This window comes from Lepisma saccharinum, chromosome 3, assembly GCF_977018435.1.
Source record: "Lepisma saccharinum chromosome 3, izLepSacc3.1, whole genome shotgun sequence".
Lineage (NCBI taxonomy): Eukaryota > Metazoa > Arthropoda > Insecta > Zygentoma > Lepismatidae > Lepisma > Lepisma saccharinum.
In genome coordinates, this window is record NC_139231.1 from 88083657 (window position 1) to 88322803 (window position 239147).

The 239147-nt window shown below is 37.4% G+C and overlaps 1 protein-coding gene across 2 annotated transcripts; it reads right to left on the bottom strand.

The window, feature by feature from the left end:
- Window positions 1-7688: 7688 nt before the first annotated feature.
- Window positions 7689-193844, bottom strand: puf (ubiquitinyl hydrolase 1 puf). Of its 2 annotated transcripts, XM_083118990.1 has the most exons (52): window positions 193646-193844; window positions 192184-192280; window positions 188800-189551; window positions 181824-182095; window positions 179695-179913; window positions 177627-177818; window positions 174172-174304; window positions 158474-158609; window positions 150713-150906; window positions 149571-149769; window positions 148859-148997; window positions 147871-148068; window positions 146923-147050; window positions 136477-136731; window positions 133972-134043; window positions 125757-126079; window positions 123744-123945; window positions 121691-121895; window positions 120291-120425; window positions 119643-119831; window positions 118838-119062; window positions 116498-116600; window positions 115946-116154; window positions 101073-101192; window positions 100011-100292; window positions 98945-99056; window positions 97096-97307; window positions 93890-94058; window positions 83787-84016; window positions 82939-83142; window positions 82058-82230; window positions 77604-77770; window positions 73995-74305; window positions 70936-71204; window positions 70134-70257; window positions 64416-64603; window positions 55507-55630; window positions 54598-54759; window positions 47462-47644; window positions 45658-45804; window positions 42792-43044; window positions 36960-37225; window positions 29975-30165; window positions 28778-28955; window positions 27822-27941; window positions 23145-23261; window positions 20812-21046; window positions 16957-17186; window positions 14396-14599; window positions 13627-13764; window positions 10297-10549; window positions 7689-8715 (listed from the first exon to the last, which is right to left on the bottom strand). In XM_083118990.1, the coding sequence occupies exons 1-52, from the start codon at window positions 193686-193688 to the stop codon at window positions 8477-8479; spliced, it is 10221 nt and encodes a 3406-aa protein (XP_082975116.1). In that variant the 5' UTR covers window positions 193689-193844; the 3' UTR covers window positions 7689-8476. The 2 variants fall into 2 exon arrangements, with proteins under 2 accessions (XP_082975116.1, XP_082975117.1); XM_083118991.1 differs by lacking the exon at window positions 133972-134043.
- Between the last annotated feature and the right edge of the window lie 45303 nt (window positions 193845-239147).

Genomic DNA, 239147 nt, shown 5'->3' on the forward strand with positions numbered 1-239147 from the left:
CCAAGCCATGATTCTGAACAAACATAAAGCCGAGGTAGAGAATTCAAGTAATTTAGAACAAATGAATATTGAAGACTGTCGTTCACAATTGCTGACATCTTTTGCAGAAGTTTTTAATGAGGATATTAGTACACCCAATAAAGATTTCAAGGTATCAATACCTTTACAGAAGAATGCCAGGCCTGTGTTCAGGAAAGCACAGAATAGCATATTCATTACGAGATCAAATAAAACAAGAAATAGATAATATGTGTAAGCAGAATATTATAGCTCCTATAGAACATTCCGAATGGGCACGTCCTATTGTGCCAGTTAAGAAATCAAATAATTGTATACGTATCTGTGTAGATTACTCGAAAATGGTCAATTTTCAAACCGATGGTTTAGTGTATTCTCTACCAAATTTTCCTGATATTTTACAAAAAGTTAAAGTAGGAAAGTACTACACCAGGCTTGATTTACGGTCAGCATTTTCACAAGTAAGTTTGCATCCAGACTCTCAAAACATATTGTGTTTAAATTATGATTCTCACTTGTACAGAATGCAACGTTTACCATTTGGTACAAATGTTTCATCTCAGCTTTTCACACAGGTAATTGATTCAATTTTAACAGGATTGGAAAGAGTTGCAGAATTTATTGATATGTTATCATTTCTGTAGATAGGCTACAAGAATGTTTCCTAAGAACAAAACAAGTCCTGGAACGCTTTAATGTTAAAGTCAATTTAAGTAAATCTGAATTCCTAGAGCAATAAGTGATTTACTCAGGAAGACGTTTTACGGCAAATGGAATCACACCAAGTGAAAAGCATGTGCATGCTATTTTAGAAAGTCCAGAGCCAAAGGATAAGGTTCAACTACAAAGTTTTTTAGGGATGGTTGCATTTGAAAGCCGTTTTCTACACAACTTGTCATCTACAATACCACACCTTCATAGACTACTGAGGAAAGGCGAAAAATGGTTGTGGACTAATCAATGTGTATCGGAATTTCAGGCTGTTAAAGATAAGATTGTTCAGACACCTGCTATAATTCCTTTCGATCCTTCAAAAGAAATAATCCTAGAAACGGACAGTTCTTGCTACGGTATTTGGAGGACAATTAGAGCACAAGATAGATGGCGAACATCGAACAGTGGCGTGTTTTTCAGCTACACTTTCATCTGCTCAGAAGAATTACTGTCAGGGAGAAAGAGAGGCATTAGCCATTGTTTCGTCAGTTAAGAATGTTTACTTAAATCTGGCAGGTCAAAAATTTACAATATACACTGACTCAACGACTGCCAAATCATTGCTTGATTTGAATACACCAGTGCCAATGCAACACAATGCATGTGGGCAGAGGTAGAAAATATTCATGGCATCTCTGAATTATGAAATAGTGTATTCTAAGAAGGTTCCAATAGCAGACGTTTTGTCAAGATTACCACTACCTGAAGAATTGCAATCAGATTTTGTTTTGACAGTGTATGCAGATCTAGAACAAAAGTTACAACCATTACGCATATCTGAGATCAAGGAGCATACAAAAAGCAATACTTTGTTGTCTAAAGTAATAATTTACGTCATGAATGGTTGGCCAAGAGGAATTGATCCACAAATCAATGAGGAAGAAGTAGCTTTATGGAAGGAACGTCTGGAACTGTCAACAGAAGATGGATTGTTGATGTGGGGAAATAGAATTGTATTGCCAGACACACTGCGATCCAAGTTTCTGACTCAAATTCATGGTCTGCACAGTGGCGTAGTGAGATTAAAACAGATTTGCAGAGATTTAGTTTGCTGGCCTAAAATGACTTCTGACATTGAAAGTTTTGTTGCAAAATGTGATGTTTGTCAGGCAAATGTAAGAGCTCCAGCAAAAGGACAATTTATATCATGGACACAGACATCACAACCCATGGAAAGTGTACATGTCGATCACTTCTATTTCAAAGGTTATTTATTCCTGTTGGGTGTTGATGCTCACACGAAATTTTTGAATGTTTGGCAATGTTCTAATTTAACGGCTCAGGAAGGAATTAGACATTTAAAAAGCCAATTTTACATACTTGGTTCTCCAAAAGAGTTAGTCTCAGATAATGGACAATCCTTCGCAAGTGAACAATTTAAGATGTTCTGTCAAAGGTTGGGCATTGAGTTAAAGCACTCATGTCCATATAAACGGGAACGGTTTAGCGGAGAGAACGGTTAATACCGTGAAAAGGTATTTAACCCTCATAGGAGATATTCCAAAGGGGGATGATAGAAAATTAAATACTGAGGTAGAATCACTGCTGCGTACAGTAATTCACTGGCATAACAATACTCCATTGCCATCAACTGGAACATCTCCAAGTTCATCAATGTTTTCTTACAACACTGCAAGTAATATAATCATTAAAGATGACACTAAAAATGTTCATTATGAATGTGAGAGCTTTTCAATTGGAAGTAAAGTATATTATTACTGCCCTGAAAGAATGATATATTGGAAAGGAGAATTATTGAAAGATGCAGTTTTGCTGTATATAAAGTAAGAGATGTAGAAAGTGGCAGATACACAAATGTACACAATTCATTTTTAAAGATTCTTCATGAAACAGGAGAAGATTCAAATCAGTCAGAAAGACCCAAGGAATATGACGATAGTGCATATCATGCATATTTATATCCTCCAATTAAAAATGAAATGCATCGGCAGGCACTAAGCGACAGTGAAGAACACAATGCTCACAGTTCATCTCCGAAGCAAGAAAGTAGCTCATATTTGAAGGAAGCGAGCAGACTTGGTCAAGGAACCAGTTCGTCTTCGAAGGGAGGAAATAATCTTGATCCAGGAACTAGTTCATCTAAGAAGCAAGGGAATAGTTTTGGTCTAGGACGTAGTTCGATGAGAAGAAGGAAATCTCAAAGAGTAAAAAGGACACGAGTGTTTTACCCCTCATAAGTTTGTTTTCTATGGAAGGGGAGAAGATTGATATGTATTATAAAATGCATTATTGTACATGGTAAACTGGCAGCTATGTCCAATGTAATAATCTGTGCATAGTAACGATTATGCACCTTGTTTATGTGTCTTATGGATGATTTTAAGTTTTAATAATGTAATCCACCTTGTTACAAGTTTTAATATATTTAATTATGAAGTTCCAATATTAAGATGTTTATTTCTGTTTATGTCATAAATATTAGGACATAACACCCCCTTCACATTCTGTAAGCAACCTCGACTCTGCTGCTTCCGGCTTGAAAATTATGGACCCTGAAACCCCTAACAACAATTCTGAATCACCTTGTCTTATTATTCATAACTTGTAACTTGCACTTTTGTTAATTCAAATTTTATATGTAGACTCATTCAATATGAATTTACTTACATTCAAAATATTTAAATTATATTACATAATTAAATGTCGAATACAGGAAAACCTCGTTAATACGATATTGGTTAATACGAAGTACCCTTTAATTCGAAGTTCTTCCCATTCCCCAGCCGATAAGATAGGATTTATAATGTATTTTAGTACGGATAAATCGAAATACGGATAATTTTTAATACGAAGTTGTTTACAAGACCCTTCCGCAAAACTGGTTTCGCTTAATTCGAAGTAGACACCTGCGTAAGTCGACAAGAGAAGATCGAATGTGGAAAAAGGTTGGACGTTATTTTAACTTGATCTTGACATGTTTCCTTGTCCTAAGAGCTGCTGACAACTCGAGGGAAGCAGCCCGAAATGCCCTCTGGACATTGACATTCTTTGTCAATGTGCATGGGAGGTCAAGCTCTTTCCCCGCTGAATGCGCCACCTTGGAAATATTCACCAGTGCCAGATGAAAAATGCTGCGAGACAAGATCGCACGAATGTTCCAAAATACAAGACGCGTGGCGCCTGGCGCCTGGCGCCTGGAAGTCTCACCAATCTGTCTAGCTCTGAGCTCGCTCCCGTGAGCGAGCAACTTTTGGCCTGGTAGCAGACAACTTCCGGTAACCACTTTCATTAAAAGCGTGTTCTTTGTGCCCTGTAGAACTTCATAAAAAAAGGGAAACTGTTACAGATAATCAAAGCCGCATAGGACAACTAAAGATCGTCAACCCGCTTAATGCGTTGTCATCTAGGTTTCCGGCAAAAGTTGACATCGATCTTACGTATGTTGCAACTCCAGTTTCCCGCTTCATACGTTTCCCAACTGTGCCGGTCATAAAATTTGCCAAAACAGTGTTTTGTTGTCTGAGTGACTTCTCCCCTTTATCTATCAGCAAACGGGGAGGGGGGGGGGGCCGTTGCTAATTGTTTCGCCCACGATATTCTTGCTCGTGTGCGCACACCGGCTCCTTTGGCGTCTAAAAAAAAGCAAACAGTTCTGAAAACCTTCTTTAAAACGAACAAAAACCGCATGATAAGTAAAAGAAAAGTGACCCCCTTCCTTCTCCTACAACAGCTCATTATCCGCCACTGGTGTGCATGGTAATGTGATTTTTCACACTGCTGATAAAAGTTCGGTCTTCGACAACTGCGTTATCTTTAAAATGCCGATGATTTCCCTTCTGCCACCTGCTGTTCTAACTTCCAGCCCGTCTCATTGTGTTTACGCTGCAGCTGGCGCCAGTGTTTAGTCTATTAGCGTCTGGAAAGCTCTCCCTTGCCGATAACTGCAATGACTCATCCAATGCGAAGGAATAAGCTTCATTGTTTTGAATCTCGCAAAGCCATATAATCCCCGCTTTTCTTCAGAACCATTAGCGTGCTGCTGTTAAAAAAAAAAAACCGCAATGCTCAATGTAGAAATACGAGAGGAAAAGTTTTGGCGGAGCGAGTGTTTGACGTCCAGAATACTCCTGAAACCTACAATAAATTGTCGATTAATCTGAAAATACGCAAGTTTCGTAAACCTTGTCTTTAGCTCATTTTATACTGCTGAACTAAGCGGGACTAAATATACAGTTTAAAGTGGGATCCAAAGCAGAGTGATTATCGAGTGCGGCACTGTTTAATGTGTCCTAGGATACACATTGGGTGCAAACATCGCAAGTTGTGTGTTTACTTTTTCAGAGTTGATTACAATGCAAGTTGAGGAAGTTTGGACTGCTCCCTGAAAAAGGAAAGGGGGGCAAATATGAAGTTAACTGAAGCAAAGAATATGTGACTTTTTTTTACGATGTGTTTTAGACAGCCGAACCAGAATGAAATTTACAGGCCCGATTTTTTCGTTTTGTTTTGTGCCAGGGAAAGGTTGTGTTCTCTCCCAAGAGAATCTTCTCTTAACAGTTAATCCTGTAACGGACGATGTTCTAGTACATAAAATCCAATATTCATTCTGTTCGATTATCTCCCGTCTCTTGCTCGTGTGTGACTACTGTCAAGATTCACTTCTTGCAATAAACGAGATTGTCTTCTTTTCCGTAGGTCTCCATGCAAACGGGTTTCTTATGAACTAAAATTGTAAGAATTTCGTGGAAGAGCAACAGCTTTGCACAATTTAAAGAAAATACCGTTTTTTATAAGACTTTTTGCCACAACATGCATCCCGTGCATAACCGGTTGCATAACTAGGCAGGATAAATGGTGTTAACAGACACCTTGTAATCTTTGTGTCCGCGTTAAGCTCCGTGTTCTCATTTTGTGTAACATTTTTTACACTTCCTTTAATACGTACAATATTATTATATAGTACATATAAAGCTTATTTTCTGAGCTACCACCAAGTATAAAATATCCTTTGTGGGGCTAATTTATACTCTACTTTATTTACACCTGAAAACAGGCGCCATCTTGAAAAGTTTGGATAACTCGAAGTCGTTTAATACGAAGTTGACATTTTTTGGTCCCTTGAACTTCGTATTAACGAGGTTTTCCTGTAGTCGAAATAGTCGAATAGATTGGTATAGTCACCAATTGCAGACTCCTTCATTTCTATTTCTAATATGGATTTTATCCACCAAATGTCAATGACTGATGTAATTTTTTTTTGCCAATACCATGAAAGTACTGATAACAAGTATACTGCCAATCTAACTTAAAATTGGAAATGTTCATTTATAAAATGGTTTACTTTCTAATGTACAGGGTGTCCGGCTTAGACCTTTAACATTACAAAACAGTATAACTTTAGTTATATTCAACTTCAAATGAAACTTATTGTTTGTACGGGACTGGCAACTGTGGCCATATGCGAGGATCACCAGTACTTCGAGTTGACGTGACGCGCATGCGCGTGTAACGCATAAATTCAAAGATGGCGGAGTGGACGGTTCAGCACAAAGTGTTCTGCGTTCTTTCACTGGCAGCAAACAAATCTGTGAAGCTTGTTGAACGTGCTCTTCGGCGTGAATTCAATCTTCAACGTCACGACAATGTTCCTTCCTATGTGAGTATTGTTAAGTGAGATAAACAACTAAGAGAAACTGGAAGTGTTGTGTCGGTGCGCGGGAAGTACGCGAAGCGGAAGGTTTCAGAGGAAAACATTGAAGTGATTTGCACTGCATTCACAAGAAGTCCAAGAAAATCAATAAGACGTGCAAGTTTAGAGCTCAACATTCCTCAGTCTACTATCAATGACGTTGTGCACAAAAGGTTATGTCTACGGGCGTACAAGATCCAGTTAGATCAACGAAATTATCCTGATGATAAACCTAAAATACAGGCAAAATGTTAACCGAAATTGACAACAACAATGCATTTCTGGACAAGGTGTGCTTTTCTGATGAAGCTGCATTCCACACGTGTGGCAAATTGCCGTATTTGGAGAAGTGACAATCCTCATGAGTTTCGTAAAATTATGCGAGACTCGCCAAAAGTTAATGTGTGGTGTGGGTTAATGAAAGAGAAGATAATAGGCCCGTTCTTCTTTGCTGAAGAAACAGAGAGAGGAACGAATTATTTAGACTACTTCAGCATTATGCTGTGCCTAAAATGCCTCCAGAAACCATTTTCCAACAAGACGGAGCCCCGGTACATTTTGCCATCATTGTACGAGAATTTCTCGATGAGCATTTTCCCAGAAGATGGATAGGAAGAGGATCTAAACCACTTGCTTGGCCTCCGCGCTCGCCGGATCTTTCCCCCCCTAGACTTTTTCTTTTGGGGGTTCATCAAGGACTTAGTAAGTCTACAGTATGCCCATCGAGAACTTGGAAGATCTGCGTAACAGAATTCGTCAGGCGATTAACAATGCCCCTCAAATGCTAGTGAATACCTGGACGGAATTGGAATATTGGTTCGACATCTGCCGTGCCACAGGGAAGGCTCATATCGAGGTTGTGTGAAGTGCTGCTGCTTGGACAAAAAAAATGCACGAGTTTTTCTACCAAAATGTAAATTTTGGTAATAAAATAGGGTTTCTCTGCAAAATTATGCTCTTTTGTAATGTTAAAGGTCTAAGCCGGACACCCTGTATTTAACAAAGTACCTGCAATATGATTTGCCTTAGTAAAACAAAGCATCATCATCTGGAGGAATATGAATTCAGATTTTTCTTGACAAAAAATAACAAAATTGCAAAATTTTATACTACATTAAAGGCTATTTTTTTTTAACAAAGAAAGAATCAGTAAAATTAATGCAATTTTACAAGATAAACCAATATGTCTATATCGACCAATAACATAGCATACTGATTTATCTGGCCCAATCCTACAAAATTTACTCTTAATAGCAAAGGAGAATGTATGAGAATTAAATCACACAATTTTCCAAAACAATTATAAATGTTTTTATTTATATGAGAAATAGAAACATGCATTTATATACTAAAGAAAATTTCTAGATTTAATCCACAGCCATTAATTAAAATTATTCACTTATTCTTTTGTGTGAAGACCATGAACTCAATGTGGTTTGCATGCAGCAACTTCCATAAAGCGCACACAAGTTTCTTCTTTCAAAAATCTGACCATGTCAAATGAGATTCACATAAGCAACCCCAACTCACTCACTCATTTGCCTGAAGTTGTTCTGATGGAAAGTACTGAAGCCACCTTCCTATATCCTAATGCTAATAAAAATATATATATATATTGTGTGTGTATGTGTATATATATATATATATATTCAAGGAAAAGGCAACAATGTACAACTACACTTTTCTCACATACAGTCACTCCCTCTATACATGAATGTAACAAACAATAACTTATCTGTACACACAAACAGTCTGCAAATACATAACTTGTCCTAAGAAAATGATTACATACACTCACAGTTCAAATTGTACACTCGCACTTATTGATGCATGATACACATATATATATATCTATCTATCTAAATATCTTTATTATAAAGTGAAGGAGTATGAAAGGATTAACACCCTGATTAAGACTAGTTAAGACAGTCTGACTTCAAACTGTAAGAACAATACTGATTTGACTCCTTAGCATACGAACACACTAAGAAAGACAACACAAGTTCCTTTCAACCCACCAACTTACATGGAATTTAAGTCTGATCACATGCACTGGGAAATAACATTCACTTCATCCAACTGTGCACGCAGCAGTTAGTTTTCCTTTTTTTCAACAATTTCTGTGAGATCTTCTATTGTCTTTTCAAGCACGTCTAACAAATTGGCACAAAAAGACAGCTTGTTTTGTGACTTGTGATTGGGGGTGTCACTGGACGAAGGCAGAGAGACCTCTTCACCTTCTTTGGAGCTTCCAGCAGAACTTCCAGCCTTTGGACTTTCTCCCTCCTCTTCCTCTTCACTATTCATTTTCCGCCTTTTCGAAGGTGCAGCTTCTGTAAGAATCAAGTACCTTTTTATATATATGTTACAAATTTTGGTACATTAAAGGTGCTATCCCAATTACACCTACCTTTATAAAATGGTTTGCACATGCATCAAGTTTATTAACATATGCAGTAAACAACTTGCAGTTTAAAACATTGTTTCTTATACTAGTTACCTAGAAACAAGTGGTTTTTCTGTCATGTCATCCTAGTTACCTCATCTGACACTTTCTTACTATCGATAAACAAGGTGTATTATATAACTCTTCATACACAATCTCCCGTCAATGAAAAAATATCACTTTCCATCTCCATTCTTAATATGGGAAATGTACCTGATACGAGAGGATTTCTTTTTCTCCATGTGTTGGTTCATTCTTAAGAAAGTATTAATTTTGGTGGACCATTGTCTCCATTGCTTGTAGGTCAATGGCTTATATCATGTAAGTTTAACTGTGTTTTTCATGCTACACCATGATGTTAAAAATGTTCCGTGTGCAATTAATACAAAAATATACAACAGCTGTTTCAAAATCAACCTCTGACTGGCTGATAAAAATAAACTGATTGCCACAGTGATATGGTTCATTGGCTACAGCAATCGGAAACCACCAACTTGCAGTCCATTTTGTTTAGTTGTGTGCCATTGCTAATCTTGCCAGCCAATTTGAGATCCATGGTGTGGTTGTTTTCTGCAAGCAGAAGGACACAGCAAGATTTGTCCTACATTGTGCCATGTGTAGGGGTGATAACATTATAAGTGACAGTTCCATGAGCAATTGGTGTGCAAGAAATTCAGGAATGGGCACACCAAAAGACTGACACTTAATTGTGACTGAACTTGTTCAAAAAGTGTCTGAATTTAAGTAGTGACTATTTGTAAAAGTAATACAGTGATGTATGTATTAACATTTTTCATTATTGTTCACTCTTTTTACCAGCCACTGAGAGACTGATTCAGAAAAAAAAAGAACCCAAAGAAGTAGATTAACTAGAATGGACAATAAAGGTACACAGAGATCTAAGATGTGCAAAGCCAAAGCAGAGCACTGAAATGGGGTGCCAGAATCCTAGATCTGATCTCTAATTAAGTCACAATTTTCGCGAACCTTTCAATATCATAAGGCTTAATTACAACTGTTATGGATATGAAAATTCACTTCTTACACTAATATACATATAATTCCAAATTTAGGCAAAATCAATCTTATAGTTTGTTACTGAGTCTATTATAAAATTATGAGAATATCAATCAACAACCTTCTGTGAATGAAGACAGTGAGTCACTGAAAACAATAAATTAAAAAATTACATTTTTCGGGTGAAAAAACTTAAAATGTGGAAAAATATAAAATCCTGGAAAATTTTGTACCCATTTGGTCAATTGGGACCATAAAGAATATATGTACGAGGGTCAGTCAATACTGATTTAATAGCCAAATGAGTTATAACTGTGAAAGTTGGTATCAAGACATTCCATTCCATGAATTACCAAGACATGGCATGCCTAGAAGGCATGTGGTCTAGAAGATGCATTGTTTCTAATACAGTTGAAGATTTTAAATAAAGTAATGGTAGCATTACACTGACCTGCTCCTTCACCCTCTGTGGGCTGTTTTTGTGCACTTTTTGTCTTTAGGAGGAGCTGAGTGAGCATGGGCAGAAGTTCCTCTGAAGCTGCCAGTGGGACATCAGAGCTATGGACCAATGTAAGTGCTCGCAAATCCCCATTCAACTTAAATGCTGTGGCTTGTATGTTCACCATGCCAGCTATTTCAGCCAAAGATGAGACTAGGCTTTCAATCAAGGTGCACGTCTGCTCACTCAGTACATGTGAAGCAACCTAAGAAACACAAAGCAAGCATCTATTAGTGAAATCATGAGTTTCAATGGAATTATTAGTGGAATCATGAGCTTCATTTTTGCATGCAACATCAGCTTTCTGCTCAGAACAAGGGAATACTTTACCTTGACATACCATCACATTTATAATTCCAAAGATGGCAGTTTCTGATGTGAATCCCTCAGCCTTCAATAATACAAATAAGAAGTTTGAGAAGCACTGGAGACTATATACTAAGAACAGACTATATACTAAGAACAAACTACTGGAGACTAACAGACCATTTGCAAATATTTAAGTTGATTAATGATTTTCTATCAATTTCTGATGGCAGCTGCCACCATTCACGTAGCAATAGCTGCTTTACTGCTCGGTGGGGTTCCAGTTTCCAATGGTGTAACCACAGTAGGGGCATTGCCCCCCACCCCCCGATGGAAATCAATTCTAGAAGGGGAGTGGCAAACGTTCACAGCCAAGGGCACCTGTAGCAGGACACAGAGGAGCAATTGCCGACCTCAATTTCAAATTTTATTTAGATTTCAAATAAAAATACATTTCATAAAATTTTATTGCAAGCTTCACTCACAATGCCTCCTTTTCTCAGCCCCGTGAAATTATTTGCATCCTATTAAATCAATATTGTTTTCAGTTGCAAAAATTGAATCTAAAAATTATCTTGCTCACTTCGCTCGCAATATAATTGTTTTCTGTAATGGATTTAAATAATATGTGTTGTATAAACTTTGAATATGTACACAATTTAGTGTTACCATGATGCATATGTATTTCTTATTTTATGTCGGTCCATGTTGCATATGTGTAAAACATATCTTGTACATGAAAGTTATACATGCTATATGTACAAAAAGAATAATCTTTGGAATGCAGTTATCATTCATTTTCTGCCATTCAAAAATACAGTTTGTGTGCTTGTTTTCCATTATTAGCTAATGTGAAATTGAACAAGTTGAAAAATTATTTCAAATCATTTGTTCCAAACAAATGCTTTAGCACCGACTTCTATCTCCTTTTTGCGTAATTTACGAGGATAATAACGTCTTTGATACTACTACTAGTACCACCACTAATATTATTATTATTGCTACGTTTATCCTGCTACTTGTCCCTCCCCCCAAGACAAAAACTCATGGTTGCGCCTCTGCCGGTTTCACCTATTCTGTTGACACACCAGGCAAACTTGCTACTACAGTAAGCAACAGATTCCTACAGTGGTAGCAGTGGGCACCAAAATGAATAGAACATCAATAATCAGGTTTTCAGATAAAGTGAATACAGTGCTTTTAGTATATTATTGTACAGGGTGTCACAAAAATGTACACATACACACATTTTTACAGTCCACAACTCCTTGTATTTTCATTCTTTTGAGAAGTAACCGACTTGAAATAATGCCTCAAATGAAATCTCCTTAAGTGATACTGAAGATCAAGAAAGTAAGTGCAAGGACAGTTTAGAAGAAAGTTTTGCAAAGAGATGCAATGTTTTTAGTTGCCATTACTCGAATTAGAGATGAGTTTGAAGCAGGTAGGACTATACATCAAGATACAATGATACAGCATGCCAGAAGAGAGAGGACATCAGTGAGAAAGTAAACTACTGGCAACTTGAGGGAATCTAAAGAAAAAAAGACCTATTAGTATTTCTTGAGCAATCATACAATTGAATCATATTAACCAATCATGATACACATCTGTGAGAAGTTTATTTCCAGTGAGATGGATTCCCCCAATGATGTGAAGCCCTATTGACATGAAGTGAAGAGGTAGCACTGACAGATCAAGTATACCAACAGGTATTCTCGGGATACCATCCAGGTTTAATCGGCATTAATCGGCACAATTCTTACAATTCCTAGATCAAGTATAGATCATAAAACTTGTAAAACTTGGATGTTTGAACACAGGTACGAGAATGTTGTTCTTTTGCATGAACATCTCATATTTCAAGCAGTGGTATTTCAATTTACATAAATACAGGGAATAACATTGCAATTATGTCTGAATTTAAATTCTTTGCCAATTGTCTGTATAGCGAAACATTGGAGGACAAATAACAAAAGTAATGCTGTACTTTTAGTGTCTAGAATTCAACTTCTTAAAAATTGAAATATCTCAACATTCTTAATTTTTCTCAAGACAAAATGAGAATGGATCATATATGTCAAAATTTATTATGTGATATTTTTCTTGTATGAAAACAGAGATTTCAAAAACAGTTGCATTACATATTGTATGTAATCCTTCTTCCTTTCCCAGCAACCTTCCTAAAGGTCAAAATCTGCCTTAACCATTAGCATAATTAGAAGTTTTATTTTCAAGTTGAATGATTCATACATACATATTATTTACTATTTACATACATATGGGCCTCCCCGATGGTGCAGTGGTAGCGTCGTCGCCTTGTAATCAAGGGGTCCCAGGTTCAATACCCGGTGGAGGCACATGGCACAGTGGTTCGGATCCCACTTTAAACCGTAGGTCAAGTCCCAATTAGCCTTACGCATAAAGCAGACTTAAAACACCAACTCACACTCACTATTTACATACATGCAAATGAAATGAAAATTTTGAGGGGTTCGGTTGTAGTTGTGTCTGTTAATTGTGTATACCTCTCCCCTGGGGCTATAGTTACACAAGACCTACTGAACATTTCTCAGAACATGTGGGTTTGGTGACAAAATTTCAAGCCTGGATTTAGACGGGGCTTGGGGTGGCTATACTCCTCTGTCTCCACATACAAAAGGATCTCTGTTGAGGAATAATTGCTATGAGAAGGGTCATAACATGAGAACAAGAAGAAGAAAAACTGAAATGTGATAAAAATAATTACATATAATCATCTGGCATACTTGGGTCTAAATGTTATCACTGAAATTGTGTATAAGAGAAGGGGGTATATATTTTCACATATATAAACATGGGCCTACTATACTCGGACTAATAATACTGATAATGGGTGATGTAAGGGTTCATTGAAGTTCCCTTTTTTGCAGAATGGCAGAAATAGTGAAAGTAACTTTTGTGGTAAAAAGTATTAATACACAAAACTTCGCTTACCTTAGGAAAATAGACACGAAGGAAGTTGTAGACCATGTTGATGTTTAACGAGGCTCTCTCATCCAACAACACAGCCTCAACATAGTCAACAAAATAGCTGCAGTTCACCAACAAGTTTATGTACTTCCTGTCTACATGCTGAAGTACATGAAAAAAGAAAGTTACATGCATTAAATCAACTGTACTATGGAAAAGTTCTTGTGCTTACCTACTTTTTAAAAATGCTCTTTCTGGCTCAATATTTCAGTAATTTACCACTCAACTGATGAAGTCAGTTTGAGGTGAGTATTAATTAGTAACACAAGCATGAATAAAATTCACGAATTATGCACAACATTTCAACAGTTTGAAACCATCTTCAGGAGGGTGATGAAGTGCGTTATCATTAAACCAACAAATTCGGCAAATGCCTATTTCGTTTCTTTACGAGAAAGTGAAAAAGTAGTTTCAGATGTTCACAATCCATACAAAACTATACTATTGAGATGTTTATTCCAATAGAAAATGTTAGTTAGTACCTATTTTTGCCTTTTACATTCAATGTATCTACATGTTAACATTTTTAGTCTCTTCTTCTCCATGTAACTTCAATTGATAAAAGAATATGCACTATTTATAAGTGTGTTGTGTCCCCCCCTTCCACTTCCCCAATACAATGCGGTAGTTACTGGTGAAGCCTCCTTTGATGTGTTTACAAAGTTGAAAACAGAACAAAATACCAGGTTTTCCTGCATGCCACAGTTAAGAACGAAATTTCTGTAGCATTTACCTGAGCATGATAAATATCCAACCATAATTTTGGAAAAAGCGTAAGATGCAATGGGACTCCCTCATATCCCACCATGGCACTTAGATTCACTAGAGGTTCCGACATGCAGTCATTGTTGATTGCCAGGCGACACATAACATCTATAAATTGATGATAAGGTGAGTAGAAGTCTAACAATGCTTGGTCATAATCTTCATCAGTTCCCTAGTCAAAGAGGAAAGAGAGAGAGAATTAAAATAAGGCTGAAAAAATGAAACTGCAGTCAATACTTCATTTTTTACAGGGATATAAGAGACATTTTATGTGTACGAACATTGGTCAAAATGGACTATCCAGGACTGTAGTCGAGGGTACATGGTGGTATATGCCGTATACCCTCTGGTAAACCTTACTCATTAGCATTCATTCTGCTACAATGCATATACCTTCTACGTACTTACTACAGTCAAATATTTCTGGTTTCACGTGATTGGGAACAAAGCTGAGGAGAGGGTATGAATACAAGATTCATGTCATCATATTATTGCTCACAATAATTTTGTAAAAATGTGTACAGTTAATTTTAACACAACTTTTGTTAACTTGGGTGGTCTCTGTGCAGGTCCTGAGTAATATGGGATACACATCTTGTTACCAAACCACTGTAGAAGTTTGAATTAACATGACTTTAGATAATTCAGGTACTCATGTTTTCAACGAATTCCAACGAGGATGGTGGCAGTGGCTACCAAAATTAATAGAAAATTACTTAAAATAGCTTTGCGGAAAACATGAGTACCTGAATTATCTATTACCATGTCTCTCATTCCCATAGGATGAATGAGATAATGAAATAATAATGATTTCGAGTAAGCCCATGCAAACTAAAAAGGCTTTTATGGTTAAATGCGACAAGTGAGGTCTGCTGTATTTCAGTTTTATAATCGGAGAAAACAAAACGAACAAAAAACAAAGTTGCTTCTTATATTATTTTTTGTTTGTAATGCAATTAGCAGCTTCAATACGGCTCTTAACCGTATACAAACTGTTAATTCACAAAAGTAATATCAACAAGAAAATAAAATGCAATAACATTCTGTACTGTAGCCTATAACATACTACAGTAGCCTTTGCAATAATTAAAATACACGTTTAATATCTTTTTGTTTTAAAAAATGCATTTTCTATTGCAATATGCCTCTTCTATGTCAATTATCTGTATACCATCAGTATTCTAACATGATTTTGCATTTTTTGTAAAGTTGGTTGATTTCATCCATTTTAATGGAAACATTGTCTTCACTTCACATTTCATGAACCTTAGTGTATACCCTCTACAAATTTTGAGACTACAGCACTGGACATATCCATAATGGAATCTATAAAAATCATATTTTGACATCAAATCATTAAATTACATCAATAGATTCTAACATATTAAATGCCATACATTCTAAGTTTCATATCATATGATGTGTTCTTATAGTTTTGTAGGATTTAAATATTATGATGATTGACATAGCAATTACAAAAATTAATTGATCCTTTAAAAGGAATCACTGCTATATAATGTGGTTTAAGGTTATTTTCAAATTGCTAAAATAAAAATAATAAATAAATTAGGGATGGGACCGATTAATCGGTACTCTATCGGTATCGGCCGATATAGGCATATCGGTGTACCGGTTTATCTGTAAAATTACCGATTATTTTACTGATCCGATATATCAATAAATATCTGATAATTTAGTGAAAATTCTGCCATTTTGTTGTATTTTTATGGATAATCTCCATACTCTACTTTCTAAAGAAGTAAATGTCTCAATATGCAATTTCTTTTCTACTGCAGTCACCTCGAAACACACATTTATTAAGGTTTACAGGTTCTTCAAGGACTATTCCTAATTTTATATCGGATTGGTAGAATATCGGTTATCGGTATCGGTAAATTTTATATCGGTACTTTATCAGTATCGGCCAAAATTTCATATCGGCCCATCCCTAAAATAAATAAGAGATACTAAAGATAAGAAAATGTGAACTGGAGTACATAGAAATCACTTTGTGTATGTTTGAACCAGAGACGTTATGTAATTTATATACACATTTATAATGAAGGTACTCACGTTTTCCGCGAAGCTGTTTTACATTATTTTCTATTAATTTATTATAATCTATTATTTCTATTAATAGAAAATAATGTAAAACAGCTTCGTGGAAAACGTGAGTACCTTAATTATCTATGAATGTTGTTTTCTTTCACAACATTTCAGCGTTGTCAAACAGCCATCTCCAAAACATTTTGGATGAGACAGTTAAAATAATGATATATTGGTATGTCAACAAACACATGTCATGCTGCTTGTCACTTCAGTCCAGGAGCTCTCTAAGGTAAACTGCATCTATCATGGTCACCTTCATCAAAGCGGCGAATGAATTATTTGCATGCTGACATTTACTATCTGATTGATGGAATATCCATTATTGATACTAGTTAGTTTTATACCAGTACTTCATCAATACTGAAAAAAATTATCACTCCACCTTAATATTAATATTCTGATTATCCTGTCTGGACTCACCTTTCCTGCTTCAAGCTGCCCATGTGGCACAGCCATCTGTACCATTGGACGTTGTGGTCTTCCCAGTGCCTTGAGTCCCAGTGGCACCTTCTGGCCCCTGCGAGGGAAGTAAGGCCCCATGGGAAGAGCATTGTGGCTTTCTTGAAATGCTGCATGGCAGTGAGACAATAAAGGAACAAGCACCTGGATCACTTCCGTTGGCAACAGCAAAAGTAATTCTTTCAACATCTCTGCAACAGAAAACAATCAACATGGACACTAGCTCTTCAGATATTTTAGTACGGTTGAACAGATACCAATACCAATGCATTAGGATTGGCTGGTAACAATGGTGTCAATATCAGAAAGTATTGTTTGGCATATAATTACTGATACCAGTTGATAATCTTCTACAGTATGGGTATTTTGCAGGGCCTGCAAAATGCTATCTGACATATTTACATGGAGTATAATTATACTTAAACTGCACTAACATTGTGTGAAAAACTGGATTTTTTTTTATTAAAGGCAATTATTTTAGACAATTATTTTAACGATTACAAATATTGCAAAATTAAACTCTGGCAGGTTGATAAGATCCAGTTCAAATGGAATATTTGCACATTAAAAGGAAATAATAATAACCTGCTTCCCAGGACTCGAGCCTAAAGCCTGATGCCTTAGACTGCATGGCCACGGTGCAGGACTAATTTATGTATTTGCATATTACATTTTATAAATATTCTAACTGTCATCAAGTTGTTACAATGATTAGCATCAGTATCCATGGGAATCAGTAGGAGTATCAGCATTAGTATGGGTTACCTTTCTAATTGACTGACTGAGACTGTAAATTAATATAGTGGACAATTAACATCCTTCATTGATGTTCATTGAGAAGATCATTGTTAATTCTAGATGTTAAGAGGATCTGCATTTACTCTAACATCTGATGACCAGACCTATTGCTAGTTTTATATGTCTCGGGAGGACTAATCACTTCATTTTATTGATAATGATTGTCACGTACCCGCATCCGGCTTCTTGGACACCTCAGGTATCGTTACCTTCTATATTGGACTCTTTAGTAAGGCTGAGGTAACACCTAGACCTTTGCCAGCGATACAGGTCGGAATTTATCTGTTCTGTCCTCGAACAGATTGTGTTGATATTATCTGATTATTTTACGATGATAATTTTGATGTCTTTTCTAATCTGATCTGGATATCATCAGCTCATGTAATACCGCTATTCCAAGAATGAGGTTTGTGTAGATTTTCTTGACGTTGCTTGATCCTGTGGAAATACTAAAAATCTCGTTAGCGGTGAGAATTAGGTACCCCTGGGTCGCCTTATTGCTGACTCTTGCTGATGATTATCAAACGAAAGGTCCTGGTCGGGTTTAGGCGAAGACCTCATCCCCCTTCCAGGTTTCCGAAGTGATCCTCAGACAGCTAAGTCTACGTCTCGAGGGTGAAGACCCTGTTGACAGGACTGTTGGGCAGAGAGCACAAGGGGTGAAAACCTTATGTCTCTCGCTAGCTGTCGAAATTTTCTCGCTTTTATACCAGAGCTTGTCGATATGGTAACTAAGCAGTCTTCAACTGTCTGAGGGTTGCTATGCTGATAATTTAGTCTTCTGCCTTTCTGGCTTTCCTTAATTTGTAAGTAAGAGATAATTATTATTCTTTAATTTCTAGCAATCTTCTGAAATCATCATTTTCTTTAACATTTGCAGTTTTATTAAATTAACAAAATATAATTTATCTGCCTTTCCAACGAAATCCACAAAATGTCAATTTCGGAAAGAGGTCGTTGTATAGGAGCATCCTGATTCTTAGAAAACAATAAAGTAACGTTCCTATAGGAGAATCCTTGTTTTATCTATGATTGATTGTTTGATGATTGTTTATTTTACTTCCCATTTTGTGACTCTTGGCTAATTTGCAAAGATGGGGATGAGTGACGAAATGATGAAATGATGAATGGACATTCACAAACAACCAAGACCGAGCAGGATTCGAAATCGGGACCCTTGGCATCACAGCGCGATGTGTTTTACCTATGACAGGAAAGTCGAACTTATAAGAGATGTACTTTTTGGAGGGAGGGTTCACTCATAAATTTTCACATAAACCTTGATTATACATATCAATAACATGATTATTAAAGGAGGACACACCTAAGTATGCTATTTTAATCTTGTGCAACCAACATGTATATCGTTTCCAAAAGATACTGGGAAATTTCATTCTGTGAACAATTAAGTGATCAATTGTAAACAGCTTGCAATGCCCTTTTCTTGCCCCTCTCTAGAATAATTTTGTCATTTTTGGCAAACTTTAATTTAAACAAGAGTATCTCACAAATTATTTTTGTACAAAATGCCTCCCCCTTTATTCAATAATCACAGCTAGTAGCAGACTTCCATAAAAGTTACTTATGGCCTTCATTGTTAGACTCAACATTAATTTAAAAATGAACACTTAACACACTTACTTTTGTGACACAAGATATAGTTGCCTTGTATAAAATACCTTCAATCACTATTCAATATTACAAAAAAAAAGAAGTTTAATCCTTATTACAAGTGGTGGCATATCACAAACTTCTTGTACATATCACACCCAACAGAGTGAGATGTAGTCTATGGGCCAAGCGGCAAAAATCAAGAATTCAGTATTATTTGGGGGTACTAATTTTCCTTTATGCCTCAGTTATATGGGTGAGCAAGGATAAGAAAAAACCACGATTGCCATCTCAAAGTGGTAGCTAATAGAAATGGCGACCAATCCAACATGGCGGATGTTGACATTTGAAAAAATAACTTCTCAGATACCTAGATTATTAATAAATTAATGAGAAATATAAAATTAATAGTAAAAAATAAGAAATGTTTTTACTAATCCGTTCTATAAACCAAAGATAACATTAAATATAGAACACATATTAAGCTTTCATTTAAAAAAAAATGTTCATTGAGATTGGGCTGTTCGTTTCAGAGATATAATCAACATCCGCCATGTTGGTTTGGCTACCATTTATATTAGCTACCAATTTGAGATGGCAATCATGTTTTCTGGCATCCATTCATGTAACTGTGGCATAAAGGAAAATTAGTACCTCAAATTATACCAAATTTTTGACTGGCCCACACACTAATGTATGGTAAATGTAAATTCAACATAAAACAAAATCCTAGACTTTTCCAAGTTTTCCAGGCAATTTTAAAATAAATTTCCACGATATTCTGTGGATATTTAACATACTAATAACAAAGTTTAAGCATTTGATTGCACTTGCTATTTAAGAGAGTACGGCCGCGGTGGCTCAGTCGGTAACGTGTCTGACTACCATGCTCAAGGTCCCGGGTTCGATCCCCGGCCGGTTCAAATCCGGGAACTTTTCTAACGGTGGAAGCGGCCCCGGCGCCCACCCAGCGTCGAATAACATGGGTACCTGGGGGAAACCCTGGGGGGTAAAGGCGGTCAGGGGCGTGATGCTGATCACATCACCCCCACTCACGACCGGATCAAGAAAGTGTGGGGCGTTACCCCCACACCCCCTATATGCCTTCATGGCGTGGTGCTATGCACAGGGGAAGACTTTACTTTTTTTTACTTTTTTACAGTTTACCTAAATGTTCAAAATAAACAAAAAAGAAATAACTGTATCTCCTGCCAATAAGCTGGCTGAAGAAGGAGAAAGTGGAATTTAGTTTCATTCACAAATACTGTTGATTACAAAAGAAGGTTTTTCTCCAACTTTTGAAGGTTTTGGATGTTTTCTCAAAATTTCTGGAATTCTCACTCACTTTTTCCAGGATTTTCAGGGCAGTGGGAACCATGTTAAGAAATAGAAACATAACACACTTACCTAAGCACACCTGGCGAAGTTCTGGAGGGTTATATGTATTTAGAAGAGTAGCTAGTTTGCGTAAAACCTCAACCCATTCTTTACAACTTATCACAAGCCCCCTGACATCTTTGCTATCTCTATACATTCGTAGATGCTTGGCCATTTCCAACAACAGCGACAATAAGTCAAAGAGATCGCCAGCAACATGGCAGGCTGTGGCTTCATGATACATCACGTGGAGAGTCTGAAAAGCCTGGAAATAAAGAATATACCTTAAATACCTTAAATAGTGCCTTACACACTTTTTGTTTCATTGTTACGAGGGTCACTATTTATATTTTGAGCCTTGGCAACACTGATTGAAGTTAGGCGCGATTTGACATTTGCACGGAATCGTCTGGCATTATTGACCATAACGTACTTCAAATGTTTTGTTAATAGCTTCATTTGAGTTGTTTATGTTGCCTTGGAGATTGCGCGACAACAATAAAATGGAATTAACTCGTGAACATTTTCGTGCGATGATTTTTTTACGATTTTCGACGTGGATTATCAAGACAAGAGTGCATCGATCAACTTACTTCCACATTTGGCGATGAAGCCCCATCCTTTGCCACTGTGAAACGCTGGTATAACGAATTTAATCGTGGCCGCCATTCGCTCACCGACGAGATTCGCGAAGGTCGTCCAAAATCAGTTGTTGTTCAAGAAAACATTGATGCTGTGCAAAACCTAATACTGCAAGATCGTCATGTCACATACTGTGAGATTGAGGCAACCATAGGCATTAGTTCCACCAGCATATATAAAATATTACATGATCATTTAGCTGTGAGAAAGGTCTGTTCTCGTTGGATCCCACACAATTTGACAAAAACTCAAAAAGACGCTCGCGTCAATTGGTGCAAACAAATGCTCAATAAATACAATCGTGGTGCTTCAAAAGACGTATATAAGATTGTAACAGGTGACGAATCATGGATAGATGCATATGAGCCAGAACGTAAACAGCAGTCGACTGTATGGGTGTTTCAAGATGAACCTAATCCAACAAAAGTTGTTCGCGCTCGAAGCACATCGAAACAAACGGTCGCCTGTTTTTTCGGGAAAACTGGTCATGTGGCAACTGTGCCTTTAGAGGAACGTAGAACGGTCAACTCTGAATGGTACACAACAATTTGTTTGCCAGAGGTCTTCGGTCAAATACGGAAAACAAACAAACGCCGTCGGATCATTCTTCATCAAGACAATGCCAGCTGTCACACATCTCGTCTAACAACAGACTTTATGAACAGTCAAAAAATCGAATTGATGGGTCATCCGCCATACAGTCCTGATTTGGCACCCAATGACTTCTTCTTGGTCCCGAATGTCAAGGATAAATTGGGTGGACAACGATTTTCATCGGCGGAAGACGCCGTTGATGCGTTCAAAAACCATATTATGGAGGTGTCTCAAGAAGATTGGAAAAACTACTTTGACAAATGGTTCCAACGAATGCAAAAGTGTATTGACCATAAAGGAGAATACTTCGAAAAACAATAAAGCAGTTTTCAATGCCAAATTCCTGTTTTTTCATTGTTAGGCTCAAAATATAAATAGTGACCCTCGTAATGACATAACATGAAGCACTTTGTAACTCTCAAATTAACTTCAAAGTATGTTTATCACAAGTGGTCGATTACTCATTAATACTTTGCATTATATTTGGCTTCCTTACATTTTGAAATAATTCACTCTCTCAAAAAATGAATAACTCTTCACCAGTAATGGTAAAATGTTTGCACAGAATTTCCCTTCCACACGGCAAATGCTTCTCTCTTCTTACGGAAAATTCCCTTGCTTTATTACACATACAGTTTTTATGTTATTTATTTATTTATTAGTACAGTGAAACTGAAATTTTATGTTCCTAGATTTTACATTTTTCCACATTGTTCAATTTTCAGGGTCCCAATAAAGTAAAAATATTACAATGCTTTCCTGGATATTACCTTTTCCACATTTTAAGTTGTTTCTTTCCCTTTCACCTTAGTTGCCTTAAAAACATAAATTGAGGTTCCATTGTATAGTCAGAAGAAAATAGTCACTGTTATGGTTATTAAAACACCTACAATTCCTTATATTCCTTTTGGGAGAGAAGCTAACTGTCAGGCTACCTGTCCACCAAATGGACTTGGAAAAAAAAAGTGTTTCATTTGTTCAAGCATCACAGTGCCAGTATCATTGTGGATATTGTCCAGCCTTGGAAATTTTGTGGATTAAATTTTGAGATCTAATATGACTAACCAACCTTCTCTTAGAACAAATTCAATGCTTACTTCAAAATAGCCTAAGAACATTTATCTTACCTCAAACATCATTTGAAGACCACCATTATAAACAACATACAGTCTGTCATCATCACTATCTATGAGTATTCTAAAAGCTGATATTAACGTAGCCCAACATGACCTTCCGTCAAGAACCTGAAATAAATAAAAATAACACAAAAATTGTTAATTGTTAATAAATAAATACACCCACACATTATTTTCTTGAGTTTTCAGTGAATGTTCTCAATTACTAAGTTACAGACACACACCATAATTAATAATTACTTTGATGTAAAAGGAGTCCATGTATATCAAGCAAAATACGAGGTGTATTCAGAAAGTAAGTTTCCCTATTTTTTTTAAAAAAACAACAACACAGTTTCAGGAAACCATTTATTGGCAACAGGTACAGCAAAGGTTCAGCTATTTTTCAACAAAGCAACCACCAGAATTGAGACACTTGTCGTATCGTAGTATCAACTTTTGGATCCCACTGTCGTAGAACTCTGCCCCCTGTGAATGGAACCAGCGTGTGACAGACGTCTTCAGCTCTTCGTCGTTGCCAAAACGCTCACCGGAGGACAGGAATTTCTTGAGGTGCAAGAAAACATGAAAATCGCTGGGAGCCAGATCAGGACTGTAAGGTGGATGATCAAACAACTCCCAGCCAAATTCCGTCAAAACAGCTGCTGTGCGCCGAGCCGTATGTGGACGAGCATTGTCATGGAGGAGCACAACACCTGCAGTAAGCATGCCATGCCTCTTGTTTTGAATGGCACGTCGCAATTTCCTTAGTGTTTCACAGTAATGGTCAGCATTCACCGTTTCACCTCTGGGGAGGAAGTCAATGAGCAAAATGACCTTCCTGTCCCAAAACACGGTGCACGTCACTTTCTGTACCGACAGAGTCTGTTTGAATTTCTTCTTGACCGGAGATCCACTATGCCGCCAATGCATTGACTGCTGCTTGGTTTCCGGGGTGAAGTGCGAAATGCACGTCTCATCGCCCGTGACGATCCTGTCGAGGAAATCATCGCCGTCATCATGGTACCGTTGCAGGAATGTCAGTGCTGCTCCTGAACGTTTTATTTTGTGTTCGGGTGTCAGGTTTTTGGGCACCCACCTGGCACACAATTTTTTGAACAGCAGGCGCTGCGTGACAATCTCATGCAACACGGATCACGATATCTGCGGAAAAAGGCTACTCAACTCCGTAATCGTGAAGCGACGGTTCTCTACGATGCGCTCCGCACCAGCTCAACCGGATCATCAGTGATGAGTGACGGACGCCCACTGCGCTCTTCATCATGGACACTTTGACGACCTTCCGAAAACTGCCGACACCAGCGATGCACCATCTGCTTACTCATAATGTTCGGCCCATAGACCTCACAGAGCTGACGATGAATGTCAATTGGCGCAATGCTTTGTGCATTCAGGAACTTTATCACCGACCGAACCTCGCATGCGGCGGGAGAAGGAATACGAGCTTCCATTTCGGACCACTGCTGCCTCGCTACTGGCATGCGGCGGGAGAAGGAATACAAGCTTCCACTTCGGACCACTGCTGCCTCACTACTGGCACCGGACGGGATCTGTCCGCCTGGCATATGATTGATACGTCTTAGCTCTGCTGCGCATGCCCAATTTACACGGCTCATTATGTTTACTTTCACAGGAAAAAAATAGGGAAACTTACTTTCTGGATGCGCCTCGTACTAAACAGACTGCAAACCTATAGTTTACTTCTGATTGTTGTGTGGCTTGCATACACACACAAACACACAATAACACTAATTTGGTAAAGCTGTAGATCTAACACTTTCTCAAGAGACGTTCAATTATGTTCCAATAAAGGTCTTTTAAAAAAGATGGCTATTCTCACAAAGTGTAAGCGAAAATGTGAATGCATTGTAGCTTCGACAAAAAAGCATGTGAATGCATTGTAACTTCGACCAAAAAATGGTCACAACAGTTGAAGTATTACATAAATACTTATAGTCTTAGTAGTCAGGGCCGGATTAAGGTGGGTGCTATTGATGCTGCCGCATCAATTTAGTATTACAGCAGCAGTATTAGAGTTCTGGAGTGTGAAGTATAAAATTCAAAAGGTACAAGTCAAACACACTGCCCACACACTTGTAGACACCAAAATCAAGGAAACACATGCCATAATGCACTTCCCGCACGAGCTAAACATCGATAGCAGACAGGCACACCACACTTGGTTTCCCCTACTACAACAATTAACACCGGGAAATAGCAGACAACACGGGCGCAGATGTACAGTTAACAACAGTGCACCTAGCGGCAGCTGGAGAACTACAAACAAAGGATGCACGCCAAGCAACAGTACAGCAAGTTCCAACGAGAATGGTGGCAGTGGCCACTGAAATTAATAGAACAAAGAAGAAAAAAACAGTTTTGCGGATAAAGTAAGTACTAGTTTCTCCATATTTAAAAATACTGTAATTGTATTTATTTTGAGGAACAAGATATACGTAATACAGGTTATTTCTGTCATAAAGTGGTAAGTTAACGAATCTAAAAGTTTCATTATTAAATACAGGCAAGAAGCATATGCATATCTTCCCTCTTGTTCACGGCTTCGTTTTGTTGATTTACTACCCAATTTTAAAAATTTGTCTAAAATAGCATTTCTTTTAATAATGACAGTGCAAAGTGTGGTTGGTATAAGCGATGTCTAAATCTGCAGCTATTTCAGTTTTAGTTCCCCTTGGATTTAAGTCCACTTCCTGTATGATACTTACTTTCTGGTCAAGCATGTAACTTTTCCTGGTTTATTTTTATTATGGAACAAGGAAAAACATCAGCTATCGGCATCTTTTTTAATGTATGCACTTTCGTATGGCGATTACATACAAAATAAATTGTGCCTCATGTTCTGAAGAACTGTGGCAAATCTTTCTCCTCATTTCATGCCGCTTGCCTTCTCTGTGACACCACTGTGCCGGACTTGTCTTACTCGCAACTCAAGACAGATAGCCTGGCCTATCCTGTTAAGCATTTGAAACTTGCTTTGTGTTTTTGTAACAACAAGAAATGTATACTTCTGTGACGTTGTTGTAGCTTGGTTACGTACAAATCAACAGTATTTTATGAAAATTATTACGTACAACACAAAATTATGTATGAATGGATTACATATAATTAAGGTTTGTCAGGACCTTGTAGCGAATTTTTTAATATACAAAAAAAATGGAATAACTTTTAATGCTGTATCATAAAAGCATCAAGGTTGTTATTGAGCAATAGAAATGAAAGCCATGTTAGGGACTAATGTTAAAATTATGTACTGAGATTGCCGAGTGTTGAACACTTGCGTGTTTAATAGGATTTTTTCTTGCTGAGCGAGAATACAATTTAGTTTTAAGGAAAATTAGATTGTTGATTGTAACATTAACATTGTTACTCGTCAAGAGGTAAAGTTTAGAATTGTTGCTGGGTCAGTGTAAAAACACCGCAAAGCAGAAATTTATGATATGGATGCATATTTGGCATCGGAATATTGGTGTTTGTAAAAAGAAGTAGCCTAATTGTTTCCAAGGTGCGTGTTACTATTAAAATCTTGTTGTTGAAAGATAATACATTTTTTAAATAAATTTGTTGTTGACATTAAAAGAGAAACGCGACTACAGTAATTTAACCTTACTTAACAAATACTAAGTGGGGCACAATTTTATACCTGTGCTTATATATATATTTATATTTATACATGTGTACATACGTAATTGGTAACCAGTGCTAAATGAAATTTTGTGGTAAGGAATAACAATACATTACGCATGCGCAATTTTGAAATTCTTGTCGTGACACTTATTTTTGCAGGTGTACGTAAAACTCAAACGTGAACTTAAGCATAAGGCATCATCCCTTTGGTACAAATTGAAATTTAGGTATTCTGTAGTATTTAGAAATACGAGTTTTGGGTCCAGCCAAACGAAGTTAATATTGATGTGCTGTGAACAACACAGCGAATACATCACGAAAGCTTCCCCTTTATTTTGAGCAATTTTGTACGGTCTTGCTAGTAATACTTTTCGATCCCAGCCTCAAACTATTATGGTAATTTTGGTAGCAATATTATTATTATTATTATTATCCTAACAAGTTAACCGTTACAACCTATAGAAAGTTACGTATAAAAAAGAATTACACAGAACTGAGTTATGTATAAAGCAGTCTGAACTGTATTAGCATATTCATATGTCAGTAATTTATATAAAAAAAATTCAGAAAATGCAGTAGCATTTGAGACTGAATTGTCATCTTCACATGATCAACACTAAAATCCTTATCACTAAGTGTGACTAAAATTAGAACATAATAATATTCAGTGCATGGACTATTAATTCGTGTAACTAAATTGTAGGAATATAGCAGATTAATTGGTACTTTGTCAGTATCGACTAATATAGGCATAATTGACATATTGGTTTATCAGTAAAATTCAGATCGTAGAATATCAGTTATTGATATAGGTAAATTTTATATTGGTACTTTATCAGTATTGGTCAAAATTTCATAGAATTTTACATATTGGTCATCAGTAAATTATATATCAGTCCACTCCTACTAATTGTATAATGAAAAAATATCTGGCATGAAGGTGTGTCTCTACTCAAGACACGACAGCTGTATAAAGTTTCTGAAAAGTGTTGACAATAGCTATAACTACTACTTATCACATACCTGTAAATATAGCTGAAGAGTTTGACGTCTAAAAGTATTTATTTCATGTATTTCCTGCTCGGAACTATCTGGATATTTAGCTACAAATAACTGCATTAGTTTGAAAAGTTCATCAACAGCCTGAAAGGAAAACAATGTAAATGAATGATGATGGTCTCCTTACGTGCATGATGAATCACACATGCCATGATGTACACAAATTTTAATATTATGCCCCTCAAAAATCATAGAATATTTTTTGTTCTTCTTAAAAGTTCACATAACCGGTGTTGGATACTACAAAATATTATTATTATTTTTATTGCAGCAAAATTTTGTACCGGTTCTCCAGAACTTTCTCAAGCCTACACTATATCTGGATATAGTTGTACACACAAGCTTCTATGGCTCTCTTCCAGGTTTTGTACTATGAAAACTGGTATTCCACCTTGCTGCACTTGCACCTGGAAAATGACGTTCTGAGCTTGTGGATCCGGAAGATAATTGCCTTAGCATTCTATCAGTTTCACACACTGTATCAACTTATTTTTGACTGTGACTATTTCACTGATGCTTTCATAACACCAAATATTCCAGGAGTGTGTGTTGACAGACGAGTCTCATAAGGCTTCAGATCATGTTCTTTTTTGTGAAACTGGTCACCACACTGAGGATGCAGTATAAACAGGTCATGCTGTCATGAGAAGTTGTATGTAGTTGAGCTCAAAGTTGCAGTTTAGGTAACACTCAAACTGAATAAATTATATACTTCTAACTGTGCAATCTACTGGAACATCCATGCCCTGACTAGGATTTGAACCCTGAAGCTTTGACAGTAGGATGAAGTATCCAGCACTCACAATGCTCAACCTCAATGAATTACAAGAGACGGTAATTTGATGAGTGAAAACTTTAGATCAAGCTTTCCTCCAATGCAATTTAAAAAATCTAGTAGATCCTACAGTGTCAAAACTTACCGCACTGTACTGTGTGGGATATGGTGTGATATTCTTGAAAGCCCAATGGATATTTTGGTGATTAGCTAACTGCCTAGTGAAAGTTCTAGATTGCTGACAGCATAGCCGGAGTAATCCGTAATAACTTGGCAGCATTCCACGATTAAACAGCACAACGTCCTGGTCGTCATGGTCAGCGCTGAAAGGAAATATACAGATGAAATTATTAGGACTCAGTAAATACCAATAAAACATATCATTCGCCTGTTACATACAATTAATTTTTTGAATTTTGATAACTGTGGAACCAATTGCTCTTGATTAAATGGTAGAATATTAAAAAAAGAAAAAAATAACCTGGTGCCTGTACTATAGCCTCCATTTTTCGATCTAACGCAATTTTAATTTGATTATTCTGTTCAAATACTAACTAGATAAACTTTATTTCTGTTATTAATAATAAAAATAACGAACGTTCTGCTATCTTGCAACTTGCAATAAACGACCTGGAAAGAGGTCACTGGAAGTGAAAAAGGAGGGTTCGAGGGTGGGCTGCGATCCGAAAATTTCGCTCAAGTTTGAGGAATTCCAAATTTTTGAAAATTCTAGCTCGATCGTCCTAGCATTTTGTATTTTTGTAAAGCATCGAATAATTTTTTGAAAATATGAGTTACAGATTTTGGTTTCTGAATTTCCATTAATCGAACATGCCAGAAGTTTCCGAGGGAGGGGGGGGGGGTTGAACCCCCTCAGAAAAGAACCTCTAAATAGGGCCATGATATTAAGATATTTGAAAACAAGTCTTTTACCACAATGCAGCTGACATCCATGTATCGCATGAAAATACATGCCAAAAGAATATTCCATTGTTGTAGTTTAAGGCAGCTTATAGACTGAAGTGACGAGCAAAAAGTGTCAAGTTAACAGTGACGGTGGTCATTTGGAAATAGATGCAACCAGAGTGATACACGCTTTACATACCAATCAAACTGGGCCATTTACTCAATAATGTACATCATGTTACTTTGGTCTGTGGATCGCACATGTGCAGTGAATGCTTTTTTACAGACTATAGGGGGCACGTGTTCTTGATAAATTTGATGTCAAGCCCCATGTTGCCTGCCACTCGTTGCTTGTCACTTTGGTCTGGAAGTTCACTACAATAAAATATCACTTTGGTCTGGAAGTTTACTACAATAAAATAATGTGTATACTCACAGGATATAGTTAAAAGCTATATTTTTTGTCACGTGCGCATTTTGCAGGATGAGCTGTACATTTTCTGGACAGTCAGTACACACGTGGTGCCAGAATATTAACAATGCCTGCTTGTTCTGATGTACTGGAATTGAAGGTTCTGACAACTTTGGATGGAACAACTGCCACAAGTCCAGAAAATACTGGCAAAACTGCAAACAAACAGAAATTAAAAGTTAATCACACAGAATGAAAATAAATGGATAGAACACTTTTTTTAATTTGGGGACATTCTGGGCTATCCTTTTCTTTATTGAGCGAAATAATTGACAGTGAAATGCACATATACACAATAATATTTCAGATAGGAAGAGATACACACACATAACTGTGTGTGTGTGTCTGTGATCCAAAGACCACACTCTAGTCTTCTTATACACTGAAGTGCCAAAAGTCAAGGGATACCTACCTAATCATGAGTGGGACCCCCTCGAGCAAGGCGAAGTGCAGCAATTCGACGTGGCAAGGACGCAACAAGTCGCTGGTAGTCCGCTGGAGGGATGTGCAGCTATGCAGTCTCGATTGCCATCCACAATTCGGTCATTGTTGCAGGTGGAGATCCTGGGCACAAATAGTCCATTCGATGATATCCTATATGTGCTCGATAGGGTTCATGTCCAGCGATCTAGGAGGCCAATTCATGCGTTGGAAGTTGCCAGAATGTTCCTCAAACCTGTCGCACACCATTGCAGCCTGGTGACATGGTGCATTGTCATCCTGGAAAATCCCATTGTTGGCAGGGTACATGAAGTCCATAAAGGGTTGGACATGGTCACCAAGCAGCTGAACATAGCGATGAGCGTTCATTGTCTGGTTCATGAGGACCAGAGGACCCATACCATGCCAAGTAAACAAGCCCACCACCAGCTTGCACAGTTGCACAGTGCCTTGTTGACAACTTGGGTCGATGGCCTCATGGGGTCTGTGCCACACCCGGACCCTACCATCCACGTGTACCAATCGGAAATGTGACTCATCTGACCACGCTACACGTTGCCAGTCCTCTAAGGCCCAATGCACGTGTTCCAGAGCAAATGTAAATCGTTGTCGCCAATGGACAGCGGTTAGTAGCGGCACACGTGTCGATCTTCAGCTGCGATACCCCATGGAGACCAAATTGCATTGCACTGACCTTTGAGACACGTTCCTGGGATATCCTGCATTGATTCCTGCTGTCAGATCACGCACTGTTGCTTGTCTGTTTTGCCCGGACAAGTCTGCCCAGAAGTTGCCACTCACAGTCATTCATCACTCGTGGGCGGCCACTGCATTGTCCCTGATGGGTCGTAATGCCTCCAATGCGGTACTCACAGTCCACCCTTGACGCTGTGGAGTGTGATTAAGTTCAGTGTCCAGACGACTTCCGAAATTGCATGCCCCATTCGTCTAGCACTAACTATCATCTTGCGCTCAAATGCCGATAATTCCCGTTGGGTTGCCATCACCACGGTACACGACGTTTCAATGCACTCACAGAAGTCTACCTGACAACATTGAAACTTTTTTTTTCGATTGTTGGAAAAAATTCTGGAATGCTTGAAAATTAATGCTTTATGTCTTCCGAGAGTTTTCTTTTACTTCATTCATATCAACAAATTGCTCTCCCTTCATGGTTTTCTTCATCCATGGGAATAAAAAAGAAAAGTTGTGGGTAATGGAATTTGGGTAGGTATGAAGTGTGGGAAACAATCAATGACAAATATATGACTAATAATTCTCTGAATGTTAATTAATGTCAATGGTTCCACATTAGCATGCAACGTTAATTGGACATAATCCATTGTCTAGTGCTTTTAAAGCACTTCAAAAGTTTTAATGCTTTAAATCAATGCTTCATGCAGGAAGAGGGAATCCCCCACCCAGCAAAAAATTGGCAAAACATCCCCCCGCAACCTCACTGGCATCATGTCAAACCATAGGAGCATTCCTTCAGCTAGCCCCAAGGCTTGACCAAACTTCCTCCCAGCTAGTCCCAAGGCATGACCAAACATCTCCCCAGATAGCAATTTCCACTTCACATGCTGTGTCAGGCTTGCTACGATTTTTTGATTATGAAATTCCCTGACATTTCCTGTTTTCCAGTCCAAAAATGAAATTTTTCCAGACATGATTATCATCATGATTTTTGCTTTTGAACCTTGTGTTTTTCAATTAAATATATAATTCGTTAATTATTAAGAATATTCACTTTCACAACTTTTCTTTTAGCAAATTTTATTCTACACACACAAGAACAAGTGAAAATTCGAAGAGTAAAATGGAAAATTACAATCGGCATCAAATGTATTGGGTGCTACAATCACGTGCATCTAGCTTTCAGGCTAAGGTAACAGAGGTACATTATTTCAAAATAACAGATCTCCACAATATAAAAACAACAGAAAAAGTTCATAAACCATATACAATTTTTCAATTACTGGCAGATTTATAGTGTCGTAGAAAATGCTGCTTTTTTGCTTACATTTATAAGTACACAGCATCTGGAAAAATTCTTGTTGCATATAGAAATTCTATAGGAAATGCCAACATGACTGAGATCTATAAAATAAGACGATAACCTCATCTTCAGCAACCTTTCCGATAATTATCACCATATTGTCAATGTACTTGAGTTACCAATCAGATATCTGGACTGCAAGTTTTACTTTGATATTCTTTCTAATGTCTAGTATTATAAAAGTGAAAATGTATAACAGAAATTCGAAGAATTTTGCACAAGACCTGAGAATCATAAGAACGAAAGAAACAAGTTTCTAAACTGAATCTTTTTTGGGAGTGGAATCACAAGAACCGTATCCAGAAGTGGAAGTGAACTGCTCCTTCATTTTGCAACTTTCTCTCTTGCAGACTCCAAAATACACGTAAATTCCAGACGATCTGCAAAATTCCTTTACAAGCCAAATTCCCTGACATTTCCCTGTTTTCCAAGTTTTCCAGACGTGTAGCAAACCTGTGTGTTGAATAATAACTAGCGGCCCAGATAATTATGTACTAAAAACAGTAAAATACATACATGTACTGACACCATTCAAAAAGTAAAAAATATGCAACATCAAAAACATCACGTTACCAGCATTTCCATCCTATTTTCTTGAAACAAATTACTCCGATCAGTCAAACCCACTGAAATAGAATGTTTTACATGTTCCTGATGCTTTTCCAATGATGTCCGTAACAGTAAGGAACAATCATATGTTTCAAATTTTCAAATATGAAACTTCTTCTGTTGTCGTGTAACGGGGCTTTCTATTGACTGAATGATCATTTTGCTTTGCACGAAGTAATGTTTCAGTCAAAACCCGAATTTACGTTCCCGTATATACGTTTTCCCACTTAATACGTTCATCAAGTCAGGCCCCCGCAAAAGGCCATGTTAAATAATATTATGTTTACCTCGATTTTACGTTCACTCTAACTCCAGTTTTCAGCTTTACACGTTTTCCGAGCCATGACGATGTCTTAAAATTTGGCAGCTGTTGCAGCTGTTTCATTCACCATGCGACCTTGAACTTCCAGATGTTCGGCTTTTGTGCGAGAGGAGGGAGCCAAGAGGCATGGTCAGTGCAAGGTGGGAGGGGGAAGAGAAGCATTTGTCATATCTCCCTTGAGGGACAGGAAGGGAAAACTGCATTTCTTGCATTCCCTTTTTCTCATTTGCAGGGGAAAGGCATTTGGTTTGTCATGACCCCTATGGCATCATCACTAGTAGTGTTGGGTGATATATCATCCAGACGATATATCGTCACGATATTTTGGCGATATATCACATTTTAGCAATATATCGTCATGATATTTTAGCGATATATATTATGTTGGCGATATATTGTCATGATATTTTGGCAATATATATCGTGTAGGTGATATATCGTCACAATATTTGGCGATATATACCGTGTCAGTAATATATTGTCATATTTGGCGATATACGTGGTCTGTTAGGAAAGTAATGAGACTGGCAACACTGTGCACGAACTGGCAACGCTGCTGCCCCCACCTTCATACGGCAGGTAGGTGAACGCTTGCCGTTGACTCAGTATAAGTTTCAACTTGTTACAGTTGCTACACGATTGTTGAGAGCGTCTGACGTGAAGTTGTGTTTGTGAGGTGTGTTACGAAAATGGAGTGTCAAAAGTTTGAACAACGTTGTGCCATCAAATTTTTGTGTTAAGTTTGGCGAATCCGCTACTGTGACTTATGAAAAGTTACAAAGGGCTTATGAAGAACATGCACTATCTAGGGCACAAGTGTTCAGATGGCACAAGTCCTTTTTAGAAGGCCGAGAACAAGTGGAAGACGAACCTCGTGCGGGAAGACCTTCAACCTCAAAAACGGATGACAATGTGGAAAGAGTGAGGTCTCTTGTGAGGTCAGATCGTCGATTGACGGTGAGAATGATCAGTAGTGAGTTAAATTTGAACGTGTGTACCGAATGAAGTCCTTGCAAGACTCAGGAAAAGGGTTGCACGTGTGCGACCAGACATTGCACGCACTTGGATGCTGCACCACGACAATGCAGCATGTCACAAGGCAGTCTCCATCAATGAATTTTTGGCAAAAAAAAAAAAGCATTCCTGTGGTTCCTCAGCCCCCTTATTTGCCGGATCTCAGTCCCTGTGACTTTCTTTTATTCCCTTTGATCAAAAACCACTTGAAAGGGCACCATTTTGATACTTTGGATAATATCCAGAAAAGCGTAACCGACGAGCTGAAAGGTATTCCAGCAGAAGCATTCCAGCACTGCTACGAACAATGGAAACAAGGCCTCCATCACTGTGTAGCTGCCCAAGGGAACTATTTTGAAGGGGATAACCTTGATTTGTAAAAATAATAAAATTCATCTTTTACAGAAAATCAGTCTCATTACTTTCCTAACAGACCACATATATCATGTTGGCGATATCGTGTCATGATATTTTAGTGATATATATCATGGAGACAATATATCGCCGATATCACAATATGGAAAAAATATAGTATCATATTGTCTGTGATAATATTTTCTTGACGATATATTGCGATATCAAATTTCCGATATCGTCCATCCCTAATCACTAGTCTTGTAATTACTGAAAAGTACCAAGTATTTTATTGCTCCTGTGGAAGTGAGCACCCTTAGACGAGACAACTTAACCAATTAATATAAATGCGAAAAGACTCTCCTCTGGCATCTAAAATTACACAGTTGCTCTTCAACCTGAATACCCACATTCAACGAACATAGCATACTGCAAGTGAGAAAAAAGACGCTCATCTTCCCCAACATAAGCCCATTACTTGGGCACTGTGCAGAGCTACTTAAGTAATTGAAGGATTCAGCCCCTTTCTCATTTTTTAATGCCTTGCTCATATGTCTGAAGCATTGACATAACAACATTGGAGAGCTTCAATCAGTGATCCTTCTCCCCTTCCCCCCTTCCTTCTTTCTTTCTTCCTGCAACTTGGCCACGAATAAGCACACTTCTGATAAGACTTGTTCAGCGCCGCTCAACCACCTGTTCATCTCGCCCTTCCCCTCCCTTCCATTACAAACCGGTGGGAGGGGTGTCGGCGAGCAATGGGCTATTTTCTTTTTTCTTGTTCTGCCTTCTGATAAACAGAAACACACAGAGCTGTGCAGTAAGGAAATGCATATGATGCTAAGAATAATATAATTGCCACTTTTCTTCGGAACCTTTCATATGTTGAAAATAAATCATGCAATATTAAACGTTGACGAGAAGACAAAAAAATAATTAAAAAAGGAAACACACGTTATTTATGGGGAAACTATTGGTGGAAGGGGTGTTTGCCCTCTGCAAGACTTCTAAATCTAATAATAAATCCTCAATTAAAATGGATGTAAATAACAATCAGTGGCGTGCCCAAAGGGGGGTGATGGGGTCAGTATTTCTAGAAGAAAAAAAAAGAACGTCAAAGGCAGGGAAAGATGGCAAAATGAGGGCTGACTACTATAAAAAGTATACGTAACCCGATTTTCCCTTTCGAAAATCCTGCGTGCGTCACTGATAATTTATTGCAACATCTAAAAATGTTACGCATCTGACAAAGCTTGTTTTGTTCACTTCATGCTGTTTGGCTGATCGGGACTGGATACATATGCTGCTCCAAGTGGAATCTGAACCATTCTGCACATCTTCAGGACACCTTGATTACAGTATATACAGATTCTTGGCATCCAGCTATAAATGATCACCTCTCCCCTCCAATTACCCGAGACTTCTGTAGGCGGCAGTTAGAAGCAGTCATGCACCCTCCCTACCCTCGAAAGTGGGTCCCGCTAATCCATCATTGACCTTAACAGCACGTCTTGATTTTGTCATTAGACATACTTCTTCCCTGTTGTTAAATAATTTTTGATACAATATACCCCCTAAAAAGTTGATTGTGTAGTCATTTCTTACTGACACTTGAGTTTCACCCCTCCCTTATTCTTTCCTGCATTTTATGTTTTTTTATTTACATACCCCTGAAAAACGTAAAATCGGGGTTTGACTGTAATTATTTACACAACTCATACATTCCGTTGCATATATATGTGCATTAAATATGAAAATGTTAAGAAATATGTTCTTGTAAGTAAAATATGTAAATATATGTACCTTAAAATGTACGTTCTTTATGCTTAATTGGCATGAAACACCAACATTTCATGTATATGAACTAAAACGGTTATCTGGGCCCTAATGATAACAATAGTTTAAGTTACAGTGTACCCCACTCTCAAAAAAATATGCTTGCAAAACTTATGTATAAGGTTTAAGAAATAAGTGGCTAGAACAACAATTCAGACCTCACAGAATGACACCTCTTGGTGTACTGGTATAGGTGCTCATGATATACAGTGGCATACAGAAAAGTGCGTGCAAGCTAAGTTCAAATTCTGGTTACTTTACGGTGGCCTGTGTACATGATACTTTTATACCTGGCAATGATAAAAAATACTCACCATTAACTTCTCTGCACGAGAAACACAACAATAAGTTAGGAGAACGAAATATGCTGTTAGCTTCATGGTCCCATGTGCCTGAATATCTGTGTAATGCTTGCAAGCTTTGAGAAGCCTTAATAAAACTGAATACACCTGATGCAGAATTAACTGTGCCTCTGAGCTCATAAGTAGTTCCTTGTGAGGACTCCCAATGTTACGTGCTGTTCTGTAACCTTGCCGAAAGTGTGTGTTGGGCACCAAGCTCACTAACAGAAAAGCAGCAGCTGAAAAACAAAATTTTCATGAAATTACCTGGAAGAGTGCTATTTGGAGAAATATCTATTAGTAGAGGCACATTTTCCAAACAATAAAATATCAAGATTTTAGTACAAAAACTGGTCAAATTTCAGGTACAAATTTGGTTTATAAAATAACATTTCAATGTTGTTATAACAAAGTACCTAAATCTCATTCATTTCTAAACCTGAATGTTCATTGCTGGGGTAACGTAAGTTTTCCATCTATCCATATCCTGAGCAAAATCTATTCCCTCTTGACCATCCTTACCAATTCCTTCAGTTTAATCTTAATTCTGTCTTTTAATCTTCATCTCGGCCTTCATACAGGATTACAGAAGGTTGTTCGCTTTATATCCGACCATTTTTGACGGGTACTCACCTTAAGAGATATCGCGCCACCACCACCGATCATGTTCTATTGGACCCCCAGCATTGTGGACTATCACCCAGCATCGCAGTTTCCATTGCAGCAAGATCCGGCGGAGGACAGGCATGGGAATTCTGTCCCACTCCTCCCTGCAAGCTTTCCATAGACCATCCAGGGTGCGTGGGCAGAGATGTTGAAGACGTCGTTTCAACAGTCCAAATGTGAAAAAATCCATTGGACTGGCATCTGGGCTTTTCACAGGAATGTCTTCAAACGGAATGACACGAATTCCTAATTCCTCTACCATTTCCTGATAAAAACGTAGTGATGTTCTGGCAGTATGACTCGAAGCCTTGTCCATATGGATCATCACCTGGTTCGCGTCCATTCCATACAATTGTGGGATGTCTCTCCGATCGATAGGTGTCAGAATGGAGTCTTGGAAGTATCTGGCATTCACCTTCACGTTTTTGTCCACCTTGCATTCCGAATCCCGTCACAACCATAAAGCCACGAGGAAAACTTTCCCTGCACTGATGAACAGAGTTGCTGAGCCCCTTGCCGTCAATGTCACGGTATGTAATTGCCCGAATGTGACCACCAGCAGTGAGATGGACATATGATTCATCCGTTGTGACAACTTTCTTCCCTTTGGAACCCTCCAGGAACTTTTCATACAGTTTCCTGCAGTTCGTCTTACGTTCGACAATTTGACGCTATAGAAGGTGGTGTACACGGGCCTTCCGCACACACTTCAACCTGAGGCGCTTGCGAATTGTTTTGTTCACAGCTGATGGTGCGAGGTGAAATCTGTGGGCCATATCATGTTGAGTCGGTGGATTTTCTTGGCACGCCAATCGACGGATCCCCCTTCGCACTACAGGTGACACTTTGCTTGCAGCCCTTCTCCTGGTGGTTTTCGTGGGTGAATGTTTCGCAAGGAGAGCCTGTTGTGTGTAACGGGCCACAATAGCTTTCGCAGTAGTCACCCCGAGTGTTAACCCATTCTCCCGACACTGTTTCACAATACGTACGTATGAAAACTTAGCATGGAAAAAGGCCATTACGTAACCCTCCCAATACCGGTTGATTCTCGGTGCCATTTGATAACATTCATTATCAACACTCGAGCACCTACAAGGTCAGACACAACACTGCTCCTGCCAGCAGACCCATAGTTCCAGCATGATACGCCAGGTGGCAGCACCAAATCGAAAATGGTCGGATATAAAGCGAACAACCTCTGTATTCCCAACAAGGATCATGTAAACATTTCTATCTTCTTCCATGTATGCTGCATGACCTGCCCACTGATGTCTTCTGGATTTAAATATTCTAATAATATCAGGGGGTGAACATATGACGGACGTTCATTAAAGATTTCCCCTGACCCAGTTCTAGTTAATGTAGAATACTGAAATTTTATGTGTGTAATGATACATATGTGCATAGATCATGAGGTAATTTACAATTCTGAACTCCTCTTAGTTTCTGTCTTACAGGGACTAAATTGAGGCAAGGTGTAATTATAGATATAGTGGAATACCGAGCAGCCATCAAGTTTCTTTTCTTTACCTGAGAGGCCGCACACCAAGGGAAACTTTTGATTAGATGAAAGAGACTGATAGAGAGGATGCTCCATCGTATGACGTAGTGAAGCACTGGCATCGTCAGTTCAAGTGTGGTTGGACTTCAGTAGAAGTGGCCCTCATTCCCGGGCGACCCCAGTCAGCCATTGATGAAGACACCATTGGACAAGTGAAAGCCGCCATCTTGGAGGATTGTCGCATAACCATTTGCCTACTAACTGAAGATGTGAAGATCAGTGTGGGGTCTGTGGAAAAAATCACCCATGACCATTTGCACATGTGGAAGGTGTCTGCCCGATGGGTTCCTCAGCTACTCGCACCTTTCCAAATGCAGGAACGAGAGTCACTTGCTCCCAGGCTAATTTGACCATGTGCAAGGAAAACCAGGAGAATTTTTTGACAGACTAATCACCCAGGATGAAACGTGGGTCCATCACTATGACCCAGGGACCAAGGCCCAGCCAAAGCAATGGAAGTATCCTGACTCACCACCACCAAAGAAGGCCAGTGTTCAACCCTCAGCGTGCAAAGTGATGCTCACAGTTTTTTTGGGACCAGCATGGAGTAGTTATGATGGATTTCCTGGTGAAGGGTACAACAATATAAATGGTGTGACTCAGTTGTTAGCATATGCAGATGATGTAGACTTACTGGGGGATGATGTGAATACAATTAAGAATAATGCTAAAATATTTTTCAAAACTGCTAGAGAGATAGGTTTGGAAGTTAACAAAGAGAAAACTAAATATATGCTTACAGGCCGAAACCAAGTGTTAGGTAATAATCAAAATCTAATTATTGATAACAACTCATTTGAACCAGTTTCCAAATTCAAATACTTAGGAGTAATATTAACAAATGGAAATTATATTAAAGAGGAAATAAAAAGTAGGCTTAATTCAGGAAATGCATGTTACTTCTCTCTTCATAAACTTTTGTCTTCTCGTTTAATATCTAAGAAACTAAAAGTTAAAATATACAAAACCGTAATTTTGCCTGTAGTATTATATGGATGTGAAACTTGGTCCCTTACATTGAAAGAGGAACATAAATTGAGAGTATTTGAAAATAAGATCCTTAGGAAAATCTTTGGACCTAAAAGGGATGAGGAAACAGGCGAGTGGAGAAGGTTACATAATTTAGAACTACATAATTTGTATTCATGTCCAGATATTATTAGAATAATTAAATCAAGAAGACTTAGGTGGGCAGGCCATGTGGCACGAATGGGAGAGGAAAGAGGAGTTTACAGGATTCTTGTTGGGAAACCTGATGGTAAGAGACCTGTAGGAAGGCCAAGACGAAGATGGAGGGACAACGTTGAGATGGACCTAAGGGAAATCGGTAGGGATGGAAAAGAGTATATAGATCTTGCTCAAGATAGGGAAAGATGGAAGGCCTGTGTTGCTGCAGCCATGAACCTTTGGGTTTAAGAAGGCTAGAGAGTTAGTTAGTTAGTTTAGGGTACAACAATTACGGGAGCGTACTACGCTTCACTGCTGCAGAAATTGCGGAAGGCCATCAAAACCAAGAGGTGTGGCATGCTGACCAAAGGCATCTGCATCCTGCAAGACAACGCTCCAGTTCACAACTCGCATGTTGCCCAGACAGAAGCACGGTCCTGCAGGTATGAAATCCTTCCTCCCCTGACCTCGCACCATCAGACTTCCACCTCTTCCCAACCATGAAGTCATTTCTGAACGTACTTCCATGACGATGAAACGTTGATTTCTGAGGTCAAGTAATGGCATCAGGAGTAGCCTGCAGACATCTACAAACAAGGTCTCCACGGGTGCATAAAGCGATGGGAAAAGTTTGTGGCTATTGGTGGTTCCTATTTAGAGAAGGACTAATGTCTGTACCAATTTTCGTTTATCTCCGTCCATGGGAACTGGGACAGGGGAAATCTTTAATGAATGTCCCTCATAGATTTTGCTGTTCAATATTATGGAACTGTCTCCACTCATCTGTTGTTTAATATCTTTTAGGCTTAAACATCTTTCTTCAGATTTTATTTTCAAACTCTTAGTTTAGTAAGGGACCATGTTTCACAGAATTAAAGGTAAAATTACTGCTTATCTTTACATTCTTTGATATTCAGTTTATATTACTGTGAATGCAATTGCAATTTGATTTGGAAACTTTACACACATTACACAAAATATTTTTTTTTCATCCTAATAAAACCTGTGTGGTGCAACAGCCCTGAGAGTGCCTTGGCCTACAAGTAGTTCTTCATTGGATGACATGTAGTCAGCATGTTGAGTCTCGTCGTCACTGTATCTTGGCTTTAGAGACCAGAGTCCACTACTCTTTCTTTCAAGTAACTCCCCAATTGTCCTCGCAACACCGAAATTTTAGAGTTCCCACTAAATCAAACAAAGACCATTTGCACTAAAGGCAGCTAAGTAGGATCTCTTTTCATCCTAATAGGGGCCGGACCCTGTGGCCGAGTGGTCAGCACATCGCAGTGCGACGCCAAGGGTCCTGGGTTCGAATCCCGCTCGGGCTTGGTTGTTTGTGAATGGCCGTTCATCAATTTCATCCTTTCATCACTCATCCCCATCTTCGCAAATTAGCCAAGAGGCACAAAACGCAAGTAAAATAAACTAAATCAATCAATGAATCAATCATCCTAATAGGCACATACATAATCACCATCTTCTACCACATACATGAAAGGCATGAAATGTTATGAAGATTATTCCTGTATAAGGTCTTAACTGTTAGAATTTTGAAACAATACATGTACCTTTAGGGGTTCCTGTTGACAAGTCACAATCTCACCACTGAATATTCTTGGTTGACACCTGTATTGGCAAATTTTAGATGGATATTTCATTGTAGAGATGGACTCACATGAAATTTTGGCTGATACCGAGTAAGTACCATTATAATTTTAGCGATACTGATATTCTACCGATCTGATATAAAATTTCAAATGGTCCTTGTAAAACCTGAATGGTTCATCGACCTTGTAAATGTGTTGTCAGAGGAGTGCAATGCAAAAGAAGCTGCATATTTAGACATTTACTTTTAACAAAATTAGGGCTAGGAGATTATATGTTCATATCCATAAAAATTATAACAAAATGGCAGAATATTGCACTAAATTATAAGGTATTTATAGATATATCGGAGCGGTAAAATTATTGGTAATTTTAACAATAAACTGATATGCCAATATGGCTACATCAGACGATATCAGTAGAGCACTGATTAATCTGTTCCATCTCTACTTTATTGGTATCATTTTGTTTATTGGGGAAGTGAAATATTTAGATGAAAAAAGAAAAGTCTTCTTCTTGTGTGCCCAGGGTAAATCAAACACTAATCCTCCATGATATTAAATTCAAAACAGCTTTTGACAATCCTTCAATACTTGTACTGGATTGAAATCTAAGTATGTCATACCTCCGTATGTACTATTTAAAAAAATACATACATCAAGGGTTGTTCTGGAATGGGAATCGTAGTCACATGCTGCTAGTCTCGGCTAGCATTTGAAGGTTAACTAATATAGAATATATAGAATATCATTCAAAAAATACACTCTCTCTATTGAATTAGAATGGTAAAGTAATCACCAACTTACCTCCTCTCACCCTCTGATTGCCATGAGCTATCAAAAAATGCTCAACCCAAGTCTCCAGGCTCTGAAGAACCCACGAGTGAGCAAGTTTGTTCCTGGGGACCTGAACAGCCAACCAATCAAGAGCACTCTGCGGACAAAATTCTGCCACTTCCCAGATTCTGTGTAGAACCAACTGTGTAAAACAGGGAAGGCCAGAGGGTCCACTTGTCAACTCCGTGAGCAGTGTCAACAACTTGAAGAAGGGTTGGCAAAACTGAAATAAAAAAAAAAAATTCAACATTGTAGTTTCATGATTCAAGTATCCAAGATGGAAAAATAGTAGGCCTATTTGCTTACTGACAAATTACAGTAGAGCCGCAATTTTATGTTCCCAATAGAACAAAATGTAAAATTTCCCCAGAATTTACTTCTAACTTTTATTTTTTTTCATCCTGATCCCCTGAAAAATGTAAAATCTAAGTATCACTGTAACTGCACTCATAATTTGAATATCACATGCATGAGAGCACGCTTTTATCTCAAAGCCAGATTTGGGTGGGTCATATCTTCAAAGAAAAATAATCTTGAAATTCACATTGATATTGTGATTCAAACAAGAATTTATTAACTAATAATACGAAGATTTGACTACATTTCATGACATAATTTTAAAGTACTTCACAATATTTATACATTTTAAAATAGTCTTTAATTGGAATTATACCACACTAGTTGTCCAGAGTTTTCCTTTAAACTTTAGCAGACAGAGCCTCACACAAGATTATTCCCGTTGAAGCCTGTATAAAATAGCAGTGTTGCCAGCTTACAGAAGAATTACCGGAATTTTGCTTCTAGTGTCGCCTCCATGGATTCTGGATGGACCAAATTTGGAGGGAAACACAACAAAAGACCACTCTATGAGGATATCTAATGCTCATACCACAACTTTTTTTAAAAAAAGGAAATTATGGCATTCTGAAATTTTGCGTAATTACAGAAAATTTCGAACTTTGGGCCTTTGACCCCGCTTCACCACCCCCTACACCCTTAATTGTATGTTGCTGAAAATGTTGCTTTTTTACTCATTCTTAAGTGTATGTTTTACTTTTTTCAAAACGATGCAGTGGTTGAGGAGTTATAGCCCTTTATTTTCAATATATCCCATAGTAACAAAAGGAAAACAAAGGACCTTTTCAAATGGTGGCTGTTAATAATAGTAAAAATGGATATAATGTTTGTAATTTGAGTATTTAATACCTTTAAAGAAAAATTAATAAACAAAAGGACAGATTTCATGATGGTTGTGGTAAACACAGTTTAAAATTACTTACGTGAAATTTTCTAAATTTCACGTAAGTAAAAAAAGAGACAGAACTGAAATATACTGTATATTCTGCCACGTGGTTCGGACAAACTTCGAACATCGGGCCTTTGCTCCCGCATCCCACCTGGACCCTTAATTGTCACACGTTGCTTAAAATTTTGCTATTTACTCATTCTTACATGTAGAATTTAAATTTTTAAAAAGTAGTTTAGAAGTTATAGCCATTTTTTAAATCTATTCGATAATATTGTGGGGTTAACAAAGGGAAACAAAGGACTTTTTCAAACAGCGCTTGTTAATAATAGTAACAATGTGTATATTGTTTAGTAATTCGAGTATGTCATACCGTCATAAGTATACTAAAGATAAAAAAAGACCGAACTGAAATATCGTGTGTAGATTTGAAGAAATGGTGTGTTAACTGCTGCTGCTTGCTGGTGGTCGAAATATCAACCATCTGTACTCAACGGAAATACAATGTGTCCCACAAAGGGGTTTACACTATTTGAATGTTAATAACAGAGAAAGTATTACAGATAACCTGATGGAACTTGTTGTATCTGGATCTGTCATGATTATTGCTTGTTGCCATTCATTTGTTTTTCTTTAATTTCAGTTCAGTTGCAGTAGTGAGAACTGCAGAGACGATGGCGGGCAGAATTTGATCTATGTACTTCTTGGGGGATCTTGTGAAAGTCTGTACCACTGCTTCCATCCCTCTTTAGTCCGATACTGATTTCTTCCTGCCACACGAGTCCCAGATCACACGCAGTTCCTTCCCTCTCAAACTTGTCGCCTAATTTTTTAATTGTTACACGTGACGGTGGAGTATCAAATTCTGCCTGCTATCGTCTCTGCACTTCTTTCATGTTCTCACATTTCCAAAAACACTTTAAAATCCACTTCCGTTGCTCAACGGAAAGGTTCCCAGCCATCTTGTCAATTACTTTTCACTACTGGCAACTGAACTGAAATTAAAGAAAAACAAATGAATCATGACAGATCCAGATACAAAAAGTTCCATCAGGTTATCTGTAATACTTTCTCTGTTATTAACATTCAAATAGTGTAAACCCCTTTGTGGGACACACTGTATAGACATAGTTCCAAATTCCAACAACCAGACACTTCAAGTCAAAATATTCATAATTGCACTTAAGATAATCACAAAATCCATTTCTGCCAGCAGTACTATTGCCTTTTTGCATAATTTCCACAATATTTAGTTTACAAAATTATCCACTGGTATTGGAGATTAAATCTGAACTGTTAATTTTGAATACTAATACTACTGGTATCAACTGATATCGATACATTGGCATCAGTATTGGCTCATCCCTTATCATATAAATATATATCGGATTGATAAGGACGTGGAAGATAAATTATTCTACACAACTTACTCATTGTTCCACGTAAAATTTGAAGGAGCAAAGAAAGTGCCTTAAAAGCAGAAAAACTGATCACCCGTTCAAATTTTATTTTGAACATTGAGCAAGTTGTGTGGAAGAGATGAGATGAATTTTATAATGTGCTCAACCAATTAAAAATATTTGTACTTACATCTGTGTGTTTCGTGACGGCTTGAAAAATCATGCTGATAATATGCACTGCTAATCTTTCATTCCAACGGCACAATGCAAATATTAAGTTGCGTGTTTGATGAAGATTGATGTTGTCTTTAATTTGCTGATATAGAAATGGGAATCCCTGTAAAAGGTAACAGAAGGATGATGAACAATCATTTTGATGCTATTAAACATTTCAGAAAAATATTTTTTAAGCAGTGTAATTCACAAATAAAAAAAAATATACTTTTTCCTTGAAGTGACTACATATTTTTACTACTCGATGATTCAGTAAATATATTACGTAACAATATATATATTTCATTTCTTCCATAACACTTGAAAAAGACATATGTGAAGGTGTCAAAACATTGTGTATTAAAAAAGGTTTAGTCCCTTCAAGGAAAAGGTCAGAATTTATTGGTATCAATTTGCATTAAGATTAGTTTTTATGACATGTTCTTTATTATTATTCTTTGCTGGCCCAGTGGCCCAGCACACTAAATGGTTGACTTCCAAATTTGCCACCAAACTTCCTGGGTTTGAATCCCAGCCTGAACATGGATGTTCCTTGCGAGTCTCCCTTGATCAATTTCATCCAATCATCATTCATCCTCACTAGCCAAAAGTAGCACAATAGCAACACTAAATAACAAAAATACAAACTGTATTATTCTTTCAATGGCATCACAGTATTTCTACATCCTAGACATTACACTGCATATGCTTGTGTTGTAAAGGATGATCTTATGATGAAAGTAAGAAGTTTGTCAAACATTGTAAACATAATGTTTCAATTTTTGTATATCAAAGTTTGTCTGAACAGTCTGATAAAAAACAAACTCTGCATATGGTAATCATTACCAGTAACACTTTAAAAAAATTACTGTAAAGAAACTATTAGCATTACTAAGTGACACAGTACATTAGTTAAACAAGTAATTTTTTTTTTTTCTTAACACAGAGTGTTACAGATGTTCAATGGAAATTGAGGAGCAAATATGGGACAGAAGCTCCAAGCCGGAAGGCAATCTAATGTTGCTTCATCACTGAAAGTTAACACATTCACAAAGTTGCCTCTCCTCCGCTGCAATCCACAGCAAACCTGGTTCTGCCTTTCTTTGTCTTGGGGACATAACTTTTGCACTAACTGCAGTCGGTACGGTTTCACACACATTTTTTAACGCAAAACACTCCACGCAGTCATTTGTTGCATACCCAGCTTACATGAACCTCGGCATGTAGATTTCGTCGGGTTCCTTGTGGATGCTTCTCCAATGTCACCTTCACTCACGCCTGGCCAACCACTTCTTCCCTTTGCACACAAGCACCTGGTTGCAACAAATTTTCGATGCCGATAGTAGATTGCCTTCCTCCAGCTGCTTCTTTTCCGTATTTGCTCCTAAATTTCCGTTGGACATTAGTAACATTCTTTGTTTTATCAAAATGTAGCACACAAGAAGCCTTCTCATATCCAGAAAGCAACATCTTGAATTTTCCATCTAGCAGCGAGAAATGAAACTACAGGGAACACCTGCAGTACAACCTATGACTTGACTTGTTTAACTAATGTACTGTGTCACTTAGTAATGCTAATCGTTTTTGTACAATAAATTTTTGAAAGTGTTACCAGACTTTATGTACACACTGTACTTCGAGAAAACATTACCCCCTTACAATTGTGGTTCTATTTCAAATACGATCTGAAAGTGTTCTTGCTTGTCTTATACCTCCGAGAAAGGGCAAAGCATCAATATAGATATCTCTACTACTGGCAACTCCCAACAATATAGGTATACCTTTCCTCCAGCAACAGCATTGAAATCTGATGGAGACAAATGAAGTCTATGATCATCGCCACGTGATTTTTCTACCAAACTTGCTATCAACGTGATCATTTTCTCCAGGGATGCAGGTTTGTACTTGTCAGTTGGCAGTGAAATTACATCCTCCTCATCCTCTTCTTCACTAACTACTTCCACCTGCAAATAAACATTAACTACTAAGAAACAAAGTTAACAAATAATGTTCACATGGAGATATAAGAAAATATTTGGCATCAGTAGAGCACAGAAAGCATTAGTAAGTTTTATAATTTGTTCCACAGATACTGACACAAGAAAATTACAGACAACAAACAATACAGAATAACAAATCCAAAAATGTACCTTCCTTTATTTATTTCCTAGTGACCTTTGATAATTTGGTTTCAACATCCATTTTTCTCTACTGCAATGTGTAGTTTTTCCTTTTTAACACACATATTCTCGACTACACTTACAAGCATCTTCATGAAATTCCTGACATTCTTCTATCAAAATTACATCATTACACACAATTGAATTTTTGTACACTCTTGTTTAACCATTATTGTCAACACATTTAGAACATTATTAACAATTACTTCTGCAGACACAGTTGATAAACTTCACAATACACCAGAAAGAATCAAATATATTTGTTTAACAATAAAATTCCATAGCATATTAACACTTATCGCACAGCACATTAACAATTTTTCAATTCATGTACTTCCTTGACAGATGAGTTGTTTTCATTGAAGTGTGAAAGGATTTATTTTAAAAGAAAACATGTATGATACTGTTGTTACATAGATTATTAATTATACAATCACACCCTATATTTTCCCTATTTCATTTCCAAGGCTAATCCAATACTAATACAGATACTTCTGAACATTGTGGCAATTTAAATATTTCAAAATTCATACCAAATAGCATATGGCACAAATCAGAACTTGTTTAAATTTATCAAAATTGTGACAATGTTTGTAAAACAAAGTTTGATCCCTTCTTGAGTCACAATTAGTGTAACATTTAAATACATTATAATTGTTTAGAATAGATATTTATAATAGAATGCAAGTATCCATTGCAAACACATGGTGAGTCCAAGGTTGGAAACACCTCGCTGCATTCTGTGATAGGTATGCCATGCCACCCAAATAACTATTGCTGCCTATGAGTCAGCTGCATCTTAGATTCAAAAGCAATATTTTAAATGGAATGAGGTTTGTGTGACACATGTTGTAATGCTGGTTTGTTCTTTTTGACATAACTACAATTGTGAAAAAGATATGGAAATCTGAAACAAGATATTCAATGTGTGAATGTACATGTGTTCCCTTTTACTTGATCACCATACTCCCTGAGAAGCACCTATGATTTCATAGGCAGACATTATAGGTGATGGATGTAGATTTTCACTGAGTATGCCATGTCTTTTAACTTCGGATGTCCCATATCTTTCAAACAACCAATGCCTCCAACATTAAGGCATGTAAAATGACCGAATACAAGTTGCTGGCCAAGACCAGTGTTCGTCAAAATGTTTCACCTCTAGCTGGTAACCAGCAGAGTCATTCCTTGTTTACGGAATACAGGGGATATTTCCACACTTTAGACTCACTCAGTACACCAGATAAATACCATTAGTTTAGCTTTAACATATTCATGGATACACATGGATAATCTGTAAATGAAATAGATGTAGTTTATCACAAAATCAAATTTGCCACATCATTTTATTACAGAATTAATGAAAAATGCCATTATGTGTATCCTTGCATGATAATCAAAGTTCAGGGGAAAACAATCAGCCACTAACTGAGATTAAATCTAAATCAATACTTTAATATTGATACTTGTATGGATGTATCAGTATCGGATCTTCCCTATTCATTTCTTCTAGAACTTGTGAGTACAACTAACATGTATTTGTTTACTGTCAGTTTATCATTTTGCAACTTTAGCACATACTGTACTTTCACATTTATCCTAACTGTTCACAACTGTTTTTAATCCAAATTCACTTTAGTCTCGCAATCAGCACAAAAAAGAAGGCCAGTTCTGTTAGCATACTTGCCTTTGGTACGTCTCAGGTTCAATCCTGTGGAAACCCAGATCTTCAATTCATAAATCATCATACACTTCATGTCTCATGTTGCTAACATATTCAAAAATACTCAAAACCGGAGTTTATTTCCTCAAATTTTCAACGTCGGTTGTCTCAAGCAGGAAATACAAAATGTTAAAATTTACTTTGCATGAAAAAAATAAAGTGGGAATGAGATAAAACCACTTAGAACTGATGCTGATCCTTATGACAATTCCCACCAATACATGAACTCTAAGAATTTGAAGTTGTTCACAATATTTATGAATGTTAATATTTTAAGTATTCTGTTGCAGCTATACCATATGATATCAGAGTCGCGATAAAAAAATATTCACAAATGACAAAATCGGAATATTAAATTGTTATTCTTTAATTATGAATGGAAGACATTTCTGCCACACAACGTTGACATATAATTAATTAAGAATTGTGCATAATGCATAATTTCCAGAATATTGAGGATATTTTTGTGGTCTTTGCAACTTATCCAGCCTCCAGAAAAGTACATTAAATTTAAGTTGATACTTTTCGACATTGATACATCAGTATGAGCTCATGTCTAATTAAAAGTTAACATGGTTTAGGAGTAATGAAGAATTAACAAGTTATCACAAAGGCCTTTTACCTACCTTTTCGATGTAACATTTATAATACTTCTCTTCTTGTGAATGTGATGAAGACAACGGGTGTTGTACAGAATTTCAAAAAATAAATTTAGGTAATTTCAGAGAAATTTATGGTTACAGTATTATTGAAATGCATGCTGTTATTTCTACAATATCTATACTTTACTGAGCGACACCTTCCCCCAGAAAACAGTAAAAATCACATGGTAATGTACCTAACACACAAGATTTTCATTCAGTATGTACAAATATCATCATACATTTCAATAATTGCATTACTAAAAATCTCTTGACTGTACAATCTGATCATCTTTTTAGATTAAAAAAAAAGTTCAATGTTGATTTGACTAAAAAAAAATATGCTCAGCCTTAGAACACTATTGTTATAACTACACCTCGGATTTTTAGGTTCTAAAAATAGTGCTTTTAGGTTCCTAAAATAGGTTTTAAAAATCCTAAAATAGGTTCTAAAAAATCTTAAATTAGGCTCAAAAAAGCCTGATTAGGTAAAACCGTTAAAAAACAAAATTTCAATTTTTGGACACATTAGAATCGCACAGACCCTTTACATTGTTAATATATATTTGCATGTGTGTGTGTGGTGAGAGGCGGTAGTATGTAAGGTTGAAATAGAGAAAATATGTGCCTGTACCCTTAATTTTTTGAAAATTTTGCCATGAAAACCAGGAATTATAGTTGAATTTTATCATGGTCCTAGAGTGACCACCCTGAATACATTACAATTTTTTTCATGTTATCCATAGTCAAATTCCACGTTTTGTCTGTAAGGATCATCTTACGTATTTAACATGATCTTTCAACAAAAAAAGTCAGTGGTGAAAATTTGAATGTTGAAACGTTACTTTGCAAGGCATGAATGCCACAAAGCACATAACTGAAGCGAAGGTGAGCAAGACAACACGTATAAGAAATTTGCACTTAGGAGTGTGCAGACAACAGTGGTGGCAGACATTTTGCTTTGTTTAGAGCTTTGAAAAACATCATGGACTTGGATGAAGAGAAATCGACAGAAAATTTGTTTCAAACACTTTAATTACTGACTTTTTTCGGTACCAAAGCAAGAACATACCTACCTCCGTATGATACAAAAATCTTTACAAACCTTATATAATACATAAAAACCTAAAAAAAAGGTTTGATTTAGGTGTAACCTAAAATAGGTTCTAACAAGCAAAATAGGTTATTTTAGACAATATAAAATTTTGTTAGTTGTTGTTTTTTAATAAAACCCTGACATAACTTGCTATTTCTTATTTACTTGCAAAGGGAAAAAATAGGTTAAAAACCTAAAATCCAAGGTCTAGTTATAACCAACCACATTATAATATTCAAGACAAACTACCATCTAATATCAGATATAAGAAAATACAATTTCATAGAAATGTTAAGAAGCAGAAAATTTACATATTCCCATGCATCTACAGATAATTTTTGAACCTATTCAGAAAGCAGTAATACAAGGGTCGTTCAAGGTTGACCGGGACTTTTATTTCTGCAGAGGAAATAGGTAGCAGAAGAAACACCAAACTATGTCAGTTTTTCAAAGTATTCTCCGTGCGCGCCGAGGCACCGTTGCCATCGTTCTGGCAGCTCCCGAATTCCTTTGGCGTAGAAAGAACTTGGTTGTTGTCGTAGCCACTGGAGGACATCGCTCCGCAGTGCTTCGTCTGTCGTGAATTTCTTCCCTCCCAGATGGTCTTTAAGGGTGCAAACAAATGATAATCACTGGGGGCTAAATCCGGACTGTAGGGGGGATGGGGCAGAACTTCCCAGCGCATGTCGGCCAGAGTTGTTGTTGTCACATTGGCCGTGTGAGGGCGGGCATTGGCATGGAGAAGAATGACATTTCCAGACAACATCCCAGGTCTTTTCTTGAGAATGGACTTTCGTACAGCACCACTCAACAATGTGGAGTAATACTGGGTATTAATCGTGCTCCCTTTGTCCAGAAAATCCACATGGATAACGCCCTTCATGTCCCAGAAGACACTTGCCATGATCTTTCCAGCGGACGGCTGCGTTTTGCTTTTCTTGGGGGGCGGGGAACCTTTATGCCGCCACTCCATGCTGCATCTTTTGGTATCTGGGGTTGAATTGTGCAACCATGTTTCATCACACGTGATGATGGATTGCAACAATTTATCACCTTCTGCTCGAAACCGATTCAGAAGCTGTTCACAGACCGTCCTGCGTGTCCACTTCTGATCGAATGACAGCTGGCGGGGAACCCACCTTGCACAGATTTTGCAGAAGCGGAAGTGGTCGTGAATGATTGTCTCAACACTCCCGACACTGATATTCACCTCGGCAGCAATATCCCGCACTGTTATTCGCCGGTTCTCAAGAATCATTTGCTTAACACGTGCGATATTCACTGGTGTGACTGCAGTCGGGCGAATGTGTCCATGCGCTTCATTTGTCACCAGCTCCCGTCCTTCGCGAAACTGCTCACACTATTCGTACACTCTTGTCCGCGACATCGTTTGTTCACCTTACTGTGCTTGCAATCGTCTGAAAATCTCAGCTGGTTTCACTTTCTCCTTCACGAGAAATTTGATTACACACCGCTGCTCCACAGCCACAGACACACTGCTTGGCGCCATGTTCGCTGCAACTGCTGCGCATGCGCGAAATACGTCATGTCGGGCGCTAGTTACTCGCGAAGGAATGCATTACGTCACCCTCACGTTTCATCATGATCCGGCTATTCATCAATTTTTTACGTACGAAAATCCTGGTCAACCTTGAACGACCCTTGTAAATCTACAATAAACATATGAGCTTGGATAGTAAATATTCTCCCAAATTTATACACTGAAATGACGCAAGTGAGATTTGAAAGCATTACAAGAACAAAGGGTTTCAAACCTCACTTATTAGATTTTTACTCACAGAACACTCTACTGAATTAAAACATGAACAATATGTTATCTTCAATCAAAATTTGTAAGATACGAAAATGAATATCCAGTTTAAGTATCACTTTTTTATTGATTTTAATCATGGTTCCAGCATGTCAATTTTGGCTAACATATATATCTTAAAATAAACCGTCACATTCCCAATTTGATTAATTGTATAATTACAAACAGTATGCACAACACACTAAAATTAAAACTCTCTATAACTCATAGCAAATTCCTTGTTCCCACTCGATTGCACCTGTATCAGTAATGCCCGATTAGTAAAATTGTAAAAAAAATTCAGCAAGCTGCCTCAGCATGAGGGTTCCTTCATCGATTACATTTAATTATCATGCATCATCATACCCGCAATTAGCATAAAGAGGTCAAAAAGTGATACTAAATTAGAAAAATAGCTTCATCGATTTCTATAAATACTCTTGTTATTGAGAGCACAATTCTTCCAAGAACCTTTGTGAATATCCATGTTACCACAGTGTTTATTTTATGAACTTTGACTTGTACGTAAAAAGTCCAATGCTCCTTCTGTAGTATAACTTTTCTATATTCTCAATGTTTACAAACATGCATCTTTTTCAAGGGATGTATTGGTCATACACTTAAACAATATATATGGCTTAAGAAACAATTATCACTGAGATAACAATGTAGTTTTTTGTAACAAATTAACAAACAAAATTTGTATGTGATTCTAGAAAATAAAACAAATAAGAGAACAAAAAAGTGAATATAAATGACAGCAATATAACCAATGAATGCATTAAAATAAACAAGAAACATTAAATGTACTTCACACCTACATCCCATCTAGGGTGTATAAAAGAAGGAATTAATAAGAAAAATAAATAAATTTAAGATAAAATGTAAGAATGTTCTTTAATAAATTTTACTTGTTGATTACAAAAAAAAAAAAAACATTTTTCTCTCCACAATAATTGATTTGTTAAGCCTGCAGATTGTTTAAATGTATAACAAATGAAGCTCTTGAAAAATATTTACACTAGTAGCTTGAAACATCAAGAAAATGAAAAAGGTATACCACAGATGGTTCATAAAATAATTCTTCCATTTTCTTAATATTATGAGTATGAAGTTACAAGTCATGTATCCTGTTTTCATACAATAAATATCTGTATACATACTTTCTTGTGCTAATGAAAACCCAGTCACAAATACACATAATTATAATTAAACATTACAATTTCTTTTGCCCTATTTATATTGGAATACTAGCCACTAATGATTCTGGCAAATTTTTATTGATTCTGTTTCATTATTTACTAAAATAAATGTATCAATACATCCATAAAAAATACATTTAGAATTTAATTAAACAATGGGATTGTTAAGCTTTTTACAAAATAGAAGACTCATGCTTTGTCCCCTTGACAATTAACAAACAATGAACATAAATTCCACTTCATTTTAATTGATAAAGTTACTTACATAATCCTGAGACTTTTGTCCTAGATAAAAGTTCACCATAGCTGAAATTGACTGAACAGATATGAGAAACTGACTTTCTTCCTCCCCCATTTTGCTGAACTCATACAGGAAAGTGAAGTATTCTGTCAAGTGCTTTAGGTGTGACTTCGCACCATGCTCCATCTGCAAAAGTGACATGAAACACAAATAATCCAGTACTACAATCTAATTGCTATAAATTTATAACAAAGGAAATTCTGGCTAAAGTTTTACAAAGCATGCATTGAACACTAATATTGTATTTCCATTCAAAGTATTTTTCATTCCTTTTACAGTGGAACTCCAACTTTATGTTCCCGTTTACAATTAAATTTTCCTGCATTATACATTAAATCTTCATGGTCTCAATAAATCAAAATATACATGTATATTTTCCCACTTTTTAAGTTTCTTCACCTCGGGCCCATGATAATCATAAAATCAAGGTTCCACTGCAACCTTTATATTGTGAAAATTTGACAGGGTACCATTTTTCACTTGTGCATGTTTTATAAAATGTCAGTATGAAAATCTTCCAATTAGATACATTTTATGGAAGGGGCAGATTAATCAGTATAGGTTATATATCATCAGTAAAATTACCAGTAATTATACAGATCTGATATTTCTATAAATGACTCTTAATTTACTGCAAAATCATACTATTTCATTATTATTTTTAATAAATACAAAGGTATAAGTATAAACATGCAATAAGACAAAATTCATTGCAATCACTTGGTTGCATACATTATACAATAAATGGTTAAGTTTTTCACTAAACATTCACCACCCCTATCAAAATTTCATACTCGTATATCCCCACAGATTAGTATTTCACATTCACTTCTTTCATTTTAAAATTTATAAAAATAGGTCCATATTTCTTACCAACGTCAAAAGCATTTTGATGAATCTTGTTACACATGAATGTGATCCTATATTGGGAACTTCAACTTCTTCTGAATCTTCATTTTCATTGTCCACTTTCAGGTATAAAGGGGCTTGGTTAGGCCTGGAAAATAAAAGCACATTAATCTACAATAGTACGCACAATTACTAAGAAGAACTGTAGATCTTCTGCTTCTTAATTTCAGTTGCCATTACCACCAATCCATTTTTCTTCACTGCTTACTACAATTCCAGTTCATACTGTTCCATCAAGACCTGCTAGATGGGCTCTGTAGCTGGTTTCTCTGCAGGGCTGTTTGCAATTGTTCGGTTGAAGTTGGTGCTGTAATTGAATCAGGGTGCTTGTCCATGATCGATGTTTAATACACATGGAAAGTATATTTGATTTTGGTGCCAATCATGAGGAGTCACATACCTGGTGGGCCCAATTTTGGTTTTGTGCTTGTTGTATCTGATGTGTTTAATCAGATAGGAACACACACAACCAACAACAGCATATGCAAGCAAGCATGAGCACACATCCTGATTGATATTAAAATTGAAAGGTTAGTTCATGCCATATGCAAGCATTGTAATATAATGTCACCCTGAGCTTGATGGCATAGTGGTAATGTCGTCACATTGTAATCAATGGGTGCCAGTGGAAGCACACTGTGGTTCGGATCCCACTTGAAACTTTAGATCCAGTCCTGATTAGCCTATCCGTTCACAAAGTGGACTTGAAAGAAAATTCAAAAACTAATTACTGTGCATATCGTAAGGTAGTTATCTCGTATTTCGCCAAGTTCACTTGGCTCCTTCAGGTATATTTTGAAACAGAAGCACTTACATGCTGGGGAGACTGCAGCATTAAAAGTATAGAAGTAGATGATCATAGATAGGTTAAAATTAGGTTACATGTAGTACTACAACCCCTTCCTTAATAAAGAACTGTAACCGGATTGATTCAATGGGCTGGTAAACCACATATGAGACTTAAATAATCTTATTATAACTTTAAGCAAATTTTATAAGACTAATGTGAATCTTATATTTAGTGAAAGGTGCCAGGGGGTGGAATGGATGCAAGCAAGTTTACCCGCTTAATCCGTTCAGCAAATTTCCTGCAAAAAACCATGTTGAACATCAGGATGTTTATCTCGATCTTATGTTTATGATAACTCTCGTATCAGCTCTATAAGTTTTCCAAGAGCTGCCGATCACAAAAAATGCCAGAAGCCTGTTCTGCATGCCAGGTGGCCTCTCCCTCTCCTCTTCTCTTGCTTTTGCAGCAGTCTCATTTATTCACCATGCAACCTTGAACTCCTGCCTTACGATCAGGAACCTGACAGTTGCTATGAAAGCTGATTTCTCTAGTGTTTTACCTAGGGATGAACAATATCGGAAAATTTGATATCACGATATATCATCTCCATGATATATATCGCCAAATATCATGACGATATATTGCTAAAATATCATGACGATATATTGCCAACACAATATATATCACCAAATATTGTGACGATATATTACCGACATGATATATATCTAAAAAATGACGTGACTATATATCGTCAACATGATACATATCGCATTGTGACGATATATCATCTAGTTGATATCGCCTCGACAATATCTTTTCAGTATCACAATATATCATCTGGACGATATATCGCCCAACACTAGTTTTAACACATTCTAAAAGTGTGACTGATGTGTCTTTGTTCTCCCTCCTCCACAAAAACGTATGTAGACAATTGAAATTTGAGAACATGGCTCAATCACTATTCACACTTCTTTACCAATGCTTTTACGTAATCCTTCCTAGTATACAGAGAGAGAGGAGGGAGGGGAAAACTTGATTGGAAAACTTCCCTTTCTTCATGAAAAAGTCATCAACCTCCCCTCACAAGAGCTCATTAATCTGCAACTGTTGTGCATGGCTATGCAATAATTTCATGAAGCAGCCTTTTCTTTTAATGCAGTTATCTGCATAGGAAATATTTCTCGTGTATTCGTTACAATAATCCTTCCGCCATTCTTTCTGCAACTTGGTTTGGAAAAAGCACACTGCTGATTAAAAAAAATTAATGCTGTGGTCCAGCTTCTAGTCTTCAACAAGTGCTTTATCTTCAAAACGTGCAGGACCTTCTATTCCGCCACCTGTTAGTGGGTGCCAGTCTGTCTGGAGGGAGGCTGCTACCGGTCCCAGTGTTGTGTCTGGCTGTTCAAAAGCAGGGCTTGCTGATATCGCTTCTGACAGCAATGACTCATCAACTCCAACATAAAGGATGCAACTTTTTGTTCTTGTCCTGCCTTCTGATAAACAAAACAGCAATTCTTATCTTGCGGATAACACAAGAATAATCCTTTTGAATACCAGAGCCAGTGGTGTGCCCAGGATTTTTAAGGGGGTGGGGGAGACTTACATATCCATTTTTATCCCTCCCCGATGGCGTAGTGGTAACGTCGTTGCCTTGTAATCAAGGGGTTCAGAGTTAGATTCCTAGTGGAGGCACATAGTGGTTTGAATTCCACTTTAAACTGTAGGTCCAGTCCCAATTAGACTTCTGTGCATAAAGTGGACTTAAAACCTTTACTGGACGGAGCCTGCGCACCTGCATTCCCGTTGAAGCCGGGGTCTTTTCAAGTGTGCGCTTTTCAAATCGGCACGAAGTACAAAAAAAAATAATAATAGCTTGAGAACTAATTGTCGTAGATATATGAAATTGGTTGTTTTCTTTCTTAAAGACAGGAGTTTTAGTGGAGGTAAAATATATACATGGTTCCTCCCAATAATTAGTGTTAAAGGAAAAAAGAAGAAGAAAATTGTTTTTTTTTTTTAAAAAAAAAATGGCATATGGCATGTCCCTGTGACCCCCCCCCCCAATAGAGTGAAGTGAATGAAAAAGAAATTGTATGTAGTAATGGTACATTCCTACGAGCATGCAAAGTTTCGTTGAAATCAGACTCATACTTCTTCAGTAAAAAAATAACAACATTATATAAAGCGGCAGTGTTGCCAGCTTCAAGACATTCGGAATTTCACTTTTAGCGTCGGCTCTATGGACACTGGGTGGACCAAATTTGGAGAGAAGCATGACAAAAGACCACTCTATGAGGATATGTAATGCTTGTGCCACAACTTTATTAAAAAAATGGAAATTACAGTGCTCCAAAATTTTGTGTAGGTATGGAAAATTTCGAACTTTGGGTCTCTGCCCCTGCTTTTCCCCTGGACCCTTAATTGTCGGATGTTACTTAAAATGTTGCTTTTTGCTCATTCTTACATTTACAATTTAAATTTTTAAAAAAGATGCAGTGATTAAGCAGTTATAGCTTTTTATATTCAATTTATTCCATAGTAACAAAAGAGAAACAAAGGGCTTTTTCAAATGGTAATTGGCCGGATCCTGTGGTCGAGTGGTTAGCACATCGTGCTGCGATGCCAAGGGTCCTGGGTTCAAATCCCGCTCGGGCATGGTTGTTTGTGAATGTCCAGTCATCACTTTCATAATTTCATCAGTTATCCCCATCTTCGCAAATTAGCCAAGAGGCACAAAACGTGAAGTAAAATAAACTAAATCACATCAAATCAAATGGTGATTGATGAAAGAAAATGCTGCTTTTCTTCAAAATCATTCATATGCTAAAAATAAGTCACTGTGTTCAATAATTCATTTATCTGCAATTTCATTTGCATAAAGAAAGTACTGCAACTTCTCTTATCTTCAACAATTGTATTTTCATTAAATATTATGGTAATAAGACAAGCGAAACTTTCCCCACCTGCAAGCTGCTGTTCACTCCCCCTCCTTTTCTTCAGATTGTTTGTGATGTTTGCGACAGGCTGGGAAGTTTGGTGCCAGTGACTTGTCTGACAACTTGAAAGACATCAGTTTGCAATCTGCTTCAGGGAGATAAAGCTAGTCCAAGGCAATGTAAGGAACAAAAGCAGGCCCAAGCAATGTAAAGAACAAAAGCAGAATCATTTAGAATAGGGAGCATTTCCCATCCCCTGCCCTCCGATGCAAGCAACAAAAATAGAATTCCAAGTTGAGAGTCTGGTCCTATGGTTGCAGCTGATAAGAAAACCTGTTTAGGAACGGGTTGCACATGTTATCATCATGGAAATCTTGAACTCCAAGAGCAGCATTCTTTCGAGCAAGCACATTTAAAAACCTATAACTGAAATAACAGTATGCAGCCTTATGGAAATTGGCAGGGACCTCCAGAAAAAAATGTACTAACGAGAAAACTTTACTATCGCAAAACATATAACTACAAGTGGATCTTATGTACTAAAGCTTCATGGTGGATGAAATCTGATTTGTTATTATGATAAACAAGTAAACCTATAACCAACCAAATTACTATTATGAATAATAGTGTGTAGTAGGAAACAATGAGCTGTAGATAATGCATATTAACACAACTGTTCATATCTCATCAGTGAATCAAATAACACACACAAAATTTGCAATCATCAGCTCCCCAGTGTAATTACCTCAATGTTGCACAAAGTGACCATATGACAAGATTTTAAACAAACTTGACGTTGCAAAACTCATGCATTCAATTATTTAACATAGCTAACAGATATTACTTCTATTGTATATACATATTTATAAATATTGATCTTTATCATCTAAGTCTTTGATGTTCCTTAATTGGTAGGAATGGGCCAGATTAATTGGTACTCTATCTGTTGAGTTGGTGTTTTAAGTCCACTCTATGCACAGTAAGGCTAATCGAGACTGGGCCTACAGTTTAAAGTGGAATCCAAACAACAATGTGCCTCCACAGGGTATCGAACCCAGGACCCTTGATTACAAGGCAACGACACTAGCAGTATTCCATCGGAGAGGCGTTGTACTCTATCTGTATCAGCCAATATAGGCATATCAGTATGTAGGTAAAATCTAGGGATGGGACGATATGTAATTTTGGCCAATACCGATAAAGTACCGATATAAAATTTACCGATACCGATAACCGATATTCTACCGATCCGATATAAAATTAGAAATGGTCCTAGAAGTACCTGAAAGGTTCATTGACCTCCTTAAAAAACGTGTGTTTCAAAGTGACTGATGTGCAAGAGAAATTGCATATTTAGAAATTTACTTTTTTAAAAAGTAGGGCACGGAGATTATCCATAAAAATTACACCAAAATGGCAGAATTTTGCACTAAACTATCAGATATTTATTGATATATCGGATCGGTAAAATAATCGGTAATTTTACCGATAAACCGATACACCGATATGCCTATATCGGCTGATACCGATAGAGTACCGATTAATCGGTCCCATCCCTAGTAAAATCACAGAAAACAATCTCATGAATTAGGGATGTGACGAAGCTGAAAATTTACCGATGTACTCACCGATAATTTTTGGAACCGATACTGTTGCCGATATTTAACCGATTCCGATACATAAGATTATTAAACAGAAATGGGATGTTATTTTCAGCATGACAAAAATAAATTTGCTATGTACATTTGTATTGCATATCATATGTATATACATATATATTCTCAAGAGATACGAATGCACATTTGCATCTACAAAATGTTATGTGAACCTTTAAGAAGAACATGGATTCTCAAAAGATTAAACATTAGTACACAAGCAGTTCTTTGAAATGCAAAATAAATTCCTGTTCTGCCAGATTCAACTTCAAAAACACGAGATTTGGAAGCACTTCAGGAAGTAACCTACTTCTTCTCTTATCGCAAATCTGTTCAGCAACATTGAACACTCAATCACTGATAGAAGCCAGCATAGTTTGCCTTTTACCTACCCACTGCCCGCTTGCACGCGATAACAGGTTTACCTGCTCGCCTGCCCACGGCAACGAGTCGACTTGCATCTTTACCCGGGTTCTTGGTCTTCAAGGCGCTCTGCGCTTACAAGGTACCTGGGCATTCAACAAGACCCGGGCACCTGCAAAACCTGCTGGAAGGAAACAGCCCTCCGGCAGCGTGTCGCTCCAGGTGTTTCATCACCACGTGGACGGCTGCAGCCAGTGTTGCCTACTCACGCAGCTACTAAATCCTACGAAGTCCTAGGAGGAGCTTCTTCTCCAAGGATAATTTATATGCTTAGCGATTTCAGTTCAGCGTAAGCAGTTTTTATCTTAATGCCAGGAAATGCACGCAATATTACAGTTTCATTTATCTAAATGAATGATCGAGCAAACAAAAATCTCCTCACTGAAAACTAATTGTTTTTCTTTGCATGGTGCCTTAACCAGGCACGCAGTGGCGCAACCAGAGGGGGCAGGGTGCAATGCTCACAACCTTGGACGGAAATTGTCTAGCGGAGGGGTCAGGGTGGGGGTCAAACATTAAAGTACAAGTCTCATCAAGTTCAATGCCGTAGCAAAGGGGTAGCGGGAGTCGGCCCTGAGCGCCGAACGATCTAAGTGAGAAAAGTTTTAAAACAGAGAATGCTATGGTGGCCCGTGATATTATTTGCTATTAATGTTGGTTTGTTACGAGTTGGATGAATTAATTATGTAATACGTCGCTCCATGTGAAAAGAAAATATTGTAGATGGAAATTTTACATGCCATATGTATGTACATTCGGAATGCATTTATCATGCACTTTCTTTCTTTCAAAAATAGTTTGTGTGCTTGTTTTCTATTATTAGCTAATGTGAAATTGATGTGTTGAAAAAATATTTCTAATCCTCTGTTTTAACACAAATGCGTGAGAACCGACTTCTACCCCCTTTTTGCGTGATTTATGAGGATAATAATGCCTTTCATGCTACTTTATTACTATTATTGTGATTGTTGTTGTTGTTACGTTTATCCAAGTACTTGCCCCCCCCCCCCCCCAAACGAGGGTAACGGCAATGCCCCTGGCTGGCTACAGCTCTGGTGTTCGCAGTAGAACAGTGTGTTGTTTGACTCGCGACCTCAGCGTCGAACGTGACATGTTTCAGTCCTGCCCTATATCACTATATATACGTATATTGGTTATTTACGACATATACTTATGGATCCTGTGCCACGGAAAACCTATTTCAATGTGTGTGTGTGGGGGGGGGGGGGGTAGCAACATTCGTAAATCTCATTTCATTGGTGATGTGGCTTACGAAGCTTTGAGTTCCCTTTTTTAAGTAGTGAAAATATATTGCAGTTGGCAACACTGCAGAACGGTGTGGGCCCGGTGCAGTTTCTACTCGAAGCAACTACGTCATGCAGAGGGAGGGGTCTGCAGTTGATGGAAAGAACGAAATGGGACCTACTAGGTATCGTAAGACTGCGGGTACCCGGCGGGTCTACAATGCCTGCCAGGAACGATCTGGGCAGGTTGGCATACAAGCTGCTCAAGCGAGGATGTTGCGCAGGTTGCATGGCATTTCAGGAGCAATGTCTCGCGAACGGGTCTGCTCCAGGTCTTGTGCAGGCCTCTGATCACTGAATACTGATGCAGCAGGTATGCCCAAGTATTTTCTCAGGACTTGCTTCAGGTTTGAATATTCATTTTTGAATTTCCAATACAACAGCAGATCCTGGTTCAGCAATGTACTGTTTTATTTCCGATTTATAGTTAGGTTCATCCTCTGAATGCGTTTGCAATAATTTTATTACAAAAACTCTACAATAATGACGAATCATAACCAAATTTTCAATAAATCTTACAAAACTAGAATATAAAACTTATTAGAAGGTAAAAACTCTAGTATAATCTGTACCGGTTTAAATATCGGATTTTTGCCGATGTACCGATGCCGATGTGTCAATTTCGGCCGATTTTCATACATCTGTGATCGGCTTCGGCACATCCCTATCATGAATCTATAAATATTTTAGAATTTAGTGCAATATTGTGCTACTTTGCAATAATTTTTATGTACAAAAACATATCATTGTCATTCTTTACTTCTATTTAAAGTAAAGGTCTAAATATGCAGCTTGTTTTGAATTGCAAAAGCTTGGTCCTTGTGGTAACATAGAGTTTTTATTTAAGGAGGTCAATGAACCACTTGGAATTCTATTTATCGGATTGGTAAAATATTAATTATCGGTATCGGTAAATTTTATATTGGTACTTTATCGGTATTGGCCAAAATTTCATTCCAGTGCATCCTTACTATTTGATGCTGAATTTGAAGACAAATATTTCAACTAAATTATACTCCTCAAGCGAAGTCCACACAGTAAAAATATTACTAAATGTTAGCACATGTCAACCAACACACACAACACAGTACATGTGCATCAGAATGACATTTTCATGTATTCATGTGGATTAAAACAGATTAATACTTGATATCTAATATCGCAGTTGCTGACCTTGTTCAGGAAAAGTAAAAGCCCATTCCTCTTTGTGTAGAACACACCTTGTGATTACACTTCGATTTCTCTACCAATGCCAGATTAACTTAGGCAAACATTTCAATACAATATATGCATGTTTACTCTGTTGTTATCTTGGATATCAATCAATTAAGCACACACATTACTTCATCCTTCTTAATGTCCTCCACCTTTTCTTTCACGATCCAGATCAGTTACCATATCTTCACATTGCTCCTTCAATTTGCAAGTATGAGAATTGAGATGTACAGTGGGATGCACAGGTATTTCTTTGCAAATTGTCCATGGCTACTTTCATTAATTTTTCTCATGGACTCAACTTCTATTTAAGGACTGTATTTTTATGTGTACTATAATAAATTACATAATCCTTAATATTCTAATTTCTTAACAGGAGAATTGCAACCAAAGCTTGAATATCAAGTATGTCTAACAAAAATCACATATTTTGCTTCTTTGGAATAAAAAAAGAAAGAACTGAAGAATTCCATTTACACACTAATATTTGATTTGAAAAAAAAGCATATTCTACAAACATCACTAACACAAAAACAGCAAACTTTACCTTAGTCTTTGTATTACATGAATACAGAGTCTCTGGAACATCTGCCTGACCATTTGGTTTGGGCATTTGATAAGTATCTGCACTGGCCACCAATCGTTATTTGCCATGTGATCCATAAACCACTCACACGCATTCTGAGATGCATTAAACTGCTTGGTCAACAACTCAACCCACTGTACCATCGTAGGCTAATATGAAAAAAAACGAAACAGCATGTTAGATTCTACCAACATAAAATCCACAATACAATACAGTAGTAAAGGTCCACAGTTAGATTCTATCAACATTAAAATCACAGTAGAATACAGTAGTACAAGTCTACAATTTTATGTGGATTTATGTTAATATTTTGTAATATATTTTTACATTTAAAAAAACCACCTCTCAGATGTCTAAAACTAACTCTATTCAATATCTCCCTTTATACCTAAAATTAAGTGATCACCCTGAAGTCTAAAACCTAGTGTAAATGGTCAATTAGCATAAGTGTATCCTTTAGATATCTAAAGAAAGCAATGGGACATATCAGATGTCTAAAGAGGTGATCACCCTCCATCCATATCTAAACTAAGGCATCACTTCTCCTGGTATCTAAGAGTAACAATAAACTAACAATTAACTCACAAATTACCACAGAAAATTCATTATGCACAAGAAGGTATGTGAGGGAAATACACAAATTAGAACAGAAGCTGATATTTGACCACAAAAAAATAACGATTCTACATCAAAATCGAAAAATATTTAAATTTGCTGTGATTTTTTTAAAGTGATTTTTAAGTACAGGAAAACTTCGTTAATACGAAGTTCAAGGGACCAAAAAATGTCAACTTCGAATTAATTCAGGTGTAAATTAAGTAAATTACCCCCACAACGGATGTTTTATACTTGGTGGTAGCTCAGAAAATAAGCTTTATATGTACTATATAATAATATTGTACTTTTTAAACAAAGTGTAAAAAATGTTACACAAAATGAGAACACAAAGCTTACGCAGACACAAAGATTCCAAGAAGACGGTTAACCCCATTTATCTTGCCTAGTTATACAACCGGTTATGCACAGGATGCATGTTGTGGCAAAAAGTCTTTTAAAAAATGGTATTTTCTTTTAATTGTGCAAAGTCGTTGCTCCACGAAATTCTTACAATTTTAGTTCATAAGAAACCCGTTTGCATGGAGACCTACGGAGAGCAAAACAATCTCGTTTATTGCAAGAAGTGAAACTCGGAAGAATCTTGACAATAGTCACACTGGCGCGAGCAAGAGATGGGACATAATCGGACAGGATAAATATTGGATTTTATGTGCGTTCACTAGAACATTTTCCGTTACAGGATTAACTGGTAAGAGAAGATTCTCTTGGGAGAGAACACAACCTTTCCTTGGCAAAAAAATAAATAAATAAATAAATAAATAAAAAAAATCAGGGCTGTAAATTTCATTCTGGTTCGGCTGTCTAAAACACATCGTAAAAAAGTCATGTTTTCTTTGCTTGAGTTAACTTCATATTCGACCCCCCCCCCCTCCCTTTGCAGGGATCAGTCCAAACTCTTCCTCAACTTGTATTGTAATCCACTCTGAAAAAGTGAACACACAACTTGCGATCTGTTTGCACCGAATGTGTATCCTACGACACATTAAACAGTGCTGCACTCGATAATCACTCTGGTTTGGATCCCACTTTAAACTGTAAATTTAGTCCAGCTTAGCTCATCAGCATAAAATGAACTTCAAACAAGCTTTGCGAAACTTGCGTATTTTCAGATTAATTGACAATTTATTGTAGGATTCAGGAGTATTCTGGAGGTCAAACACTCGCTCTGCCAAAACTTTTCCTCTCGTATTCCTACATTGAGCAGACGCTAGACTAAACACTGGCACCAGCTGCAGCGTAAACACAATGAGACCGGCTAGAAGTTAGAGCAGCAGGTGGCAGAAGGGAAATCATCCGCATTTTAAAGATAACACAATTGTCAAAGACTGAACTTTTATCAGCAGTGTGAAAAAGAAAAATGATCCTTGCATTACGTTTTACCATACAACAGACAATAATACGGGCAAGATTTCCTATCCAGACAGCTGCATTCAAACAAGAAAGAGGGATCTGAATTCTGCAATTATCGTGTTACCATGCACACCAGTGGCAGATAATGAACTGTTGTAGGAGAAGGGAGGGGGTCACTTTTCTTTTACTTAACCTGCGGTTTTTGTTCATTTTGAAGAAGGTATTCAGAACGGGTTGCTTTATTTTAGACGCCAACGGAAAGGAGCCCATGTGTGCACACAAGCAAGAAAATCGTGGCCGAAACAATTAGCAATGGACACCCCCCGGTTTGCTGATAGAAAAAAGGGAGAAGTCACTCAGCCAACAGAACACTGTTTTGGCAAATTTTATGACTGACACAGTTGGGAAACATATGAAGCGGGAAACGGGGGTTGCAATATACGTAAGATCGACATCAAATTTTGCTGGAAAGCTAGATGACAACGCATTAAGCGGGTTGACGATCTTTAGTTGGCCTATGTGGCTTTGATTACACTGGTCGACATGGGTTCTGATGTTTGGAAACTAATTGTGGTTTCTGAAACTACATTTGATGCTGATTTCAGAAGTGACCTTGTTTTTGTTGTATCACCCTCAGTTATTTAGAAATCTTCATTGTTGTATAAATCGGAATTCCTGCCCAGAAATTAGAAGTTAATAATATTCCCGATAGATGGCAGTGCACCTCTTATTACATTATATGATTAACAAAATTGCTGAAGATGCCTAGTAACAATGAATGATTCAATAAATTTGTTTCTAAGTTTTGTTATTCGATACCAACTAATGCAAATAGTACAGTTTTTAATTTATTTACCGTGTATAAGGTTACGTGATCCGAAAAACCTTAGTTAAGTGTATTGTAGATATTATATATGTAAATAGCAGTAGGGAATGCAAAATATTTGATAAAGTTTTCGTCATTGTCGATAGTTCATGCTGTGTTGTGTCGAGAGACAATGTCGTCGTCGTCCAAGAAGTGTTTGAACTCACCCCATGTATTCTGTTACATTTGTGGAAGCTATGTAGTGAAGAGGCAAAGACAACGTATCACCACATTTGTGAGGTCTGCTTACCACAAATATTTTGGTGTTAAAGTAGGTGATCAGGACAAAAACTGGGCCCCGCATGAAGTTTGCAAAACATGTGTGGAAGCTTTGCGATTGTGGAAGTGTGGCAAGAGGAAAGCATTGCCATTTGGAATACCAATGGTATGGCGGGAACCAAAAAATCACATTGATGACTGCAATTTCTGTGCTAAGAACAAGAGCAATGTGAGCTATCCCAACAACATACAATCGGCCATTAGGCCCGTGCCTCATGGGCCAGATGTACCTGTACCTGTACCACGTACGAGTAGTGATAATTGCAGCACTTCAAGTAACACTGAAGTTAAACGTGCACACTATGATGACAGTGACGATTTCTGTCCTGGTACAAGTACAGGCACTCCGCAACCTTTCACACAACATGAACTGAATGATCTCGTAAGAGACCTAAATTTACCAAAGAAGAGTGCCCAACTTCTTGGTTCCCGACTGAGTAAGAAAAACCTGTTGTCTCCAGGAACACATTTCTCATGGTACAGGCATCGAGAGACAGAGCTACTCCCATACTTTACTGAAGACGAAAACCTTGTTTATTGTAACAACATAAGGAAAGTCACAGAATTGTATGGTATTTCTTACAATGCAAGTGAATGGAGACTTTTCATTGATGCATCACAGACTAGTCTGAAGGGTGTTCTGTTAAATAACTGTAATGTGTTCCCATCGATTCCAGTTGCATATTCTGTGTCGCTTAAGGAAACTTATGAAACATTGAGGTTCATGCTACTGAAAGTGAAATATGAAGAACATGGTTGGTCTGTCTGTTGTTGGGTCTCCAGGCTGGGAACACAAAATTCCCCTGCTTCTTGTGCAAATGGGACAGTCGGGACAGGGAGAATCATGGAAAGTGAAAACGTGGCCAAGTAGAGAATCTCTCTCTCCAGGGAAGAAGAATGTGACACAACGGCAATTAATTCAGTCGTCTAAAATACTGCTTCCTCCGTTGCATATTAAGTTAGGGATAATGAAACAGTTTGTGAAAGCGTTAGACAAAGACGGCGAATGCTTTAAATACATTGCCAGGAAATTTCCATCCGTCACTGAGGGTAAGCTCAAAGAGGGTATTTTTGTTGGCCCTCAGATACGGAAACTGATGTTGGATGCAGATTTGGAAGAAATAATGACTGCTACGGAAAGGGATGCCTGGGTAAGTTTCAAAATGGTGGTTGCCCATTTTCTGGGCAATGAAAAACACGTTAACTATGAACATTTTGTGAAAAATCTGCTAACGAATTTATGTAAACTTGGTTGTAAAATGAGCCTCAAATTGCATTTCCTTAACTCACATCTAGATTTCTTTCCGAGTAATCTCGGACACTTCAGCGAGGAGCACGGGGAAAGATTTCACAAGGACATAGCAGAGATTGAACGGAGATACCAGGGACGATGGAATGTTTTCATGATGGCAGATTTTTGTTGAATGTTAAAAAGAGATGTTCCTACTTCGGGTGTCGGGGAAGGCAGAAAGTCAAAAAGAATGAAGTTTGATCCTGAGTCTCAGTAATTCGAAATGCACTATGTTATATCTCTTTCTAGACATGTGTAAATGAAAATGTACATGAATATAGTATATAATATAGATTTTACAATCTCAATATATGTCCCACTGATTACTATACTTGCAAAAATTATTTATTCTATGTGTCTGTAATATGATTATATAAACCCCAAATGATCCCAATAATACCATAATAGACCCCTATATGCTATTCAGTTTTCACGATTTGTGAAAAATTGTGACGTGATGGAGCAAAACGGTTTTCAAATTTGAATTCAGCATGAAAAATCCTTTCAGAGTCACCTATTCATTTCAAAACATCGTTCAACTTTTGAAAAAATGTCGACCAGTGTTATCTGTCACGTTTCCCTTTTTTTATGAAGTTCTGCAGGGCACAAAGAACATGCTTCTAATGAAAGTACTTACCGGAAGTTGTTGGCTACCAGGCCAAAAGTTGCTCGCTCACGGGAAATTGCTGAATCTCGAGCTCAGAGCTAGACAGATGGGTGAGACTTCCAGGTGCCACGTATCTTGTATTTTGGAACATTCCTGCAATCTTCTCTCTCATTTCTCATCTAGCACTGGTGAATATTTCCAAGGTGGTGGCACATTCAGCGGGGAAAGAGCTTGTCCTGCCATGCACATTGACAAAGAATGTCAATGTCCAGCGAGCATTTCGGGCTGCTTCCCTCGAGTTGTCAGCATTTCTTAGGCCAAGGAAACATGCCAAGGTCAAGTTAAAATAACGTCCAAGCTCTCTCCACATTCGATCTTCTCTTGTTGACTTATGCAGGTGTCTACTTCGAATTAAGCGAAACCAGTTTTGCTCAAGGGTCTTGTAAACTACTTCGTATTAAAAATTATCCGTATTTCGATTTATCCGTACTGAAATATATTATAAATCCTATCTTATCGGCTGGGGAATGGGAAGAACTTCGGATTAAAGGGTACTTCGTATTAACCAATATCGTATTAGCGAGGTTTTCCTGTATATTCTTACATGAACACAAACCAAATTCTCATATTTGACTGAAACAAAAGTAATTTTAAGGAATATTTATTTACCTTTTCCTTAGCATGAATAAAAGTTTCAAGGAAGAATGATGTTGACAGCTGAGCAGCCATGTCAGTCACATCTTGCTGATTCAACAATGTCTGTGGAATGTAACCACATATCTGCCACATAAAACTGAAATAGAGAAATACGGGATGTAAAATACATAATCCTACATGGCAAACAAACATATGCAGACACATGGTAATGCAAACTCTTCCCTGAAGATTCAAACTTTCTAACTGCACTTTGTGCCACTATATTTATACTTACATCTGAATTTGTAATTTCTGGTTCTAGAAACCCCTCCAAAAGAACAAAAAGGATATATTTGTATGATTCTGTTTTCTATAATCCAATTATTTATATCTATTTAAATTCAGAAATGACGAAAAACATTTACATTTATTTTTAGGGATTTCCAAAGATATTGATTCCCAGACAAGGTTTCCTTGAAGCCAGCAAAGGCTGGCCCTGACAATCAAAGTGTGTCTGTAGATCTACTTACAGCACAAAGAATAAACAGTAGTCCTGGAATGCTAACTTTTCAGTTATATATACTTCCTATTCTCTTTTTAATGGCATGACACAATTCAAAATTAATTGAAAGAAAAACACTGGTCCCTACATTTCAAGTTACTTCTGACTTACTATTGGAATCCCCTCTTGCTTTACATTATTTCTTAATTCTGTTACTTTTCCACCTAAATTCCCACATTAAAAAAAAAATGTTTATATTAGCCATTTACCATAACACCAGGCACACATGAAAGGTAAGCACATATGACAAAATATACGAACTACTATACTTACTTGAAGTAAGTGTGTTCAAATATGTTCTTGTCTTGCAAAAAATGCATGTTATCTTGCCAAATCCAATCCTCTAATTCTTTACTCAGTTCAAAGGGAGGTGAGTGTGTGTCCTTTGGCTTCACTATGTTTTCTAAGTCTGAGGTGTCCTCCTTGGAGCCCCTCTGCTCACCATCACGGCTGCACCATTCATAGAACAGCATGTATGCACTGTTCGTTTTCTCAAAACTGAAGTCCATGAACTTATCTGTCACTGAATCGTATGTTTTGCTCTGAAAAATATAAAACAAACATGCAGTAACTTATTTAGTATTTAATTCCATAAGAAAGAATGTAACATGTTTATAATTATTGCATTAGTCACACACACATACAAAAGAATCTACGAATATTTTGGTGCAAAATTTAACTATTTTAGCTGATATCAGTATCAGAAAGTATTGATCTCATCTGATCACAGATGTCAGCCAATGCCATTCCAGGTATTCTTTGAACAGTTTTTCTAATAGACTCAAAATTATGTAAAATTCAATGTAGATTTTTGTATTAATGAGAGCTAAAATATGTCTTGAAGCCATCCTAGCAGCAAATGATGAGACAGATTTTCTTATGATATCAACTAGTAGATTCTGGAAGGTTTCCAAACTTTCATTTACATTTCTGCAGATTGTCTACAGTACATTCATATTAGAGGTAGGATTGGGGTGATACCACTTTAAAACTATACCCATAATGACAAGACACTCTTCCTAATTCCCATCAGTACCAGTTTAAAATTTCTAACAATTGTAGGTTATTCAAAACTCTGATTAATGTTACTATGTCAGTATTTCACTCAGGCCCGTACCCAGCTGGGGGGGGCAAGGGGGTCATGGCCCCCCTCGAGCCATGAAATATTTTCGTGCAAACCTACAAAAATAACATGGATAATTTTTAACATTTTGCAAGACTTTAGATTTTCTTCTTGTATAAATTAATAGGTTTGCAGAAGACTGCAGTCTACAATATTTAGTAATTTTAGTTTTATAACCATTTATGCGAAGCTACTAAATGTTCCAATTTGGTTGGGACAGTTCACCACATTTACTCCCTCTTTTGACTTTTTCGAACTGCAGTCTTGATGAGAAAATGTCCTCTCTTTGCGGTAAATTCATATTCAGACATGTTCTTCATTATAAGGATCATTCCATTGTGTTGATCGTCACATTCAGGATACGAATTCCCATGGCGGAAGCGGGATCTCCCACCTTCCCACCAACGATCTTGTTCTATTAAAATTTTTCCCCCATTAAAATGTTCAGAGAGTAAGAGTTTGTGTTATAACAACAAAGACAAGCAATTAGTTTGGACTTCAAACATACTTTACTAAGAATAACAGCATAAACACATACAAAGGAGGAATAACAAAGAATGATGTCTGCCTGTGTGTGAATGTTGCATACATCTTTTGTTCTCTCTCTCGCTCTCTTTAGGGCTGGTAACAGCATGGGGTAAAAACGTACTTCTAGTCATAGATAAGATTTTAAAATTATATCATATTGGCCTAGTAAAAAATGGAGCCGTAGCTGTGAAGGTGGTTATCATTGTCACCTAGACTCCTGGAACATAGAAATTAGACCGAGTTAATTCTCCTCCATTTCTCACCTCCTTTCGTCGGGAATAAACATAGCATTTACATGTTAATTTAATAGGAAACTAATGTCTTATTAAAGTTTCTCATTTTTTGTCCCTCCATCTAGTTATCTTTAATTTGAAATCGATTTTGCAGATGTAAACAATAACACACACTGCTTCAATGAAGATGGTGTGGGATGCACAACCGACTGTCCTTTTATTAGTCACATTTATTGAATGCTAAGTTTTCTTTTCATCGGATTCAACGGAAAAGAGTAAGTACATAGAATTTCTACAATGTCTAAGTAAGCCAGCTACATCTAGGTACAGGGGGTGCAAATTCGGTGCAGGGGTGCGAAAATTATTCTCGTCCTTGGTGCTGAAATCTCTAGCTACAACTCTGATAAGGAGTCCTCGGTGTCAGAAGAAAGAGACATCTTTTGCTCTCTCTCTCTCTCCTCTCTCTCTCTGGTTTTAAAATTATATCAAATTGGACTAGTAAGAAATGGAAGAAATGGAGCCGTAGCTGCGAAGTTGTTCTTCATTGTCACCCTTCTGACATCGAGGATGCTAGGACAAAGTTAGCGAAAATTCTGAAATATATGCACATCAATTTACCAGAACTTTGATTTAATATATTCAAGAACATCAGAACATGAAAGTACATGTTATGTAATCACAAAATCCAGTTTCATACACGATGCTGGTCTAAAATAAACGGAAACTTCAAATATCACATAATTTTCACGATAATTAGACTCTGCAAAAGTGTTGCATGGATTTTTGCAGACCACAAAAAAGACCAAAATGTTGAAAAAGTACTGGCTGCTTTCAGTAAATGAGTTCCAACTGAGACTTTCCAACACCAATATATTGGTATTAGTTCAGTCCTAAATAGAGTTAATAAAAACTCTATTCTTTCTTGTAGTAACTACATTGAGTTTTTAATTAGTTTAGTCATTACAAAAAAAAATAGTTTTTATTAATTCCAAACTTTCAGGAGCTGGTGTCACTCTCTCAAAGTTACTGAATATGAAAGTGGTATTAGTTCTTGAAAGCTTGGAAACATTTTTGAGAACAGAAATTATTGATATCCTGCAAGTAACAGCTACGTGATATCATATCTTGGATTCCTTGCCTAAATGTGCATTTACTGAAAAATTCTGATTGAATAAGATGATAGTAAACAGTTTTTCAGCTAACATGTTCTATTCACACTTATCAAACATAAACTGTCTTAAACAGAGACCCCACAGCACTTCCACTTCAGACTTAAGCAACTTCATGTTTTAGAAAGACAACACATTAGACTAAATTAAATTTTAGTTTAAAATTATTGAAATGGATATCAGCTGAAACTTCCTGCATCAATGTATCTCTCAGCACGTACACACAAATGTGTGTAATACTTTGCATACACACAATTGAAATCAGACAAAACTGCTCACCGTCATTTCCCCTCCGAAGCACTCTGCAGCAATCTGATTTGGATCGAAAGGTTTCACTTCAGCATCATTGAACAAGAACCACTTGTCCCTGTTCATGGCTGTTCGATCTCTAATGAAGCTGTAATAATGGCCACCATCTGCTGTGCCAGTATGCACCGTCACTCCAATGAGATCATACTCGTAACACTCATTAAAATCTTCAGAGTCGGAACATTCGCAGTCTTCAGAGCTGGTGTGGCTGCAAATTGTTGCACCATCCTTACATTCCTTGCAAGATTCACTTCTATGCTGCCTTGATTTCCTTTTTTCTTCTGCAAGTGAACAACATTGTAAATTTATTTGCGATGATTCCTGGATACAAGCACACATGCATATGATGAAGAAATAGATATCATTTAGGAATGGAACATGCTAGTCAGTACTCTATGGGTGTACACCAATACAGGTGTATCAGTGCATAAGTTTATTGTTGATAATTTTTACTACGAGCAGGATGGTTTAATTGGTACTCTATCAATATCAGCTGATATAAGTATAAAAGTTAATCAGTACAATTACCAATAATACCACAGATCTAGTACATCTGTAAATAACCTGCAATTTAGTGCAAAATTCTGCCATTTTGTTCTTGTTTTTATGTACATAAACTAGGGATGGGACCGATTAATCGGTACTCCATAGGTATCAGCCGATATAGGCATATCGGTGTATCAGTTTATCGGTAAAATTACCGATTATTTTACCGATCCGATATATCGATAAATATCTGAAAATTTAGTGCAAAATTCTGCCATTTTGTTGTAATTTTTATGGATAATCTCCATGCCCTACTTTCTAAAAAGTAAATGTCTAAATACGCAATTTCTTTATCACTGCAGTCACCTTGAAACACACATTTATTAAGGAGGTCAATGAATCTTTCAGGTTCTTCAAGGACCATTTCTAGTTTTATATCGGATCGGTAGAATATCGGTTATTGGTATCGGTAAATTTTATATCGGTATCGGTCCATCCATAATATAAACATATAATTCACATGCTTAGTTTTGGAAAGTAAACATCTAAATACTAGAGATGGGCTGCTATGAAATTTCTTACCAATACCGATATTCTACCAATCCAACATAAAATTCAAAATGGACCTTGAAGAACCTGAATGGCTCATTGACCTCCTTAATAAATGTGTGTTTGGAGGAGGTGACTGCAGTGTGAAAGAAGATGCATTTGTAAACACTTACTTTTTAAAAAGTAGGGCGTGGATATTATTTATAAAAATTATAACAAAATGGCAAAATTTTGCACAAATTATAAGATATTTATAGATATATCGGATCGGTAAAATAATCGGTAATTTTACCGATATGTCTATATTGGCCGATAGCATACCGATTAATATGTCCCATCCCTACTAAATACAGACTCTTTCTTAAAACAAAACCTACTGCAGTCACCTGTGCCATGCATACATGCATGAAGTAGATTAAAGAAACATTCATGTTCTGCAAGAAACATTTGCAACATTGCATCAGACTAGTATTGGTACGTTTATTGATACTGGCAAAATATCCTATCAATACATCTTTAATGCAGTGGAACCTCAATTTTGCATTTTCTGACATTACATTTTCCTGCATTATGTATGGTCTCAATAGAGCAAAATGTTACAAAATTTTCCCATGTCTTATTTTCCATCTCTTCACCTTGGTTCCCTGAAATATGTAAAATCTTCGAAGAATTCACACACACTCTATGGTCTCTATTTGAATTTTTGGTCAAAATTATACAAATGTGTATTTCGTTCATACACAACACTTTGACTCCATCAAGTGTTAATCATTGGGTGGTTTTTCAAGTCAGTCACAGGTTAGACATTTCTTCTTTCTCTCGCATACTATCCTTTCAAGAAATAGAAGTACTGTGGTCTAATCTGTGCTTGGCTTAACCCTTAAACGACCGCCCATCACCTATAAGTGACAGCCGGTATTTCGCGAACAACCGTCTGTCACCTATAGGTGACAAGATGCTTTTGCATGTAGTATCCGACTTTTGGGACATACTGTGACTGTTTTTATTTGGATATACATGTTTTTAGTTCTGCATGAGTTTTGAGGTATGGGACAAACAACCAGTAAGGTATAATTTCATTTGGGATATATTGGGGGGGGGGGGAGGGCAGCCCTTCGAAAATCTCGTTACATTTTTTTTTTTTTAATTTTATTATCGTTATTTTCTCAGTTCTTGGATTTGTAATGACACTTTTACCAAGGGAACGAACACACTAAAATAATAATTTTGCGCATTTAAGTCGCAGCTTATCTGCGTGGGGGCCCGCAGATTTTCATATTTCATAAAAAAAAAAGTTTATCTTCTTTCTTCTTCTTCTACCCAATAACGGAAAATTTGGTTTTTATGTCATAGGCTTATAGCCACATCTGTACTGAACAAAACGAGGTATAATTTGTAACTCCAGTGTTCTTAGTTTCAGAGTTAAAAAAAATTCATGTACCTGCGCCGAATTTCAAATTTCCCACTCAAAAAAACTCAGGTGCTCCACATTCGGAAATATTTCTTTCCCCGGAAAGTATCTCGAATATGTATGAGATTTTTTATAATATAGTGCAAAACATATCAGGCAATGTGCTGGTACAATTTTGCAAATTTACATCGTGGCATCGCCACGTGGGGCCCATCGATTTTCAAATTTTCTTCTTTTACCCAATAACAGAAAATTTTGTTTTGTTCCAGAGATATAAAATTTTATATAAAAACATGCAGAAATTTAAAATTCCCGCTGAAATCCCTCGGTCGATCGTGCGTTTACCGGGAAAACATGCTTGGTCATCTAAGGGTTATCACCTGATGATACACTGAAGGGATGGAGAGAGGGGAAGGGAGGGGTTACCTGGGGAAAACATCTACAGGCATCTAACAAAACCTGGACCTTACTGTTGCCATCCATAACAGCAGCCACAATACCCATTTCAATGGCTGCTTCCAGGTAGGCATCATCCACCACTTATCCAACCCACCAACACCATAGTATGGAAAAGATGGGAGAAGGCTTACATATCAGCCACAAGCCACACCTCTCTGGCCTGGATAAGGCCACTCAGTAACCATCAAAACCGACCTTATCCCCACCCATCAACCCCTTACCCAACCCTCTCTCTTCTCACATTGCCTCCCGCCACACACCACACCCTACCATTCACAATTTTCAACAAGCCTGGTGAGAGAACCATATTTTATTCTGCCAATCATATCTTCACTCTGGACCTAGCAACTTTGCAGGTTGAAAATTTGAAGATTTCCAGTGCCTGGTGAGCATATACTACTTCTTTCTCATTTGCCATTCTCCAACAACTCCAACACACCTATATCCACCACATACAGATATTATTTATCAAACTTCTTATTAACTTGACACTAAAATGAAATTTACATGTAGTTAGGAACAAAATTAAATGTAATGCCTGTTAGAAACTGTGATTGTGTAAAAAACAGTTGGCCAGTTCAAAATATTTACAGATACTTGACACTAACCTAGCCCCACCCAAATGAAAAAAAAATTAACAATGATAATTTACTCCCAGAGGGGATTGAACTCACCCTGATAGTGCTGTGGCATCAAATGTTTCTCAACATATCCAGACATGTCAAGGCGAAGGGGAAATGAGAAGTGGGTGTTGACTTTCTCCTTCATCATCGTCACCATGTTGAAAGTATACCTCATTGTATTGAAACACAGAATGTGAGGAAGTTTCTTGAAACAAGCTCTGCAATAGAATTCATGTTTAATTCCACAGTATGGCAATACTTTTCACAACAATAACAATTAGTTAAACTAACACCAATGACATCAAACAAAACAAGAGAAGGAAGACTGAATAACATGGTACTTCTGAGCTTGTACCATTACTGGTTCCCACCAATACTGATGCTTAAAAATAATAACAATTCAAACTGGACTAGAATATTTATAAATTTTAATACATAAATCTATATCATACCTACCAAAGTATTGCTTTAAAATAATCATAATTTCACATGAGATATTCATCAATCACAAACTCCATTTTTGCCCACAATGTCGTCGCAAAAAAAAAAAAAAATGAAAAACATGTACAGGAAACCTCGTTAATACGAAGTTCAAGGTACCAAAAAATGTCAACTTCGAATTAAACGACTTCGAGTTATCCAAACTTTTCAAGATGGCACGTGTTTTTCATGTGTAAATAAATAGAGTATAAATTACCCCCACAACGGATGTTTTATACTTGGTGGCAGCTCAGAAAATAAGCTTTATATGTACTATATAATAATATTGTACTTTTTAAAGAAAGTGTAAAAAATGTTACATAAAATGAGAACACAAAGATTCCAAGGAGACGGTTAACACCATCTATCCTGCCTAGTTATACAACCGGTTATGCACGGGATGCATGTTGTGGCAAAAGTATTTTAAAAAATGGTATTTTCTTTTAATTGTGCAAAGTCGTTGCTCTTCCACGAAATACTTACAATTTTAGTTCATAAGAAACCCGTTTGCAGAGATCTACGGAAAGGAAAACAATCTCATTTATTGCAAGACGTGAAACTCGGAAGAATCTTGACAGTAGTCACACTGGCACGAGCAAGACGGGAGATAATAGGACAGAATTAATATTGGTTTTTATGTGCGTTCACTAGAACATTGTCCGTTACAGGATTGACTGGTAAGAGAAGATTCTCTTGGGAGAGAACACAAACTTTCCTTGGCAAGAAAAAAAAATCATAAAAAAATCAGGGCTGTAAATTTCATTCTGGTTCGGCTGTCTAAAACACATCGTAAAAAAGTCACGTTTTCTTTGCTTGAGTTAACTTCATATTCGACCCCCCCTTTGCAGGGATCAGTCCAAACTCTTCCTCAACTTGTATTGTAATCCACTCTGAAAAAGTAAACACACAACTTGCGATCTGTTTGCATCGAATGTGTATCCTACGACACATTAAACACATTAAACAGTGCCACACTCGATAATCACTCTGGTTTGGATCCCACTTTGAACTGTATATTTAGTCTGGCTTAGATCATCAGCATAAAATGAACTCAAAACAAGCTTTACAAAACTTGCATATTTTCAGATTAATCAAAAATTTATTGTAGAATTCAGGAGTATTCTGGAGGTCAAACATTCGCTCCGCCAAAACTTTTCCTCTCGTATTCCTACTCTACATTGAGCACTGCATTCAAAACAATGACGCTTATTTCGGGTGCTGGATGAGTCATTGCGATATTAGCAAGCCACAGCTTTCCAGATGCTAGACTAAACACTGGCACCAGCTGCAGCGTAAACACAACGAGACCGGCTAGAAGTTAGAGCAGCAGGTGGCAGAAAGGAAATCATCTGCATTTTAAAGATAACGCAATTGTCAAAGACCAAACTTTTATCAGCAGTGTGAAAAAGAAAAATGATCCTTGCATTACGTTTTACCATACAACAGACAATAATATGGGCAATATTTCCTATACAGACAGCTGCATTCAAACAAGAAAGAGGAACCTGAATTCTGCAATTATCACATTACCATGCACACCAGTGGCGGATAATGAATTGTTGTAGGAGAAGGGAGGGGGTCACTTTTCCTTTGCTTATCCTGCAGTTTTTGTTCGTTTTGAAGAAGGTATTCAGAACGGGTTGCTTTATTTTAGACGCCAAAGGAAAGGAGCCCATGTGCACACACGAGCAAGAAAATCGTGGCCGAAACAATTGGCAACAGACCCCCCCTGTTTGCTGATAGAAAAAAGGGAGAAGTCACTCAGCCAACAGAACACTGTTTTGGCAAATTTTATGATCGGCACAGTTGGGAAACGTATGAAGCGGGAAACGGGAGTTGCAACATACGTAAGATGAAAGTCAACTTTTGCGGGAAACCTAAATGACAATGCATTAAGCGGGTTGACGATCTTTAGTTGGCCTATGTGGCTTTGATTATCTGTTATGCTGCAATCGTATCTCTCACTTTTCATCTAGCACTGGTGAATATTTCCAAGGTGGCACATTCAGTGGGGAAAGAGCTTGACCTGCCATGCACATTGACAAAGAATGTCAATGTCCAGCGGGCATTTTGGGCTGCTTTTCGAGTTGTCAGCAGCTCTTAGGACAAGGAAACATGTCAAGTTAAAAACGTCCAAGCTCTCTCCACATCTGATCTTCTCGTGTCGACTTACGCAGGTGTCTACTTTGAATTAAACGAAACCAGTTTTGCCGAAGGGTCTTGTAAACAACTTCGTATTAAAAATTATCCGTATTTCAATTTATCCGTACTGAAATATCCTATCTTATCGGCTGGGAAATGGGAAGAACTTCGGATTAAAGGGTACTTCGTATTAACCAATATCATATTAACAAGGTTTTCCTGTATTATGTATACTTTCCAGGACATTTAGAATCTCCAAGACATTTACACAATGGAAAAGTATTGGCGATTAAATTTCAACCAATACTTTTTGATATCGATACTTTGGTACTGGTATCGGCTCAGCTCTACATAAAATAATAAATGTCTAATATCACTTAGTATTTTTTTTTTTAAGTATTTGCACCCATTGTATTTGCCAAAACTTCAATAAAACAATGTATGTCATTTTATATCATTATTATTTTATTACAAATTATATTAGCACAAGGCATTAGTCATGCTTTAAGGTGATTGGACACAGTTAGTTTTGCATAAGGTGCAGATTAATTTTATTTGTGTTGAAATGCTCTCATGTATTGAATATATCCTTTGATATATTCTAGAATATATAATTTCTCCTGATACGGCAATTACAACCAGCTATTTATGTTGATTATTAAGCTGGATAAAAACTATTAAAAACAACATCTACTACTGCGTTCACACTCCTGTGTATTTCTTATGGGCAACCCAAACATCCTCTCTAACTTAACATTTTTGCTAATCAGAAATTGTTTTTGGCATTTTTTGTGTGACATATTATTCTCATTTCTGTTAATTTGCTTGCTCTGTGCCATTATATTCACTAATGTGTTCCTAGAGTAAATGAAAAAAGTAATACTTTCATTACTTGCCCAAGTAAAATTCTAGACTGCTTGAAACCAAGCCATGTAGATATACTTCTCATTCTACTATATGTTCTTTATGAAGGACACATTCATTATCCCTCATTCTCATACATTTCATACTCATCTGTCCAACAACAATCAATTATACCCAACAAAATTAACTTGTCAGACACATGGAGGAAAATATTCTAATCCGACACTCTCACTTTTCAGCTTCAATGCACAAGCAGAAATATATCATCATTTACTTGTATTTTAGTTATTTTACATCTATTTCTCCTTTGGAGGTTAATCATGGTAATATGATGATGACATGTTAATATGAATTAAGTGAAACATCCATGCTTGACATATCAGCGGGGACCCGTGGCTTTATAGCATGCATAACAACTACACTACAGAAACTTGGTCTTTCAATTATCATTGTAGATATTGGTTACAAAAAGGAAAACAATTTGCTCCAAGCCTAGAACATGCTTGCTGGAGTCGCAACAATGATCATACAATTAAGAGTTAATTAAAAAATAAGTCTAAAGTTAGTGATTTTCATGCTTCTATTACTTCAACATGCAAAAAAAAAAAAAAAGTCAAATTCCTCAGGAATAAAGAGGTGTTTGATATGCAGAAACTAACTTGCAAAACGTCTTCCAAACAAGTCAACACAGAATACACCTTCCTAGCTTTTCTCTTTTTAATACATGGTTATTGTCAATAATTACAGAGAAACTTAGTACTCACATTTTTCGTGAAGCTGTTCTTAGTTTGTTCTATTAATTTTAAGTACTAAGTTTCTCTGTAATTATTTACTACCACGTCTCTCATTTCCCAAAATATGAAAGTTATTGTCAAGTTAACTTTTCCACATAATGGCCAAAAAGTTATAATTTATACATCATGATTGATTCCATGCAAAATTGATTTTTATACAACTTTTTACTGCAACTCAACAACTTATGACGATCTGTCATGACTTCACGAGAATACAATCCCTACCGTTTCTCTGCTCGAACTTTCTTTCCACACTGGGAGCAAGTATACATGTTGTCTCCCTCCAAAGTGTCTTTCACAGTCACTTCATCCAGGGATTCATACAGGTTTCTCATATCAGCAACCTGACACCGAACTGTGTAGAATTCCTCAAGCGTTCTACTCACATGAGGGCAGTCCTGAAATATACAGAACAGAATTCTCAATATGACCTATTTAGAAAGAATGCAAATCAAACCAGAACACAGATATGCATAGCCACATGTGTATTAGTAGCAGTACTGACATACTGATTCCTACCAATACCACTCAATGTTCGTGTGATGCTAATGAAACATGGGAACTTTAATTACTTCAGTAAATAATATTTTTTTTATTAGTTGTGTAAGATAAAGGCACAGAACGAAATAAAAAAGTTTCATGTTTCACAATTTCTGCACTAGGATTATTAACGAAAAAATGATCATTAAAACAGCTGTAAAAGATGAGATTGAATCCTACTAAATAGCATGTCCCCATTCTCAATTTAGGAAATGGAAGTTACTGAAGATGGCATATTTCAATGGTTGCATTGTTGCCAGGTACACACAGTATGTCTGTGTTTCCTTTCTTTCTCAATATTGTACACAATTTGAACAGAATAATAAATATTAATTCTTCTCATATGTTAACAATATTTAATTACTTATGGTTTTTAAATAATTTACAATATAAGGTGATACCCACTTTACAACTTTCTTGTCCTCCTCCTGTTTAAGGTCAGTCACATTTAGAACTCTATATCTCTGTATGTGGGGGGGGGGGATCTCACCCCCTACAACCAAGTTGAAAAAAAAAGATCATTTGGATAAAATAAAATCAAACCATTATATGACTTGCATACTCACCAGAGAAACTACATTGTTGCTGATTACTCCACAAAAAAGTGTTTTGACCAACTTCTTCAGTTCAGGAGTCATTTCTTCCAATTTGGAGACAAGGTCAATGAAAAATTCTGCCATGTCCTTCTGCTCTCCGGTGTTTAAAGGTTGATGGTCCATTGTGTACACCTTACAAAAGCTCCTTGGATTGTATGCTTTTCTCTCACTCTCCTAAAATATATCAACATTTATTACAAAACTATGAAACATTAATGGAAAATATTCATATCCATCTTGTTCAAGGATGAACCAATATCAATGTTACTGATTCTCACATACCAATATCAATGCTTGAATGTTGCAACTATTTCACGTTGTTTAAAATTTTGATAAATGTCAAAGCATTTGTCAAACATAGTAGGTGGATAGAAGTAAAATTTACCCATACTGAAAACCAACATTCTACCAACCAAATATAAAATTGCAAATATTTTATGTTGAACTTGACTAGGATTTAATGAATGTGTAACACCTGGCTGCAAAATTAACTGTGTGCAATGGAACTTTATTTTTACATTTTTCAAGGAGAAAAAAAAAAAGATCATCACGATTAATGTAATGTAAAATGCAAATTCTGGGTTAGAACAATCAGGGTTCCATTGTATTTCAATATGTACTTTACTTTACAAAAACTTGATACCTATGCTACATTATGGTCATAAAAGTGATAACAAAATGGAAGAATTTTACAAGAATATAGGATCTGTAAACTTCTTGGAAATTTTACCACTAAAGTGATGCACTGTTACGCAAGTATCAACCAATAATGATAAAGTATATATTAATTAATTAGTAATTAAAAGAAATTTACTAACCAGAAGATAGGCAAACATGCGTTGAAGTTCACGAAGAGTTTGTTCATGTTTGCTGTTGGTGCTACATTTGGCACGAAGAATTGAAGTCCTTGCTTGAGGCATCATATACAGATGCTGCATACAGGATGCCATATAACAAGTTGCCCCTAAGTTTGTAAGACCCACAAACCCACAGTCAGATCGACCATCCTCGTGAGGCCAGTAGTCCCAGGGGTAAAGGGAATGAGAATCTGTAAAGTATAATAAACTTTCCTGATTACATAGAAAATAAATTGGAAATGCAAGCTGATAAGATACTATTACAAGTTTACATTTCTCATATTTAATATGGTACATCTAGTAACTCAATCAGCGACGTTTGCAGAATGATTTCAGTTACTTATACAAAATTGTGAATGGCAAAATCCGCTGCAACACACTCCTTGAGGAATTCCACTTTAGAATACCTATGCGCACAACTCGCAATACAAGGTTATTTTATACAAAAAAACCTAGAATAGAAATTCAAAAAAGATCTCTCTTTTATAGACTTGCAGCACAATACAATGATCTGCCCTCAAGTATTGATATATTTTCCTCCGAGTTTGCCTTTCGGTCTTCTATCAGAAGAAATACTTGTAATTAATATCACATAGTGCCATCTCTTACTTATTTTTTTGTTCATTTGCTATTCACTTTTATGTTGTTTTGTTACTCTTCATTATTTCTTATTTATTTTTTATTTATTTTTTTTATTTTTTTTATTTTTATGCTTATTATAATTATTGCTTTCTCATTGTTGACAATTTCAGTGTAAAATGGCCACCTGTGCTGTATCTGAAATTTTCTCAATAAATAAATAAATTCATTTTAGGAAATGCAGCTGCAACACTTGTTATATTCATGATGGATGCAGTAAACTCACTTTAGAGTTACTTACATGAAATTTTGAAATTTCGTATTTCCACGTTGCACAATTTAATGGTTATATCCTATTAATTTCGAAGATGCTGTTCCCTTAGTGAATGAAGACAGAGAGTCTTTGAAATTAATAGGATATAACCATTAAATTGTGCAATGCGGAAATACGAAATTTCAAACTTTCACATAAGTAACTTCTTATATTGTTTAGTCAAAACACGTACATATTTCATTTACATACAAAAATTATCATGAATAGTTTTCCTAATTTCATAGACCACTAACACCATCCACTTGGGAACCAGTTTTTGCTTTTAACAGGTTACCAAGTAAATGGTAACATCTAAATTTGTATTCTTCTTTTTAAGCATAACTTTTCTGCCACTTGGCTAATCCCAATGATGACGACGATTAGATAAAACTGATGAAGAACACACTCAAAGAAACACCTGTGCCGAAAGCCAGGACTCAAACCTGGGACCGTCATCCTATCCAACACGCTTGGCCATTGAGGCAACAGCAGGGGAAATAATAGAACTATTGATAATCAGCTTCACATACTTGTGTTCAGTATATGAATTCTTATTTTGTGTTATCTACCAATAAAACATTCTCAAATATTCAGTATTGCAAGAAAAGTAATGTAACAATATAGATTAACAAATTTAACACAAAATAAAAATGCAAATACAGAAGCAAGAAAATAAAAAGCTTCAAAAAGATCAAAAGTCTTGGATCTCCATCACCATTGGCTGCAAGTAAGTTCAAAAGAGATAAGTAACAGTTTCCATTCTATGAGGAACTAGTAACTCTCATGATGGATTTATTGTCAGTTGTAGAGGTTTGGGAGATTCATTTTGTGTGTCAAAGTGGTCTTAATTGACCAGTTATGTTAACTGACAGGTTAGGGTTAATCTGGGTCTGTTCTTGCCCCATCAAACCACCCATGAACAAATATGACATTTTTGAAGACAATGATAAAGCACTGATACATTTTCTGGTACAGTGAAACCCCGATTTTACGTTCCCGCATTATAAGTTTTCCCGCTTAATACGTTCATCCAGTCAGTCCCCGGCAAAAGGCCATGTTAAATAATAGGACCTTCACCTCGATTTGACGTTTGCTCTAACTTCCGTTTCCCACCTTGTACGTTTTCAGAGCCGTGACGATGTCTTACAATTTGGCAGAAACCTGTTCTGTTGACTATGTGACTTCTCCCTCCCTTTTCTTGCTTTTGCAGCCCTTTCATTCACCACGCGACCTTGAACTTCCAGATGTTAGGCTTTCGTGTGAGAGGAGGGAGCGAAGAGGCATGGTCAGTGGAAGGTGGGGGGAGGCAGGGTACAACTTGCATTTGTCATACCTCCCTTGAGGGACAGGAAGGGAAAACGGCACTTCTTGCATTCCCCGTGAAGATAAAATTGGCTGATCCTTCTGCCGCAGGTTCAGACAAGCGCACTGTTGCCAAACTGATTCTTTCTAAATGCTGCCTTCCCTAGAGTTTGGACACAATGTGTGTGACTGAGGTGTCTTTGTTCTCCCTTCCCCTCCACAAAAATGCAAGTGGAAAATTGACAACGAGACTCGATCACCATTCCCTTCTTTGATCACACATTTTCTGAATCTTTCCTAGTTGACGGGAACGAAAAAAGAGGGAACACTTGTTTGTATAAACTTTTTCTTTCTTATTGTTTGCAATGTTGAAAATGGAAAAAAAATTAAGGATTTGCTATACTGGATAACAACTGCACTTTTTCTTCAATCGAAATTAGTTTCGATTCCTAAGGAAATATGATTGGATGTAGTTCAATTATTTTTAATCTGAAGTTTCTTTCACGAGCGCTATATCATTTGGTTATCAGAATGAAGCTGAAAATGCACAAGCTAAAGTGATCATTTTATTCTATGGGCAGATAAGACGATATTTTACTCACTGACGGAAAAATATTCGTCAAATCAATTATGTGGGGGGGGGGAGGTTGGGATAAATGATTCTTCTACATGAGGCAGAATGTTTTCTCTATGCATATAGCATGACCCGTATGTTGTAAAGTGATGGGGCCAGGAAAAATGTGTGATTAAACAAGGAGTGCGGCAATATTTTCTGAGAGCAGCCAAATTTAGTGCACATCTAAATGCCATTAAAATGTGTATTTGGGCCAAAGAGCAAAGGGGCTACCAAAGCAAGGTGCTGATCACATCACCTTCAAATTGGCAAAAAATCGAAGAATATGCAGGGTAAAGGCAGCCGGAGCATGGTGCTGAAAACACCATCTTCCACATCCCCCCCCCCTATATATACAGGGTGTCATTTTAATGGCACCCACAGACCACGGAAATGTACAGAGAACATCAGAACAAACAACTTTTCTTCGTAACATTTTTCTCGTTGGTGCATTGTTTCGGCACTACAGTCATTCAAAAAAGCCTGTTTTGCCACCTGAATGCTGGCAACCACACACAACATTTGATGGCATTTGTGAAGTCATATCCCGCAGTGAAGCAATGTGTTCCAGGGTTGCCAGGAACATTCTGTGAAAAATGACATAGCTACAATCAGCCACATTATGTACCGTAAACAAAATGAGAAAACATGTTCTGTAACCTAACAGGAAGTAAACAAACGATACGAAATATGGTAGAAAGAAAATAGAATTCAAGTGGAAGTGGTCATATCGAATTTTGTCTCAACTTGCATGTCAGATATTTGCAAATCTAGTTACCAAGTTGGCATCTACAATTTATCCTATCCACTTCATTCTTCTGATACTAGTTGTCTGTGACACAATGAACAGTTGATAAAATAGAAATAAAAGAACTCAAATTCCAAAAATAAGCAACACATAATATAATGTATATTCAGGGCATTATGAGGCAAGTGACAAAAATAGTTGAAAATAAAGGGATATATAAGTAGTAGTAATACCACGACTGTGTTTATCTACGTACCGGATACACATGTAATCGTTTGAAACTGCAAACATGACAGTAGCCTATATTCGCTGCTGATTCATCATTACATTGTTACTGTGGTTGTATTTGTTTTAGCCTTAATGTAACAACGTGAACCTCGGATACTTCAGTTATCAGCACAAGAGTACCACAAGGCATCTGGAACAAACCTGTAGATATCAACCTTGCAATGAGATGTGCAAATATTTGACATGCAGCTGGGCATAAACAGCCACATGTAAGCTGCAAGTCTAATAAAATTTATTGTTGTTGATATTTGACATGTAGGTTGAGTTTGAATAAGTTTTTACCATTTCTCATATCGTTGGTTCACTTTCCCCTTCCCCTGAGATGACTGCTGATCTTCTGGAGCTGGTAGGTCATGGTACCCTGGATGTTCGGTCTACTGGATGCTTAGTTTTACAGCTAATAATGTGGTTGGTAGTTTGTAATTTTTCACAGAATTTGTGTGTTCCTTGCAACCCTGCCGTGCGCTATTTCGTCGCAGGAAATGATGTCACAGGTACAATCAAATGTTGTGTTGGGTTGTCAGCATCCAGGCGGAAAAACTGTCTGTTTTGAACGGCTGAAGCATCGAATCGATGCACCAACGAGAAAAATGTTACTGAGAAAAGTTGTTTGTTTTGATGTCCTCTCTACGAATCTGTGGTCCATGGGTGCCATTAAAATGACACCCTGTATATACAGGGTGTTTGAAAAAGAACTCCCTAGTTTTAAGTATAAATTTAATAGGGAAAGTAATGAAAACTTACATCAATGAGTACATATCATGAAAGAGGATTCCTTCAAGTTTTGTTCAATGTTAGTACACCTCAATGTGGGATCCATTTGTTGCCCTGCACACGTCGAGACGATATTCCACTTCTCGCCACGTATTCACCAACATTGGTTTGAGTTTGGTTTGAGTTGGTGTTTTAAGTCCACTTTATGCACAGTAAGGCTAATCGGGACTGGACCTACAGTTTAAAGTGGGATCCGAACCACTTGTGCCTCCACCGGGTATCGAACCCGGGACCCCTCGCTTACAAGGTAATGACGCTACCACTGCGCCATGGGGGAGGCCCTATTATTCACCAACATTTCAGGTGTAACTGTCCCAACCGCAGCGACGATTCTTTCCCGTAAATGATTGATGTCTCTGATCCTAGCACTGTACACAACATTTTTTATAAGGGCCCCAAAAGAAAAAGTCCAGTGGGGTTAAGTCTGGGCTTTGTGGTGACCAAGGTATTGGGCCAGCCCTGCCTATCCACCTTCCTGGAAAGCGAGTGTTAAGAACCGCACGCACCTGTTTACTGTAATGAGGTGGGGCGCCATCTTGTTGGAAAAACACAAGCCCCTTTTCCGCCTCAATATCGTCCATTTGGGGAAAGACATACTCTGTCAACATGTCATGGTAAACGTTCCCGTTTATTGTTTTTTCTACAAAAATGAAAGGAACAACCACACGATATTCCATCAAACCGCACCAGACATTACATTTGGGAGAGTCACGTTGATGCTGAATAACTTCATGTGGATGCTCTGCCCCCCAAATTCTACAATTATGACGATTAACTGTTCCACTGACATGAAATGTAGCCTTGTCAGAAAAGAGAATGTTTGGTAAAAAATTGTCATCATCATCAATTCTGTGTAGAAAGTCAACAGCAAACTCATACCTTTGGATTTTATCAGTAGGTTTCACTTCATGTAACAGTTGCAATTTGTAGGCGCGCAACTTTAGTCTTTTACGAACAACATCATACGCTGTACCTTTAGGCACTCCTAATTGTAGACTACGTCTGGCCAATGACTTCTTCGGGCTCCGAACACACGAAACACGGATCTGTTCAACATCGTCTTCGGAAGTTCTCAGTCTACCTGGTGATTTACCTTTTAAAACACTACCGGTTTCCTTGAAATACTTTAGCCAATGACGGATAGTTTTTGCTGTAGGTGGTTCACCACCATACTGACGTCTAAAATTACACCATACTGATGTCTAAAATTACGTTGCACTGTTATAACTGACTCAGTTTTCACAAACCAAATAACACACTGCGCTTTCTGTTGCGGAGTACACATTGTTGCTGAGTTGCTCTGCACTACACGAACGCCGGAACTGAACTGAGGGAACAAAGGAAAAAACACAGCACTGGTGCCGTCTCAAGGTCAAGCAGATCTACCAACTGCAAGGGTGCCAAACTTGGAGAGTTGATGAATCAAACACCACAACTAGAATACTGTATGTCACTTTGTACAGATTCTAGGACACATTAAAACTAGGGAGTTCTTTTTCAAACATGCTGTATATGGATCACGGCATGGTGCAAAGTGCATGGCAAACTTTACCTTCCCCTTTTTCTCATTTGCAGAGGGGAAGGGCAGCGTTTGCTTTCTCATGCCCCCTATGGTATCATCACTAGTATCGTCCAGATGATATATCGCGATATTGAAAAAATATCGTCCAGGCGATATCAACTAGACAATATATCGTCACGATATTTTGGCGATATATATCATGTTGGCGATATATCATCACGATATTTGGCGATATATACCGTGTCGGCAATATATCGGTCCAGGAACCTTTTTTCCAAACCAATTTAAATTTGGTCCAGGAACCTTTATTCCAGGATCAATTTAAATACGGTCCAGGAACCTTTTTTTTAATCAGTTTAACCCTCCGTAACCCACATTACACTGAGTGCTGCCTTTTTTTAAATTTTGAAATATTTTCCTTACCAGCGCATTAATGGTCGGGAAAGCACCAGGTAACTTATCTTCACTATTTCCCCGAAAACATAGAGGCATTGGTGCATTTTTTCTGCCATTCTTTCAGTTGATTACACACCCCTCAAGTGACCGGTCCCCCTTCAGCGGCACTTGATACCACAAGGGACGCTTCCTACCTTAAATCACAACATACCAGCCATGAACTTGGGGGAAATTAGAAGAATAAAACCACTGTACGCTGTTCGGAATACAAATTATTTGTATGCTAAAACCATTGCAGTACCCATATGAAATGTTGGAGTTATCTAAATAACGATATTGAAAAGTGACAACATTCGGTTCCTTATATTTGAGTCAGTATGTCCTTTCTTACATATACCTCATAAGAGTACGAGAAACAAATTGAGATTTGAACATTTTAAAAATATTTTGTAAGTTTCTTCAAGGTGTGTTTTCTACATTCGATTGTTTTTTCTGCGAGTCAGAGAGATTTTGACAGAGAATTTTGGAACAAATAGTTCCTTTCCAAGCCCATATAAGTTGTATAATTTCAATTCGTTCTGAAACATACGTTGAAAAACTTGGAAAAAAAAACAAAAAAACGTTAATAACTTTTTGAAAATACTTTGATATTTTTGTGAATGGTGAGTGCACATTTTAGTGCCTTCATTATATGGAAAACTTTTAATTACTTTTAGAATAATATTTTGGTGCATTTGCTTCAAGAGCCTAATCTTGTAATTGTATGACACTCAATCATTTTTGTTAAAATTTCTTCTAATAACTAATAAAAATGTCCGAAATGGACATCTTTGCATTCATGTATATTTTCCCTGATTTCCAGTAAGTGCTAGTGTAATTCAATCTCGATTTGCATCAATAATTCACGTAAATAACGTTGGTTTGGATGAGGCGGCAAGGACGCGGATGACAGAGGGTTAAATAGAGTCCAAGTTCCGTAGTGAAATACGGACCTGACGATAAACAATTATCCACTTGTGAGCATGAAAAACTAATCTAGGTGCTGGCTGTCTCAAGAATTTAAGGTACAGTCACGGACACAGCCAGTTTGTAACGATTCCGTTGAAAGTCACTGTATTCATTACAAGCCGGAAGTGTCCATGGCTGTACAATGTAGATATGGGCGAAACGCAAACGATGCAGTCAAGTCACTCTCCATATAGCCCCATTCTCTCGCGAGCGTTCCTTCACTTGGTTGTAGCAGCACTGCCGTTCCCTGTTGTAATATCTCCTTGGAACATAGCAGCCTCAAATTACCTCATCAACGGCTCCAATTGGCTGCGGTTCCTGGATCGAATGCCGGAGCAACACGTGACAGGTTTGTTTGAACTCAATATGACGCCATATAGTCCATTACATTATGTACAGTAACTCTTTGACAAGGGAGTTTTTGAATCTGGCCCACGAGAGAACAACAGCATTGTGATTTATTCCCTGCGCTACGTTTTCTACAACCGCAGTGTGATATTCCAACGTAAAACGTACTCCCGGACATGTTTAGAACGCAATTTTATAAATAAATTCAATCCCGGACTGGGAGAGAAAATCAGCAAATGTAAATGAGTTCTACACAGTGTATAACAGTTTCATATTTAAATAATTTCAATTCGGTCCAGGAACCTTTTTTCCAGATCAATTTCAATACGGTCCAGGAACCTTTCTTCCGGATGAAGTTAAATTTGGTCCAGGAACCTTTTTTCCCGAATGAATTTCAATTCAGTCCAGGAACCTTTTTTAGGGAAGAACTTCAATTAGGTCCAGGAACCTCTTTTCCTGCATCAATTTAAATACGGTCCAGGAACCTTTTTTCAATGTAACAATATGCAACTTGAACCGAATTTATATTGTGCGAGAAAAAAGGTTCCGGTTCTAGAGCGGTACCCAATAGAACCCATTAGAATTTATGGGTTCCTGGACCTTTAACAACCCTAGAAATAAGCACACTTCTGATAAGACTTGTTCAGCACCCTTTCACCACCTGTTCATCCTCGCTCCAGAGCTATGACTCATCTGCTCTGAAGGGAAGAAAAACAGCATTGTTTTGAATCTCCTCTCCAAAGGTTGTTTTGTTTTGACGATTAGGAAGTATGAATACCAGACACAAAGCGAGGAGTTAGAAAAAGAATAGCTTTTTTTTTTCTTTTTTTGTTCTGCCTTCTGATAACACCTTGAACACACAGAGCAGTGCAGGAAGGAAATACACATGATGCTAAGAATAATATAATTGCCACTTTTCTTCGCAACCATTCACGTCCTGAAAATAAATCACGCAATATTAAACGTTGATGAAAAAAAAAAAGGAAACGTTATTTACGGGGAAACTATTGGTGGAAGGGGTGTTTGACCTCCACAAGACTTCTAAATCCAATGATAAATCATCAATTAACATGGATATAAATAACAATCAGTGGCGTACCCAAAGAGGGTGATGGGAGTCATAAGCCATAAAAAAAAAAAAAACGTCAAGGGCAGGAAAAGATGGCAAAGTGAGGGCTGACTACTATAACAAGTATACGTAACCCCATTCCCCCCTTTTGAAAATCCTGCGCACGTCACTGATAATTTATTGCGACGTCTAAAAATGCGTAACTTTGACAAAGCTTGTTTTGTTCACTTCATGCTGTTGGGCTGATCAGGACTGGATACATATGCAGCTGAAAGTGGAATCTGAACCATTCTGCACGTCTTCAGGACACTTTGATTACAGTATATAAAGATGCTGGGCATCCAGCTACAAATGATCACCTCCCTCCCTCCAATTACCCGGGACTTCTAAAAATAAAACTAATTACCAGTTTACAGAGTAAACGGAGATCTCACACAATCAGATGCATAAACTGAACCTAATAGGCGGCAGTTAGAAGCAGGTCATCCACCGTCCCTACCCTCGAAAGTGGGTTCCATTAATCCGTCATTTACTTTCACATCACATCTTGCTTTTGTCCTTAGAAATTCATTCATTACCACACTTCTTTACTATTGTTAAATAATTTTTGATACAATACATCCCCTAAAAAGTCGATTGTGTAGTTATTTCTTGCTGACACTTGAGTTTCACCCCTCCCTTATGCTTTTTCGCTTTTTACGTTTCCCGCATTTTACGTTTTTTATTTACGGGCCCCTGAAAACATAAAATCGGGGTTTCACTGTACCTATAAACTATATTCTGCAAATGTTTCATGATAAACTTCCATGGCATTATCACATCCTTAGTTAATGTATGCTACAGATGACTGCAATGCTATTACCTTATAGGAAGAACAGTGCATTTAGACATCAAAAGCAGCAAGTATGATTTATACCTTCATATTGATAAAAAAATGCAGAATTTTTCACTGAATTATAGATTATTTATAGAAATATTGGACAATAAAGTTACTGGCTATCAATGTCAGTAAATTTTAGAAGGTACTTTACAACAAACTGGCAAAAATGTCATATTGGTCCCATCCCTACAAAACACCTTACAATATTTTAACAGTAATAGTACCTGGTTGATGCTGACCAAGCAACTTCTTATGCAGAAGACTATAATTTTCTGGAGCACTCTTCACTAACTCCACAAGCAGGTCATAAGCAGAGGAACGTGATAACTGAGATTTACATTTTGGTAAGTACCTTTTCCTTGGATTTGGCAACGCAAACAGGAAGTCAAACACCTGCAAAATAACAATTACAATAATATACTTCTTAGAATATGAAACTTGTGCACATTTTAAAAATGTTGACAATGGAATCATACAGGGGCATGCAGTGACCTTTCGTGATAGGCAAGCGATGGGTTAATTTTTCGTTTCGGTTAATTATAACAATTTCAAATATAATATAGGTCTACACACATACCTACTTACAATAATGTGCATAATGGTGAAGTATCGGGCTTGAGTGTGTGAAGTGCATACATACCATAAAATCAAATCTTCGCTGCACGGTTTATAAAGAAGAAAAACAGCCTCTCGATATAAACTTGTAAATTTCAACCATGAAGAAAATAATGATTTACTTGATATTTGAGGGCAACTGTAAATTAAATTACGTTCTTTTTTAACCCTGAAAATAATAAACATCCTATTAGCATAAAGTTTCGATCTTAAATAAACGGACGGGTTTCAGTTTCTTACTTGGCTAAAATTATGAATCATGACTTGTCTTCAGTTGGACGCAAGCGCAGATGTGATTCTGGGAATGTTCATATCTTTGCACTGCATTGTAAAAATTGCTCAAGTCACTGTAGCTTGTATAGTTCCATGTTCCTAAATTTGTATTGAACAAAACACATGGCCAACAAAATAATTTATTAAGATCATTGCGGCCACATAACCACATAATATTGTTGTACTGAGATGTTTTAAACTGCCTAATGAAAACTTTCCCATCTTCATTAGTTGATTTGGTTATGCACAGTTCAGGACATGGTCGCTCATGGTTCACAAGCTCCCAACTTTTCACCATATGTTCTCGAACTGAATGGTTTTGAAAGAAGGTCTCTAATCAAGACCTTACCTGCACCACTGCAAATCGAAGGCTCGTCTGGTATGTCAACCACGGTGGAAATTTTCAATGTAGAATCATACTTTTACACCAGGTACAAAAACACGACACAAAGAACAGAAAAACACAGCACAATATCACAGTAAAAAACAACACTAATCCGCAGAACCCATGCTTCTAAATTAATTAACCTTCCTTTTCACCCTACCTCCATATTTCCGAGTAACTGACCACATGACGAATATGTTCAAGTACCGGCTGTGATTTCATTTCTTATAAATAGCATACCACTGGTGATCACTGGCTAACTTCATAATGTAATTTGTTGATTACAATAGTTTCAAACATGAAAATCGTACCGTGTTAGGTGGTGCTACGGATGCACAGAAAATTCTGGTAGTTAGCAACACTTGTGGCCAGTGTGGCAGAATTCTTTCAAACATCCTTGCCAAAGACAGATGCGGTCTTGGTGTTGCTTGCCCTCGGTCTTTTTTCTTCGTAAACGGGGATGGACAGTGTCCATGCAAAAACTGCATAAGTCACTCGAAAAGTGGGGAGAAAGGCGAGCAGTCCTCTTTTTCTAACGCGGTCAGTCGTGCCGCATCGCCCAGTGTAGTCAAGGGTGTAGCCGGTTTATGTTTCAAGCCAAAAGAACAGAAAATCAAGGAAATGAAAATTCTGCAATGTAAATATCTTATAGGAAATAATTTCTATTCTAATGTGTATAAAGGCATTGAAAAAAACGAACTTAAGATATCAAGAGAGTTTTAAAAAACAACGCAAGCGGGGCTTGCTTGCCCCGCCTTTCCTTACCGCACGCTTCTGGAATCATAAAGTTAAACTATCTTCATTAAAAATACATTTTGCATTTATCTTTAATGATTGTCACTGCTCACAATACAGTAGAACCTCAATTGTAAACTTTTCAGCGGACTGTAGATAAAGATCTTATAAAACGGAAATGTATAACCCAGGGAAAAAGTTTGTAACATATTGCTTTATTGGGACTAGGAAGGAAAAATGTAAAATCAGAGTTTCCCTGTAATATGGAACTTAAAAATTAAATAAAACAATAAAACGTAAATGTTACTACACAATTATTCATAAAAACTTACATAATTTGAAAGCATATTAATTCGTATTTTCAATAAATTAATCAAAAATACAAAACTTTTGTACTTACGTCTAGTGAGTATCTATTATTTCATGGAGAAGATGGAAATGTAGATGAAATATGGATAGGGATGTTCAAGAAATGGGAAAAATGAGAATTCAAGAAAATAGGTTTCCAAGTCACCCCAGGTGTAATCCACGAGGCCCAAATAGCACGCGACTTCAAACTTGACTTGACATAATAGAGAGGGGAAATTGGAGGGGAAGCGTAGTGAGGAGAGAAACAGCACGTGCACAACCTCCTGCATACAGCGAGGAATAAACCAACAGTCAGCACGGGGAAGTGAACAAGCGGGCATCTTTTTAACGTTTAAATTGTATATAGTTTTTTAGATCGAGAAGTTTTTAGAGCTACGGTTTTAAACAGACGAGGGAACATGGGGGTAGTAAAGGTTTTAGAAACATTTTCCAAATTCTGCCATCTAAACTTTACAGTTTCCTTTTTTCCTGATGTTTGAGATTATCTGACGTGGCTAAGACATATTTCTGGTAGCCGAGAAAATGAACCTGAAGAAGGGAACAGTTGTTCCCGAAACGTCATTTGAAATAATAGATACTCGCTACAAGTAAGTACAAAAGTTTTGTATTTTTGATTAATTTATTGAAAATATGAATTACTCTATATAAAAGTGAGTATAAGTCGTACACATCATAAATTATGAATTGAAAGCATATTAGTATTAATGCATTTACATTGTATTCAACAGATACAATTAATTACATGCAACAAAAAACAATTTCTGCTAGTGCTATGAATTATCACAATTAAGTTGACTGTTTACAATATGTAATTGGTTTACTCTAAATATTCAGGAAGCATAAAATGAAAGAAGAAAATAAGATTAATGGTGAAAGAACCTGAATTTGTGTACAAACTTTTGAAACGAAAAAAAAACTTTTTTTTTTCTCAAGTATGTAATATTTAACAAGCAATAATTTTAACATGATGTGTCACTGTAATTTACTACAAAATTCAGAAACTGAACATCTGCTAATCTGGTCAAATAAATTAACTGATATCCTTGTAAATACCTGAACAAGAAAATCTTCCCCTTCTTTGCTAGTCTTAAAAGGAGGATTGTGTTTCACTATGTTCATCATTACATTCAATAATCCTATCAAGCCATCATCCTCAACTGTGTTGTGTCTAGTTTCCAAATATTCTCGACCCAATATAGCCTGTGACACTCTCTTTGCCAATCCATCCACATCCAATATACATGCTTGAGGATCTTCAATACTTTCTGCAAAAGAATGGTACAGTTATGATAAAAAGAACTTTCTGATCAATGAGACATTATTCTAATTTGCTTTTAAAATGAAATTGTATTTGCCACTGTATTTTGACACCATAATTTCGTACCTTTACTATCTACATTGTCTTCAGATAAGAATGTAAAGGTTTGGATTCTTGAGAAACAGAATACAAGCATGGGAAGAAAAGGAGGGGGGACTATTTCAGCCTTCTTGAACTGACTCATTATAATATGGTATAATTTGTTCTCAGTTTTTGCCAATGTCGTTTGGTTTTCTAGACTACTATCTGGTACTATTAATTTTTAAGCATTTCTGCAATTCTACTCACAGGTCATCAGCAAAGTTTTATTGTTTTTATTAGAATTTGACCCAGGACTTCCCATATCAGAGGCCAGAGTGCTGTAATTTAACATGGTGTTTACTTTGAAACCAAGATGAAATTTCAAGACCAAAATATTGAAATGTCAATGGTGAAAATAAAGTTTCTCTTGTTTTTTGGACAATTTGTTACAGTAATTAATGTCTCTGGCAAATCCTAATATATTTTTAAAAAGGTTGTATTGTATTTTGCTCTATATTCACATTATACAGTACCTTTCATGGACGAGTCGCCTGCGGAGCGGCGGCCAGCTAGCCGGGCAGGTGGGACCGTGTCTGCCGACATTTAGATCCACAGGTGTACACTGACCTTGGCACTGGATGCATCAGCGCTTCAGTATCCAGATAACTGGTGTCCAGTTTGCACGTGTTTGTGAAGTGTTAAGGTGTTAACAAGCATTTTAGATTGTCTTGTTTTAGTTTACATTTTACTGGTTCTTTCTGATATTGCCATGCTATCCGTACAATTTAAAACAACGAATTTTTATGTACAACTCTCAAGTCATTACTAATTCTTGTAGGGAAGGAAGGTATAAGGCGTTTCGCATCAGAATTCCCAGATGTTGCTGTTCCACATAGAGAAAGTGTTCGAAAACTTGTGAACAAATTTAGGGAAACAGGGTCTGTCCTTGATAAGAAGCGAAGGGTGAAATGACGTGTGTTTACCGAGGAGAAAGTCAACAACGTTGAAGCATTATTGGAACACACTCCTCAAAAATACCTCCGGCACCTTGCACAAGAAACAGACTTCTCAAAAATACCTCCGGCACCTTGCACAAGAAACAGACATTTTTAAGTCATCTGCATGGCGAGCTACCAAGCTTTTAAACCTGAAGCCATATATTAGAAGAATTGAAAGAAAATATCAGGAGAGAAATTGAAGCAATTTCGGAAGAGGAACTGATACATGTAAGTGAAAAACTGTAAATGTATGAATGCAGGAGGAGAACATTTCCAACGCCTCTTGTAACAACGTACGTGTTTATTCTAATTGTAACTGTCCATCAATTTCTACGAGCTTATTTCATCACAAAGCGCTTTTCAAGTTACGCAGATGTTGCATCAAGTTTGCCGGCAGACGAACTCTCGCTGCCAGATGCACTTGCTGCCACTCCATGGACGATTTGACCATGAAAGGCACTATACAATAATAAGCAAGTTAAAATAAACTGTGACAAAATTATTTTTAGATATTTTCAAATACGGAGTTCAGAATATTTTCTATCCACAAAATACCTTCCCATACCTTTAACTACTTCTTCCGATAAACTGTCGACAAGTCTACATAAGAGCCAAAAGTAGTCTCTGCAAGCAGGCCCATAAGGCTCCTTTCCGTCTTCCACCTGCTGATTGAGCATCTGGAAGCAAGCAGTGAGAAAAAGTAAGCACCTGGAGCAATCCCTACATGATGAACATCTTTGGACATTACACTTAATATCAGTACTATGCTACAGTGTGTTTCAAAGGTCATTAAACCCTAACTCTGATTGACTATAACATGTAAACTTATGAAGCCTTTTAAATTATTTTTATTGCCAGTTCACTCTGCAGGAAATTTAATGCTTTCTTTTTCACCAGAATGAGAGGAGAAAAGGGTAGAAAAAATTAGTCATAGTTCTGTAATTGGCACCACACTAGTCTGAATTTTTGAACCAGTAAGGGTGACATGCCACACACACAAATTTAGGAACAACAATTTTATGGGTGAATTGAGAAAGTGGTTTATCATCTTTGTTTGCAATCCATAATTTTGTTAACAGAACTAGCAACGAAAAATTGAATTTTGTATTCTTGATATTTAGTGCTGCTTTTCTGCCACTTTTGGCTAACCACAATGATGACAATGAGTGATAATTAGATGAAATTGATGAAGAGACACTCACAAAGAACACCTACACCCAGTTTGAGCCTGGTACTAGGGAATTTCAGTGGTGATATAGACTTGACCACTCAACATGCCCAGCCACCCAGCTGTCTAGCAATAAAGCATTTTAAAACATCTTAATGGACAAGGCTTCATAAAGCAAGACAACCAGTATGAAACACACTGTACTTCAACATGCAGTTTTTCAATGGCAAATAGCATTAAAATGCAACATCAATGAGCTTAAATTACTGAGAAAAGTTGTTCACTATGGTGTCTTCTGCACACATCAATAATTTGTTGCATTAAACAGCAACACCCTGTATAGTTAAAAAGCAAAATGGCATAAGAATAAGAACACCCTGCATAGTTAAAAAGCAAAATGGCACGAGAATAAGAAAAATGCACAATATTAAAAAATACAAATTCCAAAATGTTGAGTACAAACCTCAAATTTTTGTGGCCTCATGCTTTCAGCCAAGGAAAGATATTCTAGGAGATGAACTAGCATAGGGGCCATAAGATTTGTGGCTGAAGGACTATTACACGATGTGCCTAGACATAGCCTGTAGAGTGCCGTACAAACTTCCTTACGGACTGCAGGTTCTGGGTCCTCGAGCACCAATCGCTGAAGCCAGGTGGAAAAGTTAGGAGCTGTGAATAAGGCTTGTCGAACATCCTGGCTTGAATGCATCCATGATACAAGTAAGGCCATTGCATAGTGAACAACCTGAAAATAGAAACACAAAATGAGTAGGGCAAAATGCCTAATTCATATTACTTTGCAATTCTGAATACATGAAAAGCATGTTTAGAACATGTCTCTGCACATACATAAACACATTTTTGCAACAATTAACAAAATTCAATGAATTATTTCTCTTGCAGTTTACGGTTCTTACAATCACATAAACACAATTTCAGGAGAACATACTTTCCCTTCATCAGACATTTATTCTAAGTTTGATTAATGAAATAATTCTACAATGTAAGCAATATGTATATAAAAAAAAATATCTTTTTTCTCTATGTTATGCGTTTGCAAAAAATCCAAGTCCCTAGCTATTGGTGATTCTGATTACATTAAACTGAATTTCTATAATGATAATTGTCATCATATACTGATTCAAAGGAATCGTCAGTTATACATTTCATGTTCTAGTGGCCTCCCAGATGGCGCAGTGGTAGCGTCATCACCTTGTAATCAAGGGGTCTCGGGTTCGATACTCGGTGGAGGCACATCGTGGTCCGGATCCCACTTTAAACTGTAGGTCCAGTCACAATTAGCCTTTCTGTGCATAAAGTGCACTTAAAAACTCAATTTCATGTTATACACATTGCATATGTTATTAATTTTATGTACAAAAATTGCAGAAATATCACTCATAAAATCTGCATAATTACAGGCATCAATGACTAAAAGGTTTCGATCAGGTTTACTAAATTGCAATTCAAATTCAATAAAGTCAGACAGTGTTGTTACCAGAATTGTTTCACAGAAAAAACTCACTTGTGCCCTTCCCCAAAAACCAGTTTTATAGTGATTTGGGTCCCGAGGAAGTGAAGCCTCATATAGGATACTAGTCAGTCTCTCCATCACAGCATCCACATCCATCATTTGCAGCATTGCCTACAAGCAGTGAAAATAAAAGTAATGAGAACAATGTACTACTAAAATGAAAATTTAATTAATTATTAAGTTTACAATTATTACTAAGTTTACTATGTACGCGGTTAACAGTGTTATACCAGTATAATTGCAAGTTATTTTAAGCATGCAATTTTGTTTTTGATGTGTGCATGTGTGTGTGTGGGGAGGGGGGTGTCTCTTGGGTGCACAATTATTGAACTGCTCAAAAAAAAAAAAAAGTAGTCTCATGTAGAACATTAGGTTTGAAAACAATGACTGCATGACCAAATTATCTAATATGGCTACAGCTAAATTCAAACGTTCTTCGATACAGAAAAGATGGTATTCCCGTTGCTGCTTTGCTTGTCATTTGTTAAAAATATTTAAATGCTTCATGTAACGCAAATCAAAGTGGGTGGGACGGTTGGTCAGTGATGCTTAGAAGCCATGGCTGATTGTGAGGACCAAGGTAGGCACTGAAAGCAATTGTTGCCGAATGAAGCCACTCATGCAGTTACACTGCTACAAGAGGGTCATTCCCAGCGGTATGTTGCAAGAATCAGGGTAGCTACGATTTTTTGATTATGAAATTCCCTGACTTTTCCAGGTTTTCCAGACCAGAAATAAAATTTTTCCAGACATGTTTGTCGTCATGATTTTTGCTTTTGAACCTCATGTTTTTCAATTAAATATGCAGGCACGTTAATTATTATGAATATGAATAAACACAGTTATTAGCTGAAAATTTACCAAGTGATTAATATAATGCAATTCAATGAAAAAATAAATAACTATTGTATTCCCCATTTTCACTAAGTCATTACAATTAAGGTGGTGTAAAAAAATCAATAAAAATGTGGCATATATCAAATCTTTACAATGTAACCTGTATACAACCTCAATTAGCCTATATCAATACAAATGAGAAACAACAGAAAATTAGGTCATGTACCTTTAGAAAATATGCAATAAGTTTAATGATTATATTTTTTAATTTATTGAAAATAGTACATATTACGGAAATTCAGAACTTGAATGGGGCCGGTGACCAACCATACACATAAAAAAAAAATATACGCGGGCCATACTTAGGAATCAAATATCTCCATTATTTGAGTTTTCCACATGCTGGAACCAATTTTTTTATCTAATTATCATAGAATTTTGGCAATCATTGTGACACAAAATTTGAACCTTCCTTAAAATAATGAGCACTATTTGGATTCGAAAAAAGTTATTTATGTTGAAAAAAAACCTTCAAAATGACCTTACTCAATCATACACGCTTCCCACGGACAAGGTATTCTCCGGTTGACAAGCGACAGTAAGTATCGTAAACTAGTGGGAATGAATGTAGAAATAAATCGGAACCTTAGTAGAGTCCATTCAGGGTCTTTATTTTAATTCTAAGACAACCAAACCTGACATTCCTAACCTAACCACAAAAGCATATATTCACAAAATCTTAAGTAATCGCTAAAACTCTGCAGTATGTGTTAACAGACATAAATCAAAATCGAACCATGTAGAAGCTGCATTTGTAGCATGATGAAATCGTAATAAAACAAAAGGAACTTGGGCTCATTTTCACCACTTTTCAGCATAATTTCATTCTACACGCAAACAATACGTAAAATTACTATCGGCATGAAACCAACATTTCTAACCTAACAACGATGTGTGACCAGTGTACGTTTAATTCCTCTATTTCGCACCAGACTTTAAAAAATAAATTCATTCTACACGCACAAAACACGTGCATATTCGAATAATGACGTCACTGATACTGCATAAAATTACTAATTTCTGGGGTGTAACACATCCCTGCAATGTAAAAACTACGACAATGAGCAAATGAACTAGTTGATCAGGTTGCTTCTAAACGGGTCGCAAATGAAGGACTCAAATTCACAGAACGGGTTCACGGGGGGAACGAAGTAGTGAGTCTCTTTGTCTTTACTCGGTGTCCGTACCTGTCCAGTGTGACGTCAACCACAGACAGTTACGTGAAATTCTGCTCTTCAAGCTTTATTGCAGATCCAAAACCAATGAACTGTCCGAACACCAACCTGCTCCGCTTCACGTATCAAAAGAGAATGGGTTCCGAACGGGTGTGTTCTTGCAGAAAGAAAAAAAAGCAACCTTTTTACCGCAAGAATTCCGAGGATGGCTGGTGCGTAGGTTCAGTCTTGAGTAGCTTGTTCTCTAAGGAAAAATCTCATGCCTCTCCAAATTCCGGTCTTGATCAGGTTCACAAGCACGAGTCGCAAAATGAACGGATCCAAGAACCTAGATCCGAGAGTGAATAAATATAGAATTGAAATGCGAAGGAACCATAATTTTGTACGTAACAGACTAGAAGTCATAATGACGAGAGGAACAAGTTTCTGAACTGAATCTTTTGGGGGGACTGGAATCACAAGAACTGAATTCGGAAGTGGAAATGAACCAACCGTTCGTTCATTTTGTAACTAGTTCTCCTGCAACTCCAAAATGCACGTAAATTCCAGAAAATATCCAAAATTCCCTGACTTTTCCTTGACCAACCAAATTCCCTGACTTTTCCATTTTCCAGGTTTTCCAGTCACGTAGCAACCCTGAAGAATGCTGACAGTTGTTCAGGGTACAACATGAAAAAGTTTTCAAGAGCATGGAAATGTTGCCAGACACCCTGGAACAAGTTGCCAAAGGAAAACAACCCCAGCGCAGGATCATTTTAGTTTCTTTACAAGCATCACGGAACAGCCACGTAAGTCCACGAGAACTGTAGGAGGACCTATTGGTGAATTTGTGATCGAACTGACAGAAACAGACTGAGGGAGGCTGCTTTACCATCTCGACGACTTGAACGTTTCCATCCACAAGCAATTCAACCAACTGTTGCTTATGGAGGTGGATCTGGTATGGTCTGGGAATGTACAAGTTTGGATCAAAAACTGATCTCTACATAGTTCGAAATGGGACCTTAAATGTGAGGTGCTACACTGATGAGTTCCTTGAGCCACATGTCATTACTCTCCTCAGATGAGAGAACTTGGGGAAAATGCACTATTCATGCATGATAACGTGAAATGTCATGCAGCTAATGTTGTTCAAAGATTCTTCCAGGAGCACAATTTGCAGAGAATGGAATGGCCACCTAGGAGTTGTTAACGATTTTGCTTCGATTCTAACAATCTCCTTAATTTTTTAAAATTCATCAGAAAATATGTCACAACTTAATACTGCACATATCTGCAATCTACACTCAGCAGACAGTCTACACACAGTTCACGCTGAGACACGACACTCTCTGGCACTTTTGCCTTTTGTCTCGTTCGAGAGGTGCTCAGACTTCCAGTCATGCCTTGAAGCATGTATGTCATCCGTGCCTTATCATGCTGTACAATACGTGTCACGTACACAAACTGCGTTGCTTTTCTTTGAAATAAAGGACCATAGATGGCAGCATGCAAGAGGAACAACAGTTATAAAAGATGCTGCATAAATAAGTTTGGAAAGTGGGTAAGAGATGGCACCACCCAGGAGAACTTATACGATTGTAAATAGAGACAACGGAAAGAGCAGATGGGATGAAATAACGATTGTATATATTAATACTAATTATAAGGAAATAAATAAATAAGTTTAAAATAATAACAGGATATAAATAAGGAGAAAAGGGGAATTATCATTCAGTAATGACATAAGCGATTAATATACAAAAGTAAGGAAGTCGAATTGCAATTTCGATTTTGTGTCTTTTACAGTTCCCACGAACTGAGAGTTTCGTGCGGCTTTTGGATTGTTTTCCCCAGGTGTAGCACCATTTCTCGGCAGCACCCAAGCACATTTGGATGCGCATACATTGTAGCTCCAAGTTAAGGTTAGCGCCGGCCAGGCGGCGATCTTTAACTAACCCCTTTCTCTTTGTTTGTTTGGGAGATCGGTTTTATTAATATTTCCATCAATTTGAAAAGATCGATAAAGAAAAGAAAGAAGAAAAAGTACACAATATGTATTAATTACAAGAAGCAGCAGCCGTAGCAATTATAAGAAGAAGAATCATTATTAATTATAAGAAGAAGCCTTATTAATTGCAAGAAGAAGGCAATGTAATTATTAAATACAAGGAGAAGAAGATTCATTAATCATAAGAAGAAGATGCCATATTAATTATAAGAAGAAGATGCCATATTGATCAGAAGAAGAAGATGCCATATTGATCAGAAGAAGAAGAGGCTATAAGAAGAAGATGACATATTGATTATAAGAAGAAGAGGCTATATGAAGAAGACGCCATATTAATTATAAGAAGATGCCATACTGATTATAAGAAGAAGAGGCCATAAGAAGAAGAAGCCCGAAGAAGATTGGTTAGAATTAATAAAAATAAAAATAGAAGAAAATTACTGTATGAAAAGACTTCAAAAGTTATTTAGTATTTGTACATAATTAATCAAGAATATAGTACGAATTGTACCCTCAGTAGTGGGTTAAATCTGTTGTTTCTTTCCATATATTTGTAGCGTTAGTAACCCTGATCTGTGCCCAGAGGTATCTCATTGTCTCTCCCCTGTGCTAAGCTGGTAGATGCTCACGTGAGAGGACGTGGCATTGATTAATGGCGACCAACGTGTGGGGCTTGATACAGACCAGAGGTTGAAATAACGCAAAGAATAAAATTTGGAAAGATAAGTAAAGCGAAAATGGAAGAAGGAAAATATATATGTTGTGGCGAAGAAGGAAATAACGAAGAAATAATACAGTGTAAGGTATGTGAAGAAATGAAACACTGGTTATGTGAAGGAATCCGGAAAGAAAAATATGAGAAGATATGTGAAAGGGGAGAAGGATACGAATGCAAGGAATGCAGGACTGTAAAGTTAAAGGAAAAGGAAGGAAAGAAAGAAGAACAAAATACGATGGAGATGTTGATGAAAATGATGATGGAAATAAAAGAAAGTCAAGATCACAACAGCAGAAGGTTGGAAGAAAATAATCGAAAAATGGAAGAGAACAGCAAAGAAGTTAAAGAAAGGTTGGAAGAAAATAATCGAAAAATAGAAGAGATGGCAGAAGTATGTGAAGAAAACAGGAAAGCATTTGAGAGAAAGAAAGAAGAAATGATAAGGATGTCAGATGAAAGACATGAAGAAACTAATAGAAAGATCGAAAAGGAAGCTTCAAGAGTGAATGAAGAATGCAAGCAGAGGAGTACGAGTTTAGAAAACAAAATTTTGGCAAACAAGAAGCAGATAGATATTAACATCTCTAAAATAGATGAAGTAGAAAACAGATTAGAAGAAATGAAAATTGTGACAGAAGAAACAATAGTAAAAGAAACTTTGAAATTTAGAGAAATGATAATTAGAGAGCGACAAGAAGTTAGGGAAGAATTAGAGGAGAGTAATAAGAAGATGCAAACCATCGAAAGTAAGATCGACAAAGGAAAGAAAGAGAATAAAGTACAATGGAAAGGAATAATCCCTAAAATAGAGGATATGAGAATACAAGATAAGCTAATAGGTTTCAATCGAGAAGGAAATGATGGAAAAGAAGAGTATGAAAAGATCAGAATAAAAAAGGAAAGTAGTAGCGACGAATCGACTACAGAGGAGGAAATAAAGCATAAAGGGAATCATCAGAAGAAGAAAAGGAAATGGAAAAGTAATGAAGAAGGGAGCGACAATGGAAGATGGTTGGACAAAGTAAACGGAAGTAATTTGGAAGTGGGAAAATATAAGACAAGAATCCCTAAGCCTAATGAATTACAACACTTGCCCAAGTTTAATGGAAATATATCTGACAAGTGTCCACAAAAATCCCTGAAGGAACTAACAACTAACGTGAAGCTAATGAGGATACCAGGAAATATGATACTGGACCTAATCGAAGGATGTTTTGAAAAGTCTGCGGCAGGCTGGTATCAGTTAAATCAGCACAAGTTTGGAACATTCGAACAGTTTAGTAAAAGATTTTTGGAATATTATTGTAGTGAGGAAATTAAGGAAAGGCAATTGGAGACATTGAAAAGAAAATATATAGATTGGTCCAAGGTTGAGAGTTTGGAAGCACACACATGGGAAACATTAAGGAGATTCCGAAATTTGAATGAAAAATGGAACGAGGAAGAGTTGGTTAGACAAGTGATACAAACGCTACCAATATGGACACAAAGAGCGGTGGCTGTAGTAAAAATAAGGAAGGTGGAAGACTTGATAGACTACCTCAGAACAGATGACATGCTGAAAAAGACTCAAAGGTCATGGGATAAAGAAAAGGAAGGTAGATATTATCCTAAGAGGCATCATCCTGAAGAGGAACAACGTCCAGAGCAGAAATTCCGGAAACAAGAATTCGGGATTAGGAACATAGAAGTCAGAAATGCATATAGAGGCAGAGGAAGAGGATTCTTAGAAGATAACGGAAACGGCAGAAGGCGAAATAATGTTCAGGAAGAGCAAAGAAATTATGATAGAAGGAATACAGGACTGTGGAGAGGAAACCGCGGATATAGAGGAAGAAATGATTATTGGCAAAATTCGAATCAAAGAAACTCGGAAAGAAGGATGGAGATAGATGAAAGGCAACCTAGAGGAAATAATTACAACGAGAGGGGAAATAATGAGATAAATGAAGAGCGAAGAGAAGCAGTGGAATTAGTCAGAAGCCAGGTGCAGAACGAAGTAGGAAATGCTGGGTGGCAGCAGATAAATGAGGATTCGAGGAATGTGGAATCGGTCGAGAGGCTAAACTTGTAGAGCTCTCGCAGCAACTCCCAGGTGTGAGAGCAAAGGAAAATGATGAATATATGAAGGGAGAACATAAGATAAATGAAGAAGGAATTCTGAAGTTATTTTTAATTGGAGAGCCGAGTTTTGAAAACTTAAAACCTGGAAGACCATTGTATGTGGAAGCAGAAATAATAGAAATTAAGGTTAAATGCTTGATCGATTGTGGGAGTGTTGTCGAAGTAATGAGCTATAAATGTTGGCAAAGAATTAAAGAGAAATACCCACAAGCAAAATTAGACGCTTTTGAAAAGGACAAAGTCAGATTAGTTATGGCTGCGGGAAATGAAGAATACAAGATTCAGGGCACGGTACGCATCATGATGAGCATCAGAGGAGCTAATTTTGAAGTAAAATTTCTGGTGATAAAGGGTTTGAGGTGTGATATAATCCTAGGAGTACCTTTCCTAGAAAACTACAATGGGCACATACATATAAAAGAAAAACGGCTAAATCTAGAATCAATGGAGAACATGAAAGTAGATATCCCTATGGAAGATGAAATAAAAGGTTCCGAGAGCGAAATAGGCGTTAGGAAGCAAAGCCTTGTATATCAGAAACATGATGCAGTGTATAAGAGGAAAGACTACGATGATATAATTGAAAATGAAAATATAAAATGTGAATATGAAAAAGAGGTCGAGAGAGAGGACCATAAATACAATGCATCGAAAGAAGAAATACAAGCTAAAGTGGATGAGTGTCATTAGATCTCAGAAAATGAAAAAGAAGATTTAAGATATATTTTGTTGAGACATAGGGGAATATTTAGCCAACGCCCAGGAGTGAGGTAGACACAGCGAGTCCAATAGTGTCAAAGCAATATCCTATACCCTTTGCAAAGAGAGAAGCTGTAGAAAAGGAATTGAAGAAATGGTTAAGTTGGGGGATAATAGAGAACTCCAATAGCGTACACGTAAGCCCAATGCACGTGGTAGAAAAACCGGACGGAGGTGTGAGCCCCGTACTGGATTTAAGAGAGCTAAATAAACACGTGCTACTTCCCAGAAATCAAGTAGAAAGAATAAATGAATTACTACACACTTTTTCAGGCAGCATATACTTCACATCATTTGATATGACTTTGTGATACTTTCAGGTAGAAATAGAAGAAGAGTCTAGAAAATATACAGCGTTTCGATATGGATCAAGGTTATTTCAATTTAGAAGGCTTCCATATGGTTTTAATTCGTCAGTATCAGCTTTTATGATGGCTCTAAATAGAATATTTAGTATAGAAACAAGAGAATGGCTTACTATATATGTGGATGATATGTGTATACATACAAAAGATTGGGAGACACACATAGAAAAAATAGATTGGGTATTAAGTAAATTGGCAGAAGAAGGATTAACTGTCAAATTGGAAAAATGCTCTTTTGCAAGGAAGGAAATACGTTTCCTAGGTCATGTGGTATCTGGAGGTGAAATAAATATGTGCCCAGACAAAAATGACGCGATAAGCAAGTTCCCAAGGCCAAACACAAGGAAACAACTTCAAAGATTCCTGGGAGTATGTAATTGGCGATCAAAATTTATACACAATTTCGCAAGCAAAGCCAAGCCATTATACAAACTTCTAAGAAAACATATAAAATGGAAATGGGAGGAAAACGAAGAGGAGGCTTTCCAAAGACTTAAGCAAGACCTTATACAAGCACCAGCCATAAGCCAACCTGATTTCGGGAAAATGTTCTTTTTAGGCACAGATGCATCAAACATTAGATTGGGAGCATACCTATTTCAGAAAAACGAATCCAATGAAGATAATGTAATACAATATGCTAGCAGAAGCTTGAAGAACTTTGAAAGAGCGTATACTATAAGCGAGCTAGTGTGTTTGGCGATAATATTTGGAATAGAAAAGTTTTCTGCATATCTGAAAGGTAGAAGATTCAAGGTGGTATGTGATCACAAGAGTCTAGTTTGGTTAAATTCTGCAAGACAGTGGAATGCAAGGCTTACGAGATGGGCAATATTACTGCAACAGTACAGTTTTGATGTTATAGATATAAAAGGAAAGGAAAACCATGTTGCAGATACTCTAAGTAGAGCACCTTTAAAGAGAAATCAGGAACCAGAGGAAGTGATTAGGCTAGAAATCAACGCTATCACTGAGGAAGAAGTAAATGGTATTAAAGAAGAGGAATGGCGAGTTGGAACAGAGGAAGATGAGGAACTAAGGGAGATTATCAAGGTGTTGGAAGGAGATTTGATTTGATTTGAATTTAAAATTTTGGGAGCGTCAGCACTAAGGCTATTTTGCTCCCGTCACATTATACGGGGGCCAGCCCCTTATCATTACAAATAACAACTCTAGCGTTGCACAACTAAAAATGTTAAAATGTTCTGACTTCTGTTAAAAGCTGAGGCCGTAAACGGGCACTCAGCACACACAAGGACAACAAACGGGACAACACACACAAAATTATACTGGCCATAGTACCAGTCGCCAGAGCCTCGTTAGTCTTTAGTCCAGGGTGCACTACGTGGAAGTGAGGTTGACCTTTGGGCGCCTACGTGGAAGGTCACCCCTTACACCCCTGTTGGAAGGAGAGGAAGGAAACAAGAAAACAAGGATGTCTAAGATAGAGAACAGATACAAAGTTACAAATGGAATTGTTTTCCAAGTTAGTTATGAGAATCCGAATCAAGTAAGGATTAGTGTACCACGAACTTTGATAAAAAGAGTACTCGAGATCGTGCATGAAGGATCTGGCCACTTCGGAGTTGACAAAACACTGAGATTAGCTAGAAGATTTTACGTATGGAAGACTATGAAGAGTGACGTTGTTAACCATGTTAGAAATTGTACAATTTGCATACAAACTAAACCTTCAAAGATAAAATTTAAGAAAGAAGAATTACATATTATCGCTAAATGGCCATTAGACATGGTTTCGATAGATCTAATAGGACCATTACCTAGGTCTAAGGGATTTTTGTACATATTGACGTGTGTGGACATATGTAGCAAGTTTATCATGTGCTATCCTTTAAAGAAAGCCACAACCAAAGAGATAGTCAAGAAGTTGGATGAAGGATTTATCAAACATTATGGTAGTCCAAAGAAAATGTTGACAGACAACAGGACTCAATTTACTTCAAAGTATTTCAAGGAGTATACATATTTCAAAGGGATAAAATTGATTAATGTAACAAGATATCATCCAAGTTCAAATCCAATTGAGCGTTACAATGGAGAGATTGTGAGGTTACTCAGAATGTACTGTCATGATCATCATACAAGGTGGTGTGCAGTAATTAACAGGATAGTTATGTTATTAAATAACTGTATATCAGCTGAGGCGAATATGAGCCCGATAGAGATTTTCTTGGGATATGAAGCAGAGCCGATGATTTTCGATGATTTAGAATGGCCAAAGAAGGTTATGGAAAGAGGAACAAGGAAAGAATTTTTCAATGACCTGTATAACAAAAGAAAGAAGAGGACGTCAAAAGAGGAAGCGAAAGGAAAGAAGATAGAAGTAAAGAGGGGTGATATAGTTTATTGTAAAACACACCCAATAAGTAAGGCCATTGACCGCACAATTAAAAAACTGTTTTTCAAGTACGAAGGTCCATATATGGTATTAGAAACGTTTAGGAACACTATAGTTATACAAGATATGATGACAAAGGAAGTAAGAAGAGAAAATTTAGATAATGTAAAAAGATATAATTGTACGGAAGATGTTAAACAAATGTTGAAAAGTACATATGAGAAGTGAATAGTAAGAATGGATGTTGAAGAAAATTTTTCCTTGCATACGAATCTTTTCAGAAGGAAAAATTTTACCCAGAGGAGGGGAATTTTGTGTCACGTACACAAACTGCGTTGCTTTTCTTTGAAATAAAGGACCATAGATGGCAGCATGCAAGAGGAACAACGGTTATAAAAGATGCTGCATAAATAAGTTTGGAAAGTGGGTAAGAGATGGCACCACCCAGAAGAACTTATACGATTGTAAATAGAGACAACGGAAAGAGCAGATGGGATGAAATAACGATTGTATATATTAATACTAATTATAAGGAAATAAATAAATAAGTTTAAAATAATAACAGGATATAAATAAGGAGAAAAGGGGAATTATCATTCAGTAATGACATAAGCGATTAATATACAAAAGTAAGGAAGTCGAATTGCAATTTCGATTTTGTGTCTTTTACAGTTCCCACGAACTGAGAGTTTCGTGCGGCTTTTGGATTGTTTTCCCCAGGTGTAGCACCATTTCTCGGCAGCACCCAAGCACATTTGGAGGCACATACATTGTAGCTCCAAGTTAAGGTTAGCGCCGGCCAGGCGGCGATCTTTAACTAACCCCTTTCTCTTTGTTTGTTTGGGAGATCGGTTTTATTAATATTTCCATCAATTTGAAAAGATCGATAAAGAAAAGAAAGAAGAAAAAGTACACAATATGTATTAATTACAAGAAGAAGCAGCCGTAGCAATTATAAGAAGAAGAATCATTATTAATTATAAGAAGAAGCCTTATTAATTGCAAGAAGAAAGCAATGTAATTATTAAATACAAGGAGAAGAAGATTCATTAATCATAAGAAGAAGATACCATATTAATTATAAGAAGATGCCATATTGATCAGAAGAAGAAGAGGCTATAAGAAGAAGATGCCATATTAATTATAAGAAGAAGATGCCATACTGATTATAAGAAGAAGAGGCCATAAGAAGAAGATGCCATATTGATTATAAGAAGAAGAAGCCCGAAGAAGATTGGTTAGAATTAATAAAAATAAAAATAGAAGAAAATTACTGTATGAAAAGACTTCAAAAGTTATTTAATATTTGTACATAATTAATCAAGAATATAGTACGAATTGTACCCTCAGTAGTGGGTTAAATCTGTTGTTTCTTTCCATATATTTGTAGCGTTAGTAACCCTGATCTGTGCCCAGAGGTATCTCATTGTCTCTCCCCTGTGCTAAGCTGGTAGATGCTCACGTGAGAGGACGTGGCATACGACAGAAGCCAACTATAGAAACGGGAAGTCCAATATGTACAACTGGCATTCAACACGATTTACAAGGACTACAGTAAATAGCCAAGTGAGATTTGGAATTTACACATTCATCGATCCATGTGTTTGGACCTAGAAGCAGTTTTGTCTATTCTAATCGACTACGAAGAGGCACACATAGCTGTAAATTTTGTACCTGTTTTCCACAACTCGACCAGGCACGTATTTCAACGAGAGGATTGAAAAGGGAGGTTCGATCCATGCTCGTATGTGAGGGATCAACAAACAACATCACATTCCTGACTATCAGCCAGTCGCCAAAACTGCAGGTATGTGTGAGTGTTCAGTCAGTGCTTTGACTGAATTTGACTCTGCCCAATCATACAAATATTGACAGCACAATTATCCCATTGAGAACATGACTGCAATTATATTAAAACATCCTGAACTAGATTTTGATTAAGCATAGGAAAGTAACTTGCCTTAACATCAAAATTACTATTCGTAACGATTCAATTTTTGTATGCTTTCAGGTGTGATAAGAGATGTGATAATTTGCACACTTGCTTTACAGTATACATTTAACTAAATTTAGTGTTACTTGCAACATGCGTGAATAAATTCTTAAAGTTCTTCATAAAGCAAAACATCGTGGTTGCTCGCGATGTAGAAATCTACGATGGCGTTTAACAAAAAAGTACAGAGAAAATTAGAACCTTAAAATCATTCCCGAATTTGCAAATTAACCTAAATAGAGCATCTAAAAAAGAAAATAGTGAGTCCCATAAAATTGTAAATATAAGTAGTATGAGTGAGCACCTTTGGTACCATGTCTAATAAAAGTTTATGATTGTTGTATTTATCAAGCATGTCACTTGAGGGCTTTTACGGACACATTGAAAAACAATAGTAAACATTTAATTCTCGTGTTCCAGTACCTTAATCTTTGAATCATTGCAATATTTACAATTCTTGATTTTGTTAAAGACAGTTTTGATGTCAATTATAATACTTGTTAACTTGTTTGAACAACAGCATGCCATGATGGAAATAAACTTGTTATTTGTTAAATATTAAAACTATTTGTCCTGTTTGATTTATAGACATCCTTTATAAAAGTCTCTCATTGAGTATAGTTGGATTTTCACATTGAGTGTAACTATAATTTTGTGCACATAATTAATTCTTTATTGGCAGGAGGACTTGTGCATTACTGGATTAGAACTTAATGCATGACCCTCACAACAGGTTGAAGCAGTACACTTACCGTGTACCATTCATTTCAAAAATCAAGACTATTGTGCATTCTAGGTTGGGTAAAATTTCCTCTGTTGCATTTCCTAAAATTGCCCCGACCGATCTAGCATGGTACAGAGTCAGACTTGAATCCAACTGAACATCTCTGGGATCAACTGCAACAAGGTGTTTGAGACCGATCCCAAACCCTTCCGGCCCTTGCAAAGCCCTTGTGAATGAAAGGAGATGTCTACCTCAAGTAAACACACAGCATCTTGTCAGAAGCATGAACAGGCAGTATTCCATATTAATTTGCAACCATTACAATTTAACCTTGTTGATTCCTTTCGTCTGTGACAAGTACACAGAGATTGTCTTTCATTTGTGGCAAATGGACACTTTGGTTTCGGACATTTGGACAAACTAAACCATAAATTGAGTTACATAAAGAGAATTTCTGTGTAATTTGTTGAGTGTCATAAAGAAGAGGAGTTGTTTTCATGTTGTATTTTTCATTTGAATACATAGCCATATATTAAGTTACGCAAGTTCCAATATGTGACTAGTTTTATTTTTTGAGCAGTGTATGTTTACTGCAGATAAGGGTTCTAATTAGATACTTAAATCTCTCAGACTTAATTTAAGTCATATGATGTAGCATATATACACCTCACTTCCCTCCGAGGCACTTCTCACGTAAACTAATGAACATTCTTAGCATAGTCCTATATTATGTTTTACATACACCACCTTGGTAACTGTTATGAATCAAACACATGTTCATGTAACATTTTATAACTTACTTTTTTTTCTCCCAGAATATTGCCGATTCCTCTTGAATCTCTCTCGATATATTAGTACATTCTCACAAATTACATACTACATTACAGCTGTAGTGGTTCAGTTGGTTTGGTATCTGATGGTCATGCATAAAGCCTGGGTTTGATACCGGAGTGGGCGATCTAAGGTCAGAATTTTTCCAGCAATTTCCAGGTTCAACCTAGCCTCATGAATGGGTACCTAGGGGCAACCCTAGAGGAGGTAAAGATAGCCAGAGAATGGTGCACATCACATCACCACAAATGGCCATGATTGTGAATATGTGGGGCCCTTCTACAATCGCCACCTATCACTCTTGCATTCTGCTTGCAGACAGGTGAGAGAGGAGGTATTTCCTTACTTGGATTTTTTGCTTTCAAACAGTATACAATTATATTAGTACTTTCAAATGAAACCAAATTAGTGTTTACTTAGTTCAAGTACATGCAAAATTGCCAGACACCTCCTAAAATAAAGGTGCACATCATGCATAAAACAGACTGCCAATTCCAATGTCACTGCTAGGACTCTCACCCAGAAAAATCTTCTTTAGGGAACATTTTTGTCATGTCTTACCAAGAAAATAAAACACAGTGTGACTGCTTTAATGGAAAATTACCCGTTTTTTACATAGTGTTCCTGCTGCTTAATTTTTCTGGAATATTGCCAGCAGGTTTATAACTTATACATCATGATTATCTTCATTTCACAACTGATTGAAAATCAGTCACATCTGTAGCAAGACATAATACAAACATACAGAGCAAAACAAATGCAGCTACTACCGGCACACGTTGCCATATGCCTTCACGGCATGTATTGTCAGGGAGTAGCTTTACATTTGACATACCAGATTAGTATGATAACAATTTCTTAATAAAGCATCAACTGAATTTTATTATGTAAACTTATCATTAATTACTTCCAGATGTGGCATTTCTTACCTCATTTAATTTGCAAATAATAAGTTTATCATTGGTCCCTTTCTGAAAGCGGCGAGGTCTTTTTCGATGAATTTCCTGCACTTCTGATGGTGTATCTGTTGTTTTGTCAGTTGATTCAGAGACAATTCCCAACTGAAACAGAAGTTTTAACAAAGATGCTAGACAATCCTGATGCCACTCACTTCTCTCTTCTCGACGTTGCAAAACACCTACAAAAGAGGAGAAATACACTTTTGTTGCAAACATATTAAGAAGTTTTACTATACTATTATACAATGGATATTTTCAGTTTCTTCTTTTAACACATGTGTTATCCTGTGAGACACATGAAATTCCAGTAAATTCATTAATTCTATAGTAAATTGGGTATGAAAAACTATTGGACAGATTAACAGATATTCTATCACAGTATCAACCAAAGGGAAAAAACATGCTGTAGTCCTAGGTGTAGTCCAAAAACCAGCTGTAGAAATAGTACGTGTCCTTAATAATCAGAATCCCCTATATAATTATGGCATGTGCACTAATGTATAAATAAGTTCTGACACCTACCTGACATAAATATATTAAACAAATGCCTAAGGCCCCCATGCTCCACAAAGGATTGGCTCCAGCTTAATGACTTTGCATCACCATCTTCACCAGTCCCAGGTTCCTGAAAAAATTCATTACAATATGGTTTCATTTCAATTTAAAAAGAAGCAAACATTACAAATGTAAAATTCATTTCAAGCTAGAGCAATGGAGAATAACATTCTTAGCATTCTTTTAGTGAAAACTGCCATTGAAATAAAATGATAAAAGGAGTGTAGACTATAGCAAATGAGATATAATTAATGTGTAGAAAATGTATCATATCTCCACATTGCTCTTCTTATTCTTACGGGCTATTAATTTCGAAGGCTCATTGCTAGGGGCGTGCATATTTCCTTTTTGATGAAAAAACTAAATGTCAAAAAACACCTTATAGTGTTAATTTTTTGTGTTTTTGAAAGGTGTGAAATGCCTTTTGCTACCATGTTTTGTCACGAAATAATGCGAAATGAACTGCAAAATGCGAAATAAACTCTTAAACACGAAATTTACGGTTTATTTAACGATGCGACACATTCTGAGGTCTGAATTATCCTGAGAGTTATGCAATTCAAGGAAAAATTATTAATTCTGCTGTTAATATTGGAGAAGCAAAAATTGACTCCTTTACACACATATAAAATTAATACTCTGATAACTACATAAATGTGCTATTAGAAGTGAAACGTTAATTTTATGTAACAAGTGGTTTTTAAATCAAATTTAGGATTATATTCACAATTTTAGAATCAAAATGTCTTTTTATATACCACTTTTCATCCAATTTTTCACTGCTATAACACTGAAATTTTATTTTATTTACCGCTTTTGAACCTGAAACTGATTAAGTTTTTGTACCGAAATTTTGCTTTTTAATTTACCAAAATTATGTGTCTCTACTCATTGCTGTAATTATCACAGGTTATGATGTCTGAGACAGAGGTAGTATCAAGTAACTGTCTTGTTCACAACTTCTGCATGCTAAGTGTAAACAATACAGAAGCAGGATACCACTTCCATCCCAGATATGTAGCTTACAATAATGAGCAGCTGATCTTCAAAATTGCCATGACATTCCCCATTGCAAAATTATAAGAGGAGCAAGAAACAAGGAAAAAAAAATATTTTTTAACGTACAATATTTTCACTGCATTTACTGCACCACATCATGCATAGATACATTTAGTTTAATGCGCTCATGAACCCATACTGTTTTAGTGCTAAACGCTACTGATTCAATTTTTTATTATTAGTTGGATGAAGTCTCACGATCAGGTCTGTGTCAGGTTTGAATATTTGTGAAAATCTGAATAAATAAATAACCTTTGGACAATACTAGCGATGTTAATGTATGCAATACTATTTCAGTTACAAGAAGTAAGACAATCAGAACAAATGAAACCTGATATTATAATATTCATTTAAACACTAAAAATCTGTCACACACCTATCTTTTCATGGCTAAAGCCTGCAAGGTGGGTGGGTTTCTCTTGGGTGACACAGCCAGTGCTTCAGGCTCTACAAAGCTGTTATCTGGATTTCTAAACATGTTTTTTTTTTTCAAGTTGTGTTCAAAATTGTGGGTCTACACAAAAATTTCTAGGTGCGCACACAAATACTCAGAGGAAGATTAAAATTATTTCCTGCCTTCATCACTAGGAATGGACAATGGATCTGGATCTGGTCTGAATTACACAAATCTTGCAGAATTTGAATCCAAGACCCAATATCCATATCCTGAATCTGGAACCTAAATCCTGAATATGATACTCAAATCCAGGATCTAATTTCTGATTCTCGAATCATGAATCTCACTCTGAATCCAATATTCAAACAATGGGTCTGATATCTGATTGATTTGTTTCATGTTACATTTCTTTTCTGTAACTTTTGGTTAATCTTAATAGTGAAGATGAGTATGATTGGTGATGATGAAATGAAGGAACAATGGCAAAAAGTCCCACAGAGGAATATACTGAATGTGAATCCAAATGCCAGGGCCTTGTTAGTCTGCAAAATACAGTTCAAGGTGTCCTACATGCAACAGAGGTTGACACGGGTGTCTTTAGAAAGGGTCACTCCAGTCACTCCAAATGTGATATCTGTATATTAAATTATGGTTTTGAAATCTGAATCTTGAACCCTGGATTACTTATCTGAATTGTGAATCCTGGATCTGACATCCATATTCCAGATACAATATCTGAATTTCAAATCCTGGGTCGCATCCATACTAAATATCTTATAAATTGCAGTTCAAAGTACAGACACTCGGGTAGGAAAAGAAATTAGGATTATACATAATATTAGAGAACTTACTTGTTTATTTTTCTTTCCATTTGATGGACGACTTAGTGACTCTACTATATGCAATGAATACATTAGCTTCTGAGGGCTGGAGGGATCTAAGAGCTCATGCAGAGCAGCCTCTTTTGACCCCACTTGCTGGAACCCTTGGAGAAGTTTTGGGTTTGTTGGGAGAAGCATCAGTATGTCCCACACCCTTCTTGACAGAACTTGAGCCTTGGTGTGAGGAATTGAATGCTGCAAGAAAAATAATGCTCATTTCAACATCAATTATCACATTAAGTGTACCCTCAGTCAAATACAAAATATATACCATTAGTTTAATTTAAAATCTTGTATGTTGCAACCTTTAATTGTAACCATTAGGACTGAACAGATTCCATTGAGAATTTATGTTAATATTTGTATGAATCCATAAAAGTACTGATGGTTGATCATTCTCACAATTTACAGTAGATAGAATATTTATAAATGATAATATATATTTATTTATTTACTTACTTAAAGACTTAATAACGATACATACAATGTGGTTCACCATATGATATATTTACCAACAGATACCTATCGAGGTTTTCTGCCTCAAGAAACATTTATTTCTTTTGCTGATTTTGTAATTACTTTCCAACTCTTATTTAAGTATGGTTGAGTAATTCGCGAGTAAGCAATATTTAAGAATAACATCCTGACTTACTGTTTTTGTAAATTTTATTCAATTAGCATGAAAACTATCCTGGCACCCACATAAAATTAACAGTTGTGAAAAATATATGGATATGTAAACAAACTAAAGAGAAGTTACTAAGGAAAACCTTACCCCTCCTCGGTCTGTAGTTTTCATAGCACTCAGAGTCTGCATGAGCTGAAAAAGCTGCTCAAAATACTGTGGCTGGAGAAGTAAAATTGTGGGGAGATATTCTTGAGGTGGAGGTGGAAGCACTGAAGGATAGTCCCCAGAGTCCCTCTTCTTCTGCGATCGCGATGCTCCCATGGAAATATAAATCATCTGGAAAGGGAATACATTATAATATTTAAAAGAAAGCTGACACAAAAAGAGGAACTTATTTATTCATATGTTATGTGTGTGCATAAAGCATGCATATATAGCACATATGAATTTAGGTTTTAACACCAGTCCATTATGTCATATATAAATTTCAGCAGAGCTCTTAAAACACCGAAGCCCACCTCCCTCTGACCTGCTCAGGATAAATCAAGTCCACACTACAAAAATACTATCCTCTCCTTATAAAGTTGCATTTTAATTCCCAGCAGTTCAGATCATTTTGAACTGTAATCTTCAACCCAATTAGTATTTTTTTGAAGATACGTATAAACAAACTTGAAGCAACATAGAGTCAACAGTAAGAAACTTGAAGCAAGCTTGGCAAGCACAAAAACACCCCTTTATGCAATAAAGTTTACTCAATTCTTAGTGGTAAAACTTAATCTGAATCTGACATACCTGCATATCTTTAAATCCCATTTCATGCAGAGTTTTCTCATCCAATTCTGTAGTCAGTTCTTGACCCTGCGTTATCATCCTAATTGGGCCCTCAGTCAACAATGACCCAAGCACTGGAGTGTTACTGCTTTTCATCTGTGAAGGAAGATATAAAAACTTCACTGAAGTAATTTCTAACATGTGATGCTGAATGGAACATGCAATCTTACCTGTCAGTGTTTACGAACAGTATAAAAAATCGAGCACAATAATTATGAATTAAAAGGTTGTTATGTTTTAGTCAGTAACTATATAGGTTGCTACAGAGTTTACAATTCAACATAGGCATAATTACAGTGGAACATCGATTTTACGTTTCTCAGGGGACCAAGTTGAAAAAACTTGAAATGCAGGAAAATTGAATTGAATTGAATTTAAAATTTTGGGTGCGTCAGCACTAAGGCTATTTTGCACCCGTCACATTATACGGGGTCCAGCCCCTTATCGTTACAAATAGCAACTGTATCGTTGCAGAACTAAAATCATAAAATATTAAAATGTTCTGACTTTCGTTAAAAGCTGAGGCTGTACAGGGGCACTCAGCACACATAAGGACAAAAGAACAGGACAACACGAACAAAATTATACTGGCCATGGGGCCAGTCGCCAGAGCCTCGTTAGTCTTTAGTCCAGGGTGCACTACGTGGAAGTGAGGTTGACTTTGGGCGCCTTAGAAGAAGGCCGCCCCTTACACCCCGAAATGCAGGAAAATGTAAAATCGAGGAAAATTTTATAATATGTTGCTACCTTGGGACTATCAGGATTGAATGTATAATACGGGAAAATGTAAAAAACCGGGAACGAAAAACTGAGGTTCCACTGTACATATGTTCGGTACCAATTTCAGTTTTATCTGGGATATCTTGACCTAACTTTAGAAAAATAATATGGATTTTCATGTAAGCTGTAAAATTAACAATAATTACTTGTCACCAATCATGTATCAACTTCTCCATGCAGGTGTCACATTGTGAGTTCTTGAAAGCTATTTTTAACCTCCCTTGATGCTGTGTACGGATATTGCTGAGGGTACTGTGATCACCATTTATGTGTTTTCCTTAAATTATTAGTTTGCTGATTTACCTGCATGGAAATTTCAAAGTACATTTAATAATTCTGTACTTTTCCAGGTTTCTCCAGAATGTACAATTTTTGTAAGTTCAACTGTTCTGGTATCATTCATTTCTGGTATCATTCATTCTATCCCACTATCTTGCTAACACAGCACAGAAAAAGGAAGCTATAGTATCATATATATATATATATATATATAATATATATATATATATATATATATATATATATATATCAAAACAAAAAGAAAGAAGAAAAAAGGATAACAACTTAGCAGCAATGTTTACCTGCAGTGACTCCCACCAATAAACCACTTCTGCACGAAGATCTGCCACATAGTCATTGCTCAAAAACTCCAATGGCACTTTCTCAGCCACACCAGCTGGTTGAATTACTAAACGTATTGGAACAGAACCTCTCTCGCCTATCAGCTGTACATGGCTTCCTATACCCTTTCCTTCTAAAGCCCATCTGCGTAAGTGGTAAGCATACCTGAAAAATACAACACACACAACTATTTTAGAATTATTCCTCTTAATGATACCCATCCTTAATGCTACAGTTTGTTAGCCTTTATGGTACAGCATGGTACACTGAACAAGGAAAGGAAAAAATATTGACAAAAAGACCAAGATGGAGAGATCAGGTGGTGAAAACGGGGGGGGGGGGGGGGGGAGAAAAGGGTCAGGATTGGAATACAATGAAAAGAAGAGTAGTGGTGGTATGATTACAATTCATGAAAGCTTTTGTTTCTTTATTAGCTGAAATTGTTTAGTATGCTCGATATATTGATATACTAACACAGCGGAACCTCGATTTTGTATTTTTCAGGGGACCAAACTAAAAAAAACTTAAAATGCAGGAAAATGTAAAATCGGGGGAAAATTTATAACATTTTGCTATGTTGGGACCATCAATATTGAGTGTATAATGCAGGAAAATGTAAAATCCAGGAACGTAAAATCGGAGTTTTACTATATGCAGTACATCAAAACATCAAGCATGTTAGAGAATTTCTTCCATTGATGAAACAAAGTTTTAAATATGGAGACTACAGAGAGTAGTGATGGAAGACAAGATGATCTAGAGAATTGACTTTTATGCCAACCAGCCATAAACTTGACACAGTGAAGGATGATGCCACATAATTAAATATTGGCATTGCTGAAATGACAACATTTTGGCATAGACAGACATTGGTACAAGTTATACCATCTATTTTTCATTTGTATATTATCTCTTAGCATGTAAATCTTACTTGGTTTCACAGCAGTGATGGCCCCAGAAAAAAAAAATAGTGGGGAGGTATGGGATGTTTGTGGAATATTTTTCTGGGGGCAGTCACATTTAATATACCTTATTACCACACAAAAAATGCATATTTGGGCTAAAAGAGCACCTGGTGCATCACTGTTTTCACAGCCTCATATATCAAGGGTATTTCATAAGTTTCTGGCTTAACATGGAAGGAATGCAGGTACGTCAATGTGCATTAACAATAGTTTATTCAAAATACTCCCTTCAAAGGGTAATGTATTCCTTACAATGAATGTGCAACAAATTTAACCCTTGTCTCTCTCCTGAAACAAGCTGTTCACATCTTCATTATCCTGGAAAGGTGTGCCTTTCAAATGCATTTTCAATTTTGAAAACATAATTGTCTGATGAGGCTAGACTGGGAGAATTAGGTCTACGATCAAGCAAAAGTAGCATAACTGTGCAATAGTACATTACACTCAAATTCTAAGTCACATAGCACATAAATGATGAGCAGACTTTATATTTGCTTGCAAAATTTAAATTTTAAGTTCATCACACTCAACTGGGTTCTGTATAATATTGCACTAACACTGTTGCAGTGTTACAATCGAATTTAGACTTATTGAAGGTATTATTTCTTTCTTAGCCAAAACAATTCAAATTCAACAACTTTAAAATGCAAAAACCATCTTTATTTTTGGTTCTTACATTACAAACCATAGATATAAAGGCATGAAAAAACTTAAAGATGAACCTGGCCACATTGAAGACTGTCTATGACATCATGACTTCCGGGCATCAGCTGTGATGTGTGTTTAAGCTTCTTTCTACCTTGAGAATGCCAGTAGGAAGCTAGTGACCCAATGACTTTTCAAGTATTTGTATGCTGTGCTTGACTTTACAGACCTGGTTTTACACAAGTAAGAACTCCTAAATATATATATATATATATATATTTTAACAGTATTCTTGAAACCAGAGAGTTAATATTCAATGTGTGTGTGCATGCATGACCACCACCCCCCACCTCAACTTACTTGCATGTGCATACACCAGACAGAAAAATGCACAAACACATACCTTCTTCTAAATGTCTCTATGTGCGTCTTCAGTAATAAGAGTGCCCGTTGAATGCAGAGTAAACTGGACTCTTCCTCTACGGCAAGGTCATTAGTGGCAGCAGCCAAATGCCTCATGCACTGTGCCACAAACTCCTCCTCAAGTTCCAGTTGTCGACCAACATAGTAGCTATTGAGGTACTGTATAGCTGCCATGCTCACATCTGAAAAATTTACAACAGGAAACATTCGCAATACTTAACCGAAACGTAAAATACATGGCTGTAGAGTAAATTGTAGTGTTCACGTAAAATACATGGCTGTAGAGTAAATTGTAGTGTTCACAATATTTGCATATATCACAGTGATTTTACATACATGAATATGAATTTTCATTTTTATATTATTTTTAATATAGCTGAACTGATATCAATATTGATGTCTCAGTATCAAAAAGCACCAATTCAAATTTAATCACCAACATTTATTGAGTAATTTCAATGCAAAATCTTTAAAAAAAATCTATTTCTGGAGTTAAACTGCTACCAATTAATGTCTGTTATGGATTCCTGCCTACAATCAACTTTGAATATTTCTCAGCAATTCTGAAATAATATGCTAAAACACTGTATTTGCTATAACAATGTAAAAAATGTTGTATCATAAAACACATTTAGTGTAATTTATGTACTTACTGGAGTTTTAAGAAGTTTATTTCAGTCTAAAGATCATCTTACCATCCTGACTTCCTACATCACAGGATAAATCCATACTCCAGAAAGCATTGTCTCCAACTTTAAATTTCATGTTCAAGAGTTTAATTTGCATTCTGAACTTGATACCGCATCATTTTGTGACAAAATAAGAGCAAGTAAACGTATCCCTCACCTTGTCCAACTTTGAGTTCGTCAAAAATGAAATTAACATGTTCCTGCCTATTGTTTCTTAATACACTGGAACGTTATGTTTTTCAGGGGACCAACTTGAAAATCAGGGTTTCACTGTATCACTAAATTTTATACTGGTAATCATCAAATCAGCATGTTCACCAAATAGTGCCGAGTTTACTTCTTCTTCCCATGGACCATACATACACGGGTAATTCCACAGTTAAGGATGTCACATATTCAAACTTTTGACTCTGTGTATTCTTGAAACTGGTGATATGAAAGTTTTGATTTTACTTTACAAAGTTAGTACTGACATTTTCTAACACAATGATATTTTGGAGATTAGGTTGTAAAATTATTCTTTATATGTTGATAAAAATTATACTTTATGGATGTAACTTATAAAACATAAGAAAATACACCTTCACTTAATGAGGTAAAGTGGCAAACAAGAAATCTTCTTATATTAAAACAATGATAGGTCAATCTTTTATAAGTTGGGCAATAGAAATAATAAGCTTTCTTATTTCATAATGAATGAACAAATAAAGCTTATTTTTTAAGTCTATTTTATGCAAAGACAGGCTAATCAGGACTGGACCTACAGTTTAAGGTTGGATCTGAGCCACTTGGTGTTTCCACCAAGAATTGAACCCATTTCATTATAAGGTGACAGCAAAACCACTCCACAATCGGGGGAAGGCCCCCTATTTCCTAATTACAGCACAATTAAAATGTTTTGGACCTAACAATTTTACATTGCAGATGTCAATTTTCTATTAACAATACCACAACTGAAAGAAAAAATTATACAAATACATATACGCTTTAATATGAACATTATGTAGTCAGTAAAATTCATTATGTCATATGTAACATGACTTAAATACGGGTGATTGATTGATTGATTTAGTTTATTTTACTTCATGTTTTGTGCCTCTTGGCTAATTTGCGAAGATGGAGATGAGTGATGAAATGATGAAATTGATAAATGGACAATCACAAACAACCAACCCTGAGTGGGATTCAAACCTGGGACCCATGGCGTCGCAGCACAATGTGTTAACCACTCGGCCACAGGGTCTGGCTTAAACACGGGTGAGAATTTAAAATTTTTTTGTTTCACTTTTCATGGCATTACCCACCTGTATTATTGGCTCTAAGGGCAATCCTCCATAGATGGCTCATTCCAACAATATCAGCTTCTTTCAATGGGCTATCCAGATGAACGTTTGCAAGCTGAGCAAGGTTGCACAACTGCTGGAAGAGGCTCAGTGCAGTCATGCTTATTGACTCCGGTTCCAAGGTAGGCAGCTTTTTAATGTAAATGTACTTCAATGCATCCAATCCCAAAGCATGCTGCTCCTTGCTTTTGGCCTGGCTTAAAAACCAACTGAAGAGCTCATCCGAACAGAGAGAGTCTAAAGCCATGCAATCCCATAGCGTGTCCACTTGCTCTAGGTTCAATCTAATGGGAAGAAAACAAAATAATTATTTCCAATTGTCCACCTTAAAACACTCTATGTACAGTAGAACATTAATTATTAGTTCTTCAGGTCCCTTTTTAAAAAATCCAAATGCAAGAAGCTGTAAACTCTGACAAGTAATTTTAACCTTTACTCCCATTCAGGGTGGATAAAAATCATGACTTTTTATTTTAAGAAATCATTTTTTATGATTTTTTATTTGAATCGTTTTTATTGATTTAAAAAAATCCTTAAAATTGCTTGTATAGTTTTTGGCACAATACATATAGATACGTTTTCTATAGAAAGGTTATTTTCTAGTAAACAGCCCTGTAAAATATTTGGGCAGTTTGATTAAAGCAAATAAAAAATTATATGTAAATATACATTTTTCTGTTTCTGATACTATATGTGTGAACCTACTATGGAAATGTTTGTTAAGTGTGTTAACGAAAACTGTAAGTTCAGTAAATTTTCTTCCAGTGAAATAAAATATTCTTGATGTACTTTGTAATTGTAACTTAGAATATTTTATAAAGTCTTTGTAGCTGAATTTTGGCAATATTTTTTAATGATAGTTTGCAAATAATGACACTATTTACGGTTTAACATGATTAGTATTTTGTATATATTTCTACACAAAATATTTGCTACTTTTGCCTATAAAAATTATTGAATTTTAAATCAAGAGAAATTTAAGTGTGTTTAGAGTTTACATATTACATTTCGAATGAGCTTCATTCCATCAATACATACTTTTAGTTTCCTTTCTTTTCCTTTCATAGACCCTAATAAACACCGTTAAAATGATTATGAGATTAATGTACTTTCACCAAAAGCGATTCCGATATCTACAAAATCCTTATGAACATTATTCTATAAATTATTTATTTAAAATGATTTAAATCAGTGATTTTTTTTAAAACCACCTGATTTAAATCAATCCACCTTAGTCCCAATTACAGTATTGGCCATATTATTGGACACATTAGTTGAAAAAATGAAACACAGATTAACTCACTTTATGTAGAGAAATTTGACCGATTTTATGTTTTGTGATACACATTGCATTGCTATATACACTGCAAGTACTGTCAGTCAGTAGCGGTTTTACCTATTCGGACGTGCACACCCAAATAAATCTGTAATGCAATCAATATTTATTATACTTATTCACTGAACACTATCTCCTTCAAAACATCAAACATTCCAACGCCCCATCGCCTTCGCTTTACCAGCATCTGCCACTGAGATACGTTTGCTTCGCACAAGTCGCTGTGTGCTCGTTTGCTGCTGTTTGTAGCACACAAGAAGAGAGAAGGGATTGGCGCCTGTAGCTTGCAATATTATAAGTTTTACACACACTGCTAATGCTGTGTTCATGATGCAGTGTTGCAATTCCATTTCATTCAAGATCGTTTGGCGGAGTAGAGGCAGCCCACACATCATCATAAATAGAGTGATTTTTTTTTTTGGGGGGGGAGGGACATTTCTATGGTATCTTCACCTACCCTGCCAAGTATGGCAGGGGCAAGAAAGAAGTGGAGGAAGGGAGCAACCGAAAGCACAACACATGTTTTAAACAACGGCTTCCATTGCCTTTGGTTAATGCAGCTTGGAAAATAAACTGTCCTTGTGGCACTGTAGTCGATTAACGTGCACGAGGGTTACGTTGATCAGTCAGCTGTTTTCATTGCATGTCTGTTCATGCATTGCAAAATTGTTGCACTGTCCAAAGCTGGTTCCTGTTTCAGTGCAATGTGTTTGATTTCATGATGAAAGGGAAAACTGTACGTACATAGCGAAAGCATATACGTAATATTTAACGTTGTTGAATTATTGGATGGAAGTTACATACAAAGTGTGCAGAGATTGCAGTAATAATACGAATTCGGCAGAAGGGAAAGTAAAATTCTGAAGTACAAAGCAGGGCAGTGTGGACTGAGTGAGTACTGTTATTTTTCTCTAATACTTATTATTCTTATATTATTATTATACTTATTATTCTCTTCATTTTGCTTGATTTTGTTATTTTGGTCAGTCAGTCATTAGAAATAAACAACTGCTAGATATTGTATCTAAAGATATCTGTTTGGTGGTTACGCGGAGATAAGTAATTTACTCTGATAAGAATAAGAATGGCCAGCATAGACATCCAGGAAATTTACCCATCCATTTAAAGATGACTTGCCATAAGTGAAACCAGGAAGTGGCTATTAACCTTTTGGTGCCCGATCGTCTCGATCAAGATGCTCTTAGGTAACCCTCAAGTGCCCAATCGTCTCGATCAATATGCTTTGTCAAGGTCATACTTTTTACGTTATAACTTCACTATTTTTGGCTACAATTCCGATTTTCTTTTTTCATATTGTTGTTAACACATGTATTTAACAGAAATGATTGTTGTACATTTTTTTTCCATGAAAATGGCAGGGAAAAGGCAACTTCTTTTTTGCGTCTTTTTTCAAGGGAAAAATTTTGCCAACAAAGAAAAGCTGGCTTTGTTGCTCTAAAGCAATGCGTTTCCCTCACCCCTAAAAACTGCATTCGAAGGAAGTTTGTTTATCGGTACCCGAGGTCAAAAGGAATGGAATGTTTTCCGTGCGGGCACAAGCAGGGGGTGGGGGTTGGGGAGGGGGAAGAGGGGTTGTTGAAACTGCGTCGTAAGAATGGAAGTTGGAGGAACGCTGAAGAAAAGCCTTTGTTCTTGAGCACAAGTGTTTCACAAGTAGCTACAAAGGTTCCCCTGCATTGTCTAAAAATAGAATTTGGAAGTAGCTGCAAGAATTGGCATGCTTTTTTCACTCCATTCTAGCTTTTCCTCCTGGAAGGTTGTGGTTTCGTGAGACTCGTTTTATGTCATGTAACCACTTCATCCACTTGCTCAGATTCCTACACTTTGAGGACAATACGAAGAACCCCTCCCCCCAAGATCCCAATTATGATAGGCTGTGGAAGATGAGGTTTGTCTTTGACAAGATCAATGAGCTAAGCTCTAAATGCTACTATCCTACAGAGCATTTAGCAGTTGATGAAGCTATGGTCTTGTACAAAGGGAAAGTCATCTTCAAACAGTATATTCCAAAGAAACACAAGAGGTTTGGGATCAAGATCTACAAACTCTGCGATCCTTTGGGATATACATATGACATGACCGTATATCTGAGCAAGGACAAAGACAAGAGTGACTGCCATGACATCTGTGACACACGGTTTAGTTGTAGTGTTGACAGAGAAGGTGAAGGAAGTTGGTCATAAATTATTTATGGACAACTACTTCTCTTCTCCAGAGCTATTTGATGATCTCGCAACAAGAAGTATATATTGCTGCAGGACCATCAATCCCTGATGAAAAGGCCTCCCACCCCACTTTTCAAAGACTGACTTGAAGCTGAAGAAAGGAGACTTACTTACGTGTTCAGGTGAAGAATGACTTGACTGTGATATGTTGGAAAGACAAGAGAGAGGTGTACGTGTTGACGAACATACATCAGTCACCAGATGAGGGAAATTTCTGTGATGACCATGGCAACGTACTCAAGCCGGCCATTGTATGCGAATACAATAGCCACATGGGTTACGTTGACAAAGCATGACGGCATGACTAATTCCTACAGTGTCCAACGAAAGACCATGAAGTGGACTGTCAAGCTCTTCTTCCACCTTCTCGACCAATGTATCCTGAACACCTTCCTGCTCTTTAAGTCATTTCATCAGAATGTGAGGCATTTTGGGTTACGTGAGAAGTTGGCTCTAAGTCTTTTGGGGACCAGGGGCAGGCCAGGCACTCGAATCCCAGCTCCCCAAGAGGCAGCACAACCCAGTCCATCAGTCAACAGGCGGTACAAGGTTCATGGTTTTCGTCACTTCCCCACCATGGTACGAGAACAGTGGAGATGCGTACAGTGCGGGCCAAGAAACCCACGACAAAGTAGATGCTGCTCTATTACCTGTAAGGTGCCCGCCCCTGTGTCTGGAGCCATGTTTTATGGAGTACATCATGGCTCCAGACCAAGCTGGTACAAAAAAAACTTCTTATTTGTACTCCTCTCCCCATTTTTTTTTACAAACTGACATGCCTGCGATAATTTCCATGTGCATGTTGACCTTTTCATGTCCTTTTTTTCGGGAGGCAGGGGAAGGAAAACTCCATTAAAAAATGATTTCTGGGGGATTCCCCTCCCCCTCCATATATGCGCCGAATGTGCATACATTTTATATCGTCTGAATCTGTGATTAATTCCGCGTACAAGAGTATATCATTCATCTCTCTAGGGCAATTAGCCTCCGAGCTATAGTCATTTCAATGTATCGTATCATGCCAAAGGCATGACTCGAATCCGGGACCCCGGGTGCCATAGTCTGATAGTCTAATTATTTCATAAAAAGGGCCCGAGTATGAAAGAAGCTGGAAAGAGCTTCTTTCAAGCAAATGCCACCTGCGATCTTCAGCGGATGTAAAAATCCGCTGATACGAATTCTTCCGGAATCGCAGGAAAGATACTGCAAACACAGCCTTACGCTGAAAGCACCGTTATTGAGAGATGCGGTCTCTCAACGGCCGAAGTTCGAATTTCGTTTAAATAGCTTCAGAGAATATTTCTCACCACCAGTCGGTATCTGAAATCTATCGCGTGCACAGTTAGTGCCTCGGAATTATACAATTTGTTGAACTAAGAAAGTTATGGCATGAATAGTTGTTACCGTACGTTACAAAAGGAGTTACAGCGAGGAGTAGTACAATATCGGAAAGGAGTTTTATTTCAGGAGAGTTCATCAGAGTTTCATCAACGAACCAGCAAGTCGATCGTCACTTCCAGATCTACAGGTAACGAACGTTCCTATATCCTTGTCTTTCATTCTCTCACACCCTTGCCAGACCAGTCAATTGTAGTGTTTAAAGTTAATCGTGAGTGTAGTTCTTATTTCACGGGGCTAGCCCCCTTGGTTGGTTAAGTGTAGACGTAGCTTTTCAGAGCTATACCCCCTCTTACGATACACCTCTCGCAGCCAAATAACTTTGAATATCAGGCTTCACATAGCCTATCTACGATCCCTTAATACACACGATTGGGACTTTGTACAGTATCCCTGCATTTCGTTGAAATCCGAAGCTTGAGACAGTGGCACGCAGGCCTTTCGTTTCAGGGGTACAACTCGCATTACATTGGTCATATGATAATGATGCAAATATTTTTCTGTTTCTTACATGCCAGCGATAATTTCTATGTGCATGTTGACCTTTTCATGTCCTTTTTTCCAGGAAGGGGGGGGGGGCAATTTTTTTAAAAAAAATTGATTTTGGGGGGATTTCCCCCTACCCTACATATATACGCCGAATGTGCATAAATTTTTATATTGTCTGAATCTGTGATTCATTCTGCGTGCAAGGGTATATCATTCATCTCTCTAGGGCAATTAGCCTCCGAGCTATAGTCATTTCAATGTATCCCTGCATTTCGCTGAAATCCGAAGCTTGAGACAGTGGCACGCAGGCCTTTCGTTTCGGTGGTACAACTCACGTTACATTGGTCATACGATAATGATGCAAATATTTTTCAGTTTCTTACATGCCAGCAATAATTCCTATGTGCATGTTAACCTTTTCATGTCCTTTTTTCTGGGAGGGGGTGGAGGAAACCCCAATTTTTAAAAAAAAAAAATTGGGGGGGGATTTCCCCCTCTCCCTCCATATATACACCGAATGTGCATAAATTTCATATTGTCTGATTCTTTGATTCATTCCGCATACAACGCTATATCATTCATCTCTCTAGGGCAATTAGCCTTTGAGCTACAGTCAATTCAAGATAACACTACATTTTGAAGCTTGAATCAGTGGTGTGTTGACCATTCCCTTTGGGGATACAACTCGCGTTACATTGGTCATACGATAATAATGCAAATATTGTTGTGTTCCTTACATGCCAGCGATAATTTCCATGTGTACGTCAACACTGTCATGTACTTTTTTCTTAGGGGGAGGGGGGAAATCCCCATTATTCCAAAATTTTGGGGGTTCTCCCCAACCCCCCCCCCCACCATATACGCTGAATTTGCATAAATTTTATATAGTCTGAATCTCTGGTTCATTCCGCGTACAACGGTATATCATTCATCTCTCTAGGGCAATTAGCCTCCGATCTACACTCATTTAATTGAAACTCTGCATTTTTATCAAAATTGGCTCGGGCACCAAGGGGGTTGGTTACCTGTGAAAATGGCCTTGGGCTCCAAAAGGTTAACCAACACAAAAGGCAAGTATGAGACTGATCTAATCATATCCCTCCTGAAAGTTTGCTTAGAAACCTCTGCACTACAGTTCGAAGGCCAATACTTCTATAAAGATGAAGTCCTGGTCATGGGAAACCCACTATCTGCTATCTTCTCAAACATAGTTATGAACTCAATAGAAACCAATGTCTTGTCCTCTCTGGAATTGGCTACAGACGATATGCTGACAACTCCATCCATCTTTACAAAAACCACGAGCAATTACAAGAAGCCGTACGATTATATAACTCGGCTCACCTGGATCTAGCCATAAGCAGGAACAATGACAAATTCAAGACCAATGTATACAGGAAACCCAACTCTGGAATGCAATACATTTACAAACTTTCTGGTCACTCTGCACGGCAAAAAAACAACATTTGGATCAACTTCTTCCAGAGCCATCAACCTTACCTCAAATCTTGAAGACCTGCAGACTGAATTTGATCATATCAGCTCCCTTGTCTTCAACAATGGGTACAGCCGACAGGAACTCCTCCACCTCCTGGATACTACCAAAAGAAAAATGAACTAGCCATGCCCCCAGAAAGAAACGATAAAAGAAAAATGGATCGGCCTCCCTGACATCCTGACCTAACCTGCACTTGTGGAAACTATTATGGAGGTATGACAAAGCGGGCACTTGATGGTAGGCTCCAGGAGCCTGATGCTGACCACCGACTTGGAAGGAGAAGAACAGGCCTTTCCTGCCACCTTATAGACGAAAACCATAACATAGACTCTGCCAAAATAGTCATGCAAGTGAAATCCACCTTGGAAAGGTTCTCAAAAGAAACCTATGCAATAATGACCACTCCCACCGACCTCAACACTAACCCTGGGGCCCTCAATAAAATCTGGCTTCCTGCTATCAGGAATATGCATACCCACCCAACCTGCTCCCCCCCCCCCCCACACACACACACATGCGAACAAACGCTGTTCCACAGAAGCAGACAACGAGCCTGAGAATTGACGCCTACAGCACCAAAACCCCAATATGCTGCAAAAGAAGGAAGCACTACACCCACACCAGAACGGCAGAAAGTGAAAGGACCACATCAACTAGCACCATCACGAGCACAAGAGGAAGAAGAAGGAACCACACCGCCCGCACAAGACAGTACATACCTGCCGAAGCCACCAGATGTGTGGTGAAATCGATTGCTTAGAAAGCTTGCACAGAAAAAAATGAAAAGTAAGCTTATCAGAGTAAACTGCTAGATAGTTTACGATTGATTTTCTTTCTTTTCTTTGGATCAGGTACCTTGTTTGAAGAAGCGGCTTGAGATAATATTTTCACCCAGGGAAGCACCCTCTTGTCCACCCTGGTGCTCCTACTTTCCACCTTGGTCCAATATCAATCATGGCCATATTATATATTTACGGCTTTGATGATGAAAAATAATAGCCTTATTTTAAAAATACTATGAGTGTTTTTTGTAGGTATGCGATAATGTGTTTAGTTCTTACCTACATAATGGCATCAAAATAACAATAATCTCTCAGCTTAAATCCTTGCATGAGTTTGCAATATGCTTATTAAGTTCTTCAGCAGTAACTTCTAGTAATTCTTTACAACAATAAATCCAATTATTTTTAAAAACAAATAACCACGCACCCAGACACACACAGTGGTTCGGATCCCACTTTAAACTGTAGGTCGCCTCTGCTCTTCTGTGCATAAATGAACCTAAAAATAAACTCAAAACAAATAATAACATTTTTCATGAAATACAACTCTCCCTAACCTCATTTTCAATGAAAGGTGGTAATAACTTGGGTTGCCAATAGGTTTAGCATCATTATGTACGCAAAAACTGGTGTGAGTATTTGAGTATTTATAACACTTTTTTTGGATGCAAGGCTGAAGTGCACACCCATAGGGTCAGACCACCAGCCGCCACTGCTGTCAGTACTTTGTATGACCACTCTGGCACTTTTCGAGCCCATTTTAATCATTGTTTGTGTACAATTCCATTTTACTCTTTTTTTCTAAACTTCAAACCACGTGGTTTATGAAATTACGTGTTGCTCCAAAGATACAAATAAAGAATACTCTTACAACAACCAGAATTAATATTATTTCCTTTGTTATAACCAAAAAAATAGCATAAATAACACAGTAAACAATGTATGTATTGTTCCAGGCATTTTTGTGAATATGCAAAGAATCATGCTGCCATCTATTCTTGGGACACAGTAAAAGAAAATATTGTGGGGAACATGATTATATTGAAGCAAACAAACAGTTAAATCCCATAAAAAGTTATAACAATCGTCAAATATATTTATTTAGAACACTTTCAAAACAAGGAAATATGCTTCCTTTACAATGAGTTCAATAATTTGGCCAATACTGTATATATGAATTTTGTTTGAATAATAATAGTGGCCATTAAACAAAAAAAAAACTAAACTCCATACTGCAGCAGCCCTCTAAAGGGCTGCCTGCCAAATGGCTTTTTCACCGAGTGACAAATGGTAAGTGTGTCAAGTTACATTGCTGCTGCTTTCTGGCTTTTGAGACCAAAGTCCACCACTACTTCTTTTAAAGTAACTCCCCAATTGTCCTTGCGATGCTGGGTCAACATCGTTTTGGAGACTCCCACTGCAAATCACGGTAACACGTCTGACTACCATGCTAAAGGTCCCGGGTTCGATCCCCGGCCGGTTCAAATCCGGGAACTTTTCTAACGATGGAAGCGGCCCCGGCACCCACCCAGCGTCGAATTACGTGGGTACCTGGGGGAAACCCTGGGGGGGGTAAAGGCGGTCAGGGGCATGATGCTGATCACATCACCCCTACTCATGACCGGATCAAGAAAGTGTGGGGCGTTACCCCCCACACCCCCTATACACCTTCATGGCATGGTGCTATGCACAGGGGAGCACTTTACCTTTTACCTTTACCCACTGCAAATCAAACCTGAGACTGCTCACACCAAAGGCAACAGCACTAACCATTTCGGAAACAAATGAGAGAAATGCATCTGTGTGCCAGCTGTTAATTCTATTATTTAATTGAATTAGCTATCTTCCAAATCTAGTCCAAGTTACTCTTTTGCACTAAATTTTTAATCAGTGGTAATTTACACATGTGACATAATGATAAATTTGGTCACGAGATCAACTGGAACACACAATGACAAGGTTCATACTCGTTTGGACAAAGCCACTTCCTTGACTTTTCCATGTTTCTCCAATAATAATTTACGATTAATTTTCCAAATTCTCAGATCCTGTAATTCATTAACATGCAAATAACTAAGTGTGAAGTGTTCAACTTCACATGCCAATCAAAGAAATCAAGTTTAACCCATGCTGTTAACAAGAACAAGAAAAGTTTAAAATCATTCTGAAACAGATTTTGTGCCACAAAGAAGCAAATTCAGGTAAAAAAGGAAAATTTGTGTCTTCAGGTTTTCATTTAATTTTTGCTGACTTTCCAAGGTTTTTGTATAGTTCTGCAATATACAACAGTGAATATAATAATAATTTACTTGTGTCATGAACAGCCAACCTGCCAGATACAGTACTTTGTGAAGGTACAGTAAGAATAAAATAACAACACCACCACCAAAAACATTACATTTTACCTTACATTACTATGCAAAACAAATAATTTAAAAAAACTGAACCCCAAATTGAACCATATTCCAAAATACGTAAATCTTTTAAAAGCATTTGAGTCAAAATATAAATAAAATTATTTACTGATCATGTCCCCAATGCATTGTTATAAATGCGTAAAATCTTAAAAATTAAACTTCCATTATTAGGGGAGTTTGTTCAAAAGCTGTCTATTTCTTGAAGAATGCAAAGTTTCCAAGCAGCGTATGTACATGATATAAATACATAATTCACATGCCTTAGTTTTGTAAAGTGAATTTATACATATGCAATTCTATTTTCATTACCTTATATATTTATATATGTATATAGAACTTATGAATGTTTTCAAGTAAAACTCTGGTACATTGAAACTGTATAGTTCCAATGGAATACTTTCATGTTAACATTTTTATAAATATTCTAAAAACTTCAAATTATCACTATTTGTAAGAATCAGAAAGAGTTTCTGCTCAAAGTGGTATCGGCTCAGCCCTATATCTTACATACTCACTTAAAATTTTCTGGAGAAGCTGTTGAGGAGAACACAGCCGTAAGGAACTGAAGTCTCACTTGCATTTCAGTTTGGTGGGAGTACAAAGGGACCTTCGGACCTTCCTTTCTGTACACTTTCAAATTATTAAAAAAGTGATCCATCATTTTAAGGTCTCTCTCTGCCCATGTTGTAATCTGGTGCGTTCCCATACCACGAAACTGCTGGAATGAAGCAAAGAGTTTCGGCAGCAACCGCAAAGAAATAACAACTGACCTGCAAAAATACAAAAGAAATGTAAACAATCATTCATTAATGCAGAGCTAATGCCTTATACCATCACACTTATTGCAATAAAATAGGCCACATATATATGTGAACACTTACCTTTGTTTTATTTATATTTATGGCACACATTATCTTTTTTTATTACACAATATTCAACTATATCCAATAGTCGTCATCAGGCAATAAACCTTATCTATCCAATTGCATAGTTTATCATAGTTCACTGCATGGCAACCAGCGATCAAGTGTCATAATGAATGAATCTTATATTATTATAAATCGGGACTTATCATATGTACTGTTCAAGAACGGATCAAGGATGTAAAAGATGCCAAAAAACACATACCAGGATCAGGCCTTTCACAGCACCTCCATACCATAACCATCCCATCTCCTCTACATCCATCCATATTTCACCCAACCAGCTCCCTCAAGGAAAACATAAATAAAGAAAAACATGCCATCATCCAACATAAACCAGCACTAAACCTAGACAACAGACAAGCACAACATGGCACCGCTCTGCAATAAATCCCAGGCCACAAGAAGAAAAAATGCAGTCCTGCCCCTCCCCCATCCCACCCACGTAAGGAGCATGAACCATGTTGCATCAAGCAACACAACACAGCCGACAACCCAAATTGCCAGTCACCACCAGCAACAGATGATGGAAACCAAAATTGCTGCCAGCGGAAAGCACAGCAGATGATGCAAACTAAGAAACACACACCGGTGCTGCCAGATGGGAGAAAATGGAAGCACTTCCACCCGGGAATAAACGAAGTGATGCACTAACATCCCCATTCCAGATGTCGCATCCTCAGTTAATGAAGGCAGTAGGCCTTCGAAATTTATCAGAAAACATCCAAATTCGCAATGCTCAAATGCCAAGCTTTGCGTATGAAATACGTGCAGGATATTTCTGTGGGAAGTCTTACATGTTAATAATATGTAACTTTTGTGATCATACTTGTAGTGAAATGTAAGTTTGATATGAACAGCAGCAGATTGTGATATGTCTCTGTTCCAGATGTTCCCACTTTTATTCACCAGTTCTATCACAATCAGCAAGATGTCACACATAATGCCACAGACTTCCAACTGAAATACCCAGTATAATACTAATATTAGAAATACAACTTCCCCCAGCTTCCTTCAATACAAGAAGAAACTATGTTACCTGTGAATTAACTTTCACCTGTGAAACATTATAGCCTATGAAAATATACCTTACTTGAATTGCCTGATAATGACTGTTTGATACAAAGAGTAACATTTCTTGTTACTTTCAGACAGTTCAATTTCTGTGAATAAAAAAGCAATGTGTGCCAGAAAAATGGATACAATACAAGTAAGTGTTCATTTACTATATACAGTGAAACCCTGATTTTATGTTCCCGCATTATACGTTTTCCCGCTTAATACGTCCATCCAGTCAAGCCCCGGCAAAAGGCCATGTTAAATAATAGAACGTTCACCTCGATCTTACGTTTGTTCTAACTCCACTTTTCCGCTTTATACGTTTTCCGAGCCGTGACGATGTCTTAAAATTTGGCAGAAATCTGTTCTGTTGACCACGCGAGTTATCCCTCCTTTTTCTTGCTTTCGAAGCTGGTTCATTCACCATGCGACCTTGAACTTGCAGATGTTAGGCTTTCATGTAAGAGGAGGGAGCGAAGAGGCATGGTTCAGTGAAAGGTGGGGGGGGGGAGGAGGAGGCAGGGTGCAGCTTGCATTTGTCGCACCTACCTTTACAGACAGGAAGGGAAAACGGTACTTCTTGTATTCCCAGTAAACATACAATGAGCCGATTCTTCTGCCACAGGATCAGACAACAAGCACACAGTTGCCAAACAGATTCTCGCTAAATGGTGCCTGCCTTAGAATTTGAACAACGAAAGTTCGCTCTCCCCAGTCCGACAGGAAAATTGACAACAAGACTTGATCATGATTCGCTTCTTTGCCCAGACAGATTTACAGAATCCTTCCTAGTTGACGGGACGGAAAATGAAAAGCGAGAAGGATGCTTGTTTGTCAAAACTTTTCCTTTCTTCTTGTCTGCAGCATTGGAATAGAAAGAAAAAAAAAATAAGAAGGGTTTGCCAACCTCCGCTATCCGATACTGAATAAGAACTGCACTTCCATAATGGGAAGTCATTTAGATTCCTAAGGAAATACGACTGGATCTAGTCTATATTTCACTGTAAATTATTTTTAATCTGAAGTTTTTTTATGAATGCTAATGCCATTTGATCATCAGAATGAAGCTGAAGCTAACTTGATTCTTTTTTTCTATGGATAGATGAGCGATATTTTACTCACTGACAGAAAAATATTCTTGTCAAATCAATTGTTTGGGGGAAGAGGGGAGCGAAGTTCGGACATGTATTTTTCTGCGTGATTCAGATAATGGATTATTTTATGCAGATTACGTAACTCGTGTGTTGTAAAGTGATGGTGCCAGGAAAAATGAGTGAATAAACGAGGGGTGCAGCAATATTTTCTGAGAGCAGCCAAATTTAGTGCACATCTAAATGCTATTAAAATGCGGGTGATCCAAGCTACCACATAAAGTGGCTCTGGGGCTCACCCAGCCTAAAATAAATTTGTACCTGGGGGCAACCTTGGAGGATTAAGGCTGCCCAAGCATGGTGCTGATCACGTCACCTCCAAATTGGCAGAGATCGAAGAGTATGTGGGGTAAAGATGGCCGGAGCATGGTGCTGATCACATGATCTCCCACATCCGCTATATATGCATCACGGCATGGTGCAAAGTGCATTGGGAACTTTATCTTCACCTTTTTCTCATTTGAAGCGAGGGGGGTTGCCTTCTCATGCCCCCATGGTATCATCACTAGTCTTGTAATCACTGAGAAGTGCCAAGTATTGCTGCCCCGATTTTCTTGCTTGTGTGGAAGTGAGCCCCTTTACACGAGACATCTTAACCAATTAACATAAAGGCAAAAAGCAATCTCCTGTCTCTTTTCCTCTGGCATCTAAAATTACGCAGTTGCTCTTGAACCTGAATATGCACATTCAACGAACATAGCGTACTGCAAGTAAAAAGAAAAAAGACTTGAACCTGTTTCTCATTCTTTAATGCCTTGCGTCGGAAATCTTACTCCTATGTCTGAAGCATTGACTTGACAACATGGGAAAGTGTCAAGCAGTGATTGTTCCTCCACCCCACCCCCCTTTTCCTTTTTTTCTTTCTGCAACTTGGCAGGGCGGGACTGAGCACACTTCTGATAAGATGTCATGCTGCTCCACCATCTGTTCATCTCCCCCTTCCCCTCCCGCCATTACAAACTGGTCGGAGGGGTGTCTGCGAGCAGTGAGCAGCTGGCAACCAACGCCAATGTTTCGTCTCCTGGCTTCAGAGCTATGACTCATTCAGTCTGAAGTGAAGAAAAACGGCAGTGTTTTGAATCTCGTCTCAGAAGGTTGTTTTGCTTTGATGATTAGGAAACACGAGCAGCAGACACAATGCAAAAGTTAAAAAAAAGGACAATTTTTTTTTCTTGTTCTGCCTTCTGATAAACACCTTGAACACACGGAGCAGTGCAGGATGGAAATGCACATGATGCTAAGAATGATATAATCACAGTTTTCTTCGGAACCATTCACGTGCTGAAAATAAATCACGCAATATTAAAACGTTGACGGAAAAAAAAAAGAGAGAGAGAGAGAGAGAGAGAGACAGACAGACAGACAGACAGACAGACAGACACACACAAAAAAAAAGGGAAACATTATTTACGGGGAAAATATTGGTGGAAGGGGGGTTTACCCTCTGCAATACTTATAAATCTAATAATAAATCGTTGATTAATGTGGATGTAAATAACACTCAGTGGTATGCCCAAGGGGAGGGGGGATGATGGAGTCGTAACCCACCCCCCTTTGGACAGTATTTCTGAAATAAAAAAAAAAGGAGAACGTCATAGGCAGGAAAAGATGGCAAAGTGAGGGCTGACTACTATAAAAAGTATACGTAACCCCATCTGATAATTTATTGCGACGTCTAAAAATGCATAACTTTGACAAAGCTTGTTTTGTTCACTTCATGCTGTTTAGCTGATCGGGACTGGATATATATAAGCAGCTCAAAGTGGAGTCTGAACAATTCTGCATGTCTTCAGGACACTTTGATTACAGTATATAAAGATGCTTGACGTCCAGCTATAAATGATCACCTCCCCATCCAATTACCCAGGACTTCAAAAACTAGCATATAATTACCAGTTTACAGAGTAAATGGAGATCCCGCACAATCAAATGCATCAACTGAACCGAATAGGTGGCAGTTACAAGCAGTCATCCACCATCCCTACCCTATGAAAGTGGGTCCCGTTAATCCGTCATTGACTTTAACAGCAGGTCTTGCTTTTTTTTTCTTCTTAGAAATTCATAATCATACTTCTATTACATTGTTAAACAATTTTTGACATAATATACCCCTAAAAAGTCGATTGTGTAGTAATTTCTTACTGACACTTGAGTTTCACCCCTCCCATATGCTTTCCCGCTTTTTAAGTTTCCCGCATTTTACGTTTTCTTTATTTACGGGCCCCTGAAAAACGTAAAATCAGGGTTTGACTGTATTAGTTTTATTGGAATGTGCCGAAGCCGATTACAGATGTATGAAAATTGGCAGAAAATAACATATCGGCATCGTCAAAAATCCGATATTTAAACCGGTACAGATAATACTTGAGTTTTAGCATCTAATAAGTTTTATATTTTAGTTTTGTAAGATTATTGAAAATTAGGTTATGATTCTTCATCATTGTAGATTTTTTTTTAATAAAATTATTGCAAACTCTCATTCAGAGGATCAACCTAACACAAAATCAGAAATAAAACAGTACATTCCTGAACCAACTAGTCCACCTGACCAGGATCCGCTGTTGTATTGGAAATTCAAAAATGAGTATCCAAACCTGAAACAAGTGGTGAGAAAATACTTGGGCATACCTGCTGCATCAGTATTCAGTGAACTAGTGTTCAGTGTTGCTGGAGAGATTTGCGATAAGAGAAGAAGTAGGTTACTTCTAGAAGTGCTTCCAAAACTTGTAACACCATTAAGCCTTGTTTCCATGATTATGAAAAACTAAATATGCTGACCAAAGCAGTAATTTATTTTATTAAAAACATAAACTAAATGTAACGTTTCAACCTTCTAGCAAGGTCTTCTTCAGACTCTGTATCAAGTACCAAACTTTTGTACTTGATACAGAGTCTGAAGAAGACCTTGCTAGAAGGTTGAAACGTTACGTTTAGTTTATGTTTTTAATAAAATAAATTACTGCCTTGGTCAGCATATTTAGTTTTTCCAAAATTTGTGTTTCTGAAGTTGAAACATTATGAACAGGAATTCATTTTGCATTTCAAAGAACTGTTTGTGTACTAATGTTAAATCTCTTGAGAATCTATGTTCATCTTAAAGATTCACATAAGCACTCTTTGTAGATGCAAATGTACATTCACATTTCTTGAGAATATATATGTATATACATATGATATGCAATAGAAATGTACATAGCAAATTTATTTCTGTCATGCTGAAAATAACATTCCATTTCAGTTAAATAATCTTATGTATCGGAATTGGTTAAATATCAGCATCAGTTTCGGTTCCAAAAATTATCGGCATCGGTAAATTTTCAGCTTGTCACATCCCAAAGTTTTATTAAAATAAATGTAACAAACTATTATTAACAAATATTACATTTTATAATTCCTGACTATGGTTATTATTTTAATGAGCATAACTTTTGTAATGCCTAAGTGCATACAGTCAACTCTCGATTCTAAGACCCCGGATTTAACGACCCTCTTGAAGTAACGTCCCTTTTCCCAGGAACCGTGAAAAAAAAAGTGAAAAACGTTGAAAAATTCAAGGAAATCGACCGAAAAATACGTTTCTTGCACTCATTTTATTTGCTGTGTTGATTTTCCCTTCACGAGCACTCTTCGGGTCGCAAGTGGGCCTGATCTAAAAATAGACACCACCACACCACGCTTGAGTGATATCCAATAGCACTTGACCTCTGTTATCCCCTCCCACAAGCTCAGCAACGGTCGCTACTTACGCGCCAGGCTTGTTTTGCCATTGTGATTTTGCTTGCTCTTGGATACACTACCCTCTTTTTGTGCTTGTGCTATTACATCTTGGATTTGTGCATTGTGTTTTGGATTACGATTTTGGATTTCTTTTGGTTTTGATTACGGCTATTTTGACGACTTACGCTTTTTTATATTTCGATTTGTTTGTATTTTTGGATTTGATTTTGTAAACGATTTTTGACGACCCACACTATTTATTACGGACTTGTGATTTCGGCAAAATGAGTGGAAAGAGGACATTCTTGACGCTTATCAAGAAGTACGAGATCATCCAGGAAGTGGACGAAAAGAAAATCACAAAGACAGAGATTGCGCGGCGGCATGGTATTCTGAAGTCGACGTTTTTCACGATTCTCAAAATGAGAGATGAAATCGTGAACGCAGTGCAGAAGGAAGGTCACAATGTTAAATCGAAAAATTTGAAAGGCGCGCATGCAAACCTGGAAAAGGCTATGCTGGAGTGGTTTGGCCAGCATAGAGCTCAAAATATACCTATTAATGGACCAATGATGCAGAAGAAGGCTGATGACTTTGCCCTGAAGTTGGGGATAGATAACTTTAAATGTTCAAGTGGGTGGCTGGAGTGTTTCAAAGTGCGTCACGAAATATCCAGCCACAAAGTCGTCGGAGAAAGTGCATCGGTCCATCCGAAATCGGTGAGTAAGTGGCTGCCGTTGGTACAAAACATCCTCAACCACTATCCGCCTCAAGATGTGTACAACGCTGACGAGCTGGGGATATTCTACAACCTGATGCCAGATCGCACTCTTGCTGTGAAAGGGGATAAGTGCAAGGGTGCGAAGAGGAGTAAAGACCGTCTCACCGTCCTTCGGTGCTGCAACATGGATGGCAGCGATAAAATGAAGCCCCTCGTGATCGGAAAGTTCAAGAAACCCCGAGGTTTCAAGGGCAACATCCTGCCTTGTGATTATGACTTTAATAAGAAGGCATGGATGACCTCGGGGGTTTTTACGAGGTAGCTTCGAGGTTTGGACTCGAGGATGGGTGCGGCAAACAGGAAAGTCGTACTCTTCGTCGACAATTGCCCTGCACATCCTTCTCTCGACAATCTCCGGAACATCGAGCTGGTTTTCTTACCAAAGAACACCACCAGCGTGCTTCAGCCTCTGGACCAGGGGATAATCCAACAAGTGAAGGTGAAGTACCGTGAGATGCTTGTGCGGGGTATGGTGTGGAAACTTGACATGGGCCAGGAAGTCAAGAAGTGGGATGTGTTCAGGGCCATGGGAGGAATCGTCGCCAGTTGGAGGGCTGTGAGGCCTGAAGTTATTAAAAACTGTTTCCGATATGCCCACTTTGTCCCACGAGTCGACAAAGAACCTGCCATCGGTGTGCCTTCCGCTGCCACCAAAGACTCAGACAGCCTGCCGCCAGTGTATGAGGAGCCCCAGCCTGCCAATCGACAGCGCCTGCATCTGTCCCCCTGACTTTCTCTCGTCCGTACAATGAAGAAACTCGGCAGAGTTTGGCCCCAGGCTGCACGTACGAGCAGTACATAACAGCGGACAATGACATTGCTGTCTGGGGCACCCTCGATGATGAGGATATAGTCAGAGGGCAGCAGGAATCTAGCGATGAAGAGGGGGAGGAAGAAATTGAAGAAGAGCCTGAAGATGTCCCCACCATCAAAGACATTCTCAAAGCGGGGATGTGTATGAAGGCATACTGAAACACAGGGGTGCCAGTGAAGAGATGTGGTCTCACTTTTACAAAGTGAAAGACTTTGCAGAACAGTCTAAGAAGAAACAGACATCGATAATAGACTTCTTCAGAAAGTAGTGGGGAGGGGGAATCAGTGTGTGTGTGTGTGTGTGTGCGCAGGGGGGGGGGGGACCAGTGAATTTGATCAAGGACAAACTGACAATTGATAAAAATAAGCCTGAATATTGCCAATGGTGAGTAGACTTATTGGTGTTTTGTGTTTATAAAATTACGTGTTTTTGTCTCTAATTTTCTAGCAATATTTATTGTTTTGTTTTGGTAATGCGATATTTTACATGGTTAACATATATGTACATATAAGGAGGTAGAATTATGCATCTATGGCCTCCATTAAAGGTGTCATCCCACCATTCGCTTGGACTGACTTGTTTACTGACAATTGATAAAAATAAGCCTGAATATTGCCAATGACGAGTAGACTTATTGATGTTCTATGTTTATAAAATTACGTGTTTTTTGTCCGTTTCACTATCTAGCAATATTTAATTATTGTTTTGTTAATGCGACTTTTGACATGGTAAAAATATATACATGTAAGGAGGAAGAATTATGCATCCATGGCCTCCATTAAAGGTATCATCAGGACTGACATATTGGACGATTATGTTGCTTTTAATTTTCGTCGCAACTGCAATAATTGCAGACTCCAAGTTTGCTCACTTAGTGAAAATGTCTGAAAAAGGTAAAATTTGATACACAGGGGAAAAAAAGTACTACATATATACCCTATTTATGCGTATACAGTATAAGGCACGCGGTGGTTTTTATTCAAGTTCTGCATCTGAAACATTGCTCGTGTGTTCATTGACAGCATGGGAATGCGTTAAGCAGTGCTCGATCCACCCTTCTTTTCTTTTTTATCCTTCTGCAGCATGCTTCGAAAATTAGCACTTTACTGATAAGACTTCTCTTCTTCAACACGTGCAGTGCGATGTCCTTTAAAACTCGTTCAACCACCTGTTTCCCCCTCCTTTCCTTTTCAGGCCAGTGTTTTGTCTAGGTGGCAAACATCGCTTGCCCTTATCAACTACGGTAATAATCACAATGACTCATCCAGAAGAAAAACGGAATTGTTTTGAATCTGCAGCTTCACAAGACTGTTTTGCTTTGATGATTACGAAATTCAAACACCGTACACAAAGCGAGGAGTTAAAGGATAAGACAGTTTCTTCCGCTCTTCTCCAGCTTTCTGAAAAAAAAAAAGAGACCATAACTCTTATCTTGCGGCGGGGTGGTTCCATCTTCTTCTGCTTGTGTTCATGGCGATGCTAGTTGATGCGAGCCTTTTACTTTCTGCCTTTCACGGAAGAAGGAACCATGCCGCCCGCAGCAAAGAGAAGACGACACTTCCAGACGGGTGGTGAAATCGATCGCAAATAAATTTTGCACAGAAAAGTGAACTTGCGAAAGTGTCAAAACTTGTTTAGAGTTCAGTTTATGCTGTTGGGCTAATTGACACTGGATACCTGTATGCAGTTTAAAGTGTGATCTACATAACTGAAATATAATAGTACACAACCTTAGGGGAATTGGCAGGGACAGACAAAAAAAAAGCATACGTACTAACATGTTTCCTTTTTCAGGCAGGATTTCGATTCAAGTCAGGGAAGAGTTTGCCCTGATCACTTGAGTGGGGGGAGGGGGATGAATATGATGTTGGTTGAAGCAAAGAAAAAGTGACTTTTTTGACGATGTATATTACACAGCCGAACCAGAACAAAATTTACAGCCGCGATTTTTTTTTGGCCTGGTGCCAAGAAAGGTTGTGTTGTGTCTCCCAAGAGATTTTATCTTACCATTTAATCCTGTACAATGCTCTAGTAGACCTGTATAAAATCCAACATTCATTCTGCCCGATTATCTCCTGACTTTTGCTGGCGTCAGTGTAACTGGTGTCAAGATTCTTCGAGTTTCGCTTGCAATAAACGATTGTTTTTCTTTTTGTAGATCTCATTGCAAACGGGTTTCTCATGAACTAGAATTGTAAGAATTTTGGGGAAGAGCAACGACTGTGCACAATTAAAAGAAAATAACATTATTTAAAATCCTTTTCTCTTTTTAAACGTTTTCGTGTTCTATTTTCCTTCTCATGACATGCATCCTGTGCATTACAGGTTGTATAACTATGCAGGATAAATTGTGTTACTGTCTCCTACGAATCTTCGTGTCAGTTTCAGCTCCGTTGAAGCTAAAAATTGGTGCAAATTCCAATAACGACCCCTTCGAAATAACGACCCTTTTCCCGGGAACCGTGAAAGGTCGCTGTATCGAGAGTTGACTGTACTTCTGATTTTTTTTAACTCACCAATTATTTGCTACATTTTCAAGGCAGCCTTCTATGAATTTCATTCTTATTATACGCTCCGTATTAAAACACAACAGACTACAGAGAGCTTTCTCAGCTTCAACTGCAAGTCCCTCTCCTAGTTGAACCTGCAAAGAAGCATCACAAATTACAAAATATATGGTAAATTTTAAATATTAAATATTTAAGCTACACAATGTGCTGTACACATTTTATTGTACATAATCTTAAAATCCTCATTTCTTGCATCCTGATGAGTGAAGATGGCCACCTCACAAGGAGAAATGGATACAACCCATGCTGGCATGGTACAGTCAGGGGAAAGTTGCTGTTGTTAGGGACTTATTGAAAAACACTCTAAAATTTCTAAAATTTACAACCCATTGTGGAAAACAACTTTGTCTACAACTTTGAATCATGCATTGCCTCTTGGTTTTATCATTAATTGGCTTGGCTGCCCAAGAGGAATATAAATTGTAGGAACATTAGGGTGGGGTCTAATGATTCCATAACAACAGCAATTTTCTCCTGGCTTAACATGGTTAATGTTTTCATTGTTACATGAGCTTTGAAGTGTGCCACCACTAGTTTGATCGCTGCTGTAGCCAATTTGACCCTGAGGCTGCAGCAATGTTTACTAACTACTTAAACAAGTGTGCCTTTCATTATAACTATTCACAGTAAAATTAAATCACTTCAGTTTAAAAAGAGAAAATATACAGTTGTAATCTTCTGAATTAAAATACACACCTAAACAAATACACATACAAAAAGGAACAATTTGTGGCACTTAATTCCCCTTCTTTGTCTGATATCAATTATATTTGTAAATTGTAAACTTTGTGATGGAAAGAAATTTATCTTTGATTCTTTATAACACAAATATATCTCCCATTCTACAACACAAAATATGTTATCATCTGAATGTATATAATAAGATTTACTTACAATTTTGTCATCCTGTAGTAGATCCCACAGAAGAGTACTGCCTGGCTTGCAGACATTTTCTATCCTAAACTGGGAGAATATGCGAGATATTTCATGATTCCCTTGCCTACAAGATATCTTAGGTGTGTGGAATCTTGGGTGATATAGTGAAGCCATGCTTGTCAAATGCTGTGGAATTGCATGGGATGCTAGGTGGGCCTAGAAATATGAGAAAATTAAACTTTATATCACACAAAAAATTATAGTTCCGAAAGGATGAGTAAATTTAAACACAGACAATAAAATGCCAATTAAGATCAAGACTGTAGTACAAGAACAGGGAGGAGGGGTGAAGGGGGACATCCCTCCTCAAGTAAACATCTTCCCACCTACAAATTTTCAATTTCAAGAGCTGGATCAAGAAATAAACTGCAGAGTATATTCTTAACCCATCTCTACATACAAGTATGTGCAGGTGCTCTTTCCCCTAATTGCATAGTAGTAAATACATACTGATTAGGGCTGATGAGATGCAGGATACGCTAGTAGATATCAGAAAGTATTGGTTCAAATATAATCACCAATACTTTTCAAGAACCGTAATAAGTTGTAGGGTCCATAAACTGGCACAAAATATTTTTACAGTCTGTAAGTATATATTTTGCAAAATTCAAAATTTTAATTTATTTTCACCAGTATTATACGAAAAATGGATTTTGTGATTATATTGTATGTAAAGGATTTCTTTCTATTAAATTACAATTGTTACAAGCAAGTAAACACAAGTACAAGCAAGTAAAAAAATTGTTTACTTGATTGTAACACACACAAATTAAAAGAAAAATGAATTCATACAGGAATTGTTGACATGGACTGAAAAAATATGATTTGTCTGAAGTTGGAAAAAGGGAATTCTTCAGCAAATAATAGAAACAACAAACTTTTGGTGCAACATACGCAGAACATATAATGGTAAAAGAAGAGTGGATCATATTAAAATCTTGCTAACCTGTGCAGCAAGTCGTACCAATTCATCTTCGCATCCTGATTCTTCTCCATCAAAGTCAGCCATGTTTTTCTCAGACTTATTGCTCATTCTAGAAGAATAGCTACCCTCCTCACCGCTCATCATTTCCTCCATTAGCTCCCTGCAATAAATATATTGGAAACAATGAACATATTATACAAAAATTTGGATCCTTGTTTGCCGAGGATACATTTTTTTTCAATACACAGTATCGATTTCTGAACCCTCAAATGGAAATTGAACTTGGGGTAGAGAACTAGGACCCAACTGATACTGACAAAATACTGAATAATTACTAACCAATTTAGTTACATCCTAACAATAAAAGAAAAACTTGGATTTCACTTAAAGTATATTATCTGGCCTCCATATTCAGAAGAATCAGTAAGGAGTATCAACAGGAATTAGTAAGAGGTGTCAGCACAAATTAGTACAAAGTTCAACAGAAATTAGTAAGTAAAATCAGTAAAGAAGTGAAAGAAGGAATTAGTAAAATAGTATGAACAGGAATTAGTAAGAAGTTTCTTCATCAGTGTCAGTCCTGGTTCAATCCAATCCAAAACTGAAAGTAAATGAAAACAGTAACAAATAGAGAGGCATTTTGCAATCTTTAATATCCTTATATCCACTCTCAGAACCTCCCCCCCCCCCAAAAAAAAGTAAGTTTCTTACTGCCAAAAGTTAACAAACATACCTCAGCACCATGTTAGGAACTTCCTGATCTTGCTCAACAACCTCTTCATTTCCATCCTTGGCTATTTCTTTCCCAGGACTAGTTATTTCTTTAATTTTTACATCACCATCTTCTTCACTTCCACTTTCTTCCTCACTGCACTCCTCAATTTTAACCTCAGACTTTTTCTGGTCTCCATTTGATGTTGATTTTCTTTTACCTGAATAGAGAAATATACATTATGCAGCAAAACACCACACAAGCTGTGTAAAAAAAATTAAAACCAAATGATCTGCAGGAGTGGACATTTATTGTAGGGAAATTTCATAAAAATTGCATAACAAATTATAACTCACTGGCAGTCCTAACCACAAACTTTTATTGCCGAAGCAATACAAGCCTTCCATCTGCCCTATTCTGAGCAAGATCAGTCCAACTTTGAACATCTTTACTAATTTCCTTCAGATCCATTTCAAAATTGCCTTTCCAGCATACCTTCCTACAAGTTTTCTAATATTTATCTTTTCCTTACAAAACTATCAAATTGGTAAAAAAATTATTAGTGTTTAATTTTATACCAAGTATCTTCTGAACCTTTGAGTCAGACAAACAATACTTGCAGAACTAAACAAAAGAGAACTGAAGACACTACATGTTGCCAATCCTATTGTAAGTGCATAGTTTCCTCCCTTGTGTGGTTGTAAATGCAAGGGTTGCTATAGAAGCCTGTTACGAGAGGATCCTTATGATCGTGGGAGCGGAAATAGCAGTCAAAGGGTCTTGACTCACTGTACTGACATTGAACTTGCACACACAGCAATATTGTCTCAAGGGAAATGATGTTCACTTCGCACGTGAGATTACTACCTGATCCAGGACATTCTCTTTTCAGACAAAAGACTATAGATTGAAATAGGTAACAAGGTCAGATGCTAAGAAAATAATAATCCATCACGAGTTGCTCTAAGCTTTTAGCCTCAGTCATTTTGTCTCTGTATGTCAACATGCTTATGGAAGAGTTGGAAAAAAAAAAAGAGCTTATTTGCTTATTTTACAGGGCATCCGACACTAGAATTCAACCATGAGAGGGAATCCAAACACTTGTTATTCACACCACTAATACTGAATATCACACACAGCTGGGAAATGTTCAATGAAATTACCTGGTATTAACTTCTTAGGCTTTTTTCTTTTCCTCAAAACTTTCTTCTTTATTTTGTTAGGACCATCTTCTCCTCCAGACTTCTCTGCATCAGCATCTGCATCATTTTCGCTGTATACTTCATGTATTTCTTCCGCTTCTGTTTCCTTCTTTAATTCATCATCAACACTTTCTTGACATGGACAGCCGTGCTTCCTAAATAAAAAAAAGTATACCCAAACATTACATTTTACACAAAACAAGAAAGAACAGAGGGGTGTGTGTATGCAGTGAGCAGATAAAAAAAAAAAAAACTATTGCAAGACTTGCTGGTACTTTAGTATATCAATATTGTTGGTTATGCTACATATACCAAAACCTGGAATCTAAAACTCAATACTTGGCAGCCATAGTTTGAATTCATCATCAAAGTGTTTTTTTTTTTTAGTATATCCAGCAGGAAAGCAAGCAGCTTGTCAGAAAGAATGAAAACACTATGTACCGAGAGTTATTAACATGGAATATTCATATATTGAAAACTGGTGTCCTGTTATTCTTGGTATCCACAATATTTCAGTATTCCTGGTCTTTTCGGTATCTTTGACATTCTCATGACTTTTCTTTCTTATTTAACGTTTGTGAAGCAGTTACACCCTTGTGCAAATTAATTGAAACAAAGCATGAATTTAGTAGTTTATTGTACAAAACTCACATATACATGTACAAAACTCACCTACACGTACATTAGTAATGGATATGAACTCCTCTATTTTTAAGCAGCATTTGAACACGGTTTGGCATGGAGTCTACTAGTTTCGAACAGTCACTGTTGATTTTTGGATCCCTGTACCACTTGAATGAGCTCCTAAATGAGCTTCTCCATAGTCATACAGTCCACAGTACGGAGGCAACTTTTGCATATAGCCCACAAATTCTCAATGGGATTTACGTCCGTAGAATTCCCTGGCCAATCAAGTACCTGTATTTGCTGCTCTGTCATGAATTTCTTCACCACTTTCGATGTGTAACAGGGGGCTAGGTCCTGCTGCAATATCCCAGTACCGTCAGGATACCTCGTTTTCAGCTCTGGAGTAGCACACTTTCGTAGAACCTCAATATTTTGTTGCGAGCGCACGTTTCTTCTATTGGATGCAGGCTTCCGACACCATAATAACTGAAACATCCCCAAAACATCTTATCTTGTGGGTGCTTGACAGACTGATCGATGTGGCAATCACGAAGATTCTCTCCTCGTGACCTTCGAACATGCTGACTTCGCTGACCCTGTACAAAAAAATGGCTTTCGTCGGTGAATAGGACTTTTTGCCACTGGTCTTTCGTCTATTCCTTATACTTTTTTGCCCATTTATACCGATTTTGTTTCATTGTTGTCATTGAAAGCTGTTTCTTGACAGTTCTGGCTTTTCGTCCGACCGGAATAAGGCGACTGCGAACTGTAGAGGAACTAATTTTGATTCCTTTCTCCTACAAATCCATTGTCAGTGCTTCACTCGTTTTGCAGGGATCCTTTTTGCTTTGTCGAAGCAAGTAAGCATCATCTCTAGGAGTTGGTTTCTTCTTACGTCCACACTTTCCTTTACGTTTAGGAGAAACCGATCCGGTTTCCTCCTGCAACTTGATGACACGACTGACAGTTGCCAAACTCACACCAACCACTGACGCGATCTCTCTATACATTTTAGCTGTATGTTACGATCTTCGTGCGTTTCCTAGGTGTCACATCCATCTCGACCTGCGGTCGAATCACATCTGGTGATGTTTCTAAAATCTGATGCAATACTGCAGTTGCTTACGTCATGATTGCATCAGTCAATGATCACTACAGCGATCAGACAGGATTCTCAAATCTGATGCAATACAGTAACCTGACGTAATGTAGAAAACATACTTTGTTTCAATTAATTTGCACAAGGGTGTATGTGTTGTTACGTCATAAAGTGTGATTACATTGTGAAGTACCTATAGACATAAAAGGATGTACTTGACTGCAATTAGTAATTATTAATATCTCGTAACTATCACTGACATGTCGCATTTTCCCGTTACACGCATATTACGAGATAGGCTTTATGCAAGTTAACGTGTAAAATTGAAATTACGTAAGCCTATCTTCGGCGATGAAAATAAAGTTGTTAATTGTGAAAGAGAATTGGTTTACCCTTTGTCATCCCCCTGGTTAATTTTGCACTAGTTATACCTGATCCTATTGGAGTTTTTAACTGCGAAGGTAGATTTTTTATGGAACATTATATAAATTAAAGAATGCAATAAGTAGTTGGAAAAAAGTACCTTCTGGACCACGTGAAACTAATGTATTAGCAATTGCCTTTTGTACCAAAGTTATTTATGCTATTGCGCAGGCGTAACCGTTATATGTACGTACGCGTATGTACATGCAACTATGGTATGATGAATCAAATTAAAAGCATTTTGATAATTGTGGACATTTATAAAACCAGTGCATGACGTGAATGAACAAAAGGATGAATGGGGCCTCACAAAAAATGTATTAATTGATTTAATGATAACTAACTAACTAAAACTAACTAACTCTCTAGCCTTCTTAAACCCGAAGGTTCATGGCTGCAGCAACACAGGCCTTCCATGTTTCCCTATTTTGAGCAAGTTCTATATACTCTTTTCCATCCCTACTGATTTCCCTTAGGTCCATCTCAACGTTGTCCCTCCATCTTCGTCTTGGCCTTCCTACAGGTCTCTTACCATCAGGTTTCCCAACAAGAATCCTGTAAACTCCTCGTTCCTCTCCCATTCGTGCCACATGGCCTGCCCACCTAAGTCTTCTTGATTTAATTATTCTAATAATATCTGGACATGAATACAAATTATGTAGTTCTAAATTATGTAACCTTCTCCACTCACCTGTCTCCTCATCCCTTTTAGGTCCAAATATTTTCTTAAGGATCTTATTAATTGATTTAATGATACTTTCAATTTTCCAATCTTGTTATTTACTCTTGTAAGGAGTTGACGAAGGCGACAATTGATGATAAATTCTTGTTCTTGTTAAAATTTAAATCAGTACTGCTTCTTTCTTGATAAAAGCTAAATCTGCAAATACCTCTACCTTATCTATTGGTTATTTGGTTGTAATAACAATATAATAGTGTTATTTAATAATACTGTGTTTCTTTTACAGCTTGTGAAGCAAATGCATGTTCTTGCGTTTCCAGGCTATAATTGAAAGTGACAATGGGTTTGGAAGTTTTTCTTGGCGTTGTTTGTTATCCCAATAAGGGGTACAGAAGCGAACATTTTACCCAGTGTTCATTGCTTCTACCCAAAGACTTTGTACGATACTTTGGTCTAGGAGTTTATCCATGGACCTTTCCCGCGACTTCCTAAATTAGTATAACTCCCGCAACAAACCAAGTATACGTTACACGTATTGCATTGATCTGTTCTAAATCGTTATAAATTTGCAAAATCACGAGAAATAGAAAGTGAAGGTGCTGGGGGGGTGGGGTGGAAGGGTTGTAAGCAAGATTTACCCGCTTAATCCATTCAGCCAATTCCCTGAAAAAAAAAAAAAAAACATGTTGAACATTAGGACGTTCATCTCGATCTTATGTATATCGTAACTCTCTTTTTACTGCTTTATAAGTTTTCCAAGCCTTGCGATTACAAAATTTGCCAGACACGATTTTCCGCATTCCAGGCAACCTCTCCCTCCCCTCTTCCTTGCATTTGCAGCAGTCTCATTCATTCACCATGCAACCTTGAACTCCTGCCTTACCTTCGGGGAATAAGCGCACTATTGCCAAAACGATAGTCACTAATTCTGCTTTCTCTAGGGTTTTAATACATTTTAAAAGTGTGACTCAGGTGTCTTTGTTCTCCCTCCCTCCACAAAAATGTATGTGGACAATTGAGAACATGACTCAATCACTATCCACACTTCTTTACAGACATTTTTACGTAATCCTTTCTAGTATACGGGAGATGAGGGGCTTGCTTCGAAAATTTTCCATTCTTCTTGTTTGTCAGAAAAGAAGTAAGAAGAATTTGCCAACAACAGTTATCCGATATTGGTTTAGGTATGAGTGAAAAAAAATATCAAATCTCCTCTCACAAGAGATAAATAATCTGCAACTGCTGTGCAGGGCTATGCAATGATTTCATGAAGCAGCCTTCTTTTTAATGCAGCTATTTGCATAGGAAATATTGCTCGTGTGTCCTTAACCTTCCCCTTCTTTTTGCAACTTGATTCGGCATACTAAAATGAAATGAATGCTGCAGTCCAGCTTTTCTTGTCTTCAACAGATGCTTTAAAATATTTTAAACACACAAGACCTATTCCACCACCTGCACGTTGGTGCCAGTCTGTCTGAAGGGAGGCTGCTACCCGCACCAGTGTTATGTCTAGCTCTCCAAAGCAGTCCCTTGTCGATATCACTTCTGATAGCAATGACTCGACCAACATAAAGGATACAATTTTTTGTTCTTGTTCTGCCTTCTGATAAACAAAACCATAACTTTTATCTTGCGGATAACACAAGATTAATCCTTTTGAACACTAGAGCCAGTGGCATACCCAGGATTTTCAAGGGGGAGGAGCTTACCTATAAATTTTATATTTATGCCTCCTGATGCGTCGTGATAACATCACCTTGTAATCAAGGGGTTCAGGGTTAGATACCCGATGGAGGCACATAGTGGTTCGGATCCCACTTTAAACTGAAGATCCAGTCGCAATTAGCCTTCTGTGCATAGAGTGAACTTAAAAATCTTTAGCGGACGGAGCCTCGGGTGCCTGTATTCCTGTTGAAGCAGGTGACTTTTCAAGCATGGGCTTTTCAAACTTGCAGCAAGTACAAAAATATCATAGGTCGAGAACTACTTCTTGTAGAGAGAAGGAAATTGGTTTAGTTTTCTTTCTTAAAGACACTGCTTTTAGCAGAGGTAAAATTTATACATTGTGCCTGTTTCCCAATAATTATGGTTAAAAAAAATTGGAGTGGAGCACGATAAAAGACCACTCTATGAGGATATGTAATGCTCATGCCACAACTTTAGAAAAAATTAAATGATGGCATTTGGAAATCTTGAGTAATTACAGAATTTCGCTTCTAGCATCAGTCCTATGGATGCTGGATGGACCAAATTTTGAGGGAATCATGACAAAAGACTACTGTGTTAGGATTTGTAATGCTTGTGCTGGAAGTTTAGGGGGGGGGGGAAAGGAAATTACGGCATTCGGGAATTTTGCTTATTTAAGGAATTTTGCTTCTAGCGTCAATCCTACAGACACTGAATGGACCACATTTTGAGGGAAGCACGAGAAAAGACCACTCTATGAGGATTTGTAATGGTCGTGCTGCAACTTTGAAAATATATATATATATAAAAAAAACTGGAATTACCACAATCAGAAATTTTGCATAATTAAGGATAATCGCTTCTAGTGTTGGCCCTATGGATGCTGGATGGACCAAATTATGAGGGAAGCACGACAAAAGCCTGATCTATGAGGATATGTAGTTCTCCTGCCGCAACTTTCAGAAATTTTGCGTAATTACTGAAAAATTCGAACTTTAGGCTTTTGCTTCCGCTATCCTCCTGGACCCTTAATTGTTTGATGTTTCTTAAAATGTTGCTTTTTGATCATTCTTACATTTAGAATGAAAGTTTTTCAAAAAGATGCAGTGGTTGAGCGGTTATAGCCTTTTATCTTAAATTTATCCCATAGTAACAAAAGGGAAACAAAGTGCTTTTTTCAAAAGGGCTTGCAGAAAGAAAATGCAACCAGTGTTTAGTATGATCACTGCTTTTCTTCAGAACCATTCACGATAAAAATAAGTCACAGTGGTCAATAATTAGTTTATTTGGGATTTTGTTTTGCACAAAAAAAAAGTTCTGCAACTTCTCTGTTTTCAACAACTGTATTATCTTTAAATATGATGGTAATAAGACACAGTGAAATGGCCCCCTTCCCTGCAGGCCACACTTGACCCCCTCCCTTTCTTCAGCTTGTTTGTAATGTTTATGATAGGCTGGGAAGTGTGGTGCCAGTAACTTGTCTGACAGCTTGAGAGATATCAGTTTCCAATCTGCGTTACGTTAGGCAGATACGACTTGCCCAACACAATGCAAAGAACAAAAGCAGGATTATTTAGCACAGGGACAATCTGGCCCAATCGTGTATTTCTCATTCCATGCACTCCGATGCAAGCGACATAAATATAATTCCAAGTCGAGAGTCTGGTCCCTTGGTTGTAGCTGATAAGAAAACCTGTATGGGAATGGATGGCAGATGTTATCGTCACGAAATTCTTTCCAGGAAACAGTTAAAAACGTATACCTGAACTATTTACCTTGTTGGGACTGAACTCATTGAATGTACAAGGTAACCAAAAAAGTTCTTGCTGTTCTAGAGCAGTGATAAACAAAGAGCAATACAGTGGACGGTACGTACCTTTAGGTTTCGAAGTAATCTCCATCAGCATCCAACACCTTTTGCCAACGTTCCTGCAGCTGCACAATACCCTGGTGATAAAACTCGGCTGGCTTGGATGCAAAGAAGTACGTGAAGTCGTTCTGAAGGTCTCCCTCATTTGGGAAGGATCTCCCACGACAGAAGGTCCGGTGAATGTGGTGGATGGCACAGTGTCTCCCAGCCAAGTTGCTGAAGGGTCTCCCGGGTCCTCTTTGCCACATGTGGCTTGGCATTGTCGTGCAGGAACAGCACACCCTTGCGATTCACCAATGCCGGCTCCTTATGTCGCAATGCACGGTGCACCCTTTGCAACTGTTGAGAGTAGAGGTCAGCAGTGATGGTCTGACCAGGTGGAAGGAGCTCGTAATGCACCACTTGCCGACAATTCCACCTTACAGAGAGCATAACCTTTCGTGGGTGCAAAGGTGGTCTTGAGGTGTGAGGAACAGGGTCACATGGCGACAACCAAAGGAGTGGACACTTTGGAGTGCCATACAGGACCCACTTTACGTCACCAGTGAGCAAGCGATCAAATATGGGTGTGTTCAGGTGCCGAGTGAGCAAGGACAAACAGGCTGTCACTCGTTGTTCCTTGTAGGCTGCCGACAATGTGTGGGGTACCCACTTGCATAACTTGTATGACTTCCCTATCCCATGCAGGTGCAGTCTGACTGTTTCAGCGGAAACATAGAACCTTTCTGCAAGTTCATCACACGTTAGACCACTGTCCTCCTCGATGGCTGCTTTCAGGGCCTCGTCATCCAACACTTGTGGTCGTCCACTGCGAGGTTCATCCGAAAGGCTCACATCTCCCAAACGGAATTTCTGAAACCAATGACAGGCAGTGCGTTCGTTCACGACATTCTCCCCAAATGCCTGGCAAATGCGGCAACTTGATGAGGCAGCTGACAGGCCCACTTTAAAGTCATACAACAAACACACGCGAACAAGCTGCTTCCATACCTCCATTTCTCTTCGACACTGGACGAGCTATGACTGCTGTGTGTGTGCAACGTGCCTGTATTACTGACAGTCGATGGTCAGACTAACTCCCGATCGCTTGGCAGGCACGTGCGTCATTTCGTTTCCTCTCTGTGAGCGCATGATTAATGGGACGTCAAAAACGGCAAGAACTTTTTTGGTTACCTTGTATAACTGGAAAAATCGTATATCTGAATATTGTATAACTGAAATATAATAGTACACAGCCTTAGGGGAATTGGCAGGGAATACCAGAAAAAAAATGTACTGAGAAAAACGTACTATCACGAAACATATAATTGCGATTTCAGTGTATAAAGTACTCACAATAGCTTCTCCTCCTCTTCAATGGCAACTTCCAAATTTTCTTGGCTATCTTCATGAGGTGCATCTTCATCTGGTTCTTCACTACATTCATCATCCTTCATTTCTTCACCATCAAGTTCCTCTATTTTTATACTCCCTGCAAAAGATGAACCAAAGAAATAATGAGTTCATTTTTCTTTCAGGAACTGTTATATGTCCATATTGAGTATGGGTCACATTTATTTGAATCTTATCAATATATAAGCACATTGGTGTATCAATAGAATTACTCATTGCTGTATCAATAGAATTACTGCCAATTTTACTGATGACATATTTTAAGCCATGTTGTTACTATTTTTATGAGTACAGAGGTGTAATTCACATATGCTTTATTTTGTAAAGTAAATGCCTAAATATGCCAGTTAAATTTTCTAAGATAAAACCTATTATACTCACCTGGTGAAGGTTAATTAACTACAGTCTTCATTCAATGTTTGCAGTTTTATATCGGATTGGTAGAATATCGATTATGGAGAAGCATGGTTGTTGATACATCTGTTTTTATACGATGCATATTTCGTTTTTGACGAAAAAACCAAATTTGAAAAAACACATTGTAGTGTTCATTTTTCATGTTTTTGAAAGGTGTGAGATGCATTTTGTGACCATGTTTTATCACGAAATAATGCGAAATGAACTGCAAAAAGTGAAATTAACTCTTAAACACAAAATTCAGGGTTTATTCACCGACGCGACACCTTCCGAGGTCTGAATTATCCTGAGAGTTATGCAATTTCCGGAAAATTGATTAATTCTGCTATTAATATTGGAGAAGCAAAAATGGACTCCTTTACACAGAAATAAACTTAATACTCTGATAACTACATAAATGTGCTATTAGAAGTGAAATGTTAATTCTGTGGAATAAGTGTAGTTTTTAAATCAAATTTAGGATTATATTCACAATTTTAAAACCAAAATGTCTTTTTATATACCACTTTTCATCCAATTTTTCAATGCTATAACACCGATATTTTATTTTATTTACCGCTTTTGAAACCGAAATTGACTCAGTTTTTGTACCGAAATTTTGCTTTTTTATTTACCAAAAATATGTGCCTCTAACGATACTACTTGCACTTTAGCAGTAGCACTTGCTCTCAAAATTATAAAATTGTTCTTTCCATAACATACCTATGAAAATCCCCCAATTTACTGTAACATTTATCTATTCTACACATTCCTTTCAATGAGTGAATAGCTTTCTCATAAAGACTTAACAATGAAGAAAAGTTCATGAATAGTGAATGAAAATCCACACTTTTCCACACTATTATGTGTGCTCAAGCAACAACTTTTATTGAAGATTAGTTCTTTTGATAGCACTTTAGCACTCACTACTGAAATCACGGCATCCAGCGAAGCAAATAACAGTACAATCAGTGTTGCCACTCATCCTTCTGATACACCTCTATGTCCAGTCACATCAAAAAATGTTTGTGATAAACAGTCAAACAATGTAGTGATAAATACTATTTACCAAAATCTTAGAGGCATTCGATCAAAAACAAAACACTTTTTCCTTAGTGTAATCAGTAATAACTATGACAATCCTTTGTACAGAAACATGGCTAAATCCCTCCATCTCCAATTCAGAATAATTGACGACTGTTAAGTTGTATTTAGGTCAGACCGTACTTCGCTTGAAACGGGGAAAACTCTAGGTGGTGGGATCCTCATAGCCGTAAAAAAAAAAGTTTAATCCTGTATTAGTAAATGCTACAATAGTGGAAGAAAAGATCTATTCTTTAATTATAAAATTTAAAACAGAACACGGTCTCGAGAGTTATGTTTGTGTAGTGTACATTCAGCCATCATCCCCTTTAGTGTCAAACGAAAACCTGTTTTCCCACATAACTGCACATTGTCCTCTAGGGAACCCACTTCTCATTGCTGGCGATTTCAACATCCCTGAAATAACAAATCCCAGTAGCAACTTACTTTCATCAGGTTTGCATTGTCGTGAACTGAAATACTTTCTAGATATTAATGACTTAAAGAGCAAAAGTTTATGACCATTTCCTGTTGTACAGGATTTTGTGTGTCACGCATGTGTGAGAGGTTGCCTGTTTCTTATTGTACCAGAGTCAAGCGAAGGAAATAGTTTGGTACGAAGACTGTGATCTTGTTAAGAGTAATGTTCGATCTTGTTAAGAGTAATGAACATAGTACGAAAGAATTAGAAGTAAGGTCAGATAATTATGATGTTAATTTACAAAAGTAGGTCATACTTTTCAAGATTTGAATCAAAGTGTGCAATCTGCCAAATGTAAAATTACAGAATGTGATACTACTGTAAAAGGCTGTGTCCAGCAAATTTCTGATATTACACATAAAATTGATATAACGGAAGGGAAATGCGTTGGCATGGAATATCAATTAAGAGATTTGAGCAATGAAATAGCCATGTTGAAACTTAGTTTAGATAATATTTTGTCTAGTATGAATGTTCCTTTTAACACATACGTAGATAGAGAATCCAGAATAGATGTAAGTTCTTTACCTAAGTCTAAGAAAGAAAATAGAGTACCTTTTCCAAGTAAAGTATCTGAACATATTACGTACAGAAAACGTCATTATGTTGAAAAAGAATGTAATACTGAATGTATTTCTTCAGGTTCTAAATATCAAGCGAAAGTGAAAGATAAGGCTGATAGAAATGTAGGATTTCAGTATGGCAAAAGCAAAGAAAGTAAACGTGATAGTAGGTTAAGTAAAGTACATGTAACAGAATGTAATAGTTCTGATAGTGAATCAGACCAAAGACTTAGAAGGTCAGAAAGAAAATTAAAGCAAGGAATATTAAAATATTCTGATGTAGATAGATTTCCGAAGTTTAATGCAACAAGAACCGATTATTTAGCTTCCCAGTTCTTACAGGAAGTGGGAGATAGGTTTGAAATGTTGAATGTGTCTAGAAAAGAATACATGAAATACATTCCATTGTTATTAGAAGGAGTTGCTAAAAACTGGTACTTACAAGAAAAAGCACAAATATGTAGTTATTATGAATTTAAGCTTATGTTTTTTAATGTATTCCAGAGTTCTTCATGGAAATCGACTCTTTTGGCAAATATTTTGAGTAAAATGTATTCTAAAGAGTTAACAGACTCTTTTGAGTTACTTTTGGTCTCAGATTAATCTGTTAAACACAATACAGCCTGATATGAGTGATCAACAAAAGATAATTCTAGTAGCTCAACAGTTACCTGTAAAAGGAAAAGAAGCTATTTTAAATCAGCCATATGTAAGTTTGAATGTAGCAGCTGAGCTTGTAGCTAGACATGAAGCTTTATATACAGGGCATGAACAAGAAAGAAAAAGAGATGGTAGATTTGTAGGTGTAAGCAGGCCCGTACCCAAGGGGGGGGCAGGGGGCCATGCCCCCCCTTAAACCATGGAAAAATTTAATTTGAAAGTATAAAGACCTATGAAAATAACGATGATTTTTCAAATTTTGCAAGAATGGGCTCCAGAATTCTGCAGTCTGCAATATTTGGCAATTTTAGATTTATAACCATTGATGCAAGGCTATCAGACATCCCGATTTAGTTCGGAAGGTCCATTCCTTTCAATCCATGTCCCGACTTTTTTTGTCTCAGCTCGAACACTATGTGCTATGAAGGAAGACTCTTGCGCCACTGCAGACATTGTAGCTACTGGTTATGTAGTACTTTCTGTAGAATACTGTGTACATTTTTAAAATTGTTTGACACTCGAGAAACAGGAACCCTTTGATTATTGAATGGTTCCTTTTGTTAGTGTCACTAATTTTTAACATTAATTTGCATAAAGGGGAATTTTGTATGCTTTTTACATTATGGAACAAAGGTTCCTCAATGACTGTAATACAAAACCAGCCATATAGGGGGGTTGGGGCATTTAGCTCTCCACCAGGACCGCAAGGTCCGGTCCCTTTTTGCCGCCACTGAGCAGAATCATAAAACCTTTATCTTTCTCCAGCATCAGGGTTTCTCTGCAACTGATATTGATTCTGCCAATCATAGAATAGCTTACGATTGTATGTAAATAGGAGAATCCACTTCGCGCAGAATCGTTGCTAGATTTTGGGGGCAAAAGATTGCCTGAAGTACTTTCAACAGATATTGTTATTTTCCCAAAATACTCAAGAAAATACGTACAATAATATTTACGAGATTCAATCAATCTGAATTTATTTTACTACAACTTTTATTCTTTTCTACTTGTAATTGTTTTGAACATAAATACATGGGGTGTGGCCATACAAGACTGACAACTTGCACAGTATGTAGAGGACTTCAAGTTGAATAAATTCGATGTTGCAAGATGCTGCAATTTGCATTTTCTATCCCACATGTATGCATTTAATATCTTCTTGGTTGCCACTGGCATTTATTTTTACTGTCAAATAAGATTCAAAAAGCAAAAAAAAAAAAGCGAGACAATATTTTGCCAGCAGAGACACTGCCAGGGTGAAGTCACTTATCTTAGCCGTTCCCTTCAGATAATAAATTTACAGGGCTCGCAGTGACCTGAAAGTCCTGAACAACTGGAGAAGTCCGGCAAACCAGGATAGGAGTAAGAAGGTAATTGGAAACAAAGGAATTTTTTTAAAAGCGTTCAAAACCTGGAAAAGTCAGGTGAATTACATGATTTTTGCTTGTTTGCTTGTAACTGAAAACACATTTTGTTTTTTCTTCCCAACAATCTTCCTTTTTCGTTAATTCCTTCCTTTTATTTTTCATTTATTTTCAAAAATGTTCAACAAACTTGGTTCGTTTGATTAACTTGCAAAGTTGAAGTACAACTCTAATTTATTAGCATGTTAAATCATTATGCAGTCGTCTGAAAAGTTATGTAAAATGCCTGGAAAACTCAGGAACTTTGATTTTGCAAAATCGGTGAACACTCCTCTATCATATTGCTTCTCGTAGGCTATTTTTATTATTTAATTTTTAAAAAATCGCAGGTTAGAAAATGTTCGTCAAAGATTCCTAGCATCGAAATGAGCAAATTTTTCTACACACCCTCTCCCATATATATATACCTAGGTATGGTATATATATATATATATATGTATGTTTACAACATTAATACACATGATGTGCCTCTTTAGAAAAAAAAATATAAAACCTGCCTTTGGGTCTGCCCCCCCCCCTGAAAAAAAATCCTGGGTACGGGCCTGGGTGTAAGACAAATGAAAATTGTATGAGGTGATACAGTGAGGAATAAACTACCTATAACAATATGACGGTATAGGGTCATAATTCCCTTGTTGATAAAACGTAAGTCAGCTACGGTAAAATTTTGATGGTTGGAGAACTGATCTAACCTATTGAGATTGCTCGTCCATGGTGTGAACGCACATGAAACTCAAGAGAAATTTACGGAAGAGGGCTGCTGCTCACGGGAATAACTTGATCTGGAAACTAGGGTTACAAATTTACCCGCAAGAGGTCGTCCTTTATATTAATTTTAAAAAAGGAAGGAAATACTAGTTGAATTAGTAGTGAATATTATTAAATATTTTGTAGAACTCTCAGTTTATTCATTGGGAACTTAACAGCCATCAAACATTTATTTTCAAAATTACGTGAATACTTTTAGTCTAATTATCACTCGATGAGGGACATTTTGACTAATCTTAAGGGAACGGTCGTGTTCGGAAACTTGGAGGCGGAAGGGATGGAAAAAAGACATCAAAATATCTACGTCTCGAGGGAATATTCTAATGTAAAAATTCTAAAGGTGGGGTATAAGTAATTGATAATTGTATCTTAAAACACGCACCACGATGGAATTTGGATATGAAGAGTTCGGAGACTCCGTGTGGCGGTGAAGAAACAATGACTGCACCCCAGGAAGATGGAGGGAAATGATGGTAGTTGACATAGGACCGGCGCGAAACGGTTTGACAGTTTTGACAGAGTTGTTGTCGAAAAGCCTGGACAAAGGTGAATTCGTCTGTACCCAGATGGGGATGCAGTTAGATTTTGGTCACAAGGAGCAGTGAGTAACGGCTGTGTAGACTGTTTGATGCAAAGCATGAGAGCTCACCCATGAGGTAAGGCCATTCGTTCCATTAAGTGCAGTGACGATCGAGACAAAGAATCCAGCGTCAGGTAAATCTACCTTCATGACAATCGCGACGAGAGAAAATAAAATAAACATCACATACAATTTTTAGTTATTGTACTTATCTTTCATAAGTGTCATTCACACAACTGGATAGCAATATTCGGCTTAAATCCATGAACGCATTTGGCTCAGCGGAAGTTGCCATATTGAAAAGAGGTAAAGTACTTTTCGTCAACGGGATTTTCTCTAGGAAAATTAAATCTAACCCATGCATTGAATGTTCTGCAGCTGGTGAAGGAACAAACGTGATTAGAACTGTATTGATGTCGATCGTACGAAATTGTGACGTCACGTATACATTTCCTCGCGATGCTAGAGCATCAATAATTGGACTAGTGCTATGAGGTTGGGGTAACGTCCAGTGCACGGACAAACCTGATATGAAAAGCGACTAGAAAGTACAACTGATAATATTTGGATGTATTGAAACCTGCTTTGACATAATATGATGTTATTATTGTAATATTTAATTCGTGCATGTACTATTTAGATATACAAGGTGCACCAGCTGGTTTGTCAGTAGAACATGAGAATTTATTTTGACGTTTAATCTTACACTTCATTCTAGTTTTTGAAAACTAGGTACCTCAGGTATTATATCATATTGCCATCTGATCAAGTACATTAAAGTTAACGTCATCGTTTGTAACTCAAGAGTTTTCAAACATAAATTGTTTATTTTGTATGAAAGGAATATCATTCAAACTAATTGCAATAGCTAATGTAAATTTGGATTCATCACGGATTTGAATAAATAACTGAATGTACAAATGAGTTACAATTCACCAAGGTACTCATGCATGATGTCTAGTTCTCCATTTATGAGTATTCACTAACCATGTAATTTCTTTCAGGTGAGAGAGATGTCCGAGTGCTTGTTCGATAGTGGTGACACTTTTTAAGCATGATACTGAACTTGTTTTATTCATAAATCATAAGAGTGAAAGTGAATTGACATTTTCACGTCTTACCGCGAATTGATCTTTCAGACTTATCAGGCATGATGCAGGGAAAGAGCGGGAACATTAATTAAGGGATTTTCAGTAACTGCTTTGTGCATCTGCCTAGTACAGGGCAGTTTTCAACAAATTGACTGATTTTTGAATTTCTCTTATTTCATCTTAAATCAATGTGAACTTGAAACATAGTTATACTATTCTTACTAGCAGGGGTTGACTTGTTGAGACCAATCAATCGTCGCCAGCGCGACCGTACGGTTATTCTACGAGAGGGAACTGATTTGGAAAGATTAGCTTGTTTGAATTGGATGTGATAGGTGGGAGTGGCAATGGAGGAGGGATAAGTAATCTTATGGAATAGTCAGGCTTAGGCAACCCCGCTAGAGCGGACCGTTAAAACAGTTTTCAAAGAAACCATGTGAATGAAAATAGTGGCAATGTTGATAGAGATCAAAACATGTCTAACCAAAATGTGAATGTAAGACAATGGTCATGGGTTCAAAGACCTAACCATTCTCAATTAAGTTACAGATTACCTCATAGAAATTGGAATGATTCAAATGTAATTAGAAGAAGTAGATATAGTTACAATGTTGGTAATGATGACTCTGTTAGATATGATAGTAATGAGAGAATTGTAAGTGGAACTAGTTATAGAAATAGCAGTACAAATACAGTTCCATATAACAATATTCAAGTTAGTAACAATAGTCATAGTAGACCTATGAGAGAGTCTGTGTTAAGAAATTCTGAAATTAGTGGACTGAGATCTTGTTCTGAAGAGACAGAAACTGTAAATGTAGATTCTTCGCCTACAGCGAATGCACCTTTGTACATGCAATCACAATCTTTAAACTAAGACCCGAGTCTATTGTTACATTGACACTGAGTAGCGTAGATGAAGACAATGATGTTGTGTCTAATTAATTCTGACATTGAAACTCATGTAAAGGAGGTTTGTAATGTAATACCAATCCAAAGATAGGTGAAGCTCAATTGAAAACTGTATGTAAGATAGATATTGATTTCTACGAGGATATATTGGAAAATGAAGCACAGTGTAACTCAAGTAATATGGTGTTACCTGTGAATTTAAGAAATAAGATAAAAAGTACTACATTTCTTTTTTCAAACATTAATGGAGTGAACAATAGATGTTTATTAGATACTGGGTGTAAAACAGGGGTGGCGCCAGAAATTTTGAACCAGGTGGGAAGAAGTTCCTTATTGATAGATTTGGGTGGGCAGTATAAATGTAAGACCATATATAGTATATATGTGTATGTAAGATGTATGTATCCCCTTCTCTCTTATACTCCAGATTTTCCTCTTACTTCTTTTCCCTTTCCTTTTCTTGCTTTCCCCTTTATTCCTTTCTAATCTATTCTCGCAACTTGTTCCATTTCCTTTCGCTTTGTCTCTGATGGACACAATTATTTCAAGGAAGTGTTTACCCATGCACAGCCATACCTCACCCATACATTCTAATCACATTCTTTCATGCATGTTAATACAGTGAAATAAATGTGAATTAGGTTTAAGCTTGTGTAGCAAATACAAGACACATACTTTATTTTATGTATTCGGCGACAATGATAGAAAGTGCGATGGTAGACAATCGTGAAGTTTCTCGTAATTTAAATGCATGTTCCTGAGCATAGTATTTCATCGTATGAGTTTTTGACTGAGTTTCTTACTCCTTGGGGGTCACTTTTCTTAGCTTACAAGGTTTGTACAACTGAGAAATTTTCTGAATGTTTGTAATAGCTGCGATTGGGTGGCAACATTTGAGGGGCAAGGACAATACTTTGTATACTTTTTCTTGGTAGAAAAGGCTTAGCATAAAGAGGCCATAGTGTGGGGCAAAAGGTGGCAAAATGTGGTGGGGGAACTGCATCCCCCACTGTCCGGTACTCCTAATCGCCGCCACTGAATGTTTGGATAAAAATGAATGTCTTATTAGGAATGATTTAAAACACACACGGAAAACTAATTCTTTGTTCATTGTCCATGAAGTACTCCTAGGCTAATGAAAGGCTATTTTGACAAAATATCACTCATAAGTAATTAACATGTAGGATTGAAAAATCTGTTCAGAATTGAAGAGATTATTAGCTAAGTTGCTATTCGTTTTCTGAACTGTCATGTTACTAATGTGGGAGAAGCAATACACGTATGGTTACATGAACATATTTTTTGAGGTAACAAAATGATTTAGGACACAAGGAATTCATCGAAGTTGATCACCGTGCCAGTAATAATTCATATATTTTTCATAGATGACTTGGGTTGTATGGTGTGACCACTTCGAACACACTAGAATGTCAATCTCTACCCTGTGCAGCAAACCCTGGAAACTTTATTCTTTCAGGACAACGAGTCCCTGGCACTTGAGTGTCAGCATGTGTTTGTTTTCGCCCCTTCGTTACTTTCATCTAATCACCATTCAACCTTATCGTCGTCATTATCAAAATTAGAAGAAAAATGACTTTAAATAGAACAATCAACCACAACTTACTCTTCCAAAAATGGAATTTCATTAGTCCATAGCTCTTAGAAAGTTAAGGTGGTAGTTTCAATTGCACAGCGTTTCATTAGTGGATCAAGGCAGCTAATTCCATGAACAATGATGTTGTTTTCCGAAAGTCTCAAATATTTGTCTCAGGCAATCACCATCTTAACCCTTTAAGTACCACACTTTTTCTTTTGATTTTATTGACTGAAATTCTGATTGGATATGATAAGGGGGTTGTTTTAAAGTGATCAACGCAGTAATAAAAAATTTACCTGTTGCCAGTTTCATATAAATAACTGTCCTAAAAATAGGATGCTGGTACAATAGGGTATCATACTCAACATATGCACCTTTCTCACATAACCTAAGATGATATAAGAAGTTTCAAAGCTTGGTTAAAAGTTGTATTACTACTTCTCTGTTTATTGATTATTACATTTGATACACACGATACACATACATTTTCAAATAATAAGACAAGGAAACAATACATATATGGAACTCTGGTTGCTTATTGTGTGTGGTAAGGTGTGAAACAATCTTTGCACAATGTTACCAGACATTTCTCACAAAATGTTAAGGGTTTAGATTTGCAGTTCAGTCCTTGGCACCTTCTCTGTTTATCTCTTCGCACAACATAATGTCCAATGCCATCATACCTCACATCTTGAAATGTGGAGTGTGATGTTGTTTTCGTGGGTTTTCCAAATGCAGATGGACGTCCTTGTCCTGCCTTCAAATATGCCACTGCAATTGTTCTTCTGTATTCCAGCAAGTCCATTCCTGATTGTGGTACCTTTCTGTACACAATCCACGAATTTACAACTGCCATGTCAAGCATTCTTGTAAACAGACACCAATACCATTTTTTACCTCGAACAGAAGCATTGTATTTGCTTACGAGCCAGTCGTGGTGGTCAACGCCACCCATGTATTTATTATATGCCTTTACAATATGTGGCTGAGGGATGGAAATTTTCGCTCTAGATGTTCTGCTCCATCGTGATGTTTGACACAATGGCTCAATAGTATCAAAGTTGGTACCAATAGCAACACATTTATTATCGTTCCACTTGACAAATAGTATCTCTCCTTCCACATCAAAATAGTAGTCAAATGTGCCCCTTGCATCTTTACTCAATTCTTTTGAATCCTTCAAGGGACACTTACTAAGGCGATTCTGCCTCAACGTATCTGTAGCTCTAATGCCTTTGTCTCGCAAGTGCACAAGTAAGTCTCTGCTGGTAAATAAATTATCAAAAAATACCCAGTAGCTGTTTGGCTCTTGAATTGGTTCCAACTTATTGAACACAACACGGGAACCCAAAACTAAGTTTTCTCTTTCATTGTGTGCTATGTCTTTGCCACAATATAGGTCAAAATTAAAGCAGTATCCACTTTCACCACACAAAGCCCACATCTTATATCCAAATCGGATTGGATTTCCCCGAATGAATTGCTTCAGTCCATGGCGGCCATAATATTTCACTATCATTTCATCCACTGACAAATATTTCTCGAATATTTCGGAATTTCTCATTCACAGCATCCAATAGTGGACAGATTTTGAAACCTCGATCATCTTTGAATTCGTTCACTTTGCTGTTATCATTGAAGTGTATAAAACTCTTAATTTTGGGATACTTATTTCTTGGCATGGCCTTTCTCACAATATCTACACATAAATCATCATCTTCACTCCAAAAGTGCTTCTCACTGGGCACCTTGTGATAGCCTGATAGTAACAGAATCCTTAAGAATCGCTTTAACTCATCAACTGATAGAGAAAACTGCAATTCGTTTTTTGTTTCTGTTGCATACTTCACAGACTGTGTAGTAATCAAATTCAAAACATCGCAATCGAAAAACATTTCAAAAACTTGAAGCGAAGATTTGCCTGCCAATGTAGTTTCCATATCGGCTGCCTATGATTCTGCACAAAGACCTTCAACTTGCAATTTGGTGTACACTGGGTCACATTTCCTCCAATTTACATCACATGTTGATAGCTGCCTCTTCTTCACTCCCCCTCGTAACTTTCTACTTTTGCTGCAACCAGGTGTAGGGATTTCTTCAGGTTCTTCCACATTCAAAGAAGAAGACTCCGTGTTTTCTTCATTTGGTACAATTTGCAAAAGTAACTCACCAGGGACATCCGCAACCTCCACATCATTTATTTGATCATCTTCAAAAATATCTTCATCGCTGATGATGTCATTATCGGGAGGCAGAACCACCACACTCAGTTCTGCAGAGTTGTCAGCTACGGCTGGATCAAGGAGAATATCCTTTATTTCACTTGCTGTAAGCCCCTTCCTAAACATGTCGACAAAGGTAAGATGATGAATAATGGGCACAGTAACATGCAAGATGTTACCTCCTGACACGCAAAAATCACAATGGTTTTGCATACGCAGCTACTCGTTTGTCTTGTGTTGCAACGAAGCTAGAGACATCTGTGAGGAAAAAGATGAAATTGATACCTTTAAGTTCCAGCATCCTATAAATAGGACAGCAAACTTCATTACCATTCCACAAAGACAAAACCCTCGTGGGTTTGAGATATTCTTCATATAAATCGTATGGAGACCCTTTCAAAGTTATATATAGCATTTTTACATGCCCACTGCATATTGTTTGCAAACTAGATGAATGAAACTGATAGCATGACATAGTACTAAATATTGCTTTAATTAACTGTACTTTTACTTATGCTGTTCTCAATCCAAATTGTTATCTTTATTTATGAACATAGTTATTAATATGCTTTATTGAATAATAAAACAATTGCTTGTTCATAAACTTATTTTTACATTTAATAAAAATTATGAAATCAACTGTCCTATTTATAGGACGCTGGTACATAATGGGTTAAAATGGATGAATCTTCTGTGGCGATGAAATGGCACGTTTGGTGCGACTTCTTTGTATATATTTTTCACCAATGGCATAACGCTGTCGCATTATAATGAAGAGGTCCTGTGTTCGACTGCCCCCTCCTCTGGTGGAAGCACAATGTACACGGGTTCGGACTACACGTTAAACTGTAGATTTAGTCCCGATTAGCCTATCTGAGCATAAAAGTGGGCTTTAAAACAAACTAACAAAATTGTCTCCTGGACACTTAGTGACAAAACTTTTTTTTCTTTACTTCAACTGCATCTACAGATTCTGTTGATATTTTCGGTTGATTAATGTGGCAAAATTTATGTGTGGGACGAGGATTTTTAAATAGGATAAGCCACTCATTAGTAATTGAATAATTCTGTAGCTTTTTCCATACATAACTGGTTTATTAAAATTTATCCACTTCAGTATTGTAGTGATTATTGTGATTCCTTCTTATTAGTAGAATGAATATAAAGTTGATATGTCGCATACCATATTGATATTTGTATGTAACAGGCATATAAAAATTGTAATGAAATAAAAAAAAGGGACACTTCTGGAATGTCAATGCAGAGCTAATTAAAACTATATTATACTCTCTAGCATACTTAAACCTGAAGGTTTATGGCTGCAGCAACACAAGCCTTCCATCTTGGCCTTCCTACTGGTCTCTTACCATCAGGTTTCCCAACAAAAATCCTGTAAACTATTCTTTCCTCTGCCATTCGTGTCACATGGCCTGCCCATGTCTTCTTGGTTAAATTATTCTAATAATTAAAAAGCCGAAATAATGTATTGTGTTGCCGGAGGAAGTAACGCTAACATGATGTTTTCATTTGTTTATTTGGAGATTATTTTAACCATAGCCAAGCCGAGATTTATATACGAATTTGGAGGCCCGGAGCTGCAGTCCTCAACTTCAACCTAAATTCTGATCTAATGTTGATCATACCCTGCATAATTTTGAGCCTCCTAAGCCTACTAACTGCTTTTCATCATGGAAGTATTCATTTGATCACAGTTTTTGTTTTAATAGCTCTTTCACTTTCTAATGAGAAAATTGGCTTTTTATGGGATGATAATATGTGAACATTTCTAGCATAGATAATATTCACAAGTAAAATATACATGTTATGAACACCAGAATACACTTATTTATCGAATCATTCATATAGCTATCTCCAAGTATATGTACTTACTGAGTTTGATTGGGTGAGCAATCGGGTGGGCACAGGAATTTTTGGGTGGGCGCTTACCCACCCGTGCCCACCCCTGTCGCCATCCCTGGTGTGAAATTACGCTTATGTCAGAGAAAAGAGAGAAATAACGTCTGAAGTAAAAAGTCCTAAACTTGATTTTGTGGAAAACATAATTTTACTTGATTATACTGGTAAAAGAAAGCAAAAAATACTACGTAAATTCTGTGTAAATCTTGAAATTGATACCATTGAATTTCTGATCCAGTTTGTTGTAAGAGATTTATCAGTTGATGTGTTGTTAGGTTTAGACTTTTTATATAGTATAGAAGCTCAGATTGACTTCAGAGATAATTCTATGATCTTTAACTCAGAACAAAGTTCACATTTAGTTAAGTTAATTCCAATTTCATGCACTTATGTTGAATCTGAAAATAATTTAGAAAATGATTGCCTAAGAATAATGACAAAATCTGAAAAGAGTGAAACAGTTGCTAGTGACCAGGGTGGAAGGATATCCACGGTTGGTCAAGTCTTGGTGTAAGCGGAGGTTACAGCTCTGTCGGGAGGTGGGTGAGGTGTTGAGGCGTTGACCTCTGAGGGCCAGGGAGAATGGGATGGCTTTCTTGGTGTGGAACAGATGGGAGCTGGAAAAGTGTAGGTATTGCATATGGTTGGTAGGTTTGATGTGGATGGAGGTTTCCAAATGTCCTTCCTTCATGTGCACATCCACATCTAGGAAGGTGATTTGGTTGGTGGAGTGACAAGCCTTGACCAACCGTGGATATCCTTCCACCCTGGTCACTGAACAAATATCCAGAGCTGCTTCATACACTCCCACCAAGAAACCTGCCACCAATCCCCCTGCACTTGTCACCCAATATCACCCCCACCTCAACAAAATCACACACACTCTACATTCCCTCCTTCCCATCCTGCACAGTGATCCTGACACCAGAAATATCTTCCCCGACAAGCCCAGAGTTGTTTTCAAACGCCCTCCCAATCTCCAAAACATCCTGGTCCACCACAATCCACCTACTCACAATCAACTCGCACCTGCCCGCAAATGCAACCACCCAAGGTGCAAAACCTGACCCATATTTGTCACTTCCCGCACCCTCCAGATTCACACTGCCACCGGCAAATTCACCCTCTACCCCAAAGGAACCTGCTACAGATCTAACCTAATTTATATCCTCACCTGCAACATCTGTGGGAGCTTCTACCTGGGGGAAATATCCACAGCCCTGAACCTCCGCATCAACAACCACCGCTCCTCTACCCAAAACCTGGACTTTGCTGTTGCCATTCACACCAATCACCACAATATTCCTTTTAATGACTGCTTCCAGGTAGCGATCGCCCACTGCTTGACCCAATCCACCACCACCTCAATACGTAGAAGATGGGAGAGGGCCTACATATTGACCATGAATGCAACCACACCCCCAGGCCTGAACAAGGCCACCCAGTAACGCCCCTCATCCGCTAACCTCACCCTTACCACCACCTTTCCCCCCACCACCACCACCACTCACAGTTTTCGACAAGCCTGGTGAAAGAACCATCTATATGTATATTTTTTTTTTTGTGGCACTGTCAACAGTTTTTCTTTTTTTTTTCGGGACCTGGCAACACTGCAGGTCATGCTTACTCTTCCTTCTTGTCACCAAGTACTACAACGTCTCTCTACTCCTGAAGATGTGACATACCATCAGTACTAATATTTACATGTATATAAGCTGATTATCTATGTATAACTCATATACAAATATTACATAAACTCTATTAATTCAAGCAATATATGAAATCAGTCATGTTTATAAGTATGTTGTAGATTGAAATGTCATACTTCTCACTTGATTTAATATTCTTTTTGTATTACTTTCTTGTTTACATAACACTCTGTGAACACTGTAATTGGGCATGTGCCTGTGTGTTCGAAATAAATGAATAAATAGGAGTGCAACTTACCATCTGAACTCTCTACTTCGCTTCCATGACGCAAGTGATTCCTACGCTGCTTCCTCGCATGCTTGCATGGTGATGGTCCCTCGCTTGCTTCACTTGGTGTTTTATGAATTTCACTTTGCTGTGAACTATCAGGCTACAACAAAAAATCACAAAAACTTGGTTCACTGCATCAATCACAGATATGGATACATATCTACAGCTAAAATATACCTGTAACTTTTATTTTTATTTTTTGTATGCTCTGTTTCCTCTTGTATTCCTGCTCTCTGACAGGTAAAACAAACATATTCTGCTCAGCATGTGGTGTTCCAAGCTTTTTGTGCGAGTTAAAAATTCCTATTAAAGACCAGTAAGTCAAAAAATTTCTAACAATACATGTGTAAATACGGCGAAACTAGTACTCAATATTGGTCGATATAAGCACATTCGTGTATCTAGAATTACTGCAGAATTACAGAACAAAGAAGAAAAAAACAGTTTCGCGGATAAAGTGAGTACTAGTTTCTCCATATTTATATACTACCGCGTCTTATTTCCCAATTATGAATACCTGTACGTTGATAATGCAGATGTTTGGAAGTTGTAATAATGTGATGTCCTTTTCAACTAGGACGACAGCTGAAAGGTTCTCGTGAAAGCACATGAAAAAAGCAAATACAGTCAGGCCCGTAGCCAGGCAGGGGGTGGGGGTGGGGGGGGGGTGGCTGGAACTGCCGTCAGCCTTCCTTGACATTAGGTAAACTATTTTGCATAATTTGGTTGCAGTGAAGAGTGAAAATATAGACAACTCACAACCTTAAGGATAAATCCACAGAATATGAACAGCAGCTATTACATTCGCTCATTTTGTTTATGAGAAGAAGTAGCTCCAAGTATTTAGAATATTCTCTAGACTTCAGAAAGTTCTTTCATAGGAGAGCTTCATTATCTGTACCTTCACTGTCCCTGTTGCGACCTCCCGTTTAGACAGAAATCTGCGACTTTGATGTCATCAAGCATATTCGCTCTGTATTTGCATCAAAGGTCAACAGCTCCAAAGTTTTGGGAAGGAAGGGGAGTTTAATTGCTTCAGCCGGAGGTGGAATATACTGTAGGCACTGTGATTGAATATTGTGTATTTTCTTGTGTGTGATATAAATAGCTGTATAATCTAAAGAAGTATGGTGTGTAAGGGATGATTTCAGAATCAATCAATTAACACTTCAAGAGATGTTTTAAAAGATGTAGAAAAATGTAGTATTTGTGTAGTATATTTATAAATTTTATATAACTTAATGAGGCCCCCCCCCCCCCACACACACAAACACATAATTTACCTTCATTTAATTCTGTTATTTTTTTTAGAAATGGACTTGGTTTACAAAACACCCCTGGAGACCAATTCTAGCTATGGGCCTGAATACAGTGCAACATATATTATATGTTTTGAAGGCAGAAAAATGCATACGGATGTAAAATGTAAAATCTGGGAATGTAGTGGCCAATCTCCGTAAATTGGCCCCTTTCTTGGAGGGACAAGGTCAGGGTTTTAGCTTTTGCTCAAGCCTCAAACAAAATTTATCAAGCAATAAAACCCTGTGAATTTCTGAGGGCACTTGTTCTCCAATTGTACGGCAGAAGACTCTGTTGCTTTACTCAGTGTCAATGACATCCAAAAACTGATCTGACAACCTGCATTACTTTCAAATACTCATTTTTCTTATTTTTACATAACTTTTCCATCTTTGTAAGCTAACTGTGATGATGAGGATTAGATGAAATTGATGAACAAGTGCTCACAAAGAAGTGCACATGCCCAGGCCAGGAGTTGAACCCCGAATTTTCAATGGTGAGATTGAGAGTTGATTACTCAATATTCTCTGTCATTCAGATGGCTTTTAAATATACTCATATATATAGTGCAAGTTCAAATATGTATGAGGGTCACTATTTATATTTTGAGCCTTGGCAACACTGATTGAAGTTACGCGCGATTTGACGTTTGCACGAAATCGTCTGGCATTATTGACCATAACGTACTTCAAATGTTTTGTCAATAGCTTCATTTGTGTTGTTTATGTTGCCTTGGAGATTGCATGACAACAATAAAATGGAATTAACTCGTGAACATTTTCGTGCGATGATTTTTTACGATTTTCGACGTGGATTATCAAGACAACAGTGCATCGATCAACTTACTTCCACATTTGGCGATGAAGCCCCATCCTTTGCCACTGTGAAATGCTGGTATAACGAATTTAACCGTGGCCACCATTCGCTCACCGACGAGATTCGCGAAGGTCGTCCAAAATCAGTTGTTGTTCAAGAAAACATTGATGCTGTGCAAAACCTAATACTGCAAGATCGTCATGTGACATACTGTGAGATTGAGGCAACCATAGGCATTAGTTCCACCAGCATATATAAAATATTACATGATCATTTAGCTGTGAGAAAGGTATGTTCTCGATGGATCCCACACAATTTGACAAAAACTCAAAAAGATGCTCGCGTCAATTGGTGCAAAGAAATGCTCAATAAATACAATCGTGGTGCTTCAAAAGACGTATATAAGATTGTAACAGGTGACGAATCATGGATATATGCATATGAGCCGGAACGTAAACAGCAGTCGACTGTATGGGTGTTTCAAGATGAACCCAATCCAACAAAAGTTGTTCGCGCTCGAAGCACATCGAAACAAATGGTCGCCTGTTTTTTCAGGAAAACTGGTCATGTGGCAACTCTGCCTTTAGAGGAACGTAGAACGGTCAACTCTGAATGGTACAACAATTTGTTTGCCAGAGGTCTTCGGTCAAATACGGAAAACAAACAAACGCCGTCGGATCATTCTTCATCAAGACAATGCCAGCTGTTACACATCTCGTCTAACAACCGACTTTATGAACAGTCAAAAAATCGAACTGATGGGTCTTCCACTGTACAGTCCTGATTTGGCACCCAATGACTTCTTCTTGTTCCCGAATGTCGAGAATAAATTGCGTGGACAACGATTTTCGTTGGCAGAAGACGCCGTTGATGCATTCAAAAACCATATTATGGAGGTGTCTCAAGAAGATTGGAAAAACTGCTTTGGCAAATGGTTCGAACGAATGCAAAAGTGTATTGACCATAAAGGAGAATACTTCGAAAAACAATAAAGCAGTTTTCAATGCCAAATTCCTGTTTTTTTCATTGTTAGGCTCAAAATATAAATAGTGAACCTCGTATATGTTCTTCAGGTGTCAGTGGCTAAAAACTTAAAAGCGTAAAAAAATGTACAATTCGAGACTGAAAAAATCTGGGCTGCACCAGATACACTTCTGAAATAACAGATTACTTAAACTACCGCCAATTAATAAAACAAATAACACATTTTGAATAATTTACAGGATATTCTGACTTCGTAAAATAGTGGAAAAGTGTTGGCAAGCATTGACAATTAAATTCAACCCAGATCATTCCAATATTCATACCTGCTCATCCTCTGAGTTGCTCCCTTCCATACTGACACTATTCTCACTGCTGGTGACATCTGGTCGTCTATTCTTTATGGCTCCAATGGCAGTTTTGCTGAGACCACTAAATGGAGATTCACTTTGTATATGGGTATAGGTACCTCCACTCGTCCAAATGAATTTAATTAGAGCCGATGCCAGATACAAACTCTACAGAAAAACAAAATTGTATGTTTACAATCAATCAAAAACTTAAGATGATTCTTAAGCCAGCAATAAAAAAAGTTCACTTTTAAATACCAATATATCATAAAAAAGAGGATTGTAGTTGTAACAAGTTGTTTTTTCTTCTATGGAGTTGTATATCCTTGCTAAGGTTGTGCCAGCATTTCCTCTTCATCTCAATAGTAAATGGTAACTATATTGAACAAAGCCTTATTCGTGTGTCATGTCTTTTGATTTCCTTCATTCATCATGTGTCCACCACCTGTTCTGTTACTCATACCAATTCCAACCAATGCCGATCCTTTAGGATTGTAACAATTAAAATTGTCTGCAATATTGATTAAGGTCATGTATAAGTTTTCCAATTTGAGTATACCACATCAATTTACTAGAAGAGTTTTGATTTAAAATATTGAGAGAACTATTAAAATTAACATGTATGTATTTACATTTAACCTCTTCAGGATCATATACACCTGGGTTGTCTAGTGCGGAAAGGAATGATCTCTTGATGCCCAGTGTGAGTGCAACTCACTACATTGGCAGATCTATCAGACCTGTCAACAAGCATACACAACGCAAAGAAATCCCAACCCACTACAGACTAGCAAGGCACCTCAAGTTCAACAAACACAGGATCCAAAAATTTTCAGTTAGGCATACATCACACACCCTAATCAACACCAAAATCAGACACATGCAATTATGCACTTTCCGCACGAGCTGAATATCGACAGCAGTCGGACTAATCATGTTTGGCTCCTGCTATTACAACAGTACAAACCCATCCTGCCCAGCAGACGAAATGGCTACACCAGCACCCCTAGCTGTAGTCGAGGAAACAACAACCGGAACTGGAATTCAACCTAACAGTAAAGCATCGAGTTCCCAAGTGGATGGTGGCAGAGGCCACCAAAATTAATAGAACATTTACAAGTAAGTATCGCTGATATATCTTAGTAAGTCGCTTACGTCTTATATTATCAACCGCGTTGTTTATTCCCCTCAATATGGAAAATAACATCATTTTAAATCCTTTTTTGTGAAAACGTTTTTATGTTCTATTTTCCTTCTCGCAACACACATCCTGTGCATAACAGGTTGTATAACTGCCAGGATAAATGGTGCTACAGTCTCCTAGGAATCTTTGTGTCCATTTGACCTTCGTTTAAGCTGCAAATTCCAATAACGACCCCTTCGAAATAACAACCCTTTTCCCGGGAACTGTGAAAGGTCATTGCATTGAGAGTTGACTGTATTGTAAATTTTTCAAACGCAAATTTTATTTTCGACTGGTTAAGAACATTAAAATCTGGGTTCTTCAAATGCATGAAAATATTTTTAACAAGAATTACACATTGTAGAGAAAATTTGTAGAAGAAAAATTTCCAGGATAATTTGACCCTTTAGCAATTTTTGTGGATCCCATACAATGCCCAGAATGTGGAAAAATATCAGTTGGTATCAGTGATCAAATTTAAACCTATACTTTCCAATACTGATACCAATGAATAACTGCCATTTTGCTATTAAGATTAACGGTGAATTGATGCAAAGATTACATACACTCTTTGACAGGCTGTAATGCCTTGATGCCAAAACTATCCCTAAATACCTTGGAACCCCAATTTACAATTCCAGAATATTTAAACTGCAATGAGTCATTATTATGGACTCTGCAGAACACACGAACTCCAGAAAAGTACCGGCCACTATTGATAATTAAATTTCAACAGATACTTTCCATCACTGATACCATTAGTATACTCAACTTTGATGATTAAAAAAGTACATATTATTGAATATGGAAAATGCATAGTCAATACTGAGTGTGTTAACATGTTCTATCAGAAATGCATACCTGTTCAGTATGATCCTTAGGTTCTAGCTTGCACAGCAAGCTATATAGATGCAGTACTGGACCTGCTTCCAAATTCTTTATGAGGGGAGGCAAAAGATCATGCACCTGTTTGCTGCAGTGCTTCAACTGAGCAGCCTGCCAAATTATATCAATATGATCATTGGTGATCTTTCCTTCCATAGCCAAGAAACTCAGGATTACATGGCTTTGCTTTATTAGCTGAAAGAAAATGAAATTAAGTTTCATCAAAATCATAATAATGTGATACCCAAACAAAAAATGATGTATGTCATCATAAGACTTTAGTCTGTGTAGTTGATTGGTAATGAGAAATAAATTTAGATCAGCTGTTGCTGCCATTTCAGCATCTGAGCACAAACTTTGATAAATAATTCTCAGTAACATTATTTACACTGTTGCTCACCATATATACAGATGGGGGACAAAATAATATGAACACCTGTGAAATTAGAGAAAATCTTTATTAATATGGGGTTGGACCACCCTGTGACTGAAGTACACTTTGTATGCGACGTGAGATGGACGCATAAAGGTTATGCACAATGTTTAAGGGAATATGGAGCCATTCTTCCTCCAGAGGAGTCTCCAATTCCGAAAGTGTGGCTGGAGGAGGACTTCGAGCACGAAGTTTGGACTCCAAATATCCCCACAAATTGTTCTATAATGTTCAAGTCAGGAGACTGTGGGGGCCATTCAAGATGTCCCACTTCATCGTCATGTTCTTCGAACCATGTTTGGACAGACCCAGCAGTGTGGATAGGAGCGTTGTCGTCTTGAAAAAGTGGCCGCTCCCCAGAAAATAAAGTCTGGACAAAAGGATGGAGATGATCCCCGAAAATGCTCCTATAGTGATTGGAGTTGATCTTCCCATGCAGAAAAACAAGTGGTCCCACACTGTGTCAAGATATTGCACCCCATACCATAATGGACCCACCTCCATGCTTCACAGTCGGCAAGAGGCAGTCAGGATGAAACGCATCTCGGGGCGTTCTACACACATAAACGTGCCCGGTGGTCTGAAATAACGTGAATGTTGATTCATCAGACCAGATGACTTGTTGCCACTGATGTGGAGACCAACTTCTGTGAGCTCTGCACCAATGGCGTCGCTTGACAGCATTACGTGATATCACCAACGGCTTACGAATTGCCACTCTGCCATGAATGTTTGCAGCATGGAGTTCCCTTTTGAAAGTTTTGGTTGAAATGGGGTCCTGGAGATACCTGTTCATTTCAGATGTTATCTCGGATAACGATTGCGTGTGCTTTCGGGCCACTATGCGCTTCAACACCCTCCTATCCCGAGCAGCAAGCTTTGTCTTTCGTCCAGTGTTGTGCCTTGAAGACGCCATCTTACCTTGTGTTGTGTATGCTGTCATAACGGCTGATACTGTGCTCCTAGCACACCCCACAAGGTTTGAGGTTTCCGTCACCGTGGCTCCAGCTGAACGTGCTCCAACAATCATGCCTCTTTGGAACTCTGTCAGGTCTGACATTGCAGCGTCTCTTGAGAGCGTACGATAGACGAATGTACCACCAATGACTGCTGTTGACAGACTAATACCTTCCCCTTCACGGCCACTAGGTGGCAGACTTCAGTGTCAGGTGGTGCTGCTGTACTGCCGGTGTGAAATGTGGCATACTTTTTCACAGGTGTTTGTATTATTTTGTCCCCCATCTGTAGTTCACTAGATATTTTCTTTGGGCTATGGGAACAACACTGTATACCAGGTAAATATCTAAAACTCAAACAATGTTTGATAGATAGAATCATGACAGTTATATCTAACATACTACAAAGCACATCAAAAGATACTTTACACTGTCTGAATACACATAATCCCACATTAAAGTTGTACGAAAAAAAAGTTCTACTTAAAAATAAAAATGTTGAATGTTGTACTTGTTATAATAGTAATTCAGTTATAATATTCTTATATTTGGCTATATATGCAAGGATGGTAACAAGATGTGTCACGAAGAATCATCCTTATATTAAACTTATTGTCGTGGATGCCTATAATAATTTCACACTATAGACCCACAATATATATTCTTATTCAATTACTACAATTACTATATGAAACAATTATTATTATTTTTATTACCTCTACATGAAGATTTGGTCCAAAAATGTGTGAAATTATTTGATTTTCGATCAACCAATTAGCCAAATTCTGCCCTACATTTTCCACTTCTATTATGCTCTCATTGTTACATAATTCGTTGAATATGTTAATGTGACTGTTGATTTGGGCAATGCCTGCTAATCGCATAGTGAGGGTTGAACTTGAAAAGTATTTAAATGCCAAGTCCAGTCCATCTCTATCAAACGTCAATGGTGCATCCAAGGGGTCCTTCACGGCACTCCACATAAAGTCTGCCAAAAGAAAGGGGAAAAAAAATAATAATTACTTTAATTACAGACCAATTGCTAGAATTTGAAAGTACATGAGAGATTATAATGGTATTACTATGGCTTTGCTGATACTGTTGATGATCTATTGGCATCGGCATCATTATTGGAAAGTAGGGATGGGACCGATTAATCGGTACTCTATCGGTATCGGCCGATATAGGCATATCGGTGTATCGGTTTATCGGTAAAATTACCGATTATTTTACCGATCCGATATATCGATTATTTTCTGATAATTTAGTGCAAAATTGTGCCATTTTGTTGTAATTTTTATGGATAATATACATGCCCTACTTTCTAAAAAAGTAAATGTCTAAATATGCAATTTCTCTTGCACTGCAGTCACCTTGAAACACACATTTATTAAAGAGATCAGTGAACCTTTCAGGTTCTTCAAGGACTATTTGTAAGTTTATATCGGATCGGTAGAATATCGGTTATCGGTATCGGTAAATTTTATATCGGTACTTTATCGGTATCGGGCAAATTTTCATATCGGCCCATCCCTATTGGAAAGTATTGCTTCAAATCCCCTGAATTTTTCAGGCACTTTTACAGGGTGTCTACCAAAATAACAACTCGAAAATTCTTAACTTTTTCTTGACCTTTCTTTCTTTTTCTTGACCTTTTTTTTCCTTTCTCTTTACTTAGGAAAAGTTGAAAATTAAGAAAATATATTCTTTATTTAATGAAAAACCCCTACTACAGTATCCGGATGAAAACTGAAGTTTAACAAGAGATTTAGACTTGCTATGCATGAAAAATTCATGCTTCAGACTTCACTCTGGATGGGGAACGGCCACATTATTTTATTTAATATTTTTACACAACTTATATGCAAGAATGAAATTCTTAAGAAACAAAGTACACAAATCATAACCACAACTCAATGCAATTTTAGATTTCCAAATATCCAATTTAACAAATCCCAGTACAGGTATATAACAGTGTAAATTCACTATACTGTAAAAAAAAATGCAAAAATTCTTGACCATACGCATAATTTCTTAACTTTTTCTTGACTGGTAGACACCCTGTTTTAAATAACTTTCCAGACCATTGATACAAGCCAATACTTTTAAAGGATCTAAAAATCTCACAGTCTGCAAAAATGCCATGTCATACATTCAATGTCTAAATATCCCGTATATTATGCAAAATATATAATTTTCATTATTTTAACATCAACAGTAAAGTACATTGTGATTAAGCAACTCACTCATTTGAAATTATGAAAATTTTTCAGCAAAATTTTCTACATGGATATGATTTACCTACGTGAAGTTTCATGTTTCCACGGTGCACAATAGGATGTTTCTTCAGATTAATTTCGAAGGCTCACTGCCTTCATTCACTACGGGTACGGCCTCTGGAGAAGAGATGGTAGCGTTTCACTTCCTTGCTAGTTCCTGAGCAGCAGTAGTTGCATTTTCTCCCATTTGGTGGTGCTGATGTGTTTCCTGGCTTGCGTCGTCTGCTGTGGTTTCTATTGTCATGTGTTGTTGCTGGGTGGTGGTCCATGAGTTGGGCCATCTGCTGCATTGCATTGCTTGGTGTAGTTTCTGTTCTTTTTGTGGGTGGAGGGGGTCGAGTGGGGGCAAGTGTTTTCTTCTCGTGGTCTGGGATATTTTGAAGAAAGTGATGCCAAAAGTTGGGTTTGTTGTCCATTGTCCAGGTTCAGCGCTGGTTTCTGTTGGATGATGGCATGGGTTTCCTTGATGGTGTTTTCTATGATAGAGCCAGTTGGGTGAAGTATGGATGTGGAGGAGATTGAGTGGTTTATGGTGTGAAGTGCTGTGAAAAGCCTGATCTTGGTGTCTGTTTTGGCACTTTCATATGTTCATCAATCCGTTCTTGAATAGTGCGGATAGTTCTGCTGACGTAACTGTCGTGATATTGGCATGTGGCCTTGTAGACACCATGGGATGCAAGTTTGAGTAGGCAGTATCTCTTGAAGTTGGGTAGGGCTCTTCTGATTTAAGATACAGGTTTGTGTACCAGTCTGATCCTATTGTGCAACGTGGAAACTTCACGTAGGTAATACTTAAATCACGTTTACCACATCCATGATGGATATATTTTAGTTGTAATGAAAATCTATATGGTCATTCCATGCCCAACGATCCAATGGTGGTTGCATGACCATTTTAGAAAAAAATCCTTTTTAGTACATACGATTGTACACATTTCTAAATATCAAAACCAATGTTCAAAAAAAATGTATTGTTTTTAGTTCTCCTGGGGCCACCATTTTTCCAACATGCCGCATGGCTTTTTTTGCTCATGTAGCAGTATATACAGAAACCTTAATATCTCAAAAACCATTACAACTAGAGACCTGAGACAAAATTCATTTTGTAGCTAATGAAGTATACTTTCTATGATATTCAAGTATGTTTTGCTTAAAATTGCAACGTAAGTACGAAAATTAGGGTGGAAATTGGGGTAACAAGTTAAAAAATTGGATTTTTAAGCCTGATTTTTACAATGAAGGGGTTTAGTCTAAGGCTTCATGATTTTCCATGTGTAGACCTACCTGCAGGGTGTCTGTAAATAAAATATCAGTGCTTAGAAATGCCACCCTTTTTCACAGCATGGGCTCAAACATGGCTGTTCATAGAATTTTGACATTTTTCGAAGTTAAGTATCTCAGATGGGTCCTCTTGAAAAATTCTGAAATTTGGCACAAAGGAAGCCCTGCATGAACCTAACTCACAGTAAAAATCTCAACTTTTAGATTCAACTCGTTTGGGTCAATATGATGTATAACGTATGTCACCTAATTTCTGACGTTGCAAGGTAAGGTTAAACTACATCCCATACTTAGAACAATTAAGTTTTTTCTTTTTCTTTTTTTAAATTTTGGTTAAATAAAGCCTCAGAAAATATAGTAACATAAGGTTTTAATACTTGACTTACCAGAAATTGAAATTACAAGGTATGACAATTGAAAATCTGTGAAATCTCATTGCAAAGGTTTGATTCATTAGGTACCCATGACTAGTTGGTGTTGTCAGCTCCAGTTTCCTATTCATTCTCTTTGTCAAATCAGGCATAATTCTTTGTTCTTTCACTATGTTCCCAAGTACATTATCAGAAACCTTCAGTTCATCACATATATTTTTTTATTGACCAAGTGGTAGCAATCAAACTGATGATTCTGACCTTTTCAACATTAGTTTTCAGCAATTTATATTTTTCTTATTATAATTTCAATTATATGATTGTACTGGCCATGCAAAGGACTTTCACACTTGCCTTCCTTTTCTTCAGTTCTAATACTTTGTGAAAAGCAACTTTCCAGTTTCCTTTACACTTCTTGTATGATGTGAATAGTTTTTCGAGCAAGAGCACTTTATTGTTTTTCTGCAATCAGCCTCCTCATTTTTGAAACAGGAGATACATCAAAAACAGAACAGACTTCGTACATTTCTTTTAGTTTTTCTTGGGTTGGCACAAATACATCATTTCCATTTAAGTGTGTCACTTTCTCCAGATATGAAAATTTTACTCCAACATGTCAGGCATATTGATTTAACTGGTATAAGGCTTACTTGACACTTTTTTGCCTTACCATATGATGCAAATTGATTTTAAAAATTCCCTTACTTAACTTTTTCTTTAAGTGGTACTTCTGAAGATCATAACATATTTTACCATATAAAAAACTATTTTCAATGGTATTTGCATATTGTCTCTAAGTCATCCACCTGTAGTCTTGACCTAAGAAGTGTTTTATCATTTTAACCAAGTTCGTTAAGATTAATTAGGTCTTTGGGAACCTTACCAGTTAAAAAATCTACAGAACACTCCACTTCCAGTCACAGATAACGAACATTCACAAGTCACTACTCTCGGCACATTAGGCAAAGGAAGAATGACAGCAGAGATTGTCCATGCACAGATCAAATCCAGGCTTGCCTCACATCCTATCAAAACATGTCTCTCAATCTTTTGCTGTGCATGACTCACATCTACTTCAACCAAATGAATTTTCTTCAAGAAAAAAATGTGGAAAATAAGGGAAACAAAAAAATAATATCTTCTACCAACTTTGACCCTAAAAAAAAAAATAGCCTACTTTCAAGGGAGTGACCAATAAGGGTTGGTGGGGGTAATAAACCAATACCTTTGGCCTAGTGTTCCACAAACAATTATGTCAAAGGCAGGATAATGTGGCAAAAACAGGGCTGTATACTAAAAATTATATGTAACCCTCCCCTCCCTTTCGAAATTCCTGGGCATGCCACTGCCTATCTTAAGCTGCATGTACTGCTACATTTAAAAAATGTGGGTGAAGCTCAGTTTTGGAGCTGACAATACCAAATGGTCGTAAGTACCTAATAAATCAAACCTTTTGCAATGAGATTTCGCAGATTTTCAATTGTCATACCTTGTAATTTCAATTTCTTGTAAGTCAAGTATTAAACCTTATGTTACTACAGAGCATTCCCTGACATTCGGCGGCAAGCTGCCCGGCATCAGCGCTTGTCTTTCCCGGTGAACGGGTCAGCGACAGTCGCTAGAGTCGGCTATTAAAATTACAGTTTTCATATTGTGTACTAACCTTGACTACAAAAGGTGTTGAAAATTATGTCCCTCTGCTGCAACACATTCCTGGCATCTCTGAAAGAAATTGGCATTTACACGTGCAAGTTCGTCTACTGTAATTCTCCCAATTTTTCGTACAATATTCTCTTTTAACTCACGAATGATGTGCGGATTGTCTTTGTATACTTTATTTCCCCATTTTTTTCCCCACTTTTATTCAGAACTGAACCTGTTACTCTAAACTTTTTTTATGAGGTTTAATATAAGCGACTGTCGCGGAACCGTTCACCGGGAAAGACAAGCGCTGATGCCGGGCCGCTTGCTGCCGAGTCTCGTAGCGAATGTCAGAGAATGCTGTGTATATTTTCTGAGGCTTCATTTAACACAAATTTAAAAAAGAAAAAACTTAATTATTCTAAGTATAGGATGTAGTTTAACCTTACCTTGCAACGTCAGAAATTAGGTGACATACGTTATACCTCATATTGACCAAAACGAGTTGAATCTAAAAGTTGGGATTTTTTACTGTGAGTTAGGTTCATGCAGGGCTTCCTTTGTGCCAAATTTCAGAATTTTTCAAGAGGACCCATCTGAGATACTTAACTCTGAAAAATGTCAAAATTCTATGAACAGCCATGTTTGAGCCCATGCTGTGAAAAAGGGTGGCATTTCTAAGCACTGATATTTTATTTACAGACACCCTGCAGGCAGGTCTACACAAGAAAAAAAATCAAGCCTTAGACTAAACCCCTTCATTGTAAAAATCAGGCTTAAAAATCCAATTTTTTAACTTGTTACCCCAATTTCCACCCTAATTTTCGTACTTAGGATGCAATTTTAAGCAAAACATACTTGAATATCATAGAAAGTATACTTCATTAGCTACAAAATGAATTTTGTCTCAGGTCTCTAGTTGTAATGGTTTTTGAGATATTAAGGTTTCTGTATACTGCTACATGAGCAAAAAAAGCCATGCGGCATGTTGGAAAAATGGCTGCCCCAGGAGAACTAAAGACAATTCATTATTTTGAACATTGGTTTTGACATCTAGAAACATGTGCAAAGATATGTACTAAAAATGATTTTTTTCTAAAATGGTCATGCAACCAATTATTTTAAAATTGGTTCATTTGACATGGAATGACCCTATATCTAAAATTAAATTGATCTAAAACTAATCTTTCCAGGATCGATTCTGTCTTCAGCTTTCTTCTCACCATAGAATACCTTCCAGTATTATGACTGTCTTGAATATCCAACCAACACACATTTGTCGTGAATTAGCAGACATGAAATATTTGCATAAAATCATCAATGGCAAAATTAAATACAAATTTCTAATCAACCAATTTCATCTACAAATACCGACATGGCTCTTTCACAATCCCACTACAAGGTTCTCCTTTCTACAGCAGTCTCATTTCTATAGGCTTCTTCGCCTAAATAATAACTTACCTCCAAATGGTGGCAAATGAGGTGGTGTTGATTGTTGGCTGGGTACAAGCTGCCATAAATGTGGTAAATGAGGATGTGTACATATAAAGTTAGAGGAGTCGTTGGTTCTCTTGGAGTACAGGGGTAACGTTACCCACATTGGTGTGACTCCGTAACTTCTTGGTCAACTGCATCTATATGACAGGACAGCATCAGGCTTGAGCATCTTGTTGCCCTTGTGGATATCAGTGAGCACTCTGTACATTCAAACTTCCTAACTACACATCGAAGCCAGAATGCAGTAAAGCAGCAGTGCTTGGCTTTTGGATAAAAATACTTCAGCGAGGGAGGTACCTTCTTTTCACTGAACCATTTCCAGTCTCCTCTGTCATGTTTGCAAAGCCGCACTACACTGTTACTCATAAACACATGATGAGATATAGTTATATAGTTTTTTTTAAATATGTGCATTTAAAATCATTTTAATAATATGTTCTTGTACATCACAGTAAGGTCGCTGTCATGCAATTTATATTCATGCTTTTAAATGTTTTCATGCACAAATGATTATTTCAACATTTTGGATGCAGAGAACAACAGATAAGCACATACACACTTAGCAGTAGCTAATTCAACTATTATTAGAAAATTAACAAAAAAATACATAAAATAAAACTTACCCGCCATTGTCTTTATCCCTGGCATCCTTAAGTCTTTGTCAGATAAATTGCACATATATCTCAAAACCTTTGAGCGCAACGGAACAAACAGCTGAACTATTGATCTAAAATTCAACCACAATTTCAAGTTACAAACAATAGTTATGATTGCATGAGCAACAGAAACTGGTAATGTGTCCGGAGTTTGTTCGGTAAAGCACACGGTCATCGCATGAACACCACCAGTTTTACAAAATAAACACACATTCCTCAGCAAATACACTGGAATCTCCGGGTCATGAAGGTCACAGAACACGCTCAAACTTGTTGCTTCTTGCTGGGACACTTCCTCAAGTTTTGAATGAACACTGTGCTTATATGCCACATACAAAGGGTAATTCAATAGAAACACTTTGGACAAGAAAAGCAGAAGCTTCTCTTTCTCCTCCATGCTCCACTCTTCTACAACTTCTTCTGCAGATTCATTCTTCTTCTCCTTTTCCTCTTCATCCTTATTCCTGTCTGCTTCAGTTTCAGACAGCTTCTTCTCACTAGCATCTTCCTCGGTCGGCTCTTTCTCAGCAATGCACTCACTATCCAACTTTGACTTACAGGACTTTTCCACCGGCTCACCTGCAGTTACAGGTTTACACTTCTGCACCAACTGTTTCCGAAGTTCCTTTAACTGACACACAGTCAAGCAAACAATGCTCTGAGTGACTAAATTAAATCTCTCGAAGTTTTTGGAATCTCTAAAGCAACACATACACTGTCTGAAAAGAAACAATGATAATGTTATAGCAACCTGTAGCATTTTTTTAGTACAAAAGCAGCAACAGCAGGTAATATATTTGTAAAAACTTAGCTCCACACATGTTAAATATATACTGCACAACATAAATACAAAAAAGTTTATAGTCTTCTTATATAAGTACTCACAAAATCTGTCATATTTAGGTCATGGTGATTATGAGAAAGGGGGATTCCTCTTGGGATACAGATTACATTCTTGAAATTTTGAATCACAGTTCAGATTGTGTAATTATGAGTTTAGGATATTGGAAAAAAATGTGCAAGTAAGTTTGAAGTTTGGAGAAACTAATTTGTGTGACTCAAAGAAGCAGAAAGTATTAATTTCTGATAATTACTTCATGAAAAGTAGGTTATGCAACTGACCACTTGTTAACTCAGCACTGTCAAAAGTATTCCTTTCACATAAAAATGTAGTATCCACATGTAAGAGTTGAACGAAAGTGTATAAATGTTAATGAACCTAATTCACTCAAAATGTTTTAATAGTAAAGCTGTAAGTAGGTAGAAGAATAATGGCAACGCTAAGTTCACTAAACATACCACCCTACACACAAATAGGAGAGAAAATTTTGTTATGTAGGAAAGGGCACCCAGTAATGAGAAAAGCTGTTCAGTTCGTGCTTCTACAGAGCATTCCCTGACATTCGCTACGAGACTCGGCGGCAAGCGGGCCGGCGTCAGCGCTTGTCTTTCCCGGTGAACAGGGTTCGCAACAGTTGCTAGAGTCGGCTATTAAAATTACAGTTTTCATATTGTGTACTAACCTTGACTACAGAAGGTGTTGAAAATGATGTCCCTCTGCTGCAACACATTCCTGGCATCTCCGAAGGAAATTGGCATTTGTAATTCTCCCGATTTCTCGTACAATACTGTCTTTTAACTCATGGATGGTGTACGGATTGTCCTTGTATACTTTATTTTTTAGATTTCCCCATAAATAAAAATTGCAGGATGACAAATCGGGGGACCTAGAGGGCCATAATCCTCTACTAATAACCCTGTCCTCGAAAATTTCCTTTATTAAATTCAATGTTTCATCTGCTGTATGGGCAGTTGCTGAATCCTGCTGGAAATAAGCACTCTGACACTCAATATTGGTTAACTGTTCAAAAAATGGGGTGAGTATTTGTATTCTGTATCTGTCCATTGATTGTATCGTAAAAAAATATAGGGTCTATAATCCTACGTGCAGTTAAAGCACACCATACGCCAACCTTCTCATCATGTAACGGAGTTTCATGAATGAGATGAGGATTTTCTGTACTCCAGTATCTATTGCTTTGCGTTACAACATGGCCATGTAAGTGAAACCATGCTTCATCTGTGAAAATAATAAATTTAGGATCCACAACGCCATCGACAACACTTTGTAAAGCCCAGTTACAAAAATTCACACGACTCGCATTATCTCTAGGTTGTAATTCATGCACTATTGTCACACTGTAGGGCTTAAATTTAAGAATTTTATCGGCTCTAAATGATGTGGTTTTTGAAACACCCGTTTCTTGTGAGAGGCGGTGGATAGATTTCCGAGGAGACTGTTCTAACCTTAGTCCTATCTCATCGAGTTTTATCTCAGTAAGTACACATGGGTTTTTCTTTCCACTTTCATTCAGAACTGATCCTGTTACTTTAAACTTTTTTACAAGGTTTAATATAGTGGTCCTATGTGGAACGGGAACACCACAAAATTTCATTGCAAAACGTCATCGCACTTCTCCACAATTCCTCTTTCCGAAGTAACACTCGACAAGATAAATCCTTTGTTGTTATGTAAACTTTTGTGGTGCCATATTAAGTCACAATCTTCAACACACAGACACAACACAACACAACTTCCGAGGGAGGATTATACTGGTTGTCAGTCTGCAATGTCAACAGAAAGGGAAAGAGAGAGCGTAAAAAAAAAAAAAAAAAAAACAGACTCTAGCATGCGACTGTTGCGGACCCCGTTCACCGGGAAAGGCAATCGCTGATGCTGGGCCACTTGGCGCCGTCTCTCGTAGCGAATGTCAGGGAATGCTCTGTACATGTGTACAGAAATTAATCCATGTACAAAACACTTGTGTATCATGATGATACAGAATTTCACAACCAGAATCTAGGAGGGAAAATTACAAAATGCAACATTTATGTCAGTAATTAGAAATGTGTACATATAAGTCAGCAAGTTCCAGTTCTATGATAAATATATCAATTAATACTACCCCTTATCTGTGAAATATTGCCAATCATGAATTATTGAATAAATTCAATTATATATAATTCGAAATAGGTGCTACACTAGTCTTTACTTACACACACACATAAATATATGAAGTCAGAGTTCATGACTTATAACCACCTGTTTTACACATTATCTCCAATTTCAGGCACCAGCCTGTTAGTAACAATATATCTTAACCAAAAAAAGACAAATCAATATAGAGAGTTACCAGAATGTATAACTCCTTGTAAATTTCCAGAATTTGTAACATATGTATGTATGATTATTAAAATCCATGATTAACCTAACTGTTAATACAACAAAAAGGAAAACTAGAAATGAAATAACATTTTCAGATAGAAATAATATTTTTCCTTGTCACTCACCTCTGTGACCATGATTGAACAAAAAGGAACACAGTTTCCACTTCATCTTTTGAAAGATTAGGTCTTTCATCAGATTCCTTTGAAACTCTTTCCTCATCTGCAACAGAACAGATAATATATCATGATTAATAATGTCCTTAGCACTTAAAAACTGACAAATATTCAATTTACTTTCAAATTGCACATTCTTTTTCTACATTTTTTCACAAAATAATTGGGCAACATGTAGCATTTTAAACATACACACATATTTTTATCAATAAATGCATGCAACATAAAATAGTTTCCCCACATTAAATTGTAAGAAAATTAGGTCCACCAACAAATTTCTCAAAAGAAAAAAAAAACACAAACCAAGTTGGAAACATTAAAAAAAACTGAGTGATGTCATCACAAAGGTCCAAAATGTATAAACAAGACAATCTTCTTAATTTGTTTCATTATCTCCTTTGATTACATCTATTCCCCCAATTCCTTAAATAGTACAACTGAATTGCTATTGACCTTTACCTCTGATAAAATCAACAAACTATGCTTGAGTTATAGCTCTATTATTAATCATTGACAATACTATACTGTAAATTTATAACTACATATGCAAACTTTCCAACAGACAATTTTCAATTATGACTAATGTAATTTTGACTTTCCTGCTTTTCTTAGTGTTTATTTTTTTTTATCTGTGGCTTGTGACAGTACTGGGGCAAATAAAATTAACCTGCAATCAATATTATATTATCTTGATAAAATCTTAAAACTCTTTAAATGCATTTGGCAATAAATCACACTGGTCAATATATTAGTTAGTTATACATTCATGTATACTGATATATATTAATGCTATTTAATAAATCATGAACATAAATAAAATAATGTAGCATCAAGGGAAGAAAAATGGTGATTGTAAGACAATGCCAAATAAAGAAACCATATTTTGAGGATTCTAAAAATGCTGACTTAAAACATTACATTACTGTAAAAGGATAAGGTATACAAGTGTGAGGATTGCAGTGTTTATTAGAGTAAACTTCTGCCCGTGAATGTTATTTATTGCCGAAAATTTATTATGTCAACTTAAAGCATTTATCTCAAAGCAGTGTGGATTAACTGAAGCTTTCTAAATATAATTTACTAACGACAGACAGCGAAATATCAAAACACCTTTATTTATCTGCAACGATTCAAAATTATTCTCCTCAATGCCCCTCCTCTATAAACCACGTATTGATTTTTGAATAGGGCCGTATTTTTCTTTGTACACATTTCAGTATCTAATTACGTATTTGAGACAGAGACAAATTAAATTTTACAGTTAAAATCTTTATTCGCAATTTGGTAGAGAAAATACGCATAAAAACGGTTAAGTGTAACTTAAAAACTAATTAAATAAATTCGGTATAAAGCACTACAGTCGTTGACCCAATCGAATGTGTATAAACCAGAGTAAACTATCTTTGCTTACAAGTTCGTAGCAGATCCAAAAACTCTGCACATGCATCGCACATCTTCAATCTAATAGTGTAAATTCATGATTTTTGTTTGTATTGATGCGTTCTTTAATTTATTCCTTAAATTATATTATGCTTCATACTTATTTATTCAACAATAAACGTATTTAATTGACACAAAAGCACATTACACCTATCGCGCCATCTTGCCTTAACTGCATCAGTGTTGTCACTACTAAAACCGCAATTTCCCTTTCAGACGCCACAATTTCCCCTTTTCATAGAGATTTTCCTTTCTACCGGGGTTGGTTTCAGACGAGACGATCTCTGTGTGTTGTGTTCTCTGTCAATGTCGTGATCTCATTGAAGTTCGAAATAGCTGACAAATGTTTTGGCTGGAAAAATCTTTACAAAATATTATTGAAGGGTGAAAGTGGTGCGTTAGCGAGATTTTGGAAGATTTTTATTATATGCGCGTGCAGTAGCGGCGATTAGGGGCCGTGGTTGCAGTTGCACCACTTTTTGTCCACTTTTGTAAACGGAAAAGAATCTGCAATTTCTCAACAAAGTTGGGACGGAAATGTTCGAAATATCCCGAAGCTCTGCAAATCTCGAATTGTTTGCACCACAAACAATTGGACGAATAATCTCGGAAAAATATCATGCACTTTATTGTTATGAGAACATAGTATTTGAAAGTATGTTCATTACTTTTGCATTCACGTATTTTTCTAGACCTGTCGTAGTCATATTACAAATAGGTAAATAGGCACTCTTCACGAGCAAATTAGTGTCTTGCGATATTACTAGTTCTGGGTTCGAATCCCATGTGAGGTATGGATATTTGCGTGCTTTATGACGAGCTTTATGACACCATACATCAATTTTTGCAATCTGAAATTCTAGGTTCAAATATCGAATGAAGTGCATGCTGCGCTCATCCAGGAATTGCACTTTGGAGGGGCGATTTTCCCGCGGAAGTCCATTCTAACCAATATTTACATAGCTTTTACATAAACAGAATGAAAGAACCACCCCGTGGTCTACAGGGATTAACGCGCACAGCTGAAAACAAGGGTACTGGGTCCGAATCTGGGATAAGTAAAGGATGCTAATTAATTTTCTTAATCATTATTATATATTTCCATTGCCGTGATCAAACTAATTAGTAATTACGTAAAGATGTGAATAGAAATGGGGAAATGAAGAAACAAGGACCTCTCCTGTAGAATCATGTCACCCCTGTTGATGTAAAAATGTATAAACATGCATAAAGCATTAGGGTTGTTATTTACTTATATTTTACAATTTTGATTTAGAATGTGTATTCTTAGCGCACATCCTCAATGCAAGCTTGGGAACAAATAATTAATAATAATAATAATAATAAGTGAAAATTGGTATCACAATATTTATAAAATATTCATAATAACCATCTATAATGATTACACCAATTAAATAAAGGAGAGCTTACTGTACAGTGGGATCCATGAGTATTACCGTGCAAATTGCCCATCACCATGTTCATGCACTTTATTTATTTATTTATTTATTTATTTATTTCGTCTTCTTTTACATGGCGAAGTTAAGGCTGTGGAGCCTTTTCTTCCACTTGACCATGTTTACAAAAAAATTGAATATGAAATAATTAAAATTTTGAAAAAAAAGGAAGAAAAAAAATATATAAAAAATTACAGAGAAATAAAAAATACAAAGAGAAATTACATATAAGAAAGGTAATCTAACCTATAGATACGGACACACACACTCACACACACACATACATATCTTTGCCCTTACACACGTACAAGCAAATACATAACACTACACTTACTTAAGCACAGTCCAATATTACACATACTTAAAACACAGTCCAATACGGTATACTTTGACGATAATTCATCTTAACTATTACTCTAATTCATTTTAGTGCCTTACGTCCTTCTATCATTCTCTGCACCCGCCATATTAATAGGGAAATCAAACATTTAATTTTCATTGTATAATATGTGTAACTTTAACAATTTTTTGAACGTCACAATTGAGGAAGAGACATGAATTTCAGGTGGCAACTTGTTCCAAAGGCCTGCTGAGGTAACAGTAAAAGAATTTGCATAAAAGTTGGATTTGTGGAGTGGAATGGACAGCAGAGACCTTTCGCGCGATCTGGTGTTGTGGCTGTGAAAGTCGGAAAGATGTTGAAATCGGTTATAGAGATATTGCGGGTCTTTTATTTGGAGGATTTTGTACAGTAAAATTAACTTATGAAAATTACGTTTATCGCTTAATTTAAGCCACTCGACCTTCGCAAAGTACGATGTCAAATGGTCTGAATATTTTAGGTCGAAAACGAAACGAATGCAGGCATTTTGAATTCGCTGCAGTCGTTTAGCTTGCTCGTGATTGACATCCAAGAAAGCAATGTCGCAATAGTCAACAATGGGAAATACAAGAGACTGGACCAGTTTAATTTTTATGCGTTCAGGGAGGAAGTTTTTGAGCCGATAGAGTGAATGCAATGCGCCGAAAGCTCTTCTAGATACAGAGTTAACTTGCTCTGCCCAGGTGAGATGTTGGTTGAGTATCACACCCAGATTCTTAACAGTAGTGGAGAAGGGCAGATGAATGTCATTTATGTTGAGTCTAGGGAGGCTAGATTTATCTATTTTGCTCAAAATTCTAGGGGAACCTACAAGAATACACTGGGTTTTAGTCGGGTTTAGATGTAAGCCATGGTGTGCAGACCAAGTACTTATTTGTTTAAGGTCATTGTTCACAATTTCTATTGCATGCAGTATTTCTTGCGGGGGGAAAGAGAAATATAACTGAAAATCGTCGGCATAGATATGGTATTTACAGCCGTTAAGCACCGTCGGGAGGTCGTTTATATACAGAGCAAATAAGAGGGGGCCGAGTACGGTGCCTTGAGGGACACCACATATAATGTTTTTCCACGACGATTTTCCATATAGGTCAACGACACATTGTCGACGTTCTTGTAGATAGGAGCAGAACCAATTAACCGCGGAGTCGGAAAAATTGAAAATCGATGATAATTTAGCGAGTAGAATTTCATGATCAATTGTCTGAAAAGCTTTTGTAAAGTCTAGAAGTACCAGAATCGTAAGTTGTTTATTGTCCATGGCTAGCCTCATGTCATCGGTTACGTTGACAAGAGCCGTGCAAGTGCTGTGGTTACTTCGAAAGCCAGACTGAAGAGGATCTATTAAATTATTTCGCGTTAGAAAGTCCCGGGTTTGATCGCTGACGAGATGCTCTAGGGCTTTAGACAAGGCTGGGAGGATGCTGATTGGTCGGTAATCGTTGACGTTTATTATTTGACCCAATTAGAGCTTCAAGAATTAAAAGAAAACTCAAAACAAGCTCTTGATAACTTCTGCACCAGCATACATAAAAACTCATCGCTTAAAAATTCATAGGATGTAAGAGAAAAATTAATGAAAATAGTCATGGACAATTTGCACGATAATACTCATGGATCCCACTGTACACCCAACGGCGAAAGAAACAGTAGGCGAATTGTCCACCACCATTTTCATTCGGTCTGATTTACACAATGTGATGACAATGAATTGAAATAAAGACGTCAATAAGCAGAGAACAATGTCTGCTTCGAACCAACATTGTTTCATTCCTTAAAACAACACACGATGTAGAATAAAAAGGTAATGAAATAGTGGTGGACAATTTGCTTACCATTATGTTTGCCGTTGACTGGACAACAAAGAAAATATAAATTAAATATAATGTATGTATAAATCTAGTCTAACCTTTTGATTTGGAACGGCCGATCGCCCTCCCTGTGGATCCGCGCATGATTTAACAAAGTTTGCATAAATACCAATACAGAAAATCCCCCCAAACCCGCAAACCACCTCCATCAAACACAACGGCGAAGGAAGCTTTGCGCACGCGCGAATTGGCCAGGCAGACTGGTGCAAAACTTCCAAATGTTTGGAATGCCTGAATTTTGTGGAAAACTTGGAACTTGATCCCACCCACAACCCCCATCCACTTTCACATCTGGTTGGGGCAGCAGGGTTCAAGCCGTTCATTTGTGCGAGTCGACTCATGAGCGCTCGCTCACTGAGAAGAGTCGTTCAAATGAGTCGTTCAAAAGAGTCGCCAAGCTTCTTTTTCTCGAAACACATGCCTGAAGAGGGGGAAGGGGGTAGGTGGTGTTGAAGCAGATGATTGTATTTAAGTAAACGAACACAATGTACGTCCTTCAAGATTAATAAATTGTATTGCATTTTTGTGTATGTGTGTGTGCGTGTAGCCGACTAGATGGCCAAGATTCTGAAGTAATCGACATTTGATCTTGCCACAGAAGTTCCCGGGATCTAGTCCCGGTCTGGGCAAGGATATTCTTTACGAGTGTCCCTTCATCTATATCATCACGCATCATCCTCATCGTCGCGATTACTTAAAATTTGAAGAAAAGCGGCATAAAATAAGAAAAATACAAATACGATTCTGTATGTGTGTGGATATACATATATGTGTAAACAGTAAACACACACACACACACACAAACAAAATTTATACTTTTTTTATACACATACTTGTTTTCATTACTCTGCCTCATGAGTGAGATTTTCTATATTTGTATCTTGTTTCAGTTTACATTTCATGCTCCGGATAATGCAAATTATGCAGTACGATAGCATACACAGAAATGCTATATAATTATATCAACCTTTTATTAGTAATAACGTGCATTTACATATTCTTCCTTTTTTGCATTCGATCACTGGTTTTAATATCGCAACAAAATGCACTCCAGATCTGCGCTGCGACACATGCTTGCATTTCCACGAGCATCGCTCGTTCACGACTCTTGAAACAGCACGAAGAGTCACAGCACAGTCCCACGACTCTTTCCCCATCATTCGTTCACGACTCGCGAGTCGGCACGAAGAGTCATTAAGCACCTTAGCGACTCTTCTCCTCCCTCATCGTTCACGACTCGCGAGTCGGCACGAAGAGTCATTAAGCACCTTAACGACTCGCTCGCCTTAGCGACTCTTCTCCTCACTCATCGTTCGCTCGCGAGTCGCGAGCTCTCTTACACAAGGCGCGGCGGCGGCAGTCTCGCCAGCAGACTGGATCTATAGTTTAAAGTAGGATCCACCCGCTCGCTCTCCGCGGATGGCTAACAGCTGTGTTTAAGAAATATATATCGCTCTTGAACATTATCCATGTCCATCCCATATCCATGTTTTTGTTGTTCTACAGTCATTCAATATAAGTTTCTGCCAATATCATAATGTATGATCGAATTTCTATAAAGCGGGCCAAATTATACGTATGTATTTTTTTTTAATGTTGCTTTCTACTAGTAAAACACCTTAACACGTAGGCTCACCGCTGATGGCCAACAGCTGTTTATATCACTCGTGAACATGACCCATGTCCATCTTACGTAGTTGTGCCTAATTCTGCAGTCATTCAATAAAAGCTTTTTTGCAGTATCATGTACGATGAGATTTATGATTAAACTTCTATATTTATTCTTTAATGCTGTTTTCATTAGTAAAATATTTACACGTTAATGTTAATGAAATATTTCACGTCATATGAAAACGATTTTGTCAGACAATGTTTAAAGTTCACTTTATGCTCAGATAGTCTAATCGGGATTGAAGCTACATTTTAAACTGGGGGTCTAAATCACTGGGCAAGGTGCCTCCACAGAGGATCGAATCCGAGACAGGAAGCGATTTCCTTACCAGGATTTAACAAGGAATGAAAGAATGGCTGAATAACATAAATAAAACATACTCCATGGTGCATGTTCTTTGTTTCTTGGTTTCTATGTTGGCCAGCTTGAAATAATCTTGGAGTGACAGATAAGTGGTGTCGCTCTCCTCAAAGTAAGCCTATTGACACCGAAAGTTCCGGGTTCGAACCCCAGCCCAGAGATGAGTGGTAATCTGTATTTAACCTCTTGTCAATTACTCTAATCACCATCCATCCTCCGTCGTTGCCTTGTAACGATACCTGGTGGATCCCACTTTAAACTGTAGATCCAGTCCCGATTAGCTTATCTGTACGTAAAATTCATTCATCCTCGCTGTCAATACTAAGTAATTAGGTATAAAAGATGCATAAAATACAACAAAGCGTGTTAGGCAGTTAAAATATTAAAACTGAATTAATAAATTATAAAATATAATTACTGCATGCTAATTTATAAGAAATTATAGCATTTTAAAATTTGTTTGTTCCTTAATGGGAAAATAACTAGTAGCTTATTTCTTCTGTTCATTCTCATGTTAACAGATTTGTTTTCTTGGATAAATAAAATTGAACGTGTAAATTAAAAGGTTTACATGTGCACGAAGCGGAAGAGCAACTCGATCGAGTATCGTGGTGAGACAAGATGACTTGGCACATCGTTTCAACTCGTGAATGAGAATGCATATCTTGTTCGTGATTTGATTTCAAGTTAAAAACACCTGTCAGGTCTTGTTCGCTTATCGATTTCAAAGCATAAATCGGTATCGTTACTCCAATGAGACGAGATTCTCGGACAGTACATTTTACACAGTGTCTCTCATCATCTCACCAACTTTGGAAGGGTTGGCCCTGTTTTCATTGCGATTTTGTAATGCCCTGCTACTTGTGAAACTGATTCACTTCCAACAATTTCAGTCGCCTCTGTGGAGGAGTGGTTAGAACAGTGCGCTAAGAGGAATCTCGGAATTGAGTGTCACTTCATCAATTTCATTATATCGTCACTGATTTTCATGTTCGCGATTAGCCAAAGTGGCAGAAGAGCAAAGCCTGGGCAAAAGTGGTATCCCGAGCGCTATGTGTTTCCACCGAATATCGGCCTCAGGATTCCCTGCCCTCGTGCCGCGATGTGCTAACCACTCCGCCACGGGGGCCGGCCCTCCCCATCACATCTCTGTTTTATACTAAAGGCTATGATTGAATATGAATTTAAAATTTTGTGTGCGTCACTTAGGCTATCTTTCACCCTTCACTTTATACGGGATCCAGCCCCTTACCAGAACTAAAATAACATAACTGTAATGTCCTGTAGTAACTAAAATATTAAAATAATCTGACCGGTTAAAAGCTGAGGCTGTAAAGGCACTCTGCACACATAAGGACAAAACACAGGACAACACACACACACACACATTCCTACGAAAATTATACAGGCCGTAGGTATAGACGCCAGAGCCTCGTTAGTCTGCAAAATGCAGTCCAGGGTGTACTATGTGGAACTGAGGTTGACAATTGGGTGTACTACGTGGAAGGATCATCCCTTACATCCCTTAAACTATATTTCTCGAGACCCTTGATGTGCTAACCACGCCGGCATACATTATAGAATACTTGAGTTAGTTTTGTCAATATTAATTTTATTGATTGCATTTTTGTTTTGCAATGATTTTGCGCACTGAATTTTCATATTTATCTTTGCTTTTCATTTGTGTTTTACTTTTATTTTGTATATAATGCTGTGTTTCTATTGGTGTAAATTTGTGATTCGTCTCTAATAACGTTATCATTTCAATGTGATTTAAATTTTAATCTTCTAATCTCACGTGTATAATATATAAGTATATGTATGTACACATGCATACAGAGAGAAAGAGAGGGAAATTGCATGATATGATCGTTAGAGGGGAAATCCCCACCGTTCCCCGCATAATTTCAAATTTGTTCCTTGTATTACACAAAATATATTAAATTAATGTTATAACAAATTGAATATCTATTATAGATCGGATTATAAGAAATTATGTATAACTGCGTGTGTGAGCGTGTGTTTGTCTCTCAGGTTCTTTATTAAAAAATCATAAAAACAGAACATAATGTAGTATTCAAATATAAAAAGACCTTCATTTCACGAGTCCACTTATAATTAATTCATTATCATGTGGTTTGTTCTATTAGGTAATTCTTAACTGAATATAAAAAATTGTAAGTTATAATTTTTGTTTTAATACATGTTTGTTATTTTCACTAAAGGTTTATCATTTGAACTTGTGCTTGCTGCTTGTATTACGTCATTTTTGGATTTGGAGTAACATAAAACAAAAGGCGTTTATTGTCTTTGATCTTGCTTTAGAAAATAATGATTGGTTGATTGATTTGGTTTATTTTACTTCGCCTTTCTGTCACTTTTTTTGGGTAATCGCGAAGATCAGGATGAGTAATGAGGTGTACTAACCACTCCACCATGGAGGCCGGCGCTTTAGAAAATAATTAAAAGTAACAATCGCTTTCCACACTAAGTATTTTGTGTTGCAAATTATAAATTACTGCCTGCCTTTTCTGATTCACTTTAATAGCATAGTGGTTAACGCTGTCATGTATTAAAATGGTTTGCTTGGCAAAAATTGTTATAAGTCCACTTTTATGCTCCAATAGGCTAATCGGGTCTCCCCGATGGCTTAGTTATAACGTCGCCGGTAATCAAGGGGTACCGTGTTCAATACAAAGTGGAGGTTCGGATCCCACTTTAAACTGTAGGTCCAGTCCCGACTATACTATCTGCACATAAAGTGGACTTAAACAATAACAACTCAAAATAGGCTAATCGGAATATTGTAATCAAGAGGTCTGTGCCTAACACCTTCCCAAAATCTTTACAAGACTCCCCTAATATTTTTTACTAACATTTAATTTCTTGTAATTTTAGCGCTAATGGTTTGGCCGAACTTGAAACTACAGGACAAATTTGTTGGCTGTTCTTCGCTGCCCGTCATGGGCTGAGGTTGCGCTCTCTCTCTCTCTGCAAACAACACTCGCGAGCTCGCGAGTCGACTCTTTCCTTCGTTCAAAGAGTCGCTAAAGTGTGCCACGACTCTTTGAACGAAGGAAAGAGTCGACTCGCGAGCATGCTCCTTCCCCTCTCATCGTACACGGCACGTTTCAGCCAGCTTTACTCAACTAGGGGTAGGGAAAAGGAACAGAGAGGACCCCCCCTCCCTCTCCTCTCCAGTCCCCATTTGCTGCCCGCAGAATCGACTTGCTTTCTTTAAAAAATTCCGGCCGCCAGGCGAGTATACACTTGCGCATGCGCCTTCCTCGCAAAATTCGTGGAAAGGAGAGGGAATAATGGAATAATAGTTGCTTGGCGGGCGGAGGAGTCGTGGCACACATACGACTCTTTGAACGTGTCGTTCAATTCTGGTGAACGAGTCGTTCACCGCTCACAAGAGAGAGTCGTTACTTTTGAACGACTCGTTCACGAACGACCCATCACTAGCAATAAACCGTTCTTATGCCTGGCGCGAGGGTCAGCGACCTTGAGCGGGAGTTAAAAAAGCATGCAAACTTACTTGCAAATAGATCCCGGAATCCCGTAAAGTCGTGAAGTCATTTCCAGAAGTCGGGAAAGGGGAAATTTTTTCCCCATCCCGGTCCCGACTTTTCGGGTCATCTTAACGTCAGAAATTATGTCGGAACATGATAGATGAATAATCAGTGCTGTAATAAGACGATCGTCAACAACAGAAAATATATGTAAACCTAAAAAAGCCTTAAAATTTGCGCAGCACTTGTTTAAGTCACTTGCAATGGACATTTCCACTCAATTTTTTTACAACAATTTTAAAAACTACACCCTGGAAAAATGACCCCTGCAAGTTCTCGCGTTTCTCTGCGTTCAGTAAAACTTTACTCGGCCAATGGGCAGTGACGTGCACTGAGGAGTAGCTAGTCTAGCAGAGATAGATCAATCAATCTCACATCTCGAATTATATTCAAATCACAATATTTATGTCTTGTTAAAGCCACAGTTCATATGCAACACTTTCTTTTCCACGCGCTTCTCGTCCATCGGTGTGATCCGCGAGCAAAGCTTGCTGGATACCCTAGCTCGCTCTTCTTCCGCCTGACCAGTTTGCAGGTAGAAACGGCCAGCCGAAGGAAAGGGAATATTTCTACCTCTACCTCCCTTGCCCCCTCGCTCCCCGCTGCAATGGTTGAAAGCCCAGGCTTTCAGGTCCCCCAGTCTATCTCCTATAGGACAGATAGGGGATTGGTTTCTCATAGATATTTTTGTAAATCCTCTGAAGAACTCAGGGTAAAATTTTCTGCAGTACTTATGTTCTCTGTATTTACACAACCTTTTACAAGTTGTACAATATGGATGTATAATATGGGCTGTAGTTTTATTATTTATGAAATGGGAACGTGTTATGTGCAGACAATAATGTAATGCTTTTTTTAAAAAAAATATGGAATATGTAATGATTAAATTACAAATATGTGCTCAGGTTCTCTCTCACTCTCGTTTTAGAAGTGTTTTATTTTAATATACTACTCTTGGCCTCTAGCAGTCATAAATACGGATGTATTTATTTGGGCAAGAGAACGCGCGTTCATATTGTTGTTGGTTTGGTTTATTTTACTTCGCTTGTCTGTCACATTTGGTTGTCGCGAAAATGAGGATGAGTGGTGATATGATGAAATTGATGAAGGGACCTCATATGAACAATCCAGGTCAGGATTCGAACCCGTGATGAGTGCGCATTCTTGTCCTATGTGTTGCAGTGAATAATGAAATAATTTGGAATGAAAAATGTATCTCTGAACTAAAAAGACAAATGAATATCATTGAAGAAACTGCAAAAAAGTGTGTTGGGTTTTGTTACCTGTTTTGTTTCTGTGCACAAAGTGTACTTAAAACACCAAATCAACCAACCGTGGGAGAGTGGTTATCACAGCGCGCTACGACACCAGGAGTTCCGGGTTCGAACCCCTACCTGGACATGGGTGTTCTTTGTGTTTGTCCCTTTATTAATTTTATCGCAGCATCTTCGCAATTAACCAAATGTGACAAAAAGGCGACGCTAAGTAACAGAAATGAAATCAAATCATTGATTGATTGCTCGATTTGGTTTATTTTACTTCGTTTTCCCACCACATTTGGCTAATCACGAAGATGGTACGATAAAATTGATGAAGGGGCACACACAAAGAATACCCATTGCCAAGCCGAGATTCGAACGCAGGATCTCTGGCTTAGTAGTCAAATCAAATCGTTTTTTATTTTCGAATGTGGGTGGGGGTTGTGCACTTTTTTTTAGTACTCATTCATCATTTTGCAATCTTTTCCTGTTATTGACATTCTTCTTTTTTAGAAATACTGGGCCCTAAAAGGGGGAGGGGTGTGACTACCCAACCCCCCACCCTTGAGCACGCCACTGACTGCTAGCCCAAGTGTCGACGTCACCGCACGTCACTGCCAATGGGTCACATGTAACCCATAGAAAATATAGGCGTAGTCGGCCGATTGGTCACTGGTGATCCATCGTGCTGATTAAAAAGTTCATGGTCCTTTAGCACCTTCATACTTGTATGTGAGGTTGTAAACGCTGACAGATGCTCAGATAAAACTTTGAAATGTCATGTGGAAGAAAACCCACCCACCCAGGACCCCTTCCCACCCCCCCCCCCCGACAAAAAAATGTTATAACTCCTAGAGTATTTGACCAATCTACTTCGGGTAACTTTTGTGTTGCAGCTAAAACATCAGGGCATGCAACCGTGCAGGAATCAAAACGCCAAAGCCAATAAGAGGGGTTGGGTGGGTCGCGGCCCCCAACTTTCAATGAAAAAATCATACAAATGGGGAGTTTGCCCTTCTTTCCCCGCTATTTTGGGAAGGAGAGGTAAACTTTAGCCTTATTTTCAAAGAATGGTCCTTTCTCAACCGAATGAAAATGGATTTCATGTATCTGGGTGCATTACATTATCGAATATGTGAAAAAACTCCCCGTTTTTATGATTTTTTCATTGAAAGTTGGAAGCCGCGGCCCACTTAACACCTCTTATTGGATATGGCGTTTTGATTCCTGCACGGTTGCATGCTCTGATGTTCTAGATACAAAACGAAAGTTGCCCGAAGTAGATTTCTCAAATAGTCTCCGAGATATAACGTGTTTTTTTTGCTGTGATTCTCCAGAATGCTCTTTCCGAACTTGTCACATGGTGTAAGCAGTGGAATCTACAACTTAACCCACAGAAATGTTCCTCCCTCACAGTCTCTTTTAAAAAGAACAAAATACATTCTCATTATGTTCTTGAAAACAATTATATTACTACAGTTGCGACCCAAAAAGATCTAGGTGTTATCATAGATGAAAAACTGAACTTTAAGGAACACATCGCAGCTACAACTAAAAGTGCAATGCGCCTCTTAGGCTTCCTCTACAGATTCACTGAAATTGATACTCCAACTTCTCTTAGCCTGTTTTCCAAGTCTTTCATTTCTCCGATTCTCGAATACTGTTCTCCAGTCTGGGCCATGGCTTCCAATACAAATCTTTCTAGCATGGATTCCGTCCTCAGCTTCTTTACCGCCATTGTTGTTCGTCATAGAATTCCTTCTTTGCGGCATCTTCAGAAACCTGACATCCTGACTACTTTGAACATTCAGTTACTGCAGACCCGACGCGATATGGCCGATATGAATTTTTTCTATAAAATCATCAATGGGAAATTAAGATCTGAATTTCTTCTTACAGAATTCAACTTCAGAGTTCCCTCTCGATCGACCCGAAACACTGAATTGTTCCACACCTCCACAGCTAGGCTTTCCCTTATACAGCGCGCTCTATTCTACAGGATGCCCCAGTTCTACAATAAACTACCCACAAACATAGACATTTTTGCCCCTGAAAGCATTTTCCGATCTTCCCTAAAAATTAATATGTAAATCTTTGTTTGTTTCCTTGTTTATGCTTTATGTTTATTTTTAACTTTTCTTGTTTTTACCTTAAACCATCTTGACTTGTTCTTGTTATTTGTTAGAGTTTTCAGTGTAAAATGGCCTTATAAGTGCTGTATCTGAAACTTTGAATAAATAAATAAATAAATAAATAGGTGTAAAAATCTAAAAATCGCGCGCAAAGGCCGGGGCCAGAAGGGGGTTACTTTCGAAAACCCGCTCGGCGGTGTAGCTAAAGGTTGGCAAAAACGAGACTTCCAAAGTTTCGAGGCTAGCGTTGCGCTGAAAACACGCCACGCCATGTTAATACGCCGATTTTTAAATGTTCAGTTAAGGTTCATGTTAGCACGTAACTGGAAGTTAGTGAAAATTTCGGTTTTTCAATGTACAGTTAGCTCGTAACTGGAACTCTGGTGGCGATTATCTTTACTGGTACTTCTTCTTGCAGTTACCAACCTAACTGGAAGTTGCGAAGCAACATGGCTGCCACATATGCAGCTATCGGAGTTCTACACTCGCAACTTCATTGTCAGATTAAACAAGATATGATTCATGAAACTTTTAAATTGGTACAGAAAAAAACTTGTTTTGTTTGGCATGCAAATATAGAAATTAAGCAGCATAGTTGCTAGAATTCGCTTGGTGAGGTTGTGTTAGAGAATTTGTGGCCAGGTTATCTGGTCTACTAGGCGGGACAATCCCCAATCGGTAGTTTGGTGTAGTGGTTAGCGACACCACCTTTCGGAGCGTGTTGTGTTTTGTAATACGAGTTCGAGTCCTGGTCACGGGTATTTTCTTTCTTGTCAATTTTTTATTACGTGTGTTGCATTTAATTCACGCTTTATTGTTGAATGATCTTCTCGGATAAATATTACAGTAAACTTTAAAATTATTTTTACTCGTACCTTCATATTTTTAGAAGTTTAGAAAGTATGCTTACTATTAACATCATGCTTTTTTCGCTCAACAACATGCATAGAGAGGAACAAAGCATGCAGTCAATTATCAATATTTACATATTAATAATAATAATAGTGTTTATATCAACAAACCGTTATTATTAATGTCTCGACTTTCGAGTTCTTCACGCTTCTTCTACAAGAAAGTATTTGCGCTTGCGCATCATAACATCATTTCCCCCACGTGGAATTGGCCTTTATTAGAAGAAAACCAAATTTGTAGTGCTGTCTTTCCCTTTCGTTAATTTATTTCCTAAGCATGCAAAATGGATGCGCAGCCATTGTTCTTATCGTTTCACAATACAATAACGTGCTTTCGAGCGCAACGTGCTTGTAGTTCTATATTTAAACGCCAGGCGGTGTGCCAGTCGATGCGGTTTGAAACTATACTAACAGATGGTGCGCAGATCGATTTCCTGTAATTTCCGTGCTTCAGAATTGCCAACACACTGTTTCGGAGAACGAACCATGGTTTAGATAACTGGCAGTTACTTTCACATTGAAAAACCCGGTGCTGGTTAAGACTGGCTGTTATCTCCAACTGGCACTTAGTTAACAGAAAGATTAAGGGCCAGTTTTTCAATGTCCTGTTAATCTTTCTGTTAACTAACTGCCAGTTGGAGATAACAGCCAGTCTTAGGGCCAGTTTTTCAATGTCCTGTTAATCTTTCTGTTAACTAACTGCCAGTTGGAGATAACAGCTAGTCTTAACCAGCAACGGGTTTTTCAATGTGAAAGTAACTGCCAGTTAACTAAACCATGGTTCGTTCTTCGAAACAGTGTGTTGGCAATTCCGAAGCACGGAAATTACAGGAAATCGATCTGCGCGCCATCTGTTAGTATAGTTTCAAACCGCGTCGACTGGCGCACAGCCTGGCGTTTAAATATAGAACTACAATCACGCCGCGCTCGAAAGCACGTTATTGCATTGTGAAACGCTAGGAACAATGGCTACGTATCCATTTTGTATGTTTACGAAATAAATTAACGAAAGGCAGCACTACAAATTTGGTTTTCTTCTAATAAAGGCTAATTCCACGTGGGGGAAATGATGTTATGAGGCGCAAGCGCAGATACTTTCTTGTAGAAGAAGCGTGAATAACTCGAAAGTCGAGACATTAATAATACCTGTTTGTTGATATAAACTCTATTATTATTATTATTAATATGTAAATATTGACTGCTTGCTTTGTACCTCTCTATGCATGTTGTTGAGCGAAAAAAAACATGTTAATAGTAAGCATGCTTTCTAAACTTCTAAAAATATGAAGGTACGAGTAAAAATAATTTTAAAATTTACAGTAATATCGATCCGTGAAGATCATTCAACAATAAAGCGTGAATTGAATGCAACACACGTAATAAATAATTGACAAGAAAAAAAAATACACGTGACCAGGACTCGAACTCGAATTACAAAACACAACACGCTCCGAAAGGTGGTTTCACTAACCACTACACCAAATCACTGTTTGGAGATTGTCCCGCCTGGTAGACCGGATATCCTGGCCACAAATTCTCTAACGCAACCTTGCCAAGTGAATTCCAGCAACTACGCTGCTTAATTTCCATATTTTCATGGACGTTGGTAAGCTCTGCCAAACAAAATAAGTCTTTTTCTGTACGAATTTAAAAGTTTTATGTATCATATATTGTTTAATCTGACAGTGAAGTTGCGAGTGTGGAACTTCGATAGCTGCTCGAGGCTTCCATGTTGCTTCGCAACTTCCAGTTAGGCTGGTAACTGCAAGAAGAAGTACCAGTAAAGATAATCGCCACCAGATTTCCAGTTACGAGTTAACTATACATTGAAAAACCGAAATTTTCACTAACTTCCAGTTATGTGCTAACATGAACCTTAACTGAACATTGAAAAACCGGCCCTTAAACAGCACCGGTTTTTTCAATGTGAAAGTAACTGCCAGTTAACTAAACCATGGTTCGTTCTCCGAAACAGCGTGTTGGCAATTCTGAAGCACGGAAATTACAGGAAATCGATCTGCGCTCCATCTGTTAGTATAGTTTCAAACCGCGTCGACTGGCACACAGCCTGGCGTTTAAATATAGAATTACAAGCACGCCGCGCTCGAAAGCACGTTATTGCATTGTGAAACGATAGGAACAATGGCTGCGCATCAATTTTGTATGCTTACGAAAAAAAAATTAACGAAAAACAGCACTACAAATTTGGTTTTCTTCTAATAAAGGCCAATTCCACTTGGGGGAAATGATGTTATGAGGTGCAAGCGCAGATACTTTCTTGTAGAAGAAGAGTGAAGAACTCGAAAGTCGAGACATTAATAATAACGGTTTGTTGATATAAACACTATTATTATTATTAATATGTAAATATTGTACATTTGACTGCATGCTTTGTACAGTCTTAGAAAAAATACCTGGGCCACGGGACGTAGAATTTCGTAACGTCTTAAAGCCTGTTGTTTATGCAACCCAAATAACAAAATATTCGCTTAAGTTTGCCTGGTGATTCTGAGTTCTCGGGAAGGATTGAGCTTTGATAGCATGAGTCACATGACTCGTGCCCCAGCCACAACAAACAGCTGGGTGCTACTATGCCTCCAGAAGAAAATTTCAGGAACTGGTTTCTTGACAAGAGCTACTCGTAAGGAAATACTATTCTTTCAAGTGATATTAGAGTCATCGTCAAGAAGGTTCGCTGAAATGATGGTTCTCATCACATGCCACACGTTAATTGTTTAAGTCCAGTTCACGCACTGGACCTACAGATTAAAATGGGATCCGAACCAAATGCCTCTCTATTTGGTATTGAATTCGGAAGCCTTTCATTACATGGCGAAGACGTTACTACTACGACATCAGAGAGGCAATGGAACCCCTTGAGAAAGAGATAAGCGAAAATTGCTACGTGACAAACCATATTTGCCCGTAAATTTTAAAAATAAGACAATATTTTGTACTGACAGTTTCGAACCGTGGGAGAGGCATATATTTTTTTGTACCATCGTCCATTTCACGAGTTTATAATTCTTCCTCACCGACACGAGTAACGCGAGTGGTAGAAGAAAAGCGAAGTAAAATAACTGAAACAGAAATAAAAGGAAAAAGCGAAATAAATTTTATTCATAATATTCTGCAGTCACTTGAGTTGTATTCACGGGATGCTATCTTTAAAGAAAGCCGTGGTCTCTTCCTTGTCTTTTTCGCTTTCTTTGTGCTCTTGCTTCCCCCGTCACGATTGGTCTAAAACTAATTAATGCGACGTTAATTAAACAATCCAAACAACGAAACAATGCACAATCAACTGCACAAAACAACATTCCAAATGTTTTCGAATCGGAAAACAATTGAGATGCTGTAAAATGACTTAAGATGCAGTAATAAAGTGGGAATTCGGTACCGTATAGAATTAAATCGGTAGAGATGTTCGATTTGATTGGATGTTTGTTATTTAGATTTGCTATTCTTTCACTTTTGGCAAATAGCGACGATGAAGATGAGTGATGCTATGATGAAATTGATGAAGGGACACTTACCAAGGACACCCACGCCCAAGTCGAGATTCTAACCAGGGACCCATGGCATCGTAGCGCGCTGTGCTAACCACTCCTCCATGGAGTGGACATTATAGCATATTTTGTGTGCTCAATTGGGATCAATCAATGGAATGAATAGGCATATTATATGATTAATAAATTCATATCATAATACCACGTCATATTATTCGGCACGAAGTAACATCAGAGACATTCAATCTTGCATTTTTGCCTTTCAACTAATTCTTTGAATTCAGGTTAATCACAACAATAAGATAAATTATGAAGAAAATGATAGTGAATGTGGGATATTGACAGTTATTACGAATTACCTGACAGAAACAACATTAAGCAGGCTCGGTGGTCAAGCTCATTAAGTGATTGACATTCGATATCGTCGCCAAAGTTCCCGGGTTTGAGTACCGTCCTTGTCGGGGTGTTTGACTATTTCGTCATCAATTTCATGTAATGGTCACTCGTCCTTATCGTCGCGATCATTGAATAGGGAATAAAAATTATAAAAGTAAATACGATGGAAGAGTACTTATTTCATCTCTCACGAAATCTCCTACAAAACCGGAATATATAAAATACGTGTATATTCATTCACATACATTTTCGATTTCTATATTTAACTAATCGAGACCGAGAACGGGAGAGCAATTTTCAATTCGACAAACCGAGAGACGGAGAAACTGTCAAGTCTCGTTTCTTCTTGGCACCTCCGTAATCGAGTTGTTCTGTTTGTCATTGGCTTTGTATTAGCAACTATTGTCATTATTCTTCCCCTGCAGGTAAACCATAACGATGAATTATGATGAAATGAAGCAGATAAAAGGGCAAGAACAAGAAAGTCATGCCTGTTCGGGACTCCAACCCAGAACCTTATGTAACGAGATTTGAAATTCTGGAGAAGGCGTCCGTGTTTCGCTTGGTTTTTTCTTTCCTCTACTTCTCTTATATTATCATACATGTATAATAAAAATGGATCTCATACGATATGTTGCGATTCATAATTGTGCTGGTTAGATGCTACAGATGTGAACTCCAACCTGCAATATATTATTCCCTTTTGTTTCGTATCTGGTTGAACATGAAATTTTCTTACACTGTGACAATTTCTTTCTTAGTTTTTGTTTGGTGCACAGATATGCTAATCTGGACTCGACCTTCAGTTTAAAGTGGGATACTAACCACTATGTGCATCCATCGTGTATCAAACCCGGGATCCACTGATTACAAGGCGACGACGTTATCACTACGCCATCGAGGAGGCCCCATGACAAAATGTTATTCACTCGATCTCTACCATAATTTATTTCAGCATTTACATTTTCGTTTTCTTCTTCTTTTTTCCTTTTGTTAACTACTCTTTTTGCGTCTTCGAATTTCTTCTTGTTTCAGGAAAAAATAATACATGCAGGCTGTATAAAAATCCCCCGTTCAAATAGATAAAACGTTCACTCTCGAGAACTAATTTACATGTTTATCACTAACGTAACCATTAGAAAACTAGTGAAATGTTAACTGATATAACTGCAGATGAAACAATACTTACAGCCACTAACGAAATATCTATTCTTGTGTAGCCTCACAGACAACAAGTATCTGGTGAGTCATTCACTCTTGCTGACTACGGGCGAAGGTCACTGAACTAAAGGGTGGTGGCAAGCAAGCAGACTTCTGCTCTACCAAAGACCAGGTCACGTGTTCCAGTTATCAATGGCGTACGAAATAAGGAGGAACACAGCTATCTGACGTATGGTTTGGTCCCGTCATTGCACGTACAACACTTTATCGTCGTGGCCTTGAAGTTCCCTCAGGGCACTCCTACGTAAAGGCTTCTCAGCTAGAAGGATATCTTCCCCATTGAGTGGAGGAAAAGTGGGTGCGTATAGAGGTCCTTCAACTTTCGTATTCTTTTTCATTTCAGAACCCGTGCTGTATCGTCGACTTAATCCAATCTATCCGATGTGGGTTTTAGGTTCTGTTTCTGTTCGGTTATTTCACGTTGTCTTCCTGCTTATGTTATTCGCGACGAAGGTTCTGGATTCGATAATCTGGACAATAACGGGATTGTGTTGGTTGCTTGATTTGGTGTCTTAAGTCCACTTTATGTCCTGTTAGGCTAATCGTGAATGGACCTACAGTTTAAAGGGGGATCCGAACCACTATGTTCCTCCACCGAGTATCGAACCCGGGATCCCTTAATTACAAGGCGCCCACGATCCCACTGCGCCATCGGGGATTGTGTTCGAAACGAATGAATCAAATTTGAGTGATATGATATGCAACCATTGGAAGACTATTGAAAGAAAAGCTATGGGAACCTGCCAGTTTTTCTACTGCAGACAGGAAACCATAAACATGGAAGAGAAGCTTATATTCTATGAAACCTGACGCTATGTGCTCGAATACTTGCTAAATATAATCCATAGAGGCATAGCAACGTTAAACAACCTCTTATATGATACATATAGGTTTAAAAAGGTCGAAATACAAAGATTGTGTGCGCCTCACTGATGGCGTAGTGGTAAGGCCTTGTAATCAAGGGGTCTCGGGTACGATACCAGGTGATCGCACATAGTGGTTCGGATCCCACTTTAAACTGTATGCACTTCAGATTAGTCTATCTGTGCCGGTGACTCAGTCGGTAACGCGTCTGACTACCATGCTATAGGCCCCGGGTTCGATTCCCGGCCGGTTCAAGCCCGGGAACTTTTCTAACGTTGGAAGCGGTCCCGGCGCCCACCCAGCGTCGAATGACATGGGTACCTGGGGGAAACCCTGGGGGTAAAAGCGGTCAGGGGCGTGATGCTGATCACATCACCCCCACTCACGAACGAATCAAGAAAGTGTGGGGCGGCGTGATGCTGATCACATCACCCCCACTCACGAACGAATCAAGAAAGTGTGGGGCGTTACCTCCACACCCCCTATACGCCTTCATGGCGTAGCGCCAAGCACAGGTAAGAACTTTATTATTTTTTATTTTTTTTGCATAAAGTGGACTTACAACAAAATTTAAATTTGCGATAAAGATTATGATATGGTATTAAAGAATTGGGTCTAACACATTTTTTTATTGTTTACCAATGACATTGTTAACTAATATTCTTAATTTCAGTTTCAAGATGAAATCGGCTACGAAATATAAGGAGTGGGTTCATATTTCTGTTACGAAATTCCACTTTTGTAGTAGACCTGTGCCACACTAAGATGTGACAATAAACAAATCTGAGACACTTTCAAAGTATTAAATTGCTATCTACGTATTTGGGAAAAATCTTTCAATATAATACTTTTTTTGGACGCGTCAAATCATAGTATTTAATTCCTGTTTTAGCAGCTTTAAGAAACCTGATTTGGGGGGGGGTACAAATGCCCTTTCTGCTCCCGTCAAGTTACGCCTATGACAAACAGGAATTCAAAGTAAAAGACTGTCCCGACTAAATCGGGAGACACGTCTGATAGATTTACAATTGGGAAAATCATAATTAAGCGTGTAGTTGAAAACAACCTATTTTCATATATTGCATGCAGCTCTACTTTTTCTGCAATGTGGATCAAGAACTGGGGACGTGGAGAAGCACAACACTCCACGTAACCAATAGTCACGTGACCCTCTTTGCTTTCCTGTCATGTTGACCTTCGCGTGGAACACATTTCTCGGTGTTAAGACAGGCAAAATCACCCGATCATCGAAGGGTGCAATATGTGTTGCCTACCCTCCTGCATTACTTGCTCCTAATAAAGCCTTATGGGGAAGAACTTTTTTCCATGACTGTACCTCTCTATGCATGTTGTTGAGCGAAAAAACATGATGTTAATAGTAAGCACGCTTTCTAAACTTCTAAAAATTTGAAGGTACGAGTAAAAATAATTTTAAAATTTACTCTAATATTAATCCGAGATCATTCAACAATAAAGCGTGAATTAAATGCAACACACGTAATAAATAATTGACAAGAAAAAAAAATACCCGTGACCAGGACTCGAACTCGTATTACAAAATACAACACGCTCCGAAAGGTGGTACCGCTATCCACTACACCAAATTACCGATTGGAGATTTTCCCGTCTAGTAGACCGGATATCGTGACCACAAATACTCTAACACAAACTTACCAAACGAATTCTAGCAACTACGCTGCTTAATTTCTATATTTGCATGGATGTTGGTAAGCTCTGACAAACAAAACCAGTCTTTGTCTGTACGAATTTAAAAGTTTTATGAATAATATCTTGTTTAATCTGACAGTGAAGTTGCGAGTGTGGAACTTCGATAGCTGCACGAGGCATCCATGTTGCATCGTAACTTCCAGTTAGGCTGGTAACTGCAAGAAGAAGCACCAGTAAAGATAATCGCCACCAGAGTTCCAGTTACGAGCTAACTGTACATTGAAAAACCGAAATTTTCACTAACTTTCAGTTACGTGCTAACATGAACCTTAACTGAACATTGAAAACACGGCCCTGAGGGCCAGTTTTTCAATGTCCTGTTAATCTCTCTGTTAACTAACTGTCAGTTGGAGATAACAGCCAGTCTTAACCAACACCGGGTTTTTCAATGTGAAAGCAACTGCCCGTTAACTAAACCATGGTTCGTTCTCCGAAACAGTGTGTTGGCAATTCTGAAGCACGGAAATTACAGGAAATCGATCTGCGCGCCATCTGTTAGTATAGATTCAAACCGCGCCGGCTGGCACACAGCCTGGCGTTTAAATATAGAACTACAAGCACGCCGCGCTCGAAAGCACGTTATTGCATGTGAAACGATAAGAACAATGGCTGCGTATCCATTTTGTATGCTTACGAAATAAATTAACGAAAGACAGCAGTACAAATTTGGTTTTCTTCTAATAAAGGCCAATTCCACGTGGGGGAAATGATGTTATGAGGCGCAAGTGCAGATACTTTCCTGTAAAGAAGCGTGAAGAACTCGAAAGTCTAGACATTAATAATACCTTTTTGTTGATATAAACACTATTATTATTATTAACATGTAAATATTGTACATTTGACTGCATGCTTTGTACAGTGTCTCTCAAAAGTTTTAGGACAACGTCATTTTAAACTAGGCAACCCAATTTACACAAGCCGTTGGTGGGTTGCGTGCAGAGTAAGGCTCAATTTCAGGGTTGCCACATGCACAATAGATATTTATAAAATACGCGAAAGAAATATAAACAAGTATTATTGTATAAAATTATTAAAAATATCACTATTATATCGCAAATGACAAAATTCTTTCTGAAAGAAAAAAATAGGTTTTCTAGTATTTCATCGCTGATGAGTCTACAGTAAGGAAAAGAGGTGAGAGGAAACGAAAGGTTACAAAGGAAAGGAGAAAGAGGAAGCGAAAGGAGAAGAGGAAAAGTAGAGGATAGACGAGGAGAGGAGATGTAGTGAGGAGAATGGAAAAAGATTCGAGGAGAGATGAGGAAAAAAGAACGAAGAAGAGAAAAGAGGATGAAAACGAGAGGAGAGGAGAGGAGGATACGAGCAGAGGGAAGTGGAGAGTAGAGTAAAGGAGAGAAAAAGAGATGATCGAAAAAAGAGAGTGCAGTGGAGTCGGAAATCTAAGACAGGAAAGGAGATAAGAGGAGTGGAGAAGAGTGGGATGGAGATAAGATGCGAGAAAAGTAGGGAAGGCGATATGAGATAAAAGCAGAACAGAAAGAGGGGAGAGAAGAAGGAGAAGGAACTGGAGAGAAGAGGTAGTTGCAGAAAATATCGTCTGAGCGTCGAGAATGGATGCATTGGTCAAATTATCGATATGAAACATTCAATAACATTTTGAAATGTATTGGAGAATATATTAGATCGGTGCGAAATGCCTTTTGGCTGAGTTCAGAGCAAATTAAAATCTTCCATGTAAGATCTTTGATTTTACCTGCGATTACACCACTAAAAAAATGAACGTAATTTTTAATATTTATAAGAATCACTCTCCACTTCTCGGTTCGTTGAAATTGAGATTTTGTAATTCAATATTTCCCCTCCCCCCATTGTTAATTCCAAACTGAATCATTCCGTTTCACACGACGTGGACAATGAACACAATGGGATATGTCTAAAACTTACGAAAATTTTCTGCCACCGGAAGGGTTTGAACCTACGACCATCAGATTGACAATCCTGAACGGTAGCAACTTCCCTACAAGCTTTCGCTCCTTAAGCCTGGTAGAAGGAGCTGACCAATGTGAAATGTAGATGTAACTCTCCTGCATGTAACGTGCAAACTAGTATTGTTTGTAACAAAGAAAACGAAGGTAGTACGACTCGGCGAAAACATTTAATGGAGAATTGCACATGGTGAGAACTTTTCATTCGATATTTGCGGAGGTATCCTTGCATTGAACTCAAGTGGGAAAAGGGGTAAAATTAGCATGTACTGAATTGCCACACATATAAATAGTTATTTCATTAATATTTGTCAATGTCTTTGAAGCAGTACACAATTATCATTAGAGTGTCATAATTCACGATCTTATATATAAAAATATCCCGTTGAACGTGTGTCAAATAATTTATTTGTTTATTTTTTTCTTATAAATTCCATATGCAGAACAATGTAGCCACTATACTGCTATTACAAATAATGTTACCATGCTCTTGTTTAATGGAAGGGACTCTTTTTTTAGGAACATCTAGTATGGAGGATCGAACATGGGACCGCAATGCTTTCAAGAACTCTAACCAATACACTACGCCCTTTGTTTTCTTGGAGCTACAGTTCCTAAATATTCTGTCGCCTCAATATTGTAAACGTTATCTGCAAAGAAAGTTAAATACTCAGATATAGCTCTGTACTTCTAGAATTACTTTATACACATGCATTTGAAATTTAACTCTCAATTTCTTTCTTCGTATTAGTATATCTAAGCTTGTGAATATATTTTATTTGTAATTTTATAACGGTTTCATGAACATCTACGAAATTGATCCTTATAACTTGGAATATGATGAATAGATATGAAATGTCTTCAAATTAATTTTCGACCACTAGATTTTGGCAAGATTTCCAGTCATTCATTGCTTAAACAAACGTTTTAAAACTATGTGGAATTTTCATTCTGGGATAAGTTTCTTTACTTGCTACATGTATGCGAACTACACTCTGTCCCACTTACCTCTCGAGCAGGTGAACGAAAACAAGTATCTGAGCAGCGATGAACACGTGAGAGGAATGGGATTGCGTGGAGGGAGGAAAACCACTGCACTTACCAGCCTTCCCAGCAGCGTGCACTGATTCGCTCTGTCCACTCGATCCCCTCTCCCCACTTCTCTTCCGCTATGCGCGGCTTTGCTCCAGAGATGCTGGGACAGAATACAGTTAATTGTTTCTCACAAGGTATCATCTATCTCTGTATGCCACACATTTAATTCTTACTCACATGGAAAAAAAAATGTCAATTTGTATTCAGGGGTAGTTTCACAGTTACACACTATTTTGGCCTTGATGAGAAGTTTAGTGTAAGTAGACATTTTGTTTATAATATTGAAATTGAGGTCGTCTAAGGTTGAAATCCTCATATTTAGGGCTTGAACTCGTCACCTAAGAGGTTGAAGATCGTCCTCTACGTTGTGCGTGACCTTCTTTATTTTTCTATTCATAATTCATCCTCATCGTCGCGATTAGCCAAAGGTAAAATAAGAAAAGTCCTCCTCCGTGACCGTGCGGTCGAAGGAGCTGTGCTTTGGACTCCGACTGCAGGACGGCATGGATTCGAGTCCGCCTATCTCACTCTCTAGGTTCTCGGCCTGTGTATGGGACCGGTAGCAACCCACCATCGTGAAGAAATTGGGGAGCTACGAATGAGTAGCGTAACCCGGTCTCGGAAATCTCCTATGGGGCATGTTCCTGGGTAAACAAAAAATAATCGATCAGACAATTCAATTATCGAAGGCGATAAAATAACCTCCGGTTGACCAAGTTGCCAATATAAATAAATGGAATACAGATTGTCTTCGAGCTTACATTGCTAAAAAGGAGCGGATACATGTATTACTATATCAATAATTATTCAATACGGTTTTTTGTTTGTCAGGAATTATCACTTAAACTATTGTATGTTGAGCTGGTGCCTACCTAGCCGCCTCTGATGAAATCTACCATTCTTCAGATTCTCTTTAAAATTCGACTCTGGTCACTTGTAACGTGCTCGGTGCAGACACTGTGCATCGAAGCACAGTGTTTTGTGATAAGAAGCGGCCTTGAATAGCGTGAGTGAGTGAGTCACTTTGATCGTGAGCAAGCTAGACTACCAAGTTTGTCTGCCTTTGAAAACCAAGTCATTTTTTTCACGGTTTCCGAACGCGATTGCTATTGTAGAAGTATATATTCTCTCAAAAGAGCAAGAAAGGAAATTCGACCAATGTTCTCCCGTCGTCTAAAACCAAATATTATATATTAAACGAAAAGTTCACGATTGTCAATAAACGGTTTAACCTATCTGAGCATAAGGTGAATGTAAATACTAAATTTAAAAGAAAGGTTCTCCAAAATTTCTCTTCCACTGTCTACGTAAGGTCAGTACCCAGGGGAGGGGCCATGTGGGCCATGCTCCCCCCTCGAACCCTAACTAACTAACTAACTCTCTAGCCTTCTTAAACCTGAAGGTTCATGGCTGCAACAACACAGGCCTTCCATCTTTCCCTATCTTGAGCAAGTTCTATATACTCTTTTCCATCCCTACCGATTTCCCTTAGGTCCATCTCAACGTTGTCCCTCCATCTTCGTCTTGGCCTTCCTACAGGTCTCTTACCATCAGGTTTCCCAACAAGAATCCTGTAAACTCCTCTTTCCTCTCCCATTCGTGCCACATGGCCTGCCCACCTAAGTCTTCTTGATTTAATTATTCTAATAATATCTGGACATGAATACAAATTATGTACTTCTAAACTATAATACTACAGGCAAAATTACTGTTTTGTATATTTGAACTTTTAGTTTCTTAGATATTAAACGAGAAGACAAAAGTTTATGAAGAGAGAAGTAACATGCATTTCCTGAATTAAGCCTACTTTTTATTTCCTCTTTAATATAATTTTCATTTGTTAATATTACTCCTAAGTATTTGAATTTGGAAACTGGTTCAAACGAGTTGTTATCAATAATTAGATTTTGATTATTACCTAACACTTGGTTTCGGCCTGTAAGCATATATTTAGTTTTCTCTTTGTTAACTTCCAAACCTATCTCTTTAGCAGTTTTGAAAAATATTTTAGCATTATTCTTAATTGTATTCACATCATCCCCCAGTAAGTCTACATCATCTGCATATGCTAACAACTGAGTCACACCATTTAATTTTAGTCCTTCTTTAGTTTCTTTTACCTTCCTTACAGCATATTCTATGGCAAAATTAAAGAGCAATGGAGATAATGCATCTCCTTGTTTTAACCCATCATGAATTGTAAATTTGTCAGACATATTAATACCCACACGAATTTTACTTTCTGTTTCACTGGTGCATATTTTTATCATACTAACAAGCTTCTTAGGTATTCCAAACTCTACTAATATATTATATAATTTATCTCTTTTGACCGAATCATATGCTTTCTTGAAATCAATGAATAGTTGATGGACATTTTGATTATATTCCCACTTTTTTTCAAGTGTCTGTCTGATGTGAAAAATTTGATATGTAGTTGATCTGTTACGTTTAAATCCACATTGATAATTACCTATAATTTCATTAGCATATGGGGTTAGTCTTGTTAAAAGAATGTTAGATAATATTTTGTATGTTGTTGAGAGTAGAGAGCCGAATCTCGAACCCTAAAATATTTAAATGTGAACCTATAAATAAATAAATACGAAAATATCATCGTCGATTTTTGAAATGTGTAAAAATGTCAATATTGCTCTTGCATAAATGAATCTGTTTCTTCGGAAAAAGTCTTCAAGCTGAAATATTGGGTGGTTTTAGTTTTATAATCATTGATGCAAGGCTACCAGACGTCCGATTCAACGATTTAGTCAGGACAGTGCGTTACTTTTAATCCCTGTCCCGACTTTTTCGAACTGCAATCGTGATATGAAAATGTCTCTTTATTATTTTTTTTTTTGTGTTAACTCACAATTAGACATGTTCTTTATTGTATGAATAATTCTAAGTACGCAACATAGAATTATCATGACTTTTTAATGGCGCTCGCACTATTTGAACTATTTTGTCTGTCTGTCTGTTTCTCTCTCTTGTCTACGTCAATGACAGAAATGCAAGCAATATGCTATTTACTTTTAACCCAATTAAAGGAAAGTGTAAGCATTTAAAAGAAGTAAGAAAGATCATCACTGTTGCTCTTTCTTAGAAATTGTTGTTCTTCGAGGAAGAAAAATTAGAAGGATTTACTCCAGCACCTTAACACAGTGTCCCACGAATCTCTCTTGACTAATACTGTCAAATGTGACATGATTTTATGAATAAAATTTTCCGCCTGTTTACGTATAACGTTGCACAGATATGGTAGTTCGCACACGGTGTAATTATTTCGTGTTACCTTACGCAACAGCAAATACAATTCATAAGACTGTTCTGGACACAAGACTTGCATCAGTAAACAAGCATTTCGTCTGTTACAGTATCACAGGAAAAGAACATCGTCCTGTAATGTTCAAGCCTCTAGATATTTTCCATTAGTAATGTCTAATCACAATAATAAGTTAGAAGAAATAACTCGCATTTTCACAACTACCAATATTCTCGTTTTTAATCACTTCGAAAATTATTTCTCCAAGATATCGGTTATACTACAAGAAAGCAAATCAAAATTGAAGTAAAAGTTCAACTACACGTATACCAAACGACATTTACAATATTGGAGGGACAGAATGCTTTAAAAAAATTGTTGTTTCATTCGAAGGTAAAGGCGTGGTGTAGTCCTTCTTCTACCTTGTTTAAGGAGCGAAAGCTTGTAGGGTAGTGGCTACCGTTCAGGATTGTCAATCTGATGGTCGTAGGTTCAAACCCTTCCGATGGCAGAAAATTTTCGTACGTTTTAGACATATCCCATTGTGTTCATTGTCCACGCCGTGTGAAACGGAATGATTCAGTTTGGAATTAACGATAGGGGAGGGGAAATATTGAATTACAAAATCTCAATTTCAACGAACCGAGAAGTGGAGAGTGATTCTTATAAATATTAAAAATTACGTTCATTTTTTTAGTGGTGTAATCGCAGGTAAAATCAAAGATCTTACATGGAAGATTTTAATTTGCTCTGAACTCAGCCAAAAGGCATTTCGCACTGATCTAATATATCGTCGGTCCAATGACATAACGACCTATCTAATTTTTTCCAACTTTTCAGGAGAAGCAAAAAACGTTTTCGCACACACTTTCGTAGACGTTTGTTAGAAAACTATTTACCAAATAACAAATTTTGTTTTGTCATTAAATTGTATTATGTTTCTGCTGTAAAATAGTGTGGTTGAATGTTACATGTGTTGCGTTACGTGCTTGAAATTTCATAATTTCTTGACACACGTCGGTATGTCAGATCAAAATAATTACTCACACAGAAATATCTTTGAGATACGCCATGCAAATTAGTATCAAGTTATAGCTTCATGATTTCAGAAATCTTCTTTTTTAGTCAAAATGTGAGCAAAACTATATAATATTTATGATTTTATTGTTCATGACGCTTTTTTTCAAAGTGAATGGTTATTTTGATTTTGAAGTTTTTTAGATTTACATGCTTTAAGTACGTGTACAAATTACAAAACTCTTCACTACAACTACAATTAAAAAGCTATACATGCTTATATGTAGCTATAATTTGGCTACATTACATAAACATCAATAAAACATTTTTGTGGAATAGAGTGGAGAACAGATTCAGTGATTCAAATTTGCATAAAAGTTTTTGCAGTCGCTGTCTAGAACAACGGGGAAAAGGACCTTCACACATTGACAGTAAATCTGCATATTTCTCTTGCGCTATTTTCACAGATTCTTTGTTCAATGGAGGTGACATTCTCGCAGCTATATCTTTAGTATTACATCTCTTTACTACGATTTTTGCGGGATTCTCTTGCAGTAAACTTGTTTTTATGTAGATAGTATCTGGCTTGTTGCTCTGCAATCGTAGTTCACGAATATTTTTCCAACTAAACTTAATACCATCATCGGTCTTCTTAAGCTGGAAAAGCCTCAGATCTTCAGCAATTACCTTATAATTCAGAAAATCTTCCATCTGCATTGTATGCACGATGTAAGGATGGTTTCTTCTGGCTAGTTTTATGATGGATACGAGCTGAGAGGGGACAAATAAATCTCCAAATTTCCGTAACGATCTGGAGATTGCACTGTGCGCGGAGTGTCCCTCGTTTTGCCCATGATGAGGCTCAAAAAATCTGAGCACATTTTCTTTTATATTCTCTGCTTTTAGCATTACATGCATAAGCGCAGCCACCACAATCCTATTCTTGTTTTGGCCAACACAACTGTCATCATATAAGTGAACTGTATTCTTCTTTTCTTGGTCCACTTTCATTAGATACTGGTAAAGACATGTTGCTATTTCACATGATCCACGCTTGCTGATTCCTTCATGCCACAAGAAACAATGACAATTGTTCGTGTTCAGTTCATAGACAGTGAAGTTGTAGTTAGCCAGACGTCTATTGTAGAACACGGATGAGTGGTTCGACATAGGCAAGTGAATAACTTGTTGCAGATCAAAAACAGCAGAATAGGTCGCTGTAGTCTTACTTATTGCTTTCAATTCTCTCACTTTACTTTTCTCTGCAACATGCTGATTTAATTTATCTTCTAGCTTCATTTTATCTTCATCAGATCCCGCATTGTACGTAATGCATAATCCACACTGATCTTTTTAGGTTGATGAAATGCAAGATTCATACCCTTGAAAACATTTGTGTATGTTTGCAAAGATGCTTGACATGTTGTGTCGATCTCTTCCTTGCACATCTCATATATCTTCTTTACAGTTAAATCAGAATGCAGATACTCCTTTGTTGAATATTTTCTACAATAGTGAGACTCCATTCGTGGAAAGCGATTTATGTGGTCTTCTACTATACTCAGTTTCCTCTCGTCATTTTCTTTCAAATGTTTGTATCTTCCACCTCGTTTATCAGTAAGATGCCTGTTTCTTGAATGTTGCTCACTGTCGTACGTCAAAAAGTATTCAAAAACATCTTATTGCTAACCTTCAGCCTTGTGCCATTCAGGGAAAGATAGAAAAATTGTGTTTTTGTACGTCTCGATGCTTGTTTTGTGGTTTTTTGTCTCGTATCTTCTACATCAACGTGTCGTGCTACGTACTTCCTTTGACGCTGCAAGTTTCCAAGATCTAAAAATCCATTTAAAATAATTATTCGTGATTTCTCATTGTTCTTCAGTACATAACATTTTCTTCCTTTGTGGGTGCAGCCTGTGCAGGGGGGTTTCAGCAATCTTCTTTTCCTAACAACCTTCCCTGTAGTTGAACTATCCTCTGTTAGACCGTTTCGCTATTGTTAAGATTGTGACCGCTGATTTGTAAATACTGAAATATACATTTCTGCATTGCTTTATTTTTCCTCTTTGTGAGTGTATTGGCCCCGATTGTTGCATTTTCTGCTGTAAGCAAAAAGAGATACGCCAACTTGCGAAACAGTTTAGGATTTACTTAATCTGACATAACGACGGAAGTCAAGATACGCCGCTATGTCATACCAAATTTTTTAACAAATTGAGATACGCAAAATAAAAAAAATATTCATAACTTCCTTATTAATTGGATTTGAGGTACGCCGATTTGCCAGGTGATGCAGGGCACCGGTATGATCACAACGATGTTAATAACTCAATTTCACAAAAAATGAGATACGTCGTTATGTCATTGGACCGACGATATTCTCCAATACATTTCAAAATGTTATTGAATGTTTCATGTCGATAATTTGGCCAATGCATCCATTCTCGACGCTCAGACGATATTTTCTGCAACTACCTCTTCTCTCCAGTTCCTTCTCCTTCTTCTCTCCCCTCTTTCTGTTCTGCTTTTATCTCATATCGCCTTCCCTACTTTTCTCGCATCTTATCTCCATCCCACTCTTCTCCACTCCTCTTATCTCCTTTCCTGTCTTAGATTTCCGACTCCACTGCACTCTCTTTTTTCGATCATCTCTTTTTCTCTCCTTTACTCTACTCTCCACTTCCCTCTGCTCGTATCCTCCTCTCCTCTCCTCTCGTTTTCATCCTCTTTTCTCTTCTTCGTTCTTTTTTCCTCATCTCTCCTCGAATCTTTTTCCATTCTCCTCACTACATCTCCTCTCCTCGTCTATCCTCTACTTTTCCTCTTCTCCTTTCGCTTCCTCTTTCTCCTTTCCTTTGTAACCTTTCGTTTCCTCTCACCTCTTTTCCTTACTGTAGACTCATCAGCGATGAAATACTAGAAAACCTATTTTTTTCTTTCAGAAAGAATTTTGTCATTTGCGATATAATAGTGATATTTTTAATAATTTTATACAATAATACTTGTTTATATTTCTTTCGCGTATTTTATAAATATCTATTGTGCATGTGGCAACCCTGAAATTGAGCCTAACTCTGCACGCAACCCACCAACGGCTTGTGTAAATTGGGTTGCCTAGTTTAAAATGTCGTTGTCCTAAAACTTTTGAGAGACACTGTACCTCTCTATGCATGTTGTTGAGCGAAAAAACAACATGTTAATAGTAAGCAAGCTTTCTAAACTTCTAAAAATATGAAGGTACGAGTAAAAATAATTTTAAAATTTACAGTAATATCGATCCGAGAAGATCATTCAACAATAAAGCGTGAATTGAATGCAACACACGTAATAAATAATTGACAAGAAAAAAAATACCCATGACCAGGACTCGAACTCGTATTACAAAACACAACACGCTCCGAAAGGTGGTGCCGCTAACCACTACACCCCATTACTGTTTGGAGATTGTCCCGCCTGGTAGACCGGATATCCTGGTCACAAATTCTCTAACACAACCTTGCCGAGCGAATTCTAGCAACTACGCTGCTTAATTTCTATATTTGTATGGACGTTGGTAAGCTCTGCCAAACAAAATAAGTCTTTTTCTGTACGCATTTAAAAGTTTTATGAATCATATCTTGTTTAATTTGACAGTGAAGTTGCGAGTGTAGAACTTCGATAGCTGCACGAGGCATCCATGTTGCTTCGTAACTTCCAGTTAGGCTGGTAACTGCAAGAAGAAGTACCAGTAAAGATAATCGCCACCAGAGTTCCAATTACGAGCTAACTGTACATTGAAAAACCGAAATTTTCACTAACTTCCAGTTACGTGCTAACATGAACCTTAACTGCACATTGAAAAACCGGCCCTTACAGGACATTGAAAAACTGGCCTAGAGAGCTCGTTTGTCGTCTGCTTCGAGCGTCCAATTTACTTTTCTGGGTGTAGCCCAAGGCCCAAGGTGAGCGAACATTTGCAGCAGTTTTACAAATCTGTACAGATTTAAATAATGGAAGAAGGAGCGATAGTGGAAATGAAAGCTATGCTTTGTAATGATCACTCTTCTATGAAATATCCCTGCTGCTCACGTGCAAGATAAATGAAAGGGTTCTGCTGCGTGCGTGTTCTCAGGTCATGCGAAAAATATTGCTTGTAAATTGGTTGCTGACCAAACTTTCAAAAATGTATTTTAAACTTATAGTTATCGAAATTTACCGTAAACCTATGTAGTGCAAAATAAGAATTTTCACACTCTTCACTTTATTTATAAAGCCTATTTTCCATAAAGCAGTTTGTGTTTCAATTCTGTTGTGCAAATTATGATCAAATATTTTTGTGCAGATAAGAGAAAATACACTGAGAAGAATAATGTGTATAACCATGGGCGTATTTAATGGGGATTCAACGTGCCCAACCCCCCCCCCCCCCATTTTGGTTCAGTAAAAATTACCAGATTACATGTTCTATCCGCTTGTTCATAAAAATTTCTTCGGACTTATTTCATTGTTTCGAATTTGAGACATATAGGACGGGATACGGATGGGAAGGAAATTGCGTAATTCCACACACCAGATGGGACTGCAGAGACCAATGTCTGCAATTTCCTGACAGTTTCGTAATTCCTGCGATAAGAAACTGCATTGAGACTGTCAAATCAGTATTTTTTTCCCCCTCGAGTCATCTTAAAGAAATTTGGTTTTTAAAAACGCAGTGACATAAAATGAACAAAAAAAAAGTATCAGTGCCAGTGGTCAGAAGTAGCGCGCTTCTTGAAGCATCGCTTCAGTAGCTAGCTACAAAATTTGTAGCTGTAGCATTAGCGACGCTACATTTTGAAAATTGTAGTTGTAGCGGTAGCGAAGCTACAAAATTTCTGTAGTTGTAGCGAAATTTTCGCTACAGCTACATTTTCTCTAAGCATTTTGATGTGAATTTTGAATGTGGCAACAGCATCAGAAAAAATCGACAATAACCCTTAATTTTGCAGGAGGTTCATAAAGACATAGTCAATTACATGGAAATACAGATTATCTAGATTGTAGATTATAGATATCTGCATGTTATTTAATAAGTATCTGAATAATTCAGATATCCAGATAACTAACTGACATATATGAATATATTCCAGCTAACAGCTACGTTTTTTTTTTTTAGCTGTATTGCTATTTTGGGGAGAAACATGCCTCATTTTCTACACCGCTGGAAAAAAGTGCCTCGTTTGCATCACCCCCGGAATAAATCCTGTGGATATCCATGGTGTAAGAGACACCAAAATGTCATTAATTGCTGTGTAAAACACAACTAGCAATGCAAAAACGAGCGATGGATTTTCCACTGCACTGACAAAGGATTAGTGCCAGCAATAAATGGCTCAGTATGTTAACAACATTCATCATTGTCAGTATTGTTACAAGAATGATAGAGTTTCTGGAATTACATTTATTTTTTCAATAATATTTGTTCACAAATTTTAAAATTACAATACGTTTAGAACACTCGGGTTTACACGACAGTTTCCTCAATATATTGTATCATGTTGTATGAAGTACATACGAGTTATTGATTTTCCTGCAGAAACTACAATTTTCTTTAGTTAATATACATAGTTTTTAAATTTATGTATTTCTCCTACTTTTGCGTCACTTTTCTGTAACATTTGCTAACCATGACATCATCATCATCCTTCCCCGTTTCCTGCCTCTGGCTGGGTCGGCATAGAAGTCAAGCCTCTCCATTTTTTCCTAGTCTTTCACCACTCATCTCTTTCCACGGTGTTCCAATCTTGTCCTCTTCTCCTAACACTCTCCACTATCACCGACATCTTGGTCTCCCCCTTTTCCTTATTCCCACTCCTTGTGCATTGTAAGCTCTTACTGGTAGTCTTTCTGCATCCATCCTCTTCATGTGTCCCAACCATCTCATCTCTTCCTGATCTATCCTGTCCTGAAGCTTCACCACACGCACTGTAGGATCTCCTCATTCCTTTTTCTATCCATTCTAGTCTTCTCCCATAGACTCCTTAAAAATTTCAATTCCACTGCCTGAATCTTCTTTTTGTCTCTCTATGTCACGTAATTATTGGCACATAGTATGTGTTATATATTACCTTCATGTATTTCATAGGTACATCCCTGTTCCTTATTCATCTTCGAACGCTTTGATATAGTCCACCACCCTTTGTCCTCTTATGTTCACCTCCTCATCTATTCTTCATCTTTTCTGAATCATGACAATGAGGATGAATGGTTTATTTAATTATTCTCTTATCTATTGTCGCTTTCTGCCACTTTCGGCTAATTGTGTGAACGAGGAAGAATGATGAATGATAAGCAGTGTAGGAAATGGAGGAGCAGGAGGATCCCATCCTCCCAACTTGGCGTCTTTCCTAGTTTTTGTTTTGACTCCATTTTATGCATAGATAAGCTTATCGAGACTGGATCCGGGCCACCTTGTGTCTCCGCTGGGTATCGAACCTGGAGCCCTTTTGTAAGCAAAGGGCCCCAGGTACTTTTAATTTAAAATGCTGTCTTCATATCAGTCTATTAAAAAATGAAATATTTATTCTGAAGAAAAATATGTTGATGTGAACATAAATACGTAATCCTACCAAATTTCATTTGTGTATAGTTGTAATCATTAATTTGGGTAACACCCTAATTGCAATATTCGTATATCAAATTTGAATTAAAATGCCACTTGCATAGGTATGTTATTCTCAAGAACTATAGTACAAATAAGTAACTGAAGTAACACTGCTATCTTAATTATTATGGAATGACGGGAATCATGATAATAAATAACAACCTATTTACCAGTAGTAGGGAATTTTTTTAATATCCACATGGTTGTTTTTAAGTTGTTTTTTATGGAGAAGTAGCGCAAAAAGTAGCGAAGTAGCGAGTAGCGAACAGGAGTAGCGTAGCGAGCTACTTTTGGGTAAATGTAGCTGTAGCTGTAGCGAAGCTTCATTTTGGAAGAGTAGCTGTAGCTGTAGCGAAGCTACTTTTAAAATGTAGCGTTCTGATCACTGATCAGTACTAAGTAGCGTGATTTCGATACTACATACACACAACTTTGTCAGCTCCAGCACCCCCTCCCCCCTGCTCCCCACGAAACAATGCAACCCTAATCATACCAAAAATTGAAACCAACACCCCTTACGTGAACTAATATATATACGCCCATGTGTATAACATTATATCCCATACTGAAATGGTACGATATATTTTGAATTTTGTACTGCGAAAAAGACCGCCTCATCTCTTTACCCCGAACGCATTAATTGGTTGGTTCACAACGAGACATGGCAGCCTTGGTCTCGTTCTCGTTGAGAGTTGTAAATGTCTGTCTCGTGTTTATTTGTAAATGTCTCATTGACAGTCTCGTCTCGATTTATAAACAAACATCCGTCTCGGTTTAGGAGGGCAATTCTCGTTCTCGTCTCAAGTCTCGAAAAATATAAAATTAACAACGTATGTTGGCAAAATTTGTTTTTAAAAAATAACAAAACAAACTTTTTTGTTTGACATGTTTTTTTTGTTTTAAACATAACTTTAAACATGAGTTAAAAAACATGCTTTAAACATGTTTTAAACAAAAGAAAGTCAATTTTTACCCAGTAAATTATAGTTCAAGTCGTTAAAGAAAAAATACTCATTTTTATGAGTACAGTGGAGGCAAGGACAGTTTATTTCCCTTTGGAGATAAGGTTTACCATACTGCAGGGTCCGTGCGGGACAGAATTTTTTGGGTCGGGACGGGAAATTCTTTAAATCCCGACATTCGGGACGGGGAGAATTCTTAATTTCCCGACAAAGTCGGGAAATTTTCTGGACTGGATATGTTCGAAATTACCCAAAGCTCTTGAAATCTCAAATTCTACACGTAATTCCCATCATAAGTGCTTGTTTTTGCACTTCTGGTACAAAAACTAACAATTTCCGATGTTGCAGACATATACAATGCAGAAAACGTCGAGAATTGACGACCTTTTAAAATGAGCTTTCGGTATTTCCCGACTGCTTGGGATCCCGAAAAGTCGGGATCGGGACGGGATTTCTTAAGTGTTGTGCGTTAAGTGAGACCCGTAAAGCACGTATTAATTGACACGGATTCAATGAAAAGGGTTGCCAAACAAAAAATTTATCACATACCAAACACTTCTAAAAAAAACATGTTTAAAACACATTGTTTTAAACGTTTAAAACATTTGTAAAAAAAACAAAGCCGTGTGTTTTAAACATGCCAGCCCCGTACAAACTTTCACAGTGCCGTAGAGATTATAAATACAAAAAACAAACTATTCTTAATGATTTTCTTTGTTTGTTTGACTCCTTGTTTCGACGCTACGAGCCCTTGAAAACTGGATGTTATCCTGCTTATATATGCAAACCAAACCGCAGATTCAGAATTACCAAGAATGAACTGACGTTGTAATTATTATACACAAAATTCTCTCGAATGACTCTCGACCTGGGCATGACTGTTTTCTTGTGAGTGACATTTCATTGAACAGGAAATTGTTATATGGGGGAATGTTTGCTCGAGACTTTGGGGACAGTTAGGGGGATGCTTCTATTGTTAACGTTAGTGTTGCTCACGAGACGAGACATTTTCCGTCTAATCTCATAAACGGAGACGGAACAAGCGAATGTTTTCGAAATGAGATGGGACAGAACAAAAAGTTCGTCTCGTATTGTGGCAGGTTGGGTGATACTTTGGTTGTGCTGGTTGCTGCTGGTGGTAGTGTGTGTGTGTGTGTGTGTGTGTGTGTGTGTGTGGGTCTGCTGGCGCTCCAACTTCGGATACTGCTTGTAGTCATTCATCTTCATTGCCGCGATTAGCCAAAAGTGGGAAGAAATGTGATGTTAGAGAAGATACATACTAAATTAACCATGCGTTCTCATCGTTGCGGTTAAACAAAGTGACGGAAAAGGGACGTAAAAGTAGGGTAAATACAAAATTTGCAATATATACACCGTGTCCCAATAGTCCGGTAACACTTTTCTTAATTCATTACACAAAAACTACAAGTGATATAGCTTTCGTTTATATGTCAAATGTTTTTTTTTTATTTATTTTTCAGGCAATGCTCGTAGTTCCCACATTCACCGCAGTTGGCGTTGGCGTGTTGTAAACATGGCGACTTCTGGTGCAGAGAGTTCTTTCTGTGTGTTGGAGTTCGATAAAAACAAGAGTGCTGCAGATGTGCAACGGAAGTTTAGGACAAGGTACAAGAAAGAAGCACCAAGCAGGAAGTCTATTTATGCCTGGCATGATAAATTTGTGAGTACTGGTTGCCTGTGCCCTAACAAAAGAAGTGGCTGTCCTACAGTGAGTGAGGAGACCGTTGACTGTGTGAGAGAGTCATTTGTAAGAAGTCCGAAAAAGTCTGTTCGTCGAGCATCCCGCGAGCTACAAATACCACGGACGACAGTTTGGAGAACGCTACGTAAGAGACTGTGTATGAAGCCCTATAAATTGCAGCTCTTGCATCAATTGAAACCAGTGGCGTCTCCTGACCCTGAACTTGAGGCGTTGGCAAAGAAGGAATGTTAACCCCTCCCCCCTCTCATTTCTGTGAACCAATATTACAAATTTTCTCCGAACATTTTTGGTGTAAATTTAGAAATATTTAGAAAAACATTAAATTACATAAATTATTTTAAATGAAGTAAATACTTCATTTAAAATATTAATATATTTGAAGGGTAAGGAGAAGCAAGGACTGTTTAAACGAGAAAATTAATGTTCAATACTTCGCCATACAATTAATTTTTAAAGCACGATTTTGAAACCAGAGGGGTTGGTGGAACAATCAACACCCCTACCGTTCAGTTATTTTATTACTGCAATACAAAATATCAACATTTTTAGACTGCAATATACTGAATAATACGTCTGAAAAGGCAAGCAAGTTGGATAAAGCCTTTATATACATATATATATTTATTAAAAATATATTTTCGAAATCCTTCAGGAAGCTAGAAAATCCTCTTGAAGTCATTACAGTCAAATGATCGAAGTCTCCACTTTCACTAACATGTTCAAGAAAACATAAGCAGTGCTTCTCTGTTGTCATTGACTGTCCACACTAGCCTAGAGGTGAAATTCCATTTGGTAGGAGCTAATGACGGGAGCTTTCTGGACATGAAAGCAGAAAGTTCGTGTAACCTCTTTGGAGAACGAGAGAAAAACGTAGACAGTGATTTAAGACCTCAAAAGAACACCTTAAGCTCTTTGTTACATTCTAAACGTAACACGGTTGATACCTGAGACCTATGATAGCCACAAAGTCTTGTGTTTTGAATTTCATTGTAGATTTCATATCTCAGAACATCCGAAACTGAATTTATTAAATCATTTTGAATGCCTGCGGAAGTACCGCAAAAAACTGTAGAATTTAATAAACGTTCTTTTAATGAGGGATCAAACTCGGCACTTGCAATAAGGAATTCCATGTAATTGCTCTTATTGAGAGATGCTGCATTTTCCTCATGGCCTCGTAATGGCAGTTCTTGCTTTGCTAAAAGGCAGACGGCGTTAATGAACCTCCTTATTATTTCCCTGTTCTTTTTTACTTTTTTATTGTGTGGCACTATTTCTGCTTTTCGTTGAGTATCCAAAAGAACGTCAATTCTAGTAGGGGTGGCAACAAAACTACTAAATTTAAAGAAACTAGAAAGATGCAATTCAGACTCACTGTGTTTTTTTCACTACAGTATTGGATGATTCAAATCCGCATAGCCTTGATAATTCCAAACATCTTTCTTAGTCGATAATAATAAACATGTCCAACAGTAAAATTTATTCACATCACACCCGTAAAGTCAGTCTGAAATTTCATAGAGTTCTTTTCGAAAATGTCTCTCAAAATCTTTTCCAACACCACTTTTCCTTTAACACATGTTGATATCGTGAGATTCGGCATGGTCGACCATTATCAATCACTTGATTCTTCTCTGAACACGAAAGCGAAGAAAAGGAATTATTGAAATACTTTTGCATTATTCTACATCTTAAAATAATCACTTCACTTCACACCACATTTTAAAAAATTATGCACAACAATCACGAGCAAAACAACGCGGAACGAGGGGTGAATGAAAGCCAAATCGTTGGGAACAAATACAACGCCTTGAGAAACTAACCATGGTGGTGGGTCGCAGTGTGCGCAAGCGCGGTCATCCTATGTTTTGGCAGTGGTAAGACGTTGTATTTCCTCTCCAACGTCCTGGCAGTGCGGGACCGATCTGCCTGCCTGACAACCACTGCGCGCTGCGCCGCGTTCAAAAACTACCGGGCTCTCGAAACTGACAATTAAAGATAAACGCTCAAAATCGTGATTTATAAAAGTACAGATACTTTCTTCTTTATTTCATTTTCCTTTGGCCGTTGACACACGACTTACACACCCAGAGAAATTGCCACTGATTGAAACCAAATGATAAACAACAACACTATGAGTTTTGTATCCGGGTGCAACGATTCATGGAAGAGGATGAGAAGTTTGTGGATCGCATAATCTTTAGTGATGAGACAACTTTCCACACAAATGGCAGAGTGAACAGACATAACTGTCGAATATGGGGTACCCAGAATCCTTGCGAATTCGTCGAATATGAGCGTGATTCACCCAAAGTAAACGTTTTCTGCGCAGTGTCATCACGGATACTTTACGGACCATTCTTCTTCGCAGAAAACACTGTAACTGGCCATACGTACCTGGGTATGTTACAGCAGTGGTTGTTCCCACAAATGCAAGAAGATTTTGACAATTTCCTGTTCCAGCAGGACGGGGCCCCACCCCATTATCATCACGACGTTCGTGAATTCCTGAACAATGAGTTACCTCAACGCTGGATAGGGCGAGCAGAGCAAAATGATCAGTGTTTCGACACGTGGCCGCCAATATCCCCGGATCTAACTCCCTGTCACTTCTTCTTATGGGGATACATAAAGATAATGTGTATGTGCCACCTTTACCACAAAATGTAGAAGAACTCAAGCGCAGGATTGAAGAAGTTGCTACCACTGTCTCTGAGGATATGCTCCAAAGAGTGTGGCAAGAATTTTATTACCGTGTAGACATTTGTCGTGTTACACATGGTTCCCATGTCGAGTCATTGTGAACTCATACATTAAAAAAAACATTTGAGATACTCTTTCATAAGACATATACGCGAAAGCTATATCACTTGTAGTTTTTGTGTAATGAATTAATAAAAGTGTTACCGGACTTTTGGGACACATTATATATATTAATTGAAGAAAACTGTCGTTTACTACAGGAAATTTAGAAACTCCCCGTACCTTTCTATACCGTATCACCACCTCTTATATTGCATAAATTGGCGTGTAAACCAGAGTGATCTAAACGTATTGTTATTTTAAAATATGCGAAGAGAATATTATGACGAAAATAATTGTAATTCCAGAAAGGGCATTCATATAACAAAAAGTTGTTGCCAGTCAGAACCAACCTATGTATTCGCAATGATCAAGGCTGTTCACGTGGTTACAAGTTTTGCTTTGTCAGCCTAATGAGAAAACCCTGTACCGAGTTGGTGAATTATAGTAAATATTGCTATAAAGTCTTTTAGTTTTAGGACATAATTCGTCTCCAAGAAACGGAGTACACATTCTTGCACTGGAAGTTATAAGATACTTGTTTTACACAGTAGCAAGTGACTTTACTTTCGATTTCACGCAGGGATGACATGTTTAAAACAAAAGTGTTTAAAGCTCTACCACTTAATTCAAAGAATGAATGGTTCCACAGTTTTCAGAATTCGAAGAATTATAATTTTAGGTGAGGTCACACAATATAAACTTTGTGAGTATTTTTTCTAACTTCTAAAGTCCTTTCTTGAACGGCACTTGCAAAATTTTATAACAAAATACAACAACTGTTTATTTCAGTATAGCAACTATGAAATGTAAAAGTATTAATGGAAAATAGTTGTGCTGGATATTCACTCGGCTTGTGGATCGAACAGCATGATAATAATATACAACAACAACAATGATAATTAAATTCGAATAAAATGTATTTAATTAGGTATTATTAGTGAATAACAATAATTTTAATCGTAGTAATTATTTTTATTTCTTTTACTGTTATGATCGAAGTATTTCAATGTGTATAATTCATGTAAGCTTCATTTCAACCTGGAGAAGTATTTTCAAAAAGGAAACTGATGGTAGATCAACATTGCCTCGGCCCTTATATCTGCACCCAAACGATCCGGGAAATTGCCAATTTTTTCTAGGTACCTTTGTTTCTCTACATCACTCAAAAATTTCAAGTGATCCATTTCGTTTCCGATCTTTTATAAGAAAATAAGGTCGGTGACAATCTGTATTCCACTTGTTGACATTGGAAAATTCGCCAAACCGGAAGTTCTTTCCCCGCCATCAATAATCGATTTGTCTGATCGATCATTTTTGTTTACTCAGGAATAACCCCATAGTAAAACACGGGTCCTTCCTGTCGCACAACAGTCTTGTTACCTTGTGCATACATAGCTAGCCTCCCGAACGCAACAACCTAGGCACTTAGCCTAAATTTAAAAAGGTTTCTCCCGTGACGTCAGGACATAACTTGCTCAAGTGTTGTGCAATAAGTGAGACCCGTAAAGCAGAGATTAATTGACACAGATTCAATGAAAAGACAGGGTTGTCAAACAAAAAATTATAACAGACTATAAAATATCTAGTACCAAAATGTGTTGTAAATACTTTAAAAAATGTTTAAAATACATTGTTTTAAACGTTTAAACATTTGTAAAGAAACAAAGTTGTCTGTTTTAAACAAAGTGCTTTAAGCACTTTTGTTTTAAACATGCCAACCCTGATCGTAAAGGTTTTCTAAACACATTTTTCTATCGATTTGCACGAGAAATTTTTACCTTCGTTTATAATAACTTTTTAATAGCGATCTTGTCGCGCTCCAATGTAAAGGACGAAGGAAATTCTTTAGGTACACAACAGGGTTGGCATGTTTAAAACAAAAGTGTTTAAAACACTTTGTTTTAAACGTTTAAAACACACGGCTTTGTTTTTTTTACAAATGTTTTAAACGTTTAAAACAATCTGTTTTAAACATGTTTTTTTTACAAGTGTTTAAAACACATTTTGGTGGTAGATATTTTATAGTCTGTGATAATTTTTTTGTTTGGCAACCCTGTTTTTCATTGAATCTGTGTCAATTAATCCGTTCTTTACAGGTCTCACTTATCGCACAACACTTGAGCAACCTTATGTTCTGACGTCACAGGAGAAAGCTTTATAATTTTAGGCTAAATGCCTATGTTGTTAGGTTAGGCAGGCTAGCAATGTATGCACAAGGTAGCAAGATTGTTGTGCGACAAGAAAGACCCGTGCTTTACTGTAGAAATCGAAACCTCTCAGTTCCTTGTTTCGTAACGTCCTGTAAGTTTGAGACTGGTGGAAGCTTGAAATGGAAACTAATATCTAAATACACAATGCGTGATTTTGATCGTGACGTGATTTTTTTTCTTTTGCGATACGATTCATTGGTTTGTATAACTGAATGAAACGCAGATGCTTACTTTTGGAAACATAATTTTGTACTTTGAAAAAATCATCTGGAGAATCTATTATGACACTGAAGGTTGTTTTCTGCTATATATAAACTGTTCAGGCAGCAGGAAATATTTCACCGTGATTTTTTCAGGACGAGGATAGGAATTCTATAATATTTAGTTTCTTGAAATTTAGATGAATATAAATCCTAACCTACTTCAGTAGTGGCGGAAAAAGGGGGGCTATTACCCACAACTTTTGTCCCTGCAGTCACGGCCGCCGACTTGTCAAAATTATTGGGGGGCTCTGATCACTGAAATAAATTATTGAATGACTCACTCTCTCCCTTTTTTAAGTTTTGGCCACAGTGTTCGGAATCTCATAAAAGTCCGATCCGGACTTCGGGAAATGATTTCCCGAATTTTCGGGATCCCGTGCAGTCGGGAAATACCGAATGCTCATTTGAAAATGTCGTTATTTCTCGACGTTTTCTGCATTGTCAATTTCTGGAACTTACCGTAAATTGTTAGTTTTTAATCCAGAAATCACTTAAAATGAAAATGACGTGTATAATTCGAGATTTTCAGAGCTTCGGGAAATTTTGAACATTTCCCGACTCAGTAGGGAAATTGAAAATTTTTCCCGTCCCGCACACCCCTAATAAAAGCCCATGAATTCCTCAAAAATGTCATTTTTTTATTCACAGTTCGAATGCAGAATATTAATTGTCCACGGTTGGATATGTCACAAGTTTCGTCAACCATAATAGCAAAATATTCCCGACTTTTATTATCTGCTACCACGGAGCGCAAAACAGATCTCCCTAATATATCAATGATCTCGTTCTGAATGTCATGCGAGAGCCATTTGTAGCCCGAACGTCCCATCCACTACCCTAGTTCATGCACATCGTCTTTTGAAACTCATGTTTAGTAAAAATTTTAACAATACTCATAATTACATACTTAGTATATACTAGTAATAAATCATGCGTTTTGCTGTCTCTGGTCATAGCCTCCCCAAAGTTGATGGTTTAGCGGTTTTAGTCCACCAAAGTTGATGGTGTAGAAAATTTTAAATGTGTATTAAAAGTTAAGTTCATGTGGCACAGTTCAGAGTAAACTTTACAAGAGAAGCAAAATAATACATTAGATCTTCTTAAGCAAAATTATTTGGGTGGCTCTGCCCCCACATTGTTAATATTGGGGGGCTCGACCCCCCCTTAAGCCCCATGGAGTCGGCGCCTATACCTGCAGTAGAGGTGTGCGAGATCCCGAAAAGTCGGGACCGGGATCGGGAAAGAAAATTTCCGTCCCGATCCTGACTTTCCGACGTTTTGGGATCCCAAGCAGTCTGGAAATTCCGAATGGTCATTTTAAAACGTCGTCAATTCTAGACATTCTCTGCATTGTGGTTTTGTACCAGAAGTGCAAAAACAAGCACTTAAAATGGAAATTACATGTAGAATTCGAGATTTCAAGAGCTTTGGGAAATTTCGAACACATCCCGTCCCGAAAATTTTCCGACTTTTTCGGGAAATTGAGAATTTTCCCCGTCCCGACCCAAAAAATTCTGTACCCCACACCCCTACCCTGCAGTATGGTAAACCTTATCTCCAAAGGTAAATAAACTGTCCTTGTCGCCATTGTAGTCATAAAAATGAGTATTTTTTCTCTTTAACGACTTTAACTATAATTTACTGGGAAAAGGTTGAATTTGTTTTGTTTAAAACATGTTTAAAACATGTTTTTTTTAACTCATGTTTAAAACTATGTTTAAAACAAAAAAAACATGTTTTAAACAAAAAAAACAGTTTGTTTTGTTCTTTTTAAAAAAAACACAAATTTTGCCAACCCTGGTACACAAGAAGGGTGGCGCCTCTAGCGGAAAAGTTTGTCAATGAACAGCCCCATTTCTAATCTGTGTCTAGAGGGGTCTAATGCGAGATCTGAGTGGAATAAAGTTGAACGTTTATCACTAGTACTCGCACGTCGGATTCCAATTCCCGCCCCGTGTTCTTAACAGTGATGGGAAAAGTCGTTCCTTTTGCGGATTCGATTCCTTTCGTTCCGCTCACCTAAAGGAATCGATTCCTCCAACTCGTTCCTTCGTTCCTTTCGTTCCACTGCAAGTCGGTCCGACTCCGGCTGTCTCGTTCTTCCACCATGATTTCGTTCACTCGTTCCTTTTCGGAATCATGATTCCTGGAATCATTTCCTCTCGTTCCGAGGAACGAGGCTCATGTTTCGTTCCTCCTTGCCAGGAGAAGAGGTGGGGGAAATTGAAAATAAT

Coding starts and splice junctions, on each gene's coding strand:
- puf (XM_083118990.1), bottom strand. CDS start 193,688: ATGTGCGATGCATGTGCAGAGTTTTTGGATCTGCTACGAACTT. Junction 123,946..125,756: donor CCTTAGAGCCAATAATACAG/GTGGGTAATGCC, acceptor TAAATTTTTCAG/ATGTGAGCATGGCAGCTATA. Junction 84,017..93,889: donor GCTTGGTCAGCATCAACCAG/GTACTATTACTG, acceptor TATACTTTACAG/ATTCTCATTCCCTTTACCCC.